The sequence below is a fragment of the Pogoniulus pusillus genome, chromosome Z, assembly GCF_015220805.1.
Source record: "Pogoniulus pusillus isolate bPogPus1 chromosome Z, bPogPus1.pri, whole genome shotgun sequence".
NCBI lineage: Eukaryota > Metazoa > Chordata > Aves > Piciformes > Lybiidae > Pogoniulus > Pogoniulus pusillus.
The window spans coordinates 87,649,874-87,893,666 of NC_087309.1; the positions used below are offsets into that span (position 1 = coordinate 87,649,874).

Sequence of the window (243,793 nt, forward strand, 5' to 3'; positions counted from 1 at the left end):
TGGAATGGGCTGCCCGGGGAGGTGGTGGAGTCGCTGTCCCTGGGGCAGTTCAAGGCAAGGTTGGACGTGGCACTTGGTGCCATGGTCTAGCCTTGAGCTCTGTGGTAAAGGGTTGGACTTGATGATCTGTGAGGTCTCTTCCAACCTTGGTGATACTTTGATACTGTGATGGTCTAGTTGACTGGCTAGGGCTGGGTGCTAGGTTGGACTGGATGATCTTGGAGGTCTCTTCCAACCTGGTTGATTCTATGATTCTATGATTCTATGAAATATGAGTGTTGGAAATAATTACACAAAGGAGGGGAAGATTTAAAAGGTTCTTGCTTATTCATGACTATACTTGCTTTGTATTTACTCAAGTATTTCACAAAGAAACTAAGCCTGGGACCTAGCATATTCCTAAATGTATTTTTTTTTAATTGTTCTTGATGGATTCCTTTCTGAAACTGATTATAATCTTCCCTAAGGCATGGTTGCGTCACTGTTTAAGTGCAAATCTGACTGCCTAGAATTATTGTTAAGAAGAACCTAACTTTTTTTTTCTGTTGCAGTTTTGATTCTGCCCTTCTTCCCTCAGCCAAGGAGGATGAACTTGATATGTTCACTTCATTGCTACACTCAAGTGACAGGTTAGAGTTTTTGAAATTACAGATGATAATGAGACAGCAAGAAAGAAGAGGCCATAAAATGGCAAAAATTCTTTTAACACTTGAGTCAATTCTAGATTGTATCCACTTCCACTCTTGGAAGTGTGTGGAAGGAAAAAAAAATAAGTAAACATTCCAGACAGCATGAATTATATGGTAATATTTACCCACTTTCTCACTAGGTATAGGATCCTGGCCTTAGGCACCCATATTCAAATATCTAAGGATTTTGCAACGTACAAAACATTGTATGAAGCTTTTGCTCCATATTAATGAGAGAAATTGCTTTAAAGTAGCAATAGATACATTGAGACCATTTGGTTATGTTCTAAAGTATAAGACTTGAGATGGAATTTTCAAACAGGCTCAGTACTCAGCTAAGTTTTTAGTCAAAGGATGGCCTTCCAGTTAGTGAAATGGAAGAGTTGCATCATGCGGACTAGAAACTGAGTGTTGCACCAGGAAAGAGTTGTTACAATCTCTGTGTTCATCTCTCTATTCAATAGACAAATTAAATTTATTAGTAGTCTGCTGACTCCTTCCACCTACCAATAAATCTACACCTGTGACTGCCCTGCAACCACTCTGCTATGTTTGTAAGTTTTTTTTCCTGTGTGTTTAACATCAATATTCCTGTTTGCTGGCCTTTTAAAAACCTGTTTACATACAGAATCACAGATATTCTGTCTATAATGCGCCCAGTGAACAAACTATTAGTTTTCATACACATGTATCAGTGCAGGATTAGGAGTGATTCTGCTGATTTCTGCTGATTAGCAGAATACTAACGAAAATACAACATGAGAAGGCATTCTGGCAAAACATGGCAAACAGGATGTCAGCCTGTCTCTATGAGCAATATGAGAGTACAGCCCACTGAGCCTTGCAGAGCCTTGTGGCCCCATTATCTTGTATATCTTAGAACCTATTTGAAGCTGATCATCTTCCCGAAAAGTTCAATTGTACCATCACACTTTTTTACTGCTTGCAGACTACAGCATAGATGCTTGTGTCAAGTGACACAGTCACACAGCAGGGAATTGTAGCTGTATCTTACAAATGCCATTTCATGTACCAAAGATCCCATTGTTTAGGAATTTTAGTCAGTCATGGCAAAAGCATTTGAGTGATCCTGCTTTGCAGTTAAAATGGCAGGATTCTTTCAGACTTTTGCTTATCTGACTGAAAAAAAGTTGCCATCTTCTAAGTAACTCTGAGCTCTAACAAGTTAAAGCTTTTATTCTTGCTGCCTGTCCAGCCACAGAGGAACAGGTCAGAGGAACCTACTGGAAAAGTCTGCTGTGATCCTGCTTTTTGCTGCAGCCCCATAAATTCATCATGTTACATCTGTTTCGGTTTAAGAACTGAAGACTTCAAGAAAAGAAGAACACAGAACTTTTTTAATTAATCAGGAGAGTGAAATTGTCTTTCCCCAGTTCAGAGTCAAAATTTTGGTTCACTATACTCTTAAGAGATAGAACTTCCTAGTGGACATCCTGTCCATTTGTGGCTGTCAAAAATGCCCAGGATTAATTAGAATAGTATTCTAGTGTTCTGGCAAAAAGGCTTTCTAAGCATGTGCTTTGTGCCTACAGCAGTCTGTTCATATAATAATAAAAGTAAAATAGATACATGTTGATTTGTGCTATTTAATACTCTGTGCTGGTTTGAGGCTAACTGGAATATTTTAATGAGATAGATTAGGTCATTGGCTGTGAAAAAAACAATAATACTGATGGCTACATTACCCATTGGATCTGCTAAGGGATATAAACCCAAGAAATGTAAACAAAAAGTCAGTCAGTCTCTGACTGCTGCTGCTACTTCGCTGTCTCTACCTGGACCTCTGTAACCCAATCTAATCTTGTTCCTTCTAACCTCTTGCCAACCTTTCACATCTCACCATGCACTGAGATAAGGGAGGGGGTGGAAAGAAGGTGGAGGGGTTTGTCAGGAGCCCTTCTGGGTGGTTCTGCTGTTTGGGAGGGGTTGGTGTTTCTGTGTTACTTTTAACTTGTATATAATTGTTTATAGTTGTAAATATATATATTTTATATATATATATATATATATATATATATATATATATATATATATATATATATATATTTGTAAATTGTGCCATGCTAAAAATATTGCTTCATTCGTTAACTTCCAGCCAACTGAGTTAGTCTGATGTATTTGGGGAGGGGTGGGGGCAGGAAACTCCCAAACTGCCACATACCTGTTTGATTTGACTTCATTTGGATGCTGAACACCTACGTGGGAAGAAATGTTAGAATAGATCGTCTCACGCAAATGAAACACTTGTCACACTTCTGCATTGTTACCAACCTGACCCAGAATCATAGTAGCAGTTTGTAGCTGAAATGTTTCATGTCCAGTATCTAAAACCCTTCAGAAATCCACTACACAGAAAACATTCATTAAAATAGCTTGGACACGTGGGGTGTCCAGCTGATGTCACAATAGCAACCATGAAAATGTAATTTGTTTCAGCTTTGTAAGAAACTTCTGTGCTGCCTAAATGAGACACAGAGAGCCAAGTCAAATATCTCCTGTAGAGACAGTAGCATCATAATACATGATTAACCATTCTGATCTCCTCTCATTTTACTCTAGGAGGATTTACTCCTTTTGTACTGAGGCTGTAAGGTTACAAATTGAGGAACTGCCTGCTACAAATCTCTTGCAAGGCTACTGGAGTAAATCTCTTGGACAAAAATCACTGCCGAAAAAAACAAACCAAACAAACTGTGCTAAAGGAAGCTGACACTTGCTTTCTTAGGGAAGATGGGAAGAAAGGCTATGGAGGGAGCTACTGTTCCATTCTGTGCTCTTTAATGTTATGCTAGGAAACATTTTTCAAGGAAGACAAGAGCTTTTTCTCACAGCAAGACAAGGAAGGAAACATGGCAGTTTCCAATGTGCTGCATTGCTCTCACTTTCTGTATGGTATTTTGTATGAGAGATAAGGGGTAAAAGACATCACTGTCTAGAAGGTGACTTAGGCTGTGACAGATTTTCTAGCTCAGTTACAGTAATGGTCATTGTCCTGGTTTCGAACAGCCTGCTGAATCAGCTGATAGTACTCGACACCTTGCTGGCATCATGCCAGCTTTATAACAAAAGTGATGGGTGGAGCAAAGCACCATGGGGCTTGGAGTTCAGAGGACAACAAGAGATGCTTGCTGGTTTTGGGGGCTGATTCCTCTTCCTGCTTTGGGGTGATGTTCTCTTCTGCTTTGCTGCCTGTGGGCTTGGGGCACGGAGATGTCGTAGAATCATAGAATTCATTTTATTGGCTTTCTTCTGTTGCTGCTACAGTGTTTCTGCTTTTTGCTGTGCTTTTCTGCAAAGTTGTTGTGGAGGGCCTGTAGGCCCGAAAATAGGCTTATTTATGCCTTGCCCTGCCTGGACATGTCTCTCTGCCTGCACCAGGGGTAAACATATTAAACGAGCACAAAGGGGTGCATCAGACCTGCTGCCATAAAGTCAGTTGCCCAGGACACCTGATTGTGTAAGCCCCCACATGCCCAGCTCGTGCCTGCCGAGTGCTAGACCCATGTGATTCCCATATTTGGAGTCCAGGCCTGTGGCTTTTGCCTAGTATGGTAAAGTTTGGCTGACTGCCGACCTGATTGGTCATTCGAGTGGCCAATGGATTATTGATTCTCAGCCCACATTTGATAAATAGGGGTACACAGGCTCACGTGCTTGCTCCCCCACATTGCTTGTTTGCCTGCCTGCATTTGATCAGACTGAGTAACCAGCGTTAGACCCGTGCTGAGACTGCATGGCGTGCCTCTGCACCTGAGATCCTGCCTACGTATTCCTGGAGAGAGCACCCAGAAGAAATCAGCAGCACAAGGTCAGAGACTGTCATTTCCCTTGAAACCAGAGGATTGCAACCTCAAAGTCCACAGGCAGAGACCCTGACAAATTGGACACTAGGCATAGGCTGTGACATAGCCCCGGAGGGTGATTATTGATTAATCAGAATTGCCAGTAAGTTAATGCCTCTGTAAATTCTATCAACTCCTGCCAGTTTTCAGCCCACTCTGCTGGGCAAATAGTATATAGACCCCAAGCGGCATTGAGCCATGGGGAAAAATACTCTCTCTGTTAATAGTTTGAATGTATGCTAGTTGTTATAATAATGTTTGATATATTCCCATAATGTCTTCATAACCATGTAAAACAAATATTAATAATAAAGTTCAGTGGTTGGGTGTGGTGAGAGTTGAAAATATTTGAGTTAATAAATATGTATATTTTTATAGCTATCCTCTCTCATTAATTAGTTTCTCCCCTCCACCACAATTGGCGTAGGAGGCAGAATACCTCTCTGCGACAAAAGTACACTGTCAAATGTATTGGACATTGTATTATTCCATTCAAGTCTCCTCGTCTCAGCCCACAGAGTTTTTTGTGTTTCTTATACTGCCAGTTATGGGAGTCTCAGTCATGTGTGACCAGCTGTTTTCAGAACCCCCTGGCTGAGTCAAAACCAGGACAACCAACTAGAGGTTGATGGATTGGCATTAGTCTGGACTGGTTGTGAAGAGCACCTACAGTGGGTTCAGAATTGGCATTCAACTCAAGTGCAGGCTTAAGACCAAACACTCTTTCGTCATGAACACAAACCTTCATTCATATACTCAGTGTAGGTGAATAAACACTCATGGAGCTCAGAACATTGATGAATACCCTGCATGTGAGTCCTTGAAAGTACTCTTTTGAAACTTTGAATTAAACCATCAAGGTAGATAGAGACTGACTCTGGACCATCATAGACAGCAACATAATTCAGCTACATACTGCAGCTGGCAGTATACATACAGCTAATGCAGCTGTCAGTGACAGCTAATGGAAGGTATGAGAAGCTTCACATACAATTTTGCTATTTTCCTTCTGGGGTGGGTTTTAAAAGTCCTAGTCTCACTCCTTGGTTGTATGTGTGTGTGTGTGTGTGTGTGTGTGTGTGTAAACAGGCATAAAGTTCTATTTTAAATTAAGGATCACAATTTGCCTGTTTCCTACACATACAGACATGCTTTAAAATCTTAACAAGCCCTGTGCTTTATGGAAGGCCATAAGGGATGATAAGAATGTTTGAAAATCTGGTATTAGGTCAATTTTTCTGTCTCACAGAATTCTGATGGAGACTTTCAGAAGTTCTGTGCACCTATCAGCTCCTGTAATCTTGCTGCTTTTGAGGGAGAAAAGAAACAAAAAACCCAGTCCACCTAAAACCCCCCAACACGTTGCATATATAAGAAAATAATTTTAATTGTGCAGATAGTAGAGCTTGTGGAACCTAGCTAGTCTAATTGGAGAGTTTATATCCACACTGGACAGCTGGATGGTACTTTGAACCGTGTGTGTGTGTGTGTGTACTCCAGAAGATGTAGCTTTTATCTGCTCAGCAGTATAGAACATCAAGCTGCTTGTGTCCATTGAATGTGGTTTATTTTGGCTGACACAGCCTCATACTAACAGCTGTGGGGTGTAAGGCCACAAAAAACTTGTGTGGAGAAAAAAAGGTCCTTGGACATTTGCAATGCTTCACTGTGTTACAAACACCAAATAAAAAACATTATCTGGCAGTGTTCTTTAGATGAGTTAGTCCAGTTGCTTATGATTGTTCATTCAGCCTCAGAAGTAATTTACAGGAGCACAGTCAGTCAGTGGGCTTTTTTTAGGTTTGGTTTGGCTACATTTGTCCATTTGACAAATCGTTCCCCTAAATACTGGAATAATATCCATGTTATGTATAAAATAGTTCTATAATGTGTAGAAAGCTGGGATTTGTCTATAGGAGTTTTGCTTATCTGCATTTTTCCTAACCATTAATCTAAGAGTAGTCCAGAGCATTCTGATTGCTCGGTGCTTCATCCTGACACTGTTCAAACTTAGACCTCTAGGCACCTGCACCATTTTCTCCTGATATTAATGCTTCCACCACCAGTCATTTTGAATTCCCAGTTAGGAGAATACCTCCAAAACAGAAGCAGAAGCAGTTTACCTGTAGATAATAGGCTGACATGTCAACAATGTTGTTGCTTCACTTGAAGATTCATAACTGTTGAGCAGGTAACACTGAGAAACAGCTCTTTTCCTGTGACATCTTCACAGTTGTGGTAGAGAAACAGAAGTGTTTTAAGTTCTTTTACAGGACTAATGAGCATGTGATTCATGACACATCTGAGATGCTGGGTTGAAAGAACTCAGGCATCAGGCTAAGGGCATGGGAGAAGATGTAATGACTGCTAATAATTGATTGAAGAATTTTTCTTTATTCCTCCTGTCACTGTCTCTCTTACCTCACTAATTAGATTCCAGAAACCTGGTAGTGGAGGTTTTTAGTTTCCATGGCACACTAGAAAACCCACTGGGGAAGATGCAAAGCCTGGTAGGGATGCTCCTGTAGCTATTTCTGGTAGGAGAGGTGGGTGAAGAGTGAAAACTGTGTCACTTTGAAATTCACAAGATTTAGTCAGTTTTCAAGCTGAAAGATGGAAAACATTTTAGTATGGGAAAAGTGTTTTTTTTTCCTAACAGTGCTGTGGGAATGTTTAGAGAAGTGAGTCTATCCATCAAGTCTATGCAAGGTGGATGATTGTGCTTGCTCATTACTAAAAAGCCTGTCCCTTCTTGCTGCAAGTCTTTATTAACTAGGACTCAGATCACATCTCCCTTCCAGGAATTTAGTTGTCAGGGTTAAGATCAGCTCTCTGAGCTCAAGAATAGCTCCTTCACTAGTAAGAACTGTGGAGGAGGCCAGATGAGAGGGCCTACTCCTCCTCTCCCTTGGAAACTGCTATCTTACACTAAGGTTCTGCTGCTATGCTGCATCACAGCACAAGTATCAGTATCTGGTCTTCACCTTGACCCATACCCACTGGCTGGGCTGCCTGGCTGGACGTCAGACTGCTTTGTCTCTTGTCTCTTGTCTGTCTCACCCTCTCACCCTGATCCTTGTCCCTGGCCCTGATCATGACCTAGGCTTGTTGCTCTGCAACTCAGCTCCTTGGTGAGTTTCCTTCTCATTAGAGCAGTAACAAAGATCCTGGCTACAAGTTCAACTCTCCTGTGAAGCAGCTGCCCCTTTCACTGCTTCCTGATGTATTGTAACTGAGAGAGATTGAGGGTATGGCAAGTCTTGTGTTTGCAAAATAGAAGGAACAAATAAAACAGTGAAAGGCAGGAAGATTTGTGAGTAGATTAGACTCACAGAATCAACCAGGTTGGAAGAGACCTCCAGGGTCATCCAGTCCAACCTAGCACCCAGACCTATCCAGTCAACCAGACCATGGCACTAAGTGCCTCATCCAGGCTTTTCTTCGACACCTCCAGGGATGGTGACTCCACCACCTCCCTGGGCAGCCCATTCCAATGGCAAATCACTCTCTCTGTGAAGAACTTCCTCCTAACATCCAAGCTCCCTTGGCACAACTTGAGTATGTGTCCTCTTGTTCTATTGCCTAGGAGAAGAGACCAACCCCCACCTGGCTCTCACAGCATCCATTCAGGTAGTTGTAGACAGCAATGAGGTCACCCCTGAACCTCCTCTTCTCTAGGCTGCACACCCCCAGCTCCCTCAGCCTCTCCTCACAGGGCTGTGCTCCAGGTCTCTCACCAGCTTCATTGCCCTTCTCTGGACATGTTCCAGCACCTCAACATCTCTCTTGAATTGAGGGCCCCAAAACTGGACACAGTACTCAAGGTGTGACCTAACCAGTGCTGAGTACAGGGGAAGAATAACCTCCCTTGTCCTGCTGGCCACACTGTTCCTGATACAGGCTTGGATGCTTTTGGCTCTCCTGGCCACCTGGGCACACTGCTGGCTCATCTCCAGCCTACTATCTACCAGTACCCTCAGGTCCCTTTCCTCCTGGCTGCTCTCCAGCCACTCAATCCCCAGCCTGTGTTGCTGCTTGGGGTTGTTGTGGCCAAAGTGCAGAACCCTGCACTTGGCCTTGTTAAATCTCATCCCATTGGCCTCTGCCCACCCATCCAGCCTGTCCAGGTCCCTCTGCAGGGCTCTCCTACCTTCCAACAGATCAACACCTGCTCCTAGCTTGGTGTCATCTGCAAACTTACTGATGCTGGACTCAGACCCCTCATCCAGATCATCAGTAAAGATACTGAACAGGACTGGGCCCAGTACTGTTCCTTGGGGAACACCACTAGTGACAGCTGCCAACTGGATGTTGATTAACATAGATGCCCTGACTCTCAGATGACTTAAGTTAGACATTGGACTGTACACAATAAAATCTCTGTAAAATCTCCCTATCAGTGGTAAATAGTGACCATCCCACAAAACCAAATATCAGTAGCTGTTTGTTCTGATACATATATACGTGTGTGTATATATATATAAAGGAATTTATCTCACTTTTTTTTCCTGCTTAAAAAATAGACCCCCACTTTTAGAGTTACCAGCTAATTGTTAAGATGTTACAGATGCTGCTGGAAGCATTGTGCTACTATTCACTCATTTTCTAAATGAATGCCTCACTCCTTGAAGAGTTATGTTTCAGTTAATGAACAAAGTTGGACTTTAGTATTGAACTTCAGATATCAGAATTATCTTCTGCTATGTTTAGAGCAAGATTTAATGCTTTTGGTCTCAAAGAGTTTGTGGTTTTCAGTGAGAAACTGTTTAGTCAAAATATTTTGTAAAACAAGAGAACTTAATTGTGCTAAAAGTGGTGGTAAAGTCTCAAAAAGCTTCAGTGATGGTTGAGGTATCTGCCCTCCTCTTAGGGATTTATTCCATGTAATTTTCCAAACAGCTCCACCTCGGAGACTTTCCTAAAATAAATACCACCCTACTGTGAAGATTTTCCTCTGATGAGAGCCACATCTCCAGAGGATGCCTGCTGCTGCATAGTGCTGGTGGCTGGGTACAGCAAGAGAGGGCTTCTTCCAACTCTCTAACTGATGGGTCCACCTTTTCCAATGGGGAAGGCTAACCTATGAAAGAATAAAAAGATCTGACTGTATTTGATCATTCTCTAGAAAAACTCACCTGTGGCAGTGGATTTCCCATTAAGAATTTCCTGTGACATCTCCACATCTTCTCAGGCTTAGAGGATGTGATGGTTTGGGTGTTCCCTTCCCCCCCCCCCCCCCCCCCCCCCCACTTTAGAAATTACCCAGACTAATCTCAGCCAGCTCTGGGAATATAAATGAAGCTATTTGTTTACAGCTTGCACAATATACAAGCAGATATTTACAGTACATACAGTTATAGACAGAAATATACAAGGTAAAAGTAATACAGAAACACAACTCCCCTCCCAGAAACCTGAGTCCCCAGGAGGGGCTCTCAACCACCCCTGCACCTTCCCCGTACCCCTCTCAACCTTACCCCAGTCCCAAGGAAGAACAGAGGTTCAGCCAAGAGGTTAAGAAGCAAAGGTGAGTGGAAGGTGAGGTTAGGGCGATGCAGCTCAGTCAGCAGCCCAAAGCAGAGAGAGTGAAAAATGGCAAGAGTGTTATCTAATGTTTTCATTTCTCCTTCTCAAACTCCTTAGCGAGACTTCTGAGGGGCGTAAACATCACCATTGTTTTCCTTTCACAGCCTGCAAGCCAGTTCTTCTCACCAAAACATTCTAGACCGCTTCAAACTAGCACAGAGGAATAATAAATAACCACCTCAGCTACTGAACCTGCAGGAGGAACTGTGTTTGTTTTGTAGCATAGATTAATTTTGTTGTGTGGAGGGTTTGTCCTGTAAGTCATCGTGGAAGTCATTAAGCAGGTGTCAAACAGTGTGTGGAATACAATGGTGAAGACAGATGAGCTACCCTCACTCTGTTGTAGAGAAGACATTGGCTGCTGCTGTACTTGTGTTTTCTTTTACCTGGAGCTGACTAAACACCTCTTGCAGCAATTCCTCTCTCTTGAGTTTTTAGGTGAGCATGAAATATTGGTCATTAGCACCTGTTTGTTAGGGTAATAGTTCTTTGGTATTGTTGCCATTTTAGGGATCCACTATGCAGAGCTGAATGTGACATTTGCAAAGGAGTGTTTTGTCCCCTTTTTATCAGGAAAAGGGGAAAAAAAAAAAAGGCCTGTGAGGAAATAAACAAATGTCTGTCTCACTGCTCTGGAGTAGACAAGTTGTACACAATCCTGAGGCATGGCCTAGTGACTCCTGACATGTGGAGAGCTGCAAATGCTTTAACTGTGTCAAGCTGGTTGTCTGTGTGTAGAATCATAGAATGGTTTAGGTTGGAAGGGACCTCAAAGATCATTCAGTTCCAAGGCCCCCACCATAGGCAGGGACATCTCCCACTAAAACAAGTTGCTCAAGACCTCATCCAACCTGGCCTTGAACACCTCCAGGGAGGGAGCATCCACAACCTCCCTGGGCAACCTGTTCCAGTGTCTCACCACCCTCACTATAAAGAACTCTTTCCTAACATCTAGTTTGAATCTCCCCTCTGCCAGTTTAAACCCATTACTCCTCATCCTCTCATTACAAGACCTTGTAAATAGTCCCTCCCCAGCCTTCCTGTAGGTCCTCTTCAGATACTGAAAGGTCACTATAAGGTCTCCTCGAAGCCTTCTCTTTTCCGGGCTGAAGAGTCCCAACTCCTGTAGCCTGTCCTCATAGCAGAAGTGCTCCAGCCCTCTGAGCATATTTGTGGCCCTCCTCTGAAGTTGCTCTAACAGTTCAATGTCCTTGTTGTGTTGGGGGCTCCAGAGCTGCACACAGTACTGCAGGTGGGGTCTGATGAGAGCAGAGTAAAGGGGGAGAATCCTCTCCCTTGACCTGCTGACCACACTTCTCTCAATGCAGCCCAGCACACAGTTGCTGTCTGGGCTGCACATGCATACTGCTGGTTCATGCTGAGCTTTGCATTAGCCAAGATCCCCAGGTCCTTTTCCTCGTGACTGCTCTTCAGCCATTCACCACCCAGCACTGGAGTTGTGCTTGGGATTGCACTGACCCAGGTGCAAGACCTTGCACTTAAACTTACTGAATGTCATGAGGTTGGCCTGGGCCCACCTCTCCAGCCTGTTCAGATCCTTCTGGATGGCATCCCTGCCCTCCAGCAAGTCAACTGTGCCACACAGCTTGGTGTCATCTGCAAACCTGCTGAGAGTGCACTCAATTATTCTGTCCATGTCACTGACAAAGGTGTCAAACAGCACTGGCACCAGCACTGACTCCTGAGGGATGCCACTTGCCACTGGTCTCCAGGTGGACATTGTGCCATTGATCACCACTCTCTGCATGTGACCATCCAGCCAATTCCTTATCCAGCAGTGCTCCACTCATCAAGTCTGTGTTTTTCCACTTTGGTGAGCAGGATGCCATGTTGGACAGAGCCTAACTCAGGTCCAGGTAGATGACATCAATTACCATTCCCTTGTCCACTGTTGCTGTGACTTTGTGACTCAGTTCATCCACTAAATTTGTCAGGCATGATTTGCCCTTGGTGAAGCCACTGCTGGTTACCACCAATCACACCTGCTTTGTTTTCCATTGCCTTAGCAGAGCCTTCAGGAGGATCTGCTCCATAATCTTGCCAGGCACAGAGGTGAGACTGGCTGGTGTGTAGTTCCTGAGGCCATCCTCTTTTTCCTTCTTGAAGATGGGTGTTATGTTTGCCCTTTTCCAGTCAGCAGGAACTTCAGCAGTCTGCCATGACCTTTCAGATATGATGGACAGTGGTTTAGCAACTTCATCCACCAATTCCCTCAGGATCCATGGGTAGATCTCGTCAGGCCCCATGGACCTGTGCAAATTCAGATTCCTTAGGTGCTCATGAATATGATCTTCAACTATAGTGGGCAGATCTTCCTTCTCCCAGTCCTTACTTTTGCCCTCTGGGACTTGGACATTGTGGTTGGAGCCCTTGCCATTGAAGACTGAGGCAAAGAAGTCATTGAGCACCCCAGCCTTATCCATATCCTTTGTCACCAGCTCTCCATTTCCTTTCTGGAAGGGTCCCACATTCTCCCTAATCCTCCTTTTCTCACTAATATACCTGAAGAAGTTCTTCTTGTTCCCCTTAATGTCCCTAGCCAGATTCAATTCCAGCTGTCCTTTAGCTTTCCTAACCTGAGCTCTGGTTGCATGAACAATTTCTTTGTATTCATCCCAGGTTACCTGTCCTTGCTTCTACTCTCTGTAGGCCGCCTTCTTGCATCTAAGTGTGTCCAGGAGCTCTCAGTTTATCCATGCACACTTTCTAGCATGCTCACCTGCCTTCCTCTTCTAGGATGCATTGCTTCTGGGCCTAGAGGAGGTGATCTTTCAACACTGACAAACTTTCCTGGACCCTCGTTCCTTCCAGAGTTTTTCCCCATGGCACCCTGCCAAGGGGGTCCCTGAAGAGGTTGAAATCTGCTCTTTTGAAGTCCAAAGAAGTGAATTTGCTATGCACCCTCCTTGATGCCTTGAGGATCTTAAACTCTACCATTTCATTGTCACGGCAGCCACGGCTACCCTTCAGCTTCACTTCACTCACCAGCCCCTCTTTGTTGGTGAGGACTAGGTCCAGCATAGCACCTTTTCTTGTGGCTTCCTCTATCACTTGAAGGAGGAAGTTGTCTTCAGTGCATTCCAGGAACCTCTTAGATTGCTGGTGCTGTGCTGTGTTGTTCTTCCAACAGATATCAGGGTGATTGAAGTCTCCCATGAGGACCAGGGTCTGTGATCATGAAGCTTCTCCTATTTGTTTGTAAAGGGTCTCATCTGCTTTGCCTTCCTGATTAGGAAGTCTGTAGCAGACTCCTACTATGATGTCACCTTCCCCTGCCTTCTCTTTAACATTTACCCATAATCTCTCTGTTTTTGCATTGCAGATCACCAGGTGGAGCTCCATGGACTCTAGTTTATCACTGGTGTAGAGAGCAACACCCTCTCCCCTGCCTGCCCCTCCTGAAGAGTCTATAACCTTCTATCCCCAAGCTCCAATCCCACCACGTCTCAGTGATGCCAATGACATCATAACCCTGTAGACTTGCACATATTTGCAGTTCTTCCTGATTGTTCCCCATGTTCCTTGAGTTAGTGTAGAGGCATTTCAGTTCTGCCTCTATTGGAGCTGGCTTACTGACTGATTTTCCCTTACCCTGATCTTTGGGAACTCTTTTCTCAGTCTGTACTCCAATCCTAGGGTCAGATCCCACCTGTTCATGCTCTGGCACCTCTATGGCTATCAACCTATCTCTACTCATCATGTCTTCACCACCTGAAGAGGATACGTCTCATCTCTGCATGACTTTCAGTGCATTATTTTGTCCCCAGCATGCTTCTGGGCAGCAGGTTGAAAGCCCTTACTAGTGCCCCATTGCTCCCACACTGATGTGTCCTCCCACAGCTTGCCACATGGAAGCCTGATGACTTTATACAGCTCCCCCTTCACATCCTGTTAAAGCCCTGTCAACTAGCCCTGCAATCTCCTCCTCAAAGACATTCTTCCTCCTTCAGCAGAGATGTCTCTTGTTTGATGTCAACAACCCTGGTGGTGTGTAGATCATACCATTGTCAAAGAACCCAAATTTATGGTGGTAACACCATCTATGGAGCCATGTATTAAAAGACTGTATGCAGCTGATTAATCCTGTGTCTCTACCATTGGTTGGAATAATAGAAGAGAAGATGATTTGTACCCCTGAGTCTTGTACCACTTGTTCCAAGGCCCTGAAATATTTTTTGATTGTTCTAAGTCTAACAGTCATTATTTCTTCTCCTACATGGAAGAATAATGGGTAGTAGTCCTGTGCTAGTTTGAAGCAGGCTAGTATGTTTTGGTGCAAAGAACTAGACCATAGGCTGTGAAAGGAAAACAATGGTGATGTCTACTCCCCTCAGAGTCTTGCTGAAGAAGTAAACATTAGATAACACTCTCACCATCTGTGTAACTCTCTGGCTGGGCTTTGACTGAACTGCATCTCCCTAACCTCACCTTCCACTCACCTTTGCTTCTTAACCTCTTGGCCGAACCTCTATTCTTCCTTGGGACTGGGGTAAGGTTGAAGGGGCAGGGGGAAGGTGCAGGGGTGGTTGAGAGCCCCTCCGGGGGACTCAGGTTTCTGGGAGGGGAGTTGTGCTTCTGTATTACCTTTTACCTTGTATATTTCTATCTATAACTGTATATACTGTAAATAACTGCTTGTATATTGTGCTAGCTGTAAATAAATAGCTTCATTTATATTCCCAGAGCCGGCTGAAACTAGTCTGGGTACCTTCTAAAGTGTGGGGGGGCAGGGAACACCCAAACCATCACAAGTCCGTAGAGTACACCAGGGTAGGAATTTTCCTAGCAACATCCCTAACCTGGACTCCAGGTAGTCAGCACACCTCACTATGAAAGGGGTCTGCCTGACATATTGGTCCCTCTGTTACTCTCAGAAGTGAATCCCCTATGACACTCTTTGAGGAATATCTTCTAGAGGCATCTGTGCTTTGGTTCACTTCTATTTCAAATAAACAACAGTCAGCACCACCACCACACACATATGTGCAAGACCTAGGAGCTCTGGAATTCATATCTCTAATGGCAAATAGGAAATGAAAATTCATGAGTCATTTACAGGTCATTTGTGGTTTAGATCCAGGAGCATTCATCCAGGCTAATTGTGGAATTTTTGATCCTTCACTTGGACCTGTAGGACAGCATGGTTCAGAAAACAAAGCTGTGCAGACATTTGTTTCAGGGTCATCTTACCTGCATTGAACATTTTAGGTGGACTACTTGGTTTTCTACACCCAGCTCCATGGAGACCATAAGAAATAGCTGTTTTCTTCAGTAACTTGCTGCACCATTTGGTTCCTTAAAAGAAGGTGAAAATCAAAACATTTTCTGGATCTGTTCAGGTATCCATGTAACTTCCCATGTTTCCCTCACTGCTTTTTTTCTGAATTGGATTTGTTATTGAAGCAAACACTTCCTTAGTGGTTCCACTTTCAGACAGTAGGCAGAATATCCATTCCCAAGCATACCAGGACAGGCTGAAGAACCAGCTGGAGCTGGAGGTAAAATATGCATAACGTGGAACAAGAATCTGGCATCCTTCTCTGTTCTACTAGAATATTGCTATGCTTAGCTTTTCCAGTATATGGTTTAATCACCAAGAATGTAGCATTTCTATTCTGTATGGCTGTCTGGAGAAGAAAACAAACAAATAAATATATTTTACAGTATTACTGTGACAATCCCAGCTGCCTTCAATTCCATGTTGCTGTACAAAAAGAGGGAATTGCTTCCACATATTTTTATAAGTGGTTGTCTGATGTGAAGTCTGTCAGTCATCAAAAAGAGTAAATACTTTCTGGTTTACTTACCCTTTTTTTTTTCCTTTTCCAGCTCACAGTTGAAAGAGTTCTGTGTAAATGATATAGCTTCAACCAGGAAACTCTCTAAAGTTAAGGGCAGTAAACACACCTTCCTGAATAGTTACCTTTATTTTCCTGGGACAAGGATGAATATTTGTATGAGATACAGGATTCTGAGAACACTGAACTGGACTCTCCTCTGACTTTATTTTAATTCCATAGATTCTGATGCTGAGATGCACATGTGTAAGAAAAACAAACCAGGTGCCTGAAAACAAAACTTTACTTCCAGTAACACTTTATAGCACAATTGCTGAAGATATAAATCAGATTCAAAACTACCTACAGACAAAGGATTTTCAAGTCCTTAGAGGAAGGAAAATGGAGATAGCAAGCCTGGATTCTGTTTACAGCTCAGTTCCTGCCAAGTTTTTAATGATTAATTGCAGACTTTATTTATTAATAATACTGGCTTGGTAGCTGCTCAGCTTTTTGCATCTTATTTTTCTGTCCATTTGCCATCCCCTTTACAAAAGCTTTGACAAGTGTTTTGCTATAAGTAAGTACTGAAAAATGTAGCAGGTAGCAATGAGTTTACACCTACCTAGTCTAGGAAAGCTTCCAAGGCAAATGTGTACAAGCTGTTGCTTTAATCCACATGCCTTTGCTCTGCAAACAGCATGCTGTCTGCCATTTCCTTTTGTAAGAGAGGGCACAGCAACCTTTCCACCCTAAATGCTTTATCTTCACCTAGTTAATGCATATATGGCACAGGAGAACACAGCATCTCAGGCAGAGAAGAGCACATGCATTTCCTCTAGCTGCAGATGATGTTCTTTTCGTGTACGGCTCAGCTCAGAGGACTCCATCTGACATTTAGGAAATTACATTAACTCACTCTGTGGCTAGTGTGCTTCAGACATAGAGCATGTTGATTGCTGGCAGTTCATGTGGAGAACAGTGCTGCGAAGCTTCAATCTGAGCTGATACTTAAAGGGTTCCCTGCATGAATTTCAAGCACAGGAAGGTCCTGCTAAACCACCTCACATATGCTGGAGTGTTGGGGTCCAAATCAGAGTCGTTGTCCAGTAAATTAAAGGGCTAGGTAAGAATAGCAGTGTCTTCTGCCTTCCCCTCTGGGGTGTTGTGCTTGTGTGCAGGCCAAACTTACTGCATTCACTGAAGACAAGGTCTAGAGTCATCAACAGTTCTAGTGTGTGTGTGCTGAGGAATGAACTTTGAGACTAGGCATCAACGTAGTGGCTTGGTCATCCTTCTCATGATCTGCTGTCCAGTGTACACTCCTTCCCTTTTATGCTCTGAGTTTGCAAGGCAGACTGCCTGAGTGAGCCATGTCTACTGAAGGCATTATGGCAATTCCCGTACACCAGCGGTGGCACAGTTGTAGCCATCTGAGCCCATCTTCTCTCAGCTCATTCATAAACTGTAGATTAATTTTCTGTGATCACTAGGTGGCAGAATTTGCGTTTCGTTTTGTTTTGTTTTGTTTTGTTTTAAATGCTTGCCCACTATTTCAGCTTTGGCTCTGTACATGAATTACTGCGTACTGATAGAGGGAGCTGTGTGACAAGAGCAAGCAGGACTCCCTCTCAAGGATACGACTTGTTCTGCAGCTGAGGGGTCACTTGGATTATGCTTCATTGAAGACATGGGCAAATCTGATAGGTTTTCCAGTTCACGCAGTCTTTCAGTCTGGTTTCAACAGAGGCTCGACCATGATTCCAAGATAGTTTTCTATTTGCTGAACAATATTTGCACTTTTCATCAAGAGAAATCTGCCTCTGAGACACATCCTGGAGAGCCTTTGGCTACACACTGGTGGAAATTGATGCTTGGCAAGGCACCATAGAGGATATATATATTTTTAACTAAGGCAAAAGCACTTTGGAAAAGTCAGGAGAGCTTTATGTATTTATTCATTTATTAACTTTCACCTCTTTCTACCAAAGTGGTTTAGGTTAGTTTGGCTCTTTAGGCCACACCATGTGGGCAGAACATTTAAATTACATTTTTAATTCTGAGCACCCTTATAATACATTGAGCTTTTTGAGAAACATGTGTAACAGAAACGTGGTTTTACAGAGATATTTTAAACTTACAAAACTTGGGTGCAACGCAGAAAAGATAAGCATAATGATACATGAAACAGATGCAGATCAAATTAGCTTCTAATTTGATAAATTAACCTTCCTAAGTTGCTGTGTCTTCTGTTCCAGTCTACAGGTCAAAAGGAGCATCAAATGGGGAGAGCACAATCTGCCAGTTTGGAGTAAGATTGCTGTTTCCAGTCCTGGTGGATCTGGAAATACTCAAATGGCTGAAAGGCAGGGTAAAGAACTGTTCTACTCTAAAGAACTGTCAAACAGCATAGAGGGAAAAAAAATCCAACCACTCTTGCTGGCTTCCTTAACCCTGTAATCGCCCTGGTCTGCTGTCCTATTGTCACGGAGGGGGGCATTGCCTGTACGCTGGTTGTGGCGGAGGGGAGAAATTAATTAATGCAAGAGGATAGTTATATATATATATATATATATATATATATATATATATATATATGTATTAAATTCCAATATTTTCAACTCTTGCCACCTCTAACCACTGAACTTTAATATTAAATTGTTCTTTACATGATTATGAAGACATTAAGGGAGTATGTATCTACAGAAACTTATTAATAACTAGCAAACATTGAAACTATTAACAGAGAATTTTTCCCCATGGCTTAAAGCTGAGCTGAAAGCTGTTCTCTGATTTATGGCAGAGGTAATTAGAAATTACAGAGGCATCTACTCACAATTCTTATCAATCACCCTCCGGGACTGCGTCAGCCTGTGCCTAGTGTCCAATTCTTCAGGGTCTCTGCCTGTGGACTTTGAGGCTGGAATCCTCTGGTGTCAGGAGAAACGGCGGTCTCTGGCCTTACTGCTGCTGGATCCTGCTGGCTGCTCTCTCCAGGTGCAGAAGCAGGATTCCATGCAGTCTGAGCATGGGTCCAACGCTTGCTCCTCAGGCCGATTAAATGCAAACAAGTGGGTCTGCTCCCAGCAACCCACAGCAATGGTGCACACCAGGCAATCACAGTATCACAGTATCATCAGGGTTGGAAGAGACCTCACAGTTCATCAAGTCCAACCCTTTACCACAGAGCTCAAGGCTAGACCATGGCACCAAGTGCCACGTCCAACCTTGTCTTGAACTGCCCCAGGGACGGCGACTCCACCACCTCCCCGGGCAGCCCATTCCAGTGTCCAATGACTCTCTCAGTGAAGAACTTTCTCCTCACCTCAAGCCTAAATCTCCCCTGGCGCAGCCTGAGGCTGTGTCCTCTCGTTCTGGCACTGGCCACCTGAGCCATTGTATGCAATCATACAAAGGCTGGCATAAAGCTGCAAGGAAGCACGCAGACAGGCAAGCAAGCATGTGGCAGAGCCACAAGTAATGTGGGGGAGGCTGCACGTGAGCCTGTGCATCCCCACTCGTTAAATGTGGGCTGAGAGCCAGTGGTCTCATTGGCCACTCGAATGACCAATCAGGTTGGCAGTCATCCAAACCTTACCATACTAGGCTAAACCCACAGGCCTGGACTCCAAATATGGGATCACATGGATTTGCCCCAGGGAGACAAGAGCTGTGTGTGTGTGGGCTTACACAACTTGTTTACAACCAGGGGTCCTGGCAGAAAAACATGTCCAGGCAAGGCAAGGCATAAGCAAGCCTCTTTTCAGGCCTACAGGCCCTCCACGACACCTATACACTATGGTGTGGAGATATTTTTGTTAACAGGACATGAAATGATAAATATGAACAACCCATGCTGGGAAGTGACCTTGAGTCCATCTTGGACTTACGATACCAGCCACTGGGTGGCACTCCCACATGCAGCTGCAGCGGGGGGAGTGCCAGCTGTATGTGGGCCAGGTTAGCCAGCCCCAGGGGATGGACCCTCAGATTGTTATTGCAATATCTCCCTATCTGTACCATGCCTGTAACCCTGGACCAACCGTGTGCCTTCCACATGTACCAATCCTAAACTGAGCGAGCTGTGCATGCCTCTTCCAAGTAAACATATAACTCACTGTAACATGGAAATAAATCAGACAATGACCATCTAATCATACTGATGACCCAAGAGTCGTTCATCCCATGGTGCAACGCCGGCACTATGGAGAGAGAGATTCTTCCATAGTTCTCCCAATAGAATGGAGGAGGAAAGAGTACAGTTTGCCCATTCACTTAGACTTCTGTGTCTCCAAAAGGAAGCATAGTTTCAGTGAAGGCATTCCAAATCATTCCAAATCATTCCAAATAAGAAGGTCTCAAACTAGTAGTAGTGGCATTTGAGGAGAGCTTGCTAGTTGTGAAAACTCTTTTCATGTGTTCACAGGGGTTGAGTAAGATTGCAAGATTTTGGACCAGATTCTTTGGATCTTGAGAGGAACTTGACTTTAGTAAAAATTTGCAGTGTTAACTGCGTCCAGTTTAGCATTTCACAGGCTTCATAATCGTATGAGCTGTGTTTCCAGATCCCTGTGTTTTCAGACTTGAAACCTGATTCCAGTTCTGTGCCTTGAGCCTACTGTGAATTATTCTGCATGCACAATTCAGTGTTCTTAACCTTCATGATCTCTGTTCCCTCTGGCTAGGAATATTGAAGGCTCTGAAGGAAATTGGTTTGTTGTGGTGATTCAAGTAATTTCGTATTTTCTTCTTTCTCCCCTTGGGTCTTTGTACTCAAATGTGTTGGGTTCTTTTCTCATCACAGTATCGCAGTATCAGCAAGGTTGGAAGAGACCTCACAGATCATCAAGTCCAACCCTTTACCACAGAGCTCAAGGCCAGACCATGGCACCAAGTGCCATGTCCAATCCTGCCTTGAACATCTCCAGGGACGGCGACTCCACCACCTCCCCGGGCAGCCCATTCCAGTGTCCAATGACTCTCTCAGTGAAGAACTTTCTCCTCACCTCCAGCCTAAATCTCCCCTGGTGCAGCCTGAGGCTGTGCCCTCTCGTTCTGGCGCTGACCACCTGAGAGAAGAGAGCAACCTCCTCCTGGCCACAACCACCCCTCAGGTAGTTGTAGACAGCAATAAGGTCACCCCTGAGCCTCCTCTTCTCCAGGCTAACCAATCCCAGCTCCCTCAGCCTCTCCTCATAGGGATTGTGCTCGAGGTCTCTCCCCAGCCTCGTCGCCCTTCTCTGGACACGCTCAAGCATCTCAATGTCACTGCTAAACTGGGGGCCCAGAACTGAACACAGTACTCAAGGTGTGGTCTAACCAGTGCAGAGTACAGGGGCAGAATGACCTCCCTGCTCCTGCTGACCACACCATTCCTGATGCAGGCCAGGATGCCACTGGCTCTCTTGGCCACCTGGGCACACTGCTGGCTCATGTTCAGGCGAGTATCAATCAGCACCCCCAGATCCCTCTCTGTTTGGCTGCTCTCCAGCCACTCCGACCCCAGCCTGTATCTCTGCATGGGGTTGTTGTGGCCAAAGTGCAGCACCCTGCACTTCGAGCTATTGAATGCCATCCCATTGGACTCTGCCCATCTGTCCAGGCAGTCAAGATCCCACTGCAGAGCCCTTCTGCCCTCCAACCCAGCCACATCTGCCCCCAGCTTGGTGTCATCTGCAAACTTGCTGATGACTGACTCCATGCCCTCATCCAGGTCATCTATGAAGATGTTAAAGAGGATGGGGCCCAGCACAGATCCCTGAGGGACACCACTAGTGACTGGCTGCCAGCTGGATGTGGCACCATTCACCACCACTCTCTGGGTTCGGCCCTCCAGCCAGTTCCTAACCCAGCAAAACCAAAGCAGATTTATTATGTGTGAAAGTGTAATACTTTGGTACTTAGCCTCTGTCTTAATAGTTAGACTGTTTGTTCACCAGGTACTCAACCCTCAGACCTAGAAGGTAGGGAGCAAAATGAAGCTCCCATAATCCAAGGGTGAATGGCTTGTGACTTGCTGTACCTCTTAGACATACGCATCTATGGGACTGGGTGGGATCCACCCAATGGTACTTGAGGAAGCTAGTGGAAGTGCCCACCAGGTCCTGGCTAACTAAGGAGGCATTGGATGTGTGGACACTAGCAAATGTGACACCAATCTACAAGATGGGCTGGAAGGAGGACCTAGGAAACAACAGCCTCACTCAGTTGCAGGGGAGGTTTTGGAGCAGATCATCTTCAGTGCCATCATGCAGCATGTAGAAAGCAAAGAAATGTTTACAGAATCTCAGAATCATAGGCTGCAAAAGACTTAAGATCATTGAGTCCAACCACAAGCCTAACACCACCATAGCCATTAAACCATGTGCTGAAGTACTAGGTCTACAAGTTTTTTAACCCTTTGAGGGCTGGCAACTCAACCACCTGCCTGGGCAGCTTGTTCCAATGCCTGACCACTCTTCTAGTAAATTTTTTTCCCCCTAGTATCCAATCTAAACTTCCCTGGCACACTTTCAGGCTATTTGCTCTTGTTCTGTTGTCTGGTACTAGGGAGAAGAGACCAACCTACACCTCACTACAACCTCCTTTCATGTAGTTGTGGAGAGCAACAAGGTGTCCTCTCAGCCTCCTCTTCTCCAGATTAAACAATTCCTCCAGACTAAACAATAACAAGGGTCTACTTGTTCTGTAGACCCTTCACCAGCTTCATTGCCTTTTGTTGACCTTTGTAAACAGGCCTGGTCAGCATGGGTTATGAAAGGTGGGTCCTGCTTGGTTAAGCTGATCTCCATCTATGACAAGGTGACTCACTTAGCGGATGAGGAAAAGGCTGTATGTGTTTACTAGACTTTAGTAAAGCACTTGACACTGTTTTATATAGCGTCCTCCTGGAGAAATGGGCTGCACATGGCTTGTATAGGTGGGCAGTTTACTGGGTAAAAAGTTGTCTGGGTAGGCAGGTCCATAGAGAGAGATTTGTGGTGGATGGAGTTAAATCCACTTGGCAGCTGGCCATAATTGATGTTCCTCAGAGCTCAGTTCTGGGGCCAGTTCTGTATAGTATCTATAGCAATGATCTGGATGAGGGGATTGAGTGCACTCTCAGTACCTTTGCAAATGATCTGCTTGAGAGCAGAATGACTCTATAAAAGGACCTGTACAGACTGGGTCCATGGCCCAAGGCCAATTGTATTAGGTTTAACGAGACCCAGAGATGGGTCCTTCATTTGTGTCACAACAACCCCATGCAAGGCTACAGGCCTGGGGTAAAGTGGCTGTAAAGCTACCCAGCAGAAGAGGACATGGGGGTGCTGGTTGACAGCCAAAATTGGTGCTGGTTGGCAGCCAGAATTGTGCTCAGATGGCCAAGAAGGCAAATAACATCCTGGCCTGTATAACAAATAGCTTGGCCAACAGAAATAGGGAAGTGACTATGCCCCTGTATTGGCACTAATGAGGCCAGACCTAGAATTCTATGTCAAGTTTTGAGCCCTCACTACAAGAAAGACACAGAGGTTCTGGAGCATGTCCAGAGAATGGCAATGAATCTCATGAAGGGGCTGGAAAACAAGTCTTATGAGGACCATCTGAGGGAACTGGGATTGTTTATGCTGGAGGAGACTGAGAGGAGACCTCATTGCTCACTACAGTTGCCTCAAAAGAGGTTGTGGTGAAGCAGGCATTGGACCCTTTTGTTGAGTAACAAGTGATAGGACAAGAAGTAAGGGCCTCAGGTTGTGCCAGGTGAGTTTTGGATGTAAGGGACAATTTATTTACTGAAAGTGTTGTTAAGCACTGAAACAGGCTGTCCAGGGAAGCCACTGAGTCACCATTCCTGGAGGTGTTAAGGAAACTTGTAGATGTGGTGCATAGAGACATGATCTAGTGATGGACTTGGCAGTGCTAGGTTAATGGTTGGATTTTATGATCTTAAACGCCTTTTCCAATCCAAGTGGTTCTATGATTCTGTGAAAATGGCATCTTTGACATATATTAAGAAAAGTCACAAGAAAAACTCAGCATTGTGCCTTGCTCAGATTCAAAACATGGATAGCAAAAGGTGAAATCTAAACTCTAATCAGATATATGCTCTGCTTGCCCTCCACAGCCTGTAGCCATCTGAGGCTTGCACTGTGTTCCAGTAGTGAGAATTCCACATATTCTGATCGGAGAGCCAAAGGCAATAATTCTGTGTTTGTCCTCCTGGCTATCACTGCAAGGGCACTGAGGGAAGGATCAGTATAGAAAGAAAACTTGGGAGTAAGGAAAACCTCACAGCCTTATACTAAGTTTACTCTTCTCTCCATTGAGACAGGCAGGAATCTGTAATTCAAGTCACACTGTGATTGTGCCTGTAGTTAGGAGTTAGGAATAGCATCTCCCAATATGTTTGGAAGGGAAGCAATGTTTATTTCTGTCTTTGACACGTATGGAAGCTGCTGAAGACATTGTTTGGCTGAAATACTGGAGGACCCTATTTTCTGTCTCTGCTGTGCATGAGGATAAATGTTTTTTATAAGCACTGCTGCTTCACACAAGAAAATATTTCAGGTGTCATCTCAGTATTCAAATGTCCTGGTGCGTTATTTTCGGGAAGATGGAGCTATTCCTTACAACACTATCAATGTATTCCTATAATCTGTCAGAATATTACCTACCCATATTTGGAATTTGCAGTGGGGTGGCCACTGTGCCATTTTGTACATTCAAAGATCTGGTTTGCCATACAGCTGCAGTAACTGTGTGCCTAATTTAGAATTTAAAAGTAAGATCACGGCTCTGAGATTATGTTTTGATTTTTTTTCCCATGTCTAGCATTAGAAGTCAGACCTGTTCAGTGTTTGAAGAAGACAGTGGATATTTCTTTGTGCTTACAAAATGTAATATCTTTATCAATGATCTGGATGAGGCGATTGAGTCTACCCTCAGTCAGTTTGCAGATGATGCCAAGCTGGGTGACTATGTTGCTTTGCTAGAAGGTAGGGAAGATTTACAGTGGAATCTGGATAGGTTATACCTATGGGCCAAGGCTACCTGTGTGAAGTTCAACACTGCCAAGTCCTGCACCTAGGTCGCAACAACCCCATGGTAAGCAACAGACATGGGAATGTGTGGTTGGCAAGTTGCAACTTGCAGAGGAACCTGGCAATGTTGTTTTGTAGACAACTGAATATGAGTCAGCAGTGTGCCCATGTGATCAAGAAAGCAATGGCATCCTGGCTTGTATTAGAAACACAGTGGCCAGCAGGAACAGGGAGATGACCATCCATCTGTGCTCAGCACTAGTGAGGCCACACCTAGAGTATCTGGACCCTTCACTGTAGGAGGAACATTGAGATGCTGGAGCATGTCCAGAGAAGCTCAGTGAAGCTCATGAAGGGCCTGGAGTAAATAAACTACAAGGAGCATATGAGGGAGCTGTGATTGTTCAGTCTAGAGAAGACGAGGATGAACTGAGACCTTACCACTCTCTGCAGCTACCTGAAGGGAGGTTGGAGCAAGGAAAAGGCCAGCCTCTTCTGCTTGATGACAAGCAACAGGACTAGAGGAACTGGTTACAGGCTGCACCAGGGGAGGTCTAGGATGGATATTGAGAGGTACTTCTCCACTGAGAGGGTTATTGAACATTGAAATGGTCTGCCCAGAGCAGTGGTGGAGTTCGAGTATCCCTTGAACATGGGACATGGTGTAGTGTTAATCCTTCAGTAGTGGATCAAAGATTGGACTAGATATCTTAGAGTTCTATTCCACCCAGATATATTCTGTTATTCTGTGAGTTGGGACTGGTCAGCCAGGTGTAAAAAAGGCTCTGAGGATATCTTAGAGCAGCCTTCCAGTACTTGAAGAGAGAAGGGCCAGGGAAGGACTTTTTACAAGAGCTTGTAGTTCTAGGACGAGGAGCAATGGCTTTGAGCTGCAAGAAGGGAGATTTAGACTGGGGTTTAGGAATAAATTCATGACAGTGAGGGTGGTGAGATGCTGGAGCAGGTTGCTCAGGGAAGATGTGGATGTCTTGAGCAATCTGGTCTAATGGAGGATGTCCCTGGCCATGGCAGGGTGTTGGAACTAGATGATCTTTAAAGTCTCTTCCAACCCAAAACATTCTATGATTCTATGAAAATTCTGCACCAAATGAAGATGGAAAGCATTTTTAGCACCTAGCATTTGGATGTCAGCAGTTAATTATTGTATTTAAAATAGTTTTGCAATGACAGAGTTTTCATGTTCTAGTATTTTGCCTGTTCTTGCATACCAGGAGGTTTTTCATTTTAACATACAGTGATATAAGACCTAGTTTGCTCAACTGCTGGCTTTTGAAGACAATGGTATGCTTCAGAACCTTTTGGTAACTTTCCAAGATGATTGTTGTCAAAAATCAATGCTGACAGACTCGTGGGTTGGGTTTTTTCCTTGTTGTTGGTGGTGGATTGGTTTTGGACTGTTTTTTTTTCCCCTCCACTGATGGTTACTTTATCCTGTTTGTAATTAAATTAGTTTAGGAGAAAAGCTTCCCACTATAACTTCCTGCAGGACTGTCCAATATCTTAGTGAGATAACTCAGTCTCAGGTCTTGGTGGATGTAATCTGGATCTGGATCGGGATGAGGGCATGGAGTCAGTCATCAGCAAGTTTGCAGACGACACTACGCTGGGGGCAGATGTGGCTGGGTTGGAGGGCAGAAGGGCTCTGCAGCGGGACCTTGACCGCCTGCACAGATGGGCAGAGTCCAATGGGATGGCATTCAATAGCTCCAAGTGCAGGGTGCTGCACTTTGGCCACAACAACCCCATGCAGAGATACAGGCTGGGGTCGGAGTGGCTAGAGAGCAGCCAAACAGAGAGGGATCTGGGGGTGCTGATTGATACCCGCCTGAACATGAGCCAGCAGTGTGCCCAGGTGGCCAAGAGAGCCAATGGCATCCTGGCCTGCATCAGGAACAGTGTGGCCAGTAGGACAAGGGAGGACATTCTTCCCCTGTACTCAACACTGGTCAGGCCACACCTTGAGTCCTGTGTCCAGTTCTGGGCTCCTCAATTCAAGAGAGATGTTGAGGTGCTGGAAAGTGTCCAGAGAAGGGCGACAAAGCTGGTGAGGGGCCTGGAACACAAAACCCTATGAGGAGAGGCTGAGGGAGCTGGAGTTGTTTAGCCTGGAGAAGAGAAGGCTCAGGGGTGACCTCATTGCTCTTTACAACTACCTAAAGGGAGGTTGTAGCCAGGTGGGGGTTGGTCTCTTCTCCCAGGCAACCAGCAATAGAACAAGGGGACACAGTCTCAAGTTGTGCCGGGGGAGGTCTAGGATGGATATTATGAGGAAGTTCTTGACAGAGAGAGTGATTGGCATTGGAATGGGCTGCCCAGGGAGGTGGTGGAGTCACCATCCCTGGAGGTGCTCAAGAAAAGCCTGGATGAGGCATTTAGTGCCATGGTCTAGTTGACTGGATAGGGCTGGGTGCTAGGCTGGACTGGATGATCTTGGATATCTCTTCTAACCTGGTTGATTCTATGATTCTGTGAACTTCATTTTGCCTTCCCTGAGGAGGTAATATGTCTCTGGAAGGACTGCTGCTTCCTGCTAGTTGGCATTATTTTATCAGAAAATTATGACAAAACTGAAGAATAATCTGTTCATTAAGAGTAGTTTTACTGCATTGTGAGTGTCCAGTTGCCTGACATGTTAATGTAGCTCTCAGAGACAGGACTGATGGCTCTGCCTTCTCCATCCAGTCAGCAAAATAACATTGCATTTCTTCTCCTTCCTGTATTTCGCAATGGTTTTGCAAGTCAGCACGCAGGAACCATGTGCATGTGTTTAGTTAAGTGGATGAGTGCTGGAAGGGGAAGGAGCTTGCTTGCAGTTAGCAATTAAGACAATATTTTCCTTTCTAAGCAGTCTTTTTATCTGCCAGTGGTGGCATTCTTGAACTAATGACCAAAGCATGTAAATAGATGGCAGTGTGCTAAAGGAAGGAGCCATGTCTCCAAGCAATTAAGCCAGAAGAAAGCAATAATCCATACTCTCCTGCATGGATACACTGACATGTGTAAGTGGGTCAAAGAGTGAGTATTTTAAACCAGTGAGTGGTCTGTCCCTTTGTGAAGACAGACCACAGAATTTCTCTCCTCCCTGCCCTATTATGCAAGAGCACAAGAAAAGATGTGTTTGCTCAGACTCTAAAGTTCATTTCTCCAACATAAGCCAAAACACAGTGCTTAGGGAGAAGTTTTAGAACAGAGCAAGAATGCAGTAGAATCCTTTTAAAAACTCCTCCAGAATCTACTGAGAGGACTTGATGTGGCCACTGGGACTTTTCTCCTACAGATCTTTAGCTGCTCTGTGTTTTCTGTGTGGCCTGAGCTATTTCTGCTGCTGGGTAGAGCAAACCTTCAGCTTCTGCCTCATCCCAGAAGAGGAGGAAAAAAGAAAAGTTTGGCTGCCTGTGTTCCCAGGAAAGCAAGGAGGCTGATGCTGTTATGATTCAAAAAAATTTGCTGGGTTTTTGTTGTTGTTGTTTGGTTGGTTTTTTCTCAGCACCCGTAGGAACTGAGAAATGATTTTCTGGAGCGAATGCCTTTGTCTTGAATGTCCAAGTACTTCTGATCACGACATGAGAAGGGAAAAAGACCACTCAAAAAGTTAAAACTGCAAGGCAGATGAATAGAAGCACTATTTTTAAAGTGTTATGGTTGTTGAGTCAGGTTCATTTTTTAATATTTGGAATTGGAAATACTGCATGCTTGTGAAAGATTCCCATTGTACGATAAACACTGTGAAACCATCTACAGAGAGCATAATGGAGAAATGGTAGTCTGTCTTTGACATTGAAATCTGTAGGTTTTTGTCTTGATGGCAGGAATTTGTTACATTCCAAAGCAAATGTGAGTATTTTCACAAAACCTGAAGAATATCCAAGCAGTAAAAGCTGGGGAGATGTGAAACAAAGGTCAAATTTCAAAGGCACTGCTCGAAAAATGGGCCATGTTATTGGTTACAGACAACACATGGTGACTAAGAAGTGAGTTTTAGTACGCCACAGCCTCTCCTTGTGTTTACTTGTGAAGTGTGGAGAGATTCACTCTGGGAGCGAGCTACTTCCACTGATGTCAGTAGATAGTTGTGTAGAGAACTCAGACTTTTTTTAGCCCAAATTCTCTCATTTCACAATACATTGTATCATTTACCTCTTCCAGATATGCCCAGAGGTGTTGAGGGCAGACTGTGTAAAAGAGAAGCACCTTCTGTTTACATTATTTCCTTCTGTGAAGGATACTGTAGGGAAGATGTGACGCTTTAAGAGTGTCACTACTTCTGTGCAGGGCAAAAACGCAGACTCCTGTAAAATATGTGACCACAAGTCACTTGAGACAGAGGCTTGGGGCATTTCTTCTCCTCCCTCCTTTCACTTGCCCCTAAGCTGTGCGGGTACTAGTGTACTCAGTTGATAACAGCTCCTGTGCCACTGAGACAACTTGTGATAGCTCCCAGCTCTGAAGCAATGTGTGTTGGAAGGATTCTGACAGAAGGAGAGCCATCTTTTTGGTTACTCACTAGCTGCAGGCCTGAGAGTCTCGCCACTTCTCAGAGTGTTACTTAAAATCTGACAGCATGTGATTGGTCTTTCTCAGCACCCAGTAACAGACAGCACAAGACTGCCTTTAGTTTCTGATTTGGGGAGTTCGTTTTGTGGATCAGGAAGTATCATTTGCACATAATAATCAAACTGAAATTGCCTAAGCTGACCAAGTTATGACAGATTCTATTGTGTTCTCACTCCATTTATTAGGTGCAATTATTTCTGGCAGGCTGTGTCAGACATTATTTCATCTGTGAAAGCTGATGCTTTTCAAGCAGTGCTCTGGCTTTTCATGTAGTGCTATTTGGATTGAAGATGATCTTGCTACTGGATTTTCTGCCTTCTGGTAAATCTGATTCTAACTGTTGTCTCAAATCTGATTTCTTTATTTGGTGTGCAAAAGCTAATCAACACACAGGGTCAAAATACTTGTCCTATTCCATTTCTGCACAGAAAAGGGTGCTAGGTGGTAATTCCACAAATCTAGCATGTAGTCTGAAATTTTCAGTGGATATTTGTACAGCAAAATGTATTAGCTATGCCTAACATCAGCGTCTACTAACTAGATATTGATTAGTTTCTTTTTTGCTTCATCATTTACCATTAAATTTACTGCACATGCTGAGAGGGATAAGGGGCTTGTTTGGGTAGGGGGCTTCTCTAGCTAGGACATATGATTTTTTGCATTGTGGTGGTACTACAACGAGGTAAGTTCAACATCAGAGTACCAGTTTGGAAAGCTTTGCTGACTTTACTAAACTATGTTAATCCTTAAGGATGCAGGTCTGGTGTTTGGGGAATCTCCAGTCTTTCATCCTTGATAAGGTTCCCCTTTAACCATTTATCTCAGTATGCTCTTATCTTAAGGTAGACATTATTAGCATAACTTCACCAATTCTTCTTCCTAAGATTATCTTATTCTTGGACTGGATGATCTTGGAGGTCTCTTCCAACCTGTTTGATTTTATGATTCTAAGAAGCTATGTTCTGCTCTGGGAGGTTTTAAATGGTACCTTATTTAGTTTGAGAACAAAGAGATTTTCAATTCATCTGTGTAAATAGAAGAGGCAGCAGAATGGATTTGTTGTGTGCAAATCACAGCTAAGGTGATGCTGAGAAGAGCACAGATAAAGAGATTAGTGTGGCTACAGGCAAACAACAATTAGTTATGGACATCAGTGTGCTGTTTGTGTGTTGCAAGAATGAGCAATGATTAGATCTGAGGTTATGGGACTCAGGGTAAGGGGTACAGTTAATCTGTGTTTGGCTGTTAAATAGGTTGGACTAGATGATCTTGGAGGTCTCTTCCAACCTGGTTGATTCTATGATTCTGTGATTCTAAGGTAAGCAATGCCAGCCTAACTTTTAAGCATCAGTCTTCATGACCACACAGCAATCCATAAAGAAGACAATATTGCACAGTTGCTGTAAAGAAGATTGGGACTTCAGGAATGTCATTCTCTCTTCCCTTGATTTTGACTACTAAGGACTATTTTGACTTTTACCACAAAGGAACTGTTTTGACATAATGTTTGACACTGAATAGCTCAGACAAAGCCTCTGAGGCAGCTGCAACAGAAAGATTCTGTGATACCTATTTCAGTGGCTCTGCATTTGAGATATTTCACATACTTTAGTCTTTTGTTTTCACTGTGTAAGTCTGACAGCTAGGGTTAAATTCAGTGGGCCAAGTTTGACTTACTTATTACACTGATTTCAAAAAGTTATCAATCAGTTTGACTCACTGAAGAGGTGACCCTGATTTAGGAGAGATCTTCACATTTAACTGTTTTCCTACCAATGACATATGTAGTATTTCAGTCTGTGGTAAATGTTCCCTATATCTCTAAACAACTTTTCTTGAGAGCTTTGCTTAGTATTTTGTGCTGTTTGATTCAGATTAAAAAATACTGTTTCTTAGCATCATTATTATTGTTTTTGTTGTTAAATAATCCAGCTTTATTTCCCGTGTTTTAGTAGCCACTTCTTCTTCTGCCCACATGCACCCAAACTCATTTGTACTGTGAGGGCACAGATCTTAACAGCTCACTTACCTATCACCTACTACTTGCATAATACTCCCCTGAGATTAAACCCGTGTCATTCTAGAAATATTTCCTTAGCACCAAACAATGTCTTTAGCTATATAAATATATATCTGATCAAATCAAGGACTTCCCTAACAGATGACTCAATATAAAGTCTTTGTTGATCACTGGTAAACTAGGAAGCAAGCAAAATACTGCGAAATATGAAGGAAAAAGCCATTTGGGAATAGCCATGGAGAGGTCCCCTGAGAGCAAAATAGCAGTGTCTCAGTTAGATTGTTCTGAAGGTTGTCTGTGACCCACTCTTTAAGGAAGATGGTGGTTTTATAGCTAAGCTATTATAATTATCTGTCAGCATATTGTAACAATGCAAAAGTGATCTACTGCCCATAAAATCTGACTGTCGAATATTCAGTGGGCTCTTTGTATGCAATTAATGCCTTGAAATACTATCGAGAAAACCCTTTAAATTGTGGATGACTTCTATGCTTATTAACACATTGTCTATCTTTTTACCAACCTTTTGCAAAGGATTTTGCAGTCCCTGGATGGATAAAATACCTAAAGCATCAATAGCGCATTTTTACTAGCGTGAGCTGGACTGCAAATGAAGCAGAATGTTGGGTGCCAGATGACAGTGCTTCTCAGGACCTCAATTGACTAGTATGTGAGCTACACCTATGTTGGCAGACCTTTTTTGTCTGAACAGCACAAGCAACTACTCCTCCTTTGAAGCAGTATGAAAATTCCGAGAATATCAAAGCTATAGGGATCCAGTGCAAAGCATCACAATATTTTCTTTCCCCCATCTTGAATGAGTTCCTGCATCACTGCTATTAAAATAATCACAGAATCATAGAATCAACCAGGTTGGAAGAGACCTCCAAGATCATCCAGTCCAACCTAGCACCCATCCCTGTCCAGTCAACTAGACCATGGCACCAAGTGCCTCATCCAGTCTTTTCTTGAATACCTTCAGGGATGGTGGCTCCACGACCTCCCTGGGCAGCCCATTCCAATGGCAAATCACTCTCTCTGGCAAGAACTTCCTCCTAACATTCAGCCTATACTTCCCCCAGCACAACTTGAGACTGTGTCCCCTTGTTCTATTGCTGGTTGCCTGGGAGAAGAGACTAACACCCACCCGGCTACAACCTCCCTTCAAGGCAGCAGGGCTACTCTCAATTTTATCACCCCTAGCCTGGCCTGATAATGAGGATTGTCCCAACTCTGGTGCAGGACCTTGCACATTGCCTTATTGAACCTCATGAGGTTCTCCTTAACCCACTGAAATGAAACAAATGGCTGCAGCGATGATGAAGCTGAAACCTGCAGGTGCTGAGATGAAGGCTGGTGTGTGTCTTGCCACACTGCCGGGGGAGTGGGAGTGAGCTCCAGGAGTGTGCTTGGGGCACTTTGTGGGGGTTGTGGATTTTACCAAGAACATTCTGCCCCAATGGCTACCAGGAGTGCAGCTCCAAAAATCAGCCTCCCCAGCAGAGCTGTCTCCTCCTTGGGTTAAAAGCAGTTGTGAAGTTCATGAGGAGCCAGACTGCAAGGAGGCAAGTGGAGGGGCCAAGCCTCACTGCAGGTCAGCACTGACAGCAGCTCAGGCAGTACCTTCACACATCCCTTGAGGTTACTTTCCAGCCCTGTTCAGATGTAACTCACTCACATCCCCTGCTCTGCTTAAAATTGTTTTGTTCAGAGCTCTTGATGAAGAATGCAACAAAGATTTGAAGGTGTCAGCCTAGTTTTAACTTTATTGTCACTGAGTGTTTCAGCTTATTGTTCTTTTCCTTGGTTCACTTTACTGGCATTTAGACCAAGACTGAATATTCACTTCATTGAAACAGAAGCATGTCCTGTTCACTGCACATTTTCAAAAACAGTGAGACAAAAAGGCCAGTAAAGCATTCATAACCTTGTACTGAAAAGTCTGACATGCAGTTGGCAGTGGAGAGCTGAAGGAGGAAATTAATAGGAAAATATAAAGACATAGTCATAACACTGCAAAGAGAGAAGTGCAAACCATTCCCTGGGAGATAGCAGAGACATATTGCCACTGACTTGGGACTGCAGTGCTGAAACCAAAATCAAGCCTGCTTTTGAATGTATAATTCTGACTTTTGATCTGCAACAGGTAGATTTCAAATAAATAACTTATGTGTCACAAAGTCAAGGGGTGGAGTATGAGCAACACCTGGGTTTCAATGGCCCATGTCAGATGAGCAGACTGCAGAAAACACTAGTTGCTTCAGAGCTGTTGATCAGTTCTGTGGATTCAGACAGCAGGAAGAGAAATACCACTTTTTTTTTTTTTTTTTTTTTTTTTTTTTTTTTTTAAAGAAGTTTGATTCGTGTTTTTTGCCTGGAGTCATGCCTGACTACTATGCTCTTCTTGGTCACAAATTTCTGCATAGATCCATGTGGTATAACACAGCCGAAGGCCTTCTGTGTCTTGCACAGTGCTGCCTTAATGAAAATGATGAAACAATGACTCTTTTGTAAAGTTTTCATTAGACAGTGGGCACTTGGGAACAGATTGCAGCCACTGACACCTGTTAAAAAAGATTCATTAGATCCATCAAGGCATTTGGTTTTTGAAAGCATCTACCTCCAGCTGCTCTGATAGTCTTTTGCAAAGTGATGTGTGCCTGCCATTGACCAATCACTGGATGGAAATGCTTACTGGTTGGATAGATAGTATAAAAGCAACATTTCTTCTAGATGGGGAAGGAGACCTGTCCATGCCTGGCATGACTTTTTCTGCCTGATTCTACTTGTTTCTTCCTGCTTCTACAACTGTCTTTAGCTGTACCAAGTATTGTCTTTGTGAATTCAGTGGAAATATCTACAAGGTGTATCCTTAAAAATAGCAAATTTCATTGTACCTTGTGAAGATCAAACATCTGGATTCTTATATGATGGCACCACACCATAACCTCTTCTACAACCTAAAAATGTCAGCTCTTGCATCTTTTCATTTATGCCCAACCTTGGCTGTAGACATACAGCTCTAGTTCCAAATTATGATGAGCAATTGTGAGCTCTTGCTCTTGCTAAATACTCCCTCTTGCCTACTGGCTCAATATGCTTTTGCAACACATAGTTTCTCTTTTACAGTTTTCAGAGCTGCAATCCAGCCATCAAAGTGATGGCTTCTCTGAATCTTGCTTTCTCTGGACTGTGTAATGGTAGTAGTGTTTAAAAAGAAAGCTTTGGCTTTCCAGCTATGGATTGAACTGGAAAGAAGGCAAAGCAGACAATAGCCCTGTTCAAATGAACTGAGCAACATAAATTTTTCTAGTGCCACTTGTCAGTTTATCATGCAAATAGCTGTCTGCCACTGAATGCCTCAAATTGTTCAGTGTTGTCTGCTTTGTCCCAGTTGAGGCAGTGTTAGAGTTCACCTGAACTGTGCATCCTCCCATGTGCAAGTTTATGGGATTCTGTCCAGCCTATTTGTCAGCAGCCAAATATCACTTACTGTTTTTCCCTCATCCCACCACACATTAGAGATGAATGTGAACTTGTTTTCTTTGTGTCCAAAACATTGAGAATTCATTAAATATTCATCTGGAGCAAACAATTTAATACATGCAGTTCTCTGAAGTTCTGGATGGCTCTTTGAGAAACAGCTTCATGAAGCAGGAATTAGCTCTATGTTCTGAATCAGAATATCCAGTTAAGACAGTCTGAAAACAACAACAGCAACAGCTGTTACCTCTTGTCATAACAAATATGTAACTTCATCTATCAGCAAAGGGTATGGGGACTGTCTCCTGTCTGAAGAACAGAACCAGGGCATTACATCTTGGTACTTTTATTTGGTTTGCTGATATGAGATAGAACAAATTTAGTCTTAAGTTGAAGACTCAACTGATAAACTTGTCTTTGCATGTATCATAGGACCACGATGCCTTCTAATTGTACCACATGAAGAACAATATACATTAACTCAAGAAGACTTTGAAGGAAACCTAGACCTAATCTCATTAGTATTTTTAAGGAAGATCAAATTCCTGAATCTGGGAAATCTCTGTAAAATAAATTCTTCTCAGACTACAGTGAGGAGTGCCATTGAAGGCCAACAGTTTATCTGTATATGGCCCTTTATACACTGAGCAAGATGCTTATGTGTAACACTGGCTGGCACAACTTCATAGTTCTGTCAATTTTGCCTTTGAACAAATATAAGTAGTTGAAGGCCCAAAGTGCAGGGATTTGCAGTTCCAAGCTATGTAACAAACTGCAGTGACTGGAAATGTCATGAATCCAAGTCACCCATGATTGATCAATGTCCAGTGGCAGAGAGCTGCTACTAAAGTAACAACTAGCTAAAAAAGCTTTTTGTCATATTATTAAATATCACACTGGTGAACAGTAAATTACATTTATCCTTGTTCTCAGAATACTATTATAATTTCACTAGGTAACAGAGTATTGCAGAAGAGTGTTTCTCAGGACAGAAGACATGCATCTGTAAAGTTATATGTAGCACTACATCTGTGTACAGGCAATAAATGTACAGAGGAAATAACTTTATACAGCCTTACTTGAAAGACAGGCTAAAATGATTGTGCTGGTTCTTTTTGTGATCACTGTCCAATTTATATAGACATTTAACCTTGCTTATACAGGGCAAATCCAGGCAAGCTCCATGGCAAAAAGTGTAAGGAGCTATGATTTTCAGTCTCTTGGTGTTTTGACTCCTAGTTTTGATTTTGTGTTCTTTCTCTGTTTCATATTCAAGTTATTTTTCTAGGAAAAGTTTAGACGCAGAGTAAAATGGCACCGATGAGAGTGCCATGTGTGCTATGTGTAGAATGAGTGTTGAGATCTTTGTTAATCATTGGAGAGGGAGGTTACCTGCTAGTCTATCTCTCAGTTACATGATCTTCTGTTCTGACACTGTGAGCATGGCCTGAGAGTGGAGGGAATTAAAACCATCTTCTCAGAAGGAGACAAGGAATAAAAGACAGGAGGAGCAGAAGTATGAAAGTGCTGCATTCAATTATAAAGATTAAAAATGCCTGTGTTCCAAGAAAATTTTCAGTTTTCAAAACTCATGCTCACCTCCCAAAATTGGCATGGACACATATTCAAGAATGGGAAATGCTTATGTGCTGTAGTAATAAAAATAAGCAGATGCCTTCTAGACTACTAGATTGATGATTTTGTTAGTTAATTCTCAAGGCGCTCTTGTTGTTGGCTGATTGGAAGCCAATGGGAGGTACCACTTCAGACACGTGCAGTGTAGCTTTGGCTTGAATTGAGACTGTTTGGTTTGTTACAGATGAGAAGATGGCAGTGGTCCAGGGAAGATTAAAATTAATTGAGAGGTAAGCTGAGGAACACTTGTGAAAAACTGCAGAACATGGAGAGTGCTGAGAACAAACAATCCAGACTCCACATTCACCTGAATCGAAAAAGAAAGGACATCCTCTTCCCTCTTCTGAAGTACTAGTAAACTCTGGATCTACTGTTCATTACCCTGCCTCATGCTGAAGCTTTGGAAATCAAAGTCACAGTATCACAGTATCACAGTATCATCAAGGTTGGAAGAGACCTCACAGATCATCAAGTCCAACCCTTTACCACAGAGCTCAAGGCTAGACCATGGCACCAAGTGCCACATCCAACCTTGCCTTGAACAGCCCCAGGGACGGCGACTCCACCACCTCCCCGGGCAGCCCATTCCAGTGTCCAATGACTCTCTCAGTGAAGAACTTTCTCCTCACCTCAAGCTTAAATTTCCCCTGGCGCAGCTTGAGGCTGTGTCCCCTTGTTCTGGTGCTGGCCACCTGAGAGAAGAGAGCAACCTCCTCCTGGCCACAGTCAAAGAATGAATTTCAAGTTTACTCTATTCTGTTCTGTGGATGCATCTATGAAGCAGCAGAAGTCATTCATTTCTGATGTTATGCTGCTTTACACATTCAAGTGAAATGACAACTGAAGCCACTATTATAGGAGATAGGGTTCATGTGAAGTTGACTAGTAATCTCAAGCCTGCTTGCCATTTACAACAGTTACTGGAGAAAACGGTTCTTTACTGTAACCATACCCATCCTGTTTCCTTCAAATTCCCATTCATGTAGTTTTATCTCAGTCTGTCTAGAGCTCCAAGGAACATCTTACCACCCAGGCCAAAATCAGGCATGAGGGTTTAAAATAAGAATATTTTTTCCTGCCACTCTTTGGACTTTTGGTCTTTACAGAATTTCGGTAGGTCTTCCATATTAACAGGAAGAACTTCATCAAAGCATGCACATTCAGCTCTGTTTGTAACTTTCTCACAACAACAAGGTTATTTTGAAAGGAAATCCTAATGATTTAACACACACACCACACATCCACTGACAAGCTATCTTGTACATATATCCATTTTCTTTGGCATTGTCAGTTTCTGTGTCTTTGTAAAATTCACATGTTGCTGGGTGTTTAGGGAGCACTATGCATGTGTATCAGTGGCAAATCAGTTTCACCTTTAATCCCTACTGATCAAGGTATTCATGCATGTGCTTCATTTCAGGCACTTCTGCTTCAGATGGATTATCTGTGTACTTAAACTCTCTAATTTTCTGAATATGAGTCTCAGGAGCACAAAGCAGTTGGCTAAATACATTCCAGATGAATTATAGGAGAGGTATCAGATTCTAAAACTGTAAGTCCTAGATTTAGGCCTAGTCTGTACTCTTCTTCTTTCCATGTCCTCTCAAGTTGGCCTCTCTTCTAGGCTGTGTGGGAAAGGGAGAGACACCAGCCTTACATCAGCATGATGCATAATGGTCAATCCATTTACTGAAGCTAAGTGTGATACCTATATAGTGGAGTTTGGTAGAGGGCCGTGTACTTTGATAGGCTCACAAAGCAGAGTATGGGCTGTCCACACAGAGGCAGACCTGACCAACTACTCCCCTTAATCCCCCTTTGCAACTACTTAGCCACAACATTTCTTGTTCCCAGGGCTGACCAGCCTGTCTTTCCGCACAGCTCAGAATTCCCTCAGTTTCCCTGTCAGCCTCCCACTGCCACTTTTCTGCAGCTGTGCCTCCTTATCAGTTCAGTTACTCAATCCTGCTTACTCTCCTTATTTTCTCAGACTATCCAGTTCTGCCCAACTCTGCTCAATCCTGTTCAAACCCCGGCAATGTCCGCCTTCTTTTAAAGCTCTTCAGACAGTGCTGTGGTATCTGTTTCACAGTTTTATAAAGTATGGTTATTTAAAGAAAGAAAAATCTCCTTACATCTGAGGACATGAGGGTTCCTGGGAGATCTTTGTTTCTGTATCTGTGCTTGTGCTTTAAAGAACAATGTCCTGTGTGGACATCTTGATCTCCTCTGGGAGAATATCCCAGGTAGCTACAGCAGCTCCCTAGAGCATTCTGCAGCTGCTCTGCCTGCTTTCTGAGCTTACTGTGACAGTGTCCAATGTGTGGAAGAAGATTTCCTCAGTCAGAGAGAGGTCATCTTTCTGATAACATGAAAATCAAAACTCTCAGCTTATTTTGACCAGGAAACAGAGCAAAACCCAGAGCTGCTTTGTTCTCAGCCTTTTGTATTGCATGAGCAGAAGGCCTGTTGTGTAGTGAACCAGCTGTGAATGTTTTTGAGGGGCATCTGTTCTGTACTTAGGTATAACAGTAGGTAGTATTTAGACTTGGCAGTCAAAAGTACCAGGTCAGTGTAACTCACCCTGACTGACAAAATAGGTACAACTTCTTGCTAGTCATCAAGGAATGGTCATTTGAGCAAGGAAACAAGAAAATCAATACAGCTGTTTCAACAAAGGGGGAGAGACCCTCCTAGGAACATCTTCCAATAGTTAGGAAGAAGAAGGATTCAGCTAATTAAGCACATACTTCACTGTGTGATTTGAGCAAATATTGTGTTTCCTGGTATTTGATTGATAAACATCAGCTGAACATAGTCTCAGGCTATTGCTTCACTGGAACAGGCAGACTGCATGGTGCCTGGTTAATACAGATCATATGACTTCCTGGGAAGTAGATGGCAAACTGTGAATTATTCAGAGGACTTCCTTATGCAGGTTGCCTTAGTATTCCCTGACATGGGCCATCTGCTCTTTCAAGTCAGCTGAAATTTCAGAGATCTGAGTGGTAGATTTATTTGCACAGGATGCAACATTGATGGGAGGAGGCTGTTACCAGCATCTCAACTTGACCAGCATTTTCATCATCTGCCACTATAACTTCATGTGCTCTATAACATGAACAGAATGAATGAAGTTCACAGAACTAGGTCTTCAGTATGGGAGGTGCTCCTGCTCTTCATAAAATATCTACTGTGGTACTTTGGACTGATTGTTTGTTGTCTACTTGTTTGTTTGGTTGGTTTGTTTAATTCTGTGGTGTTTTGGTTGAATGAGTTTTGGTGTTTGCTGTTGTTGTTTTGGTTTTTAAGTTGCCCTGAAAGGACACAATAGTTCTAGCAGCTACTGTTGGTGAGAATTTATTGAGTGAGTTATTCTAGGAAAATTGGCTGCATTAGTTTATCTGAATGGCTGATAAGCTGACTTACACAGCTGTCATAGAATCAGAGAATCAGTAAGGGTTGGAAGGGACCACAAGGATCATCTAGTTCCAGCCCCCCTGCCCTGGGCAGGGACACCCTGCTCCAGCCCTTTGGTCATCTTCTTGGCCCACAGTTTTACCTCTGAACTTCCAGTTTCTGGAAGCCTTCTCTCTGCCCTTTGCTGGGGTGGATGCTGTTATGGAGGGGAAATTACTTCATGCAAGATGATATTTTTTCCACAATTAATGCTGTTTATTAATTTTGATATTCAGAAGTCTTGATGCCTCTGACCACTAATTTTAATAATAACAATATTCAGGTTCTTGCATGGTGATGGAAACACTTTACAGATAATAACCAGCAAACCATATAAACATTAATTGAACCGGAAGAGAAGATTCCTGTGGTCAGATGCCGCTTGTGGTCGATGTACTGCTTGCCCACTGGATGGGCTCAAGGAGCTCTTTCTGCTTATGGCAGAAGGCAGTGGAGAATTACAAAGAGGATTTTAGGTGTTTACTCACAAAATTACTATTACCTGGCTCACAGGGGCTACATGAAGGGAGGTTGTAGCTATGTGGGGGTTAGTCTCTCCTCCCAGGCAACCAGCGACGGAGCGGGGGGACACAGTCTCAAGTTGTGCTGGGGGAAGTACAGGCTGGATGTTAGGAGGAAGTTGTTGCCAGAGAGAGTGATTGGCATTGGAATGGGCTGCCCAGGGAGGTGGTGGAGTCGCCATCTCTGGAGGTGTTCAGGCAAAGACTGGATGAGGCACTTGGTGCCATGGTCTGGTTGATTGGATAGAGCTGGGTGATAGGTTGGGCTGGATGATCTTGGAGGCCTCTTCCAACCTGGTTGATTCTATGATTCTATGATTCTATGATTCTATGGTCTGGTTGACTGGCCAGGGCTGGGTGCTAGGTTGGACTGGATGATCTTGGAGGTCTCTTCCAACCTGCTTGATTCTATGATTCTATGATTCTAGATCAGGCTGGCCAGAGCCCATCCAGCCTGGCCTTAAAACACCTTTAGGGATGGGGCCTCAACCACCTCCCTGGGCAACCCATTCCAGGCTCTCACCACTCTCATGCTGAAGAACTTCATCCTCACATCCAGTCTGAACCTACCCATCTCCAGCTTTGCTCCATTCCCCCTAGTCCTGTCACTACCTGATAGCCTAAAAAGTCCCTCCTCAGCTTTTTTGTAGGCCCCCATCAGATACTGAAAGGCCACAATAAGGTTACCTCGGAGCCTCCTCTTCTCCAGACTGAACAGCCCCTACTCTTTCCATCTGTCTCATAAGAGAGGTGCTCCAGCCCTTTGATCATCCTCATGGCTCTTCTCTGGACACATTCCAGCACGTCCACATCCTTCTTGTAATGGGGGATGCAGAACTGGATGCAGTACTCCAAGTGGGGTCTCACCAGAGCAGAGTAGAGGGGGAGAATCACCTCCCTTGACCTGCTGGCCACACTTCTGATGCAGCCCAGGATGTGGTTGGCCCTCTGGGCTGCAAGAGCACACTGCTGGCTCATATTCTCACCCACCAGCACTCCCAAGTCCCTCTCCTCAGAGCTGCTCTCCAGTCAGTCACTACCCAGCCTGGATTTGTGCTTGGAATTGCCCTGACCCAGATGCAGGACCCTGCACTTGGTCTCTGATGCAGGACCCTGCACTTGGTTATGTTGAACCTCATGAGGTTGGCTTGTGCCCACCTCTCCAGCCTGTCCAGGTCTCTCTGGATGGCATCCCTTCCCTCCAGCATGTCTGCTGCACCAAGAACTTGATGTCTGTCCTCCACATAACTACTAGCCCAGTAAATCCACAGTCCCCATCTTGTCTGTTTTAATTTCCACTGCATAGGTATGGCTCCATACAAAGAACTATAAACAGCAGAGTGTGGGATGCACTATTAACTCACCCTTTAGCATACTCCAAATCTTTTGTTCATACCAATACTTTCAGAAATTAAAAACATCACTGGGGATTTAGATGAAGCCATCTTCTGACTGTACTTAGAGCTTTGGATATCTGCATTCTGTCCATAAATCAGTACATTTTTGCATAGTCACAGTAAAGTAATAGCAACTGCTTAAGAAGTGCCATGACACGAAACAGTATATCTGGCTATTCCTAATTGTTCACAGTGTTTGGAACATCATCATTCGTGCAAATCTAGGCAAATGTTCTATTGTGTTTGGCATGGCAGAGACCAATATTAAATAAATAAATAAATAAATAAATCACAAATATTTTGCAGTGGACAGGCAGGAATTATTACTTCCCTTTGCAAAGTCAGGGAGAGGTCTGGTGACATCCCAAGATAACAGAGGAGACTGGTCTGTTCGAGGCTGAAATCTTTCAGTGTGTGAAAATGCCCAAATCCTAGTCAGAATCTGAATACCAAAGAGCGCTGCTTCCAGCCTCTGAGGTTCAGCTTCTGATACAGCAAGGACTGCAGTAAGTAGAGCAGTTCAGATAGTGTTCATCTTTTCTGATCCTGTACTGCGGCTTGATGTTGTTAGGGGTCTCTTGGAGCCACACACTTTAAAATTCATAACCTCTGGGAAAGAAAGAAAGAAAAGTGGAAAAAAAAATGCTGGATTTTCATATGTATCCATTACAGTCACCATAGACACAGACAACGTGGAAATAGGTCAGTCATTCAAAATGTGTTTTTCTGTGGTTGTCCTGGAGTCCTGTACCCCTAAATTCCTCTCCTACCCGGACTTCTGGGGGGCAAGGGGAAAAGCCGCCTGGTTTCCCTCCCCCCTCGCCTGCCCTGCAGCCGTGAAGGGGGGAGGGCTGCCCCGTGAGTTCCCGCGCTGGAGCCAGGCTGGGATTGGCCGTGCGCTTTCGCGCCTAAGGTGTGGTAACTCTGCCCTTTGTCTAGCGAAGGGTATAAATATTGGGGGTCTTCCCGCCTTTGGGGTTCCCGCTTTGGAGTTTGCCTGTGTCTGGACGTATGTGTCTGCCTGAGCTCACACACTCCCCTCGGCTGGACTGCAGAGACCTTCAAGGATTTGCTTTCCTATTGACACCTTTGTGTGCCTAACGACCCTTAACGACCTCTTAACGATTCACCTGCAGCCGCTGAAAGGAAGAGGAAGACAGACCTCACGAGTCGGCCTGAGTGAGTTGTTTGGCTTAGCTTAATTTAGTAAGAAACTGCTATTAATTAATAGCTAAAGCCTTTTCCAACTTCTGACTTCCAATATGGTCAGATTATTGATAGTATCCCTGTAGTTTAATTCTCATGCGACTGAATCTGCTTATTAAACTAAATTAATCTTTGTATATATAGTTCCAGGGGCAGGTTTTTGGGAAAATAAAAAATAACTATTTTTGATAAATTCCCGACTCGGCCACATATTAATTCCTGCTCTCCACAACAGTGGTATGGAGGAGGTTGTTTTTTTCCTGCAGTTAGGAGATAGGGTGAAGACTGACAATGAAACAGAATCAAAGGACAGGTGATGAGAGAGAAAGTGACTGTTGTAACAAAGCCCTTGCATTAGCAGCAGATGAAAAGAAACTTGAACTAATTCAGAGCTAAAATGCATGAGGACGTCCGTTTGTGATAAGGCAAAAGACAGAGAACTAAACAATTGCAGCTGATCATTAGCTTCCATTATGCCAGCACAAGAGACGGTCAGGCAGAAAACAAATCAGAGAGGGGAAGCAGAATACCAGAAGTGGAAGGAAGCTTGCAATAACACAGCAGTCAAACTGCTTGTGGAACAAGTTTCGGGATTTTTCCTGGCATCAGTCTAATAGTGTTTGTGGTATCCTAGCCTAAGACTCAGCATGCAAAGTTCTATACCATAAAATGCAGTCAAAATGCAGAAACACAGTGCCATGCACAGAACATTCTGATATTTCAGAATTCTTCCCAATGACCAACAGCATTGGTAGACTATTTTCTATTTATGTGGAGAAAAATCCTTTCTGGAATTACCAGCTAGCTCTGATACTGCTACTGCTGCTGCTGCCACTAGCTCTGACTAGGTGGAAATGTTTTGTTTAATCTTTCTCATCTGATATATTACACATTGCAGCATGGCGTGGCATAGTACATTAAACTATATCTGAAATATCAGATAAACTAAATGAAAGGTCTCTAAATCATCCAAATCTCCAAGCATTTCATATCTTGCTGCCATCAACATTCATCAAATGGTTTTGACTTTACTGCACGGAGATCACAATTCCATTAAAAATTCTGCTAAGAAACTTCTTTTTTGTCTTGCTTTCTACTTTTCCTAATCATGTGAAGGAGGTGGCAAATAGATCCCATATGCTCTGAAATGGGAACGGAAGTGTTTTATGCTCTGTTCACCCAGGTCCACATCACAGTACAACAGTATGTGTGGAAGACCCAGTGACCTGGTGCTTAGAAGAGACCAGAGGCAGTATGCTGCCTCCATTAGATCAGATATTAGTCTGCTGTAAACTGAAATAGCACAGTGGTAGACAAAGCAAATGACAGATATGCTTAGGTATGAGGGTTTGACCCTCTGTTTGCAAGTCTGATTTAATAGAATTTCAATGGTTTTATTAGATCACAGTATCGCAGTATCACAGTATCAGCAAGGTTGGAAGAGACCTCACAGATCATCAAGTCCAACCCTTTACCACAGAGCTCAAGGCTAGACCATGGCACCAAGTGCCACGTCCAATCTTGCTTTGAACAGCTCCAGGGACGGCGACTCCACCACCTCCCCGGGCAGCCCATTCCAGTGTCCAATGACTCTCTCAGTGAAGAACTTTCTTCTCACCTCCAGCCTAAATTTCCCCTGGCACAGCCTGAGGCTGTGTCCTCTTGTTCTGGAGCTGGCCACCTGAGAGAAGAGAGCAACCTTCTCCTGGCCACAACCACCCCTCAGGTAGTTGTAGACAGCAATAAGGTCTGCCCTGAGCCTCCTCTTCTCCAGGCTAAACAATCCCAGCTCCCTCAGCCTCTCCTCGTAGGGATTGTGCTCGAGGTCTCTCCCCAGCCTTGTCACCCTTCTCTGGACACGCTCAAGCATCTCAATGTCACTCCTAAACTGGGGGCCCAGAACTGAACACAGTACTCAAGGTGTGGTCTAACCAGTGCAGAGTACAGGGGCAGAATGACCTCCCTGCTCCTGCTGACCACACCATTCCTCATGCAGGCCAGGATGCCACTGGCTCTCTTGGCCACCTGGGCACACTGCTGGCTCATGTTCAGGCAGGTATCAATCAGCACCCCCAGATCCCTCTCTGTCTGGCTGCTCTCCAGCCACTCCGACCCCAGCCTGTATCTCTGCATGGGGTTGTTGTGGCCAAAGTGCAGCACCCTGCACTTGGAGCTATTGAACCCCATCCCATTGGCCTCTGCCCATCTGTCCAGGCGGTCAAGGTCCCGCTGCAGAGCCCTTCTGCCCTCCAACCCAGCCACATCTGCCCCCAGCTTAGTGTCATCTGCAAACTTGCTGATGACTGACTCCATGCCCTCATCCAAATCATCTATGAAGATGTTAAAGAGGATGGGGCCCAGCACTGATCCCTGAGGACACCGCTAGTGACTGGCTGCCAGCTGGATGTGGCACCATTCACCACCACTCTCTGGGTCCGGCCCTCCAGCCAGTTTCTAACCCAGCACAGAGTGTTGCCATCCAAACCATGGGCTGACAGTTTAGCCAACAGTTTGCTGTGGGGGACAGTGTCAAAGGCCTTGCTGAAGTCCAGATAGACCACATCCACAGGCCCCCCCACATCCACCAAGCGGGTCACCTGATCATAGAAGGAGATCAGATTGGAGAGGCAGGATCTGCCCTTCCTAAATTATGTTGTTAAGACAGATATAGGAAGTTACAGTCCAGACTCATAAGTGATGCAATACAACGTTTTGGGGTGAAGTATTAATAACTTTTCCAATGCTCCTTGCTCTGCAGAATATTGTGTAGGTCTTGCAGCAGAAACAGAGTGGTAAAGCTACAATTTTCCATTTAATTTATTCTTCATATGTTTTTGTGTGGTGAAGTTTTTTGTGAGAACTGCTAGTTACTACGGTTACTACTTGCCCTAAGCAGCTTAGGGGCTATTCGAAACAGAATACTGCTGTGGTTAGATTCATACCAATAGAGCACAAAAATTGTTACTGCTCTCCTGTTACATAAACTGGTACCATTCCTTCAGAGTTATTGACACCATGCACATTTACACCAATTGAACATTGGTATTCTGATTTTGTAGATACAGCAGAATGTTGTACCTTATCCAAAAGCAGCTGAAGACAGCCTGTGTCCCTACTAAGCTGCATCTTCTCTCTTTACAGCACTAGCTGTTACCTAGAAGATTGCTGGGCAGCTCCTTCTCTGGGAGCTGCAGCTTCGCAATGTGCTTGCCTTCAGACACTGAAATGTCATTTTCATTCTTGAAGACAGAAATGTTTAACTTTCCCCCCTGTCACACTGCAGGCAAATTAGCATTGCATTGGTGCAGCTTTCCAGCTGCCACTCCTAGGGCTGTTGCTGCTCTGTCTGTCAAGCTACTGGCATTGCTTGGCTATTGGAAATTAAAACGGGGTAATAGGATGTTTGTGAGTGGGAGGGTGGGAGCTGCTTGTGCCTGAGACATGCTGTTTCCTGCCTGCCAGGATAAAGTCTCTTTAGACAGACACATTTTCATTTAAAGCTTTAATGTCTGGACAACTGCCACCTTTATGCACGTTGAAAGCCAAGCTATCCATGTGCAACAGTGAGTCCTGCAATGATGTCAGGCCTCCACTGGCCTTGGTGTGCTTTAGGTCCTGTCCATGCTGTACTTGTAGCTGGAACTTTAGATTGGTTTCAAGCTCTGATTTAATGATTGTTCGTATCTCTATGTCCTTTACCTTGACTTCCAATATCTAGATAACCCTTCTGCAAGCTTTGCTCAGTGTGAAGTTAACCATGTCTCCTTGCCTCTCCCCATCACCCCTTTGCACGTCATGTTTGGGAACTTGCTGCTGTGAGCTGGAGTGAAGCAACAGAAGTCTCCCATGTATTACCCTAGCTCCCAGCTCTTTGGCAACAGGTTCTCTCTTGTATTCATTTAGAGCCAAGCCACATAGAAAGGTTGGTATTTTGTAAGCTCTGCTGAAGGAGCACAGAAAGTTGTATGGTGAGAACTGGCTGAGTGATAAAGGGACAGACAGTTCATGTCGCTCAGGCAGGGAAAAGGAAATTTGTAGTGTAACCCTGTGCCTCGCCTTTGTGGCAGACGAGAGGCATGCCCTCCCCTTATTTTTGTTTATGCTTTCCTAAAAATAACTACTCCATAAAATTTAGCTTTCTGTTTGGTGTTAAAACTACAGAGCTTCTACATTCTCATGGGCTGAGGGGAGGAAGATGAACACCATGTAACAACAAGAGGATTAAGGAGAAGGAAAGAGAAAAAGTTGTCACTTCTTTAAGATGACTCAAGAGTCTTCACTACCTCTCTTGGCAAACTCCTTTTGCTTGAGCATGTCCAGAGAAGGGCGACAAGGCTGGTGAGAGACCTCGAGCACAAGCCCTACGAGGAGAGGCTGAGGGAGCTGGGATTGTTTAGCCTGGAGAAGAGGAGGCTCAGGGGTGACCTTATTGTTGTCTACAACTACCTGATGGGAGGTTGTGGCCAAGGGGAGGTTGCTCTCTTCTCTCAGGTGGCCAGCGCCAGAATGAGAGGACACAGCCTCAGGCTGTGCCAGGGGAAATTTAGGCTGGAGGTGAGGAGAAAGTTCTTCACTGAGAGAGTCATTGGACACTGGAATGGGCTGCCCGGGGAGGTGGTGGAGTCACCGTCCCTGGGGCACTTCAAGGCAAGGTTGGACGTGGCACTTGGTGCCATGGTCTAGCCTTGAGCTCTGTGGTAAAGGGTTGGATTTGATGATCTGTGAGGTCTCTTCCAACCTTGCTGATACTGTGATACTGTGATACTTTTTAGTGGCCAGTAATTAAAATGCATATGGAGGTCTATACACACAAGAGTTACACCATTTAAAGCCTAAATCCTGTTGGTTGTAGCTTTTAATTTATAATATTTACAATTCTGTGCAGGTTTGTTGGGGTATGGTCTTTCGGGAGATTTTGCTAAGGCCTTATTACCATAAATGTTTCATGAATGTAAGTACCAAGTCTCAGCTATGCTAAAAATGCATTTTTATCTATTTCTGCCTCTGTACTCCTTACAGTCAGTGGTGACTCCTATTTATGACAATCAATAGAAGAACAGTGTGTTTAAAGCATATTATCTATCTATCTATCTGTATATAGATCTGTCATGCCTTCATATAGCTTTAGCATGAACTTTGCTTTTCTCTTTTTGATATAAACAGATTACTTTTTTTTTTTGCATTTCTCATATTAGATATGTTTTGTGCATATCTCCATAACTGTTTTGTATTTTTTTAGAGTTGGAGAGGCAGATTTTGCAAGAGGTAGCCCAGGTCTGTTTTTCTCTATGTGTTTTAATTTCCTTTAGTTACTGGCTTACTCACATTCCCTCAGCATTTTCCGTATTTAACCACGATGGAACTGAAATACTTGAGATAAGGCAAATACTGTAAGCACAGTCTTGGTGTGACGGAGCTGGTGAGGGGCCTGGAACACAGCCCTGTGGGGGAAGACTGGGGGAGCTGGGGGTGTGAAGCCTGCAGAAGAGGAGGCTCAGGAGCGATCTCATTGCTGTCTACAACAGAGGAGGCTGTAGCCAGGTGGGTTTGGTCTCTTCTGCCAGGCAACCAGCAATGGAACACGAGGACACAGTTTCAAGTTGTGCTGGGGGAGGTCTAGGCTAGATGTTAGGAGGAAGTTGTTGGCAGAGAGAGTGATTGGCATTGGGGTGGGCTGCCCAGGGAGGTGGTGGGGTTTCTGTCCCTGGAGGTGTCCAGGCGAAACCTGGTAGAGGCACTTGTTGCCATGGTCTGGTTGATTGGCTAGGGCTGGGTGCTGGGTTGGACTGGATGAGCTTGGAGGTCTCTTCCAACCTGCTTGATTCTATGATTCTATGATTCGATTTTGCTTTTCTTCATTGTACATTAATTTTGCATCATTCCAGCTATAAAACAATCAGAAAACAGTTAATAATGCTTTATCAAATAATTTATCCTTTTTCTGAAATGCTTTAAGATTTGCAGTATAATAAACGGTTATAGCTGAAACCTAAATTGAGTTAGGATTAAAGCTGGTTATTTTTGACCTAAGTATATTTTTCCAAAACAATGATGACTGCTTCATTTTTATTTTATTTTAACAGATCTGAACCTGGACTCTGCTCAGAAGAGGAAGTTTTATCACTGATATTTTAGTGCACTAGATAGGCTATCTTTCTAGCTTTTGTATTTATAAAGAAATGTGTATGTTTTCATGAATGGACTGAAGTATCTCAACAGGAGACACTGGAAACCTGAATGGAGACAATCTATTAGGCTCAAAGGAAAAAAAATCAGTTTGGTTTAGCCAGGTCATACAGATTTAAATTGCATGCCTTCACAGTGTGTGTATTAATATCACTAGGATATTAAACTGATGAATGAAGAAAGACTACACCAGCAGCACAGCATAACAGTAAATGTAATTTGCCTTTGCCAGTCTCCAGTCTCTCTAGGGGAATGGCTCAAGGGGTAATGGGTACAAGTTACTCTTGGGGAGGTTCTGATTAGAATCCAGAAGATAATTTTTCACCATGAGAAGAGTTAGACACTAGAATAATTTCCCAAGAGAAGTAGTGGATTCCTCTATGTTGGTAATTTTTAAGACTCAGTTTAACAGGATGTGTGCTAGCTTGAAGCTAGATATAATGTTTAGGTTGAGAAGAATTAGATTACAGGCTGTGAAAGGAAAACAATGGTGATGTCTACTTCACTCATAGGCTTGCTGAGATGTATAAGAACAAGAGTATAAATATAGATAACGCAGTTCAGATGCTGCCTGGGTTCTGGGCTGCATTCCTCTCTAACCTGACCTACCATCTCTGATAAATCCACCTTCTTCCTAACCTCCCTGGCCGACCCTCCATTCTCCCTTGGGGCACAAGGCAACGTCTGGGGTAAGGTAGAGGGGTGGGAGAAGGTGTAAGGGCAGGGCAGTTTGGAGCCCCTCCTGGGTACTCAGGTTTCTGGGAGGGGAGTTGTGTTTCTGTATTACCTTTTACCTTGTATATTTCTGTATATAACTGTATATACTGTAAATATCATAGTATCATAGTATCATCAGGGTTGGAAGCTTGCATATTCTGCTAAGCTGTAAATATAAGCTTCATTCAAATTTCCAGAGCCATCTGAGTATAGCTGGGTTATTTCCAAAGTGGGGGGGGTGGTGAGGGTGGGTAACACCCAAACCGCCGCAGGGTGCTGGGCCATCTCATTTAAACTACACTATCACTTAAAAAGGCTGAAACAGACGATCCTTGGAGTCTCTTCCAACCTGGTATTCTGTGATTCTGTGGTTGATTGTTCAGAGAATTTGAGAGTAGGTACTATGATACTGAAGACTGGAAATGCAGTGCATTGACATGAGGTGGAATTGCTGAAAGTTGATCTGCAGCCTTGAGGTACTGGCCCTCTGCACTCCTTGCTTTGCCATCCTACTGTTCTGCTAGGAAATCTGAGCAATAGCTTATCAGCATTGTATAGTCAGCTTTGGTGATGCTATGCTGATTTACATCATGGAATGATCTACCTCACAGACTCATGAAAAATCAATACTATCTGAATCATTTGTTGTGCTTTCATTAAACTTCTGTGCCTAATCTGTCATGGCATGGGATGTCTCACCTAGTTTGAGGGGCCAATCTAAATTCCTTTTAATCAATGACAGTCTTTACTCAGTTCAACTCAGAAATTAATCAAGCCCAGGCATCATTAAGCAAGACACTGGGTCAAACATGTGTACTGATTTGGAAGGATGCGAGTGATCCTGTTGAAGTGAGAGTTTAGCATGTACTAAAGTACCTGCTTAGACATGGGTTGTAATTAAAGAGCTAGAGTGATAACATGGATTTATTTTTGACTCGGTGACCAATACCAGAATTGCATCACACTGCAAATTCAGACTTAGAATGTAAATACACACTGCCATGCTCCTGAGATATGGCTCTTATTTTATACCTGAGCATGATCTTACCATTTTTTACTCCCATTCTGTAAAGAAGTAAGCGCTGTTTGATGCAGCCTTTATTCAGCCTCAGTAGACAGTGGTGTATATAGACTGCCTGTGCTCCTAGCATCCTACAAAGATTTTGTCAGAACTGTTTGTCCTTGTAATGACCTTTCCACTTTTGACATCTGACAAAGAAGGAAAAATGAATAATGATTAGTTGTTTAAATAGCAAGAATGTGGCAAAAGGAGTTCGAGCTACTGTGCTAGTTTGAAGCTTGCTAGAATGTTTTGGTGAGAAGAGCTAGATTACAGGCTGTGAGAAGAAAACAGTGGTGATGTCTGCTTCACTCATAGGCTTGGTGAGATGTATAAGAACAAGAATGTAAATATAAATAACTCAGTCACTCTCTGTCTGGGTTTTGGGCTGCATCTCTCTTTAACCTAACCTGCCATCTCTGTGATTAATCCACCTGCTTCTTAGCCCTCCTGGCTGACCCTCCATACTACCTCAAACATAAGGCAAGATCTTGAGTAAGGTTGAGGGGTAGGGGGAAGGTGGAAGGGTGGTTGAGAGCCCTCCTGGGGATTCAGGTTTCTGGGAGGGCTGTTGTGTTTCTGCATTACCTTTTAACTTTTATATGTCTGTATATAGCTGGGTATATTGTAAATATCTGCTTGTATGTTGAGCTAAGCTGTAAATACAAAGCTTCATTCAATTTCCAGAGCCACTGAGTCTAGTCTGGGTGATTTTTATAAAGTGTAGGGGGGGAGGGGAACACCCAAACCATTGCTGTGAGAATGTTGAATTTGCCACTTGATCTAAATGAATGCTGAATGCAAGTAAAACTTAATATTCAGAATTCACCCTGCTTGAGTGGGAGCAGCAGTGGCACATCATTAAAAAAATTTCTGACATGTCAGTGAGCAATGAATTACTGTGCAGTGCAGCATTGTAAAGATGTTAAAAATCAACTCCCTGCTGGTGTGTAATGCACCAGCACATGGAAGGTGATACACAGAATGAGACAAGAAATAGTTCCTTAAGGAATAAGATACTTCAGGCCTAATTCTGAGTTGGGCAAGAGGCAAGTATCTCTGCCAAATGAACTGGAGCTCAGCTGAATTAGAGCAGTTTGAGCTCCATGTCTTTCTCATTAGTAAACAGAGGTGATGTTCTCTACATTAAATCTTTTTCCTCTCCATCTTAATAAAATTAGTTCATCATTATAATCAGGTTCCTCCATTGCTAGCCACCTGCTGCCAAATCTCATCTTCCCACTGGTGCTCTACCATTCCGCTGCTCCTTCTTCCATTGTAGAACTTGACAAGCTGTTCTCTCCTGTAATTGGGACTCTATCTTAGTGGTTCTTTGCAGCTGGTGGCCCCCAGCAACTTACCAGGGAGCTACAGAAAATCACTACCTGATCAGAAGGCTTAGATTTACTATACAGGAATCTGTGCTTTCACTGAAAAAGTGGTCTGCAAATTGATAAAGGTTTCACGTTGGATTCTAGTGGTTCATTTTTGCAACTTGAATGAGAGGACAGCAATGCATGGCAGGTAAGGTCCAGATTGGTACAGGGAGAAACTGTACCACCGTGAGGATGGGCAAGCAGTGGAGCAAGCTGCTCAGAGAGTTTGTGCCGTCTACATCTTGAAAGATTTCAGAATGTGACTGGACAAAGTAATGTGCACCTTGGTCTGATCTCATGGCTGACCCAGCTTTGAGCAGGAGTTTGGACTGGGACCTCCCATGATAGCTTCCAACTTTGATTATTCCATGATTCCGTGACCCTCATGGGAATCCCTTTTAGATTGTAATTTTGATTATATTTACATTTTCAACAGCACAGTTAAATATGCTGACATATACTGTTTGTTTTGTTTTGCTTTGTTTTAACAAAGGTCACACTAGTACAAGCCTTTCAGCTGCTTGGTGTATTGGCTGCTCTAATTGCAACCATAGATGTAGTGTTGAACCATTTCTTACAGTAATCTTAGTGGTAGTATATTGCCTAATTACTAGAGACTGGAGTTGAATCTGAGTTGCACTGTTGGTACCTGGTGCCACTCCTCATGCTCAGTTTGCACATTTTACCAAAAGAGATATAAATAGTATTTCACATAGACCTAATAATGGCAATTCATAGAATCATAGAATAGCTTGGATTGGACGAGATCTTAAAGATCATCTTGTTTCAACCTGCCTGGCAGTTCCAAACTAGACCATGTTGCTCTAGTGGGATTAAAACACATAAACAGGAATCATCTATTTAACATGTCCCATCATTCCCTGGAAGTGATGGTAATTTGCTGCAAGCAAGCACAAGCCCTAAGTAGGTACAGTTTTCAGTAGATTTTATTTCTTTAACAGGAGTCCTGCATTGCCTGTGCTTGCATGCACAATTATTGCTAAGCTGATGTGTTTAGTACAGATGCTTGTTACCAAAATCATAATTAAATGCAGACTGTATGCCGTTGTTGTGCATTCTGTGTATGCCCTCTCTGGGAGGGCATTTATCAATAGGTGTTTTTGTCCCAGTCCTGAGGTTATTCTAGTGCAATGGAAGACACCCAGATCAAAACTGTGGCTCTGAGCCATGCCAGCCCACAAGAGAATTCTTGAACCTGTCTGTGTAGTCCATGACAAGTGAGTAGTGGCAGGCAGAAAGGTTACTAGAGTTCACCAGAGGCCTGCAGAAAGCATGAGTTACTCAATTCTCATACAGCTTTTGCTGCCGAATGACCAAGAGAATATTATAGAATAAATAGCTGTTATCTGCATTTGAAGGATGCTTTCCAAGTGAGATGGAAGGTGTTCTGCCTTACAGGATTATCTGGCTATTCATCCTGTCATGTGAAACAGCCATCGTCTGGTTGTTATAAAACATAGGCTGTCAACACAGAGGCCTCATGATAGTTTCATAAAGTCACAGGCACCTTTTCTGCAGCTCTGTAGAAGAAGAAAGAAGTCTTACCCAAAACCTTTTCTTATTTAGGCTCATGTATTATTTAGGTTCATTAATACATGAGTTGTTTTCAAGGAAATTAAAGGTCTCTGATTCTAACCAAAAGCAGTTTTCAAGGCTGTACACAGAATTTCTGTTGCTTTCTGCTCTGAAATTTTATTTGTGGTAAAAATGATCACAGAGAGTGAGATTCTAACATGGTTTCTCTCCTCTTCTTGAGCATATCTGAACACAAGCAACATATGGCAGGTGTTCCTGCAGAAAAACAACACTACAGCCAACCTGATAGGAAGTAACAGTTTACCAAAGTTGATGTCAAATACTTGATTTATGGCTCAGATATTCGTTTCATGTATACTTGGATAGCTTCTTTGATCCTTCATGGTTTCATTACTAATTTTTGTGGAGGTGGAGCATGACACATGTGGCAGAGAAGATAATGATAAAAATGTGGCAGCCACAGAAGCACCAACATGACTCATCCATCTGCCTTTATCTGTAGCTATTGTCTACATCTCTTGCTTCAGAACACACCTTCCCTGGCCTTTATTTTCATCCTCCATATTACTCTGTCCTATACCAAACTTGCAACGCTCTTGTAAACACATCTGTGGTGGTGAGAGGTCTACAGAAAATAAGCAGTTGTCTCAAGCTTAACTTCTCAGTTGGATGAAAAATGCATATTCCACAGGTGAGGTTTTGGGATAAGTCACAGCAGAATGACTTGTAAGTAAAGCTTAGTCTGAGCCAGGAATGGTACAAAACTTCTTTGCTCTATTTCTGTAATTTACCACCTAAGTAACTAAAGCTTGACAGATTGCTCTACTTTGTTTTATGGAGCCACCACATGTCCTTTTGCAGGCCACACTATGCAACCCAGCAAACCCTGCTGCTTTCCATCACGTGAAGGAGACTATTTCCTTGTTCTTCTGCTTGCCTGTCCTAATGCCTTCAACATGTAACATGCTGCTATAAAGCTAATATAACTCTTGCTGATACCTACTGCTGTTAGAGCTAAAGAAAGCCCTCTGTCTAATGACCACCTATTTGTGCTGCTCTATTGACATTAAAAGGCAGATTAACTTCTGCCAGTTTCTCCACCCATTGTTACATATTCTGATTTGCTTTCTTGATGGCCGTTGCTCTGAACAGGACTTCAGAGTTCCTGAGGTCCATTCCAACTTGAATTATTCTGTTATTCTATGATAAGTGATGTTGACTGAAAGATGCCATTACACTTCATGTACACAGAGAATCACACACGGAATTAACCAGGTTGGAAAAGAACTTTGAGATCATGAAGTTCCACCTATTACCCAACACCATCTAATCAGCTAAACCATGGAACTAAGCACCACATTCAGGTGCTTTTACACCTCCAGGGACAGTGACTCCACCACCTCCCTGGGCAGTCCACATCAATGGGCAATCAGACTTTCTGTGAAGGATTTCTTCTAATATCCAATCTAAACTCCCCCAGTGCAACTTGTGGCTGTGTCTTCTTGTTCTGTCACTGGTTGCCTGGAAAAAGAGATCAACTCCCACCTGGATAATCCTCGTTTTGTGCTAACTATACAGTAAAATATAATCACTAACATAAGTTAAAGAGGGAGATGGCAAACTTGGAATTCAATTTGCATTGCACCGAATCACAGTGCCATGTGTTAGTTATTTGGTATTACTGTGTAGCAAGAGTTTTGTTGTTATTTGGTTTGGGCTTGGTTTGGTTTTGGGGTTTTTTGGTAGGTTGTTTGTTATTAATGCGAACATGAGCCTGCAGTGTGCCCAGGTGGCCAAGAGAGCCAGTGGCATCCTGGCCTGCATCAGGAATGGTGTGGTCAGCAGGAGCAGGGAGGTCATTCTGTCCCTGTACTCTGCACTGGTTAGACCACACCTTGAGTACTGTGTTCAGTTCTGGGCCCCCCAGTTTAGGAGGGACATTGAGATGCTTGAGCATGTCCAGAGAAGGGTGACGAGGCTGGTGAGAGGCCTTGAGCACAGCCCTACGAGGAGAGGCTGAGGGAGCTGGGATTGGTTAGCCTGGAGAAGAGGAGGCTCAGGGGTGACCTTATTGCTGTCTACAACTACCTGATGGGAGGTTCTAGCCAGGAGGAGGTTGCTCTCTTCTCTCAGGTGGCCAGCACCTAAACGAGAGGACACAGCCTCAGGCTGCACCAGGGGAAATTTAGGCTGGAGGTGAGGAGAAAGTTCTTCACTGAGAGAGTCATTGGACACTGGAATGGGCTGCCCGGGGAGGTGATGGAGTCGCCGTCCCTGGGGCTGTTCAAGGCAAGGTTGGACGTGGCACTTGGTGCCATGGTCTAGCCTTGAGCTCTGTGGTAAAGGGTTGGACTTGATGATCTGTGAGGTCTCTTCCAACCTTGCTGATACTGCGATACTGTGATATTCTGTGCTTTCAGTGGTATTATATCTACACATGTCTTGGGAAGTGTTTCATGCTTCCTAGCAGTTCTAATCCTGGTACCACTTGAGACTAGCATGTTGGCAGGCTCTTACTGCCTTGGAAGCTCTGCATTTGCCTAGGGAGAATACATCTTTCCCTAGTCTTTGGCAATGGTGTAATCAGTGGGAGCTGAAGTGTATTGAATCCTATGGCACAAATGGTTGTTACTTTTAGACATTAAATATTTTTTTTTAGAACTGTACTCCCTCCTTAATTATAGAAATTAATAGAATCATAGAACCATTTTAGTTAGACAGTATCTCTAAGACCGTCAAGTACATCCATTGACCTAACACCACTATAGCAATTAGACTATGTCTCAAATTGCCACGTTTGTGCTTTCTTTTTTTAACACCTGCAGGGATGATTCCACCACTCCCTTGGGGAACCTAATCCAAGGCCTGACCACTCTTTCAGTTAAGAATTTTCTTTCCTAGTATTCAGTTGATACTTGTCCCCAGCATAACTTGAGGTGATTTCCTTTTGTTCTATCACTTGACACTAGGAAGAGACCAATACTCACCTCACTACAACCTTCTTTCAGGTAGTTGTAGAGGGTAATGAGGTCTTCCTTCAGCCTCTTCTTCTCCAGACAAAGCAATTCCATTTCCCTCAGCCATTTCTGATAAGACTTGTTCTCCAGACCCTTCACCAGCTTCATTGGCCTCCTCTGGACACACTCCAGCAACTCAACATCCTTCTTGTATTGACAGGACCAAAATTGAACACAGTGTGCAAGGTGTGGCCTCACCAGTGCCAAGTACAGGGACATTATAACTTAGAATCATAGAATCAACCAGGTTGGAAGAGACCTCCAAGATCATCCAGTCCAACCTAGCACCCAGCCCTAACCAGTCAACCAGACCATGGCAACAAGTGCCTCATCCAGGCTTTTCTTGAACACCTCCAGGGATGGTGCCTCCACCACCTCCCTGGGCAGCTCATTCCAATGCCAATCACTCTCTCTGGGAAGAACTTCCTCCTAACATCCAGCCTATACTTCCCCCAGCACAACTTGAGACTGTGTCCCCTTGTTCTATTGCTGGTTGCCTGGAAGAAGAGATCAACCCCCACCTGGCTACAGCCTCCCTTCACGTAGTTGTAGACAGCAATGAGGTCAGCTCTGAGCCTCCTCCAGGCTAAACACCCCCAGCTCCCTCAGCCTCTCCTCACAGGGTTTGTGTTCCAGGGCCTTCACGAGCTTTGTCACCCTTCTCTGGACATGTTCCAGCATCTCAACATCTCTCTTGAATTGAGGAGCCCAGAACTGGACACAGTACTCAAGGTGTGGCCTGACCAGTGTTCAGTACAGGGGAAGAACAACCTCCCTAATCTTACTGGCCACATTGTTCCTGATACTTCCAGACTTCTGCTGCCCACACTATTCCTGATACAGGCCAGGATGCCATTGGCCTTCTTGGCCACCTGAGCACATTGCTGGGTCATGTTCAGTTGGCTGTCAACCAGCATTCCCAGGTCCTTTTCTGCTGGGCAGCTTTCTAGCTGCTTTTCCCCAGACATGTGGTGCTGCATAGGGTTATTGTGACCCAAGTGCAGGACCTGGCACTTTGCCTTGTTAAATCTAACACATCTGATCCCAGCCCAGGGCCCAGATCCCTCTGCAAAGCCCTCCTACCTTCAAACAGATCAATACTGCCACTCATAGAATCATAGAATCAAACAGGTTGGAAGAGACCTCCAAGATCATCCAGTCCAACCTAGCACCCAGCCCTATCCAGTCAACTAGACCATGGCACTAAGTGCCTCATCCAGGCTTTTCTTGAACACCTCCAGGGATGGTGACTCCACCACCTCCCTGGGCAGCCCATTCCAATGCCAATCACTCTCTCTGGCAAGAACTTCCTCCTAACATCCAGCCTAGACCTACCCCGGCACAACTTGAGACTGTGTCCCCTTGTTCTGTTGCTGGTTGCCTGGGAGAAGAGGCCACCCCCCACCTGGCTACAATGTCCCTTCACGTAGTTGTAGACAGTAATAAGATCACCCCTGAGCCTCCTCTTCTCCAGGCTAAACAACCCCAGCTCAGTTTGGTGTTGCCTACAAACTTGCAGCGAGTGCACTCAATTGCCTCACCCAGATCATTGATAAAGATATTAGAACAGAACTGGCTCCAGCACTGAGTCCTGGGGAGCACTGCCTGTAACTGGCCACCAACCCAAAGTAACTCCATTCACCACCACTCCTTGGGCCCAGTCATTGAGCCACTTCTTTTACCTAGCAAAGTATCCACCCATCTGAGCCATGTGCAGTCAATTTCTTCATGAGGATGTTGTGGGAGACAGTGGCAAAGGTTTTACTAAAGTCCACAAGGCAAACAACATCCACAGCCTTTCCCTCATTCACTGAGCAGGCCATAGGAGGAGATCAGATTTGTCCAGCAGGACCTGCCCTTTATGAACCCATGCCAACTGGGCCCTGCACATGCTGCATAATGGCACTCAGGATCACCTGCTCCATAGCCTTCCCTAGCACTGAGTTCAGACTGACATGCTTGTAGTTCTCCAACCTCCTTCCAGCCCTTGTAGATGGGCATCATGTTTGCCAGTCTTCAGTCAGCTGGGGCCGCCTCGGTTAGTCAGAATTGGTGGTAAGTGATGGAAAGTGGCTTGGCGAGCACTTCCACCAGCTCTCTCAGTACTCTCAGGTGTATGCTGTCCAGTCCCATAGGCTTGTCAAGTGGTGCACACACAGCTCATGGGTTTTTTTAGAGATAGAATAAAATCCTGAGGCTAATCAAGGGTGCTCATGAGGCTTTTACATGAAATCACTGATACCATCTAGAAATGCGTATAATGGCCTGACTCATGTTGCTTACATTAAAAAAAGAAGACTTACAACCAATTTAATGCAAATTATTAAATCTAAAATCAAGAATACAGTTCTTCAGATTATACTGCTTTTGATAATACTTATTTAAGATTAAACTAATACAACTGCCTAATACAACTCAAGTCAGCAGGTTAACACCAACACTGGCTTGGAATAAAAATTCTTTCCAGCATTAAGCTACTTTATGAACACAGCATATCAATCTGTATAAATCTCAGGAAGGAATTCAAGGAAGAGTCCAGTGACTCCTAAATCATGACTACAGTATTTTACCAAAGGCATTCCATTTAAACAGTCAAACAAAGAAGGCAAAATAAATTTTGTGTCTGAGCTGCAGCACTGGAGGGAGTGAAAGGTCTCCTCGTAAGCTGTCTGATCTCATTATATTACTGGTTTAAGCTGAGTGGCCCCACTACTGGGGCCAAGGGACAGGGGGACAGGGATGCTCCCCCACAGTGGCACAAAGTAGGCCAGCAGTGTGCCCAGGTGGCCAAGAGAGCCAGTGGCATCCTGGCCTGCATCAGGAATGGTGTGGTCAGCAGGAGCAGGGAGGTCATTCTGCCCCTGTACTCTGCACTGGTTAGACCACACCTTGAGTACTGTGTTCAGTTCTGGGCCCCCCAGTTTAGGAGGGACATTGAGATGCTTGAGCGTGTCCAGAGAAGGGCGACGAGGCTGGTGAGAGGCCTTGAGCACAGCCCTACGAGGAGAGGCTGAGGGAGCTGGGATTGTTTAGCCTGGAGAAGAGGAGGCTCAGGGGTGACCTTATTGCTGTCTACAACTACCTGAGGGGTGGTTGTGGCCAGGGGGAGGTTGCTCTCTTCTCTCAGGTGGCCAGCGCCAGAACGAGAGGACACAGCCTCAGGCTGCACCAGGGGAGATTTAGGCTGGAGGTGAGGAGAAAGTTCTTCACTGAGAGAGTCATTGGACACTGGAATGGGCTGCCTGGGGAGGTGGTGGAGTCGCCGTCCCTGGAGATGTTCAAGGCAGGATTGGACGTGGCACTTGGTGCCATGGTCTAGCCTTGAGCTCTGTGGTAAAGGTTTAGACTTGATGATCTGTGAGGTCTCTTCCAACCCTGATGATACTGTGATACTGTATATTCTATGCCATGATGAGTGTCATGCATGACAGAGAAGGGTCAGGGTTTGTGGAACTTGCATTATATTCTGTAGTTTGTAAACTTTCCTGGATTGGGTTTCCTTTCTTCCCCAGGCATGGGATTGGCCTGTTGTTTCCAGTTTCGTTTTTGTGGGGTTCATAGCCAGGATTCCATCCAATGGCATTTTTCTGTCCTTCCTGTTTTCTTTTGTGTAAGCTGGTATCTCTGCAGTAGAGTGGCAGATTGTCCTTATCTCAACTAACAACTCTACCTCCTAGGCCCTTTCCACGACACTCCGGCTCCTCCTCCCTTTCCCCCCATCCATCCACTCATCCCTCCCCCGTCTCCATCTCAGTGGTATTTACTTTTTTTTCCAGGTTTCCCCAGTAGAATGGAGAACATGCTTTATTAGGTACCTATAAGAGGCTATTCAGGACTGTAGAGGTTCTTTTATAGAGCTTCTTTTCCCTGCAGATTTTTTAATACCAATTAGATGTCCATAGGACAAGTGATATTTTTATACCTCTTATGCCTCTATTGGGAAATTAAAAACTTAGAGATTTTGGAGGAGACCATGCTTAAGACCCTCCATGGCAGTAGTTTGGCCCAGTTATTGTAAGTTGTTTTAATGTTGGCAACGTTAGCATCATTGCACACAATAAAGCCTCCACTCCCTACTCGATCTGCACCTTAAAACTACAGAAGTCAGCTTTCTGAGAAAGTGCTCTCCCTCTCCTCTAGCCTCCTCATGACTGCATCCTGCCTGACATGTTACTGACTTGTGGAAATCTTAATCACAAAGTAGCAGAAGTAAGAGACTGCAAAGATCCAGCTGCTTGGCAATCAGCTTTTAAAATACAGAAGCAATGCAAACATTTTACAGGCAGATAGCACAATTCTCTCACAGAAGTGGAGTTGGCTCTGCACTTGAGTGGTTTGGTACTGGTCAACATTGTGCCTTGTTTGCAGCCTCCCTTTTGTCCTTCTCCAGCTGTAACAAGAGGCAGGCAAGCTAATTTATTGATGATGTACTTTCCTGTTAATGAGATACTGTGAAGGTCTGGAAATGCTAGCCATTCAAGTCCTGGTCCTTGATTTTCATGGCCTCTGCCTTGCATACCATAACCTTCAGTGATGTCCAGTGCACCAGGCTGACCCATCACAAGCTATTTTCAACTCAGAAAAGCCAATGCATACATCCACAACCTCCTCTCCTTCCTCACTGTGAATGTCTAAGTACTAAATAAATCTGCTTTTTGAGAAAGCAGTGTGAATTCATTCTCTTTGGCAGCAGACCATTTTGTAGGCACTTACACAAGTTAATCAGCTCATCTTGAGAGCTTCATCCCAGTAGAAGTAAGAGGATGGATAGCCAGGGGTTTAGTAGTAGCTGGATTTTCTTAGGAAAGCACACTTAAAATATGGAAAGTTCAAGCCCTGCATTACCCTGCACATTCACTTTTTTTTTTTTTTTAAATCTCATATCATTCTGCCCAGCTCTAAGATGGCAAAAACATCAGCATGTGTTGATTCACAAATCCCAACTACTTTTTCTCATTAATTCATAGATTCATAGAATGGTTTGTGTTGGAAGGGATCACAAAGATCATCTGTAGTGCCAACCCCCCTAGCACTGGCAGGGTTGCCTCCCACTAGACCAGGCTGCTCAATACCTCATCCAACCCAGCCTTGAACCCCTCCACAGAGGGGGCATCCATGACCTCCCTGGGAAACCTGTTTCAGTGTCTCACCATCCTTACTGTAAAGAATATCTTCAAATATCTAGTCTAAATCTGCCTTCCTCAAGCTTCAATTCATTCCCTCTCACCCTATCACAACAAGCCCGTCTTAAAAATAATTGTCTCATAATTATCAGAAAACTGGGTTTACCATTCATCTGTTAGCAGACCAGGCAGGGAGTGAAATACCTGCTTCAGAGGGAGGATATCCCACAGAAAGACTATAAGCTGGTGGCACAGCCACCTCACTGGTATTGGGTCACATTTATGGCCTATTGTAGAGGTGCAGGAAGTAGAGTTCCTCTTTTCTGGCTGCCTCAGGTGATCTATATCAATGCAATGCCCCCCTGTGATGGTTTGGGGGGTTACCCCGCCCCCCCACACTTTGTAGGTACCCAGCTAACTCAGACGGACCCTGGGAATATAGATGAAGCAATTTATTTACAGCTAGCAGAATTTACAAGCAGCTATTTACAATATATACAGTTATATACAATTATATACAGAAATATACAAAGGATAAACAATACAAAAGCACAACTCCCCTCCCAGAAACCTGAGTCCCCAGGAGGGGCTCTCAAACCACCCCAACACCTCCCCCTGCCCTCTCAACCTTACCCCAGTTCTCAGGAAGAAGAGAGGTGCAGCCAAGAGGTTAGGGAGCAAGGTTAGAAAGCAGTGATGTTAGAAAGATGTGTCTCGGTCTAAGGCAAAAGCAAGAGTGAAAGACAAAATGGAGAAAAAGTCTTTCTTCTTCCCAGAGTTCTCAGCGTAACTGTGAGAGAAGGAGACACAATTGTTTTTCATTCCACTGCCTGCTATCAAGTTCTTTTATCAAAACATTCCAGCTTGCTTCAAACTAGCACAAGCCCATACAAGGGATTCTCTTGCAGAATGGACAGAGAAATACAACTATCTTGGACAGTTCTTCTGTGGTAGTCTATAGGGTTTGGCTGTCTTTTCAGACACAGAAAGCCTATGAAGAGAGACTGAGAAACCTGGGGCTGTTTAGTCTAGAGAGGAGAAGACTGAGAGGGGATCTAATCATTGTGTACAAGTATCTGAGGAGTGGGTGTCAAGTGGATGGGGCTAATCTCTTTTCACTGGTCAGCAGTGATAGGACAAGGAGCAACAGCTACAAACTGGAACACAGAAGGTTTCACCTCTAGATGAGGAGAAACTTCTTTACAGTGAGGGTGACAGAGCACTGGAACATGTTGCCCAGAGAGGTTGTGGAGTCTTCTTCTCTGAAGACTTTCAAAACCGACCTGGATGCATTCCTGTGCAAACTACCCTGCGTAATCCTGCCTTGGCAGGGAGGCTGGACTTGATCTCTGGAGGTCCCTTCCAACCTCTACAGTTCTGTGATTCTCTGAAAAATATTTGATGAATGTGTTTCAATCTTTGTTTCTGTATTTTCAGTATTACATTAGGAAAAGATTTATTTTAACAATCTAACCGACTAAACATCAGTTTATCACGCTGAGAAGTCCACGAGAGCCCAACTTTCTTTTGTCACAAACAGCATGTGGCAATACTTGGCCAGCCCCCAACGACTCTCAACAACCTGAAGCAACTGGCCAGAACTGTTATTAGCAGATGGTTTAACAATGGGAAGAAACAAGTTCTGCAGAGGTGGAATTAATTCTTTCCTTGCTTTAAAACACTGCAGCTGTGCCATGGAAAGGCCTGTGATAGGCATTACACTGGAGGGGCCTCAGGCAACTCAGCGCAGCCTCCCTTTGTGAAAAGAGGAGGCCACCCCAGGCCTGAAGGGTTGCAAGTTTTTGTGCCCGTGTGGTTGTGTCTACCAGAGAAGCCCTTGCTGGATGTGCACTCACTTGGACTTGGAACTTGGACTAATTCTGTAATGACATCATTGGATCCAAGAGTGGTGATATCTTTCTTTTTCTCATCTTACTCTTTCTCTCTTTTCTCTTTCCTTCTGATTTTCCTCTCCTCTCATCTATACTAAGTGTATTTATTTTAGGTGCAAGTGACTAAGATCTTTCACATATGATCCAATACTCCTTGGATCAAATTAAGAGAACTCTTTTCACTGTTTGGTGTCATTTCAGCTTCATTTACACCAAGAAAACTTTTGAATGTAGCACAGCTTCCCCTCTGCCCAGGGCTGGCTTGGGAAACTGGGTCAGACAGAACTCAGAGATGCTCTTTCTCTATTTCTTTCCAGTGTGGGATTTAAGTAGGGAAACGCAGTTCAAAATGAAATCAGACACTCCCTTAGTACCCTCGGTAAATGTAAGTTCAAATTCAGATTGTAATTATGTGAGGAGTGTACAATATTGCATTTGTAAGGTATTAGAGTGATAACAAATCAGATAATCCATAGCAAAGGATGCATATTAATGACTTAGATAGAGAAATTGCACTCTAGATCAGAACATAGATATTTTTGAAGACTTCTGGAAGTAATTAATAGCCAGCACAGTTTCAGCACTAACCTAAAGGTCAATGGCACCCTGAGAAATTCTATTAGATAGGAATGAAAGTGGGAATAAAATTGGAATGAGAATAGCAAGGGTGGACATTACTGTCTTGTTAATTATCTTGTGACAAGTTTATCGGAGATTCTGGAGCCACACATTTTATCTTAGCCCTTTCACTTCCAAGGTTCCCTGCAAGGGGGCAACACAGCCCTTGTGTTGTGGTAGACCTGATAAGGCTGAAAATAGGCTTGGACATGTTTTAGTTTGCCCAAGCATGTTTTTCTGCTCTCCCTCCTTCTGCTACGGGGAGAAGCAACCATGGGAAAGAGGACAAAGAACCTGTAGCCACTGAGTCTAAGGACTCTGGCCTGCCCAGACTTCTTTACACCCTATGGTAAACAAGGTACATATGCTTAGCTCGTGCTTGATTTGAGTAAAGCAAGCCTATGTCATCACCTAATATGGTCAAGCTTGGCTAACTGCCATTCTGATTGGCTATTCTGTGTCCAAAGGCCCATTAGTCTCAGGCTGTATTGATAAAAGAGTTGAGCAGGTAATGCAATGTGCTCTGCTGTTGTATTCATGCTTGCCGTTGCCTGCTGCTCACTGACTCAGTGCATCTTGAATTGCCTGGAAACTCCACTGGCTCAACTTTACCAGGAACAGGCTCTAAATGCCTCCACGTGATCAGCTTGCGTAGCCAGTATGATGTCGTGCCAAGACTGCACATCACAAGACATCCTGCCTACACCTGAAATTCTCCTGCCAAGACGAGAAGTACTGGAGACACACAGATCATCCAGAGGAGCACGGATAAGGTCAGAGAATGTCTGCCTCTTTTCCTCAGCCTGGGAAGAATCAGAAGTCTCAGTGGTTGCCAAGACAGTAACAGAATTCCCTGAAAGCATCTGGGTACTGTCTGAAGCTGTAGCTAGCCCCACGAGTCAGGAAATGATAATTTTGTGAGTAAATACTTAAAGCCTCTTGTAATTCACCATAGCCTTCAGCCATAAGGTGCAGAAAGGACCTTCTTGAGCCCATCTAGTGGACAAGCAGTATACTGACTGCAGGAACCTTCTCTTCCAGTTCAATTAATTTTTATGCATTTTTGCTAGTTATTACTAGGTCTAGTTATTCCTCTGTATAATGTTTCCATGACCATAAGAAGAGCCCATTATTATTAAAATTAATATTTGGGGGTGGTGAGAGTTCTGAATATCAAAATTAATAAACAATATTAATTTGGGGGAAAATATCTTGCATTAATTAGTTACCCTTTCCTAACATCTTGTTATGCTTATGTAAGTTTCAAATGCTTGAAAAAAATGCCTGTAGGCATACTTGGGAAACAGAAGATTGAGAAACGCTAGAAGCCAGGGCGTTCCAGTAACTTTTGCTCCTAAGATGCTTGGGTCTTTTGAAAGCATTTATTCTTTGGACTAGAAAGGTGAGCAAGGCTGGATTGACTGCTTGCACTTGCATGCACTGAATTGAGGTGGTTTTCTGAGAGGATATAATAGTGTGAACATGTGGTGCTGCTCCACTTAGATCCTATTTCCTGAATAAAAATAATTAGTTCCAGAAGAAGCAGAATTTGTAAATTCTGGTTTCTTTGGATGTGCATCTTAACAGTTGCTCAGTATTTTTTAACAGTTAATCAAATTTGCCCTGTCAACTCCTTATTAAGCACCAGTAAACAGACTGCAGAGTTTTTCAGGTCAGTTAAGTATGGCTCTGACTAGAGGTTTCCAGTGGTTGGAGAACCAGTAACAACTCTGTCGCATGTGTGTTCTCTGCTGTTTATCAGACCTGTTTATCAGCCTTTCCCTTAGTGAGCAGGCTGGCAGAATCACTCTGGCACCCATTCACTTATTTGCCTAAAATGTGAAGGAATTCTCTATCTTTGTGACTGTTTTCTGTGTCAAATTTAATTGCCATTGGACTCTGGATTCAGATGTCCTTGATGGCAGCACACACATCCAGAGCATATGACTACTGAAACTAGGTTTCTCATAGATGTGCTAGTTTGAGCCTAGCTAGAATGTTTTGGTGAGAAGAATTAGATTACAGGCTGTGAGAAGAAAACAATGGTGATGTCTACTTTCCTCATAGGCTTGCTGAGATGTACAAGAATAAAAGCAAAACATAGATAAGAGTCCTCTCACTCTGCTGCAGGCGAGCTCTGAGCTGGATCTCACTCTCTCACCTCACCCTTCATTTTCTTTTCTAATCCACTTTGCTTCCTAACCCTGCTGGCCAAACCTCTGTTCTTCCTTGGGACTGGGGTAAGGTTGAGAGGGGTAGGGAGAAGGTGAAAGGGTGGTTGAGAGCCCCTCCTGGGGACTCAGGTTTCTGGGAGGGGAGTTGTGTCTCTGTATTGCCTTTTACCTTGTATATTTCTGTCTATAACTGTATATACTGTAAATATCTGCTTGTATATTGTGCTATCTGTAAATAAATAGCTTCATTCATATTTCCAGAGCCAGCTGAGTCTAGCCTGGGTGATTTCTAAAGTGTGTGGGGGTGGGTGTGCTAGTTTGAAGCAGTCTAGAATGTTGTGGTGAGAAGAACTGGCTTACAGGCTGTGAAAGGAAAACAATGGTGATGTCTACTTCACTCAGAAGTCTCGCTAAGGAGTTTGGGAAGGAGAAATGAAAACATTAGATAACACTCTTGCCATTTTGTCTCACTCTCGCTTGAGCTGCTGACTGAGCGACATCTTACTCCCTAACCTCACCTTCCATTTGGCCTAACCCACTTTGCTTCTTAACCTCTTGGCTGAACCTCCATTCTTCCTTGGGACTGGGGTAAGGTTGAGAGGGGCAGAGGGAAGGTGCAGGGGTGGTTGAGAGCCCCTCCTGGGGACTCAGGTTTCTGGGAGTTGTGTTTCTGTATTGCATTTTACCTTGTATATTTCTGTCTATAACTGTATATACTGTAAATATCTGCTTGTATATTGTGCTAGCTGTAAATAAATAGCTTCGTTCATATTTCCAGAGCCAACTGAGTCTAGTCTGGGTATTTCTAAAGTGTGTGGGGGGGTGGGGAACACCCAAACCATCACAGTGGGGAACACCCAAACCATCACAATAGGACATGCTCACAGTGGCATGTTTTGCATTTGGGCACATTTCTGTCTTCAGTCCAGGACTTCTGGCTTCAGACTTTCCAAGGCTAAGATCCATGCCTTCATCTGTCCTGGTAATCTCAGCAGTAGATTTCAGTGCTGTTGAGCCTCACTTGTCCTTTTCCCCATCAACTTGCACACCTGTCTGCAGTCTCTTCAGTCACAATTTTGCTGATGGTTCTATAAGGAAAACATTATGGAGTTCATGATATCTGTGGGCATATGCAATACATAAACTGAAGACAACAATGAAGTGTGTGGGAGTGTTGATCTGCTTGAAGGTAGAAAGGCTCTGCAGAGGGACCTGGACAGGCTGGATTGATGGGCCAAGGCCAGTATTATGAGGTTCAACAAGTCTAAGTGCCAGGTGACACACTCCGGACACAACAAACCCATGCAATGCTGCAGGTGTGGGGAAGAATGGCAGGAAAAATGTCTAGAAGAAAAGGATCTGAGGGTGTGGGTTGACAGCCAGCTGGACATGAGCCAGCAGTGTGCTCAGGTGGCCAAGAAGGCAAATAGCATCCTGGTCTGTATCAAGAATAGCATAGCCAGCAGAAGTAGGGAAGTGACTGTGCCCCTATACCTGGCAGTGATGAGGCCACACCTAGAATACTGTGTCCAGCTTTGGGCCCTCACTACAAGAAAGAGATCAAGCTGCTGTCCAGAGGAGGGCAATGAAGCTGCTGAAGGGTCTGGAAAATAGGTCTTATTAGGAGCACCTGGGGGAACTGGAATTGCTTAGTCTGGAGAAGAAGAGGCTGAGGGGAGCCCTCATTGCTTTCTACAGCTATTGGTCTCTTCTCCCTAGTATCAAGTGATTGAACAAGAGGAATGTTTAGACTGGATATCAGGAAAAATATTCTCTACTGAAAGAGTATTCAGGCATTGGAATAGGCTGCCCAGGGAGGTGATAGAGTTACCATCATTACAGGTGTTCAAAAACCTTTTTGACATGGAACTTCAGGGCATGGTTTAATGGCCCTCGCAGTGTCACATTGATGGTTGGACTCAATGACCTTAGAGGTCTTCTCCAATCAAAATGATTCCATGATACTATAATATCCAAGCAGAAAAGGCACACCAGGCTCAATCTGCAGGCAGCCTCCTTGTGAATATAAGAAAAGGGAAAGACATCTTCAATGTATTTCATTTTAATAAAATTCCATATATTTTTTTAATTGAAGGTATCTCTTCAGCCCACATATAAATTAATATTTACAACCATAAAACATAATTAAATTATTCATTAATTTCCTAGTTCAGATGGAATAGATAACACAGCTGGGGGAAGGCTGAGAGAAAATATGGAGAAAAGATGTAGTGGCCTCTTTTATAGGTAGCTGCCAGAAACTTCTTACAGTGTTTATAAAGCTCACCATACCTGTCTCCTGCTCCACATAAACATGGATAATAATAGGTATAACACATAATCTCATTGAGATATCTATTAAGAGCAATTAAAACTTTGAAGATGTAAATGTTTAACATTGTTTATAGCTCAACTGGAAGCAGGAAATGCCAGAAATTACATAAGCTGTCCAGACAGAAATAAGCTCCATGTAAGCATCTCTTCTACTTCTCTTCTTGGTTATTTATTTGGAAGTACCTGACATAAATCTGAGTGGGAATCAGTGGGGGCTCCCTGATTATAAACTTCATTAAATGATAATTGGAACAGTTGGCATTTGTTGTGTATTTCATAGCCAGGGTTGTGCTTCCTCCCCTTCTTGGAGCTGTCCTCACAGTATGGAAACAGAAGGACTCTTACTCCAGAGATTACATTTGTTGTTTCCTTATTTTATCTTCTAAGGAAAACATAAATAAATCCAGACAAAGTACACATTCTGTGTCAAGGCAGAATGTCAAAAGGCAATGGCAAAATAAGCATTTCTGGTGTGGTCCTCCTAAGAAGGGAAAGATATGGCAATATTTGTCTGCTGGAGCATTGTCACAGGGAGAGGCATTAAAAAGAAATTATATTCAAACTGTAGGAATTGGTGAGTGTTTGCCAGGACTAGATGACATTTGTCTGGAAGTTCCTAAGGAGCTAAGGAATAAAATAGCTACACTCGTGACAAAAATTACGCTCTTTATCATTCAGAACATCTGCTGGGGTGGAGAATTGCCTATCTTGTACTAGTCTTCTCAGAAACACTGTTAGAAGGAAATATTCTGAAGCAAATTATTAGAGATAGAATTACATAGCATTGTGATGTGAACAGAAGGGGGCTGATAAGGCCCTGCCTTTATAAATCATGCTTCTGAAGTAACTTTCCTCAGAGGACCAGTGGTAGATTCTTGGCTGCTAGATCTCCAACCAATACAAACTAGCAAAGTCCTCTGGTGCAAGGCTTAGGTATATATGCTAAGGGAGGATGAAACAACCTACTCATGAGGAAGTGAAACTGACTAATTGTCTATTTTTTTTAAATGCCTTATTAGTAACTATGAAGAAAGGCTGAAATACACAGGCTGAGGCAGCTTTGAGAAAGATTAAAAATTGGTTGAAATTTAGAAAATAAAATGTCTTTCTCATTAAACAGGCAAAACCAGCTGAGAACATAACCAAGACTAGTGGAGAGTAGCAAAGTTCTAGAAAGCCTGGGTAATAACATAACATAACACTATACTATGTGACATTATTATATTATATTATATTATATTATATTATATTATATTATACTGTATTACGGTGAATCATAGAATGGTCTGGGTTGGAAGTGACCTACAAAGATCACCTAGTTCAATTCCCCTGCAGTAAGCAAGGGCATCCTCAGCTAGATCAGGTTACTCAGAGCCCTGTCAAGCCTCACCCTGAATATCTCCAGGGATAGAGCCTCAACCACCAGTGTTCCACCACCTTCATAGTAAATAACTTGTTCCTAATATCCAGCCTAAATCCATTCCTCTCTAGTTTGAAGCCATTGCCCCTTTTCCTATCACGGCAAGCCTTTGTGAACAGTCCCTTTCAATCCTTCTTGTAGGTTCCCTTCAGGTACTCATGATGTTCACCTGGGCCCACCTCTCCAGACAACACCACTCAGCTTGGTGTCATCTGCAAACTTGCTGATGCTGCCTTCAATCCCACTGTCTACAGCACTGATAAAAACATTAAACAGCACAGATCCCAGCACGGACCCCTGAGGCACACCACTTGTCACTGCTTCACTTCCTTTTACCATCTTTCCTCTTCCTTCTGCTGACTGCACACTCCTGCAGTTTCCCCTTGTGCTGACACAGGCAGCCACCCAGCCTTTATGAACTGACCTGGCATTTCATAAAAAGAGAAAACTACTCCAGCAGCAAACCTCAAATATAAATGAAGTGGACAAGCTCCGACTAAGGCTGGAAGGAAAGTGACCACAAGCACAAGTAAAGGCAACCTATTCATTACATCTAGTGCAAGCAAATATGGGACAGCTCTTTGAAGGGCACAAGGTGAGAGCAGAGTGACACAGAGAATCCTCTTTGAGGGTCATGTTGGCAGATATAAATCACTCCACAAGCTACCTGCCAGAGATCTGCCAATTTGTAGCACATGGGACTATACTTTGGATTTGTGCTGGGGAATGTTGGTAACACAGGACTGTGTTCATTACACAGAGTGGGACACAGCCAGGATAGCCAGCCTCAGCTGACCAAAAGGAGTATTCTGCACCACATCATATCATGCTCAGCAAATAAAAGCTGAGGGAAGAAGAGAAGGGGTGATGTTCAGAGCTATGTTTGTCTTTCTACATAACCATCACATGATGGAGCCCTGCTTTCCTTGAGATGGCTGAACATCTGTCAGCTAACGAGAAGTGATGAATTAATTCCTTGTTTTGCTTTGCTGGCCTGTGTGGTTTCCGTTTTAACAATTAAACTGTCTTTATCTCAACCCAGGAGTTTTTTCACTTCTAATATTTCATTTCTCTCCCCCCCCCCCATTCCACAGTGAGGGGAGTGATCAAACAGCTATGTGGTGCTTAGTTATCACCTAGAGTTAAACCACAACACCACAGTAAGCAGGGACCCTCATAGGTACACAGCTGTAACCACACAACTACCAAATATCCCACACAATTGAGGAAAGTCACACATTTTAAACAAAGCTTTTGTAACATACTTCTGCAAGTTTGCATGGACCTCTTGACACTGTTTTTTTAATACAAATTACTGAATGGAAAATGGATGGTTTTGTTCAAGGTAAGACCAACCCATACCTGCTTGTTAATCAGCAGTTAGGCAAGAAACAAATATCACTCAAGCACTGAAGCACTAAGAGTGCTAAGTCAGTCTCTAAAGACAATATTGATTTTAAAAAGCAAGTGGCACAGGATGAAAGCTCCATCGTCTCCCAGACACTAAAAGATTATCCAGTAGCCAACAAGGAAGCAGAACATCTTCCTCTTCATTGTCAGGTTTTATTGTGGCTCATGCCCTGAGTCATTCTGCTCACAACAAAATAATTGACAGAGAGAAGAGATGCCTTCTTTCCGGTGTTGTTCCACTCTTGCAGAAACCCAAGCCCTTTCACTATAATGAATATGTTGTTCAAAATCTCAGTTCTCTTACTTTAATTAAGCACAATTTGACAAAAAAGGCATCAAAGTCATTTGTGTATTATTTCACTGAACACATAATTTTTTTGCATTTTCCTGAAAAATTAAGAGTTAACATTACTTAACCTGAACAAAAGAAAATGGAATTCATGATGAATTCAAAATCGTTTGAGTTTAGAAAAATCCACAGCAATAGCTTGTCTGGTTGGTTTCTTTTCTCTTTTTTGGCTTTACTATTTTGTCTTACTCATACATAAATGACAATGATCACAGCTGTAATGTCCAGGATCTGAAGCTGCAAAAATTAACAGAAGTGGTCTGATTTCCAGATGCTGATTATGTAGATTCCCCAAGGAGGTTAGTAGCAGCTATATGTGATCCATCAGCTCTGGAAATCTGTCCTACATTCAGAGTTTTAAAAACTTAACTTTGTATTTACACTACAATTGTGTCTTTAAACACACCCATCAGATACACTCATGCAACTTTCAAGGCTTTGAATATAGTATTTGGGTCAGTAGCATCTAAACTTAATGGTGCATCCAGCTAAAATGCTGCCCCCTTTCCCGCTCCTCCCCTCCAATAAAGTGCTGAGTTAGGAACATGTGCAATTTCTGTGAATATACTTACAAATTATAATAATAAAAAAGGGCAAGCTACCTAAAATCTCTTTAAAGCATTTGAAATTTTGAACAGTCATCTCATGCAATAGTTAGGTATGAGCAAAAGAGAAAGCATGGCAGGTGGGTTTGCCAGACTTTGGTTTGGGCATTAATGTAAATTCAATGTGAACAGTCAGCCACATCCTGGATTAAACAAGACTGCTGTGTACAGGAGACTGGACTAATCTTTTCTTCCAACACTTGCACAGACAAAGAACAGATGAGTGTCCCTGCAGATGTAGACACTACTTCCCATTGAAGGCGTGAAAGTGAATTACTGAGCTGATAAATATTTATTCATTGCTTTAATTTTGGCCTTTTACAGAAGCTTCATTGTAAAGACATGGATCCAATGCCAAAGGTAACTAAGGCAGCACCCACATCAAAGTGTAGGGATCCTTTAGTCTCACAGTTTAGCTGAGGGGATGACAGCGACTTTCTGTTCAGACAGGTCTTGGAGAGAGAAAGTGTTCTGAGCTAAAGGCTGTAGGCACACATCAGTAGCTTCCAACACCCCTTACAATGATAATATTTCAATAGTCTTCATGTGTTCTCAAAACATAGGTCACAAAGACAGGCCACGGCATTGGTGACTTGTCTGGAGAATAAGAACAGCCAGCTAAACCCGTCTTTGGAACATGAGACATAAAATGAGCACTGCCTTTACTTGTAAAGTTGTGTCTTGGACTAGATGCAGATTTACATGGCTTAGCCCTTCTCCATGAGTGTTTGCAGATGCAGTGTGTGTTCTTACACCACACATGATAGTCATGTTGCAGCATCCCTAAGTCCTGGTGGCAATTTGTTTAAATTTCACTAGATGAACTAATGGAAGTCCATCACAGGCTAGTAAGCATAAAGGTGAGGATATCATTTCTTCCTAAACCTCAAACCAAAGATTACAGTGTATCAACAAAGACATTTCTTTGTAATTGTCCTATTCTTGTTTGTTGTTGTTTTTTTCCCAAAGCTTTGTCTTAGGCTATTGCCTTGAGACAAGATACTGGACCAACAGGCATTTGGTCTGATAAATTTCACATTTGTAGACATTTGTAGCTACACTTAGAAATTCACACATGACAGAGTCAAATTGTTGCTGATGTCTCACCTAACATACTATTTCACCTTCATGTAAATAGGATTTTTTAAAAAACACTTTTATAACCACTAAACTCCACTCCAAGGACTACTTACTCTCCTTAATATCACAACTGGAGTTCACAAATCTCCAAAGAAGAGAACTTAGTTCCCTCTGTGGGAGCTGAAGTAGGTTGGTAGGAATTATGTGGACAGCGTATGCTACCAGTAGTACAGTCCTCAGCAGGTTTCAAACTCATCCATCATGCCAGTGAGGATCTTTTGGGTTTAGAGCATTAATTTATAACTTCTGTTGGTTAAGAATCATCATAGAATCACAAGAATCAACCAGGTTGGAAGAGACCTCCAAGATCTTTAGTTTCGTTTTATTAAAAACAAAAAACAAAAAAAACAAAAAAAAAAAAAAAAAAAAAAAAAAAAAACCCAAACAAAAAAAAAACCAAACAACCTTAAATAGGCCCTGACATTCCTGAGTAGGTCACTGGAGATCAAGAGGTTATGCAAAGGAGTAGCACAACATGCTTGCCCTCTTTTTGTACTCATCCTCAGGGGCCTGCTATTACCTTCTCAACACTGAGGGAGACAGAGCTCTAATCTGATGGGTGCAACCATTCTATGTTCTTCTGTTAGCGCACAGCTTGGAGACATTCAAAGTTCAGATCTGAAAATCATGACACAATGGTAAATTGCCAGCTGCATTTTATTTTCATAGAATTTCATAGAATCAACCACATTGGAAGAGACCTCCAAGATCATCCAGTCCAACCTAGCACCCAGCCCTAGCCAGTCAACTAGACCGTGGCACCAAGTGCCTCACCCAGTCTTCTCTTGAACACCTCCAGGGATGGTGACTCCACCACCTCCCTGGGCAGCCCATTCCAATGCCAATCACTCTCTCTGGCAACAACTTCCTCCTAACATCCAGCCTATACTTCCCCCGGCACAACTTGAGACTGTGTCCCCTTGTTCTGTTGCTGGTTGCCTGGGAGAAGAGGCCAACCCCCACCTGGCTACAACCTCCGTTCAGGTAGTTGTCGACAGCAATGAAGTCACCTCTGAGCCTCCTCTTCTCTAGGCTAAACAACCCCAGCTCCCTCAGCATCTCCTCATAGGGTTTGTACTTACTTGGCACTGGAATAAACCATCTTCTGACTCGACTAATATGCTGAGCTAAAGCTGGTAGGACTGGGACTATATACATATATGTATATACACATATAAAGACCTTGATGCAGCTGTGGTTTGCATCTCAGTATTTACCTTGATAAGTGTGGAAATACCATACTGAGAGAAGAGCTCCTAGTAAGAAGTGCCCTTTGTGTCAGTTACTGTTTTCACTGTGCTGCAGCAAACAAGCCTCAGTGTGAACACAATTTCCCTTTCTCTTTCCTGACACTATATTGTCGTAGTAAGACTTGATATTGTCTTATCCAGGATACTATTCAAGTGTTCTGATACTTTCACTTCCTCTTTAAGCAGATGCTACGGCACAAAACATTGTTCAGACTTCCACTGACTTTATTACAAAAGCATTTGAAGTTACTGCTCAAGTTCAGTACCAAGATAAGCTTGATGAGGCGTCAAGTCAGTTGATAACGGGAAGAATTCTTGGCTGTATATTCTTGATGCTGCATCCATTCAGCTGGATGCAGTTTGTCAGCAGCTGCTAGGGACTTCAGACCAAGGAGGATCACATACACACTGCATAAGCACTTGGTGGAGTGAAGCCCTGTGGCCATGAGGCATGTACCATTTTCTATGGTTATTAATGGTTTTCCAGCCTAGCAGCATAATGGTATTTTAGCATGAAACTCAAATCATATGTTGCACACCTTCAGCTGTAGCATGAGGGCATGTAAGAGTTTTTTTTTTTTTTCAGTAGAGCAGAACCTTCTGGGTTATGACTATATGGCAGACCTAATGCTGTTTTATCCAGGCTGCCTTTCAACTACAATGAGCTGCCTCCAAAATTATGCCGAGGTCTTACATAGGAGGGAATTAGTTTGCTATCTCAAGGGGGGGTAAAAAAAAAAATTAACACAAACCAAAAATCCAACAACAAGCTGAAGAAACAAAACAAAATAAAGCCTCCAGACCACAGAGGACTACACAAACTAACATGTGAGGAAAGGCTGAGAAAACCGGGTTTGTTCAGCCTTGAGAAGAGGGCTTAGGGGACACCTTATTGGCACATACCAGTACATAAAGGATGACTACAGGGATTATGGAGACTCCTGTTTTTTAAGGTCTCACATGGAAAAAATAAAGGGTTACAGGTATAAGTTACTCCTTGGGAGACTCCAAATGGAATCCAGAAGAATATTTTTCACAATGAGAACAGTAAGATGTTGGAATAATCTCCCAAGTGAAGTTGTGGATTCCTCTACATTGGTCATTTTTAAGACTCAGCTTCACAGGGTGCTGGGCCATCTCATTTAAACTACCCTACCACTTAGAAATGCTGGAGCAGGTGATTCTTGGGGTCCCTTCCAACCTGGCATTCTGTGGTTCTGTGATTTATTTAATGGAGGCATCAGGGAACCAGCACAATGAATAGACTAGGAAGGCAATAAATTCAGTGTGGGTGTGTACCATCAGATATCTTTATGGAAACAGAAAACATGGAAACAGTTACTAGATGAACAGACTTCCCCAGGAGATGATTTATAGATGGAAAATTGTTGCAATCACATTAATATAAGGTTGAAAGTTAACAAGGGTAACACAATCTGTTGATAGCATAAGACTCATATCACTTTTCATGCAGTGAAGAACCAGAAGCCACACATCACACACCATGGAGGATCAAGGAGGCAGAGTTTTCCAGGTTTGTCCACAGGCAGGAGATAATAATGATCACCAGTGTCCAACTATGCCATTACAGGTGGAGTTAGAACAGGTTAGCCTATGGACCTTATGGCAATCCAAGACACACTGACACGTCTTGGCTTTTTTCATCCTTTGTATGAGGGCCTGGATACCTATCAGACCCTACTTGTGCAAAGCTGCAGCATAACATTTGCACCTAGAATGTGCAGTTTGTTCAAGGACTTAGGTTAGTCACCCCTTGCTTAAATCCCTCATCGATAGAGGGGGTTCAGGCTTTCTCCTTCTTATCCCATAATCCAGTAAAATTAACTCAACTTTTAAAATGGCTTGTATAGAAATAATTGCACTTGAAATTGACAAAATTATCTTCTCAGGACAGACTCATCCCAGTGAAAAGTTTGAGATAGACTAAAAACTTGTAAGAGCATAAGAAGACATGGATGCAGTGTATCTTGGGGAAACATTTGAGGTTTTTGTCATTGGGTTTTGTTTTGTTTTTTCTTTAATTTAGTAGCCACCATTGCCTCATGGATCACTTGCAGAGTCTTTTATCTTTGACATGTAGACACAAGGTGAATATTGAGATGACCATACTTAGTAAAATGAATGACTGAGGTGATTAAACATAATTGCATGTCCCTGTCAGTATGTGATTGCCTCTTAACAGAACTGGTCACATAATTCTGTGGAAAACTCTGTCCTGAAAAAAAAAATAAAGTTACCAAAACAAAAAACTCCTGGCAGAATATATCCACTTCTGTACCACATTTAGTTCTTTCAGAAATCTCCAGTTATTTGTGGGTTTGTTTTTTTAATTGTCTACATATAATTTTACTCATCTAAAGTTTACTGTTTGCTATCAGGTGTATTCATTATCAGTTTTTAATTTAGAGATATGAAAGCAGGTTGCATATGCAGGATTTCTAAAACTGGAGAAGTGGAATAGCCCATAAGCAGAGTTAAAAGCAAAGAAGAGGGCAGTGTTTGTACTGATCTACGTCAAACAAAAGACAGCTGCTAGACTTCGGCATACGTTCAGACTATATGTTTGCTTTTCAAAGGCAAACCAAAATCTCCTAAAGTAGTGAGTTAAAGAGTGAAAGTCATGACAGGAATATTAACAACTAATAGCCAAAAAGCAAAGCTTAAAAGGAAAGACTGTTCCTAAAGAAGCTTTGTCTCTACTGGTAACATTTTCCTCATATGCATCCATTTTGTAAATGAAAAGAGCCCTCTCTGGTCCAGAACATCACATAATGCTTCACATAAAATGATTCAGGTAGGAATGTTAATCTAAACCACCTCTGGAATTTTGTGCAAGTTGTGATTTTTTTTTTTTTAAATATTTTGTTTTGTTTGCTCTTTTTTCTACAGTTGCTGTAAAAATTTCAGCAGACTAGATTGTTGCTTTACATGTCCTGCAGACCAGTATGCCAAGTTGGTCTGTTATGTATTTACATATTTGAAGCTTGGGATTCAGTATGTTCCCATCCCTCCTCAGCTGCAAGCATGGAATCTTGTGACAAAGTTGCTATAAACCTTTCCTGGTATTTATGGTGTGATAGTTTGTGTGTTACCTACTCCCCCCACTCTTATGAAATCACCCAAACTAGACTCAGCTAAGATGGAAGTTAAGCCATAAAGCTTTATATTCACAGCTTAGCACAATATACAAGCAGATAGTTACAATATATTACAAATATATACAGAAATATACAAGTTAAAGGTAATACAGAAACACAACAGCTCTCCCAGAAATCAGAGTTCCCAGGGGAGGCTCCCAACCACCCTTTCACCTTCTTTCCACCCCTCTACCTTATCCTAGAGTATGCCTTACATGCAAGGTGAGTTTGGAGGACTGACAAGGAGGGGTTAGAAGCAGGGAGGCATAGGCTGGATGTTAGGAGGAAGTTCTTCACAGAGAGAGTGATTTGCCACTGGAATGGGCTGCCCAAGGAGGTGATGGAGGCACCGTCCCTGGAGGTGTTCAAGAAAAGCCTGGATGAGGCACTTAGTGCCATGGTCTAATTGATTGGACAGGGCTGGGTGCTAGGTTGGACTGGATGATCTTGGAGATCTCTTCCAACCTGGTTGATTCTATGATTAATCAGCTGATGAATGGGGAACAAAGACTCACGGTTAGTTCTGTACTGCCTGTGGTGCACAGTTTGAGTAGCAATTGGCAGTTTCAAATCCTTTATGTCATGATGTACTACAGCTGCAGATTCATCTGAAAGTTCAGGTCTAATGGACAATTTCAATTTACCATCCTCAATCTGTACAGATGCTATTCCGAAAGACCATTTGTGACCTTTAGCATTTTTGAAACAACCTTGTCTCAGAAAGTCAATTCCCAGAATGCAAGGTGCATCAGGACCAGTTACAATAGTATGTTTCTTCCACTCTTTACCAGTTAAACTGATCTCAGACTGCAACTTTGTTAACTTTTGAGACCCACCAGTGATTCCAAAAATAGTTATAGACTCTGTCTCTTTGCAATTTATGGCAATAAAGTACACTGAGCTCCTGTGTCAACTGAAGCCCTGTATTTATTATATTCTTCCCAGGGAGAGTGATTTGCCATTGGAATGGGCTGCTCAGGAAGATGGTGGAGGCACTGTCCCTGGAGGTGTCCAAGAAAAGACTGGATGAGGCACTTAGTGCCATGGTCTAGTTGACTGGATAGGGCTGGGTGATAGGTTGGAGTGGATGATCTTGGAGGTCTCTTCCAACCTGGTTGATTCTATGATTTCATGATTTCCAAACTTCTGAACTTCCAGGCCACCTAATGAATACATCCCAACAGATTCTTTTTTAGTCCACTATCCCTTTCCTCCTCCTGGCTGGAGGCAGGGCACCCCTAATGCTGAACATGGCATGTGGGGTATACACAGTGATTGGTGTGGTGAGAGAAACTGCAATTATTAGAATAATTGCAGTTTCTCAGGGGAGCTGAAGTAGTGACAGCTACTTTTCTGGCCTCGTTGCCTCCATTTCTGCCACTCTGACATTCTCTGACTGTCTTTGAAAGAACTGAAGTAGGTTGACCATCCCACTTGTTCATGTTCTCGTGAAATTTGTCACGCAGGATTATCCAAAGTGACCCACGCGATTGCTGATGTCTAGGTGGAATTTGTCTCCTCCTGGGCTGGAACTGTCTTACAGGAGGTGGGTGTCTGTTACTGATGACAGAAACATGCACCCATTCAGAAGATGAAGGAATGGTGTCCTTTGCCAGATTGGATATGGAGGTTTTAATTTTTTCCTTCGGTTCTTTCACGGTATCTTTTATATCTGTAGTCACAGTGTTTATGGCAGAGACTAGGGCAAAATGTGACAAGCTCTCCTTTATCTGCCTCAGTTGGTCAGTGAACTCACCAACAGTGAAAGACCTTCCATTTTATCATTCCTTGATAAAAACCTGCTAGGCAAGATGTTAGCATAGGATGCAGGAGCAAGCTTAATAAGCTTCTTTGTGAGATCTGTTCCAAAAGGAATGTCATCAGGCTCATGTGTGCCATGATCTCCATAGAGCACTTCCTTCACAGCAAACTCCTTCAGAAGCTTAATTCCCTGCCCAATGGTGTTCCACTTCTTGGCAGCCCATGGCAGATCATCTCGGGAAGGGTATCACATAGCCACAGCCAACAGGAGGCATGTCCACAAGCTAACCTTACTGAGAGGACCTGCTAGGTATTTGTCCATTCCACTCTCTTTTGTGAGTGGCCCCAGCTGCTTGGCAGACTTGTCTCCTACCTGTAGGGCACTGGCACCAATAGTATGGCATCTCACCAGCCAGCTTAGGATTGGCTCTCCTGATTCCCTTGCATATTCCTTTCTAATTTCTCTGATCTCTTTGAGGGGATCATTGGGGTTGTGCTGGTTGTCCTTGGTGTCATGGAGGCAGTGAATTAATGTGGCCAAGTCAGGAATTATAAAAACCAGAGTTATTTTATTTTCCCAAATACCCCACCTCCAAACTACACACAAAACTAGTTTTGGTTTATTTACAGATTCTAATTCGATTGGGAATGTCTTCAAAAGGATGTTATGGGCAAATTTAGAGATTTAGGAAGTTAGGAAATGGAAAAAGCTAAGCTATAAACACAGCTTTACCCCACTATCAATCAGGCTGAGCAGAGAATTGAGAGAACGACAGGCTTTACTCACAGAGGCAGAAAAAGGTATTCAACAGTGATCCCTTGCTGGATTCCTTTGTGGAAGTAGCCTCCTGACACTGCAGGCAATATCCAATAGTATATGTCCATACAGCAGAAGCCCAGGGCAAATGGCAAAGCCACCAAACTCAGAAATGCCTTGAGACACGGCTGCCACAAGACAGGGGTTTGTGGAAGCAATGCTGCCTTTGCAGCAGCAGGGGAGAGCCCAAACTTCACAGCCAGAAAGTTGGCTGCTGATATGGTCCAAGAGTAGCCAGGTCTAGGTGTCACTGGCAGCTCTCTCAAACGGACTTCAGGTCTTGCCAAGCTAGCAAGTTTGCACAGAATGGTGCACAAGTGGGGAGAACCACCCAAAAGATAGGATGGTGTAAAACCAGGAGCTGTACAAAAAGGTAGGAGCAATCCAAAGTGGGGACGGTCCCAAACGGGAATTCTGTCACAGCAAGAAGCTGTCCTGTTGAGCACTCTGCCAGGACAGGAGCTCTTTCAAGGTGGGAATCTTTTCAAGGCAGGAAACTTTTGCCTTCTCCCTTGCTCTATTTATCCTTTTCTAGGCAAAGTGTCCATTTACCATTTTATCCTGGGCACAAAAACTCAGCCAACCACCAGCCTGATTTCAGTGTGGGCTTAGACACAGGTCAGCAGACATGAAAAAGGCATCTTTTGCTGTTCCCCCTTCAAGCCTGCAGGGCCAGGGAGGGGAGGAAGCAGCCTTCGCACTCTCTTCTCTCCATTCAAACCCACAGGGGGAGAGGGGGAGGGGAGAGAAGAAAGGAATTTGGAGTACTCCAGAACACTTGGCCTAGAAACAGAACTTTCCTAAGAGCACCCTTAAACTCCTCAGAGCCATCCTCCTTCTTGTCAGCCAATTTCATAGAGCTCCTTTCATCACTATATTGTCATCTAAGTATACTGGTCAAATCTCTAAGGCTGCATTTCTCCCCTTCTTCCTCTTGTGTCCCAGAGGCCCCCTCTCCTAAATTCTCTCTTGAATCACTCTCTGTCAAATGTTTTGTCTTAGCTCTCACCTTGGCTGGAGCCAAAAAGGCCTTGGAAGTTCTTTCTAGCAGATGTGAATCATTGAGGGTTTCATCTGCCGCCTGTGAGTTTGAATCTGGTTTAGGGTTAGTAGCTGCTGCCTGAGTATATGAACTAGGTGAAGAAACAACAGAGACCTGAACAGCTGGACCTGTTCTTTGGCTGCCTGCCACATTATTGTCAACAACTGAGATTTTGGCACTTGTCCCAGAACCTGTGGGAGGAGGTGCAGCAGTGGATGTGGTGGCCCACTCTCACTCACCCCCTAAACAGAAATTGTTTTGATTGTCTCCAGGCCTTATCTCTAACTCTGTTTGTGAGGAAACCTGCTTCTTTCATTTTGTTAAAGCAGCCACATTTGAATTTCTCATGCACAATGCTATTGTTACTGCTAAAACCAGAATTATTAGGGCTAAGATCACACATGATAAATATACAGTTAGTACGTGTGTAAAACTTGCTACAGGGATTTGACAGGTCAGTTTTAGGCAGAATTACCCTCACCAGAGAATATTTTTCAACTGTTGTAATATTTCCTGACTTTTTAAAAACAGAATTGGTAACAGTTCCAGTAAAATTAAAGCCTACCCAGCCAAGAAGATACTCTCCAAAATCCAAAAACATTCCTTTAATCTTCCTGCACAGTAAATCAAACAGGAGAGAACCAAGCTTCGCAACAATGTAATGGTGGAGACAAAAGAGGAAAACAGGCCATGCAATAGCCCAAAGTAAACAAAATAGCTTCATCTTAATTTCCAGACTTAATTAGCAATAGATCCACCTGGAAGCACCAAAATAAGAGATGTGATGGTTTGGGTATTACCTGCTCCCCCACTCTTATGAAATCGCCCAAACTAGACTCAGCTGAGCTGGAAGTTAAGGAATGAAGCTACATTCACAGCTTAGCACAATGTACAAGCAGATATTTACAATATATCACAAATATATATAGTTATATACAGAAAATATATAAGTTAAAGGTAATACAGAAACACAATACCCCTCCCAGAAATCAGAGTACCCAGGAGGGGTTCCCAACCACCCTCCCATCTTCTTTTCACTTCTCTGCCTTATCCCAGGATTTGTCTTCTGTGCAAGGTGAGGTTGGAGTATCAGCAAGGGGGGTTAGAAGCAGCCCCAGGGAGAAAGCACAGACTCTGACAGACACCCACACACATGCTGTATTATATACATCTATGTTGCTGGTTTTGTACTTCTCAGCAAGCCTATGAGTGAAGTACACATCACCACTGTTTCCTTTTCACAGCCTATAATTTTTCTCACTAAAGTATTCCAATTTGCCTCAAACTAGCACAGTAGCACTAGCAAAAAGCTGTTCTGTGCAAAGCAAGATGTAATTTAAATGCACTGATACAGTGTAAAAGAACAACAGGCCTGGTATGCTAGTGGAAGCCTTGAGAAGAGTTACAAAAGACACAGCGTGGAGGCATATGGGCACAGAATGGGAAGAGCTGAGACATGGGCTGCTTCTGAAGGTCCCACCAATGACTAGTTAAAGAAATGCAGACACGGAGTTAGGTAGAGCTCTTTGCAGGAGCAGCAAACAAAAAAGCTTACTAGTATTCCACATACATAAAACCTAAATGTATAATAGTCTCAGATGTAATATGGAGTTGCAGATCAGAGAATAAAGAACAAGGTGTAAAAGTATAACAGCAAACATGTATGTGAAGAAAAAGAGGGGGGAAATAAGGAAGAATAATAGAACAAATAAACAGTGCATGCTTTTCTCTTTATAGCAACGTCCTTCCTCCCCTTTTTATTGTTTGGGTTTTGTTTGTTTGTTTATAATAATTACACCTGGAATGGTAATAATTGCCTGATTAACCTACTAAGATTTCATATAATCTATTCATAAGTCCTTATCTTTACATGCAAGGTGTATTTACTCTTTTTCATATAACATACTGAGCATAGCATAGCTACTCTCTTGCCTAGAAATAGCTATTTGTGACCTCAACTATGCGGCAAAGAAAAAGCCATGCAGAGGCTCCCTGTGTGTGGAACTCCAAAACTAATTTGTTAGTTGCAAGAGAGGCTGTTGATGGCTGACACATGCAACTTTGAATTGCTTGTGCAACAACAGAGGCAGCAATTTTATATTGGTTCAAAATTATAGTAATACAACTGCTCATATGACTGTGCCTAATTTCCACTAGAGCTTTTTTTCCCTGTAAAGCATTATGCAGGAGGACTTCCAGTGAAACACGAAGTATTGATGAGATTGTCTCTTTGGCATGGGCTCTACCTAACTCAGTTCTCCATTTAATTGCCAGTGAATTCTGAATTCTGTCTTCCCAGTGCTACATGTTTCTGCACAAGTTTTTGAAGCATCAAGGATTTAGTCCTTAGATTTCCATTAAAAGTAATAATTGTTACATGCCTAAGACATTGCATGAAAAATACAAAACAAAGTGAAAATGTCTGTCATCCTAAGCATTACATTAACTTATTTTTTAATAAAATGTGTTTATACAGAGCTAGAAAAACACAGAATAGTACTATTTTCTTTTATGGATTGCTGACAAGACAGAGGCTTTTAAGACTTGTCTACCTTAATGGCACGTGTTTCTGTAGAACATCTGAAAAAAAGTTGGTCTTCATGGTATTTCCAGCATGAGATGCTAACGAAAAACAAGAAAACTGTTTCTGCAAAACTTGGGAAATCAGTGCCTGTACAATATATATATATTCCTGTGGACCCAGAGACTCATTAAATCAAGACCTCCTGGTGCTGGCTGCTGTAAAGAAGAGTACGTGAGTCTTGCTCCTTCTAAGGGGGATGACTTGGACATCAAAGATATGTGTGAGGAAAAAGAAGGCACTGAAGTGATACTCGTGGAGGTTCTCAAGACGTGCATTAACTTCAGAGAGCCCCACATTCCTGTATTTTTTTCTTCTGAAGACTTTTCTTTTGCTCTTTAGCTAAGGCAAAGGAGAGCCCCAGCAATATATCTTCAAAGTCTAAGGAAAATTAATTTTCAACACGTTCATAGCCATTTTTTTTTAATCACTTCCCAGAAAAAAAGCTTTTATAGTGGGATTTTCATAACATGAGCACTTGCAAAAGCTGTGATTCATTTATTTCTCACAAAGGAAAATGAAAAGTTTGATCAAACAAGCGGACCATGGATAAACTTACATCAGTGCTCTACTTGTGTACAAAATAAGCAATCTGTTTTCATAAATAAATAAATAAAAATCTGAACTAGTCGAAATCATGATTTAGAATCAGATGTAAGATCTGAGACATATACTTTCGTTGCTTGGTTACAGAAGTTCTCCAGGAGAAAACAGGTGACTCCAACAAGCATGACAACACAAATGGAGTACTTGCCAAATTAATCTTTGGCATTCATGCCACCCCAAATATTCAAAAGATTTGTTAAAATAAAACTTTGCGATATGATTTCTGAGGGGTAAGGAACAGAAGAAGCAGAGTTCGTGAGCCTATTACCTTACAGAAGCAACAGTGTTAGGCTGCAAAACGGCATCATGACTTGTTCTCTACTGCTCCCTTCGGTTGACACCAAGAACTGTGGCTCCAAAGAAAACAGGTTGTAACTGGCAGAGGCAGAACGACTGAAATGTAGATGAACGAAGGACGAAATGTGAAGGATAATAAAACTTCCAGAAAACCCTGAGGCATTACTTGCCCTTGGAAATAAATGATCCCAATGGGAGATGACATTTAAACCCACTGAAGCAGAACCTGTTTCAAGACTTAAACCTGACCACACCCTCACACGTCCTTAATGTCTGATTGATGAACCATGATAGACATACATCAGGTCAGTGACTCTGACACTGGCAGATGGAGATTTTTTTTTAACAGAACCCCCTGAACAATGGTATGCCTGTGGTAAGTGCCACAGAAAGGACTACACTTAGCTAAATGCAATTGGACATGAAGAGTGGTAGGAATTTGCTTTAGGAGACTGACTCGTTTATTCAGGAGAAGGAAATTATGATGATCTGGGGTGTTTTTGCATTGGTGGCATGAGTTTGAGTTTTTTGTTGTTTCGTTGGTGGTGGCTGGGTTGGCTTTTTTTGTTTGGATGGGGTGGTTGTTTTGTTTGTTTGTTTTTTTTTTGTTGTTGTTGGTTTGGTTTGGTTTGGTTTTTATTTAGTATTCATAGATATTCTAAGACTTACTTGTATATAGGGAAAATCTGTTTATATAATTGAAACCTGTGAAATAAGCAAGTACATAATGGGGCAGAAGAGAAGAAAAATTCAGGGGAATTAATTGCTCATGGGAACTCTGGAGTTTATGGTTAAGTGGATTTTTTAATGCCCACCCTGATATGCAGCCAGAGGTCCTGGGCATGTTTTGGCATGCTTCTGTGCTGGCAGCTGTGAAGGATTATCTTGGAGAAAATAAGGTTATAGTGTGTGCAGGTACTTGCAGAATGCATATATGTGAAACAGAAAAGTGTTAAGGGGCTGCAGCAAGATCCAAATCTTCCCCATTACCTTTGACAAGTTTGCAGGGCTTTTTGGAGGTTTTGTTTGGAATAATAAATAAAAGACTAGTTACTCATCTCAGTATCGGGGCATGCAAGAAGTGTTTGCACCGTTCTCCCAGCATTCTGATTCCCTACCACTGAGTCAATTGCTCATTTAATTTTTCAAACCAGCAGCAATAGTCAGGTGTATCAACACATACACAGTAACAAGCCAAAGGGTTCGGGGGAGTCCTCCAATGCCATATTGCAACAATATGCCATCACTACACACACTTTGTTAACGTGCAAAGCTTTATTATGACTTCCACCATTCACCAACTTTGTGAAGGCATGAGAGGAAGCATACAGGTGTTTGGGCAACTGCATACTGACTTTGCAACAAAGTTCGACAGTGCCATTCAAAGCAAAGGGCAGGGGGGTGAGACTGGGTATAGGAAGGGCAGTGTTTGGCTGAGGTGCCAGCAAAGGATATAGGTCAAGTGACTGTGGGATGCCACATCTGAATCTAGCAGGTATAACCAGTCTCATCTGCTTTTGGAGACAGCATGCCAAGGCTTCTTGAATTCAACTCCTCCTTCCACTGTGAGTGCAGAGTCTTTGAACTAAAGTTTAGCCTCAGTCTCAAAATATCTAAGGGCCTGTGACTGCAGCACTTCTGAACTTCTTTTTTAAATCAGCTTTTAGTTTGTAAAGGTAGATCAGGCTGCAGGAGGTGCAGTGTTTGGTATCAAGAGGTGCAGCGTTTGGTATTGCTTTGCCTAGCAAAGCTACTAAGCCCTAAACTGTCTAAACAGTTCTTTTCATAAATACTATTTAGATTTCAAAAGGCTTTCCTGATTTGTTTGAGAAATCACACAGTGAGAAAAAAAAATTACAGAAAACAGCTGTTACCTTGATTTGGTAGGTCCCTGGCTGCAGCAGGGTTGCTGCTAGAAAATGTCCTCAGTAAATCTATGGCTGAAGTCTTGCCTGAGGCAAGATAAGGCAAACAGAAAGACTTAGAAACTCCTGTTTCCACACAGCCTGGTGTTGCAAAGCTTTACAAGCCCTGGGCTACTAAACTAGTGTTTTACTCCACTGTAATGCAGAGCCTTTAAGATACCGAGAGCCATTAGAGGCAAATGACAACCTAGGTGCAACTGTGTCAATAAAGTTCTGTTAGTTCACTCACTGCAAAATTTGAATCCACAACTTGCTGAAAGCACTCTGAAGAAGACTGTCATGAGATGCTGCTGCTAATACAGTAGGAAGAACTGCAGGAATGCACTCTCCAGAGTATCTGTATAACCAGAACAGAGAATCCTGTGTACCTCTGGGTCAAAGTACAGAGCGTTTAAGAGACTGAAGAGAAGCTGATAAGCATTTAGTGAGATTTTCCATAACAATGAAATCGCTTTTAAAGTTTAGCCATTCCATTCCTGGAAACTTTCTAACATTTGCACCTAAGAACTAGGCTGTAGTTCCAAAATTATGCCAGCATTTTTCAGAACCCATCTGCCCTTTGCCTCCTGTAGCATATATTACCTTGCAAACCAGATGCCTTTTTTGGTTGTCTAATGCTGAAAACAGAATTTTGCATTTTCCTACTTTGGTGGCTCAGGACAGGAAGATCTGGTTCTGCCATGTGACCTCTTTGAGCACTTGTAATAATGAAAGAGTTCTCCACTGGGGTTACTTCAGTTCAGAGCCATTATACAGAAGCAGCGTGTTGCTTTATCGCCCACCAAATGCACACACTTCTAGGCTGAAATGGAGGAAGTGTTTTAACAGCACAGCACAGAGGATACCTGAGAAGAGAAGATATCTCAGTTAAAAAAAAAGAAAGAAAGAAAGAAAGAAAGAATAGCCTAAGTGTGTGAGAGGGCAGCACATGCTTTCTGCAGCAGTCTGCCAGCCGTGGCTATAGCCAGAACCCATAGTAGCTCAATGTCACTTTAAAGGTAGCTAACCTTTCTGGGGTTTGCTAAGGAAGGATCAGAAAAGGCTAATCCAGTTCACTAAGAACAGGCAATCTAGGTGCAAATGAGAGCTCCTGATCTTCTGAGAAGATGTAAAATGCAAAAGGCATGTTAGATTGGTGAGAAGAAGTATGGAAGTACAGCTTCTAGTGCAGCAGGCATGTGAAGGTCAGGGAACAGGAGAATTCTCCATGTGCAGTGATCCTTCCTATAACACTTTTTGTGACTGTCTAGCAGGGCTGTCTGGTAAGAACTGAAGACAACCTAAACAGAGCAGCTGTAATTGTGGTACAAATGCTGCAAGGGAAAGAAAGAGACTTGTTTCCTTTACTTGTTTCCTGGATCACACTTAAGTGAGCAGGCATCTGGGTCAGGCCAAGTCTGGGCAACAGAGACATTTTTCTTACCATCTTCACTGACATCTACTTTAGTTTGGCCACTTGCATTTCAGTCTCCTCCCTATTAAGTACTATGGTAGTTCCCCATGCAGCTGTAGGATGAGGAACACTGTATCTTTTTGGGTTGTTTTTTTTTTAAGAAGCAGATGCCTCTAAGTGATATTTAGTCAATAGGCATCATAAATCCCAACCTCTTCTACCCTGAACTCGCTTGGGATGGGACGATTGTTTCAGCACCTATGGACTGGGAGTGAGATGAAAACAATGAAGTACAGGTACTCACCAGACTCCACCTATTTATATCAGACTCCATCTGTTCATAACAGAACAAAGTTGCAGTTTAGCAGCTGTTCTCTAGAATGGAACTTCTCCAGCAGCAGTTCAGTAGGGATGCATGTTAAATTGAAAATCTCACGGCAGCAAGTTCCCTCTGCTGAGCTGAACGAGGTATGGGTTTGGAATCTGACTCATATTTTTTGGAAATATAAAAGTCAAGGGATCCGTGCAAGTTCTAGGGTATGAAAGATGACCATTAAAGAAAAGCACTGGCCTGCTAAGCCACTGTAGACTTGTCATGGCTCTAGAGATACATTTCCCTTGATAAAAGGGAGACTGGGTGAGAAAGAAGCAGTAAAGAGGAGGGATGTATCTTCCCTGAGGTATGAATGACGCTCAATTTCATCTGGTATGTTTAGGGGGAAATGTTTGAAGGCGAATGCTGGTACAACAGTATTGCTGTATATAATCATTGTGTGAAATTATAGCCCCTTCCTCATGTTTGCTATCTGTACAAGAGATAATGATTTGTAAGAACTTAACCAAAGCACATGCAGCAGATGCATGACTCACCCCGGTTTTGCTCCAGAATTAGTTCTGTGTCTGTCTTGTGTCAGCCTGTTCTGTGAAACCACTTCCTTAAATTACTTTGTCTAGATGTCATGGCTTAATCACTTGGTGTTGAAACCAATCTGGGGTTACAATAAGTCATTCACCTTGTGTTTGAAGGCAGGCCGTGTGTTCAGAGTAAATTAGAGGACAAATTTCAGCCTAGCATCCATATGACTTCATCAAGAATAATGTGATGCGCTATGGAATACATTTACATCATGCAGGACAGATTTGTTTAACAGCTCAGCATTAAAAAGATCCAGAGAAATTAAACTGTCAGATTTCCCATTGATCTCAATCCCAACTGAGCAACAGGCGCTGCACGGTTAGGGGAATATGAAAGGAGATGCACCCTCTCTCCTTCTCTTCTCATGATGGAGTGAGATGAGGATATAGACCTTAAGTCTACTACTTTTAAGCTGCTAGGTAAGAGTCAAGGCCTGACTCTTCTTTTTCACTTCTTTTCAGTAATTATTGCCCTGCATGATTACTGACCTTCCTTTCTCACACGTTTTCTTCTGTGGCTGCCGGGCTCAGCTATCAATGTGAAGTAGGTAGGCGTGTGGATGAAGGTAATTTTTATTTTCCAGGAGCCTTCCAAACACCAGACTTCTAAAGAGGCTTTTGTGCAAAAAATCCACAAAGCTAAGCAAACCACCTGTGGTGCAATGGGATTCGCAAGCACTGTGAAAGACCAGGATGGGAGAGGAAGAAAAGCTCTTGAGGGTACTCAAGCAGTCTGTGACCCTCTGTACCCAGAGGGCTTCATTAGCTGTGTGATACAAAAGACTACTTGGAGATGGCAGGAGAAGTTGACAGTTGGGAAGGAAGGGGCAAGAAGGGTTGTTTCCTGAGTAGCACGAGAACAGTGAAAGAGTCCTCAGGTTCTAAGGATCAGAAGCACAGCTCTGGACTGAAGTTATTGGGAGCGTGTGAAGCAGGATGAGGCAGTACCAGAATCTGCTGAAGGCAACTGAACTACAGGTTTGATGAGTTAAACAGACCAAATTATCTTTGCTTGTGTGGCTAGACAGCAGGAAGAACTAGTGGCCTGTGAGGCATCTGGTCTTGCAACAGCTGTGGGCAGCACATGACAGGCCTAGTAAAAGCACATAAAATAACCCTCTGTGAATCCTAGGATTTTCAAGAGCTTCCCTCAGGTATGAAAGTCAGCAAGGCTTCTAGCCTAACTGGACAGCTCAAGAGTTCTCCTGAGATCTGAGGCTCCAAATCTTTGCAAATTACCCTGTGACTTTCTGTTTCAGTCCTGTTAGAAAAGGCCCCAGATTAGCCCATAAATCTTGAAAACAGTGGCCTTCAGGTTCTTTAGGTCATTCACATTTATAAATATGTGAAGGGCAAGCATCAGGGGGGTGAAGCCAGGCTCTTCTCAGTGATGTCCAATGATAGGACAAGGAACAACAGGTGCAAGCTGGAGCGTAGGAGGCTCCACATAAACATCAGGGGAAACTTCCTCTCTCTGAGCATGACAGAACATTGAAACAGGCTGCCCAGGAAGGTAGTGGAGTCTTCTTCACTGGAGGCATTCAAAAGCTGCCTGGATACATTCCCGTGTGACCTGCTCTAGGTGGTCCTGCTCTGGCAGGGGGGGTTGGACCAGATGATCTTTTGAGGCTCTTTCCAACCACTAACATTCTGTGATTCTGTGACTCTATTAGTCTGAACAGGCTAGCTAGGTGAGTGTGCACTCAAAAGGAAAACTAATTTTTTTCAAGAATTCAAGTGGCCCAGCACAGATATTGCCCTTTCAGGTACAAAAAGTGGGCAGAAAAGCAACGTTTAATCCCTGAAAAAGTGGTTATTTATCATCACCCTTCATGGCAGTAAGGAAGATCTGTGCTGACTCCATTTTGTCCCTCTCAGAATAGTTATGGAAAGTCTTTAACAGCGAGAGAAGTCATAGTGGGAAGAACTTTGTCAGAAAACAAAACCAGCAGCATGACACTTAAGAAGTTGCAGTCAAACATGACCAATCTTAAGATCATGGAAACAAAGGTCTGCATAAACTAATTTTATTTAATGGAGGGTCTGATTTTACTGGAAGAGGCCAGGTCAGGCTTTTGCTGTGTAACTGGGATAGCAGGTCCTAAACCATAAAGCTGGGGTGCAATTTCACTTTCAGATTTTCAGCAGTGATGCAGGCCAGATCAACTCCTCTCTTACCAACTTTGGTGAAAATTTAACCACGGATTCAGCAAGCAAAGCAAGCCAAATGCTTGGAGAAGGGAGAAGTGGCTGCCCAACTTCTGTGCTAACCCAGCACCAAATCAGTGCCCTGAAATGAAATGCTGAAATGTCTGCCATTTGCCACTGCAGGCTGAATTTAATCTCAGCTGCTTCAGTGTTAGTAAAAGGGATTGCAAACACTTTCATCCAGAACTTAAATCATACTGTGAGGATTCCAGCATTTCTGAGTGTTGTAGAACAGAAATGCTACGCTTTTAGGAATGTCCAACCACACGGACAAACATGAGGGGTTTTGAAATTATACATTCTTCCCTGCACATGCTGAAGGTTCATACCAACTTTATCTTTCATTCTCCATTGAAAAACAATTGCAGTGTTTTTGTGCTGTCCTCTGAGGTGTTCTGTTTCAGCAAGTTCAGGTTGTGGGAGAGCAGTATGTCTTGCAGACTTAAATGCATTTATCTTCTTTAGGACTGGGCCATATAGTGTCTGGAACAACCTTTTCTGACTTGAGGCATCTGCAGAGAAGATTAGCAGATCTAGGAAAAGATTACTGTAGATTAGTTTTCATTAAAGAATAAACAAGGGGATGTCGGTCTTGGAGAAAATGAGACAGTCTCTCTCCATTTACAACTGGGAAAGGAATAAATTCACATAGTTGAAATGTAAGTTTAGAAACCTACTGTAGAAAGCAAAGGCACCTACGTTTTCTCTGTCATCACAACTACTGCAGTTTAACACAGTTCAATCTGGTGATGTCTTCGTATTCATTCAAATGTGTGTATTAGGATTAGATCTGCCCAACTATCTCCAGAAGGTGGAAGTGGTGATACAGGATAACCCACTGAAGTTTTCACTCTTTTGTGCAGCTGTAAAGCAACTGCAGACCTCCTGGTACTGCAGTCTTGTTTGGTCAGAATAATTACTATCCTCTGCCTTTGGATATGTTCAAAGCTTTAAAAAAAATATTAAATGCCAGTGCTCTTTGCGCTCAGTAAACTGTAGTACACTTTGAAGCTTGCAAGAGCTGCAATAAATTATTCACAGTTAATAGGAATTAAATTCCGGAGGAGGGAGAGGATTTGAACACAGACTGCGAAATGCTTCAAGCCTCTGTATTACAGCATCTGCGCTGCGCCATTCTTAACATGAGCCACCCCTCCTCCTGTTCCACACTACAAAGGCCCCCTACAGGGCTGTGCGAGAGGAAAAAGCTAAAACGCCGGTTTCTTTGTGCGAAGGGGAAAAGCCAAAAAAGCTGGATTCTTGCTTTCCCGGTGGGACCTTGAGGCTCCCTGTGCAGCTGTTTGCAGAACAGACAGCTTGCCAGCTCGAGCGCTCGAATCCTGCCTCAGACACGACGCTGTTCGCTATAGCCAGTCACACTCTGCCCTGCTGCGGTACACCAGCTGGTCCTGGGCACCGATCTCCCCGGAACAGTTTTCAGCCTGTAACCACTGCCCACAGGGAAGCTGCTTAGGACTATGAGCTCTAGCACCGAAGAAGCTGACATATTAAAAATCACATCTATACAGAATAAATATATATATATGTAGATGAGAGCTGATGACTCGTTTGCACATGCTACGAACAGTAACGCAAAGGTCTGAACCTGGCTGAGTTAGTAACCGTGTGAATTTCCCCACCACCTCCAAGATCATGAACGTAACCTGAAGTGAAGCCGTTTGTCTTCTTGTCTGTGTGTCACCTGAGAGGTGAAAAATCTGTTATAACACCAATGTATTTAGTAAGGTTACTAAATACAGCTATAACACTAGTAATAAAAGTCTACCAAAATTGAGTCATAAACGAAAGGAAGCAGCAGCTTGTGCCAGCCACGGCCCTTGTGATCTGGGAGGCTGGGTTTGCTGGGGCTTTTTTGATGGCAGCACTGCGTGCGACTTCGGCACGATTGATGTCTGTAAGGTGTGGGGCAACCACAAATACTTCTGCAGCGGTGTCAGCCCCAGCGCTTCCAGGTGGAGCGCTTTTGGCATGAAGTCTGAAGAGGTACAGCTGTTGTGTGGCTTTCCCCTGTGTGTGCGCGGGGAGGTGGTCAATTTTCGTACTCGCCGCCGAGAGAGCGCGCCTCTAGCGGACGCGGCCGGGGGATAAGGCAAGGAAAGGGGCCAGGCGGGAGGCAAGAGCGGGACCCCAGCATCCCCCGAGCCCCCGCTCTCCAGCACTTCACCGTGGAGGCGTTTCTAGGAGAGGGGAGATCGTGGGTTAAGCGACTCTGGCGACTCTGTACTACGTTACCAGTGCCTCCGGTACAGTTGGCCTCCCACCCCAAGCCCAGCACGTGTGCTGCCTCTCTTAGCGAGCCTCAGCATCACAGCCTAGCCCCAAGACCTCCCGCATTTCCTGCCCCACCGAGCCCAGCAACCTCCCCCACGCACCCGGCGCCGTGGCAGGCTGGGGAAGCGCTTCCGCGCATGCGCGGGGCGCCTCCGCGTCTCCCGAGGGCACTGACACCGAGTTGCTCTTCACCTACTTGGCGGCGGCGCGGCGCGGCGGGGTAACTGTCGGTCAGGCAGCGGTGCTCGGCGCGCCTGCGCGGGCCCCGCGGCTCGCCGCCCTTGTCCAGCTGGCGGGCGGCGTTGACACCTTCGGCCAGGTCCCCGAGTTCACACCGTTCCCCGAATAAATGCACCCCCACCCCTGTGACCTGACTGGTGGCTAGCAGTTCAGCCTTCCCCGGAGAAGGGGAAGCAATAGGCGAGACGAGCCGGGCAGGTGCTAGGGGGGCGCGTATCCTCGGCTGCCGCGAAAATCGGGGAGTGCTATATTTGTCGGTTGAGCACCCCACCCCTTCCACCACCACTTATTTTGCAGCCGAAAGGTTATGCGCTTGCAAGGGCTTACACTGTAGATAGCCCAGTGCTTGCTCATTCCCAACACTGGCAAGGAAGGAGCGTGTTTTCGCTTCGAGCCGAGGGTGACTGTGCGCGGGGTTACTGCCGGTCACTGCTGCAGGGCGTGCACACGCGGGCGCCGCTCGCTTTCCATTCCTTTAGAGGGAAACGTGGGGCTTTTCTGTGCCTCCGATCGTTTAAACTAGACTTCTGGTTTCCCTATTAATGCTGCCGGCAAAATGGTAGCTCAAGCTCATAGTGTTCCACGGCTGCTCTACAGAGCAATTTTGAGCAGACCAGGTGGTAGCCTGCGTGAATGACTCTGCTGTTGCACGCAGAGCTTATACCAATACTGATTTCAGTGTGGAAGGATTATTTCTAGTGAGAATTTTGATCTTGGATCAAGAATAAATGCTCAAGAGACTTGTGAAAGCCCAACACCAAACCAGTCTTTCAGAGCTGATGATACATGATGGGGGGGGAAAAAGAGTTTAAAATAAATAAGCAATTATGTAGTCATTTCTAGAAGTAAATTGAAATGCCTGCTCACTCTGGGAGAGAAGGATATCTCTAGAGTGTTAAAAGCAGTGGTGAGGTGTGCACAGCAGTCTTCAGAAGGGCTAAATCAACGATGTTGTAAATGTATTTTCATGTGAAAAATGCAACTAGCTTGAATTTTGCATTTGGAGAGGCTGAATACATACGTTTTGTGGTACGGTCTGCCCTGTCTCAATGTGGCATCTTACTCTATGGTCGTTAATCAGGGAAAATCAGGGGAGGGGGTTGTCTTTTTGTGCTGCTCAGAGGCACGGCACTACTATTCCTGTGTTTCAAGGACGCAGCTGTAAAGGGTGGTGAAGATGACCTTAAGTGGCCTATGAACTGAAGACTTGGGTTATCCTTGGTTCTATTTTAGCTCAGTGTCGGGAATGTTTGTAGATCGTTGTGGCACCGTAATCACCGCTTTTCTTTTTTGACAGTAAGACAGGCTGTCAAAGCACAACTCAGCAGCCCTCCTTTGGTCTAGAAGAAGCCAAAATGGAAGGAAATTTAACGCTCCAAGAATTTGTAACATAATAGATATTCCCAGGTTTTGTGTGTCACTTCATAAAAGCAACGTAACTACAGTTTAACTCTCGTTAAATAGCTACAAAACGGTTCTTTTGTTCTTTCACAAGCTACAGATTGTTCCTATTTAGCTACTTAATCTGTAGTATACGCTCAAACATACTAAACAACGTTACACAGCAAGTAAAATTAAGCCGTAAAGAATTTAGGAAGAATGTTTCTTTACCTATAGAAGCAGCTTTGCGATTTGCTGTAGTGTTAAATACTTCCATTGTTTTCCCTCTCCCATGTGTTGGGGTTTTTGTGTGTGTGTGTTTTTGGATGGAATCCCGTCCGTTGTCCTCTTGTATACCTTCTTCATTTCTAAAGCACTGATTAATCTCTGTTTTAATTAATGTCTGTTGTTACCGGGCTCCTGAGTAGAGTTGTTTACTGGTCATCCCAGTGCTGTACAAAGGCACAAATAGATGGAGGGGAAATACTTAGGTTTGCTATGGGAAATGGGGGGTGGTGATAGAAAACTAACCATTTTATTACTTTTGCAGCTTTTGAAGTTGTTTTCCACGGCCTCTCCGCTGCATTGCCTACACCTGTTGATGTGGATTTTCCATCTGCATTTGTTATCTTTCACTTCAGGAATATTTAAGGGAAACTGCACAATTGCTGTTTACTAAGAACTAAACTGCCTGGGCTCCCGTTATCTATGCCACTAAATCTTGTGGCTTCGTCATGAGGTTAGCAAAGTTTACCAAAACAATAGTTTTTGTTTCTCTAGTGGGATCACAGTATCTTACAGATATTTATCTACACAATTTTATTATCTCTTGGATTTTGTAGTAGCTGTGGACTTGCATACATAGCAGTGAAGAAACAGTTTTTATGCTTAAAATAGGTGTGAGCATGGTTGTCAGGACAGAGTTATGAGCGATAATGGTTCTAGATAAAACAATCTTTTGAAAACTAGCATACCAGAGTCACTATTGCAACCACGATCTGTTCTTGTCAGTGCTTTTACTTTCTACACTTAGTTTCCTTTATTCCTTGTCATCTATGACAGCTGTGGCCTAGACAGGTGGTCTGTGTGGTGGGTGAGGACAGACCATACCCAGAGCGATGGTAATAAATAGCTCCTTCTGACACTGGCAACTTGTCACTAGTTGGGTCCCAGTGCTGTTTAGTATCTTCATTAATGATTTAGATATTGGAATGAAGAGCATCCTGATGAAGTTTGCTGATGAAACAAAAATAAGTAGGGAAGCTGACACCCCAGAGAGAGAACCATCCTTCAGGAAGATCTTGGCAGATTGGTTAAATGGAAAAGAAGGAACTGTATGAAGTTAAGTGAGGGCAAGTGTAGGGCCTTGCATGTGGGAACATGTAACCCAGGAATGCAGCTCAGATTGAGAGCCACCTGGCTTCAGAGTAGCACTGTGGAGTGAGATGTGGAGGTCTTGGTGGACAGAAGGCTCAACATGAGTGAATAATGTGCTGCAGTGGCAAAGAAAGCTAACAGGATGCTGAGTTGCATTAATAAAGGTGTCTCAAGTGGGGATAAAGATGTCATTCTCCCACTCAACTCATTGCTGGTCAGGCTGCACCTTGAGTACTGTGTGCAGTTGTGCTCCCTGCCATACAGGAAGGATACTGACAGGCTTAAAAGAGTCCAGAGAAGGGCCACAAGAATGATAGATGGCTGGAAGACCTGGGATTGCTCAGCCTTGACAAGAGAAGGCTTAGGGGAGAGGAGACTTCATAACCATGTACAAAACCATGTACAAGTATGTAAAGGGCAGCTATCATGAAGATGGAGACTCACTCTTTACAGTCACATGGTAAAGGGCACAAGTTGCTGCTGTGGACATTCAGACTGGATGCCAGAACATTTTTTTCCCCTACAATTTATACTCTTAAACATGGGCATAAACTCCCAAGGGAGGTGGTGAATTCACCTCCATTAGACAGTTTCAAGGTCCACATTGACAGGGTGCTGGGCCATCACACTTGAGCTATATTCTTACCATGAAAGGTTGGAATAGATGATCCTTGAGGCCCCTTCCAATTTATATGTTCTATAAATCATCTGTCCTTACAATACAGGCGTTCTCTGTCCTTGCGTTACTTAGGGGGTGACTCAGATTTGTGGTCAGAAATCTCGGACTGCAGCGGTGGAAAACACGCTTCATGCAAGAGATTCTCTCCTCGTCTGTCTCACACTGATTGTGTTTGAAGAACTGATAGGCAGCAGTTTCAAGCAGCATCCTTGGCATTCTGTATTTTAAGATGATTTTACATTCTGACCTGAACAGATCAAACTGTAAAAAAAAAAAAAAAAAAAATCTTGAAAAAGATATTTTCTACCAAATGGTAGAAACCTCATGCGGCTGCCAGTGTTGCTAACGTGACTGAACATGTCCCCCTAGCTTAGAACATAAGCCAATTGAGCTGGAATTTTATTGTGAACTGGATTCTGTTTCAAAATAGCACAGATTTCCAGCTTGGTTTCCTTGGAAGTGTAATTGAAGCCCTTTTTTTTTCATGGAACATTTGTTACTTGTCTTGCTGAGGCAAGACCACCAGTTATACCTCCTGTTGGGATGTTGTCAGAAGTCCTGTATGGTAAAGACAGCAATTAGGATCTTCAAGTGTTCATTTTCAGCTTCTCTTTTAAATTTGGAAGGGAATTGGAATGATGGTCTCATACTTCAAATGTGGGAGTTGTTTTAATGATTTTTTTTTTTTCACCCCATTAGCTGGAATATTGTTGTCTCTTTAGGCCTAGGTTAAGACTTTAGTTGTGTAGCTGGGATTTCATAAATCAATTTCTGAAATCATATGTGTGACAAATGAGGCCAGGTACGGAACTAAAGGGACTTAATGAGAGGTTCACAGTCTCCAAATGCAGGTACATGAAAAATGTTTATATGCTGCAACAACTGTCTTCGTATTTGGTGTTTGCACAGTAGCTGATTTATGGAGTAGCTGATTACTGACTGGGAGCCTTGTGCATTGCTGCAGTACAAACAATAAAATATGTCACAGTAATTATCATGCTTAATAAATGATAACGATAATAAAAGCTTTTGCATCGGGCTGGAAGTAAAATCACAAAGCAAAGTACAAAGAATGGAAAGTCAAAATGAGGGTAAATTGAAGTTAATTGTTGTACCATAAGCTTTCCTGCCTGAGAAAAACTGAGTTCTCAAATTCTTTCGTTTTCAAATGGCTGCCCAACATAGGATTAGTCTCTGTATGTGAAAAATCTGACAATTTCTCTCAACTGAGCTTCCTTTAAATGTTCTGTGTCCCATGGTGTACACACAGATCCTGCAGGTGAGACTGACAAGGTGCACACCCCTTGCATTCAATTGCAAGAGTAGAGCTTTCCTAATAATTCTTTTTTAGGTCATGCCTAGCTACTGTTCAGAGTTTGTCAGCAGAGTGACTGGCACTGTACAGGTCTGAAATAACAGTGAACTGAGGAAGCTTGGCTATGAAAATCTTCTACATTTTTAATAACTCTATTAATAGTGTGAAGCTTTTCTTTTTAATGCCAAAATAGTAACAAACACTGATGAACACAATGAGCAAGTTAAATTTTCAGGCACTTGCTGTTCCTTTATAGCTTTACAGATCTACACTGTGTCTGAACATCCTTGAGCTCTGAACAAAAGACTCATTGTAGAAGTAACTCATAGAATCATAGATTCAACCACGTTGGAAGAGACCTCCAAGATCATCCAGTCCAACCTAGCACCCAGCCCTAGACAATCAACTAGACCATGGCACTAAGTGCCTCAGCCAGGCTTTTCTTGAACACCTCCAGGGATGGAGACTCCACCACCAGCCTGGGCAGCTCATTCCAATGGCAAATCACTCTCTCTGGCAAGAACTTCCTCCTAACATCCAGCTTAGACCTCCCCCATCACATGAGACTGTGTCCCCTTGTTCTGTTGCTGGTTGTCTGGCAGAAGAGACCAACCCCCACCTGGCTACAGCCTCCCTTCAGGTAGATATAGACAGCAATGAAATCACCCCTGAGCCTCCTCCAGGCTAAACAACCCCAGTTTCTTCAGCATCTCCTCACAGAGCAGTGCTCCAGGGCCCTTGCCAGCTTCACTGCCCTTCTGTGGACACATTCCAGTATCTCAATATCTCTCTTGAATTGGGAGGCCCAGAACTGAACACAGTACTCAAGGTGTGGCCTGACCAGTGCTGAGTACAGGGGAAAAATAACCTCCCTTCTCCTACTGGCCACACTGTTCCTGATGCAGGCCAGGATGCCATTGGCTCTCCTGGCCACCTGGGCACACTGCTGGCTCTTGTTCAGCTACTATCTACCAGTACCTCCAGGTCCCTTTCTTCCTGGCTGCTCTTCAGCCACTCTGTCCCCAGCCTGTAGTGCTGCTTGGGGTTGTTGTGGCTGAAGTGTAGAACCTTGCACTTGGCCTTGTTAAATCTCATCCATTGGCCTCTGCCCACCACTGAGTGGTATAAGGCTGATTTATGTTGTACTGAGTAGTTTTCAAGGAACCATTTTAGAGCACATATTCACTCAAAGCTTGACCAAACAGTATGCATACTGAATATGTCCACGGAAGAGTTGTGCTCAGCTCTAAATTCACTCTCTTCCTTCCTAAGAGGTAGCTTCCCTGTGTAGACAAGCTCTAAGTCAGTTTCTGTTTAAACTAGCAGTATGATAGTCTATGGGGATGGGAGAGTACATTCCAGGAATTAGACACATTTGCAGCATGTCCAATCAATTCAGCAATTTGCTGACTTGAAAAATCTAACTCCCTGTGTGCATGAACCAGGTATTTGTGCTGATCTACAATGGTGTAAAGTAGCTAAGGGAATCAGATGCACTCTGGTTGATCCTATCACAGTGTCTGGTTCCATGGGCTGTTGTTAGGTAGCCAGGGATGTTTGTACAAGCTGAGGACAGGGAGAAATAAATCAAGTAGGAAGGACGAAAGTATGAGGGAGGATTAGGTCTGAACTGGCAAATGCTAAATCACATTAGTTATTCTATGGAAATTATTCTCTCTGTCCAGCATGGAAGCTTGTTGAAAACATGCTTTTGTACTAGATTCTTACTCAGGATCAATATGGATTAGATGGTTTAGAAACTGGTCTCATCGAAGAGAAAAACCATCAACCAGTGTACTCTAAATAGATTCTCACCCATGTATAGTTTGCCTAGTTTCATTGGCACCAACAGATGAGGATTCATCCATTTATTTAAACCTCATTAAACATTTAAGTAATTCATTGAGCTGTAAGAATTTGAAAAGCACAAGTTTTCCTGTAAGCAACTCTGTTTTTACCATTGGATATAATTTTTACCTCACAGAAGGAAGCTTTTCAGGTAGGTTGGTTTGACAGAAGAGTTTGAACAGGTTTTTCTTTTAATACATGCACTCGAGGCCCAAGTTCTCTAATGCAGTTCTATGTAGATCAGTAGTATTACTATGGCACATGAAACAGTAATCTCTAATTAGATTTTAAAGTTTTGTGGTAGGAAATACTGCCATCTTGATCCATGAATATATGAAAGGCTGAAATGAACTTTACTAGTTGTATACCAACTAGACTTGAACTGGTTTGGTAGGAAAGAAAAGGGCTGTATTTGTCCTGTCCAAGACTAGGGACTCTTCTTTGTTTTGTGTTTATATGGATCTGAGCACAAATCATCTTTGGATGGAGCTGGTCTTTCACTCTTTTAAAATAATCAGTCCTCTGATACAGAGCATCAGGGAGGAGCTTCACTAAAAGGCTAGTGACAGTGGTTTGTGAAAGTGTCAGAAGTGGGCTACTGTTTCATGGCTTCGCAGCCTCTCTCCTATACCATTATTTGTACTCCTGCATTCATTCTCTGTTTCACAGCCTGTGCTGGTTTGAGGCTAACTGGAATGTTAAAATGAGAAAAACGAGATTATAGGCTGTGAAAAGAAAACAATCACGATGTCTACTTCACTCATAGGTTTGCTGAGATGTATAAAAGCAAGGACACAAACATAGATGAGTCAGTCTGTCAAATCTGTCAGTGTCTGTGTTTTCTCCTTGGGCTTTTGCCATTCTGCTTGGATCTGTGTAATCCAACTAATTATTCTGCTTGTAACCCCCCTTGCCGATCCTCCCAACTCACCTTGCATGTAAGGCAATGTAAGGCAGATTCTGAGATAAGAGTTGAGGGTGGAAAGAGGGTGGAAAGGATATTTGGACTCTGATTTTTGGGAGGGGTGTCGTATTTCTGTATTACCTTTATCTTGTGTGTAACTAAATATTTGTAATGCATTGTAAATATCAGCTGGTATATTACGCTAAGCTGTGAATATAAAGCTTCATTCCTTAACTTCCAGACGTCTGAGTCTAGTCTGGGTGATTTCATTGTGTGTGTGTGTGTGAAACTCCCAAACCATCACATGGCCATACATGATTTCCAGTCAGCTGGTGCACCTTAAACAAAGGAGAAAGGCCTGCCATCTGCTCTATGCTGCTGCTGCTGCCAAATCTCCACGGTATACTAACAGCAAGACAAAGCTTAGCTGCCAGCAGTTTCCATCTAGGAAGCAGAGTGCAAGTGAGAAGGTGGAAATACAAAGCATGACTGTCTGCAAATCAGTTTCAGGAACAAAAAGCTGGAAGAGCTAAGGTTTCGAGGAAAGCACAGACAAGAGAATTAAATGTGAGGTTTGTATGCAGTTGTGCTAACTCATAATGTGTAAAGGAATGTCCTGGTTTTGTTGGGGCAGAATCGTAGGACAGCTACAGTCTGCAAACATTTAGCAGTTTCGGGTCAGCCAGAGCAGCTGACCCAAGCTGCCTCACAGCTGTATCCTACACTATAATCACCTGCTCATTATAAAGGGGGAAGTTTGCTGAGGATGGAGGCTCTCTGTCTCCCAACCTACCATCCCTGGAAGGTCTTTTTATGATTCTACTCCTAAGGCCTTCTTTCCTGTTTGCTGTGACTGTTTTATGTTCACACTGGGCTGAGTATAACTCTGTGTGCTTTATATTTGTATTAACGTTAGTTTTGCTGTTATGTTAAATTAGTTTTCATTTAAATCCACAAATCATTTCTACATTTCACAGTTCCCCTTCCCTGCTGGGGAGGGGTCCTCTGCTGCTAGAACAACTGCTATAGTTTAGCCCTGCAGGTAAGCTAAACATAAAGGATACTTAGTTAAGTGTGAAATATATTATTATTGATATTTGAAGACACAAGTCAAACCTGGGGTTTAGTTAATGTTTTACATAAAATCAGTCTTGCTTTTTTGTAATTGTCTCCATCAGAGTTTTCACCAGCAAATGATTTAGATGTGCTGATTCACACATTCTCATAACAGACATGCTAGGAAATCGGTCAGCAAAGATGTTCTCTAAGATTATGATATAAGCAGCAGAGGAGGTATGTTTGGTATCTGTTGCTTAATAATGCCACGCAGAAAAATTCTGTACATCAAATAATTTTTTTTTTTTTTGGGGTGGGGGGGTGGGGAGTGTGCATGGCAGGTAAACTACCAAACAACCAGAGCATCTGTGAACAGCAGTGAGTCATTCAAGTCTTTAGAGTCAGTTCCACTGGGCAGAGGAGCCAATAACTCTGTACTGTGAAAGATTTTGAAACCTGAAATGCAGAGGCTTGAATAAGGCTTTGGTAGCAGTGACAGTGTTGGTAGTAGGTTTGCACTGATGTTCCCAAGGTAGCTGATACTGTGTGAAGGGGGGAGGTGCCCCAAAACTCCTGAGTGCTGGTCCTCTAAGAAATTACAGCATAGTGGGATTTTTTTCATGTATGTTTTCCTGTGAGAGCAGAGTTTCTAGCCAAGACGACTTAGTTGAACACCTCCTCCAACAGTGGCACTATGTGCATCTGAGTATGTTTGTGATACAGCAGTATGCAGATATACTTTCTAGTTGCTTTCTGTCCTTTTGTAAGGAGAGTAACAGGGAAAAACAGAGTAAGAAGATCCCTTAAGAATTAACTTCTCCATCATGTTCTTCCAAAGTAAGTTCAACTAACTTAAGCTTTTCTGAACAGAATAGCTGACCAGATTTCCTCAGAGCACTGGATACAAAACTGCCATGGGTTCACACAGTGAGGGGATTAAAGATACATCACCATGAAGATAATAGTGTAAATCAAGACAGATTACTACTTGATAATACACTCATTTGGTGGTAGCTTGCAGTCGGCTTTTCAGTGGCAGTATGTAGAAGGGTTATATTCCAGATTTAGGGTCATGCCTGTACTGGAGTAAAAGCAGCTAATCTGCTTAGTCTATAGAGGATGCTTAGCTCTCCTTGAAAAATGACCCAAAGAAACCCCTGAGAGAAAGAGTATTTCTGCTTTTTTACTGGAAGGAATTCATTCTTGTGTAGGTGGGATCATAACACACCCACCAATCACTCTTGGTCCTGTTTGTCCAGATGACACAAACCAATCAGACAGAGCTGATAAAAACATTGATAATCAGTCTCTGAAAGCTCTGGTTTGTGCTTGATACAGAACTGAAATGGTTATATTTCCTGTTCGCTTGCTTACACTTATGTCCAGTTCTTCCAAGCTTTTTCTGTTTGCTTGGGTTTTTTTTATTTGGTTGAGATTTGGGGTTTGATTGTTTGTTTTGGGGTTGTTTTGTGGGTTTTGACTTTTTTTTTTTCCATTTGTTTGTTGTTTTGTTTTAGTTATTTCCAGTGAAAGAGTAGCAGCAAGGACAACAGAGAGAAAGGAAAAAAATAAAGAAAGAACAAAGGAGGTGGAGTTCTTTTATACTTCAGTTTAGGGTTAGATTTTTAATGTAGTTTTTAATAACAATATTCTATGTAGAATGTTTTGTCATTCTTACTTTGCCAGAAAAAAAAGAACATTTTGCATTTTGAAAGGTTGCTTCTGGGGACAGAATAGCTGCAGTGAATTTCCCAGTTAGCTCTACAACCTTAGTTCCATCCATGCAGCCTGAGATTTCCCAGCTGTAACACCCTACAGTTCACATTGCCACATGTGATCTTGTATGCAGGAATCTGTTCAGGGTGCAATATTACTTACTTTACGCAATGTTACCTGCTTACATGTCTAAAATGTAATTGCACAGGGAGGAATTTTGCATAAACTTTCTGCCATCAGATATTTATTTATCATAAATACTGGAGAATGTATAAACAGATCATTATTAATACACTTAAGCAGCACCTAATCATTGTGCACAGTGTCTAGAAGTAGAGAGGTGAGACATTGTGGTTTCAGAGCTGTCACTAGAGTGTCCCAAAGAAGTTCTAGCAACTGTTGGTAGCTTTGAAGGTACTCATCTATGAGAGGTTACCTTGATTGTTCACTGAATATGAAAGCAGTCTAGGAAAATCGAACCTGAATGTTCAAACTAAAATATTTTAAAAGGGGTCCTGGAGAGCAAGAGTGGAATTCAGAACCTGTTGCTTTGACTGGATTCTTTAAAGTGGCAGAAACTGGGAAAAACCCTTCAAATTTAATTGAGGACTAAAATCACTGAGCAGCTTTTGAAATGTAGCCTTAATTTACTTTTCAGAGCCAGTGGACTGCTTTACCTCGAGGCACTAAAGGACTGCAAAAAAATGCAGATAGACTGTATAGAATCTCAGGCCCTGAGAGAAACACACTAAGATCAGTAGCAGGCTGAATCTGAAGAGGACTGAACTTTAAATTCCCAGAAGAAATTTGTGGTTGATAGACTTGTATCTATCATAACTTCTGTATGTTAATAGGCATTCATGTTGTTTCTTATGGTTTTAAGATCAAAAATTTGCAGTGGAAAAGAAAAACTAATAATGGTCACACACCTCTGGTTCAACATGAAACATGTTTTGTGAAGAAACTCTGAATACGAAATTGAGCTGCTGAAGTAACACTTGGCTAACCAGCCTTGTGTGTTTTAGAGTGAGTCCAGTCCTGCAGGAATGAGCGAGACTCAAAGCCCATCTAATTCATCCCTAAAAGTTATCATAACCAGCTGCATTACAAAATGGCACATGATCACTGAAGCAGCTCTCCAAAGCTTTATTAACTCCTAACTCCCTGTGATTAGCACAACATGCGATGTATGAACTGCTAAAACCACTAATAACATCTTGTGTCTAACCTTGGAAGAGCTTTAGGAGATAGCATAGGAATGAAACTTGTCTTGCACCTGTCTGTACGGTGTGCATCCCATTCGCTTTGTGTCACACAGCCATTAGGTTTCTCGTGTCTTCTGTTTCTTTATATAGCTCTTTGGGAAGCTAACAGGTTTAGACTGATTGAAAGGAGTTGTTTTCACCATAGATTTCTGTCTGGTAGGCTACAATGATTCAGTAGCCCACACATTACCAAAGAGGAGTTCTGGAAACCTTGGTCAAAAAAGTTTTCTGTGATCATTACTTCCTTTAGAGAGATACGAAAGTCAACGCTGATGAGCAGCTTTGAGTGGAAGTCTGAATGGAGATGGCAGGGTGCATCAGTTCTAATAAAACTCTTACCTGCATGCACAGTAAGAAAGCACACAAGTTCTTAGAGCTATCAGCTCAATGCAAACGGATAACTCATCGTTCATTTTACAGCTATCAGGGAAAACAACCCTGACAGGTATCTGACTGCTCTGAAATTCTGATGCGGCTAATGCTGAAGAGCTTGCTTTCCTCAAGGAAAAGAAAATAAGCTGGAGAGAAACAAAGAATGAAACTTCAAGATGAAGATAAACAGAAAGAAGCTCTTCCAAAGGAGAGGAAGGGATCTGAGTACTGAGGACATTGAGTTTTGATGCTGGACAATAAAGAGACAGCATTTCACACTGGGGCATGCCATGTAGGGAAAAAGAGGAAAACTGGCCAAGAATGATAAGGAAGAATGTAACTTAGATACCAGAGCCTCTGTGGGAATGTACAGTAGATTATGAGTCCATTGTATCCCCAGGAAGATTGTTGATATCCTGAGCAACATTAGAGGCAAGTTGAAGAAAAGGCAGTGCTTGCAGCAAGAGGATTATTTTCTCTAACCACCTGATGAGATCACACAGTAATGGATGGGAAGGATGGAGGGACACTGGGTAAGCTTAAGCTTGCCCATGTCCTCTTGCTGCAAATGCTAGGAAGATAATAACAGGCATGGGGCGATAGCTGCTCTTCAGATTAAGACAAAATGAGCAGAAGCAGGAACTGGCCTGTCTTGGAGCCAAGAAGGGAATTGTATGTGCAGAGCAAGCTGGCAACACCCTAGATCCAGCTCCGGATGCCTGTGAGTACTAAAGAATGTAGAGGTCAAGCTTACTGCCGTGGTTAAAAGGCTGGGAACTTTCAGAAAATGAAGCCATTTCAATGAGACAAAATGTAGCAGTTATCAGAACTCAAAAGCTGCCTGTTTAAAAAAAAAAAAAAAAATTAAAAAATTACAAAATCACAGTGCAAAGGAAACTCCAAACTGAATAACATGGTGAGAGGGAAACAAGTTCAGCCACACAGAGCAGGCTGCATTCGGTCAGTGCGGAAGTCAGATGGCAATTCTGAGAAGCATTGGAAAGATTTGGGTTTGAAAAGCAATTATTTGCTCTGCAGTATGAATTTGTCTAAATGTCTAGGGAAACTCAGGATTTGAAGAGAAATCTTTAAAGCTCACTTGCAGAAGGTGCTTCTCCAGGTGTACAAAGAGAATGGAAGTAAAATGCAGCCTCAGACCACAGTCATTACTGGAAAAGGAACTGTAAAAGTGGTGTTTCTTGCAACTTGGAAAGAAAGTTCTTGTAGAATGGCATGGGCTTGCAAAACCTCAGTACTGTGGAGTACTCCTGAGCTCAGAAGATGGTGGGGTGCAAAAAGAGGAGGAAATAGTTCTGGCAACAAAAAACATGTGACTGCCTCTCTATAGGCATTGTAGTTCACGGCAGATGGGAAGTCTGTACCCTCCCTTCCCATATATGTGGAATTACTGTCAGGAGAAGGACTGAGGCGCATTTTCAGCTCCACACTGGAGGTTTGATGCATACGGAGTGAGCCAGAGGAAGCTGCTGGGAGACTGTAGAGCCTTTAAAATACACCTTTGATTAGGTGTAGGCCAAGGGGCTCACCTATGTATTGCAGTGAGACTAGGTAAGTAAAATCTTCTGGGACCTGAATATAGCTTGCTCTGGGTGTGTAACTCATTCATTAAGATTAGAGGTGAAGGACAGGATACTTTCCACTATGGCCTTTGGTCATACTGATGCTGAAGCAGGCCATATAGTTGTGGAGTAGTCTCCACCTCTCATTCCTTCTGTTTGGAACACTTGATGGTGCATTTCCTTCCCTTCTTGAATGTCATTATGTAGTGAAGGAAAAACGTCATTTCCTAAAACAGATCCCCTTGACAGTAGAATTTACATTGACTGCTGTTTCTAGAACTGTGGATGAAAGAAGATTTGTTAATCAGTGACTTATTTCCAGTTAAAATTTAGAGGGGCCACTGCCAGCATTTGTAGCCAAGTTCCACCATTACTGTGGACTTAGGGAGCTGAGGTTGTTTAGCTTGGAGAAAAGGAGACTCAGGGGTGACCTCATTGCTGTCTACAACTACCTGAAGGGAGGTTGTAGCCGGGTCGGGGTTGGTCTCTTCTGCCATGCAACCAGCAATAGAACAAGGAGACATAGTCTCAAGCTGTGCCGGAGGAGATCTAGGCTGGATGTTAGGAAGAAGTTCTTCCCAGAGAGAGTGATTGGCATTGGAATGGGCTGCCCAGGTGGTGGAGTTGCCATGCCTGCAGGTGTTGAAGAAAAGACTGTCTGAGGCACTTAGTGACATGGTCTGGTTTGACTGGATGATCTTGGAGGTCTCTTCCAACCTGTTTGATTCTATGACCTTCCCAAATTCATGCCTTCAGTACAAAAGGCTGATTTTTTTTCTTATAGTAACAAGCCTGACACAGGTGTTCTTATTTAGTTACACTGAGTTTCATGAGGACTATCTGAGTTTCATGAGTAATGATCTAAAAGGGTTAAAATTTGATCTACCTTAAATAATTGCTCAAGAAACCAGGCTTCACTTCTGTTCTGTGAGGAATTCTTGCTTCCTTGCTACATGTGCTGGGAGCTACTGGCACGAACTTTTATCACGGGAGATGAAATGCAGAATTTTTGGAACGTGGGCTCTGTCCAATTCAGCATAGTTATCCATCCAATCACATTGCTTATACAGAAACCCTGCTTTGTGAAGGCCAGTGTAGCCCTGTAGAAGCTGTCTGGCAGTGTATGTGTAAAGTACATGGAAATATTTCTGCAGGAGTCTTGGTTGGGGTTAATTTTTAAGAGATAGACAATTCCACAGAAGAAGGTTGAAATGTTAAAATACATTTCATGCTGCATGTTATTATGAAGTACACCTGTGGGGAATCTGAGAAAGGAAAACATTTAATACACAAGTAAAATTGCTAACTTACATAAGCTTCCAGTATTTTCGCTGGCACCTCTATGTATTCTCTTCGCTCTTCAAACTATAGATTAGATCCCTGGTAGGGAAAATCAGCTTATTTCTGAAAAAGTGAAAGAATGTTAATCACCTAAATATTTGCCTGCATATATGTTGTGCGTCCTAAATGTAGTCATGCTGTTATGGGTGACCTTCACAGTACTGTGTTGTTTATGGATAATTACAGATGCAGTTTTACCTCTATTTGATATTACATGTTTGTGAGAAATTTTCAGGCTGTGCTTGTGACAATAGACTCTCTTCTTAACATAACAGCAGTTATTTGGCAACCACCCCTTACAAAAAAATAAACGTTTAAGTCACCCTTCCTAAACAACATATATGTTACATTAAGAAACATCACCCATAAATGCTTAGATTATGACTTTCTCATACTTGAGCTTCCATATGTTAGTATTTTGAGGATTTAGAAGCATCTTGCTAATGACTTCAGCCAGTTTGAAGCCTTTGTTTATACTGAGAGACTAAAGATGACAGCAAGCACTTTTGTCCTCAACAGGCACTGGGACAGGCCTGCAGTGTCCTTTGATCCAAGGGCAGTAACTTCTCAGATTCACTTCTTCCCATGGCACAGATAAGCATTTCAAAGCTTCCCCACGGCAGATCACAGCAGAGGATGTACAGGTGTTTAAACCTTAGCCAGTGCTTCTGTTTCTCTCTAGGTGGAACAAGTAAACAGCTACTCTTCTTTGCATTATTGTATTTACAGAAAAACAAAGTGAGTATGGCAGGCTGCAGTGAACAGCATGATGTAGTCACTTGTACTCCCTGGGCTGTAAACCAGACTAGAGTGACTAACTCCCAGGCTGGCAAAAATAAATGATGTTAGGATGCTCATTGAGAGCTTGTGTTGCCAGAAGTCATAACAATGCAAATATTTCTTACTAAAAGTTAGGAAGCCTCTTCCAGGAAGACCTTATGGAAGCTGTCACTGTCCTCTGACTCAGATATTACAAGTCAAGGGAGAGTAAATCAAGACAGAGCATTAGAGTTGAAATGCAGATCAACCTTCAGTGTATACCCCAAAGTACAATAGCGAGGAATTGTGAAGCTATGTTTGTGCTACAGACCTGCCAAGTAATAAAAAAGGTGCTCAAAGCTCTTTGAAAAGTAATTTTCTGATTAGAAATATTACTGAAGTGCTGTCTTTCCTGCTTCCTGAACTTAGTCCAAACTAGGTCATGTAATACTAAAAAGAACTTGGATTACACATGAAGTATCTCAGCAACTGACTGCCAAAGGTGTATGAAACTGTGGCTGGCTTCCTCTGTTGCTGAAATCTCTCTCAGACCTTTTCAGTTTACACCAAGGCTTGACGTGCTTGATTAAGCCGCAAAATCTTCTCTAGCATCCTGATGCTAGAAGCCATCAATCTTGTCAGGCTCACCAGTGGTGTTTTGCCTTGTGGAAGTCAGAAGTATGAAGACACAACTTCATCCTTATCAGAAACACAGCATGCTTTCCTATTTCAGCTCCTCTCCTTCATTTCACTATATAATACCTTTTCCATGAGCAGAAGTTTACATGACTGCTGACCTCTCAGAATAACTGGCATAGATACAGTTCCTTTGCAGCTCTGTAGCTCTTGCCTTGCAACCTAGTGTGGAGTGCTAGTTCATAATACTAGCAAAAGGATGCTGCAAGGAGGGAATAAGTTGATGGAGAAGTCTAGCCTTTGGAAAAGAAGGAAGGATCAAGCTTAATCTGAATGTGTATATCATGGGAACTGTATTTGGCATAACTGGCAGGGCAAGCTTTTGGTAGCAGGGAGCTGCAAGGGAAGAAAGCATGAACTGCTCTGTACCAGTCACAACTGCTTTCAGCCAGCTTTAAAACAGCCCACTGTATGTCAAAACCCCAACTAATGAGAGCAGCACATGGCACCTTTTCTGGAACACTTTTAAGAGTGAGCAGCAGCCTCTATGGCAGGAGACACTGGAAGAGTTGTGAGGAGATACAGCAGGATGAAATGGAAAAGAAACAATCTTGGAAGAAGGAACTCCATGCCAGAGGAGGGATGACTTGGAGGGAGTGAAGGACCCAGTGTGAAACAAAGGCACAGTAAGAAGCAAGGATTGGTGGAGGAAGATGACTAAGAAGCAAGGAACAGCAGAAAGAAACCATGACATACTGACCACAAATGTTCGTGTCGCCCAGTGTGCCACAGAAAGACTTGGGAGGAACTGAAAATGACAGCCTTGGAAAACAAAAGATAGGGGGAGGAGGATAGGTGCCTTCTAACCCCAAATATCCTGTGATCCTGTGAACTGGGTCTTATCCTGGGGAAGCAAGAGAACAGGTCTTCCCTTGAGTGTTTAATTGTTTATGTACCCTCCCTCCCCCACACTCCCCTCTTCCCCCCCCCCCCCCCAAAAAAAAAAAAAAAAAAAAAAAAGACTCTGAATTAGGCCTTAAAATTTTGTGTTAATTGGAAATAATATTAAGTGGAATTCCTTGAGTGATACTTCTTTGCATACAAAGACCTGTCACACCTTCCACAAGACACAGAATTGAACATAATGACTGTTGTGGATTTCAGACTTAGGAGGTGTGAATTTCTCTAGGATATCTATAGGAGTGACATATGTCCATCCACTTGGAAAACTCAAGCCACCTAAATACAAGTGTAGTCACAGCTTGGCTATTGACTTTGTGTTTGCACAGCCTAGTCATTGGACCTGGCAGTGTCCCCTTCCCGTATGATGCTTTTTGTGCTGTTTGTCAGCTCTTGTCTCTGCTGCCACTGTTGCACAACCAAGGGAATGCAAAACCGAAGAAATGCTGTCCAGTGGTTGACAAAGATTTCCCCCCCATCCCATAGGTATTGTAACAAAGCAAACAAAATTAAATACTCCACTTGCTTTTCATGAACAGCTTCGTATTAGCTGTTTTATTGGAAAATGTTGTCCAACTGCTTTAACAGTTGGCAGAGATGCAAATTTCCAGAATTAAACAATTAAATAAATAAATCAGCCTTCTGATGATATCAAAAAAGCCCCACAGTTCCCTTAGAGGAATTTGCTCAAAGGAGACATCAGTAGAAGGGCAATTTTCAGCTCTTTGATGTTGGTATAGCACTGCTCCCAGTGATGCTGAAGAGCAGCCAGGCAGAAAGGGACCTGGAGGTATGGTAGATAGTAGGCTGAACAAGAGCCAGCAGTGTGCCCAGGTGGCTGAGAGAGCCAGTGGCATCCTGGCCTGCATTAGGAACAGTGTGGCCAGTAGGACAAGGGAGGTTATTCTTCCCCTGTACTCAGCACTGGTCAGGCCACACCTTGAGTACTGTGTCCAGTTCTGGGCTCCTCAATTCAAGAGAGATGTTGACGTTCTGGAACATGTCCAGAGAAGGGCAACAAAGCTGGTGAGGGGCCTGGAACACAAACCCTATGAGGAGAGGCTGAGGAAGCTGGGGGTGTGCAGCCTGGAGAAGAGGAGGCTTAGGGGTGACCTCATTGCTGTCTACAACTCCCTGAAGGGAGTCTGTAGCCAGGTGGGGGTTGGTGTCTTCTCCCAGCAATCAGCAACAGAACAAGGGGACACAGTCTCAAGTTGTGCTGGGGGAGGTCTAGGCTGGATGTTAGGAGGAAGTTCTTCCCAGAGAGAGTGATTGGCATTGGAATGGACTGCCCAGGGATGTGGTGGAGTCACCATCCCTGGAGGTGTTCAAGAAAAGCCTGGATGAGGCATTTAGTGACATGGTCTAGTTGACTGGACAGGGCTGGGTGCTAGGTTGGACTGGATGATCTTGGAGGTATCTTCCAACCTGCTTGATTCTATGATTCTATGTCAGGGCAGTAATTCTTCTGAAAACTCTAGTATATCCCTCTCTCTTTCAGATGGTTTACTCTGTAAGATGAGCATTAACACTCTCCTGACAGTAGATGAAATGTGCTTATTCTCCCTGTGTTCTGAGTAAATACATTTAAATTATTTTAAGATTTGAAGTTACAGTTCAGCAAATGTTTGTAACTGTGTGAGGGTGGAAAGCTCTAATATATGGTAAAAAGCACACAGGGCCATTTGTGCACTGAAGACACAAGTTTTATTTCATTTTCACACACAGATAAATGTACAGAGTGAATCCATTTAAGTCAGTGAAGTTAATGTAGGAATTATACTGGGGAAATTAAGATTGGAACTTGGAATGTTTTCCTTTCATCTGTCTCTGAACCTCTCTGTGACCTGGTGACTACAAAAAGGAGCTTGGGTCACTGCTGAAATGAACCTGTCAGGATTTTTTTTTTCAGTACAGAGGAATCTGCATTGTGAGTTCAAATGTTTACTGCTGTATGTGAGACTCCAGTGCAGAGTATTATTTCAGATTACAGTGAATCCAGGTTCTCTGCTGTTTTCTTTCAGGTATTTGTATTTCTGTGCCACTCGAAGAAATAAATACAGCAACGGTAGGCTGAGCATCAAAATACAAATCAGGAAACTCGAAGACTCAGTTCCCTCAGTAACCATGCATCATCCTGATTGCTCATAATAAGGTAAAGCATTAGCAGTGTGAGGGCACTGGTGGTGCATTATGTCTGTAGAGGGAACCATAATGTAGAGTTGTCTGCCTTTCGTGCCTTACTTGTTTTCATTCGCCGAGGATTTTATGCACTGGAAATGCACTGCTGTCACAGATTATACTGCAATGTTTTCTAAGTGTTCGTCCCATGTTATGAGCTTAAGACTTGGAAGATGTTGCATGATGGGTGGAGGGGAGGAGCCCATTTGTGAGTACAAGGCACTGTGACACTCTACGCTACTTGAGAATGCTAAGATCGATAGCACAGGCTCTTTCTCAGGTAGCTAAAAGCATGACATCATTTATGGATTTTGTGTTTGGGGCGTGACAAATTTGAGCATTGTGGACCTTTATTTTTGGAGTTTGTGAATAGTTTTCACCAAGGATTGTCACTGTCCTTATTTATGGGTAAGTATCAAGGTTTTAGCTTTCACGGATCTTTCACTTGTCGTACGGGACACGGGGTCAAATTCTGGTCTTGGCGAAGTTAGTTATTATGGATTGATTCCTGCTACACCAGCGCCGTTGGTATACTGTGTAGGCAGAGAGATGAGGATGCATCTGTGCCCTACTTGTACTGTCTCAGGTTTGAAGATGCCGGAGAGGAGCAAGCATGAATCTGAAGGTGGTGGGAGCGCGGTGAGCTCGCAGGTAACCCAGTGCCCGGGTTTCTGCTCTTTTTGTCCGTAGGAAGGGGCCGTCGAGTGGCAGGAGCGGGAAGAGGAGCGCGGAGTCCCGCAAAAAAACAAGCAGAGTGCTCCGAGAGAAGGGGGCCGGGGCTGGCATACGAAGCCTCACAGTTTGTTTTTGGCTGCAATGTTCACGCCCACATGTAAATCGCCGCGTCCCCACGTACTCGCCCTCTCCACCCTTCAACAGCAGCTGCGGAGGGAAAAGGAGAAGGGGGGGGGGGGGGGATAAAATTAAAAAAAAAAAAAAAGGCAAAAAGAGAGAGAGAGAAGAGAGGAAAGAAGGTAAAGAGGAAGACGAGAAGAGAATACAGCAGAGGAAAGGGGGAAAGTAGATTCTTGGGCGGCACCGGCCGTGGAAGGGGCGGTCACCCCGACCGCAGGCAGCTCCGTGCCGTCCTATAAGAGGCGCTGCAGGACCTGGGCCTCTGGCAGCGGAGCGGGGCAGGGAGTGGAGCAGGCAGCGGAGCAGGCAGCGCGGAGACGGGCAGCGGTTCGGCTCGGCTCGGCTCCCCGCGGGACCGACGGCGGCTGCCGGCCGGGGAGGTAGGCGGCGGCAGGGCGGTCGCGCCGCGGGTAGCTGTCTGGGGAAGCTTCTCTGCCTGTTTCCGCTCCGCTTAGAGCAAGCGGCATAAAGCGAGAGCACAAAACCAAGCAAATAACTGAGGGTGTTAGCTTTTGTTTTCGGTTTGGTGCCGCTCTCAGTGCCCAGCGTGTTAGGAGCGTGTCGCGAAAGACTGCTTAAGTACTAGAGGGGGAACGGGAAGGGGCTAATAATGACTTGGATTTTTGTTAATCTGTATGTGCTTATTTATTTAGTAATAATTCAATTTTATCTTTTCCTGAGCGAGGCAGCTCTGCCGTAGCAGCTCTCGCGTAGGGCGGCTCACCTTACCGCTGCCTCTTCCAGCCCTGGTGGGCGCTAGAAGACAACAACAGAGTTCTCAGCCCCGTCGCTCTTAGGTGAATCCTCTGAGGGCTGTGAAGTCGTGTGGGCAGAGTGGAGCGCCTTGGGCTCATGTGGGAGTGTAAAAATAAAAGATCGATTCGGGCGGTTTTGTCATGGGCAGAGGAGGTTCGGTTATGTGCAACGAACCCTGCGTCTGCGTGCAGACTGCTGTTAGGTATGGACTGCTCCACTGCAGCTTGTTGCCCAACTGCTGAAAAACACTGATGCTTGGTTCTTGGAGATGCATGACTGCCCAGGTACTTAAAATGTATCAGGAAAGATACTCCCAATTCTACGGTAAAAGTTCAGCGTAAACAGAGGTTTTTTGCCTGTGTTAAACATAAACCAGGGGTGCTCCCCTGCTGTTGGCCCTGGAGATTTTACAGTTGTTACAATTAACTTACTTAGAACGAAGCTGATCTTTAGTCTGTTGGAACAGACACTGCTGAAGCCACAGAGGTGTCAACATGTGCTTACATGCTCGTAAACATGTGCTAAACTGAAGCCTAAAGATGAGTTGGACATTCTTGAAAATTACTGATATGGATTAGCACATAAAAACTCATTTTGGCGGTGCCTTTGAAAATGAGTTGGTGCTTGCACTGCGGAGTACAGCCATATCTTGGGGATGTTCCAGTAACAACAGATGGCCGAGCTTGCTGTTGAGAGGCTTTTGTAATGGAGCAGTCTTGCTCAGTTTTGAAAGAGGGTCATGGTAGTAAACATTCAGTGCAAATGCTTTTTGTGCTTGGATCTTGTGACACAGCTTGCCTCCCTACCGAGTGGGAACGGCTATGTGTGTTGAGTCTTTCCCCAAACACAGATCAGTGCGTGACTCTAGGATGCCTCTGTAGGCTATTAAGTCAAATGGGCACCATCTGGGACTCCGCGGTGTGTTTCAGACACAAATGCTGTTGATGGATCTTCACAATGCATTGTGCAGATTTCAATCTTGATTTATGTAATAAATTTATAATGGGAAACAAAATGTACGTAATATGTTCTTGAGAAGTAAGGGCGCTGGGGTCTGATGCCTTTTAACTCATTACATGGGAGCACCTTTTTTTCTCATGTTACTGTAATTTGGTAGGCCCCATTATGGTAAGAATTAGAAGTCAACTTCCAATGTGGTAGTGTGGAATGCAAGAACTGTATGGTAGAACTGAACCTGAATTTTCTAAATTGAGAATACCTAGCATTAAAAAAAAAAAAAAAAAAAAAAAAAAAAAAAAGCAGTATGGTTTTTTTATGCTTGCTGTAGGTATTCTGAGGAGATACCTGCTGTCATCATGTGAGATTAGACTGTAATAATCAAGCAGGTAGTCCCAACTGCTCACAAGAAATTGCTGCCAGAGTACAATTAGCCATATGATATTTCAGTGAAACAAACACATCAAGTATGTAAGATTTTGGTGTTTGTAGGACTTAGAGAAAACTTTTGGCTGTCAATTCCAATCTTCCTCTGAATACATCTACATAGGGTAAGGAGGTACTTTGAAAACTGCTTTACTGTTTCTTCACCCAGTAAGACTGAGGTGCATTTATAGCTGGCAAGCCTTTTTGTAATGCTAAATTTGTTTTCAAACACGAGTTTAGCTCAGTGCTATTGCTGCCAGCAGAGACTTGATGTGGCACCGAATTCGACACCTGTCATCGTGGTATACTTAAGAGTGGTGCATGTTTAAAGGCTAACTACAGAAGGTGAAATACCCTGAGTTTAAGGGGGGGGGGGGTGGGGTGGGGAGGGGGGAAGGGTCAGCAGTATTTTGGCCTCTGTTCAAGGAACAGCCTTTTTTCCTATCATTCCTTAGGCTGAACTTCACCCTGTGAAGTGAGAGGGTAAAACTGCTATGATTCAGGAGTAAGGCTCAGTGACTTGAGGAAAGCAGCAATAGAATCTGGAGATTCTAGGACTGGTGCATTTTCATGCACTAATGAAGTGTAAGACATGCAATTCAGAAAGCAGATCTTTCCTTGTTTTCATCTCTCTCAGCTTGCTGTCTCATCAATGAGTTCACCTGACAGAGACCCACAAAGAGGAGGAGGATCAGTACTGAACTCTTCCACCTCTGGCCAGGGGTGATCAGCGCTAGTAGTGTTTATCACACGGGTTGCACCATGCAGGCGCAGTGTTTCTTAGGGTGTGGTTTGTCCAGAACTTTAATCCAGAGTAATTGAAGGCTACTAGTGAGCTGGTAATGGTCCTGCTTCATTCCCTTCCCTGGACTGCCCATTCTCTTTTTTTCTCCCCATCCATTTTACCCTCCCAGTTGGCACTGGAGTTCACCAACTCAGGGAGAACAAGCTCTCTTCTTTTAGCCTGGTGCTTTGTGCTCTCTCCTCCCCCGCCCCCCCTCCCCCACCCCCTTAGTGTCCTGTGTCCCCATGGCTTTGTGAGCACTGGTGCCAGCAGAAAGATGATGAGCAGAGCAGAAACGGAACCAGACTTAAGGTTTTGTTTAAGTAACCTTGGAGCAAGCACCCTTGGTGTTTATATAGGTCTTCTAGGCTGGGCAGCACACCAAATACTGAAACAAGTCCAGAGGCCATGGCTGACCAAACACTAGCATGGTTTTATTAGGCTGGTTATTCTTGATGACTCTTGCTGTAAGAGAGACTAGAGTCAGAATGCAATGTTCCAATAGCATATATATGGGACAGATTTTCTTTTCTCATCTGAGGTAGGCAGGGACTCCGCTCACTTTCTCCAGGTTTGACATGGTAGAAATTCACTCTCTCTTGTCTTACATTTATGCTAGTTGAGGATTTGTGTTGTCTGCATAGTCAAGGAGCACACACATCTTCAGTTAGTAAGTATAGGTTAAAAATACCATGGTAAGACTGTACAAATGATGCTCAGTGCAAAAAAAAAAAGCTAAGATTTCATATTTTGTAGCTTACATGTTGTGAATTTCCATTTGCTGTACAAAAGTTATACAGAACAACTCTGAACTACCACAATTTGAATTTCTGATTGGAATATCCCAATCTCTATTCCCCCCCGCCCTGGGTCTGTTTCTTTAGGTGGCTGTGAATCTAGTGTCTTTTTTAGCATGTATCACTGGGTGGGGAGAGGGGAAGCATGTGAGCCTGCCTCTAGGACTGAGAGCAAGACCGAGTGGGAAGGAAAACTGTTGATGCAGCTTTCCTGACACAATGGGCTAATATTGTAGGAAAAATTCAGATCTTTACTCATTGGATTGTTAGTGAAAAAAACTTGATTATGGATAATAAGAATGCAAATCAGTTCAGATGGCATAAATATCTGCACAGAAGCTGACCTTTCTCCTCTTTGTTATTTTCTGGAGGAGTGTTGCTTAGCAGAGCTTTAATGCAATGAGATCGGCCTGCGTTGTCCTAACTTTGTTAGGGAGCAGCTGATATTAGATGGGAAAAGGAGAGCAAAAGAGCATTTCCAAGACCATTCTGGTTTGGGCTAGATAACAAGGTCATTCTCTGGGAAAGAACAAACAAAGTCAGAGCCTCTGACCACAGTTCAGAGATCATTCTGGAGGTGTGGTTTCCTTTTTAGCAAACAGCATGCAGGACTATTTGGAAGATGAGGTGGCCAAAACCTGTTACCACCTTACTTGCTTGCTCCCTGAAATAATCTGCAGTTTTACTAGCCCATTTCCAAATGAACTGTTGCTACCAGGAGCAGGAAAGCAAACTGTGCAACTAATACACTCTGTAGGGTTCTTGGTTGCTTGCTTAGTAAAAGCCAAAATTAAGCCATGTAGAAGGTGTCAGAGCAGCTGCAGTGGTAGTGGTGTAGGTGACAAGAGCAGGACTAGGGCCCAGGACAATCTGATTCCCAGCACCTGAGCCCACTTTGTGATGGCTTGCCCATTTCTTCCTAGCTGACAGCAATGACATGAGGAAAGATTGTATTCTTCATAGTAGAAGTGAAAGTGTGCTTCTTCTCACCTGCAGGAGGCAACATGTCTTTCAACATTGTAGTCTGTGTTGCTAGTGTCGGAAACCTGGGTTTGATTCCTAGGTTTTCAGATGTGACATCTGCTTTTTCATCTGTCTTTTCACATTTTTTTTTTAAGTTCTGTGTGTCTGCAAAAAAAAAAAAAAATCCAATAAAATTGTACATATTCTTCTGTTTGAGAGCTGCATTCATGGGGAATACAATCAGCATGTTTTTTTTTCTCCTTCCCCATGCTGTAATGATGTTCCTTTAACAAGAGTTTGGCTATGGCTGCAGATAAAAGCAGAGTTAGGACCAAACTTGAGTGGATTGTAAAAAACCAAAACCTCTCCTTATCCAAAAAATAAAGCAGCATCAACCTTTTCAGAGTGCAGACACATTGACATTTCATTCTGGTATCAGCACAGGAGTCAAAGTTCAAAATCTATTCCTCTAATTGAAATATTCCTACAAAAAAAAAAAAAAAAAAAAAGTAAGTTCATAATGCATTTGTTTATTTGGTCCACCAGTGGACAATGTGCTTTTAATCTAATTTCTTTGGTTTAAAGTATTTGAGATTGATTATTCTTTATTAAATCAGAAATATTTCCTACTGCTTCCCCCAACCCAGCACTCCCAGACTTACATTTAAATGCTCGACCTAAAGTAAGCAACAGATTTTTTGCTGTGTTTGGGGAGATAGAGACTTGCTTCATTCTTCTGGAAAACTGATACTATCACCCATATACCCTCTGCTTTCAGATTTCTTCAGGTTTTCCTTTTTCTTTCTTTTCTTTTCTCCCTCCCCAGGTTACTTTTTTGTTCTCCTGATTGCCATGTTTTCCAGAGCTTCATTCCTAGTTCTTGTGACATGTTTATTCAATATTCTGTAATACTGCATCTGTCTTACCAATTGTAGTTGTATGTGGACTGCAGTCAGCTGGATTGTCTTGGGGAGCATACACTAACTCTGGGGGAACAGGTAGTCTACAACTACCTGAAGGGACATTGTAGCCAGGTGGGGGTTGACCTCTTCTCCTGGGCAACCAGCAGTAGAACAAGGGGACACAGTCTCAAGTGGTGCCGGGGTAGGTATAGGAGGATGTTAGGAGGAAGTTCTTGCCAGAGAGAGTGACTGGCATTGGAATGGGCTGCCCAGGGAGGTGGTGGAGGCACCATCCCTGGGGGTCTTCAAGAAAAGCCTGGATGAGGCACTTAGTGCCATGGTCTAGCTGAGTGGATAGGGCTGGGTGCTAGGTTGGAGTGGATGATCTTGGAGGTCTCTTCCAACCTGGTTGATTCTATGATTCTACCATTAAGGATATCCTAAGCTCAACAAAAAATGCATGTTGTGGATCCTGTATCCATTAAAAAAACCCGCAAAGCTTTTGTTTTCATTTCTCTCTTGCAGGCTTATTGTTTTTCTTTCTGCAACTTCATGACACTTTTTCACTCACCTAAACTGTTTTCTGTTCCAAGTTATTTGACTGAAATAGAGTAGACCACAGCTCTTCACCTCTCTGCTTGAAACTATTGCAGCAAATTAATGGAACTCTGTCCTGAGCCCTGCCTTACAAGGTATCTTAGGAGATGAACAAATTTTGCCATCTCTCTGATTTAGGACTGTATGTGCATGATGGTAGAATAGGCATACATTAGCTTTGTCACATCTGTTTGCTATCATGCTGTCTCTCAGGATTAAAGCTTCAGCAGTGGGACTATGGGATTGTGCTGCTGGAGCTGAAGAATACTAAGTATGTGGAACAGCAGTTTCCACTGTGAATCAGGCAAAACAGGGAAGATTGGCACATGGTTTCTGGCAGTGCTCCCAGCTAGCTGCCCTGTGCCACACCTGTCAGAGCAGGCACGCGAGCTTCTGTCTTATCACATGTGGCAATTATTTTTATATTCTCCTATGAATAAGTCCAGAGATAATGTGGGTATTGAACTCTCTATCAGTTGCCAACATTGATCAGAAATTCATTCCTCTTGATGGCTAACATGCACTGCTTTCAAAAGTGTTTGGACATCTGTTTATCACTTCAGTGAATTACTAGCTTCCAAATCTATACAGTTAGATGGTAGCCTTGATGTTGTTTAGGGTCTGTGGTAGACTTCAAAACATCAAACTCTACTCAAGCTGCTGACAATGGCTGCTAAGTGCTACTCTTTTATCAGTTTGTTGAAATTTGGGGGGTTTTTTGACAATACAATTTTCTTTCACCATGCTAGAGGGTTTTTCTTGGCCAATGCTTTTCTGCATAGTTCAGGGTATTTTGTTTCTTCTGCTGTCATTTTACCTGTGTAACCATTGTTAGTGTTTCAACAAGCTTAATAGACAAGCTTGTGCTTCGAGTTATCAAGCTTAACAGACAGCTTGTTCTTTATGTCAGTGAATCTCAAAGGCACCACTTGGATGTTTCCTACAGTACAAGCCATGTTGTTTTTTGCATTGTTATATAGGCACTGTTTTTTTCCCATGATGGTTCCAAATGGTGATGATGATGTTACAAGGCAGGCATACACTTGAACCTGCAGTTTAGTCTTGTACTGGGCACAGTTTGTATCCATGTTTTCTCCCCAGGAGAAGAGCAGTTTACAAAAAACAACAAGAAGAAGACACTCCATTAAACAAAAGAAAACCAATAAAACCACCACCAACCCCCCAGATAAGCAACTAAAAAGGACACCAACCAACCAAACAAAAAACACACACTCCCCCAACAACAACAAAAAAAACCCCAAAATGACAACAACAGCAACAAAACACCCTCAAAAACTCAACAACTCAACTTGTGAATGTGATGCCGAAGTTTTCAGGGCTTGGTAACTTCACTGAGTAGAAGATAGAAGCATGCCAGTGATGCTGCAGCCTCTCTGCAGGAGGATTGTGCTACACCTTTCAGCGTTAGACTTTGTTAAACCAGATGTACAGCTGTTTTATCCGAAGTAATTCAGTGATCAGGATGTGCTCTGGGAGGGATGGTGGTCAAAAATTTTCAGTCCTAACACCCTCTGAGCTTCTGGCTTTCTTTTCCTCATAGCTGATGAGGCTGACAGCTTTCTTGGGAGAGCCCTGGATTCTTTGTCCACTTTAGCTTGATCCCAAGCAGAAAAGTGTCTTTTGCAATATGAAGTTCTCAACTTTTTTTTTCCCCCTAGTTTGAGGGATACTGTCCTTACACAGGATGCATCATCAGCTGGAAAAAGTGACTGAGTCTGTGTAGTGCAGCTTTTTGCAGACATTTTACTGGCAATACTAGAGTTGCTCAGAGATCACAGCATAATGGCATGAATCGAGCTTACATTTTGCAGTTTTATTTTGGCAGTATGTGCTATTATTTCTAGATTCTAGTACAGAATAACTCATTCTTTGAGAGCCAAAAAAAAAAAAAAAAAAAAAAAAAAAGAAAGAAAGAAAGAAAGAAAGAAAAAAAAAAAAGGTCTGCTAATATGGACTATGGATTCTTGGACATTGGCCGTGGTAAAGCAAATCAGCTTTTGTGTTTGTTTTTTGACAAAGAATGGACTAGATTTTGGCTGCTCTTCCCCCTCCCCCCCCCCCCCCCCCCCCTTTTTTTTTTTTTCTTTTTTTAAATGGGTGAAGTAGAGGACGTTCAGTGTCCTGTTGAAATGCTTTCTGTATTTCACAATCTTCCAGTGGAAGTTGGATTTTTGTAAAATAGATGACTACATTTCATATTAAGCATTACACTTGACTTTTAGGCAATTCCTCTTTCCTAAGCCTATGGCACAGCCAGTTGCACGTGCATTTCTTTGGCCAGGTTCAGCTGCGGTGCATGCAAGCTTGAACATCTTTCACCGCATTGGAACTGTGCTTGTGTTCACCTGTGAGCTTTTTGAACATGCTAGAAGTAATGAGAAGCAGGTTTGTGTTTTTTTTTTGTCATAATCATAAGCAGACACTGTTCCTTTGCAACCTGAGACAGGTTTTCAAACAGCTTCGCAAGTTGTGTCACAGGGGAAGCTTATAAAACATCAGCCACTGCTGAAAATCTGCCTTCCTGCATGCATCTGAGGAGGCACTGAGTGCTTTGGAAAACGTAGTTGAATTTGTATTATGGAGTACTTTGTAAGCTGGTGCCTGACTCTTTGGGAAAGTGTACCCTGTGATTTATTTCTGATGGTTGGGAATGGGCCCACCTATGGCCCAGAAATGCCTCTTAGGAGTTTGGCTTTGACAGAGGACAGAAGGTGCATACTGTGAACACTGTAGGGCCAGGCTACTTAATTCCTCATTATGTTAATTCTGGGTCAGGTCTTCCAGAATGATTATCTGCTCAGCTGTTCATAGTGGAACATTCAGAAAGCCTCAAGATGTAATACACTGACTTTTGAAAAAATCCATTTGCCCTGTCCTAGTGCCAAGATTGAATATCTTTAGATACCCCTTGCCATTTTGCCCAAATAAATAGTTGGGAACTTGGATTTCTGCCCCTAGCGCATCATTGTATTAGTTCAGACTCCTACCAGAGCAAGATCTAGGCTCCATTCTCTGTGTGGTGTACTTGGCTCAACCTAGCATTGGGCTTGGGTTATGTCACTAGTTGTTTCAATGGCAGCAGTTAAAGTAGGTCATGAATATGTATTTTATTATCAGCCTGGGCTAAAGGAAGAACTCCTTTTCCACAGATTGTCTGCAGTCCTCTGTGAGGTTTTGCTCCCTTCAGGTAACAAAGGGAAGCAATTTATTCAGGGGTTTGTAGCTGTATGCATGCTGCCCAAATAATCCTGTGGATGAGTGAGATGTTATGCGTGTCTTGTGTTTTTCTGGGCCAGAGGTGCCAGTTTTCTGGAGAGATTCCATGAGACTGTTTCATCATCTTCCTGACATTTTTGGCACTATCCTTAGATATTATTTTTACAGAATATGATGTTCCTCTCTTAACTCAAATGAGTTAAGCTGGTTGTGGATTATCACGAAGGTGCATCTTAAAGTATGTCTCTGGTAGGAATCGTTGTTTAGGGGGCAGATGGATGGCTGTGTTGAAAGCAGCATGCTAGCTGCATTCAGTATTAGTAAGCACAGTAGTAGAGGATCTTGCCAAGAATTGTCTTCCAAGTGTTATTGCTGGTGGTCCTAATGAAATTTTTGCCTGCTGGCTGAGAAGCTCTCCAATCATATTGTTAGCAACAAGGTGTTTTATGTAAACCCTGTGATGTGCCCCAGACGATTTTCAAGAGGAAAACATTTCTCACTGAATGACTTTTTAGATGGAAGGGGAAACTATGCGTCCAAGACAAATTTGGCAAATGGGAAAGAAATGTCCTCTGTGGGAAGGTTACGAAAGACCTGCTTTTAGTGTCTGTGTGGCTACGCTGATAACAGTCCTGCAGACCACAGGTTCAAAGCTCACACCTCCGCTGCTGATCCTGCATTGCTTGTGATTGCTGCAGAGGCTAACAGTGCTTAAGCGAGGAGACAAACGTGTAGGGGTCTGGTGGCCACATTCTCATCTTTGTCTTTACTTTGCTTGTGGCATCAGGTGAGTTGTTTGAACTCTTGTTGCTGCTAATGCTTCTCATAACACTTTTTTATAACTTAGTTCAGGCTCTTTGGGATAAAAGACAACTCTAAAAGAGCAATACTCTTATTCCTGTCAAACCCTGTAAAATTATTGTTTGAGTGTCAGTTTCTTCTCTTTTCTTAGAGCTCCAGTAGATGTTGTAAGCATTTTGATTACTTGAAAACTTCAGAGAGGAGAATGTTGAATTTGCTTCTATGAGTTCTGCAACATTTATGTGAGTTGTTTTGACAATGGAATGAACATTAATTCAGATTCTTCAGGTGTTTGCTTTCTGCTATGGTTGCTATCTCCAACTGGGTCACTAGAGGCATTAGAAAAACTTGCTGCATTTGTTCATAGCTGCTCTATATCTAATGTGATCTCAACAGAGTTGGGACTAATGCTGGTTTTCCTTCTCCTTTAGTCTCATTTGAAGTTGCATAGTTTCAAAATGCTTTATGAGGACTGTAGAATTTATGATGAAGATGTCCTCCAAATACGTGTGCTGTAAGACCTCCTTATGGTCTTGCACAGTAATAGTTTGTACAAAGTGGATATCCGTAGTTGTGCGAGAGTCAATATCTTGCTTTTAGCTTTTGTGCTGTAAGAATTGAAATCTTGGTGCTCTGTAGAGAAGTGACCAAGATGTGAGACCTCTGATATGGGTGATGTGGATTTAGTTTGTGGCTTTTGGCTTAATTTGCACTTCTGTTATCCAAATGCCCATCAGGCCACTAGTTCTCTGGTGATTTGCCTTGAGTCAATATGGTGCAAGGCAGGGCTTTCTGTCCTTCTTCAGCACTCACTGTGGAGACCTGCTCCCAGCTGATGTTATATGGAGCACAAGGGGACTTTGGCCTTGGATCCGAGCTTTGCTGAGCTGTCATGGATCTTGCTATTGTTTGCTCCATAAAATGAAGCCTGAAGCTGCCTAGAAGGAATGAAATGTTAAGATATTTCTCAGTGTTCCTAAAGAAGAATATTTCTGCTGGAATCTGGAGTTTGTGCTTTAGTTTGCCCTTTTCTTGCAAAGTAGGTCTTCTGTGGCTTGATATATATACATAGGCAAAAGCTACAGGAATAAAGCACAACTTCTGTTTGAGGCAGAAAGCATGAAGTGTACTGTACTGTCTGCTCATCGGAGAGGAACAGAACTGACAAGAGTAGCTCAAAACCCTGCTGTGTCCAGCAGATAATGCATTTTTTCCCTTCATAAATGCATCATCTCTAAATATTAGATTGGTATTCTCTCCATGGCCACTTGATCTGTGGAGAGCTGCCCGTGGTAGTAGCTTTTGTGATGTGAAAATCTGACCGAGAGAACTGGGCAGGGTTTGCAAAGCGAGGGCCACTGAATTGTCATCAACCAGTAAAAGCTTTTAGCTTTGCTGACCAGAACTGGATTGAAGTCAGTTCTGGAGACGTAAAAATTCTATAGCTCTTTGGCAGAATCCTTAAATGTTCCAGTCTCATAACGTTTGATAAGTTCACTTTGTTCCCTGTCTAAGTACTGATTTCTTCTCTGGGGGAAAGGTGTGGTGGGTTTGTGGCTTCTTTTGTTTTTTTTTGGTGTTTTTTTTTTTTCGTGCGTGTGTTTCTTTTTTTCCCCTCTTTCTTTTTTTTTTTTTTAATTCCCTCCCACCCCCCCCCAAGGAAAGCAAACAGCTGCATTGTTTGCAGAAAGCTGCTTTTGAAGGCTGTTTTATGTTTACTTAGCACAGACACCAGGCAAGGGGGTAGGGAACTGTATCTGTGCCACTTGAGCATTTTACGTTTTTAAATCTACAGATGTAAAAATCACATTGCTTTATATTCAAGATGAGCTGGGTCTGGAAACTCTTGGCACACCAGCTAATGGGCTCTTCAACAGTTGTTCTGCTTCCAAGTACTGGGTAGCACTGATGTAGAAAGCAGGGGTTGGTCCAAGTATGTGATTCACTATCAGTGTTTTCAGAAGCTAGCCTGTAGTCTAAGTTTCTGTTGAGTAGTTTTCCAAATTGCACAGTAAGATGAACTGGCAGCCATGTGGGTCTAGAGGCTGTGCTGAGTTTCTGCAGCAGGAGGAAATGTCACGTGTAGGGAATCTTCTGCAAAGGCAGATCATTTCACAAGCATGTGGATCCTGTGCCCAGGGAGGTGGTGGAGGCACCGTCCCTGGAGGTGTTCAGGAAAAGACTGGCTGAGGCACTTAGTGCCATGGTGTAGTTGACTGGATATGGCTGGGTGCTAGGTTGGACTGGATGATCTTGGAGGTCTCTTCCCACCTGGTTGATTCTATGGTTCTATGGCTGCTAGCAGCTGGTAAACAGAAAGTGTGGATTACTGCTGGCAAGCCCACAATCAGCCATGCCTGACTGTGGTACCAATTCTGCTGGTGAGCATTGTGGCTGCCAGTCTTAATGAACAGAAGAGGCACCTATCAGGTGTTACAACTTTGTTAAGATCATAGCAAGGACCCCAAGCTGGATCAGAGGATGTATGCAGACTGCTCGGCACCTCCTGCCCGTCCTCTGTTATCTGCTGATTCTGCAAACTAAACAAGCTCTTTTGTAATTGTAAGGGTAAGCTCTTCCTTAGAAAGAGGCTGGAGGGATCTCTCTGAGTAATCTGGGGAAGTAGTTCTGATTCCTTTATGTGATGTCTCCTGTTCTTTACGTTAGGAACTGGGAAAACTTAAGACACCTGTGATATAGCTTGTTCAGGGTGCACAAGTCTGAATGTCCTATTGGTAGGCCTCTGCATACTGGATCCCCACCATTTATTTGCTGGCTAAATACAAAAAGTCTGCTTAATCTTCACTTTTTCTTGGCTGGCTGTTAGCTAAATGCTTGTTGCTTTATCCAGCTGTTGCATAGAGCTGGATTCAGGATATTATTCCAAGCATGCATTACTCATTTTGGTTATCAGGCAGCCTTTTCTGATGGTATCTGTTTATTTCTGATAAGATTTCAGTTTGAGTGTGTACCCCAGCCACTAGAGAGTTGCCTGACATACCCCAAAGTTGCAGACAATTTCAGTCATCCCTGATGTGTTCCAAGTAGCCTGAGTTTTCCAGTTGACTTTCATATATTGTTGGAGAAATGCTGAAGGAGAGCTAGATGAAAACAGATTTGTGGCTGATGACGAGAAGTAAGACTGATGCCTCTAGGCAAAAAATTTCTGTATATTGACATCTACCTCTAGTGGAAAACTTGCAATATTCACATAATGTAAAGACTGGATATGAAAACTGTCTTACACAAAGACCTCTCTGCAACTGAACTGCACTGTTTCTTGCATTTGAGAGACTTCTCCCTACTTTTTGAAAGCAAGAGATTGCACTTTAAGAGGATGGGCCCAGTACTGGCAGCTAGAAATCCCCCTTCTCTAAGGCTATGGTACTTTACACCACAGAAGACTTAAGTTATGATGATTAATTCACACAGATTTTCTTGATTTAGTCCAAAACTATTGCTGCTTTAGCTTTGGACAGGTCTGGGTAAATGTTAGAAGTCATCACTTGGTACCTGTTGTTGTTTCAAAGAATGAGCTATGGAAAAGTGCTGGTATTTGTGTTGTTGCGCTGCAGCGCTAAGTAACACAATGGATTTCAGTTTCTCAGCTATGAATTTACCAGGCAAGTATGAAGTGAAGTTACAGATGGACTTCAGCTCCAGCTGAGCTGGGAATGTTTGGTCTATCAGTTCTCTGCACCCCTGGCTTACAATTCTTGCCTGTTGTCAGCTGGGAGAACATCTGAAAGGATGCTAACTCAGTTTTCCTCCAGCATTCTCAGTTTGCAGAGCATTTTCAATGCATTAGTAATGCAGGTGGGTCTAGTTAACTTGTATCAGCAGTGAACCAAATATGTCAGCTTCTGTGGATCAAAATCAAAGACAGCTCTAAGCGTCAACAAACCTGTATTACCCAAGCTGTACAGTTGCTGGAGCAGAGAGTGTCTTTGAAGCTGTCACCCCAGCTTGTCTGGAAGAAGAACTAGGCACACTTCAGTTTCAGGTTTTGTGATCTTGGTGACTAGTTCAGTATCAAGCCCTATCTGCAAATTTAATGTAGGGGCTTAGCTGGTCATGCTTACACCTGGAACAGATTTTCCAGTGTTCAGGTACAGTCCTTACAGATGAGTATTTTTGCTTCAGTTGAAACTTGTATCCATGCAAAGTGTCCTTACAGGACATTTGCTTTGTTCCAGTGGACAACAGCATAACCCTAGAAGGCTGGAGTCCAAGCAGATGGCCATGGCTGAGTTCCTGTCTGCATAGGCTTCTGCTGATCACCTGAAATGTGTTAAATGATCACATGTGCCCTTATCTCACTACTGTTTTCTAGTGCAATGTGGACCCTACAACCTCTATAAGCAGTATTTCTGTCTTTGGACCCTGCAGAGTGACAGCAATTTTGAGGGACCAATGTCTGGAGTTTCACTGACATGTATTAAACCTGCTACCCCATCATAACCTCAAACATCCCGCAGACTGCTTCATTTTCCTTTTTTTGTGTTCTGAGCAGGATATTAAGGCACTGGCTGAATTTCCATTGAGAAGAATGCCAAAGGTCTCTTTAGCCCTTCTTGGAATCCTTCTTGTGACTCTTTATACTTGTGGAGTTTTGTATTTAGGTGTAGTTGCTGGAAAGCATTGGAAATTAGTTTGTCACAGAAACTTGACAGTATTGTAGAGGGGCTAATGTGGAGTGGGTACTGTGAACACTCTTCTAAAGATAAGATATGTTGCGTAACCAGCAGTGATTGTAAAAAGTTGTGCAGTCCCTTCCTATCCTCTATTTCTGTATGTTGAACTTTTGTCTAGTGACAGCAGGGTTGGACTCAGGCAGAAAGTGTGCTGGAGAGCACAGCAAAGCAAGTAGAGGGCTGTGACCCACAGACCAAGTAGCCTTATGTAAAAATGCCCCAAAAGAGCAGTTCTCATAGTGTTCAGTGAAGGATTCTGCACCGAGTTAGTGATCACGGAGTGCCTGTGTACTGCATCAGCAACAATCCAGGTGCGTGGTAGGGTTGTTGCCAGATCCCCTAAAGCCTGAACAGAAACGCATCAGCAGAAGGGGTTACAAAGGAGGGGTGATAATATTCCCTACTTAGCTTTATCTCTGCAGCTCTAAATTGCTCTCTACAGCTCATCAATTGCAGCTCTAAACATGTAATGCTGACAAGCACAGGAGATGTTGCAAAGCACCTCGTATCAACACCTGTAAGCAAAGGTATCTTTTGAGTCCCTGAGCATGTGTGTGCAGTCCTCAGCAGCCAGGGCTCGGTCCTCTGAGAGGGCAGGCTTTTCACCCTGCTGTGGATGTGCAGTTAGCCTGTGAAGTGCCTCACTCTGAGCGTCTTTGGGAATTCACTCTCTACCAGCAAGATGTGCATGCAGCAGGAGGCATTGGGCAGGGGTGGGAAGACTCTCTCGTCAGATCTTTGGGGCATCCCTCTGCAAAGGAGCATCTGTAGACAATGTGTCAATGGACTGTGGCAGTACCTAGCAGAAGTTAATGAGCCCATGCAGACCATACACTCAGCTGCCTGTGTGCTGACGTGAGGTTCTATTTGTAGGGTTTTGTGGGCCTCTATTATTGTTCTTTGCTTCCCTGTACCGGTATTAACAAGCACTGTTGGCCTGTTGTGATACTGTGTTGTAATTGCCTACAGAACTCAGTGTGATGAGTTTAATTGTTTTTGTTAGTCATGTTAGGCCTTTTCTTTCTTTCTTTTTCTTTTAAATGGTAACAGAGACCTACATTATTAAAGACAAGTTTTTAATCTGCAAGCCATTTTAATAATGGAATTTACTTTTGGATGAGACTTCAAGGCTACGAATATTCATTGCCAGAATGGCAGTTTCTTATCTAGTCTTACTCCAGTATAGGACTGGTCAGAGCATTTCCTGAGGAAGTATCATGTCCCTAGCACATTTATGGATTTTTGAGAACTTTTTCAATGCAGTTTGCAGTTAATTATGCAACTCTGACTCATAGCCTAGGGTACTGGTATCTGGGACATTAGAATCAAAAGCATGTGTGTTCCTGGTTTAGCAGATGTTGGAGTGGATGGGTTCTCTCACGGTTTGGATCAACTGCTATCTATCCCATTAACACTGAGCCTACCACCAGAACAAAAATCAGGATGTGGATTAACTAAATTCCCGTGTGAATGTTTACTCAGAATGAAACTGCTTTCAAACTGAAGTGGCCTTAAACTCAAATTCAGTTATGCCAGATTAATTTGAGGGGGGGGGGGAAATGTTTAAGGGCATTTAACTATTATATTATAAGCTCCCCTTTCCACTTTGAATGTACCCAAGCCCATTCCATGCTGTCACTAGAAGCTACCAAAAGATGAACCTGTTTTCCAACCCTCTATGCTTTCTAATACTGCATGGGCCTAATTCACAACAGCAGTGAAGGCCAGGATGGTTGCAAGACTTGAATGCTGACTCAACAGCAATCATGCACTCTCTTCATCCAAAGATCATTCTTAGCCACTTAACTTGAAGGAAATGGACATTTCTCTCTTGCTGGCAAAGTCAATAGCATTTTCTCCTAGAAGTGGTGGTGTTGAGTGGGGTTCAAAACAAAGCCTTTCCTAAGTTGGTAGCAGGATTTTCACTGTTATAAAAGTAAATGTGGAAAGAAAATGTAAAAGCAAAAGAGTTGAATGGTATGATTCAGTCCCATTCAGAAGGGTCCCTAAACCCACTTTCAGAGCCTATGGTTCTTTTCCTTGTTCTATGTTATTCTTGACCTTGTAATTTTGAGCAAGAAGAAAATTGTTTTCCTGTGGGTACTGCGTTCTTTAGTGCCACAGAGCTCTGAGGTAAGAGATGATTTTGCAGTGAGAGTCTAAATCTAAGCTTACTGACACCTGGCAACAATGGTGGGGAGTGTCCTGAGGTGCTGCAGGGTTACATGGGGTCACAGAGTGTAGCCTCTGCCTTTCCCTGTCTTGTAACTTTTTCTGTTCTAACAAAGCTTTTCGCTGTCCCTTTTTCTCCCCCTACTCTAGTTAATGCCCAGCCACAACATCACTGCTGCGTACTGCCACTCCTGCTGCACAGAGAGCTCCTAGGCTTTGCTGAAGGAAGATGGCTTTCTGGACGCAGTTGGGCTTGCTGCTATGGAAGAACTTCACGTACAGAAGACGACAGACTGTAAGTATTAGGCCAAGGGGTTTTTGAAGTATGAGCTGTAGCTTGCTCATCAAGCAAAATAGGGAAACATCCTGTATTTTAATGTTTTACCTCCAGTGGTCCCTGGCAGAGCAACTGCTCTGCCTTTGGAAACACTCAATTCAAACTGAAGAGAGTGGTGGGTGGGCAGAAACCAAAGGACCTGAAGGTGCTCAAGACTTCTGTCCTGAGTACCAGTGTGAGTGTTGGAGTGCTGAAGCACTTGTGTCAGACTAGGCAGAGTCTGAACTACTGCCATGTGCAACAAGGAAGGTGTAAAGTGAAAACTTGTGCAGTGACCCACTCCGTTCTGCAAGTGAGGCATTGCCAGACTGCAGCAACGTGTGCCTGAGTTTAAGAGCTTTTGAATGCTGCAAATTGCAGCAATGGCAATAAAAAAAATCTGCCATGTTCTAACAGCAGGAGTGGTGGGGGCAACAGCAATCATCTTCACTCTAATCACAGACAGAAACCCAAGCCTGTCGTGTAACTTCACACCATGAGGTGTAGTTTAGGTGACTGGCATGCAATCTGGACAACTGATGTTTTTTCCACCTACATGTGCTCTGATTAGTTCGAGTGCTATCCTCACCATCTGACAGTGGTGTGGGAGCATGCCTATTTAGATAGGCAGTGTGTAACAAGAGTTTCTCCTCATGGGGGCGTGAGTCCGGTATGGTGGTGTTCAAGTTATTCTGCCCTTACTTTAATGAGACATCACAAGATGCTTTAATTCCCGCAGACAGTTAGAAATCAGAGGAAACATGCTGGTTTGCCTCCAAGGATTTAAGGGATAACTGTGTTGGACAAGGGCCTGTTGTATACCACAGGCCTATGCAGAGGATCTGACCCGTTAGATCTGAGTAGGGACTGTGGAAGAAATAAGAGTTGCTGAAGTTGTGAGTGGAAAGTGGTCTCTCTGATAAGTTTTCTGAACCCTGCAAATGTCAGGGTGCTTGCCAGCCAGGTGGGGATGGGTTGTTTTAGAGACTTGGAGTCACAAGGGACCTGAGGCTATAATATTCACCACTGGACATGGAGATGGTCTCTGAAGTCTGTGGCTCAGATGTCTGAGGCTTGATTTCATAGGACTTGTGTGCAGTGAATTCAGAGCTGGAATGAATGGTGCCACATCCAGTTGGCAGCTGTCACTAGTGATGTGCCCCAAGGATCAGTACTGGGCCCAGTCCTGTTCAATATCTTTATTGATGACCTGGACGAGGGGATTGAGTCCAGCATCAGTAAGTTTGCAGATGACACCAAGCTAGGAGCAGGTGTTGATCTGTTGGAAGGTAGGAGAGCCCTGCAGAGGGACCTGGCCAGGCTGGATGGGTGGGCAGAGGCCAATGGGATGAGATTGAACAAGGCCAAGTGCAGGGTTCTGCACTTTGGCCACAACAACCCCAAGCAATGCTACAGGCTGGGGACAGAGTGGCTGGAGAGCAACCAGGAGGAAAGGGACCTGGGGGTACTGATAGATAGTAAGCTGGAGATGAGCCAGCAGTGTGCCCAGGTGGCCAAGAGAGCCAATGGAATCCTGGCCTGCATCAGGAACAGTGTGGCCAGTAGGACAAGGGACGTTATTCTTCCCCTGTACTCAGCACTGGTCAGGCCACACCTTGAGTACTGTGTCCAGTTCTGGGCCCCTCAATTCAAGAAAGATGTTGAGGTGCTGGAACATGTCCAGAGAAGGGCGACAAAGCTGGTGAGGGGCCTGGAACACAAATCCTATGAGGAGAGGTTGAGGGAGCTGGGCCTGTTTAGCCTGGAGAAGAGGAGGCTCAGGGGTGATCTTATTACTGTCTACAACTACCTGAAGGGGCATTGTAGCCAGGTGGGGGTTGGCCTCTTCTCCCAGGCAACCAGCAATAGAACAAGGGGACACAGTCTCAAGTTGTGCCAGGGTAGGTATAGGCTGGATATTAGGAAGAAGTTCTTCACAGAGAGAGTGATTTCCCATTGGAATGGGCTGCCCAGGGAGGTGGTGGAGGCATCGTCCCTGGGGGTCTTCAAGAAAAGCCTGGATGAGGCACTTAGTGCCATGGTCTGGTTGACTGAATAGGGTTGGGTGCTAGGTTGGACTGGATGATCTTGGAGGTCTCTTCCCACCTGGTTGATTCTATGATTCTATGAATCAATTCTTAAAAAAAAAAACAGATAAAAAAGGGCTCATGGCATTTCTGACGACTTCTGTGTAACTCTGTGGCTACAGAGCTGCCAGTGATGCCAGGAATTTTTGTGGGATTCGCATATTTTTGTCCTTATCCTGGGAACCTTAATCTCTCGAGACAGGACCACCAAGCTGAAAGGCCACGGACTATGTCACCTGCAAGGAGTGTCTGCTCTCTGCATGTATGGGCCAGCATCATGATCTTGTGAATAGCCTTGTAATTTAGGAAAATGTTGGAACAGAACTACAAGGGCCAGTCTCAAAACTGAATACAGTTCCTAAAAAGATAAGCTATTTTCAGCTATTCCCTATGCAACCTATGTTCTTAGAGCTGAAAACAGCCTCTTCCTCCCTTGCTACTAGAGATCTTGATCTGTCTTAGACTGCCTCTAGCACCCAAGGGAACTCTAGGACATTGATGAAACCTCTGGAGCAGTGCTTAAGCTGATTAAAGTAGAAGGAGAATTTAGGGGCATGGACTTTTGCGCTAGGAACTATGGCTTTTCTGTCAGGGTCTTCCAAAAACGGTGCATCAAGTTTGAAAATAACTTGAGATCCAAGTCTAGCTTGCATGTCCTGCCAAGGTAGCTGTAGGCCAGCTTACTGGGCAGCAGAGATGCATCTGGATCCTTCGGCCATGCTGCGCAAACCCAATAGTCTAGGTGTATGTCAGTGAAAAAAGATCTTCACGGTCCTGGTTTTGCCACAATATTGGATCTTCACAGTCCTGGTTTTGCCACAATACTGAATCTGCTCCTCTGTTTCTTGGTACCTTCTGGCAGTTTCTGCATCAGTTTCCCATCAAGTAGCCCAAGCTGCTCATAGTCAGCGTGCCACACTGATGTTACTAGCTAATTCACAATGAAGGCCTGAGACATTGGTTGGTTTTGTGTGGTTCCTATGTCTGCAAAGCATTTTTCTAATGGTTCTGATTTGGGCTTTACCAGAAGGTGCCAGGAGGGGAAGGCCACTCAACAGAAAACAGCAAAAAAGTAGGAAAACATCACTTCTCTCTGTGCTGTTATCATTGCTGCACAGTCATTCATCTGTTTGCACTACTGTCAGGAGACCTGTGTCCTTGAGCTGAGTATGCTGGTGATTGCTGTCCCATCTGTATCTACTGAAGATGTAGCTGGGAAATGGGTTGATCCTTACCCTTCTTCCCACAAAAAATGTATGTGAGCCTTTGCTTCCCACTGAACTCTCCTTAGCTGATGTGAGTTCGGGCTGCATTGCAAAAGTGGGGTTCAAAGTTCGGCCTGACGTGTGCAATTCAAGTGTTACTTTGTACTGGATAACTTCCAACCGCACTGGAGGGGGGGAAGGAGTTTACAGCAGGAGAGGAGAGAAGAAAACCATGTTCAGGGGTCACAGTGTTGAAAAACATTTCTCTGTTCCTTCTGTCTTGGCAAATGAGAAGGCACCTCACTCTCATGGAGAGACAGGGCAGCTGCTGGTATCTTTCTGCATTGAATCCGGACCACGAGAGTTGTGATGGTGGTTGGCAGTGAGGATAGTTCTTACTCAGCAGATTTCCTGCTGAACAGTATAGATCTCAGTGTTTAATTGTAATCTGCATCATCAGCCAGCTGGTATTAAGTTGAGCATGCTTCTCTGAGTAGCCTCAGTAAAATTAGGAGCAGCTTGCTCTTGGCTAAGTGCTACCTCTGAATTCACCTGCTGTGTGCAAATGGGATGTTTCTCCTTCAACTCCAGGTGGAGAAGGGTAGTAGAGGTGTTGGAGGTTTGAAGATTCATTTCATAGTTTACCAGGCTGGTCTTGCAGTCATAGCACAAAAGTGGGAGTGAAGGCTTGACTTCCCAGTACCTACTTAGTATGAACCTGAGCGAGACGTGTCTCCATCATAGAATCATAGAATCAAACGGGTTGGAAGAGACATCTGCTGCTCAACAGTGCCCTGCAAACTGCATAGAGTCATGGAATCAACCATGTTGGAGGAGACTTCTGAGATCATCCAGTCCAACCTAGCACCCAGCCCTATCCAGTCAACCAGACCATGGCACTAAGTGCCTTATCCAGGCTTTTCTTGAAGACCCCCAGGGACGGTGCCTCCACCACCTCCCTGGGCAGCCCATTCCAATGCCAATCACTCTCTCTGTGAAGAACTTCTTCCTAATATCCAGCCTATACCTACCCCGGCACAACTTGAGACTGTGTCCCCTTGTTCTATTGCTGGTTACCTGGGAGAAGAGGCCACCCCCCACCTGGCTACAATGCCCCTTCAGGTAGGTGTAGACAGTAATAAGATCACCCCTGAGCCTCCTCTTCTCCAGGCTAAACAGGCCCAGCTCCCTCAGCCTCTCCTCATAGGATTTGTGCTCCAGGCCCCTCACCAGCTTCGTTGCCCTTCTCTGGACATGTTCCAGCACCTCAACATCTTTCTTGAATTGAGGGGCCCAGAACTGGACACAGTACTCAAGCTGTGGTCTGACCAGTGCTGAGTACAGGGGAAGAATAACCTCCCTTGTCCTACTGGCCACACTGTTCCTGATGCAGGCCAGGATGCCATTGGCTCTCTTGGCCACCTGGGCACACTGCTGGCTCATCTCCAGCTTACTATCTATCAGTACCCCCAGGTCCCTTTCCTCCTGGTTGCTCTCCAGCCACTCAGTCCCCAGCCTATAGCGCTGCTTGGGGTTGTTGTGGCCAAAGTGCAGAACCCTGCACTTGACCTTGTTCAATCTCATCCCATTGGCCTCTGCCCACCCATCCAGCCTGTCCAGGTCCCTCTGCAGGGCTCTCAGTATCTGCTCTCCTCTGCAAAGGCCACAGTTGATGAAAAGTGCTGTCACAGGAAGGTCACAAAGCATTAGAGGAAGAAACCTATTTACTTTGAGGAGCAAAAGGACAAGAACTCACTTTTCATTGAACACCACAAGAGACTCTCTATTGAAATGCTGCTGGCACGTTGGGCTTGAGCACAGGCAAGCCTCTGGTGCAGCTGTTGCCAGCTGTCTTTCGCTAAGTATCATTTCAGTGACTACCATGGTGCAACAGTCTCCAGATGTAAAGGTGCAACTTGTCAAGTCCAAGATGCATCCCTTGTTTCTCTGTCCTCCTTGAGCCTGTCTGAAGTTACATGTGGTGTATGTGCAGAGGCATAGAGCCCTGTGTGCACAGCCCATGTGTGGTTACCTTCCTGATCATATATATTAACCATGATCAAGCATACCAAAGAAGTACTATATGTGCAAGGTGGCCATGCTCTTCCTTGAACTAGTAGGGCCATTCAGACACTACTGTCCACCCCAGAATGGTGTGGCTGAGGCTGATATCTCTCTGAGCAAGTCAGATGTTGATCTTGAGAGTAGCATTTTCTTGCGGGTTCCTGTAGCAATTCCAGGTCTGTGAGAGTGCTTGGTCACCCCAAGATGCCTCCACAAACCCACCTGACACTGCTTTTCCCCAGCATGGTGGCAGTCACTTGGGATGCACACCTCTTGTCAGGGTGGTAGAGGAGTGTGATGTGTGACAGAGTATGTTTTTTTCTGGTTTTCCAGCCACCTTTCTGCTAAGTAGTCATCCTGTAGCTGTGAGGGTATCCTGCAAAGGGAAGAAATAAAGAAGTTGTCAGTGTCCTAGCTTTGAGCATCTGGGAAACAGATCAAGGTTCAATGCAGAAATAATCAGGATGTCACTCTTACTGGCTGCTGCTTCTGGTACATGCAGAGACCAAAAGTACTGAGGCACCTTGCTGGCATCTTTGTTTGCATGGTCTCAATGGAGTTTCTCATCCAGCAGTCATACAGTAGCTGCATCGAATTAATAAGTGGGAAGCAATATTCCAAACTCATCTTGCAGAGCCTGACACTGTTACTAGGAGTGCTGGGAAGACTCTGATGCTTAGCTTTTCTGTCTTTCCAATAGGCCATTTGGTTGGATAGCAGCCATTAAGTGTATCTTTGAAGAGCCATTCTCTGCTAGATCGAATGGGGCTTGTTTTAAGGCACTGTGTTTACACTGAGATTATTTTGAGGCACAGTAGTCACCTAGAAGTGTCATATTAAAGTTTGTGATGAGACCCTTGTGCTAGATGTCAAGAGCCAACTTTTAGCCATTAGTGGTGTAATGTGGGAAAGCACATTTGTGTGTGTACATTCACTCTCCCACTAAGATGCAAGCCTTAGCCTGTCTGCCCTATAGTAAGAACGATGTAGACATCTTATTAGAAAAGATGGGGTTTTCCAGGAAAGAAGAGAAAAAATATGTCTCTTTGCCTGAAGAAGAAAGCACCATTTTCTTGCTCCCAAAGTAGGAAAAACCTCAGAAGTAGCATGTAAAACTTCCAGGTTTTCCTTGTCTCATTGTTCGCCTAAACTGCATGTTTAGGCAGCCTTTCCAGAGTGGGACAGGAGAAGTGTGCTTGGTGAAGCTCAAGTCTTGGCATCCACAGCTTGTGTTTCAAGACTAAGGCTGAGATACTGCTTTGTCCATATACATCTGTGAGACCTGGCACATCTCAGTTGAGTTTTCTGTGCTTTCATTTCCTGTCTAAAAGGGCTCTGCATTTAACAGCTGGCCTTCCTTACATTTTTGTCTAGTGCCTCTAAATAACCCAAGTTCTTTATATTGTTACCTGATGCTCATTGCTATCTGTAGCCACTCTGGAACAGTGGGCACCTACCTTTAGGAACAAACATATATTAGGACAAACCAGTAACTAGATACGAGTTTAATCTTAGTGGCTTTGCTTTCCAGGTACCAGCATGCTTCAGCAATACTGAAAGACTTGGCATTGTTACACACTGGCACAATTTCCATCCTTGATGTGTTAGGGTTGAAGCTCAATCATTTACTGTAAGAGTCAGATGCAAGTAGTTCCCACCACCTCTAAAATGTAAGGGCAAAAATTCAGCTCACCCCTAGAGAGATTTATTGGGAGGTTTCTTGCAGTCAGGGGACAATAATAACTATAAAAAGAACCCAAAAGCATCCCAAAAACACATCCAGTGTAGTCCTGTAACTGACATTCATCAGTGAGAAAGTTCTTTGCAGATTATCCCCTGAAGGTGGAGGAGAAAACTCCATGATCCTGGTATATGCAGACAAAGCAAAGTGAGGCAGTGCTTTCAAAATGGTCCTGGCTTACAAGCTGATTGTCCTGGAACCTCTGTTCTGCCCTATATTTTGAATATGATGTCTTAATACTTTTTCTTTATTGTTTCCAGTTCCAGCTGCTGATAGAAGTTGCCTGGCCTCTGTTTATCTTCTTCATCCTGATCTCTGTAAGACTTTCATATCCGCCCTACGAACAGCATGAATGTAAGTACCAAACATAGCAACTGGATCAAAAAGGTTGCTATTAGAAGGTAATAATGCAGCTGGCAACATGCAAAGAGCAGGGGCAGTGGTTGCACACTTCAGTCAGAAATCTTCAGGGAAATTTTAATGTCTTCTTTCCTTCCACCCTGGGGACTGCAGTGTGCAGTGCATGTTAATGTTGCTCCAGGACTGTATATTGCTGTTGTTTTTTTCTTGCTGTTGCTCATTTTTTTTTTTTACATTTATAGTGTATTAGCCAAGAATTTTCTGTGAAGCTGTGACAAGTCTCCAAAGCCCACACAGAAACTGAGTCATATTTCTCATCATTGGTCTGATGTGACTTAGCATAAAAGGAAAGCAGTGTTCAGATCTGTGAGACAGCAGCCTCATTTTCAGGCAGTAATGTGGGTTAATGTATCACATTAAAGAGCACAAGAGCAGTTCCATTCCTTCCATTGTATTCAATACATTCAGCAGTCATACATTCACAGGGGAAAACTATACCACTTCTCTTTTTACATCCTAAATGGGTACATTTCTGCTCTTCTTTCAAAGAAAGCTTATTCTTGCTCTGCAAATGACAGTCTTTAGGCCTCTGCATTGGTTGCCGTTTGATTTAGGACGTACAGCTTGGTTTTTAGCAGTGTGCTTTGTCTTGCTGCAGTTCAGGACAGGCTCATACTGCAACTAGGTAACTGTGGAAGAGCTCTTTCTTTGTCTTTCCTTTGCCTGATTACTGCAAAGTGGGGTTTAAGGGTCAGCACAGCGTGGTTCTGGAAAGTGCCCTAAAGTATCTGATTTTCAAAACGCGTGAGGAACTAGCTCTTGTTGCACTGTGTTTGCAGTGGTTGGAGCATTTTATACTGATGGCTGGGCTTGTGAGTTAGCAAGAATCCTTTCAAAGCCAAACTGTTCAGTTTCCTGTTATATTTCAGGCACTGCTGGTCCCATGTACCACCTAATTCATTTTCTGTAGCACTTGTCAGGGCAGCTGAAGCTTCCCTAAGTTGTTTCATGCTTTCCACATCATGGAATTGCCTTTTCTTACTGAATGTTACAGTGGCCTAAGGAAAGATAACCCTTAATATTAACATGAACTGGAGAGAAGCAATTAGCAGCCTACTCAGATGGTAAAAATAACTGGCAGCCTCAGTGGTAATTTATCTCAGTGGTGGCAATGGTGTATATAAACTCAGACCTAGCAGCCCTTTCATACAGCTGTTTGGAACGGGCTTGTTAGCATTAGCCTCCTTGTAAATCCTTTGCTTGTGTCACAAGTAGAGTTTTGAGTCTTTTTATCTGAAGTTCTTCTTTATATTGTTTTGTCTGCCTTCTCCATGTCTTGTCATCAAGAGTTGAAGAGTGCAGGGCATCTGTTTCATCGACTTCATATGGTTACCTCCTTTCCATTTTTTCTAAAAGCTTCTGAGAATAGGCAGCTAAATTATTTCCCTTAAGTGTGGTTTGTTTGAACATTGACTTGTGTGCTGACAAGCAGGGATTTGTTATACAGTGGAACATTTTTTTGCTGAAACAGAAAGAAGCATTGAGTTTGTGATGAGCTCTGTGGCAACCCAGTGGGTGCCTTGAGGGAAACAGGATTGTTATCTATGGTGGTAGTGTTGTATGCTGTTATGAAACCACTTGCATGCAATACCTGATGATAGCATTAACAGAGGTGCATGCAGGTGCTTTGTAGCCTCCATGTGGCTTCAGTGGCATTATCATTTCCCAACAAACAGATTTTCAGTTCTTTTCCTATTTGAAGAGAAGAACCACCAAGGATAGGGCTATTTCTGTGATCAGGCTCTCCAGTCCAGAGTTTTGTGTTCCTGGTAGTGAGACTAAATGTGAAGAACTTCTTTTTTTTCCTGAAAACACAAGGGAAAATTAGCTATTAAGTGAGTTACATGGCTTTCACCACACCAGCCAGAGAAGACATCTTAGATTGCTATTGAGCAGAATGTGTGTCTTGTAAAGCTTGACTTTTCTGTTCTTGTGTGTCATGGTTTTCAAAGATAGCCAACAGAAATTAAGCTATGAAATGAAATTGGAGAAGAAACACAGAATTATAGTTAGAAATACAGAGATAGACATCACAAAGCGATTACCACATCCCTGGCAAACCCCCTTGAATTTTCCCCCAACCCAAAAAGTAAATCTATACTCCCCAGTGCTCCAATCCTCCCTCTCCAACGCCTTCACCATCCAAGAGGCCTAAACAAACCTCTGGAGGCCCCAAAACAGGTTTACTGCTTACATGTTCTTCCTGATAAAGTGGATCCCTCCAGACACAGGGCAGGAGGAGGAGGAGGAAAGGAGAACGAGCTGGTCTTGTTGTGAGTTTATAAAGGGACAGCAGAATTATGGAATTGAATAACAATCTTCTAGTCCCCAGAGGATTTTTTTAACCCTATAATCTCAGCCTGGGACCTTGTGAAGCTTTAAGATATTTGTGCTGGTTTGAGGCTAATTGGAATATTTTAATGAGAGAAATTAGATCGTTGGTTGTGAAAAGAAAGTAGTGATGAAGTCTGTGTCATGCATTGGTCTGCTGAGAGGGAATAAAAGCTAAAATGTAAACAATCCTTTCTCTGTCCTGGGACATTTCTCTATTCACTCTGCTCGAACAAGTAACAAGGTAAGCTTTGCTGCTTTCATTTTTGTTCTCCTGTTTGCGATAGGAGATAGAGAGGGACAAAGAAGGGGGAAACCTTGAGCCCTTCTGGGGAGTTTCTTTGTCTGGAAGGGAGTTTGGATTTCTACATTATTGTTAATTTGTATATAAATGTAAATACTTGTAAATATTGTGTATATATGCTTGTAAAATTTACCATGCTGCAAATGTAGCTTCATCTTACTTCCAACCCGTCTGAGCTAGTCTGGTAAATTTCAAATAGTGTGGTGGTGATGATGAGAGTTCCTAACCCACATTGGTATTCAAAACACACTTCATTTGAAGGGGCTGGGGGAAAAAACTGACAAAAAGTTACTTTGGTGTCTACTGAAAAGCCACATGCCTTCAGCAGTGTCATTTGAAAATGGTGTGTTGTCACACTGCTTTGTGTGCAGATCAGCTGAATTAAACCCGGTGGATTCCTGCTTTTCCCCCTTTCTTCCCCAAGTGCTCAGAACGCATAAGGCCACACCTTGAACACTCTGCTCAGTTTGGGGCCCCACACTACAAGAAAGACATTGAGGTCCTGGAGTGTGTCCAGAGAAGGGTAATGAAGCTGGTGAAGGCTCTGGAAAACTGGTCTTTTGAGTGGCTGAGGGAACTGGAGTTGTTTAATCAGGAGGATAGGAGACTGAGGGTAGATCTTGCTCTCTGCAACTAGCTGAAAGGAGGTTGTAGTTAAGTGGATGTTGATCTGTTCTCTCTCTAGTAAGAAGAAATAGGATGAGAGAAAATGGCCTCAAGCCGCACAAGTAGAGGTTTAGCTTGGATTTTAGAAAGAGCTTCTTGCTGAAAGGGTTATTAAACACTGGAATGGGGTCCCCAGGAAGGTGGTTGAATCCCCATTCCTGGAGGTATTTAAAAAGAGACAGAGATGTGGTGATAAGGGATAAATTTTAGCACCAGACTTGGCAGTTAGAATAACGGTCAGTCTCTGTTTTAAATGTGTTTTCCAGCTGAAATGATTCCTTGATTCTATGCTCTTTGGGAAACTCATGTTGTGTCCACCACTGCGTGGAAAAAGCTGCCATGAATTCTTGTGTGTATTTTCTCTCTTTCCTATTGCTTTTAATGCTTTCTCTGGGCTCTTCACTATCTAAAATTAAAGGTTTGGAAGAGATAGAAAGTGATTCTCTGGGAAATCTGAAGAAAATAATCAGAAATTCTTAGCTTTGTCCTCTTTTCCCTCCCCCTCCAAGTCCCTCAGCCAAGAAGAACAAAAAAGCAAAATGAAACAAAAGTCAGAGAGCACAGGTAAATAGCTTTTCTATTTAAAAAAGAGAACTGGGAACAAACAGTCTCCTGGGTACTGGAAACAATGAACCTTCAATTCTTTCACCTTTCTCCTGGATGGAGTCCTTGACTCTCTTCAGGGAGGGCAGGCTAAGCTCCCTGTCTTTCTGCAGCCACTTGCATGAATCAGTCTTGCTATAATTTGGCTTTTCCTTCTGGGGCTTCGATACCTCCAGTCGTGGCTGTGGCAGTAAGCAGCCAGCTCCCCTCTGTGTGTTTGCAGGCATGCTGCGAGGACAAGGTGAGCACTAGGGAGAGGAGAGTGCGTGTCTCATGGTCAAAGCCTTGAGTAGCTACTTTGAGGAACTGTGGGAAATATTGAGGAAGAGGAACAACCTTCCTCCATTCTCTCCTCCCTAGTGTGGGGAAAAGGAAGTGAATTTGCTTGCAGAAAGCAGCACAATGGCTCATCTAAGATGCAGGATTATGAAAGCAAAGTCTTTCTTCCCAGGTTGTTGAAGGATGAGCGGTTCACAAATACTGAAGTGTCTTATTGGGGGAAATCTGCCACAAGTAGTTTATTACTTCTCTACTCCTTGACCAGAATACAGAACATAAACAGGACATAAATTCTGGAGTATGATTTAATTAGATCTTTAGAAGCAACAGTTAGACTTTACCAAAAAGATTTGAAATACGGTGGGCAGGTACCATAATATCTTAGAAACTCCAAAGTTTAAGACTGTCTAAAAATTGAGCCAACACAGGACAGCAATAACATACTTAGCTAAAGGAAACCAGTGTGGGCATCCATCTCACGACTGCTGCTCCTTCGTTTTGTGTTTAATTGGTGTGTGTCATTGAAGAGAGCAGACTTCAAAAACCAAACAAACTGATACTAAAAGCCCCTGACCAGGGCTGTCTGTGTGACCTCAAGCCAAATCCTCGTGTTAATTGGACATGGAAATCCAGAGAAGTGTGGCTGGTTAGAAGTACGTGTGCTCTCCATTGGAATTGTCTGCTGTTAGGCACTCCTTAGTGAGAAGTACTGTAGACCCAACAGCATGGGCAAAATCAGCGCTGCAAAGATGAGAGGAGCGAAGAGCTGCCTTTGCAGTCTTAACAAGGTGTAGTTTTTCAGTGCAGGAGACTAGACTTGTGTGGCAAACTTACCAAGAGTTCAACCCTTCTTCATGTTGCCTCTTCTGCTCTGTTGTAGACAATTTGGTGCAGCATCCAGTTCAGAATTAGTGTTGCCTTTCAAACGCAATGCTGTGTAGTAGTGGCTTGAATCCTATGCGCTCAACTCTGTGTTTCTGTTCTAGGTCACTTTCCAAACAAAGCTATGCCTTCAGCAGGAACCTTGCCATGGATACAGGGGATCATCTGCAATGCCAACAACCCTTGTTTTCGCTACCCAACTCCTGGGGAATCTCCTGGTGTTGTTGGAAACTTCAATGCCTCTATGTGAGTCTGACTGTTTTTCTATCATCTCTGTTCTTGGAGAATATGTGGAAAAGGGATATTTTGAAGTCACCAACTAGTGGTGTAACTCTAAACTATCCAGGTTTTTCTCATGCTGTCACAGAAGTACTAGGCTTTCCAGCTACCAAGTTCAGAAGGTTTAGCAGAGAGCTAACAGGTGTGCAGTATTCTTAAGTCTGAGTAGTCAGAGTTCTTTGTGAAAGAAGAGCTCTGTCTGATTGAAGCCTGTGTCCACTGTCTTACTGGTTGCTCAGAATTTGGCCATCAAAAAGGCAAGTCATAAGCTTTATTTTTTAGAGAGCCTCTTTCCCTGTTTGATGAACCTCTGACATTAATAGCTCTGAGTGAGGGGCAGTAGAATAGCAGGTCTGGGGGATGCTCCCTGACATTGTCACCTATTACTGCCTAATGTGTTGCAGAAAGTTCAATATCTAGTCACTTTATTATAGCCTTCCCTGCTCGTGATATTCATTCTGTCAGGCCAGTTAGGCTAATGCAGAGTACAGTGCAACTGCAACATAAATGCTTCTGCATTTGTAAGGAATGAGGACATGAAATCATTGTGCTTCTTAGTGGAAGCAGTTTACAGGCAGCAAGATGCCCTTCTCCATCCCAGTCTTAGATAAATGCTTTTAAATGCATGGAGGTTCCCCATGTGTTTTTATTTGACCTTGCATTAGCAGCTGTCTTTTAGTAGGCTCTTTGGATTGTCCCAGGGTGGTCACTGAAGAAAGGTCTCATTGTACTGAAGGGGGCATAACTGAAAGAAACCACCAATAGAACAAGGGGACACAGTCTCAAGTTGTGCCAGGAAAAGCATAGGCTGGATGTTAGGAGGAAGTTCTTGCCAGAGAGAGTGATTGGCATTGGAATGGGCTGCCCAGGGAGGTGGTGGAGGCACTGTCCCTGGAGGTGTTCAAGAAAAGCCTGGCTGAGGCACTTAGTGCCATGGTCTGGTTGACTGAATAGGGTTGGGTGCTAGGTTGGACTGGATGATCTTGGAGGTCTCTTGCAACCTGGTTGATACTAAGGAACTGCAGCTTGGAATTGGTGTGTAAAACTGTATCTGTGCTTGTTGACTCGCATAGCTGATGGCTGCTGGTTTTTCTTGTGTTTCCCCATCACCAGTGTTTCCCGCCTGTTCTCGGATGCCAAGAGGTTACTCTTGTACAGCCAACAGGACACAAGCATAAAGGATGTTCAGAAGGTCCTGGGAAAACTGCGCAAGCTGGAAAACTCCTCTGTCTCAGGTAATGGCATGGTTAGAAAGAGCTACCTGTATCTGACATTTCTGGTCTGGTTAATTCTGCATGCATGCAAATTTCTGGAACATATCATAATGAGAATGTGTGTGGTTATAGTTTAAAGCTCACCAAATGCTTTCCAGTCCTGCAGAAGAATCCTAGACCTGTCTTGTGTCTGAGCTATTTGTACTCCCTAGTTTCTTTGGTGGAAGCAAAAAGAGATGGAATGCATGCCAAGAATAGCAGCTGTTTTGGATGTGAAATTACAATCCTGAGCTCACTGAAGTCAGTTAAAGTACTGACTTCCTCAGAGGATTCTAGTAATGTGCCTTTCTGGAAAACTGGTGATTGTGCTGTTTTGTCAGTAGACCAGTGAACACAACACAGCTACAATTTAGCACTCTACCTCCTAAGCTCTAGAGGGAGGTGTGCTAGAAGAACACAGATGAGGAAGAGCTGATGTTGGCCTTCAGTGTGAAAACTCAAAGATGATTATTATCTGACAATTAACTCCACATTTGCCCTCTTTTTTGTTGTTGTTGTGGTTGGTTGGTTTCTGTATGAATATATGGTATAGAATGCTTGATTCTCTGTTGTTCCCAGGAATTTTGGATGGCAGAGTCAAAAAGAGAATAAAAAGTTTTGTCTTAGTGTCTTGGACAGCCCCACTTGCTGTAAAAAGTAAGACTCCTTACATTTTTAGATTGCACGAGAAGATTTGGTGTGCCACCTTGTCCTGTGCAGATGAGTAAGTGAATAGTGTGAGATGACATGGGAAGTCTGTAACAGAGCTGAGACATCACACAGCTCTGCCCAACCTGTGCAGAATCCAAGTGTGATCACGTCTGCAGGTGACACTGTGGTCTACCAACTCTATGAAGATTAGTTTGGTGCTTTTAGTTTGGTATAAGGGACACCCACCCTTGCTGGGCTACATATCTGTTCCATTAGGCTCCCCTCTTCTTGCACTTAGAACTGGTAAGTGGCATCATCATGCTCTTACCTAAATCTCTGGCAGTTGTAAGGGGGAAGGATTTTAGAACGAAGCCTTTGCACAGAGATGAACACATAACAAAAACAGACTAAATAAGCTGAGGTGACTGCTTCCCAAAATGAAGAGGCCCACAAAACCTCACTTGGTCATCATGCAAGAACGAATTCTTTCTGTCAGAATGGCAAGTATTGTCGTTGCTGGATTTTACACTTTGTGCCTGCAAGTTGTAGTTGCAAGTTAACTCTTCCAAAAAGAGACAAATACTGGTGTTCTGTACTGAAACAGGCAGTGGACATCAGACACAGACATTTACAAGACAGCTATCAAAGGTATAAGCTGAAGCTCACATTGCTGGGAAGGTTTGAGGAGGAGGAGTGATTCCAAGAATATTTCACATGGGGAGTTTTGCACAAGACAAAAGTCAGGAGGTTCATATTTCTCTGTACTGTAAAGACAAGCAGGCTGCAAAAATAGGCTTCTGACTGGTCATCAAAGGTAGTATTTCTGCAATAAAATATTTCACATGTATAATAAAAATCAAGCCTCTGTGTCATTAGAATGACAGGCTGCCCATTGTTGGTAAGACTTACAGGGAACAAAGCCTGTTTGTCCTTCTCATGATACACTCATTTACAAAGCCTCTGACTTGAAGGTCCTGGCTGCCCACTCCTTGGCTGGCTGATGAATTTCCTGACAGCATACATAGACCAGCATCCTCTGATCTTACAAGTTCTTGTGTATGTATGCTTGCAGTGCTAGAGTCTTGTGCATGGAAGGGAATAGGTCAACCCATAACTAGAGCTGACAATGCGGTGTGAAAGACGCTTAAATCCTTTCCTCTCTGTGGCATTTTCTCCAGTGACTCTAGGAACCTAAGATGACAGTAGGAAAGGGTGTCATAGGTAAAACACATTTCCAAACCTGAAAGCACAGCCTTTATACGTGTATTTCACCAGTTAGCAGGAGAACTAGATACCTAATTAGTTAGGAACTGAAAACATTTGTAATACCTCCTGTCTTTCAGCTCTGACCTGGACCTGAGGCCACATGAATCAGTGGTGCAGACAGATGCAGCTCTGTAGTTCATGTTTCCCCAAAGGGAGGAACTGTGTGTTTCCTTGATGTGTGATGTGGGCTCTACTGAAGTCTCTACATCTCCCTTATCCCCTCCTATGCTGCCATAATGTCCTACTCTCACACATGCTTCCCACTGCCACCTTGGCATTATTAGTAAATTGTTCTAAATGCTAGTCATGCAGAGTAAACATGTCTGTGTTTGGCTTCAGATATTTGAGTCTATTTAGAGCATATTTGTCAAAGTCCTTTCATTTCAAGCTTATTTAAAACAACCTCCTCAAATTAACCTTCAAGGCACGTCTGTTAGTGTTACCTGATCTGAAACTAGACATGTGCTGAACCCTGGGGAATGGAGACTTGCTTAAGGTAGCGGGATGCTTACACAAGTATCTGCAAGTCAGTGTCTTGGTCAAAGACAAGGAGGAGACACTAAGATTTTTGTTCAGGCAGTGCTGTGCACTAATACCAACAGGCTTTGTAACTCAGTCACTTCTTGATGAGATGAAGCATGATTCACAGTTTCATTTATTTTCACTGAGTTGGAAGGGACCCTAAAAGTTCATCTTGTCCAGATCTCCTGCGGTGAGCAGAGATACCTTCGACTAGGTCAGACTGCCCAGGGCCTCATCCAGTCTGATCTCAAATGTGTCTAGAGGTGTGTGATGGTTTAGCAAACTAGCACAGGGTGGGACCTCAGCCACATCCCTTGATACTCTCATTGCAAAGAACTTCCTCCTTATGTCTAACCTGAATCTACCCTGCTCCATTTTAAAACCATTGTCCCTTGTCCTGTTGCTACAGGCTCTTGTAAATAGTCCTTCCCCAGCCTTTTTGTTAGGTCCCCCTCAGATACTAAAACATCTGAATAATTATTGAAGTACCTAAATAATTACTGAAATAATTCCTCCTTATCACAAGGCTGTTTGTCCAGAATCTATGGCAGAGAAGGGGGAGGAGGTGGAAAACAGGCCACCATTGCTTAATGGAATGTGTTTTCTGGTCAGGATGAAGTACTAACTGGTGGCTTGTTACCTCACACTGCTGATCTGAGGGATTTCAGCATAAAGCAGCTACCATGCTACATGGGCACTGTTCTGGATTTGCTTCCAGCAAGCCCTGAGAAGCAAAACCCCCTACATGCAGGCACACACATACTTCAGTGTAATCAATTTTGCAGGCAGTTGCCAGGTGCCCTCTCCTTCCCAGCATTTGTTACATCTCTATCCAACAGTGTCACCAAGGTCATGATAAGGCAGAGTGCAAATCAGAACAGAGAGTCAAAGACCTTGGTGACAGCAGTTCCAAGAGCACGACCTGGATCCTGGGATTTCAACTAGCCTGGATTTGCAACTGGCTTCAATATTCTTTCATCAGAGAATAAACTTATTTGAAAAAAAGGGGGGAACAAAAAGGAGCTTTCCTTCTTTTTTGAATGGTAGAGATAGAGATTGCTATTGGTTCTGTGGCACACTTCATTTATCTCTTCCTTATTTCTACAGGACTCCCAAATACTTTGTTCTGCAGTGCTGTAGGGTAATAAATCAACGTGTAAAATTAAAGCTGTCACCTCCAGTAGTTGCTAACAGTTGTACATACATACAACTCTAGCTAGTATTTATTTAATTGCTCTTAGTTTTCAGTGATCCTGAGGGACATGCTTCTATTTTTCTTGAAACCAATACAACTAAACAAAAACGGAACAGTGAAATGGGCAAAACAAATGTCACCTAAGAACTGGAATAAAATCTCAGGCTATTATTCTACACGTGCCCTGCCTTTCCCAGTTGTTTGCTGAATTGATATCACTTGTGGTATAGGAGAAAAAGACTGTACCCTCTGCTGATGTTGCACCTTGTTGCACAGACAGGCTGCAGATTCCTTTAGTCCCAATATCTATTTGGTCAGTGCTTTTATTTAACAGGTAAAGATGTTGAAGTGTTTGGGCTGAAGCACAGGCACAGAACTGGCCTGTGTTTTGCTATATGATTTATCAGGGCACTGAGGGAAACAGAATGTACATTATCTGAGAAGAGGGCATTAAGGTGATAGCTAACTCCCTTCTCCACGACTTGTCTCTAACCAAAATGTCCCTATACCCTCAAGTTAAACATTTTAATTGATTCTTATACCTACCTACTTCTCCTTAAATAAGTTCCCTCCTTGACTTCCTTTGAGAAGGATCTCAGCAAAACCCAGCCAGGCTAGCATGAGGACTTACAATAGAGTATGTCCAGGTGGGCTTCACCCTTGGAACCATCTGCAGACACCAAATGTGGCAAGGTGGCATTCTTGCTATTGTGGGGATTTTTATATATGTATACAAAACTGGGCTCTCTGATGCTGTGCTTCGCAGTAATGCCCAGGTGCACCATAGAGATGCTGGGTGCTTGACTTGCATTTTAGGCTGGGGTAAATGTTGTGAAAAATGCTGCCCTGTGGTATTAGTAGAGAGACAATGACTGGTAGAGGGGGTAGGAAGGCTGTTTTACCTTTGTGTTACCAGTACAGGTTATTTTGTGTTAGCCCTCAGCAGGAACCCCCCCCCAGGCATTCATGGCTGCTGCTGCTTTCCTGTTTAAAGCATCCAACTATCTGCCTGAGACTGTATGGGACCTAGTGTGATTTCTGCTTTGGTCAGATGCAGTCTGTTGTCATGAAGCAAGTGGAACAAGCTGCCAGTACTGGGTACTTAGGAGGCTCAGGTACACATGACAGCTTTCCTATACTTTTTTCCCTTCTAACATCTGGGTTGCTGAGTAAGCACAGACTTGAATGTAGGTAGATGTTTTAGAATTTTATTTACTTATTTTCCTGTAAGTGAATGGACATTGTGCAGGCAACTGCAGATCTGGAAAACCTTTTCCAGAACAATCCTGGAAGGGCACTTTACTGCAGGCAGTGGACAAAATCTGTGTTTATCCAATAGTTCCACTACTTTTTTTCTGTCCTAGACTGAAAGTGGGAGGATGACAGTTGACAGATATGCAAAGGCAGAGAAGATTTCTTATGACAGTGTGGTTCCCAAGTTGTGTGCTGGGTGGTTAGTTAATCATGGAATCATAGAATCAACCAGGTTGGAAGAGACTTCCAAGATCATCCAGTCCAACCTAGCACCCAGACCTATCCAGTCAACTAGACCATCGCACCAAGTGCCTCATCCAGGCTTTGCTTGAACACCTCCAGGGACAGTGCCTCCACCACCTCCCTGGGCAGCCCATTCCAATGGGAAATCACTCTCTCTGTGAAGAACTTCCTCCTAACATCCAGCCTATGCTTTCCCCAGCACAATTTGAGACTGTGTCCCCTTGTTCTATTGCTGGTTGCCTGGGAGAAGAGGCCACCCCCCACCTGGCTACAATGTCCCTTCAGTTGTGCAGCTTTTATTAGTGAGTTGGCATGATATTTGCTGAATTATGTGTTTGGTCAGTTACCACTTTCAGCAGAGCATACTTCTGCTTTCCCTAGTATTTTGAAGTAATAAAACTATGTTGATATGGAAGTTTAGCCACAAAGGTCTGATGTGGCATTAAATTTGTTACCAGAATAATCATACTTGTTTCCCAGGAGGCTGTCTGACCTGTCAGAGTTTTCTTTGCATTACTACATGACAACATGCAACCTAAAAGTAGTAATGCAGCAGCATTACTACATTTAGGTTGAGCTGGATAAATAGATACAGCATAATGTGCATTGCTGCCTTCTGATTCTGCAGAATTGGGCTTTAGTGTCTGGTTTTGGTCTGAACTGTTGAGATGCCTTTGAAGTGAGTGGTTTAGAATTATGCCAACTTGGGTTGTAGGTAGGTGAGCACAGATGTGGGAGGGAAAGACTGACAGTCCTTTTTGAAAAAGAGGAATTGAAAAGAGTTGTGCAGTGTTAGGTTAAATCTGGCTTTTCTGTAGCATCTGCACTATACTAGGTGATGGGGGATTGAGAAAAACCTGTCTGAGAATCCTGTCATGGAAGACAGTATGAATTCTGTTAAAAACAAACAAGGAGAATCCCAGGCATAGTCAGTAATGGTCTGCGTTAGGGAAGACCTACACTGATCATTTGGTTACCTTAAGACCTACTAAGCTGATGGTGTGAGCTAATGGTTTGACTGCATGCAGGGAAGCCAACAGTGCCTATGTCTACAATTATCAACAAGGTTATTCCAGCAGGTACCAAATCACTGTATCTTAAGGGCAGTGTCTTTATCTTACTGTTAATTTGTCTAGATAAAGACACAATGATAAAGAAAACAAGACTTGCTTACTATGCTTGTCACAGCGTAAGTAGTGTTAGCAAGTGCTGCAGAGGCAGGACAGTACTAAAATGTTCTGGGTGCTTTCTTCAGTCTGCTAAAACTCTTTATCCTAGTGTGTCAACAGTGACCCTCATTCTGAAGCAGTGAATAAAATGGAGAGTGCAAGTAAACAGTTAACACATTTCACACTCACCTAGTGTCTCCCTCCTTCTGCACACAATAACATCAGGATGGCTTGCAAGTACTAGCATTATGTTGCCAAAATCTTAACGCTCAATGTGGACCTCATTTTGCACTTATTTTCTGTGTTTTCCTTGCTGATACATTTTTCCTGCATTTGTTCTCAGTGACTTCTAATCTCAGAATCTCAATAAATTACCTGATCTGTGGAAGTCTGCGTTCGGTTTGTTAAAGCTACAGTCTGAGGTTGTTTGAGAGAGTGGGATAGAGACTTTTAATGATGTTGAGGCTCGGTGTAAGTAATCCCATAGGAACTTTGTACCACCATCATCTGATGAAAAGTTCAGCTTTCTTGGGCTGAGCTCTCATAAGAATGGTAATTATGAAGTTGCCACAGTCGGTAAAAGCCTTGTCTGCTTTTGTGTGTGACATAGGCCTGAGGCCAGAGTAGCTAATTTGGATTTGACCTCTCATATCTCTGAATTTAATATTCAGCTTTGGAGCCTTTCCTATTAATAATACTTCTCATCTTCAGTGTGCATTATGAACATTTATTACCTAGCTTTTATGGCATTCAGTAGCTAATTCAGCTCCACCTTCAGCTGCCAAGCAGCTGGAGCCCTCATTCTGAGATAAAGTAGGATGTGTCAGTTTAAAAGGTAGTCAGGATGCAATAAAAGGTGATGGCTTTGAATTACTGTTGCTGTTGAATTAAAGTTCACTGGTATCCAGGCAAGGGGGTAGAGCAGTGCTCGACCAAACTTTCTGAAAATCCAGGGAAGTTCAGTTTTTGTAGGCAGCCTATTTCATGGGAAACAGATGCTGTTCTATTTAAATACTTCTGGTCATAACATTTCTTTGCGTCTTCAACAAAAGGCTCTGTCCTTCACTTAAAATCCCAGGATTTTGTGTGTTGGTTCTACTTTGGTTGGCTGGGTTTTGGTTTATGTTTGTTGGTGGTTGTTTTTTTTTTGTTTGGGGTGGGGTTTTTTTTGTTGGTTTTTTGTTTTTTATGTTGCTGCACTTTATCAAGTAATAGTTATGTCTTGTTTGTGATACGGTTGTAGTGCGGGTGACAGGCTTTAAGCTTGCATCTTACTTTGCATATATTTTATATCTAAAGTTCTGGGGGAAAAAGCCTTTGAAATTAAGTTCAAAATCTGCAGAATAAAATAAACTTGCACACAATTTTGTGTATTAAGAAAGTGTTAATAATGCACACTGAAGATGGGAAGTATTATTAATAGCAAAGGCTCCAAAGCTGAATATTAAATTCAGAGATATGAGAGGTCAGGTCCAAATTAGCTACTCTGGCCTCAGGCCTATGTCACACACAAAAGCAGACAACTGTGGCAGCTTCATAATTACCGTTCTTATGAGAGCTCACCCCAAGGAAGCTGAACTTTTCACCAGATGATGGTGGTACAAAGTTCTTATGGGACTACTAGCACCAAGGCTCAACTCAAAAGTCTCTATCCCACTCCCTCAACCAACCTCAGAGTGTAGCTGTGTGGTATGAAATCTTAGTCTGATGAAGAGATTTGTGTCACACTGAAAATTTTAGTGGAATATATCTTATTTATTAGCTGAAAATCTTGTCCTACTCTTTTCAGTGCTGACCAGGCAGTACTAACATATACGTGGAGGAGATTCAGGCTGATCTACGACATACATCCCCTGTAAACAGCCTAAGTTTTGTTCCCTTCCTGATTTAGTTTTAGCTTTAAGGGTAGTGAATTAAACAAACAACCTCCAACAAAACAAACAAACAAAACCCAACAAAACAAACAAACAAAACAACAAAACAACAAACAAAAACTCCAAAACTTTCAAGGGTTTCCTGGGCTTTGGGTTTTTTCCTCCCCTCCATTCTGTGAACATTTCTGTTCTTCTAAGTGTATCTTTTTAGCATATGTATCTTTTACTTGAGTTAATCCTTAGATATGTTTCTGGTTGATGCTAGCAGAAGGTTTGCATGACTACAGATTGTTAGAACTTAATCAGCAGAAACTGTTACACCTCAGGAGGTCCTGTCTGTGTAATTCTCCATCTATTTTACCAAGTGCAGCTGAAATATAACTGAACTGTATCTGAGGGTGTCTGAGCATGCATAGATGCCAGAAGGCAATTTGCTGATGGAACAAAGACAGCTTACTGTGGAGATAGCAGTATCTCAGGTCTGAACACTTGTTCTGACTTGTGCCAGACGGCTGCTTAGGACAGCAGCAGCTCTTCTCTACCCAACAAAGTGAGACTTTGAGGAGAGCAAAACAAAATCAAAACCCACCAAAAACTAAAAAACAAAAGTGCTTTGCCACTTGAGACGTGATGCAGACATAAAAGTGTGTTGTCCCAATAATTTTCCTCATAGCAAAGCACAGATGTGTGCCAACAGGGCCAGCAGCTGTCATGAGCAGCCCATCTCATGTATGTTATTCCCCTGCTCTGCCTGCATATTTCTGCCCACTGCCCAGCAGGACAGGAATTGTGCTGTAAAGCCAGAGAGCAGAAATTAAGATAATGGGTTAACAGCCCTTTAAGACCAGAAGTGTCTTCATCTACCTATTCCCTTTCATTCCTTTTAATGTTATCTCTTGCTGCTACCTGAAGAGAATCCATAGACTTTTACCTGTGCATCTTTATCAATAATGCAGAAGACCACTCCAGCACTACACACTCAATTTTCTTCAGGTAACTGTGCTGATTTGGCACTTAAGTGCACAGGATTGGGTTCCTAAAGCAAGAAGAGGCACTACATGTACTTCCCTGCACCTACTGGTGCTGTCCCTGTCCTTTGTTTAAAATACAGTGGACACTGATACTGCACCAAGTACTCCAAGGGGAGTTTTCAACCAGCAAATTATGTCGGTACCGAAGAGAAGGCATCATTAGTATATTGACAGCCCAAAAGAACACCAGCCCAAAGAGTGAGCTCCCCAAACTGTCAAGGCAGTCAGTTGAGAACATCCTGATGGGCGGCACAGTGTTGCACTAAGGGTACAAGAGTCATGATCTTTAACCAAGATTTTATTTGAATTCAGGCAAACCACATTTACTAATCATCTGCTTTTTAGTCTTTCCCAAAGACTGAGAAAGTGCTTTAGCTATTTCGAAGCTGCTGTTGCTTAACAGTCTGGTATATCCAAGGGGCTGCATGGTTGCAAAGTTTCCCCTAAATTAGGCTGAGAAAACAAGCTCTTGTTTTAGTGCTGAGGCTTGATTTTTTTTTAAACTTTTTTTTTTCTTTTTGCCACCCTTCCTTCAGACCTGAGTCTCAAAAGCAAGACCATAACTTTCCAATGACCAACTAAATGGAAGCATAAGGAGCGAGAGGTTGAAATAATTCAGATTAGGTATGTTTTCAGTATAAGCAGACAAGGTTTCTGTGTAAACTAATTAACAGGGATAAGCCAATCATTAAACCTCAATCTTCAGCTTTTTTTCCCCCTACCTTTTGGGATTGGTTTGCCCATTTGTTTTAGATATGGCTCCTGCTGCTGTGTTGCTAGATAAGGGTCATTAGGAGTTGGCACTAAATCCAGAAGTAACACATCTTCCTGAACATAGGGGAAGCAAGAGCCACTATGATATGCAGAGCCCAGACTTGATACTGTGTCAAACTTTAGAAAAAAGTCAAATGTGAGTCAGATTCCCTGAATCCATGATGGAATGAAAGGAGGGGAGGCATGACAGGGTGAAGCTTCTCAAGGGTGGTGAGAGTGGCTTTTAATCCTCTCGCCAGGGTTTCAATATAAGATAGAACAAAAGTGTACGACAGTCAGGTTGCTTTAATCCTGGGCAGTTCTGCCTGCCTTGTTGCTTTATATATGCCAGCTTCATGAGAAAGGACTACTAAACTGGATAGCTGGTGCCATGATATGTTTCAAGTAGCATGATACTACCAAAATGGTTCTGCCTGCATGTTTTGGGCTTTGAAATCATTCTGATAGAGGTGTCTTTTGCTTGCATTTGAACCAGCAGTCTCCCAGACGCATGTTCACGTAGCCAGCTCATGATAACCCTTCTGCTATTAGTAGTCGTCCTTTGATTGAAATGTCCTGACCTACATTTTTTTTCCTGTGATTTGAATTTCCATTGAATTTAAGGTCACTTGCTCCAAGTACAAGAAATTCTGCATCAGGTCCTCCTTTGAATTTTTGCCTTGCTCCATGCATTTTAATAGCATAATTTTATTCTTTGTGTGCTCACACCAGTGCTTGGCATTAGAATGGTGGTATGTGGTGGGATATAACCAGGGTGTTTGGTTTCCAGTCTGTCTATTGATTTCTTTTTTTTAATGCATTTTACTCTGAGTTGTTTAGAAACACCTAAAATCTGCATATTATCTAGGGCATAGTGTCCCTAGTGCAGTCAAAATGCAGTCTTAACAGGAAACCCTGACTTTCTGCATCTTTAGAAGCACTTCACTTTCTCGGAGTTGGATTTGACCTTTAGAGCCTTCCATAGCCTGTGCCAGCCCTAAATGTGTTATTGTTTTGTTTTGTTTTGTTTTTTCTCCTTTTTTCAATAATGAAGAATTGTATCTGTTCTGGTATGCAGTCCATCATCTTGGTGTCTGACCAGCCAAGTCAAAGGCTGAGAAAGTTACAGTTTGTCCTTTGTTTGGGAAAATAATCAGAATTTTCAGCCAGTTGTAACTGCTATGCTATCTGGAGCTCTGCTTGGGTTTTGTTTTTTAAAGCAATGTGGCAAGACATTTAGAATGTTTATTTAAAGTTTGCCCTTTTTTTTTGTTGTTGTTGTTTTTTCACTGTTAGAAGCCCAGATAAATTATTTTTTTTCCCCCATTGGTAAACACTGTTTCACAGTTGTCTGTGCTGATATCAGTTTGGCTTGCAGTGGATAAAGACATGGCAATATCTCTTCTGTGGTGCTACATGAGACTTAGAGAGGTGGTAGGGTGCATCCCTTCATAGGCTGAATTTGCTGGCAGGACTGTTTGTGATCAGCTTGTGGCCTTTGCTGCTCTGTGGTCTGTCTTTGCTTTCTGCTGTGTGCCATACAGGAGGGAGGCTGATGGCATCTGAGACTTAAAAGGACTACCCAAAGAGAGTATGAGCATTGTTTGCTGATGACTTTTCATCCATGTTAGAGGTGAGATGTCAGCTGGCTTAAATGGGTTTTTCATCACTGAAGCCAGCATAACCTTTAGTGAAGTCTAACTGAGGACTGTTCTCTTATGCATGCACCAGTACATGCCAGATCTGCTTTCTCCCAGAGTGGTTGTGCTGGCCACTATTTTTAAAGCTTTTCTGAACAAAAATAGTGACTTGTAGAAGAGTGGAGGCAGTCCCAGTGTCTGCAATCACAATATGAGAGGGTAGGCCTAGGGCTATCACACAGTATTTCCCTTTCTCCCAGGGGAGATCCTCGCTGTTAGAGCTGGATGGCAAGACAGCCTTCTCTCTACTTACAGCAGCATTTGGAATGGCATATGTGTGAATACAAGGTGCTCACCTGATTATCATCTAATGGCTGCATAGGCAGCTCCATTGCACATGTGATGGACAGCAGAGAGCTGTAGCTGGCATAAAAGCAGGTGAAGGCATGGCTGCGGTAGGAACAGCACTTGGGCTGTGAGTAAACCAGGCTTGCACTTGCACACCAGCTGATTCTGCACAGCGTGCCTGTGGAAGTGCTTGATTTGTTATCAGCAGATCAGGGTACAGCTATCCAACTTGTGCAGAGGACAGCTTTAGCTTTGTTTGGTACCAAGAGGGACACAGGCAGCTCTGAGAGCTATTCCCACCACATGGAGGGGGAGAGTACTGCTTAGGAACAGCAAAACATAGTAACGTTATAAACAACCAACCAACCAGCACACAAAAATACCCACAAATACCCACCAGCAAAACTTCAACAAACAGAAACAACAACAAAAACCTTTAAAATTCTTACTGTTTTGTGCTTTCTGGACATGTACAAAGTTGAGACTATCAAGAGGGCAAATGGAAGTTTGCTGTCTTGCCAAGCCCAGTACTGGCCCATCAGAAAGATTTGCTTTTCACATTTTAGATCAGGGTTATTGGCTCAGCTGGGTACAATGCTGTAACAGGCTTCAACATTAGGATATGGCTGTTTCCTATGGATGATCACCAGTTCACAGGTCATTCAGCTTTTGGTTCCACTGCTGAACTTGTTTGCAACCCCATTTTTATAGGAAGTAGCTTCAGACACTTTCTGTATATAAATCACAGTGCTGGGTAATGAGTCTTAAAATCAGTGGAGGTGTGGAGGTGCACTGATCATGTATTCCTGAGGAATATTTCTAAACTATCTAATTGAAAAAATAACACAAAATGCCAGCATTAGAGGCAATTCTGCAGCAACACTTCCTTTGCCTGCCCAGGCCCCCTCACCTTGTGACTCCTTGTAGCGGTTGCATGCACAACCAGTAAATTCCTTCAGCTACTGAAAGTCTCAGCTCCAGGCCCTTCATGTGCTTGTGTCTCGCCAAAACTGCTGTTGCTTGGGAGTGTTACTGGTGAGCAAGCAACGCCCTGGGTGAAGCAGGCCTGTGTGACCAGGGAGCCTTGTGACCTTGTTGTGCCAGATGTGCCCGGGCAATGTGCTGTGGTGTTGCAGAGGCAGTGCAATCAGGCTGACGTGGGCGTCCGAGGTACTGACTTTGCACGTGAGTGCTACAGGGGTGCTTTGCTGTAAAAGTATGGTTACCTGAGTGGGGAACTGGGACCTGTGAATCTGAACTCTGTGCCGGATAACAACAACAACAAAAAGCTACATTTGCTCACTTGCCGCTCTTCCTTGTTCTGCTTACTGTGAATGCTCAACTATGGTGGAGGCAGGTGGTCCTATCTGTACTACTCTGGGAGCCCACTTGTCTTTCTTCTCTCCTTTGGGCACTTGTTAAAACCTGCTGCCTCTAAGGAAAGGCTAGAAGGCTGTACTGCCATTCAGTGAGACAGATTGCAGAGCTGGGCAGGGTGAAATCAAATTAAATTCAACAAGGACAAGTGTGGAGTCTTGCAACTGGGAAATAACAACCCAAAGTATCAGTATAGGTTGAGGACAGACCTGTTGGAAGGCAACGAAGGGCGAAAAGATTCTGGGAGTCCTAATGGATGGGAGGTTGACCATGAGCCAGCAGTGTGCTTTCATGACCAGGAGGGCCAATGCCATCCTGGGGTATCTTCGAAAGGGGTGTGGATGATAGGTCAAGAGAGGTTCTCCTGCCCCTCTTCTCTGCCTTGATATGGCTGCATCTGGAATATTGTGTTCAGTTCTGGACCCCCAGTTCAAGAAGGAAATAGAACTGCTTGAGAGAGTCCAGTGCAGAGCCACAAATATGATTAAGGGCATGGAACATCTCTCTTATGAGGAGAGACTGAGGCAGCTGGGGCTCTTTAGCTTGCAGAGGAGGAGACTGAGGGGTGACGTCATTAATATTTATAAATATGTAAAGGATGGACAGGACAAGGGGCAATGTGTGGAAGTTGAGGCATAGGAAGTTTCATGTAAACATGAGAAAACATTTTTTTCACTGTGAGGGTGACTGAACACTGGAACAATCTACCCAGGGAGGTTGTGGAGTCTGCCTCTCTGGAAATATTCAAGACCTATCTGGATGCATTCCTGCGTGATCTAGGTGATCCTGCTCTAGCAGGGGGGTTGACCTGGATGATCTTTCAAGGTCCCTCCCAGCCCCTGACATTCTGTGATTCTGCGAAGTGAAGCTAAAGTTTCCTGTGGCCCATCCTGTCTCACTATTTCTTTGTGCTCTGATGCCCCTAATGGAAACCTGTCGGGTGTCATTCAGGCTGATCCAAAGTTTAGTAAATCCTCCAACTGCAATGGGTTTTTAGGGGAGATTTAGGCTGGAGGTGAGGAGAAAGTTCTTCACTGAGAGAGTCATTGGACACTGGAATGGGCTGCCTGGGGAGGTGGTGGAGTCGCCGTCCCTGGAGCTGTTCAAGGCAGGATTGGACGTGGCACTTGGTGCCATGGTCTAGCCTTGAGCTCTGTGGTAAAGGGTTGGACTTGATGATCTGTGAGGTCTCTTCCAATCCTAATAATACTGTGATACTGTGGGTGTACAGAAAAGTAACATAGTTGTTTTCTGCCTTGTGTATGCCATCAGCAGGGAGTAAAGTCTCCTGAAGATACAGTAATTTCTAGCTGGGACACAATCGCCTGCTTTCCTGAATTAACTTACAGTGTGAATCTCCTCCTCCTTCCACCCAGTTCCTTGTAGCAATTTACAGCATGTGAGGCTTGGAAGCAAACCATGGACCCAACTGTCACGTTGTTTTCACTGAGCTTCTTGTTAATTCTAAACCGGCTGAAAGTCTGTTTCATTGTAGGCACAAACCGTTTGGGCAAAAGCGAGCTTTGTCCTCTACGGTGGATCGAGATATGCTGAAATGCCACATGCATGCCTCATATTTTTAGAAGGCAGCATGCAGGATATGAAAACTGTAGCCACAATTTCCGTGGGGTTTTGTTCTTCAGTGCTATTGTTTAATTTTAAAAGACACAGCACCATTAGGGTTCTGGAGGAAGGCCTGAGCACTGCATGCTTCTAAGTGAAGCAAGAAAAAAGTGGGAGAGAAGTTTAAGGAGAGTAGTCCTGCTGTAAGAGAGCCAGTGGCATCCTGGCCTGCATCAGGAATGGTGTGGTCAGCAGGAGCAGGGAGGTCATTCTGCCCCTGTACTCTGCACTGCTTAGACCACACCTTGAGTACTGTGTTCAGTTCTGGGCCCCCCAGTTTAGGAGGGACATTGAGATGCTTGAGCATGTCCAGAGAAGGGCAACGAGGCTAGTAAGAGGCCTTGAGCACAGCCCTACGAGGAGAGGCTGAGGGAGCTGGGATTGTTTAGCCTGGAGAAGAGGAGGCTCAGGGGTGACCTTATTGCTGTCTACAACTACCTGAGGGGTGGTTGTGGCCAGGGGGAGGTTGCTCTCTTCTCTCAGGTGGCCAGCACCAGAACGAGAGGACACAGCCTCAGGCTGCACCAGGGGAGATTTAGGCTGGAGGTGAGGAGAAAGTTCTTCACTGAGAGAGTCATTGGACACTGGAATGGGCTGCCCGGGGAGGTGGTGGAGTCGCCGTCCCTGGAGATGTTCAAGGCAGGATTGGACGTGGCACTTGGTGCCATGGTCTAGCCTTGAGCTCTGTGGTAAAAGGTTGGACTTGATGATCTATGAGGTCTCTTCCAACCCTGACAATACTGTGATACTGTGAACTTTTCCCCACAGGCTTCTTGTTCCCCTTGCCTGTGGATCTTCCCAGTTTTGCTGGAAATGATCACTACTTACTGTGGAACCTGTTACGGTCATTCTTATAAACGCAAATTAAATCTGCTTGCTTGCTGTGGCTTCTCTTACTCTTCCCTGCATAGAGCCACTTTCTGAACTTGTTGGGGATATGTTTCTAGAAGGAAAACACAAAAAATCTCCAGTCCACAGATTCTTTCTCGACTGCACTTCAGTTCTGATCTGCATGGAACCAGAAACTCCACATAGCACTGACTGCTGGCATTGAGGATTATTTATTTGCATGGTTTATCAGCACAGCCTCTGTTTACATTCTCTGCTATTTTGCTCCTCTTCCTTTAGGATCGGGGATGAAACTGTAGAAGTAGTCTACCATAGGGACAAACTATCTCAGTATTTTTTATCATCCCAACACTGAATCAGTGAGATGCTTTCACATCAGATGTGGCTGTGGCTCCTCATCTGAGCATGGTTCCTCAGGCTGACATCAAGCCGATCTCCACGTTTGTGCCTGGAGCTTTTCTTGGTTACTGGGACATGAGGTTTCAACCACAGACTGTACCCTCTGGTGGTAGCGATGTGGGGAGATTGCCAGACTATGGCTCCACTGTTTGTTTGGGTTTTTTTTTTTGTTGTTGTTGAAGAAAAGAAGATGCTGCGTGTCCATGGCAGTGAAAATATGTGAAAAGATTTCTCTCGAATATCTGTAGCCATATTGGTACGTGGCAGATGGCTTACAGTGGCTGACCACAGTGATGCACATGGTCATGAGAGAAGATGCATGAGGTAAATCATGTTTGAGCCGACAGACTTTTGCCTCTTTTTTTTTCTTTTTTGAGGAACTTGATGGTGTCTGAGCTTTTGTGGGAGGAAAATCTTGCAGTGATAAGCCTCCAATTGTAAAGTATGGTCTTCTGTTCCAAGTTTGCATTAGGCAAGGGTGGTATGAGCCTTCAAAAGATTTACCTGTTTCTTTTTTGTGCTCTTTTCAGAGGAGTTCTTTTAACTGATGTTTTTGTATTTCCTTGGGCCCGAGGGGGCAAGCAGTCTTGAAACAGAATGGCTATTTTCAAGAGGAAACCTCTGTTAACTCCTGTCATCTTGAAGTATCCAGGGCAGAAATTGAGACTCATTGCAGTGTTTGGTGCTTTTCTGTGGTGTCATGTGCAAGTCATTATGCTTGGCCTTCATGATTGAAGAGGATTGTGTAAGACACTCAGCCGCAAGTGCTGGAAGTAGGACTGGATGGGGTGAGAAAGAAAATGCATACTAAGAAACCCTGGGTATTTGCTGAGGGCGCTGCAGGGGGACCACGTTGTTTGAATTCAGTCCTTTGTTTTGCAGAGCTTCCATGTGCCGTCTTGGGCACAAAGGGCTATGACTAGTGAGCCCAAGTTCATGACCAGCTGGCTGGAAGCCAAGCATTGTCCCACAAGCCATTTTGATAACTTCACGTGCTGTTCCCTTCGTGTTTTCCTCCAAACGGTGGTTAAAAAAAAAAAAGCTCGTTCAGATGTTTGTAGAAGTCCCCTCCGAGGACAGTATCAATTTTCACCAAATTCTAGGGCTGAGCAAGTCTGAAAGTGCTTGAGATGACAAAAAGGCAGGGGACAAATGCCTTGTTAATCCTGGAATGGTTAATTACAGCTGTGGTACCTCCCCATCGCGATTACAGACAGGACAGCAGGAATCCCAGCGTAGCTCGGTTGGCTCCCCTGCGATTAGCTACAGAATGTCCCCTCAACCAAGAAGTCCTGTTACCATATGGCAAAAAAGCCTCAACCAAGCAACCCCTCAAACCCCCCCAACAAAGTCTAGGCAAAACCAATGGCAAAACAGTGAGGAAACAGAAAAGTTTGGTGTTTTTTTTTTAAATACTGTTTGGTTATGTGTGGTGCTGCCCTTTTATTTTATTTTTTTTCCCCAGAAGTATGTGGCTATTTAAGAGGACCTGAAAAATATTTTAAGTGGGGACAGATTAAATGAGAAGCTTGCAAGCATTTGATCTCTGCATGTCACCGTGCCTTCAGCCAGCCACCCCTCTCTGAACATCTGAATTTTCATGATCTCACCAAGACAATAAATAAGCTGCAGACATGTTTAGGGAGTTCACTGCATTTAGGAAGTAACCAAGGAACTGGGGTGTGGGGGGGAATTTTTTCCTCCCGTTGCGGTAAAGCAGAGTACTTTAGCTTCTACTGGAAAGAAAAGGACGTTTTTATGTTATTGCAGGAGTTGGCTCTTTTCCCAGCCTTTCCCCACACTGCAACACGGGATGATGTTTGATTTTGGTGACTGGGTGAAGTGGGACGTTTGCACGGTGTGGTCAAAGCCAGTATATTACTGAGCTGCCCTGCTGGAAGGGAGCAAGGGAGAGACTTTTGTACAAAAATAACCTCCGTGTCACCTCAGCAGAGGGGGGTGATTTACTTTTTCTCGTGGAACAAAAAGGCAACAGGGAATTTGTAACTGGATATGTAGATGAGGGAGCAATGACCGTCAGTAACCTCCACATACTTGGTCCTGCCAGAGCAGAGCAGAGCAGAGCGCGTGGCTTCCTCCTCTCCTCGGCTGCTCTGCCAAGCCTGGGCTAGGGAGAAAAAAGTAGCACCCAGGCTGCCAGCCTCCCTGTTACTGCCAGTGACACCCGGAGTGCCCAGCATGCTTTTTCCTGAGGGCTGAGTTTTCTTGAGAAACTGACCTAAGCAAAAAAAAAAGAAAAGCAAGCCCAAATCACCGCACGAAAAGAGAGGCGAGAAATGTTTTGTTACAGCTGTTGCCTGTAGGAGGGGGAAGATGGAAACTTTGGGGACTCCTGTGTATTAGTTTCCCTTTACAGCTTGTTTCGTGCCGTTTGCCGTGGATTGTGGCATCCTCTTTTCCTACAGTAGAAAAAGGACCATGGCAACTCGCTGGTTGACTTGTCTTAGTCTGTAAATCATCTGCTTGGTTAAATCTCATGAAACTTGCTCTCCAAGGTCTTTCTATCGTAGATGCCTTCCCAGTCGCTGCTTATTTAAGCACAGTAAAGACAGAATTATTCTCTTTGCCTTTAAGACAAAACAACCAACCAATCCAAAACAACTGCTTAAACTCCAGCATGGTGAACTTTATTAGTGTGCATGGATTACAGTTATTCTCGTTGCCTTTAAGACAGAACAACCAACCAGTAGGTAGAATTTTTAGTCTCTTTGCCTTTAAGACAAAACAATCAACCAATCCAAAACGGTTGCTTAAACTCCAGGATTGTGAACTTTATTAGTGTGCATGGATTATAATTTCCAGATGATTCCCCTCTGCTCTGACAGAGATAAGAACTTGTTCTAAAGCCAAGAGCTGAGACACTAATGGCTTCAGAAGGTGAAGCTTTTGGAAAAGAAAATGGAATAATTTTTTTTTGGTGAAAATTTTGCCAAGTAGTCAGAATTTCTTCCCAAATCTGTGTGCAATTCTGTATTGTATCTCTGCATCTGTGTAAGCGAGACTCTGAAATTTATGTTTACAGTACATCTACTGTTAAGATAATTCATTACAGGCTGGTAAATCCCTCAGCAGTTGATGCACCAGCTCAATCCTGTGTTCAGTAACAACACAGGGATTATGTGAAACTGAATCTTTGTAGAATGCTAATGGTGGAGTAAGTTACACTCCAGATTAGGAGAGCAACTTGATGTGCTTCGATTTTCCTCTGCGTGTGTACATGCAAATTCAGCTGAAGTAATGATGTTCAAAGGTGCGGGGTGGGGGGGGGGGGGGGGGGGGGGGGGGGGGGTGGGAGGCGTGTGTCTTTTTTTTTTTAATCAAGGTAGCATGTATGACATCTCTGACAGCTGCCAAGTTTCAAAGTACTTTGCCAGCAGCTCCTCTCTTCCCTTTGTGCTATGGCTTGAGTAATCCTCTCTCCCCTATTTGTCAGCTTTGTTTTTCGTGCTCAGGACTCTCACGTGAGTTTCCTCTTGGCTTTGCCCTGACCAGAATATTCCTTGTTTGTCACTTTGCAGATCTGAAACTTCGGAATTTCCTGGTTGAAAACGAGACCTTCTCAGACTTCCTCCATCGTAATTTGTCCATGCCGTCAGCTGCAGTGGGGGAGCTACTGGATGCAGACATCAACCTCCGGCAGGTAAAAAGCACTTTCAGGCACCAACAGAATGCTTAGCTTTTGTTGGTTTAACCATAAGTGCCAAGATCTGCAGTGCAGGTTCCTTCTGTGCTAAATGTTGTAGAAATAACAGCAGAAAATCTAATCACTTCTCTTCTGCACTGAGACCCATATTCGAATGTTTTGATCTGCCTAAGAAAGTAGCCCTTTGGGCTAAATTGAATGTCTTCCTTCCTGTCTGTTTGTGGTTTGTTGTTTGTGGGTTTTTTTGTTTTTGTTTTTGTTTTTGTTTTGTTTTGTTGCCGTTGTTTGGGCTTTTTTTACCCAAACAAAACATTAATTTGGTTGTTGACGTTGTTCAAACTGGTTTAATTTGATTAGAAATAAAAATGGGATTGTGCAGTCACTCAGCATAGGCTGGAGCAGGGTTTCTGTGTGCTGCTCTGCCTCTTGTGCAACAGAAGGAACCTTGAATGCTTTTCCTTTTGGGTCTAACTCCTGAAGTAAACAGCACATTTTCTATTTCATGTCATACAAGAGACTCTTGATCTCAGATGAAGCTTCTGAGTGCTCCTATAATTTACTTTGTAAACATAGGTAGTGTTGACAGTAGGGTGGAGCCCCAATATTGGAATGACTATCCACCATTGTCAATCTCAGGACTGGTGGAACTTGGTGAAGTAGTCCACCCAGCATCCTTTCTAATGAAGTAGTAACAACTGTTTGCTTCAGACTTCAAAGGACCTGCATGCACAAAGTCATATAGAATGGCCTATTCAGAGTATGCAAACCTCTCACAGCAAATGCAGCCTTTTCCTGAAGTTCATTAATGTCTTGTGGTTGTTCAACAAAGCCAGAAGTTATAATTTGCTGAAATCATCAAGGAGAGGGGACGTGCCAAGCAGGGTCATGTATCCAGCATAATTAATGCAGTGCGAAAACACGAAGATGGCCAAAGCCTTTTATTGATGGGCATGACTAGCATAGTCTTCAGTTCCTCCAGTAGTGGCTGATGAGCTGGGTGTGGGCTTTGGAAGCAGCCTGGATCAACAAGCAGATGGCCAGCAGGCAGCTATCTAGTCAAGTCCAGCAGGGTGCTGCTGTTGAGGTGTGTCCAGACAATTGTTATGTGGCTTGAATGGCAAGAGTATGTCCTTTTCCTGGGAAAAGCTTCAGGGGCACAGTGAGGTCCTGGGCCAGTGTTGCAGCATGGCCTGTTGAAGGATTGAATAGAGACAGCCCCAGAGTGAGGGAACAACGTGACTGGTGAGCACAAAACAGTTACCTGTGACTGCTCTCAGACATGAGCATGGCATTTTGAGAGCCCTGAGGGGACTTAACATTTGCCTGTAGCTTCAGATTACTTGAAATGATTGCAGAGAATTGGCAGGGCGTGACTGGGTGTTTTAGCTCGGGGATCAGGCAGAGCCTCTGTTCTTGAGTCACATGGTGTGGATCTCACTGTATTTGCGAGGAGTGGCTTTTCTCCAAAAGAGCTTAAAAAGGTGGACAGAAATAGGGGAGAGTGGAAGGATCATTCACCATTATTTATTCAAATGAGCACTGAGATACTGGGAGACAAGGATTTTCTGTGTGTCAACCCAGGGAAGCTGCTCTAGACTCATTCCAGGTCTCCTGAGTGTCATTCCAGTGCTGCAGGAATATCCCCTTTTCAGCATGACTATGGTTGTGGAAGTATCCCTGCTGGCAAAAAGAGAACCAAACCCACCCACCTTTTCTGAAGGCCAGCCTTTATAATGTGGGAGTTGTCAGATTTGTTCAGCTGAGTATATAGCCTGGAAACGTCCTATTTATGGCATATAGATGCAGACTGAAATTAAAGGCTTTCACAAGTATTGCATTATACATCTCTTCCTCCTCCTTTCAGTTCCATCTGTTTGTTTTCTGAACACAGTGTGCTTTTTTTCCCTCCCAGATTGTTGATGCCCGTTTGGTTTTGAAAGACAAGAAAATGTTCAGACTCAAACTGTTAACTCTTCTGGGATGTAGGTCAATCCTCTTTAGTTGTTGTTGGAAGTTGGGCAATGCACACTGGATATTATAAAAGAAAAAAAAAAAAAAGGAAATTAAGTGCAAAGCTGTATTCACCTGTGGATTTACAGTACAATTGTTTTCCCCATCTAGCCCCAAAGCAAGCAAAAAATGCTTTTCAGCATAAGAGTCTGGGTTTTCCTTCATCTTACCGCCCTCTTGAAGTGTGCACCTGCTTGATGAGCACTTTGTTGTTCAGCAAACCTACATCCTGTAACTCACCATAACTAGGCCATCAAGTCTGACAGGGACTGTTAGTAATTCAGAAGGGTTTCATGCACTTCTCTCATTTATTAGTTGCTATTTCTTTAGTTGCTTGCGGCTTAAGAAATATTATTGGTAAGCAAGTCATGACATTAAGTACAATGTGCCTGTCAGAGAGGACTCTTGGGTCTTATATCTTGTTTGTTGCAGCCAGTGAGACTTTTTTTTCCTCTGTCAGATTATCTGCTCCAAAACATTGCAAATATGGCAGTTAGTAATGTGATACGTAAGTTGTAGAGGAAAAGATGATCATAATCCAGAGCAGCACAGTAAAACATGGCTTGCAGATCTTTCTAAGGAGTTTGGGACATAGGTCTTTTGCCCTTCACATATATTTGCTAGACTGTCAGTTGTGTCTGATCAAGTCTTGTTTTGCCTCTGTGGCTCAGTTCCCAGAAGACTAAAGATTAGGCAATGTGTGTACCCCTGGTTGGAGGAAACGCCTGCTGTGGAGGACAGAATCATTGCTGCTCTGTGCATGTTTGTGGAGAAATGGGGAGAGACCTGTCTCCCTCATGACTTCTCCCCCGTGCCTGCAGCAGGGAAACATGTTTTTGTTGGAACCGAACTGTGCATGGGTCAAGGCAACAGAGCCTGTAGAGAAGAATTCCCTCTTACCTCTATCTGGAAATGCTGTGAATGGTTAGTGTTGTATAGGTGATACCCAAGTTTGTGCTGTGACTCTTACCTAACACAAGGCTTGCCTGCTTTCCCGACTTTCCCAGGTCCTTGTGTCTGGGTACCGAATGAGACTGCGAGATTTCTGCCACAACTCGACGCTGTCCGAGTTCCTTACGATCCAGAATCGGACAGTGGCCGCGGACTCTGAAACCTTCATTTGCACTTTGCCAAAGGAAAAACTCGATGCAGCCGAACAAGCCTTCCGTGCTAACCTGAACCCACTGAAGCCCCTTCAGGTGAGTTCAGTGGTCCTACCTGTGAGAGGCTGTCATTGACACTGTGACATTTTCTGGGGCTTTCAGTCTAGGAGCTCATCTTTGCATTTCCAAAGTGAACTAACTATTCACTGGCCAGAAGAAGGTGGTCTTTATCACTAGGGCATGAAGGATATTGCCTCTTCTTGTCATTCTTACCTGCCCCGTTGCAGTACAGTATTTATAGAGCATGAATGTGTGTGGCCCACAGTTCAAGTTTGTCAAGAGGGAAATATTTATGCTGCATAGTAACAAACAGGCTCTTGGTTGTCCTTGTTTTTAATCAGGCATTTTACCTTGTCTGGAATCAACTTAAATGTAGACTAGCCTGTTCTGAGTGATAAAAGCACCACCTTCTGCCTCTATCATGGGTACACCGAGCACAGAAGCTTCTAGCTGTTGGCAAGCCATGACATCAGAACAATTTCATTCATACAAACAGGAGCTGAGCTCTAAAGCTTTCTGTCAAAGCTTCACCAACAGAATGGGTTTTGAAGCAGTAATTCATTGAACTTCAGGAACATATTCAGTAGGTGATTGGAGACTGGGGCAAACCTAGTTTTTTATCTAAGAAACTTCAGTGATGTTTTGTTATATGTCCACAATATTTGGTAAAAAGATGAAAGTTTGAGGAAGTTAGTGCTGGATGTATCATCAGAGAGAGGAAGGGACCATAGAACCCACTCTTGCCCACTTAAATATTCTGTTGTGTGCAGTGGAAGAAATAAATACTTGGGATGCATGAACTTCCAAATTTGATGAGCCTCTGAGGACCTAAAGTCATGTACTGCTTGCTTGGCTTCATCACCAGTCACAGAGGGTCATTATCAACTGCTGGAATCGTATTACTCTTCTGCACAGTACATAGTGGTCAGTTACTCCTCTCCACAGATCATCTTCTGTCTTCCATGTGTCCTCCATCTGGCATTTTTTCTTTCCCATTGAAAAAAACAAAATAGCCCTAAAATTGTCCCTATAACAAAGATGGGCTCTTTGAAAAGGAAATGCTGCAAGCAGTTTCCTGTGTTCAGGAAGATGCATGCATCTACTTTAAATCGTTTAGATGCTAGAGTTTTGTGGACCAAGTAAGGTGAAAGTGGCCAGCTGGAGAACAATTGGTCATACTGACACTATGGAGACTCAGTCTTGCTTTTCTCCTTGGATATCTCTGCACCTTAGCCGACAGAAAGAGGTACTGAGCTATATCTGTGGTGTTCAGCATTTTGTTGGTGAAAGAAAGCAGTTGTAAGTGGCACTGGGGAACAGCATAGTAGTTAAGCAAGGTAGTTAAGGACATTATGTGCGATTTTGGTGTACATCTGAGGAGCTGGCTCCTAATCTTGGCTTCAGAGGAAAAAACTTGAGCCCAGAAGCCAGCAGTTAAAAATCTGCTGTGTATGGTGCACTGTCTTGTGAAGGTCTGCATTTTTTTCTTCAGAAAAATATCACAGGCTACTCGAGTTAAGATTCTGGAATGTATTAGTGAGTTAAACAGAAAATAATAATAATAATAATAATAATAATAATAATAATAATAATAATAATAATAATAATAATAATAAACAACCCACAAAGATCCCAAACCGCTATCTTCAATGTGGACAGGCAAAGAATCAATTAACTCTAGGGTGAGGATCAACACATTTGAAACTAGTGTCTTTAAAGGCTAAGAAGTGCCTTGACCTGTAGTAACATCTCTGAACAAAGAGAACTTTCTGTTCATGAACAAAGGAGGTTTTGACATAGCTTGTAATTAAAGGCACTGTGGGTTGACTTTTGGACATGCATACTGAAGACAGCAGGCACTGTATCTGCTACAGAGCCTGTAAACCAGTGCCAACAATTTGCCAGTGGTTTATTTTTAATTTTCTTTTTTTTTTTTTCCTTTTGCTTAGTGCCCTTGATATACTTCTCACAGCATGACATTTCAGTAAGGGTTACATCAAATGCAGGTGGTAAGGGTCACATCAAATGCAGGTGCACAACAATTCAGAGACGCGTTTTTGGCCCATGTAAATGGGACCTGACCTCCACTGTTTGCAGCGTTCTGTGCTTTATGGAAAGGTTGTGTCTGGGTATGATTGTCAGTACAATTCGAGTGAAAAGGACTTGGCACCTTTGTGCAAGAAATGTGTGAATTCAAGACCAGCTGAATAATAAAATAGGTGTTCTTGCCATTCAAGTAGCTGGGCAGTAGAGTGGCTATGGTTTCTTTAATTATCTTAATCCAGAAGAGTCACATCAGCATCCACCTGCTTGTTCCTGCCCCTCTCTGTTGGTCGTTTTGTTTCTTCTGCAAGATGATGCAGTACCTTACATCATGGAATCGATCCTGATTAAAAGTAGCTGACCTGATTGTATGCTTGCACAGACATTTGAAGGGGAGTGTGCAAGACCACAAACCTGGTGGTAAGGATGTGCTTGTGAGCTGAGACCCTGATGTCAATGCCTGCTTCTGTTGGCTTAAAGTCAGTGTGCATTTGCAGCCTGAGGGAAGCATGAGTGTTCTAGGGATCTCACAACAGAACAGTAATCCTTAGCCAATTCTGGACAGAGCAAATTGAATTCCCTGTAAGGTGACAAGCACAAGCTCTGAATGTCATAGCATTTAGAGAGTTTTGGGTTTATTTAATTTTATTTTTTGCCTTTTAAAAACAGTTTTCTTCCATTTACTGTACATCAGTTCCATCCAGAACAGCTTGAACATTTGCTCAAAGTATATTAATACAGTTTAGACAAAGAAGGACTTGTAATTAAAATTTTCTACTGGGATTGCTAATTCTGACATTGATCCTGTTTATGACTTCAGTGCTCTGTAGGATGACAAAACAGAGCCAAGCACATAAAAGAAAGGTAGGGAAGCTAAAATATGTCTCTCTGTTCTTTATTATGCACAAAACTCTTTGAGGTGGGCTGTTTAGATCAAAACCAGCAAAACACCTGGAATGATCACAGGACACCAAGACAGACGATCTGCTTTCCTTCTTGACTAAGTATTCACTCCACTAAAAGCAGCAAGTGTTTCAGCAAGTAACACTTCGTTTTCTCTGGACCCACATCTCAATCTTTTCCATTCTCTGAAGCCTTTTGGCCAATAATAAATACTACAGGTTGTATGACATCTTGTATAAGACCCTTGTGGATGCATCTTCTTAAGGATTGCCTTACAAAGTGTGGTCAGCGAAACCCAGGCAGGGGAAGCTGTTTGGAGAGCAGCAGTGAAATGGTACCTCTAATTGCATGCATGAAAATTTCCTTGTTGGTGTTTTCCCTGTACTAAGCCAGGAGCTGTCCCATGCAAGAACTACACAGTCTGAGAAAAAAAGAGGCACCTTAGTTAGCAAAAGGGAGCAATGGTAATGAGGCAGATGTGTCCTGCTGGATAGGTGGTGTGGTGGCCATGGACTGTCTTATATCATGAAAATACTCATCTGTGGGACAACTTTCCCTCTGCAAATCTCCCCAATTTTGAAATTATTTGGAGGAGGGAAAAGGACAAAGACCACTCAAACTGGTCCTGGGGGTTTCATATCTGCAGCACTCATTTCCAGTGGTGTGGCTTTGCACTAAGCCGTAAACATATTGTGGCTTCTGTATTGTAGTGGTCCTTGAAGGGCTGTGGGTAAGCATATGAAAACCCAATTGTTTTTTTCTTCCTTCCTTCATATTATGAGTGATATTTTGTCATACGGCTAGCATGAGCTAAGCATTGAATAATAAACCTTCCCATTGAAAAGTGGTTTTAGAAAAGGTCTTTTAATGTAAACACATGCTGCAAATGAATTTGTGGCTTTCCTCGCTTTACTGAGAGTGTTTTCAGTCAAACATAATGATATCATGCTTTTAAGCAGCTGTGCTTTGGGACTTCCACTCCCAGGAAACAAAAGCAGAAGCTCGAAGCACATGACTTTTTTTTTTTCCTGTGAAGCTCAATGTAAGCTAAGGTCAGTATAAATTTGTAATAACTTTTCAAAAGCAAACGTGGCAGAGTAGTCTCATGAAGCAAAACCAGTTAGTTCTGCGATGCAGACAGTGGCTGAATTTTGTTATGACCTCCCAACACTTCAAACACATGCATTCTCTTGCATGTTAAAGAAACAGATTTGTCCATCCCTTCTAGCAGGAGCTGACAGGTGGACTTACTCAAGGCTTGCCTTGCCTGCACAGTCGACTGTAGTCATCTTAAGTATTTGAGTCTTGTAGCATGCATATATAAGAGCACAAGTCAGTTCAGTGCAACCTGTACTTCAAGAGTATTATGATGTTGTCATCTCCAAAAGGCAAGTCTTGCGGAAGTCCTGATTTGCCAGCTACTACCTCACACAGTGATTGTACAAGGCAATACCTGTAAGAACTTTGTCTTTCCACAATGTGCTTAGAAAGGACAGCATTTCATCAGAAAATTAGTTATTCCCTATTCCCTCCCCAGCCCTTGATGTAGTGTGCACAACTAGTGAAGACATTCTAGCAGTGGGACAAATCTTATCTGGAGCTGCCCTGAATCTAGAGAACTTTTCAGACTGTAACAAACTACTTAATGAGACACTGCAAAGGGAAGAGTTATTTTCCAGGGAAAATCGTGATGTACAAAGACAACTGGCCACTTTGTGACTAATTCTTGTCATTGTCTCTGGAGATATAACTTGTGAAAGGCTTCCTGAATGGGCTTTAGAGTGCAAAGTATGACAGTAAAGAAAGCTAAATTCCCTCCATAACAATCACATCACTGCAAGTTCTTATGAGAAATGGGCTTGGGGTGCCACAGATTTGTTAGTGAAGAAAAAGCAGGATGATGGGGTGTGAAAGGGGATAGGTGGGCTCTCCCTGAGCTTCAGGGTAAGATTTACAGGTTCCCTGACTTGCCTAAGACTGGCACACTGGGACAGGCCAAAGTCATGTTCAGTTCTGTGTTCTGAGTACTAGTCTAGCAGTGGCCCATAGTGGAGGAATGTGAAATAATGCAGCCACAGGGTAAGTATGTAGTAAGGCTTCCTCAATACAATATCCTGTTTTTCAGTAGCTTGCAACTCAGCAGTTCTCAGCTGCTGCTGGGACCTTGCTCCCTAATAGCATTTGGTCTTTGTTTTGGCATTTATTTTTAATGAATTCTTCTACGGCTTTCTGAAACTCACACTTTCAGCACTGGATGCAATCTATTGAATTTCTCCCTTTTGACTGAGTTTGATGTGCAGTGGTTTCTTTGGTTTAAATCAAACTTTTCAGTAGAAATCCTCTAGTTCTGTATGATTAAGTATAGAGAGAAGTCATCCTCTATTCCCATTCTCCAACATATTTCTAATTCTAGAGATCCATCATAAGCTCAATTTGTCATTAAAGACTCCATTGGAAGACCTGCAGATCTACTGTTCTTCCTTCAGAAGCCATTAGAATCACAGAATGGAGCAGGTTGGAAGAGACCTCCAAGATCATCCAGTCCAACTTAGCACCCAGCCCTATCCAATCAACTAGACCATGGTACTAAGTGCCTCATCCAGGCTTTTCTTGAACACCTCCAGGGGTGGTGACTCTACCACCTCCCTGGGCAGCCCATTCCAATGCCAATCACTCTCTCTGTGAAGAACTTCCTCCTAACATCCAGCCTATACTTCCCCTGGCACAACTGAGACTGTGTCCCCTTGTTCTGTTGGTGATTGCCTGAGTCACACTTCTGGCCTTTTTCTATACTTGTGTTCCTCCAGAGGTGGAGGACCAAAAATTGCATATCTTACTTGAGAACCGGGATTGCATCATGGATTCATATTCATCTGTCTTGTGAGAATTGTTCTAAGATACCTCTTTTTGAGCGTCCATCAAAAGGTATCTTAAGGTCTTCTCCCTACATACTTTATTTTACAGCATGGAATTTCATCTGGCACTGTAAAATTGCGTGTCAGCATGAGTCTTTTCACTAATCCTTCACATTCAGCTTTTGACTTTTCATTGTTCTGAACCAATTATTATCATCAGAAAACTCTTCCTCATCTACCCTGTTCCTGAGTCGCCTCTGAATACTGTGAACAATCCCAATCCACGTAGAACTTGATGAGGTGTATGGAGCTGAACAAGAATGTCTACTGTTATTTCTTAACCTTGGACTTTCTACCTCATATTGTTAGCTGGGTTTTGAAGGCTCCAGCAGATCAGTGGAACATAGAACCATCAAATTATTAAGGTTGAAAAGACATCTAAGATCATAAAGTCCAATCATAACAGCTGTCACTGACTGGTTTTTATCATCTTCCAGCAAATCAAGTAAAACAAGTGAAATCCTCCAGACATTATTCCAGGAAAGTTGTGAAAATGAAAAGCTTCAGGCCAGAAGAAGTGTGCTAAACCCAAGTGGTTTGTCTGTTCCTTTGAGTGTCACAATGCTGTAACTTTACCATGCTTCCAAATGCTGCAACTTGTGGCTGCTAATGTACAATCTTGGGAAGTTATTTCAGTCTTCATTTCTTTGAAACAGGGGTTGTCTTCAAATGTTTCCTGTACAAGATAATCCAAATATGTGAGCAAAAGGGGGAAAGAACTTTGCAAACTAAAACCTAGGCCTACTAATTACATGTAGAGCAAATGGAAACAGGGAGTTGACTTTAGTGTGACTCCTTACTAGAGTAAATAGTTCCCTGAAATCTGTGCTTTCCGCTTCTGGAAACCTGTCAGTCTTTCTCCCGTAATGAAGACAAGTGTCAGCTGTTTCATGGAAGCTGATTGTTTAAAACCATGCCCTTGGCTGAGATAGAAAGCAGAGAAGTGTGATGGAAAGGCTCAAGTGGTGAGGATGACATATACTGCAGCTTGGAGTTCTGTGTATCTGAGTTGGTCTCCCTGGAGTCCTACTGAAAGCTTATGTCCCTTGTATAGATTTTACACTCCTTTCTTAACACCATCTTGCAGACTTTCAGGTCTGTCCTGTGTGATGTGCTCATCTTGTGAGCTGGAATGAAAGCCATCCTTTGCGCTGTAAGTCTGTGTGTATTCATTTAGCATTTCGTGGGGATGGTTGTGGTATCTGTATACCTACCTTGAGCAGAAGGAAGAAAGGGGATGTCCTCGTTGCATTGTAGGGTGCCAAAGCCCATAGTATTTTAAGCTCAAGGTTGCCCAGAAAGCCAGATCTGTCACGAAAGCACTCTGCCAATGAATAATCTTTACTATTCTCCTTTACAGAAATGTTTGCAGGAGTTTAATTTCTTTGTGCCTTGCGGTGACTTCTAAGTTTCCTTTTCTGTCTTCCTGCAGGGACAACTTTCTTTCAATTCCTCCTTACAAGATCTGTCAGAAACTGTGGAAACTTTGAGAGACAGCCTTGGGAGACTTGTTCAAGAGGTAAGTACCTTCCTGTCAGGAGGGCACATCACTGTGATTGTTGTATTACCCTGCAGTTGTGTTCAAGAAGCAGGAGTCTCATTGGTGAAACTCAAAGTAAAGTCCCTGGCTTGTTTTGAAACTTTGTTCTGTCCCATAGCCACTCTCCACGTGTTGGTAGAGGCAGCATGCACTTTGCAACCCCTTGGCATTTCAAGTTACAAAAACTAGAGGAATTTATCAGATTTTCGGATGAAGACTGAGCCCTCTTGGGAGGAACACAGGAATTACAGATGTCTTCTGTGAGTTTTGCCCTGTCAGCAGTGGCATAACCACCAGGATTGCAGTACATCTGCTGCTCAACAGTGCCCTGCAAACTGCATAGAGTCATGGAATCAATCATGTTGGAGGAGACTTCTAAGATCATCCAGTCCAACCTATCGCCCAGCTCTGTCCAATCAACTAGACCATGGCACTAAGTGCCTCATCCAGGCTTTTCTTCAACACCTCCAGGGACGGTGACTCCACCACCTCCCTGGGCAGCCCATTCCAATGCCAATCACTCTCTCTGGCAAGAACTTGCTCCTAACATCCAACCTAAACCTCCCCCAGCACAACTTGAGACTGTGCCCCCTTGTTCTGTTGCTGATTGCTGGGAGATGAGACCAACCCCCACCTGGCTCCAGCCTCCCTTCAGGTAGTGGTAGACAGCAATGAGGTCACCCCTGAGCCTCCTCTTCTCCAGGCTGCACACCCCCAGGTCCCTCAGCCTCTCCTCATAGGGTTTGTGTTCCAGGCCCCTCACCAGCTTTGTTGTCCTTTTCTGGACACGTTGCAGCACCTCAACATCTCTCTTGAATTGAGGAGCCCAGAACTGGACACGGTACTCGACGTGTGGCCTGGTGAAACATAAATGGCCATTTGCAGAGGCAAAATGGTTTTAAAAAGACTGCAAGCACTTGCTTTTGCAGGTGAAATGATGGATGTTTAAAAACAAACAAGCAAAAACAAACAAACAAACAAAACCCAAAAAACAACAACAAAGGGCAGCAACGCTGTGCGCCTAGCATGAGTCAGAATTCCAAAAAATGAGGGGTTCTTCTGAGCCAGAAACTTATCTTAGTTGCTTTTCAGCTGTCTCTGACTTTGAAGTGCTGCTACTAGGCAAAAACATTCCCTCCCTGAAGCAGAAATCGCAACCATTTAAACTAAACAATGCCGCCGCCTCCTCCTCCCCCTCTCGCTACTCTTCCGTCTTCGCGTCGCAGCTTGCGGCAGTGAACGGCAGTAACCTCTGCGAGCTCGCCCTGGAGCGGGTCACTTCAGGTTAGCCTGCGCTCCGCTCCCACCGAGGGGCAGCTGCCAGCAGCCAGCGCCGTGCCAGCCAACAATTCCGGGCACGCATCGCTCCTCAAGCCCCACAACCTGCCACCGGGTCGCATTTACGGTGAAATTAAGATGATGCCAGGGTCAGCTTGAGTTAAGACTGTGGAGCTTTTGCTGCTAGGAGGAGGCTGCCGTTCCGAGTTTGATTACAGCTGTTTCCCGTTGCGTCACTTAAGCTTGCCTCTTTTTTTTTTCGGTCTGGGATAAAAATAATTGAAACCGTGTGATGTTCAGTTTGCTGATGTGGCCGAAAATGTCCGGGGGTAATGTGCCTTTTGCTTGGCAGCTGTTTTGGGTAGGACTACCTTTTATTCTACCCTATTGCTGGGCAAACAAAGGCAGCTTTTTTCCTCTGCATGCAGTGTGAGCTGCTCCAGATGGCTTGACCGAAAGTTACTTATTGTCTGGCAGGGTGATTTCTATGTGAAAAGGAGGGACTCACTCCCTTGTTTCAAAGGGCAGCAGCTTGGGAGGGTGGAGAGAACTATTGTTTGTGCCATGTCTAGGAGCCTTTCTAGCAAGGAATTGTAATTAGAAAATGGTCTGAACAAAATATTTGTCTCCGAGTATGGGGACTGATTGAACCTGTATCCCTGGGCTCCTTAGTCAACCTAGGAGGGCAGATTAAACACCAAGGGCAACTATTAAGAAAAACGAGAGGCAGGTCTGAGATAGCGTGGCAGCCCTTCACACATGACACTTGATTCCAGTGATGTGAACAGAGTAGCTCTGTGTGCCAGTTGTGAAGATGCTGGTGGCAAAGATGAAACAAATCTCCTTGTTCAAAACGTTTTAAAATTACGTGTAAAAATGTGGTTGCTAATGCAGCCTCTTTGGAAGATGGTTAAAGTCTCTTATGTTCATGGGAGTTAGCTGTACTTCTTATTTGTTTATGTTTGCTCATGTCAAGGAGCTTATGGCACTTCAACTAAAGCAGCTGACTTCTTCTACCTAAGGTATCAGAAATTCCCCAGTGGGTCCCTTTGAATTGGTCATTCAAGCTGTCACACCTGTAATGTAGCCTTGGGCTTTTGGGTGAGGAATCGTCAAATCCAAAGACCCACAGATCCACGCGCGCACATAGGAACAAAAGAAGCTAATGTGCGGTCACGGTCCTAGTGTCCTGTCAGTCGCCCTTTGGAGTCATTGTGGCAGGCTGCAGACAATAGCAGCAGTGAGTGCTGAGGAAATGAAAGTATACTTCCAAGCAGTTGCGCTGGACACATGTACCGAATCCCCCAGCTTTTAGCTGTTCTCACGGCTCTCTTTCATCCTATCAAGGTGTTGAGTGTTTTCTGGCAGCTAAAAATAGAGGGCCCTTGTGTATGTATCAGATAAGTAGCTGTTGTTTAGTATCAAGAGTTTTTGCCCACAAGTTGGCACCTCTAAAGCAAGCACGGTGCTACAGATGGAGACAAAGGGTTAGATGTGCTTTCCAGAGCAAGGCCAGAGAATCTGGTTGTCCTTTCCTTGGTGAATTTGGATTAATTGTTCCAGCACACTGCTACTTTTTGCATTGTTGCCTGCTGGCTTTGCCAGCTGTCCTGGACTTTGATTATCTGCATGCTATTTAAGCAAAGGTGACAAAACTAATAAACAGTGGGCAAAAAAGGCAGATGGTCTTTGACTGACTAAGTTATTGTGTTTGAAAGAAGGGCAGTCGGGCCACAGCATCTAAAGTTGTTTCTGAGATGCAGCTGATGACCAGTTACAAATAGGTGTCTTAGCAGCTCCGCTTGCCCTTATTAATTCATCCTGTTATTACAGACAGCAAGAACATCCAAGTTAATGTTAGCTTTTAATTTAGTAGCAGATAAGAAATCAGATCAACTTCTAGAAGAGATTCAAAAAGGGATAGAGAACCTGCTGTGAGATGCTGCTGTGACACACTATGAAATTGGATTTGTCCTCCTCTTCAATATGGAATACAGATCTAGGCTGTTCCTCTCCAGAAAGGAGTAGCAGAACTGGAAAAAGTTTAGAGAATGGCAGTTAGGACATTTAGAAGTGGAATGACTTTGATACAAGGAACAAAAGAGTAGGCTGGAACTTGTTAGCCTGGAAAATAAATTAGTTTGGACATGACAAAGGTCTGTACAGTTCTGTGACCCAGAAAAAGGAGACAAAGTTAGAATTTTTACTGTCTCTTTCAGTGCAAAATACATGTCACCAAACAGCTAACCATAACTGAATTAAGGAAAGGGGAGAGGAGGTTCTTCCCAGTGCTGTGTAGGATGTTAAGTACATCTGAATTGTCAAAACTCTGTGAGTTTGCAGTCCAAGAAACTAATTTGCATTTAAGAAGTAGAAGTTCCTTGAGATGGTAAAAAGTAGAAGCTGAAAGGTTGCTTGGGGAAAGTATCCTACATTCTTGATCTTGTCTTCTTTCTAACATATGCTTACTTATAGGTTCTACTGAGATAGACTTCTAGTCTGTATGGACACACTTCTGCTGATGTTCTTATATCTGCAGACAAAATCTGAGAGCAGTTCTTGAGTGTAGCTTGAAGTCAGTGCTCACTGATTCCCTTTGCTCTTTTCAGTGTAGTGAGCTTGGCCATGCCTCTGAACATGGTGACATTAGTGCAGTGAGTGTCTTGGGATGAGTGCCTGGTGCTTTTTTTTTGTGATGCATTGCAGGTAGATGGTTTTTCCAGACATATGAGCCTGGAGGTACTGGTCACACTAGCCAGTTGTAAGAGGTTATTTCAAGCCTGGTGTCAGGCAAGCTGGGCAGGAGAAGGCTCCTTGCTGTGGTTGTCTCCTGCATAGCTTATGCTGTGACCAGGCTGCAGGCTGAGCCTGGATTTGTTGGCAAGGGTTTTCTGTGAATATTGTTGGCACTGGAGAAGGGAGGTGTTGGGGCAGGGACAAGATGTGATATTATCTAGGAGATCAAACTGGCTGCCTTGTGTGGAGCCTGCCAGCGTTACTGACCTTGGTTAAAGTGTACCAGGGCCCCACTCAGCCCATGTCCCTTGAGGTCCACTCACCTTGTTGTGTTATTTACTCTTTTGACTCAGTGGACCCCATACTACCTATGGTGAAGGGGCTCCACTGGAATCTGAGCCCTTGTATAACCATGAGGGGAAACAGCTTCCATGTGAGAGGGCAGGGAGGGCAAGACTCACTCACAGCACTGGGGACTCTTGGGAATAGGGAGCTTGGCAAGGGCACCTTACTTGTGCATGCACAGAAAAAACCTCCTGCTGTGGCAGGGCCAAATGTGCTTTCCCTGGTCATTACTGTCGATGTTCAAGGGGATTCTCATGTGTTTAAAAACAGATGTGTGATTTCAAGCAGAGTGGCAAGATCCTGTCCTTTCTCTAATCCTGTTCCTGTGCCTGCTTCCACTCACTTCTCCCACCTCCCCTTCCAGTTGCTGAGCATGAAGAGCTGGAGTGATATGAGGCAAGAGGTGATGTTCCTGACCAACGTGAATGCCTCAGACTCCTCCACACAGATCTACCAGGCTGTGTCACGCATTGTGTGTGGCCATCCTGAAGGCGGAGGTCTCAAAATTAAGTCCCTCAACTGGTATGAGGATAACAATTACAAAGCACTGTTTGGAGGCAACAACACTGAAGACGATGTGACTAACTTCTATGATAACTCCACAAGTAAGTGTAACTCTATCACAGCCTAAGGTCACGTCAGCTTAACTGATTTCGTTGCTAGTGTTTCACAAACTCTACAGGTCAAAGAGGTGGTCTTAAGGGAGACCTTCCACTGTTTCAGAAAGGCATGTGCATGCCATCCCCTGCACACACCTTTAACACCAGCCATGATATTAACATACAAGAGATTCACAGGGCCCTTGTGTAGAATCCACAGAAGGGTCTGCAGTGGGCCTGCAGCAGCGTTGTGAAAGCAGTGCAGAACCAGCAGTGTGGCTCTCACTGCTACGGGCTACCTGTTTGCTCCATGTATGCTGAGCAGACCATGGAAGCTTGTGCTGAAAAGGGCTTTTGTGGAGCTTTGCAGTAGAGGAGGGCTTTTGTTGTCTGGAAAATGCTGTGCTTTCATCTGCAACTGTCCTTGAAGCCCACATAAACGGGGCACTTCACTTTCTGCAACTGTCATCATGCCATTCAGCCACTCACCCTTGTCTTCTCCTCAGCACCCTACTGCAATGAGCTGATGAAGAACCTGGAGTCCAGCCCGCTTTCCAGGATTATCTGGAGGGCTTTGAAACCTTTACTGATTGGGAAGATCTTGTACACCCCAGATACACCAGCCACAAGGAAGGTCATGAGTGAGGTAACTCTAGCCCTATTTCTGATATGTCAAATGAGATATGTCCTCTGGCTGTGCAGCTTAGCTGCTCTATGTTAAACTGGCCCCAGACACAAACCTAGAAAGGATTGCCTGCAAAGCACAGCCTTCCTAGTCTCTCGCTTCCCATGCATTTGTTTTAGAAGGCTCAAGGAGAAAAGACAAAGCTGAACTATTTTTCTAGATTTGTCTGGGAGCTTTTCTGGTGGTGCCTTTTGATTATCTGTAAGCTTTGCATTCTCTAGGGAAGGCCTTGATAAGCTTCCAGGTATCCTTCCTCTCTTCCACTGCAGACTGCTTGGTGGATCCTTTGTAATATCCCATTGGGGTTTACCTAATGTGTTCTCTGCTTCCCTATGCTCCATCAGCAAAGCTCCTCTAGCACATGGGGAGGGGCTACCTTGGTGTGTCCTTCATCTCCAAGGTATTCATTCCCAAACAAGCTTTGAAACACAGTGCTCAGTTAAACTCCCTATTGCCAAGTGTATCACAGTATCATCAGGGTTGGAAGAGACCTCACAGATCATCAAGTCCAACCCTTTACCACAGAGCTCAAGGCTAGACCATGGCACCAAGTGCCACGTCCAACCTTGCCTTGAACAGCCCCAGGGACGGTGACTCCACCACCTCCCCGGGCAGCCCATTCCAGTGTCCAATGACTCTCTCAGTGAAGAACTTTCTCCTCACCTCCAGCCTAAATCTCCCCTGGCGCAGCCTGAGGCTGTGTCCTCTCGTTCTGGTGCTGGCCACCTGAGAGAAGAGAGCAACCTCCTCCTGGCCACAACCACCCCTCAGGTAGTTGTAGACAGCAATAAGGTCACCCCTGAGCCTCCTCTTCTCCAGGCTAAACAACCCCAGCTCCCTCAGCCTCTCCTCGTAGGGCTGTGCTCAAGGCCTCTCACCAGCCTCGTTGCCCTTCTCTGGACATGCTCAAGCATCTCAGTGTCCCTCCTAAACTGGGGGGCCCAGAATTGAACACGATACTCAAGGTGTGGTCTAACCAGTGCAGAGTACAGGGGCAGAATGACCTCCCTGCTCCTGCTGACCACACCATTCCTGATGCAGGCCAGGATGCCACTGGCTCTCTTGGCCACCTGGGCACACTGCTGGCTCCTGTTCAGGCGGGTATCAATCAGTACCCCCAGATCCCTCTCTGTCTGGCTGCTCTCCAGCCACTCTGACCCTAGCCTGTATCTCTCCATGGGGTTGTTGTAGCCAAAGTGCAGCACTACTGTGGGCCTTGCAGAAGCTCAGCTGCTGTTTAAATATAAGCAACACTGAGTGCTTCACTTGACAGGTCAGTGCACTCTCTCAGCCTCCAGTGGATCTCTGCCAGCTTTTGGAAATAACCTTCCTCTTCTCTTTGCCGACAGGTGAACAGGACATTCCAGGAGCTGGGTGTGTTTCGTGACCTCGGGGGGATGTGGGAGGAGATCAGCCCGAAGATTTGGATGTTTATGGAAAGTAGTCAGGAAATGGATCTCATTCGGGTCAGTATACTGTCCTTGAATCCAGAATCACCACTGTTGTCTTCTGCAATAAGTGATGAAATATTTATTTTAGATGGTGCTTCGGTGCTGAGCTGAACAGATAAATAAGTGTGGATGTAGCCCACTTCTTGAAACGTAATGTGACCATACCATCTTGCACTGTGCTTGGCATTCCTTGCTCTGTGTAATGAGCTGCTGCAAACAGGAGCAGTGTGTGTTTTAGCACCAATATCTTAGCTGCCTCAGTGGGGAAATGGGCTGCTTCTGATTTGTTTCTTCCAGCGTCTCCCTAATGCGATACAGTGTTTTTGTATACTGGGAACCTGTAGGGTTGGTGACATGTTCAGCTCCCAGTGCTGTGCACTTCTCCACAGTGGTGCTTTCTGGACGGCAGCAAAGCAAAGTGAGCAGTTGTATGCATAGATCAGATCCTGGAAGGTGCCACATGGCCTCAGGCCCTGCTGGGTACAGCATGAATTGAAGAGTTATCATGCGAGAGATGAACCTGGATGCCTGGCAGTAATCTGGCACAAATCTTGTAAAAACTTAATTTGGAGTTGGATAGTATGGTTAATTTAGTAATACTTGGGTGCTCATGGGGAAAAAAAGCAAACATCACCCTATGGCTGATTGCTTCATAACAACATGCTGTGTATACTGGACCATGAAAAAGGGCTGGGAGTCTTGTTCAGATCTGACATGCTTTCTGCCAGCTTGTTGGCTCCCCAGAGCATTGTGCCAGGTGTTAGAACTGCATTTCTGGGGCATTATCTGCCCAACTGTTAGCTGTTGCTTCCTCAGGTGCTACTCTTGAGGGGTGTATCTCTCCACCGTATGCTGATGTCTTTGGACCCACAGTGATGTAAAACTGGGTTGTGGAACAAAGAAACAGTTGTAGAGTAGCTTGTCTCTGCAAGACAGCTGGTTGAATGTCACAGTGCAGCTGTTACACAGAGCCCCTTCCCAGGTCTTCTAAGCCTTGAATTTCCTTTCTTGTTTACTTCAATGTGATTCTGTGCTGAATAGTCTCTGACACGTCCTATTGCACTTGCCCATCAATACCAGAGGGTGAGAGACTTAATTTTCATCACTCCTGTTGCCTCTATTGGCTTTGTTAAAACTCATTTCATAGACGTTGGCACCAAAGAAATGAAAACTGGAGACAACAGCTGCAAATGGAACCATTTGCTGCAGAAGTATGGGCAAAGTTAAAGGCTGGATATGGGTTTGTAGCTGTGTCCTTATGTTGCTGGGTTTATTATTTTTTTTAAATGAGCCCTAGCCTTTTTTGGTTTTATATTTTAATCAATTCTTATGAAGTCTGATGCCTCTGGCAGTTCTTGATTTTGCCAGCAGTCTGGTTTCCTCCTCTGTATTGGCAGAGTAGCAGGGGTTCATTTTTGCCACACTTCACTGATGCAGGAGTACTTCTCAGTCTGTCTGGGCAACATCCCATTCTCTTCAAAGGTGTAGCATGGGTCACTTGTACACGAATAAGCTGAGCTGCCTCTTTGTGGCTGCTTTCAAGAAGGAGATTGGTCCTTTGCTGTTTCTTAGCCGCTGAGGCCGCTGTGCTGCTGGGTGACCGGTCATCACCTCTCAATTTTCTGGGTTTTGCAATCTCTTTGGCATGTTGCTTCCTGCTGATAGAGGGGGAAATGCTTTCCTTGCCCGTCGCTGACACACCCAGCTTGCTGCTAGCGCAGCTGCTAACTTCAGGGAGGACATGTTCTCCTGGAGTTAAGGAGCTTTGCTGTTGAACGTGATGAGGCTGAGCCCCGTCTCTGCAGACATGGTGCCCTTCCTGCTGGAGGCACCTACTGCAAGCCAAACTCAGAGAAGACAGCAGTAGAGACGATCACTATTTGCTTGGATTTCCCTTTTGCGTGTTCTACTTTGCCAGTTTGGTCTATTTTGTTTTCCCAGTTTACAATGTTGTTTTTTAAGCTGTGTTAGCCATTACTCTCTGGTTTGCTGTGTACAGCAGATCTTGGGGAGTTCCTTACTCTCAGCTCCATTCTTTGTTCTGGCAGAAAATCCATTTCCTGTTTTTAGTGGTTAGGACCTTTTTCTTTCTTTTGCAGTCACTTTTTTCTTTCTTTCATTTTTTTTAAATTTTTTTTTTCATGTTTTCTTCACCTTGAGACCAACTGTGCCTTACCCTCTTGCCTGCCCTTATATTGTCTGCCCGTAGGACTGGTTTTCGCTTCAATGCCAGGTGCTTCTACCTAGACTGCACATGTGTGGGGCTTGTTGTGAGGCCACAGCCTGTCCCCAGAGAGATAGCAGTTAAATCAGGTGAAAAAAATCACTGTCCCAGATGAGAGAACACAGAAGCAGGACATCATGGCTGTAGAGAGCTGCTTCAGCCAGCCCTCACGGTACAATAGCAAAATGTGTCAGAAAAGCCACCCAGTCCATGGTGCTGGTATGAGGCCTTCTACAGACAGATGGAGGTAGCCTCTAGAGCTAACTCCTTGGTACTCATGGGAGACTTCAATCACCCTGATACTTGCTGGGAAGATTGCACAGACAGTCCAAAAGGCTCTTGCAGTGTATCGATGGTAACTTTGTGATGCAGGTAGTGGAGGAACCAACAAGGAGAGGTGCACTGCTGGACCTTGTATTAACTAATAAAGAGGGACTGGTTGAGGACATTAAGGTTGGGAACAGCCTTGGGACAGAGATCATGACATGGTGGAGTTTAGTATTCTGCAGGGTAGAATCAGACCAATGAGTAGAATTGCAACCCTGGACTCTGCAGAACTACCTTTGTGCTCTTCAGGGACATGCTTGCAGAAATCCCACAGGCTAAGGCTCTGGAGGGGAAAGGAGCCCAAGAAAGTTAGTTAATTTTTGAAGACCACTTCCTCCAAGCCCAAGGTAGGTGTGTTCCCCTGAGTAAAAAATCAGGTAGATGTGCTAGGAGACCTGCATGGCTGAGCAAGGAGCTCCTGAAGGAAATCTCAGGGAAGAAAGAAACTTACAATCCATGGAAGAAGGGATTGGTCACTTGGGAGAACTACACGTAAGTAGTCAGGGCTACTTTCAGCAGAAAAAGGAGGAACAGTGAAGGCGGGGGGGGGGGGGGGGGGGGGGGGGGGCGGGGGGGGGCACTGCTGAACGAGGAGGCAGCCTTGATAACTGAGGATGTGGAGAAGGCAGAGTTGCTGAATGTCTTCTTTGCTTCAGTCTTTACACCTAAGGCTGAACTCCCCTATGGACTCCAGACCCTGGATGAAGCAGAGGAAGCCTGGCAGAGGGAATGCTCCCCACTGCTCAGTGCAGGCTGGGTTAGGGATTCGTTACACAAATTAAACATTCCCAAGTCCATGGGCCCTGATGGGATGCACCCAAGGGTGCTGTGAGAACTGGCTGATGTTATCACTCTGCCACTCTCCATCACCTTTGCCAAATCATGGCAGACAGGAGAGATGCCTGAGGTCTGGAGGAGAGACAATGTCACTTCAGTCTTCAGAAAGGGCAAGAAAGAGGTTCCAGGGAACTGTTGAGCAGTCAGCCTCACCTCCATCCCTGGAAAAATGGTGGAGCAGCTCCTGTTGGAGGGCATCTCAAGGCACTTGGAAGAGCAGAAGGTTATCAGGAGTAGTCAGCATGGATTTACCAAGGGGAAGTCATGCTTGACTAACCTGATAGCATTCTATGATGCTATAACTGAATGGGTAGATTCAGGGAGAGCAATGGATGTAGTCTACCTTGACCTTAGCAAGGCCTTTGACACAGTCTCCCATGACATTTTAGTGAGCAAGCTGAGGAAGTGTGGGATGGAAGAGCAGACAGTGAGGTGGGTTAGGAACTCATTACAAGACAGAGTTCAGAGGATGGTGATCAATGGTGCCAGGTCCAGCTGGAGAGCTGTAAGCAGTGGAGTCCCCCAGGGATCAGTGCTGGGTCCAGTCCTGTTCAACATCTTCATCAATGCCATTGATGAGGGCACAGAGTGTCTGCTCAGCAGGTTTGCTGCTGACACCAAGCTGGGAGGCTTGGCTGATACAGCTGAAGGCTGTGCAGCCATCCAGAGAGACCTGGGCAGGCTGGAGAGCTGGGCACAGAGGAACCAGATGAGGTTCAACAAGGACCAGTGCAGAGTCCTGCACCTGGGGAGGAAGAATAAACTGCACCAGTAGAGGCTGGGAGGTGATCTGCTGGAGAGCAGTCCTGTGGAGAGGGACCTGGGGGTGCTGGTGGATCACAAGTTACCCATGGCACAGCAATGTGCCCTTGTGGCCAAGAAGGCCAATGGGACCCTGGGGGGTACTAGGGAGAGTGTGTCCAGCAGATCAAGGGAGGTTCTCCTCCCTCTCTACTCTGCCCTGGTGAGACTTCCTCTTGAATACTGTGTTCAGTTTTGGGGTGCCCAGTTGAAGAGGGACAGGGACCTGGTGGAGAGGGTCTAGCAGAGGGCTACGAGGATGCTTAGGGGACTGGAGGGCATGGCTTGTGAGGAGAGGCTGAGGGACCTGGGGCTGCTTAGTCTGGAGAAAAGAAGACTTAGAGAGGATTTGATAAATGTTTATAAGTATCTGAGGGCTGGAGGTCAGGAGTGGGAGACAGGCTCTGCTCACTTGCTGCCTGTGATAGGACAAGGAGCAATGGGTGTAAGTTGCAGCACAGGAGGTTCCACCTCGACACAAGGGGGAACTTCTTCACTGTAAGGGTCACAGAGCACTGGCACAGGCTTCCCAGAGAGGGTGTGGAGTCTCCTTCTCTGGAGACTTTCAAGGCCTGTCTGGATGTGTTCCTCTGTGATCTGTGTCAGATAGTACTGTCCTGCTCTGGCAGGGGGTTGGGCTCGATGATCTCCTTGGGTCCCTTCCAGCCCCTAACATCCTGTGAGCCTGTGATTTCTACTCAGCACTGCTTCCAGCTATGCCACAGCCTCTCTCCAATCCAGCTGCGAGCAGAGCTTGACATCCACCATCAGCCAAACGTATCTCTCCGAAGCACCTTCCTATGCCCTGTTGTGCTGGCGCAAGAGCAGCCCTGCGTGTGCGTGGCACAGCGCTGAGCGCTGCGTGTGGCTCTCTGCTGCCCTCTCCCCGGGAGAGAGCTGGCAGGACACAAGGGCAGCCAGCCTGCCTGCAAAGCACGCTGTCGGTGTGGCTATACCCAGGCAGACAGGCTTTTCAAGGAAGGAAGTTCCTCACCACGCTGATCTCAGTATGGCAAAAGGCCTCCCCCTGCACCTTTTAAAGATGCCTTTTCCAAAGTAATGGTCTTTGTCTTCATGCTAGAGGAGATCTAACATTAATTCTCAAGTACTCTTTCTCCTTTGAAAATGAAATCCTGCAGACGCTGCTGAAGGGCAAAGCTCTCTGGGACCTGCACTTGCCAGCTTCCAACTGGACAGTGGAGGATGTTGCCCGTTTCCTATCAAAACATCCAGAGGACCTTGAGACAGCAAATGGCTCAGTGTATACCTGGGTAGATGCCTTCAATGAAACAGACCGGGCTATCCAGACCATCTCCCGCTTCATGGAGGTGAGATCTTGCCTAGTATGGGCAGGCAGCTGGGGGAGGGCAGCAGCTTGGTCTTCACCTGCATGTTGAGGTGTTCCTGCAAAGAAGATAAGCATTCCTTGGTCCATTTTCTGTACATGACAAGGCTTTAGTAGGCCTGAGTGTTCTGCACATGAGAAAATATTTATTCAGGTGCCTAAACACAGATATTGGAATATAACTGTAGGCCATGTTCTTGAAGCTCTGGCTTTGGCCACTGCATGTGGTTTCACACTCTGCTGCTCTCCTGGGTGACTGACAGATGCTGCTTGCTCCATGGTCTAACAGCTCATAGTTTGAACTGGACATTCAGTTGCGGACTGTGGTGAAGCTAACAGCTGCCTTAAAGTAGTGAATGATGAAATGCCTTACTTGATCACCTTGGCAAATGAGCACAAGCCTTAATCCAAAGCCTTGGGGTCTCTCCAGTGTTTTTTAGAGGCTTTGAGTCAGACCCAGTTTACTTGCAACAGAAAGTAAAATGCTATCTATGGAAATTGAAGCTCGTACAGGACCTTGTAGCTAGTACTGCAGTGCTAACTTAGCCCTTTAGCTGGAAAAGACCCTGCTGGGATATTTCTCTGTGATATATTTGACAGACAGATGACAGATGACCATCAAGCAGGAAAAAATGACATCTATAGCAATTTACTGGGCTACCAGTAAGCAGAGCTGGGCTCTTTTACAGTGAGCTATTGCAAAGTCCAGTGCTGCAACCTTTTCTTAGTCATGGCATTAGAGTTTCAGAGTTGTCCTTTTTTGCCTCCCTCTATAACATAAACAAAGCACATTCTGGTTTGGCAGCATATCCTGTAAACACTTCCAAATCTGTCACTATCTAGTGTGTCAACTTGGACAAACTGGAGCCTGTGGCCACAGAAGTCCGTCTTATAAACAAGTCCTTGGAGCTTCTGGATGAAAGAAGGTTCTGGGCTGGCATAGTCTTCTCTGAAATAGCCCCTAACAGCTTAGAACTCCCTCAACATGTGAAATACAAGATACGCATGGACATTGATAATGTGGAAAGGACCAACAAGATCAAGGATGGGTGAGTCCTGACGCACATCCCCGAGGACAATTGTTTATGGGAGGTACAATGAGGAGGATTTCTAACAGAATGGTCTTGTGCCTTGGTGCAGGTACTGGGATCCTGGTCCCCGTGCTGACCCATTTGAGGACATGCGCTATGTCTGGGGAGGCTTTGCCTACCTGCAGGATGTAGTGGAGCAGGCCATCATCAGGGTGCAGACAGGCACGGAGAAGAAAACAGGAGTTTATGTACAGCAGATGCCCTACCCTTGTTATGTGGATGACATGTATGTATGCGGGCTTCCTCGGAAGCTCTCAAGAGCTTGTGGTTTCAGAGGAATGGGCTTTTGTCACTCCTTGCATGGTTTATGTCCCAATCTCCAAGGTGTTCCTAATCCCTGGAATTAGGGTTAGCTGTCTGGAGGACTGAAAATATGTATGTTTTGTGGAGTCCTTCCCAGGAGTAGGACTGTACAGAACTTTAGCAAAGAGAATACATTACAGACATGCAACTATATCCGCAAACCTGATGCAGGCAAACGTAACACTGCAAAAAAAGCAGAGACCTATGCACAGGAGAGTAAAAAGAGGATTGTTGAGAACAGTCCCCAGGAAAGACAGATCTTTGCATCCCCTTTTCCACTGAACAACAGTTCCAACTCTCAGCTTGCACCTAGAGCTGGTTATGCGCTCTGTGCCCATCAGCATTGCTTCCTGGTGAGACACTGGTCCTGTATTGTGTTCTGCACATTGTCTTCTTTGTGCAGTGTAGCCTTACCTGTCACCATTCTCTGCTAGCCCCCAGCTTAACATGCAGTGATGTTTAACTCTGTTCTTCTGGCCCCTTTTCTTCCTTCTCTCAGATTTCTTCGTGTCATGAGCCGCTCTATGCCTCTCTTCATGACTCTAGCCTGGATCTATTCAGTGGCTGTGATAATTAAGGGCATTGTGTATGAGAAGGAAGCCCGTCTAAAGGAGACGATGAGGATTATGGGACTTGACAATGGCATCCTTTGGCTAAGCTGGTTTGTTAGCAGCCTCATCCCTCTCTTGATGAGTGCAGGCCTGCTGGTGCTGATCCTCAAGGTAAGTCAATGGATTTGGTCTCTGACAACAGAATCTAGAGGCTTGAGAGCCTGTTAAGCAGTGATCTGCACTGGCACACTGTGGGGGACTTAGCAAGGGTGGGCTCTTCTTGCATACAAGGTGTTGGAATAAACCAGGGCTGCATGGTGAAAAACAGTAGGAGGGGCTGTAGTAGATTTAGTGCTTTTGAAAAGGCACCTCCAGTACTGCCCCAGTTCTGGGAAGGCTGTACCAACTGCAGCAAACTCGGGCTTTCCTGAGCTGCAGCTTGTGCCATTTGAAAAAGCACTCTCAAAGCCTGATCCATGTATTGTTCTTCTACCAGGTGGGAAATCTGCTGCCTTACAGCGACCCTAGTGTGGTGTTTGTTTTCCTCTCGATTTTTGCTGTTGTGACCATCCTGCAGTGCTTCCTCATCAGCACTGTGTTCTCCAGGGCCAACCTGGCAGCTGCCTGTGGAGGCATTGTCTATTTCACACTGTACCTGCCTTATGTGCTGTGTGTCGCCTGGCAGGACTATATCAGCTTCTCACTCAAGATCTTTGCGGTGAGTCTTAAGAAAATTGTCCTGGGTACTGGGCCTCTGCTAGTATGACTCTCAGCAGCACTCTAGCTGGACACTGATAACAAGGTGGGGAGGTGGCAATGTGAGATAGTTTTTCAAATTTAAAGAGCTATCATGGCTGAGCATGGTGAAGAGAGATGGGCTAGCTGAACCTGCTAGAAGCTGCTGGGAGGGTTCTTGATTACAGTAATTTTGCTGACCAGGTGAAGCTGTCTTGATGTGTGTACACTGTGATGCCATAACTCCAGAGATGCAGGCTGGAGGAACCAGCTGCCATTCCTCTGCACGGCACTTCACTAACAGTCGCCCTTTCCAGACCGTTAAGATGTTTCCCTTGTGTAGAAGTGTGAAGGGCAATGGAGAGAAAATAAGGAAGTCAACAATTCTGCGTTGTGGTCCAGCAGAGACTTTAAGGCTGCTTGCTGGAACCAAGTCTATCAGTCCCTCCCTGCAAATAGAGTAATCCTTGGACCTTGAGCTTTCCCTATAAGGCTTCTGGACCATGCTTTTCAGCCTTGTGCTAGAGCTGAGCTGTTCGCTTGGATAGGATTTATGAAACACTGAATGTATGTTCATGCCTCCCATTTTCAGAGCCTACTGTCTCCAGTAGCCTTTGGCTTTGGTTGTGAGTACTTTGCACTGTTTGAGGAGCAGGGAGTTGGTGTTCAATGGAACAACTTCTTTGAGAGCCCGTTGGAAGAAGATGGTTTTAGCATCACCACATCTGCTGTCATGATGTTGTTTGACACTTTCCTGTATGGGGTCATGACCTGGTACATCGAGTCTGTGTTTCCAGGTGAGATCTGCTTCCGAGGAAGGATAATGTCATTATGCTTTTAAATAAATCCTTTCACCCTATTCATTTGTCAAGATGCAAATTTGCCCCATTTTTAAGCAGAGATGCAGAAAGGTCATGGAGGTAAACCATAGACCAGCATTGCAGTAAGGCTGCTGCTGCTAACAGCAGTGACTGTCGCCCACTGGAAACTGTGCCCCATTTTGGTGATGGCCGAGCTATGCCCTAGAAGCTTTGCTGCACATCTCCTGTTTCCCTGTCTGAACTGCTAAATCCACAGACTCCACTGCAGTGGGGGAGTTGACACTTTCAGTATCACATGTGGCTGCTTAGCATCTTCTAGTACAGGGCTTTTAACCCTGAAGTTCACTTCAGGGTCTGAAGAAAGAGATTTGTGTTACCTCAAAGTCTGACAGTGTCCTCACCAGGAATGATCTCTTAGTTCTGCCTAACCTACAAGTGGAATATGTCCCTTCTTGTCCTAAAACCTAATACAAGGAAAGGGACAGATGCAGTCAGACTCATGTAATGTTTTTCTCTTTAGGCCAGTATGGGATTCCCAGGCCCTGGTATTTTCCTTTTACAAAGTCTTACTGGTTTGGTGAGGACCCACATGAAAGGCAGCACCCTCATCCTGACCAGAAAGGGCCTTCAGAAGGTAAGTGCTGGATGCATAGCCTTTCTGCAGTGAAGTGTTATGGTCTGCTTTTTTGTAATGGGAGTTCAAAGACAGCAGGACTGGCATGACTTAAGGTGAAATTAGTGATCCCTTTGTTATCACAGTTTGGGTATACCGGTCAGGTGTGGATATCCAGAGAAACCCAAGGTACTTTGCCCACTTGACTCCAGGTTGGTATTCCAGCTTCATGGGGTTGAGAATTCCTCCCATTTTTGCTGACCCTGCTGACACTGGAGATTTCCATCTCTCAGATAGTCCCAGTAGAGGAAATGAGCTAAAGGACAGCTTCTGTGGAAGGTTCCTGTCCTTGAGGAAGAAATGGGGTCAGTTCTTCATATATCTCATTTCTTCTTATATCTTGATGTAAATACTAAAGCCTGTCATATCTCTTTCTACTTTGTTGTTTTCTTCCAGTCTGCAAGGAGGAAGAGCCTGTGCATCTGAGCCTTGGTGTTTCTATCCAGAATCTGGTCAAAGTTTACCGTGATGGCAAGAAAGTTGCTGTAGATGGTCTCACGCTCAACTTCTATGAAGGACAAATCACCTCCTTTCTGGGACATAATGGAGCAGGGAAAACCACTACCATGTAAGAGTAAAAGAATGCTTTAAGAGAGTGGGGGAAATGACTGAGTACTGCAGTTCCTGTCAGTATTGTAGTGGGAGCTGTGTAACTGCAGCGTGCAGGCTGGTGCAGACTGGTGTGGTCCAGTGATTTCTGTGGAACACTGCTGATTTACTCTAGTTGTGCAGCTGCCTCAGAAGACAAACAGATACAGGTGACTGAAACCAGACTTAGTTCAGGTTGAGCTGCAGGAATAGATCTGCTGCCAGCATTTTTTAGTAATGCCATTTGTGATTATGATTTACCAGTGTAAGGAAATGTGTTTGGACTGAAAGGATGAAAAGCTTTTAGAGGAAAATGTTTTTAAGCAGTCATGTGAGTGTGCTTTGATCACTGTCAAAACCATTAGAGCCCTTTTTTTTTTAATCCATTAGCTTTTGCTAGTGTTTCTCAGACTACCTTCCTGATGTGTGAGCTCCCCAGGGCTTCCACCCACTCTGCATTCATCTATCCTGGTATGTGCAGCAGCCATTTCTTATTGGTGGAACCTGCTTATCTGTTGTGTTTGTCCTTCAGGTCCATCTTGACTGGCTTGTTTCCTCCAACCTCGGGTACAGCCTTCATCCTGGGCAAAGATATCCGCTCTGAGCTCAGTGCCATCAGACAGAACCTGGGAGTCTGTCCACAACATAATGTGTTGTTTGACTTGTAAGTAACATCTGGGAGTCACACAGCTAATATTGTCTACTAAACGTTACAGTTCTTCAGGAGACAATAATGTATATTCAGCTGGAGCAATCCTATCTTTACCTCTGTGCATGGTGTGAGAGAGCAGGGTGGTGTGAGAGTAGTCCAAGGATGCACTGCTCTCATGTTCATGAACATCTTCTTACCTGTCTGTGAATTATCAGCAAGAGTCTACACTTTTATTTTTTGGGTTTCTTTAAAGAGACCAACTCCACTAAACTTAACCAGGCCAAATGTTTCCCTAGTGTCTGGTGATTTGGAGTGTTTAGGGTACTCAGTCAGACACCCTTGAAAAAGTATTATTTACACTGGTGCTGAATAACCACACCCTGAAATCAAGTCCAAGCTTAGCACACCCAGTCAGTAGCTCCTTTTTGAAACCTCAATCTTAAAAGGCATTTTCCAAAGCAAACAAACATACCTGTTGTAATGCTAATGCAAGGGATTAATCCCAACATGGTACTGTCAGCTGTACTCTCAGCCTGCTCCTATTTTCTAGGCTAACTGTGGAGGAGCACATCTGGTTCTACGCTCGCCTTAAAGGGCTGCCAGAAAAGAAGGTGAAAGAGGAGATGGAGCAGATGGTAACAGATGTTGGTTTGCCTCACAAACTGAAGGCTAGGACAAGCAAACTCTCTGGTAGGTTCAGCTGCTTTTAGATTTCTCAGCTACTTCCACAGCCCCAGAAAAGAAATCTCTTGGGTTTCACTGCCTACATCACACCCTTTGGTTGGGTACTCCAATTTAAGGCTACCACATAATTAAGCACTTCAGAAAATCAGTTCTTTTTAAGTACCTAATCAGTATATCTTAGTAATCTTAAAAATCTTATCTAATGGTCATAGCAAGACACTGACTTTCTCTGAGTATTTTGTATTTGTTTACATTATGACATAGTCCAGCTTTCTCTAATGTGTTTGGATTTTATGGGTTTAGGTAAGATTGTCTCAGACTGTAATCTCTAAGCCCATTGCTGTTTGTGAGTTGTATATGCATTTCTGGCTTCTGCTTCTTCATTTGTCATCCTGGAATGTCCTTCCCCTTCATTCAGGAGTGGCAAGACTTCTGTACCAGATAGCTAAAGGATTGTGATTACTTTGTCTCTGACTTGACTATTGGCAGAGACTGCCCTTTTGGTACCTTGGGAAGGGAGAGCAGATAGACACACACGGTTTTAGTGCTGGAGAGTGTAATATAGTTGCCTGCTGCTGCCTGTTCCACAAGGTGACTGCCTCTGAAGGATCTATTACTGCCAGAGGCTCTGGAGACCCATTCTCCAGATCCTCAAATATGATTAGGCCTCCAGGCTGGTGACTAGCTGCTGCCAATGTTGAGATAATATGATTCACCTGAGGAAGGGTTTGCAAGGTGTGGTTTCCTGCAGTAGCAGGAGAATTAGATTCCAGATGAATTATCCCACCCATGAAGGTCACGAGACCCTGAATGCCTCAAACAATGGCAGTGCCTGTTCTTCTGAGTATGTAATTCTGCTCTCTCTCAGAGATCTCAGTATCCTACATTAACTTGAACCTCTCTTTCTTCTTGTGTCTGTCAGGTGGCATGCAGAGGAAGCTCTCCGTTGCTTTAGCCTTTGTTGGTGGCTCTAAGGTTGTCATTCTAGATGAGCCTACAGCTGGGGTGGATCCTTATTCTCGCAGAGGGATATGGGAGTTGCTGCTGAAGTATCGGCAAGGTATGTGGTCTTTAAATGTGTCATGGAAAGCAAAAGAAAATCAATATGATTCATGAGTGTTCTCCCAAAATAGCAACGTGCTTTGCAAATCTATTGTGTGCACTGAGGAAGGAACAAAAGCGTGCAGGATAAGGATGTTCTGATCTCTCATCTGTTCTCCTATTTCATTCTATTCATGTCAGAGCTCATGAACAAAGTTCCTCACTGGGTTGTGAGGGTAGTTAAAAGCCAGGAATTCGCCCTTGATGTGCAGCAGTGTCTTGTCCTACTCTGTGCAAACGACCTTGCTGACATGAAATGAACAACCTGCCTTTGCTGAGCATGGCAAGGGCCTGCAGAGAGTGGAGAGAATAAACTCACGACAGCAGTTGTGAAACATATGTACTGCTAGTCTCGTTCAAAGGAACCTGGACTTGTGCCATCTATCTCTCATCCAGCCCCATGGCAAGATGCAAATGATTGTGGCTTTGGCTCAGGAACATGTGTATGTGTGACTTACCAGTGGTGTTTTCCCTTGCTTCATTCCAGGCCGCACTATCATTCTCTCCACTCACCATATGGATGAGGCAGACATTCTGGGTGACCGGATTGCCATAATTTCTCATGGCAAGCTCTGCTGTGTTGGCTCTTCTCTCTTTTTGAAGAACCATCTGGGAACAGGCTATTATTTGACCCTGGTAAAGAAGGATGTGGACTCTTCCCTGAGCTCCTGCCGAAACAGCAGCAGCACAGTGTCCTACCTGAAAAAGGTACAGCTGACCATTCCTGCTTGTATTCATTCTTCCTTCCTGAAATCTTAGGCTTGTGGAAAGCAGCAGCTAAGAGAGAATGTCTCAAAAGACATTCCTTACTCTTTAAAATTGCTACTTGGTTTTGTAGGTACTATGGCAGATCATGTCTGGGTAAAATGTGGCATGGGACATCCATCTCCCTTATAGTTTCTTTCAATGCCAGTGGTCCAAAGTTGATCAGAGAGATGGAGAATAGATAATGTGCACACTTTTGTACCACTCAGTTCTGCAACAGTGACCTCTTGAGTTTTTATGACCTTCTTGTATTTCAGCCCTTTGCAGGGGCATGTTACCATTACTTCCTGACTTCTCTGTGGAATATCCAGCATGTTGTTGCAGCATATGATTGGAGTTATCTAGGCTGGTGGGCCCTTTTTCTGATTAAGCAGCAGGAAACAATGATTGTCTTTTTGTTTGTTTGCTTGTTTTTTTTTTGTAACCAGGATGACAGTGTCTCTCAGAGCAGTTCTGATGCTGGCCTTGGCAGTGACCATGAAAGTGACACACTGACAATAGGTGAGGCTTGGGGAAGAATGTAAAACTCAGTCCTGGTGCTGACATTGCTCTATCTTTGACCTTGCACAGCTGCCTTAACCTTGCACCTCCGTAGCTACAGTCTTGGGGCAAATATTAAATTCACAGAGATGTAATTCTTAAATCTGCAAATATTGAAACTGTTGGGTTGTTTTGGGTTTCTTTTAGTGAGACATTTTGTGTTCAAGTTGTCCTGAGATTTGATAAACAAAGATTATATAGTTGCTGGGACTGTTAGCAATATGTAGCATTTGCTGGTGAGTTGTGCACCAGTGAGATCTGCAGAGCTGCCAGGAGCACGTACAAGCTTTTCCAAGTTTTCCAGATAAAAGGAATAGCTAATTTTGGGCCTGGTCTTTTGTTCAAGCTTGCCTGGACTTTACACAGAAATGAACTCCTTTCCAGAAATATCTCATTTTCCTGCTTTTCATTATGGCAGGGTTTCTCTGAGCGAGCTCTTTCCAGATAATGAGCAAGGTTAACACCATGTTTTCCTTTTGTTTTTTTCTAGATGTTTCTGCAATTTCAAATCTCATTACAAAACATGTTCCTGAGGCCAGGCTGGTGGAGGACATTGGCCATGAATTAACCTATGTCTTGCCATACAAAGCTGCTAAAGAGGGAGCTTTTGTGGAGCTGTTCCATGAAATCGACGACCGTCTTTCTGATCTTGCCATTTCCAGCTATGGCATCTCTGAAACCACACTGGAGGAGGTGAGCCAGCTGAAGATTCTGTTTGAACTTAAACTAGGAAAAAAGACTAACAGTGGACATAAGAATGAGACCAGGTCTTAGCTCTTCCTGTAAACATCCATTGTGGAACGGGCAGCTTTGTGTTCCTGTCCAAAATGGGTTGTCTTCTGACCTGTTAAATGTGTACTCATGGAAGCATGCATTAAAAACTGAAATATAGTACAGGCAAGCATAGACAGGTCCTTTGAATGCAGTTGCACTTTGCTGAGATTTCATGTGAAAATTTGCCACCAGTTTGGCATCTAATCAATGTGTTGAAGACCTTTGAGGTATTTTTTTAGGAATGATTTGTGCTGCACTTAGCTGAAAACACACATTTCAGTACTGGAGGCTGAAACCTCTTCACAGACGCTTCACAGAAACCACTTAGATGTATGCCGTTGTCAGGGGTGTCTTTAAGGTTTGCTCACTGTGGCTGTGTTCCAACTGACAGGTCACCCTCTCTCTTATCACAGATGTGCCATGTACTTTACCCTTCATGTATGTGAAAGTTCTCTTTCTAAATTTTATTTTCTTTAAATAATGACAAGGGGAACCCAAATGGTAATGTTGCCACTTACTGAGGTTGCCTTCTGGTCCTCCTACAGACGTGAAGACCTTAGCTGCTCCCTGCAGTTTGGAAATGTGGGGATTCTTTTTTAGTGTAGGAGAGTTTAAGGGGCACATTCCACAACATGGTACCCATTCAAGCACAAAGAGGACTGTGAGCACTGTTAGGCTAGGAGAAAGATGAGATTCCCCAAATTCAGTAAACTACATCTTTATCTGAGACATGGGAAGGAGCTTATATTTGAGATGCACTGAAAACTGACATAAGAAAGTAGGAGGTGCTGGTATCTGGTTACAGCTTGGCTCCTGGAAACTATAGAGGAGCTACAAAGTGCATTTCCTCATCACATGGAGGACAAGCCCTAAATTTTCTGTTGTTGTGCCAAATCTGTCAGGTTTGTGCTCTTTTGAAGCAGTTCCCATAGTATTGCTCCTCTACTAATTTTCACTGACGTTTTTTGTTGCTTTTCAGATCTTCCTGAAAGTGGCTGATGATAGTGGTGTGGATGCAGAAACCTCAGGTAGGTCTAGTTGTCTCCTACTATACTGAAGGGTACTTCAGGAGGGAGTACCATTTTATATGGTATTTGTGCTATTTATGCACAAGGCTGACCAAGACCCTGAATGTTTGAGGGCTAAGTCTTAGTGCAGGGCTTAACTCTCAGGGAATAAAGAGTCTAGTAGTTTTTTCAAGTGAAGAATTTTCCTGATCTCACCAGCCTGGGGCAGGTGGGTGACCTGTGCATATGGCAGTATGTCCAGTTACACAGTACACTTGCTAAGGTGTGACTAGCCTTGTTTCAGACTGAAATGCAACTCTGATGTGCTAATATTTTTAATGACCAAAAATAGCTGTGCATAGTATACTTAATGCATGCTTTTACATACTAGTAACTTCTATTGGCAGCATGTTTAATTATCAGTAGTAGACTTTCTCTGGTGTTGGAGAGTACTGTGCATTGCTTGACTGGCACAGTTGTCTCCTCTGAAGAATAGGGGGAAAAGTCCTAGTAGGATCACATCTCTGTAGGGACTGAAGAGAAGCTCACTGCAGTGACTGAGTGCTTATGTCAGCATTTCCAGATCGCAGAGTGGCTGGAAAGCAGCCAGGAAGGAAGTGACCTGGGGGTACTGGTAGATAGTAGGCTGAAGATGAGCCAGCAGTGTGCCCAGGTGGCCAAGAGAGCCAACAGCATCCTGGCCTGCATCAGGAACAGTGTGGCCAGTATGACAAGGGAGGTTCTTCTTCCCCTGTACTCAGCACTGGTCAGGCCACACCTTGAGTCCTGTGTCCAGTTCTGGGCTCCTCAATTCAAGAGAGATGTTGAGGTGCTGGAAAGTGTCCAGAGAAGGGTGACAAAGCTGGTGAGAGGCCTGGAACACAAACCCTATGAGGAGAAGCTGAGGGAGCTGGGGGTGTGCAGCCTGGAGAAGAGGAGTCTCAGGGATGACCTCATTGCTGTTTACAACTACCTGAAGGGATGTTGTAGCCGGGGGGTGGGGTGGCCTCTTCTCCCTTGCAACCACCAATAGAACAAGGGGACACAGTCTCAAGTTGTGCTGGGGGAAGTCTAGGCTGGATGCTAGGAGGAAGTTGTTCCCAGAGAGAATGATTTGCCATTGGAATGGGCTGCCCAGGGAGGTGGTGGAGGCACCGTCCCTGGAGGTGTTCAAGAAAAGCCTGGATGAGGCACTTAGTGCCATGGTCTAGTTGACTGGATAGGGCTGGGTGCTAGGTTGGAGTGGATGATCTTGGAAGTCTCTTCCAACCCGGTTGATTCTACGATTCTATGGTATCTTGAAGTTCAAACCCCTCTGCCAGTGTAGGACAGTATAATCTAGCATGAGTCACACAAAAGCACATCCAGACAGGTCTTGAAAGTCTCCAGAGAAGGAGACTCCACCACCTCTCTGGGGAGCCTTACAGTTCTTCCCCATGTTGAGGTGGAACTTACTGTGCTGTAGTTTACATCCATTACCCATTGTCATATCACAGAGCACAAATGAGCAAAGGCTGTCCCTGTCCCTTCCTTCTTGACACACAGCCCTCATATATTTGTATACATTTATTAGACCCTCTCTCAGCCTTCTCTCCAGACTAAACAGCTCCATTTTTTTCAGCTTTTCATCATCAGGCAGTGCTCCAATCCCTTAATCATCCTATAACCCTCTGTTTGACTCTTTCAAGTAGTTCCCTGTCCCTCCTGAACCGGGGAGCCCAGAACTGGATGCAGTATTCTAGATGAGGCCTCATCAGGGCAGAGTAGAGAGGGAGGAGAACCTCTCTCCATCTTCTGGTCACACTCCTTTTAATGAACCCCAGGACCCCACTGGCCTTGGCCACAAGGGCACATTGCTGTCCCATGGAGAAGCTGTTGCACACCAGGACTTCCAAGTCCTTCTCCACGGGGCTGCTCCCCATCAGATCACCTCTTAACCTGTACTGGTGCAGTTTATTATTCCTTCTCAGGTGCAGGACTCTGCACTCATCTTTGTTGAACCTCATTAGTTTCCTCTTTGCCCAGCTCTCCAGTCTGTCCAAGTCTCACTGAATGGCTGCAGAGCCTTCAGGTGTCTCAGCCAAGCCTCCCAGTTTCTAGGTCTAGCAAATGGCACTTGAGAGTTGCAGGCATATTAAGCGAGAATATTCTTGTGGTGAGAGCAGCTTACCATTTTCATAGCTAAATGGAATCAAGTGTCCAATACACTGGACAAAGCTTCTAGGACAGCACACAAAAAATGGTGTCCCTTGCAGAGTGTGTGACCCTTGCAGGGTGACAGTTTTGATTTTACTTTTGCCTGCACTGGAGTCACTCCGGATCAGCTCTTCAGTGTACAAGTGGGAGATGTGTGAAATGAAAATGATACTGCTTTGTTGTTTTCTTTTTTCCCTGTGGCAAATTTGAGATTAACTGAAGCAGTTCCACTAATTCTAACTGCATTGTTTTCAGATGGAACACTGCCAGCCAGAAGAAACAGACGTGTGTTTGGAGACAGGCAGAGCTGCCTTCGTCCATTTACAGAAGATGATGCATTAGATCCTAATGATTCAGATATAGACCCAGGTATTGCTGGGGCTCAAGCCTGTTTTCCTTTTGTGAACACTCGTAAATACTGCAGATCATAATGCTGAGGCTGACAAAAGAGTGGTAGATTTTTTTACTTTTGGGAGTAGTCAGCAGCACAGTATCTATAGCCTGCTCAATCCTCCTATCAAAGCACAGAAATTCGGGTAAAAATGAATTCTTGTAAACTTCTATTTCTATCTCTGCTCGCTGCTTTTTTTTCTGGATGAGTGAGGGTAGCTGTTCAAGCTGCCTGCAGACACAGAAGCACCTAGAGAATGTTTCTGTGAGCTTTTGAATGAGGGTTGTTTCTTCTCGCTAGCAGAATCCAGGGAGACAGACCTTCTCAGTGGCATGGATGGGAAAGGCTCCTACCAGCTGAAGGGCTGGAAGCTCACCCAGCAGCAGTTCATGGCATTGTTGTGGAAGAGGCTGCTGATTGCCAAGAGAAGCCGGAAGGGTTTCTTTGCTCAGGTGAGAGCATTCAGCATGCAGGGGTCCTCAGCAGGGACTGCTCTGGACCATGAATTGTATTCATACTTGAACATGGGCAGAAGGCCTCAAGAGATTACGGATGAACAAAACTCATCTTCACTGCACCCCTGAGCAGAAAGGTTCCTGTGTGAGAAATCAAGTTGTAACAGAATTCTTGCAGAGCAAGGATACAACTGAGGTTCAAATCCATATTTGGCCTTGAGAGCAGCATTTGCAGGCTGACTCATCTGTATGCCAAGTGAGTGCCTGAACAAATGCCAGGATAGGTCTTGCATTGTTGTCCAGCAATGGTCTGATGTAAATAGCAAAGACCTTCCTGAGAAACTTAGAAAAAGTTTTGATCTGTTGAGTGATTCACATGTAAGTCTTGATGCCTCTGTAACTCTTCACTTTAAAGAGGATTTGCTCTTTCTTCGCCATTTCAGATTGTGCTGCCAGCTGTCTTTGTGTGTATTGCACTCATGTTCAGCCTAATTGTTCCTCCCTTTGGAAAGTATCCCAGCCTGGAATTACAGCCCTGGATGTATGATGAACAGTACACCTTTATTAGGTATGTTTCTTGTGGCCTAGAAATGGTGGTAAATCCTGTAGTTCTTTCCTGCAAATATGAGTTACTCAGTTCCTTGCTGGGTTGTTTAAATTTGTTTTTCTGTGCTTAGCTCAGAAGCACATTTTAATAGTCCTGGTATTTATTTATTTGTTTACTGTTAGATTCCACTTGGTTGGTGCTATGACTTGAGTAATACTACACACAAAGACCAGGAGTGTGTGTGTGTGCTCCCAGGCCAAATATTCTTCTAAGGGAAATCTCCACCCATATCCTTTTCCTGACCTCTTTCACTGTACTCTCAGCCTTGCTCAGCTGCTGCTTTTCCTGTGTGCCTGTTATACTACTGACCTAGTGATATTTTTCTGCTGCACCCATAGCAATGATGCTCCAGAAGATGCAGGTACTCAGAAGCTTTTGGATGCCCTTCTCAATAAGCCTGGTTTTGGGACACGCTGTATGCAGGGTCACTCCATCCCGTAAGTAGAACTCTGGGTTGGGTAGAAGTGCAGTCTTCTAGTCACCCACAGATTTAGCCAGCTTTAAGAAATGATAGTCATGCATGACCAGAGCAGGATATATGCCAAAAGACTTGCAATTACACTTGTTTTTTTCTGCTGAGGACCTTCTAAAACATTACCAGCCCTCAGCATGGTGAGAGAGTGAGGTTAGAGTGCAAGTCCTTGCTGACGGAGGTGGAAAGGAGACAGTAGCCTCAAACTACTGTTTGGTCCTGGACATGGAAAAGGACCTAGTTGTGTTGCTGGATGTTATTGATTGTGGCTATTCCCATTCCACAGTCCCCTGTTTCTACCTACACTATAAAACTGGGTTAGCCCCCCAACACCAGCAGAAACAGTGGAGAGACAGACAATGTTTGCCTTGGTTCCTGGCTCTGCCACTGACTTGCTGCATGGCCTTGGGCAAATCACTGAAGATTCAGGACATGACTGCAAAGGGAGTGTACAGAGTACAGGATGGTTTGTCTCTAGTCTGGAAGATCTATAGTTCATGTTCACAGGATGAATAGAAGAGGGGCAAGGTGTGCTGTGTGCTTCCTAGTGGTGGAAAGTAATCTATATACTGCAAAACAGACAAGTCAGGGTTACTCCACCTTTGGGGGTGTCCACTGATGTTCCTGTGGGAAAGAACAGTACTTTCATGCTCCAAAGGCAGAAACTCCATCCCAGAAATTACTGTTTGCTGTGCTCTTAGAATCCTTAATATTTGAGTTGCAAGATACCAGTAAGGATCATTGAGTCAAACTTCCTGCTCCTCACAGAACTACTCAAAGCTAAACCATGTGACTAAGAGCACCATCCAGACCCTTCTTCAACTCTGAACATTGTCCATGCTGGAATGGACTGAAATAAAGTACTCTGCAGAGTGAGTGAGAAGAGGGGAGTGTCCAGCACTGTGCAGTTGGCTAAGCTCAGTCCCTTTGTCACTAGGACCTATTAGAAGCTGCACAGTGCTCTTTGTTGCTCTGAGCTGTTTGTCATACTGAGGGCAGGCTCATTTGGACAGCACCGTGCCTCTTCTGGGGACTGTGATGGCTGTTACTTAAATGTCTTGTAAGCAAATGCCATCACAGCTGTTTTTAAAAACTGCGTTTGCCTTGCCTCTTTCTTGGCACAGAAACACTCCTTGCACCGTGGGTCAGACAGAATGGACCACGACTTCAGTCCCAGACTCAGTCCTGCACATCTTCTTGAAAGGCAACTGGAGCATGGAGAACCCTTCCCCTTCTTGTGAGTGCAGCAATGAGAAGATCAAGAAGATGCTACCTGTGTGTCCTCCTGGTGCAGGCGGGCTGCCACCTCCACAGGTAAGGAGCTCAGTGATGTTGCAGTGAAGGATGCTCCTGGAGTGCAGAGTGGATGGATGTGATTCTTGCGTGCGCAGCACTGCACACAGTTTGTTTGACTTGGCATCTGCATTTTCTGATGGATACTTATTAACTGTCTTCTCCCTGCTGATGACAGCGTGAGCAAGACACTGCTGACATCCTCCAGAACCTAACAGGCCGCAATATATCGGACTACCTGGTGAAGACCTACGCACAGATCATTGGGAAGAGGTAGCTATTGAATGCGCTCTCTCAGTTCCCTCCCCACTAAATGCTGCTTGCTGCATGGGGGTGCTGCACATACCAGGCAAACAGGCAACCCAAACACTTCAGCAGTGGGCTAGACCAAATTAGCTCCCAAGACTGCCACGATGCACAGCTCAAGTGGTGTTTCTGTGTTATTAGTAATGGTGTGGCAGCTTTGAGAAGGGTGTCCTGAGCCTTGTTGGCAGAGGATGGGGAAAATCTAGGCACCAACCTTAGGGATTATATAAAAGAGGAGTGGTGGGATATAGTGCTAGATGTGAGAGGTTATTTCATTCTTTGACTTGGCCATGTGTCCGTGGCACCGTTAGGGTCTGTCTCTCCTCTTGTTCAGTCTATTATACCTTGATTTTCTTTTCTGTCTCTGCAGCTTAAAGAATAAGATCTGGGTGAATGAGTTCAGGTGAGTTACTTTTCTCTACACGTCTGCTAACCTTCAAGCAATGTATTAAGAAGGACAGACCCACCCTGCATTGCAGTTTGTTTTGTATGACTCTTAACTGCCAAATGCTGAAGGATCATGTTTAAGGGTAACCCAAGACTGTATAAGCTGGATGTTAGGAGGAAGTTCTTCACAGAGAGAGTGATTGGCATTGGAATGGGCTGCCCAGGGAGGTGGTGGAGGCAGCGTCCCTGGAGGTGTTCAGGAAAAGACTGGATGAGGCACTTAGTGCCATGGTCTAGTTGACTGGATAGGTCTGGGTGCTAGGTTGGACTGGATGATCTTGGAGGTCTCTTCCAACCTGGTTGATTCTATGATTCTAAGACTGGGAAAGAATGCCTGTCTTACACAAAGAGCAGTATGGCTTGAAAAGATTTGCAGGATCAGCCTACTGATACTGCATCCTGAGAAGTGCTGTTCTTCCAAGCAAGGGAAGCAGGGAGATATCCTGTTTCGCTTGTGCTAGCAGCAGAGGATAGCTGTGTTCATTAATGGAATAGTATGGTGAGCAATCAGATGATTTAACCCCAGAACCAAAGAGTAAGAGAAATGACTGCCAAGCAGCAGAGTATCAGAACATCAAATTCTTGCTTTGGGTGTACTGTAGGAAAAGAAAACATCTGGGAAGGGAAGATGAAAGGCATTGTATGGAGGTCAGTGAGTAGTCAGGTCATAATGTCACTTTCTGTCTGAACTTCCAGGTATGGTGGCTTTTCCTTGGGAGCCAGCAGTTCCCTTATGCTTCCTCCCAGCCATGAAGTCACTGATGCCATTAAACGTGTCAAGAAAATCTTGGAGCTAGCACAGGTGAACAGCTGTCTTCCATAAACTCAGAGTGTCCTGTTACTTGAGAGATGACTTGGAGGCTATAAAACAAGAAACATGTGTGTGTTAAATGTGTCCAATGGCTTCTCCCTATTACCTGTGATCTGAGGTCTCCAAGGCTGGGAAAAACAGCGAGCTTAAGAACATGCTGACTTGAGGCTTACACAGCTTCATTGTGACCAACTCAAATTGTAAGCTGTTGGGGATTACTGACATCTCTGAGTGTTTTGTGGCAGGATGGGATGGGCTGTCTCAGGGAATTAAAAAGAGGTTGCCTTCAAAACCTCAGCTGAGCCCTTCTGTGCTGAGTCTGCTGTAGCTTAGAAGAGATTTGAGGCCACTGTTTACTTCTAAGACTGTCTGTAGGCTGTGGTGTCTCTGAAGGGGACCTTCAACCCTGGTTAGTACTTACTGCCAGGGTGAAAAAAAAGGCCTAAGGCTGTGGTTTAGGTTCTCTCTAGGCTTTCTTACCAGTGGGACTGCAGAAGACAAATAGGGAAGGGAAACTGCAGTTTCTCGGCCTTCATACCACCTCTGACTTAGTGGATAGAGAATGGGAAGGAAACTGTCAAAACTGTGGAAAATGTAGCGTGCCTGCCACTAGACTCCAGGGTATGCATAACAGTACTCTGGGGAGAAGTAACTGTGTCTTTGGATTTTGCAGGGAAGTTCTGGAGATCGGTTTCTTACCAGCTTGTCGAGTTTCATGAAAGGCCTGGATACAAAGAACAACGTGAAGGTAAGAATCACTAGTCTTCACTGCTGTGTCTGCTGTTTGAAGCTTTGGTAACCTGGAATTGTATTCAGTTAGCAGGTCCCAGCAGTTTGCCTTGCACAGCTGTGCAGACCAGAGTGTTCTGTGTTTGTTAGCGGAGCAAATGCAGCTTGAATTATTCTGTGGGTTTCCCAAAAAAAAATAAAATCTATTTTTCCTGTGGAGTCTAGGCCTAAGGTACAGAAATCCACTGATGGACCAGTGCTAGCTTCCAGCAGCCTCTTGTGGTGGTTGATCACACTGTATGTTCTGTCGCTGAGCAAACTAACCAGAAGGATGCTGAAAGAAATGATAAAGTCCTTAACAGGGGAAGAGATGTTCTGCAGGACTCAAGAGCTGAGGTACCTGGCGTTCTTCTGATTCTGATCAGTGGTCTTCTGCAGGTGTGGTTCAACAACAAAGGCTGGCATGCCATTGCCTCCTTCCTGAACGTGATGAACAATGCCATCCTTCGGGCCAACTTGCAGCAGGACAAAAACCCAAGTGCTTACGGTATCACTGCCTTCAATCACCCACTCAACCTCACCAAGCAACAGCTCTCCGAAGTGGCCTTGTAAGTTTTAACATGAATTTGGATGGTTTGGGCTCCTCAGGTGATGTTTAATGAAAACAAGCAACATGGGAGGTTTTAGCCTCACTAGTGGATACACAGTGGCCTGTAGCATTTGGGCTTTCAAATGCTGGTCTGATTTTCTGTGATCTGAGCAGGCAGCAACATAGTTGTTGAGCAGTTACCGTTGAACTGCACAGTCGTGTGAGCATTCTATGTCTCAGTCGCTGGAAGGTGCAGTGTCTAAGAACTAGTGTGATGTTAAGACCTTCTGCTGCTTGGGAAATTCCTCTCAGCCACATCCAGAAAAGTGTCTTACCATGGATGTGATTATTCTTTTGTCCCAGGATGCCACTGTTTGATTAGGAACCATTAATAGAGCCTATTCAATTTTGCCCACTGCCCTAACCTGCAGAGAGGAATGCAGTAATGCACAGGGTTCACTGCAGTGAAGCACTGACTAGTCCACTACTACCACAACCAGAGTGAGGATTCATAAGCTGTCTGAAGACAGATTTTTCAGATCATAGAGCAGTATTAGATGGCAGTCAAGATACACTTGACCTTTAAAACAACTGAGAAAAAAAAAATAAAAACAAAAAATAACAACAACAACAGAACAAAACAAAACAAAAAACCACGCACACACACAAAAAAACCCCAAAGCCCTAAGACATACATGAAGTGGGAAAGAAAGTGGTGGTGATAAGGAAAGCAGAAAGCAATCTGCTATGCTGAAGTAACCAACAAATCTCCTGGTTGAGATGCTGTCTTGAGTTGCCAGCAGTCTTGTATGTATTGCCTTTGTTATATGGCTGGAGAAAAACTATGCAGTGAAGACAGCCTGATGTGGCCATCCTTTATCCTTCCAAACAAAGCAGAAGGAGAAAGGGTTTATGCACTGCCCTGCATGAACTGTCTCATTTAATCTCAGAGGTGCAATGCTATCATACAAATACTTCTTTCTTCATTTTTTTTTTTTTTTGTCCAGGATGACCACTTCTGTGGATGTCCTAGTCTCCATCTGTGTGATCTTTGCCATGTCCTTTGTCCCTGCCAGCTTTGTGGTCTTCCTTATCCAGGAACGTGTCAGCAAGGCTAAGCACTTGCAGTTCATTAGTGGTGTGAAGCCTGTGATCTACTGGCTGGCCAACTTTGTCTGGGATATGGTAAGGGCTTTGTGACTGTACTAACCTAAACTATTTTGTGTTTGCAGGATGTTTGTTGCATTGAAGTGCAAAGTAGAGTTGAGGCCAGTGGGAACCACATTAATTTGGTGAATAACAACTGCGCCTGTGACTTTTGTATTTGTTCTTTTGGGGCAATGGTTCACCTCAGTGGGTCAACAAACTCTGAGGCTCTAGTGACTACTTTGAGAAGGACTAAGGATTGCATTATAGTTCACACATATGACATTCCTAGGACTCTGCCCTTGGAAACAGCTTTGAGAACAGTAAATAATGTTAAAAACCACTGGTTCAGAGCAGAAAGATGCCTTTCATTTTTTGCCATCTGAAAACAAATCTAAAGTCATATTTTTCACCTTTCAGTGCAACTACATTGTTCCAGCCACACTAGTCATCATCATCTTCATCTGCTTCCAGCAGAAGTCTTATGTATCCTCCTCCAACTTGCCTGTGCTGGCTCTCCTTCTGTTTCTTTATGGGTAAGGGATTTCTCCATCAGAAGGATGACTAGGAAGGCTCTCAGACTTGGAAGGTGCTTACCTAATGTTTCTGCCTTTCCTCTTGCCAGGTGGTCCATCACCCCTCTCATGTATCCAGCCTCCTTTGTGTTTAAAATCCCTAGCACAGCATATGTTGTGCTGACCAGTGTGAACCTCTTCATTGGCATCAATGGTAGTGTGGCCACCTTCGTCCTGGAGCTCTTCACCAACAACGTATGTCTCCCCAGAAGTAACTCTTGTGTTATGTGCTGCTGGAAACTAATCCCATGTTGGTGCCAAATTGCCTTTAAGAGTCAGTTCTCCAGAAAGACTACGCCCTGCCAACCTATGTACTAATTAGCTACTACAGCAGTTTAAATGCAGATTCTGATGGGAACAGGTTTAAAGCCCACTTCAGCAATGTTCATAGTGTAGTTAAGGTGGCAAGGGACCTCCTGAGATTTTCTAGTTGAATTTCAGAGCAGGGTCAACTAGAACAGGTTGCTCAGAGCCATCAGGTTTCAATTGTTTCCAGAGATGGAGACTCCACAGAACATATCTCTCTGGACAACTTCCAGTCATGCCTGTATGCAGCACAAGATATCTTAGGAGTCCCTGTCTGATCCACACTGGTGTGAAGGTGTTCCTTGTACGATGATGTTGGCAGGACCCTTTGGGAGTTGCCTGTTGATTGTACCACTGCCTATAGGCATAACTCCTTGATGATGGTCATTTCTGGTACAAGGCCTGTTGTAGCTCAGTGAAAACATGTACATGCTTGAAGATAAGTGGTTGTCAGAATAGGAAGGAGCCTCTTTTCAGGCTGCTGTTAGTCCAACGTGGGCTAAAACAAGTGGAAGACCACAAAGAAAAAGTATTTGAGCCCTCAATATAGGATAGGGAGGGACTACCCAGAGACATTGAGATAACCAGTCAAGCCCAGCTTCCCTGTTTCCTCAACCTCTAGCCTTTATATATGTTATTGTTTGCAGACACTGCATTTTAGACTTTCTTGGAGAAATCTGTCCTTTAGTATAGCTCACTTGCATGAATAGTATCTTGAGCAACACAACATCACTAACTGTCTGGCGGAGCCATGGCACTGGCTCTTGGAAGAGCATTTCTAATGCTTGATTTTTTATGGGTTTGCACTGTTGGGTGAAGGAGAAGTCAGTCACAACATGGGTTGCACTTGGCAGGTGGTGGCTGCTTTCTGATCACATAGCTCACTCTCACCTGATTTTCTTTTAGCAGAAGCTGAATAACATCAATGATATCCTGAAATCGGTTTTCCTCATCTTCCCCCACTTCTGCCTGGGGCGAGGACTGATTGACATGGTGAAAAACCAGGCTATGGCTGATGCTCTAGAGAGATTTGGTAAGTGAAACTGTGTTATTGTAGTGACAGTAGCCTTAACTGAAGAGGAAATGATCAAGTCTGCTCTGGATGAGCACTCTCTGCTCCCCTGACTTTTCAAGAATTGGAAGTGCACAATTTGCACCATGGATGCGATCAAACCTGGGAAACCCTACACAGCTGTCCTCCAGGTTGGAACAATGACTGAAGAAGGCCTGGCAGACAGAGCCCAAAGTTTTTAGTTAAATAAAAATGCATACAGCCAATGGTATGGAGAGGAGGATTATCAGGCCAAATGTAAGGAGTGGCTGAAAGTGGTATTTTTCTTTTCTGGGATGTGTATGCCAGGCCTGAGTCACAGCCTTCCTGTGCTTCACTAACCTTTCAGGAAGCTGGACCAGCTCTTCATTGGAAGACTGAATTCTCTGGGCCCAAGTCCCAACTTTGCTGCAGTTAGAGACATGCACACAGCCACAATTGACCCCTTGTGTGGACCATCACTTTCCTCCTCCCACTGGCTGCTCTCCAGTAGCCCTGGCTCCCAACTTGGTGAGCCCTGCAGGAGGAAATGCTAGCCTGTTCCTGTTGCTCTGGAAAAGTGACTGTGTTCTTTATCTCATTTTGGCAGGAGAAAATCGTTTTGTGTCTCCTATGTCATGGGACCTGGTAGGAAGAAACCTCTTTGCCATGGCAGTAGAGGGCGCTGTCTTCTTCCTTATCACAGTGCTCATCCAGTACAGATTCTTCATCAAACCCAGGTGGGTTATCAGCTGCCCTTCACCACTGCAGGCAGGGGAAGTTTACATTGGTATCCCCTGTGAAGTGAGGGAGAATATTAACTATGGGGAGTTCCTGTAGTTTTCTGTTAAAGCTTTATCATGATGTTCTCTCCAGGCCCGTGTATGCCAAGCTGCCTCCCGTGAATGATGAAGATGAGGACGTAACAAGAGAGAGACAGAGGATAATTAGCGGAGGAGGACAAAGTGACATACTGGAAATCAAGGAGCTAACCAAGGTAACACAAAAGTTCTGCATTCCTAAGATTTGTTGGTACAAAACCATGCAGTTCACCAGAAGCCTCATTGGGAGGAATCTTCTAGTAGAGAAGCATGTTTGGCATGTTGAATGCGTACGATTCCAATTACAGCTGACTCTAACACTGCCCTTATTCTTTTTCTTATGGCTTCAGATTTACAGAATGAAGAGAAAGCCAGCAGTGGATAGGATCTGTGTTGGAATTCCCCCTGGAGAGGTGAGCTTATCTCTCAAATTCATTATTTTGCCATTAATGTGGTACTTCAGAGCAACAGCGAGCAAAGGGAAAGGTAAAATCAGAAATGGATGATGTGCAAATTACATCTAAGGAAACTGCCTGGAAGTTGAAGCAGTTTCTGATTCTGTGTGTCTCTGCCTTTGAAGGAGATACTGAACTCTTTCTGGGACCAGAGGCCAAGCTCTGGCACTCTTCAAAGCTTCACAGAAGGGTACTGTGGTTTCTGTACTTGGTGCAGCGCCAGGGTGACACCACAATTTGATAATTTTAACCAACCTAAATGCAAAAAATGTACTTCCTTCTGCTGTCCTGAGAGTCAAGATTTTTCCTTCCCATCCTGTCAGTGCTGAAGGTGATGCAGCTGAATCATGTTCTCAGACACACTATACTCATCTGTTCTTTTTGTATCCCCAGTGCTTTGGACTCCTGGGAGTAAATGGTGCTGGCAAGTCATCCACTTTTAAGATGCTAACTGGTGATACAGATGTGACAGGAGGAGAAGCTTTCCTCAAAGGAAACAGGTGAAGGAGCATGCATGTCTCACGCAGGTCCTCTTCTGCTTTCTTCTCCAGCATTCTCCACTTTCATTCCAATTCCAGCAAAGCTAAACTCTACCTCACTTTTCCCCTTTTCAGCTCCTGGCATCTGTTTCAGTCCTCTGCCAAGTCTGATAAAGTACTTTAGTGGCTTAGGGAAATGGATTTAGTCTGGTGGACAATTTTTCAATACCTGCCCAGTCACATTTTATATACTATTTAACCAAAAAGAAGGGGGGAATGGGGAGAGAGAAAAAATAATTTGGTCAAGACAGACTTCTAGGATCCTGTGTATTTTTCTTAGTTCAGTACTTCCCATTTGTTTCACTTTCCTCTTTTCAACGCCTGAACTAGCAGTGTGTACTTGAGAAATTCTTACAAAGATTGTTCTGTTTTGTTCTGTTTTGTTTTGTTTTGTTTTGTTTTGTTTTGTTTTGTTTTGTTTTGTTTTGTTTACAGCATTTTGTCCAACATCCAAGAAGTCCATCAGAACATGGGCTATTGCCCACAGTTTGATGCTGTTAATGATCTGCTGACAGGACGAGAGCATTTAGAGTTCTTCGCACTCCTGAGAGGTGTTCCAGAGAAAGAAGTCTGCAAGGTAAGCGAAACACCATAGGACCCACCCCAGTGATCTGCTTGCATGAACCCTCCTTGCAACAGATGTGGCTGGGTTGGAGGGCAGAAGGGCTCTGCAGCGGGACCTTGACTGCCTGGACAGATGGGCAGAGTCCAATGGGATGGCATTCAATAGCTCCAAGTGCAGGGTGCTGCACTTTGGCCACAACAACCCCATGCGGAGATACAGGCTGGGGTCAGAGTGGCTGGAGAGCAGCCAGACAGAGAGGGATCTGGGGGTGCTGATTGATACCCGCCTGAACATGAGCCAGCAGTGTGCCCAGGTGGCCAAGAGAGCCAGTGGCATCCTGGCCTGCATCAGGAATGGTGTGGTCAGCAGGAGCAGGGAGGTCATTCTGCCCCTGTACTCTGCACTGGTTAGACCACACCTTGAGTACTGTGTTCAGTTCTGGGCCCCCCAGTTTAGGAGGGACATTGAGATGCTTGAGCGTGTCCAGAGAAGGGCAACGAGGCTGGTGAGAGGCCTTGAGCACAGCCCTATGAGGAGAGGCTGAGGGAGCTGGGATTGTTTATCCTGGAGAAGAGGAGGCTCAGGGGTGACCTTATTGCTGTCTACAACTACCTGAGAGGTGGTTGTGGCCAGGAGGAGGTTGCTCTCATCTCTCAGGTGGCCAGTGCCAGAATGAGAGGACACAGCCTCAGGCTGCGCCAGGGGAAATTTAGGCTCAAGGTGAGGAGAAAGTTCTTCACTGAGAGAGTCATTGGACACTGGAATGGGCTGCCTGGGGAGGTGGTGGAGTCGCCGTCCCTGGAGCTGTTCAAGGCAGGATTGGACGTGGCACTTGGTGCCGTGGTCTAGCCTTGAGCTCTGTGGTAAAGGGTTGGACTTGATGATCTATGAGGTCTCTTCCAACCTTAATGATACTGTGAAATGTGATGCTGTGATGTTTTGAAGATGCTGACAATACTGCATGTTGAAATCTGCCCCATGTTCCTTCCAAGGAAAATCAAAGGTGATGTGGTTTTACAGCACTGCATAGAAAAGTGGAGTAAATGGAAGGGCAGATATTTTGAGTCCAGCATTCCCACAGTGGATACTCTTCTCCACTGAATGACTTCTTTCTGTTAAGAATTTAAGAGCTGCATGTCATGCAGAATCTCACTTACTGTCAAGAGCTAATTCTTGCAAATCTCAGGAAGCAAGCACTCTGCAGTTTTACAGAAACTTCACGCTGGCTGTTACCTTTTCCTTGTTGGTTATTAAAGTGCTGCTATTTCGGCATACAGACATGAGCAGTTAAGGGCCGCTGCCATCACAATACAGCACCTTTCTCAGTGCTGTTCCCAGGAATTTACAGTAGTTTTCACTGTATGTGTCCTGGGTGCTGCAAAACAGGAATTGCTGTAGGTAAGAAGATGGCATCTGTACCCAAGTGCTTTGGATAGGGCTATATCTGCTGCCTAGGATATGTCCAAGTGTATTGCTTGAATCCTTTTTTGGGAGTAGTGATGATGGGTGAAAACTGCAAGCTCCTCAACTCCTTTGAAGGTTGCTCGTGAGTTCCTCTGTGTGATGTTTCCATCAACCCCATATAAAAGGTAGCCAGTTCTGGGTGTGATCTGCATAGTAACTGAATATCTTCCCCTGAACACTTTTTAGTCTCCAAGGCAGCTTATTGGCACCAGTAGCAATACTCAAGGATAACAAACCACATCCTCCTCATGCATCTGAAGGACTGCAACACACCATAATAGGACTGCTGTGATTAGTGACTGTCCCATGCTGCAAGCCCACAGCAACCAGAAAGCTGCTGCTGCCAAGAGCCCTTACACCACTGGGTGACATGGCTCAGTTGATGCTGAATTCATGCTCGTTGGCTGATGAGCTGCAGCCATTTGGTTTTCTGACCTCCCAGGGGCAGGATTGCATATATCCTCATCCTGAGGTAAACAGGGTGTTCCAAAACCTTTGTCTGTGCCACCTTAGATCCTCGGATAAGTGGCCCTTCAGAAAAACATTATTAAGGCCAACACTCATAAGGAAACTCTGACTGTGCAGGTGTTGCTGTGCTCGACTGAAGGCAGTGTTGTGCTTTCTCTTGCAGGTTGGCGAATGGGCAATTCGCAAACTGGGTCTCGTGAAATACGGAGAAAAATATGCTGGGAATTACAGTGGTGGGAACAGGCGCAAGCTCTCCACAGCCATTGCCCTCATTGGAGGGCCACCTGTGGTGTTCCTGGTGAGTCTACAACCTTTGCTTACTAACGTTTTCCCTGGAAAAACAGAAAAATCGGGTTCAAATAATGACTACGTATTTTGCCGACAAGTAGTGTTTAAAGACATCATTAGTCACTTAAACGTGAGCTGAAAACACATGGAAATAAAGATTCCCTACTTAAAGGTAGGTGCAAGCTATAGTAATGTGTCTCCAGGCTTCTCTTTCTGAAGAATGAATGGAGAAGTGGGATTCTCAAACGTGATGCTAAGCAGCCAGCTGAGCAGCTTCTTCACTCCTTTAGTACTGCTGCAAAGATTTCTATACTCAAACAAAATTTAAGACCTTCCTGTGTGACAGAAGCAAATCTTACTGTGCAGTGTAAGACCTACACAGATTTAGTGTATGACTAAATTCTTCTATCTGTGTTTTTAATAGGAAACTGGGAATCAGTTATTTTAGGCTTCTTTAGATTAAAACTGAGGTCAAGTCTTAGGACTACTGAAGTTCATAGTGAAGGAGTCTAGTGCTCTGTTTAAACAAGCTAATTGACTTTAACTGGGTTTAGAATTGGTTATTTCAGCATGTTATAATTGCAGTTATAAAAGCAACTGTCAGTTCTGAAAAAGGTGTTTGCTAATTTAAAGTTGTGGGGCATAGCTCTTTTCTCATTTTAGAAAATGGGTCAAACTTGTTTGTTTTCTGTGTTTTCAGTATGCATGATCAGAATGGACAGGTCTTCAGAGATGAGGTATTTGTTGGCAGAATGTAGCAGCATAAACTGTTTTTTTTTTTGCAGGATGAGCCAACAACGGGGATGGATCCCAAAGCGCGTCGTTTCTTGTGGAACTGTGCTCTGAGTGTAATAAAAGAGGGGAGATCAGTGGTGCTCACGTCTCACAGGCAAGTGGCAGCCACTTGTATCATACCTTGGCTTTTGCATCTGCTAGGGCTGGATGCTAAGTTCTTCTTTGCTGCTCTGCCCTCCACTGTTGCTTGTGGTGCTAATGAGGTTCCTTCTGCCTACAGCATGGAAGAATGCGAAGCCCTGTGCACTCGAATGGCGATAATGGTCAACGGGCGGTTCAGGTGTCTGGGCAGCGTCCAGCATCTAAAGAACAGGTACCTATTTCCTTTTCACTTACACCACACAGCTGTTTGCATTTTTAGGGAAATAACTCAGATGTAATTTCTCATGCAGATTTCACTTTGCTACCCTGGCTAGGGGAAAGGCTGCCAGATCCCAAGACTTTCAACTTTCACAGGTTCTTAACTTCTGTGCTGGCTGTCTTGTTTACAGATTTGGAGATGGTTACACCATAGTGGTGAGAATTGCAGGGGCAAACCCAGATCTGAAGCCTGTTGAGGAGTTCTTTGGGCATGCTTTCCCTGGAAGTGTCCTGAAGGAAAAGCATCGGAATATGCTGCAGTACCAGCTTCCTTCTTCGCCATCCTCCCTAGCCAGAATATTCAGTATTCTCTCCCAGAACAAAAAGAGACTCCACATAGAAGACTACTCCGTTTCTCAGACCACACTTGACCAAGTAAGTTTTTACTAACCCGTCTGCCAGAAGCTCCTTTGTGCAGCAGTAGGGATAAGTTCACCAATTTGTTGGAGCAGGCTATTAAGGGCATTTCAGCAACATCGAGTACTGAATCCCAGGACTAGTGTATATCCTGGGAGGCCTAGTGTATAAAATTCCCTGAATTAATGAAAATCCAGGATGATATGTGACACAGACTTTTTTCTTGCAGGTTTTTGTAAATTTTGCTAAGGACCAAAGTGACGATGACCACCCTAAGGACCTGTCATTGCACAAAAACCAGACTGTGGTAGACATTGCGATACTTAATTCTTTCCTGCAAGATGAGAAGGTAAAAGAAAGTTGTGTGTGAGCCACTTTCAGCAAAGAGATGATGAACAGAATGCAGACTTCCTTTTCCTGGGATAGGATACTCCCAAAGATGAAGCTAGAGGAAGAGAAACTGGACACTCTACTGATAACCATTCAATGCAATGCAATTCAATGCAATGAAAACTAAATTCTTTTACAGGGGCAGTGCCTCATGGAGTCGTCTTATACTGTTCTCAAGTGACAGACTTGAACTTAGCTCATTACAGTATAACTCTGAAGCTGTGGTAAAGCACCCACCAGATGCTGTGGGCTTTCAACCATACTGTATCTTGTTTTGTACAGTATGTTTTTTCTAGGGTTGCAAAAATAATTCATTGAAGAATCATGGCCAGTGGTTATTTATAGACATTTTAGACATGTATGTCCTTTAAACATTCATGTCAGGAGTGGGAATTTCTTGGTGCTACATCCATTGCTGGCAATGAATGCGCCAAGACAGACAGTGGCAAGAAAAGTCACCACCAGTGTTGTAGCCTTAGGTTGTGAAAACTTACCTGACCAGCTGATTTTCCTAGATTGGTATAGGTCAGTTGGTGACAACTCTGGGGCCACAAAGAAGTACTGTGCAGATGGGATGGCAAGAGATGGGCCATCTTATCCATACATCTCCATCAGTAATTGGTGATATGCAGAACTGTGAACGCTGCAAATGCACAGGATTGTCCCACCAGCATCATAACCAATAGCCTACTCTAACTAGGTTTTTGTGTAGTTAAGTACTCTTCTGCTTATTTGAGGTACTGCAGCAGCTGCATGAACACCTAGTTAGGAGGAAATGGGTGAGAAGCAGACCTAGGGTTTGGACCACAGCAGCAAACTCAGTAGTTGTACAAGCTGCTAATGCCAAGAGCAAATTCTAAATTGCTAGATGTCATTTAGATGTGTAATAACTGCTCTTTAACCCCCTGCTTTGCACCAGAAAGGTACCCATCATCTGAAGTTACTGCTTAGCTCAAGCATGTTGCCATTACTGGCTTTGCCAGGTAAAGATAGAAATGAGATGTAGATGTTTTGGTTTTTTTTAACAGTATTATTTATGACTTTAAATAGGTAGGTAGCATAATTAGGGATTGAAAGTGCTTTCAGTTGATCTTTGTAGCCACAGTATTTCCTTACATTATGCCTACAATGCTATGCTCACATTCTATCCATTCGACGATAGCTGCATTCATGATCTGACCAAGTTCCAGACTCTCGCAATCAGCTGCTATCTGCAATTACTGCAAGTTGTCCACGTAAATTTTCCCTGTTTGGAAAGTGTGTAACAGTAGATTAATGTGTAAATTTCTGCTTTTGTTGTGCAGTGCAGTTTCAGTCATTAGGTGATCCCTAACTGGAGAATACACCCTTACTTCACCAAACTGCTTCAGTAAATCCCCCCCCTTGAAGAACAAGGTCATTCAAAATAGTAAGTCCTTACAGTTTTACAATGCCAGACTAACATGAGAGGGGATATCACACAGTACGGACAACCAGTTCTGGTTCATGTTGTACAGCAGTCATGGGAGAGTATGCTTTCATTAACATATTTGTGGGCCCCTCTGTCTTGGTTTTACATTCAGAAGTAGGTTCAGTATTGTGATTTGTGTCCCAGTGCAGTTCTTGGGCTGTCCCTGTATGTCATGCCTCTGCCTTAAATATCCGTACAGGTTCTGCACTAGTTCTTGAAACTACTTCACCAGGAATCCATCATGTATAATTTTCTTCTGTGAATGCCCAACAAACTGGCTGGATGAGCCTGAAGAAGGCTAATAATGTACTTCTAGGTGTACTTGGCAACATTGGCCAATTCAGCATTTTTAAAACCCAAACAGTTAAATAGTTAGCACAGTTTCCCAATCCCTGCTGTGTCCTGCCTTGGGATAAGGTAAGAGCTTAGTACACGCTCTGCTGAAGTGCCTTTTTCATATTATTTTCTTTTATCTGTATAATGCATTGCTAAGGGGATTGAGAAAGGAGTGTAATGGGGATTGGTATACCTCACTTAAAACATGTTTTGTTAGTACTCTTACAGCATTGTCACCCTTTGGGGATGCATTACAGGGTGGTGATGAAGACACCAGATTTCCAGGTGCAGAAAAATTACTAAACAGCCATGACTTCTCCATAACAGGCTGCAGATTTGTTACATTATCACTGAAACAAGTGGCATGTGTTGAAGGCTTACCACTGCTAAAAATTACTATTGCAAATCAGCATTAAGTCACCAAAGTGAAGGGCTCCTGTTTTGCTCTGCACTGAACTCCAGTGCATGTAGAAGTAGAATGAGTTTGAGGATCCAGATCTGGTCCTCAAAGGCATGTCATTTTCTCTTCTTAACTGCCCACATAAAGGATTAGTTCAGCAGTAAAAATCAGTTGCATCACAATTGTCTTTTCTTAACCCAACGAAAAGAGAATCTTGATTCCTATTGCCCTGTGACTGTCATGCTCATGCAAAGTCTAGTTGTGACAAAGTATTTTGGTAAATGTGTATGAACTTAATGGTTTCACAGCTCTGATCTATCTTCCTTGTACTGAACAGTTTAATGCAACTCTTACATCAAGATTTCTCATGGACTTTTAAGTTCATACGGCCACTAATTCCCTTTCTTAAACACATGTTGGGGGAAAATCACTTTAGAGTCACATAGAGCATATGAACCACTCTTGATAATGAAACTGCACTGAGTAGTTAAATTATTTTAAACTTTTTTACCATTGACATGTTACATCCCTCTTTGTAGTACATTTGTGTTTCAGTAAGGAGTTGTATTTTCCCCATGGTTAAACCACCACTTTGTGCTTATTCTTCCCTCCTGGATTATAGTTGGTCCTTCATTCCAAGCACTTTATGCTATCTGTAATGGGATCTATTTTTGCACTGGAATATCTGTTAACTTTGCAAAAATCTAGAGAGATTTCACAACTGAAATTTCTAAGTTAAATCCTTAAATGGACATTTTTCATTAAAAGAAAAAAAAAAGAGAAAATTTAAAAAAAAAGTATATATATTTGTATTTCCTAATAACTGTTATGTGAAATGTTAAAAAGGCACTCTAATTGCCTTGTATTAAGTAAAAAAAATAAAAAAATAAAGCTGTTACGGCACCACTGGTCTTCATAGTGTCACTTTTGCCTATATTCTTCAGATGAGTGTGTGTCCAGTTCTTGAGTACTGTGTCCAGTTCTTGAGTACTGTGTCCAGTTCTGGGCCCCTCAATTCAAGAAGGATATTGAGGTGCTGGAACATGTCCAGAGAAGGGCAAAAAAGCTGGTGATGGGCCTGGAGCACAAATCCTATGAGGAGAGGTTGAGGGAGCTGGGTCTGTTTAGCCTGGAGAAGAGGAGGCTCAGGGGTGATCTTATTACTGTCTACAACTACCTGAAAGGGCATTGTAGCCAGGTGGGGGGTGGCCTCTTCTCCCAGGTAACCAGCAATAGAACAAGGGGACACAGTCTCAAGTTGTGCCAGAGTAGGTATAGGCTGGATGTTAGGAAGAAGTTCTTCCCAGAGAGAGTGATTGGCATTGGAATGGGCTGCCCAGGGAGGTGGTGGAGGCACCGTCCCTGGGGGTCTTCAAGAAAAGACTGGCCGAGGCACTTAGTGCCATGGTCTAGTTGACTGGACAGGGCTGGGTGCTAGGTTGGACTAGATGATCTTGGATGTCTCTTCCAACCTGGTTGATTCTGTGATTCTGTGAGTGCTATTTAGAAGCTCCTGTTGTGCTCACGTTTGTTTTGATGTGAATTTTGAAGCATAATGGACAAGAATTTTCCAGTATCTCTGCAGGTCACCATAGGGCACATAAGCTGCCTCTTTGCATGTAAGTGAGGTGGTGTAAGATTTGAAAGGGAAGTGGTACCTTAAGCCACCAAGGTTTGTGCCGGCGTTGCACCCCAGAGTAGCAAGTCGTTACACCAATATGGTTAGATCATTGTTCTCCAATTATTGCAGTGATACAGTGACTTATATGCTAACTTGGAAGAGGTGTGCATGGCTTGCTTAGTATGATGGTTTGGGTGTTCCCCGCCCCCCCCGCCCCCGCCACACACACACACTTTAGAAATCAATTACCCAGACTAGACTCAGCCGTCTCTAGGAAATATGAATGAAGCTTATATTTACAGCTGGCACAATATACAAGCAGATATTTACAGTGTATACAGAAATAGACAACATAAAAGGTAATACAGAAACACAACTCCCCTCCCAGAAACCTGAGTCCCCAGGAGGGGCTCTCAACCACCCCTTCACCTTTCCCCTACCCCTCTTAACCTTACCCCAGTCCCAAGGAAGAATAGAGGTTCAGCCCAGGGGGTTAGGAAGCAAAGTTGCTTAGTCCAAAATGGAGGGTGAGGTTAGAGAGATGCAGCTCAGCCAGCAGCACCAGTGAGAGTGAAGTGCTGAGTGTCTTATCTATGTTTTGACTTATATTTTTAGATATCTCAGCAAGCCTATGAGGGAAGTAGGCATCACTCTTGTTTTCATTTCACATCCTATGATCTAGTCCTTCTCACCAAAACAGTCTAGCTAGCTTCAAACTAGCACACTTAGTTAAGATTGGTACATGTGGAAGGCACAGGTAGGCTTAAGGCTATGTGTGAGGTACAGATAGGTTAAACTTATATAAACAACTCATAGGGTCAGCCTCCTGCGGCCAACAGACCCTGTCTCTTGCAGCTGGATGTGGGGGTTTGCCTCCAGGATAGGTTCAAGGACACTCCACAGCATGGGTTGCTCATGTTTATCAATTCACGTCCTCTGTTAGCAAGAAATCCATCCACAGGTTTGTAAATAAAAACATCTCCAGCAGGTTCTGAAGCGACTGATGTAACTGTCAAACCCAACTGCAGAGTGTTAACAGCATTATCTAGATGTTGAAAGATAAGTCAAGTATCTGTCTTAGTATTTCCATTACAGAGGTGCAGGAATCATAGAAGCAACCAGGTTGGAAGAGACCTCCAAGATCATCCAGTCCAACCTATCACCCAGCCCTATCCAGTCAACTAGACCATGGCAGTAAGTGCCTCATCTAGGCTTTTCTTGAACACCTCCAGGGACGGTGCCTCCACCACTTCCCTGGGCAGCCCATTCCCATGAGAAATCACTCTCTCTGGGAAGAGTTGCAGCTATTGATAATTGTTTCTCCATTTTGATGAAAAATACTCTATTGCTTTGTCACTGAAAACAGGTAATGTTTGAAGAGAAATACTCTAAAATGTCCTAAACTTACCGAAGTAAAGGAAGATCACTCAAGTTTTCATACTAGGTTGATTTTTGAACAGCAGATTAGAAATGGAAGCAGAATAATGGGCAATTGTTGAAGGAAGACTGGTACTAAAATTTTAACCTGCTACTTCCCATAGTATCAGTGTTGATCAGTTAAGTTCCAGAATCCAACCCATTCTTCAAGGTACGCTCATGAAAATTCATCCTGAGATAAGAAGCCAACTAAGATTCTTTGTGGTTTGTGTTTTAATGTAGTGTCCATCTGGCACTTTGAGTAATGTACTTGATTTATCAACCTCTTGCCACACAACAAACTTTGGAATAAAGCACACAGCTAACATCTTGAATATTTTTTTTTTACTTTCAGTGCTAGTGACAACAAGGAAAATTGTTTTACTTAAAAATTTTTTTTAAATATACCTTTGTGTCTTTTTACTCCAGTTAACAATAAAACTTGTATTTTCTTACTGGGAGGGAAGTCCAATTAGAATCATGGAATGGTCTGACTTGCAGGGCACCTTCAAGGGTCACCTAGTCCAACTCCCTCTACAATAAGCAGGGGCATCCTCAACTAGATGAGGTTGCCCAGAGCTCTGCCGAGCCTCATGTTGACTCTCTCCAGGGATGGAGCCCCAACTACCTCACTGGGCAACTTGTTCCAGTGTTCCCCTGTCCTCATGGTAAAGAATTAGTTCTGTCCCATCCATTTTTCAGCCCGTGTAAATTCCTCTTTTGAGTTAACTGCCATAGGGCAACACTCTGAATCACCTTAGTAATGATGGTTTAGGAGCCTTTTTACACTATAAACAATTGATTTAGGTAGTGTTCTTTGAAGTAATGCTTGTTCCACTCTGAACGAAATGCCTTTGTTGGAGGAAGGAGAGTATGACTTGGGTATAGAAGCTAGGATCTCTTACACTCTTTGCTACAGCAGTTGGATTACATCCACTCACTTTGAACATAGCATAGTTGCCTACATCTGTGTTTTCAGTGCTTTCCATGTCCTTCATAGAAGCAATAAACATGTTTAGGCAGACTGCACAAAATACTCAAGTAGAGAAGTGAAACCAATTGCTTACTGCAGGTTAGTGATTACCCTATGGAAAACTCTCCCTAGTGATATGCCAGTCAGTGACCTTTGACCTGCAGAAGGAGGTGCTCTGTACTGCTGTACATGACAGAAGTCTCCCTTCTCAGTCCATGTGTCCTCTGCCACACTCTAAACAACTACTATCAAGACTGTTGCTGACTAAAATGCAAGACCTGCAAAATGCTGTACTTTGAGAATGGGGTTTATTGTTTTGTCGGTGAAAATCATGGCCAGAGTCACGATGCAGACACCAATGTGGTTAAAATGTCTCTTCATGGCAGTGATACAGTGTCTTTAATGCCATACTTAGACGAGGTGTATTCAGCTAGCTTAGGATTGGTATATACGGAAGGCAACGATAGGTTAAAGAAAACAACTGTAGGGTCAGCCTCCTGCAGCCAGCAGATCCTGCCCCCTTGCAGCTGGGCTTGGGGGTTTGTTTCATCACCTTAGTTCCTGCCTCCAAGATGGGCTTAAGGACACTCTTCAGAGCACGGGTTGCTCATGTTTATCAGTTCATGTCCTCTGTCAGCAAGAAATGCATCCACAATGTTTCATAGTTGACAGAGTAAGGGATTGATGTAAACACTAAAACAGTAAACTAGCCGATGACCACAAGGGCTCATCAACTTCAGCACTCTAAAAAAATATTAAAATGCAAAGCACTATGTGTGTAATCCAGAGTTTTGAGGAAGTGTTTTCTGGGGAAAAAAAAAAAAACAAAACACAAAAAACAAACAAACAAAAAAAAACCACTAAAAAAAAAGGGATGAAGGTGGATTGTCACAAAATGGAAGGACTCATCTCATGGCAGAGTTCACTGAGAAACATGACCTGGTCAGCTCCATCTCAGTATCCCCTAGGTGCAATTTCAGTCGTGCTGGTGGACTGCTGTACTTGGATGAGTCATCCCAGTAAGAAGTCCAGTTAAAACACAACTGGGTAACAGATGTGGGGACATTCCTTCTTAAATCAGAATACAATTGCCAAGATACGGTAATTGCAAGTCACCAAAATACATTACTAAAATTACACTAGTTTTGAGCTGTAGTGCTGCAAAAGAGCAACACTGGGTCTGGTAAGTGATCTAGCTATGCAGAAAAGCACCAAGAACAAAAGGGTGAAAATAAAAGATATGGGAAGTGTGGTTTACAATGTAACTGGTTTTTTTTTTTTTTCTGGGGATATAGGACAATCATCATAAACTTCTGTTTAACAGTTGTTGTCAGGGTACAAAATCATACTGATTTCCATTGCTAGTGATCAGCACTTTGCATGTTTATTATAAACTGAAGAACAGCTTGGTTCACGAAGGTATGATGGTCTGTGTGATGCCACTGGCTGGCTTCTTCCTTTGGAAGGTTACTTCAGCGGCGAGTGTGGCAAAGGGATCAGGAGCATATTTTCTTGTGAATCCAGGAATCTGACACTGTCCCGCACTAAAATTAAGTGATACTTTATTATAGTAACTCAATGAGAAAGAAGAGTTTTGTCAGCATGCATGCATTTAACTCTAGTAAATTCTCTGAATTAATCTTTTCTTACCAGCTGCTACCACTCTGGCATCTTCATGGGCACTGTGCCTTCCTGCTGCCCGGTGATCTGGACTCTCATTCCACCAAATCACATGGACTGAGAAAGTACATATCAAGTCAGCCAACTACTGTTACACTGCAATACAATGTGTACTGTAAATCCTAGCAGTCTGCCTTCTCCAGGGAAGTAAGTGGTGGGGTGAACTTCTGCTAAGCCTTCAAAGGGTTTGAGTTCTTAATATCAGATCCAAGTCCGTAAAGATAGCACCAGGCTATCTTAAGGGCTGGCTTAAGCCTATAACCAAAACACAAAGCTAGGTTCAAAGACTGTTTACACAACTCTGGTGATCCACACCAACACTGTCATCAATTCAGCCAGCCAATCCTGACCCAGGACAATGGCTTGCCTCTCTACCTCCACCCCTTCCCATGCCAGTGTCTGTATCAGAAATTGAGTAGTACCTGTGTTAAGTAATCCATATTCTGTGTGGAAAATACCAATTAGCTTGCTATAGCCTGCACTGATGTGAGTATTGATTGCAGATTGAAATGCTTCACCCCATAATGCTGGCCCACCAGGCTTCATTCGGAAAGTAACCCATTCATATACTCCTGAAAGACAAGGCAAAAGAGACTTCAAGAAAGGAAACAGAAACTACTATGCTGATTCTCAAGCACCATATCATGGCCACGATGTATTTACTGTGAAACTAATTCCCTGCCATTTGGGGTCAGTAGAACATGAAACTGTCCCTTCATTCTAGCATGCGCAACATTTCACACCTTCCAGGGGCTTACAAGAGCACAGGCAAATGGCTTACTAACTAGAGCAAGTTCAAGTGTAAATATAAGTCCTGGAACCTGGAGGAACAGAAGGTTTCATACAAAGCTTAATGTGACATTTTTCAGTGTTTCCTGGAAATCTGGTGAGATTTGGGACTACTTTGCAGATATCCTGAATGCTCATATATGTGCTTGTAGGGTTTGGATGGCCAAATGAACTATACAAGGTGGTGTTTTCTAAGACTGGTGACATTTTCTGGCATTGAAGTGGTTTATGACATTATAAACTCCTTTGCTTCCAGGCAATTGATCTGAAGGTATAAGCAGCAGAGCAAGACTTCCTTAGCACTTCTGCTCTGCCATATAACCTCATTTGTTTGTAGACAAACAGTATCATTTGCTGAAACACTCTGGTCCTGATACAAGACACATGATCAGTCCCCTTTCGGTTCAGGTAGTTACTATGGAACACAATTTCTGACATTTTAGCAGAAAAGAAGACACCATATGGCAATCAAAGAATCACTGCTGCAGAGGACTTCTAAGACCATTGAGTCCAGCCATTAACCCAACGCTATCATGCCTGCTAAACTATGTCCGAAAGTGCCATGTCTACATGTGTTTTGAAACACCTTCAGATGGTGACTCTACCAGCTTCCTGGGCAGCCTGTTCCAATGCCTGACTGCTCCTTCAGGAAACTTTTTCTAATGTCCAACTTAGTTGTGTCCTGGCACAACTTCAGGTTGTTTTTTTTCTCATCCTATTGCTAGTTCCTTGGAGAAGAGACTAGTCCCCACCTCACTACAACCTCCTTTCAGGTAAGTTGTAGAGAGTAAGAAGGTGCCCCCTCAATGTCCAGATTAAACAATTCCATTTCCCTCAGCCGCTTCTCGTAAGACCTGCTCTCCAGACCCTTCAGTAGCCTCACTGCCCTTCTCTAGACGCACCCCAACAACTTTAATGTCCTTTGTGTAGTGAGGGGTCTAAAACTGGACACTGTAGTGGGAGTGCAACCTCACCAGTGCTGAGTACATGATCACTTCCCTACTCCTGCTGTCCAGACTATTAACAATACTAGCCAGGATGCTGCTGGCCTTCTTGACCACCTGGATACACAGAAATAACTTAAGGACAGGATGTCTAGACCTAATCTGCGACTGTTACAAAGTTTGTTTGACTTTTATGTATCTTTAAAATCAGTGATTTTTTTGTTTCTTTCCCTTAAAACTGTTATGTGAAAAAAAGTAGTGACATTGAAGGAAAGTGCTAAAAGACAAAAACCCTTTGAAAGACAAGAGACAATCATTGCCTTCAGTGTCTCCAGGAAATGCACTCTCACTGGTGGAAGGAAAAATCAGTTCTGGGATGATTGCTCCTGGTGTCAGAATGCCAGAGTCAAAAATGTTTAGGCTGAATATCCATATAATGACTAGGTCTGAACCCAGGATGACAAGAACAGAAGGACCCCATGACTAAAGGCAGGACCTCAAGACTAAGGGATGGGATGACCTTGAAGGTTAAAATAATCAGAAACAAAACACAATAATTGAGAGCAACATATAAAGGCAGCAAAAATCTGTCAGCCTTTGTAGACAATGACTTCTTATGGCTTCTTTACACAATCCAGAGACAGATTTCGACATAGATCAAAACAGTGTCGCCTATATAGCCAGCGGTGATTTTAATACTAAAAATCAAACCTCTAGAAGAATTTAGATGCAAATGTAAGACCACTTTAGTACAATGGGTAATAGCATAATGAATTAAGTAATTAATAAAACATGATATAAAATCACATAGCCAATGACAAACAATTTCTTCAGTACTTGTACTGTATATAAACCGCTGCTGTTTTGAGTTAACAGTGAGCTGGGTTTGTGATTTTTTTAATCCAGCAGTCATATCTGCAGAACTGAAATAAAGCAAATATCTCAAATCAGTTGATTGGCTTCACATACCAGGTAAAGAATCTTCTTTTTTTTGAAGACTACATTCTGACTGCTACTACAGTTCATTTAGGCAATTCACACACAGATCTTTACAACCTTTATGATCAGGCCTCTAGTTACTGATCTAAGTGGAAAAGCCTCCTTAAAAACGTTGTTCCTCATTTGTGTTGAGTCACCTTTTTCACAAGGATGTACATACACAGACTTGTTACATAAAAGATTATCAGATTATGTAACAGCTGGTTTAAACTTTAAGCAATTTTTTTTGTTAGTCCATTAGCATCAGTAACTTTAATCAGCAAAAGAGAAGGTTAACTCACCCCCTTCTTTTGGAGGCTTCCCAAGTTCACACCAGGGAACCATATAAGCAACCTCATTGCGCTGCTTTTCCATCAAGGGGAGAGCTGAGGAGATGAATTTTTCCTGCCAGTCATTGTCATTGGCTAGTGCACGCCGGACTGCTGTTCTGTGGGCAAAATTATCTGTTAAGAAAAGACAAGAAAAGGAGAAAAACAGCTATTAAAAAACTCACTATATGTCACACCAGACTCAATCATAATGTATAATTACAATGAGGAAAGCTGCACTTACAAATTCAGAAGGAGTATTAGCTTACTGAGAGAAAACTGGGGAGCAAAAAAAGTTTTGGTTCATATAAAAAGACACTAAAATTACAAGTGCAAAAGTAATGTTTGTTTGCTTAGCCACAGAAAAAATACAGAATGCACAAAATCTTTTATTTTCTTTTTCCTAATTAAAAACAAATTCACTGAATTAAGAGCACCTGAATTTCATCTGGTTAGGCTGCAATGCCATCTTAAGCATTGTTTATGTAGACACCTTTTAGTAATGCAAGAGAAAAATCCAGCATCTGAGAATGGAAGAACCTTGAGAAATATCCCTATCTTGGGACTAAGAACAACACACGCCACTTATTTTCAACTACTAAAACGACATAAGGAGCGATCTGATGAATCAAGAAGAAATGATGTCACATTTTACACACATAAACACCATTAGGAAAACAAACAAACAAAAAAATTTCCTTAGTTTTGCATTTTAAAAGCTTCTCACAGATTATTAATAATTAGTTGGTTTGAGTTTTTTTTAACAGGAAAAAAAATCAAAAACAACCAACAACTAAAAACAGAATATAAGGAAAAAAGTTTTGAGAAGCAGGATAATTTATTAACCATAAATGCACATAAACCCATAATATTCCTGTTGACAGATGGCTGGTCCTTTCATCCCTACAGGACAAAAGGGGTGATTCTTTATCCTGAATAGGCACTGTGAACATTCTGAATTTCAATGAGCAAACTGAGGACATCAGAAAGTAAACTGTCACAGCATATGGATAAACCCTGGACTGCAGCCTATATACAAAGAAATGATACCAGTGTGTCTTCCACCCTCTCCATAACCTCAGTGTCAAGTTCACTTGGGCTCCACAAGGAGCACAGACAGCCCATCCAGTTTCTTGCATAACTGTAGCTTTTCTTAGCTCACCTGCACCTTCCAGGCCAGCAGTAACTCCGACAACGTAAAAAGCTTTGCAGTGTTCTTTACAGTAAGCAGTAAAGCAACAACCTTCTTTGGAACCCTTCCTTTAAGTAAGCCAAACAAATAAAAGCTGGGTAAGCATTCTGCTTGCCTTCTTGCCTGAGGGACAGGAAGCGCAGAGACAGCAGTGCAGTGCAAAAAGGGACGCTGAGCATACCGTATTTCCAAACATGGACCACCTTATTCATCGCTCCCAGCTCCGCAGACCATAATCCCACCAGCTCTGAGTGAGCTGTGCGAAGGTGGAAGTACTTGTTGATCATTTCCACAAAGTCCTTCATCTTTGATGGCTTAATATCATAGGTGCGGATTTCATAGAAAATGCTATTATTTTGTCTGGGCCCTGTAGCAAGGGATGCAAGTACCTGAGAGAAAATATTAAGAAACATAACGATTTCTTAAGCCAGAAAACTGCCTTCTGACTAATTTATAGGCCATCTATTAAAACAGTAAGAGGCTATTAATAGGGGTTTTTTTGGTGGTTTTTTTTTTTTGCTGAGGGTCGTGAGAGACGAGGGTTACTTTGTGATCTCCACTACAAAAGCATCTTGTGACTTTTCTTAGGAAAAAGTGCCCACGTGCATTGTTTGTAGCAAGTCCTTTCAGCAGTGCAACAGACTTAATTTGTCTGTTATTTGTTCCACCCAGCTACTTAATTACTAGCTTGTAACAAAGCAGGGGTTCCCTTTTCTTATACTCCTTTCTCAGGAAGCCAGCACCAGGACACAAAACGTACAAGTTATAAAATGAGTGCCAGCTAGAAGGTGGGGCTGCCCGTGCCACTGAAGCAGATGCAACAGCCATATCTGCCTGTGCTGCCTTTACCCAGCCAACTCATGCTGTAGAATCATAGCACTGTAGAACTGTTGAGGTTGGAAGAGACCTTAGAGATCACCAAGTTGGCACTTGCCTAGAACTCGCAATCCCACCGCTACTACTAAGCCACTGCCACTAAACCACATCCCTCAGCACCACATCCATGGGTCTTTTAAATACCTTAGTGATGGTGATTCCACCATTGCCCTGGCCTGCCAGTTCCAGGGCTTGACAACCCCTTTGGGGGAACATTTTTTTCCCCCAATATCCATCCTGAACCTCTCTTGGCACAACTTGAGGCTGTCTCTTCTTATGCTGTCACTTGTTGCCTGTGAGAGGAGACTGACCCCTACCCTGCTCCAGCCTCCTTTCAGATAGCTGTAGAGGGTGACGAAGTTTCTCCTTCCTCTCTCCTGTTCTTTGCTGAGCAACTGAAGGGTTGCACACTGACTGATTCATTTATTCATTTATTTCTCTTGGATTACTCCAACAACACCAGCAACTAACCCAGGGCCTCTGGGCACCCTTACATATCATTACAATGCACCAGCATCCCAGCAGCAATAAGGTCATTATTTGGCATGAGCTCAGGAGGCATAAAACATCCTCAGCCTTCTGAGAACCAACCTCTGAGCCCCTCTAAGCACCTTATGAAAGCAGATGAGGTGTTTCAGTATCTGTTCCACCACTGTCCACCAGTTTCTGCTGTTGCAGTCTGTTTCCTAATTATAATCTTTTGACAGTATTGGGAAAATACATATTGTTGCGGGGGGGGGGGGGGGGGGGGGGGGGGGCAGGAAATAAATAAAAGAGAAAAAGGTAGGTAAAAATTATTGGGAAAAGACTAATTCCCTCTAGCACAGGATTGCTAAGGTCAGCATTCTTGACCTTCACTGGCTGCTTTTCAAAGGCTGGTCCAGTACAGTTTTTGTACTCATGTAAGATAAGCCCCTTCAGAAGTCCCAGAATATGGACAGTTACTTTCGCAACTGCCTTAGTAACTACATGCTACTCACGTCTAACCTAGAAAAACAAAGTCCAAAGCAATATATGGCCTTGTCCCGTATTGGCACAGAGGTGGCTGCAGAGTGGATTTTGGACACGACCATCAGCAGACACGTGCACTGTACAGGTCACACAGATAAGGCCACGAAATACAGGCGGTCAAGACCACAGCACGTGTTTCCTAGCGACCCCGTGGAGTGTGACACATCTAGCTTTTGTTTGCCGTGTGTGATGGTTTGGGTGTTCCCCGCCCCCCCACACACTTTGGTAATCACCCAGACTAGACTCAGACAGCTCTGGAAATTGAATGAAGCTTATATTTACAGCTTAGCAGAATATACAAGCAGATATTTACAGTATATACAGTTATAGACAGAAATATACAAGATAACAGGTAAATGACAACAGTCCTCCCAGAAACCTGAGTCCCCAGGAGGGGCTCCCAACTGCCCTCCACCTTCTTCCCCCCACCCCCTCTCAACCTTACCCCAGTCCGAAGGAAGAATGGAGGTTCAGCCAGAGGGTTAGGAAGCAAAGTGGATTACTCAGAGAAACGGAGGGTGAGGTTAGAGAGAGAGATGCAGCTCGGAGCTCCCCAGCAGGAGAAGTGCCTTGTCTATGTTTTGATTCTTGTTCTTACACATGTCAGCAAGCCTACCGAGGGAAGTAGACATCACCGTCGTTTTCCTTTCACAGCCTGCAATCCAGTCCTTCTCACCAAAACATTCTAGCCTGCTTCAAACTAGCACACCGTGTGTCACAGCTTCTTTTTGCATTTACGGTTTCCAAATACCGTCGAAACAAACAAGCCCTCCCCCTCCCCCCTCTCCCGACTCCAGGCCCCTATGCTCCAGGCCTCAGCGGCTCGCACCATCAGCCCGGCCCCTGCCGCTGCCGCTGCCGCTGCCGCCGCCGCCGCCGCCGCCGCGATCATCTCCCCCCTTCAGCGTTACCTGAGGGCGGGCCCGGGCCCGGGCCAGGCGGGAGGCGGCGACGAGGGGCCGTCGGAGCGCCCCCGGGGGCAGCATGGCGAGCAGCAGAGCCAGAGGGAGATGAACTCCGCACTCCGGGGGCACTCCCGCGATGGGACAGACGCGAGGACGGGCGGGGCGGGCCCTGGCGCAGGCCCTCCCTCGAGGAAGACGTCCCTCGACGGGGCGGCGGCGGAGCGGCAGATCGGGCGGACGGAGCCGGGGAGCGGGTGTTTGGCGGTGGCTAGGCAGGTCGCTTTGCTGCCAGCTGTATCACGGCGGAGGACCTGGGGTCTATTCTGCTGGATCTGGAGGGAAGGAGGAGCCGAAATGCTCGTTCAAGTCACCAGATGACAGTGCCTGTGGTACGTCTGACTGAGTGCCTGAATACCATGAAAAGCAACCCTTATTTCGTCCCCCACAGGGCCAAATCACTCAGTAAATCACCCGCCCTTCAGTACCTGCAGGACCAGACATCCAACTGTACTGACACCAAGCCCTCCAGTGTGGCCTTTCCTGGTAGTGTTCTTTGGCCAGGCTTTGGTACACTCTGCCAAGCACTACCACCCCAGCGCAGCTTTGTGCCCAGCTGCATAGTTCTTGCTGCCACACTGTTAACCTAGGCGTGAATTTTTGTGGCAACAGACTGTAAAACTCTGTGGAATTAACTATTGGCCAAAACAAATGTAAATGACCAAAAAAAAAAGTCACTGGTGCCAGTCCGTCCAGTTTTACACGCGGCAGACGAATCACCTCCCAACAAAGGATGGTTTGTGGAACGCTACCTACATTAACAAAGCACTGCCTGTCATGATTCCTCTTACCAGGGCCAGAACGTTCCTTCTTCCACTTCTATAATTAATTTTGAGAGCTTCCACATGGAATTAAGTGTGATGGTTTGGGTGTCCCCTGCCCCCCCCCCCCCCCCCCCTTTTAGAAGTTACCCAGACTAGTCTCAGCTGGCTTTGGGAATATAAATGAAGCTATTTATTTACAGCAGCACAATATACAAGCAGATATTTACAGTATATACAGTTATATACAGAAATATACAAGGTAAAAGATAATACAGAAACACAACTCCCCTCCCAGAAACCTGAGTCCCCAGGAGGGGCTCTAAACCACCCCTGCACCTTCCCTCTGCCTCTCTCAACCTTACCCCAGTCCCAAGGAAGAACAGAGGTTCGGCCAAGAGGTTAAGAAGCAAAGGTGAGTGGAGGGTGTGTTAGAGATGCAGCTCAGTCAGCAGGCCAGCCAAAGTGAGTGAAAAAAAATGGCCAGAGTGTTATCTAATGTTTTTGTTTCTTCTTCAGCAAGACTCTGAGGGAAGTAGACATCACCACTGTTTTCCTTTCACAGCCTATGATCTAGTTCTTCTCACCAAAACATTCTACCCTGCTTCAAACTAGCACATGAAGATGAAGAGAGAAATGATGGGTTTGCTCCTGTGAGACTTTCATGCTTTTTTCTCACAATTATGGACAGTTGTTCTCTTTGTTCAAGAAAAACCCAGGAAGAAAGATTGTCTATGTGTAAATGAGACAGAATTAAGTACTTCTAACGAACACATTAATAGAGCAGAATGGAAACAATGAAGTATCTGCACCACATAGATGTTCTGTGTTCATTTGCAAGTGGTATTCCCAGTTACATTTGGTTGTGTCAGGAGAACTGAGCATCATACATGCCCAAGTGTTTTTGCAATATGACAGGAATAATTGGCATAGTTTCTACAGCAGAAATATGCCTACAGTGTGATTACTGATGCAGTTATTGGTGGTTTAAGATAGGTTTGATGCTTTTGGGTTTGTTTTTTTCCACTGATGAGCAAATTGTATTTCATCTGAAGATAGAGAATAAGATGACAAACTGAAAAAAAAAAAATTGATGTCTTTTAAAAAAAATATGTGGATGAATTAATGTTGTTCATAGCCATGTTGTGCTGGAATATTCATTCATATTTCTGAAAGATCTTATTTTTGTGTTTTTTTTTTAACGCTTTCCCATGGTTGCTTTCTCACACAAGCCTGGATTTGAATGAGGTTGTTATAAAAAGCAAGTTTAATTCTTTATAACCTGAATACTCAAGAAGAAGCTTTCATTTGCCTTGGCCACAGTAACTCCAAGCAGTGCTACAGGCTGGGGACAGAGTGGCTGCAGAGCAGCCAGGCAGAAAGGGACCTGGGGGTACTGGTAGATAGTAGGCTAAACAGGAGCCAGCGGTGTGCTCAGGTGGCCAAGAGAGCCAATGGCATCCTGACCTGCATCAGGAACAGTGTGGCCAGTAGGACAAGGGAGGTTATTCTTCCCCTGTACTCAGCACTGGTCAGGCCACACCTTGAGTACTGTGTCCAGTTCTGGGCCTCCCAATTCAAGAGAGATGTTGAGATGTTGGAAAGTGTCCAGAGAAGGGTGACAAAGCTGGTGAGAGGCCTGGAACACAAACCCCATGAGGAGAGGCTGAGGAAGCTGTGGTTGTTTAGCCTGGAGAAGAGGAGGCTCAGGGGAGACCTTATTGCTGTCTACAACTACCTGAAGGGAGGCTGTAGCTAGGTGGGGGTTGTCTCTTCTCCCAGGCAACCAGCAATAGAACAAGGGGACACAGTCTCAAGTTGTGCCAGGGGAAGTCTAGGCTGGATGTTAGGAGGAAGTTCTTGACAGAGAGAGTGATTGGCATTGGAATGGGCTGCCCAGGGAGGTGGTGGAGGCACTGTCCCTGGAGGTGTTCAAGAAAAGACGGATGAGGCACTTAGTGCCATGGTTTAGTTGATTAGACAGGGCTGGGTGCTAGGTTGGGCTGGATGATCTTGGAGGTCTCTTCCAACCTGGTTGATTCTATGATTCTGTGATTTAACATTTCTTTTATGTAGTTGGGGAATAAAAAAGTGAAGTTGATTTTCATATTTGAGCAAAACAACACTGTTGTGCAGAGCTAAAAAAAAAAAAGGTACCAGAACTCAGTGAAGATCTGGAATGATTCCCTGAAAGAAGGCTGCAAATGATTTCATACAGCAAGTAAATTTGAGAAAAATGCTTATGAGTGCAGCTAAGGAAGTAGCTAACGCAAAATTCAGTGAGAAGGCTGTTCTTTCAGCTCTGCATTTTTGCCTGAATCTTGACTTTACTATGCATCCTAGTATTTTCTTATTTGTGTTCTAGAAGTCCACCTGTGTGTCTCTCCCACATGACCATGGCAGAGACAGTGGTGGAAGGAGACAATTATACCTCCATCTTTTTCTTGCCAACTGTAGGGCTGTCTACTAATACAGAGAATGCTATACAGGATCTCTGCTTCATAGACATAAATTTCACAACTCACAGATGGCATTGGACATCTGGGAATACAGTGTTAATCTTGTAGAAGATATAATAAGGGTGGAAATGCCTTTTGATGGGAAGTTTTTATTTCAGTACCGAATTAACAAAGCAAGTGAAATTTTCAATTTCTGTAGCTTGTGACTGCCAGAGCTGAAATGGTTCATTAAAAACTGTTGTTACTGATGGAATCCAAAGCTCTATGGAAGCAAAATGAAAAGAGCCATTTTTTTTTTTGCCTCAGTGTATTTGTGTGTTGTGATCCTTCCATGCAACATTTTTCATCCATTTTCATTTTCCAGTAGAACACTTTTTTCGTCTGATTAGTGTGTGACTTGTGAATGTGGGTAAGCACTAGATAGGATTTTTTAAAAATTTCCCTTGTACTCTTAAGTGGAGATAATGATAATCAAAAGAAAGATAACCATCCATACCAAAAGACTTAATATTTAAGCTGATTGTAAGCAGCTTAAAATTAATTTGTGATGTTTGCTTAAACACAGAGAAAGTGAGCCAGTGTACTGGAAAATATGAAAGCAGAATACCTGCTCCTCTCCAAGGAGGATGTTCCCATTTGTGAATCACAGCTTTCAGTTGCCTACTGCATGAAGAATAAAATGTGGAAAATTTTACTTCTCCATAAATCCTTCAGTTTAAACTCCTCCCTCAGAAAGGCAGTTTTGAAAAGCATAGGAGGGTATAACTCGCCACTTATTTCCCATGGGTTTCCATTACATGATGCAGTGCCATTCATATGCTTGAGAAAGGTGTGTGGTGGGCTTGTTTAGTCTGAGTGTAATATACAGAGAGGTCCACGGTTATGTTTCCACAAATCTCTCATGCTGTGTACTGCCCTTCCCCTCTCTAGTTCTGCTGCTGGATAAGCAACAAATGGTTTCCAGGTTTGCATATAAGGCTACATTTCTAAGTGTAACGCAGTCTCTCTGTATAGTTCCCAGTAGGACAGGACATGTAAATATCCTCTGGTTTCCATTCTTTCAGCTGTTCTATATGAAAATCCGAGTAACCGTTTATCAAACTTAGTATTATATTCCCTGGTTTTCCTTGCCAGTGTAATCTCTGGGTTTACCAGTGGGTAGGAATCATGTGAGTGTTCTTTGTGGCCAGGGCCTGAGGACATACATGAACCAGAATCATGTTCAGCTGTCTTACCAGGCAGTGAATGAACATTGAGAAAATTGATTTCATGTTTTCGCTTTACTGGAGAAGGCAGTGGGTGAGCATCATGGTGCTTTGTCTCTCTGAGAAGCAGGTCTGTGCTCTTCACTCCAGATTCCCACCTGAATACATGCTGATGTTTAGCACAGCCCCTGAAAACACCAGAGTAGAGTCCATCCACTGTCTTGGCTTAGGTACTGAAGCATTTCAGAGCTGTGAGGCAAGAAGATAAAGGGCAGCACAGGTGATTATGAGGGATCTGCTTCATACTGCTTGATTTTTAAAAAACAAGCCTGATGTCTTACATTGTGATGTTTTGTGTGTTGTTTATATCAGCACTAGAAGGAGAGTTCCATATCGAAATGTTCTCATCTTAGAATCATAGAATTGTCAGGGCTAGAAGGGACCTCAAAGTCTAGTTCCAGCACCTCTGCCCTGGTCAGGAACACTTCACACTAGAGATCAGGTTGCTCAGAGCCCCATCCAGCCTGGCCTTAAAAACATCCACCATCTCCCTGGACAACCTGTTCCAGTATCTCACCACCCTCATGGTTAAGAACTTTTTCCTAACATCCAATTTGAATCTACCCACTTCTAGTTTCGCTTCACTCCCCCTACTCCTACCACTACCCAACATCCTAAAATGTCCCTCAGCAGATACTTGTAGCTGAGGGATACCAGATACTGGGAGGCCACAATAAGGTCTCCTCAGAGACTTCTCCAGACTGAACAACTCCACCTCTCTCAGCCTGTCCTCATAGCAGAGGAGCTCCAGTCATCTGATCATCCTTGTGGTCCTTCTCTGGACATGTCCACATCATTCCTGTAATAGGAGCTCCAGAACTGGATGCAGTACTCAAGGTGGGGTCTCACCAGAGTGGAGCAGAGGGGGAGAATCACTTCTCTTGATCCGCTGCCCACGAGTCTTCTGATGCAACTCAGGATCTGGTTCGCTTTCTGGGCTGTGAATGCACACTGGCTGCTCATGTACAGCTTCTCATCCACCAGCACCCTCAAGTCCTTTTCTTCAGGGCTACTCTCATGCCAGCTGCAAGTAGCTGTGGCACAAACTGGGTAGCAGACCACTCCATTTGTTTGCATTAAGTTCAAAAGAGAACACTGAAATGTGAAATGTGTTCTGTTGTTCTCTATAAGATGTACTTCTTAGAAGGTTGGTGAATGGCTTTTCCCGGCCCCCCCTCCTGGGAAATCTCTAACGGCCTAATGATTCCAGAGAAGAAGGATCATGTTAAAGATAACACACACCGAAATCCTCCAGTCATTTTCTTTCAGTAAAATGGTTGCATTACAAATCTTTGGTTTTTAAAAAATAAAGTCCTTCCTACTAACAGGCCACTGATTTTGTATTGGAAGTGTTTAAAGTCGGGATCTGCTGCCCGTGCTTATTACTTGCCCACCGTAATTGCAGTTGCTCCTCTCAGAATATCTGCTTGGGCTTTGTGAATGGTATTTTTATAACTTGAGATTGAAACACTCCTTTTAGTCAATCTGGTTTTAGTTAATTAGGCAAAAAAAAAAGAATGCTCTGCTTGTATGTTTTCACAGATGGGGTGACATAAGGGAGCTTCTGACACTGTCAGTATTTCAAGTGCAGTGCAGCTGAGAACTAGATCTATGCTACAAAGAGCATGGAAAGAAGAACACGAATAGACAACTGAAGGTTTGCACAAGGTAAACCTACATGGGTTGGCTTTTCACTTCACAGGTACAAACTAGCTCAATTAATTTTCCCCAGTAAAATGAAGATCTCAGTTAAAATTCTCTACAGCCTTCTCAAACACACTGGACTTAGCTCCCAAGGGAGGTAGCTGAATGACCATCCCTGGAAAGTGTTTGAAAGACACATACATATGGTGCTGAGTGACATAGTTTAGCACCAGACTTGGCAGAGTTCAGTAATGGCTGGAATTGATGTTCTTAAAGGTCTTTTACAACCAAAAAGGCTAAAGATTCTATTCTATTATTCTTATTTGTGTCATATTCTATCAGTGTATTTGCTTATTTTTCTGTGTATAGTAAGGTCTCTTCTGCAAGTTTACAGTGAGTTTTTTTCTAGGATTTAGCCAAGGTTGTCATGTGTGTTTTGACCCCAGGTTTGCTTGTAAAGGTGAGTTTAAGATGAGAACTATGTATTGCTTTAAGGCAAGCTCTAACTTCTCTAGTATGAAATCAAGTAAAGCCAGGTGGCAGAGATCAGGGACAGCCCACCATTCCTTGGGCAGGTATTTATCTTCTGTGTCTTCTACTTGGTCTTCTACACACAAACCTGGACATGTTTAACTTGGAGAAATCCATGATGATTTCAGCTGAAAATAGAACAATGCTTTGCCTCCTAACCTCCTAGCCTCTCTAGGCCTTATGTGATAGAAAAGATGACTGAAAGTACCTTTACATCAGATTTGCAGGAAAGAAGATGTAGTGAAACACAAAACATGGGAAAACACCTTTTATGCCTTGCAGTCTCATGCCAGGCCTAGACCAGAGCTGGAGAAGACATGGTCCTGGGCCGGCATAAGAGACAAGTGGAGGCTAATAGGAACCACTTTCCTTTATTTGGTGATTTGTTTCGCCCACTCTCTCTCACCTTGGATCCAAGATGAAATCAAGCAGGTCACTCTTTGACGGGTGCATCCCCTCATGTTGCCTTGTTGCTGTGCTTGTGCCAGTGGGAAGCCCTGCCTGACCAGCTAGCCTCTTCCCCTGTGCTGTCCTGCTATACCTGACCCCCGCAATCTCCAGTTTGGAAGTAGAGCATTTCTTCTAGGTGGAGAACCATCAACACTGGCACATATCAAGCATGTCATTTCTAGATATTTTGTTCTCTACTGCTTTATCTGTGAGCCACTGTAATACCAGTAACACAACTTAGGACACTGAGTCACACTGCAGCCAAAGTCTCAGTGGATGCTTTAATGAAAGGAGCTCCATGATGGCTGCATGTGGCCTTCTTGGGGAGTCAGTAAGACTGTTTTTTTGTTTGTTTGTTTGTTTGTTTGTTTTTTTAAATTGTAAACAAGCAACTCTGCCCTAACCTAACTTGAAAGTTTGAGATTTAGTCCCGGAGGACCTTTTCATCTCTGAAAAGTGAAAAATAAGGAGTGAGATTTCTAAGCAAGGCTGAGTTACCAGCTCCAGTAACTCACATGCTAATTATTGATGTATAAACATCTCCTTCCTGTAGAAAAATAGTCGTGTCACACTTGTCTGGAAAAGTTGTTCCTTCTTCCACCTCTTTCAAGGCCTCCTTTGCCTAGAGTTGCATTGAAATGAGTACTGATAATAGTTGGTGCTTTAGTAACTCTTACCTCAAGCCCTAGAAAACTTGCTTTTCTTGGTACTGCAAGATGAGGAGTTCCTTGGTTATACAATGTCTCTTGCCAAAATTCAGGAAGCACTGCTGCTCTTTCCAGTAATTAGCTGCAGGTCTGTGCTAATCATGGAAGGAAAATTTGCAGCAGCTAATTTTGCATCTGTCCAAGATGGTGTCATCAACAGCTCTGTCCTATCTATCTAAATCCTAGTGCAATGAGCACAGCTGAAGGCTGAACTACTTCATCTACCTGTGAGTGAGTTATGCTTAACACATGTTGAACGTGCCAAGCAGGGTGCAGCTTAGTTAAATAAACCAAGAAGATTGAGGTTGTGAGCAAACCAGACAAGTTCTGCCACCGTGCTCCTCAAAGCAATCCGCCAAGTGGTGAGAGTGGTGCGAGGCATCAAAAGCTGTGATACACCTCAGCACTCCTGCCACCACATAGAGAAGTGACTGTAGTGCCTGAGTAAACAGCTGGCAGACATGATAATGGAGAGGATATGCAAGGTGAAGGATGTTTACAAGTTGGTTTGGCTTACCTGGTAGCTTACATCCATGCCACTCCCTTTTATAAAAAAGTACAGGCTTCTTTTTGGATGCTTACAAGCAAGACTCATTCTTTCAACAAAGACTTGAAACAAGTAATGTTGGTGTCTTCTAACAGGCTTCTGTTTGCATGCTTACATGTGGGACTCATTGTTTCAACAAAGACTTCAAAAAAGCAAGCAACGTTGATGTCTCTTAATATACCCACACTCTTTTAGAAAATTGCTTTGAAATGCTGCTGTCTGTGATTGTTATTGCAGACAGATCTCTCTTGTAAAGTGTCAAACCCAGAGCAACCCAAATCCTTTTCTTATTAAATTAGAAAGCCTGTGCAGGTCTGTATTAACCATTTACACGGAGTCTCCTGGCCAGTAAAACCAAAGGAAGGTGATTGTGTACAAAGTTCCATTCAGGAGGAAAAGTCTTACCATGAAGTGTTTGTGTGATTCCATGTGCATCTCTTCCACAGGGACACTAAAATAAAAGACTAGCCTAAACCAGAAAGCATTTTGATGCTCATGAAAATCTTCTAGGGAGGAGAAATACACTTAGTGTAGAAGGAATCCTTCCAGCAGACTCACATGGCTGATACTCTTAAGTCACAGCAAGGTTAGGCAAACTGGTTTAATCATTGACTTGGAGGGCTTCAAATCTCAATACTAACCCATGGGATTCCTGCTGTTCTGAAGTCCTGCACTTCCCCACATTTACTCGGGAGCTGTTTGATGTAGTCGCTCTTGAAGAACTTTGATTTTTAAAGACACATGTAGTATTTTGAACAGCAAATTTTAAAATAACTTCTAAGAGAGAATGCCTATCCACATGGAAGTCTGTCACAACAGCGAGCTTTTGCGCCAGAATTCAGAACATCTGCACAGTCTCCAACTTTATATTACCTTGGTCATGCTATGCTAAGTTAAACAAATTATTATTTTGAGACCTGTCTGTCAAGTGGAGGATCTGTGAACTGAGATTCAATTTACCTAAGACCAGACAGACTGGCAACAGCAGAACTTGGATTTGAATTGAGGTATTTCTAGCTCCAGGTCCCAAAAATGTATGATCTATAAACCTGTAACACTTTCTTCACACTTGGTGACAGGTAGCTGCAGTAATCACTGCTCAGCTCTAATGAGAAGGTAGATGGTTGCATTTTCGCTTTATTTGGCAGGTATACCTATCTCAATATAAACAAGTTACACAGGCAGCAGGACTTAAGGAAGGATTAACAGAAGCCAGGGAGATTTTAATTTAGAGAAGAGGTGACTCAGAGGTCATATGACCCTTTTTCATGTCATCACACCTTTCTCTCCTGAAGCACTCTTGTAATCTGTTCTCTCTGTCCATGGTAGATAACATAAAAACAGCAGGCTGAAATTATAAGAAGATAAATTTAGATTAGTTTTTTCCCCCCTTGCTAAGACAGAGAAACTTTTGAAAAGATTGCCTGGGAGAAAGTGGGATATCCAGGCCTGAAAATAGTAGGGATGGTTAAAATGATGTTAATGGATTCACACAGCTGGTATGGCCTAGATCTGCATTTTTAATATGTCTATGTGACATGCAGGATGCATGCAGCATGAAGGGGCAATGGGAGAACAATCTAAAGAAACACCTTAGACCACAACTGGGATTTGGCAGACCTCTGCCCTCTGCTCTGAGGATTATTTGACATGTTGGGGCAAACACAGTAAAAATACTGTTTTGTAATATGGTAAAACCTTGAACAAATGCTGAGTAAAGTACTGATGAATTGCTCTCCCTCCTAATTGCCATCAAGTTTGGAAATGGTACATAGCTTGTAGCCTTTCTTTCCTGACTAAAGAAGACTGAGACATTCCTGACTATCTGACTTTCTGGATTTTCCCCACTCATCTTTCTAAGATAATGTCAGTTTCTGAAATAACATGAATTTATACCTGGAGGTTTTTACAGTGTGAATACCAAGCAGCTACTGCAAAGAACCAGCTCTTTTTCACTGAAAGCCCACAAGAGCCTTCTACATTTTGAGTAGCTGCTGAAACAGCCAGGAATGCCTCAGGATTAAACACTGCAAATGAAGTTCTGTCCCCCACGTATCATGAAGAATTTCATGCTGGGATCAACACACTCAGGAAAGGGTGGACAATGGTGAATATGATTCTATAACTTGGCTCAGCTGTTTCCTTCATAATTCCTTCTCTCTCTGTGATGTTCAGGCAGCAACCTGGGTGTTGAAGGAGCTCTTCCCTCTGCCAGCAAAGAAAATGAAGGAGTCCTCTAGTTAAGGTTGGCAGAATTTCAAGGGGACAAGCTGTGGTGTTGAATTGAATCACCAAGAAAACTATCACCTTGTTTACCTGCTAGCAGGGCACATGAATCACAAGGACCTTCTACTAATGGTAACAAAAAGTGTGTTTTGTGAAGTCTTTGCTTCTGCAGAGTCATTCTTTACCTCATGTGCTTCTATCAGTATTTCCCATGTCTCATTTATGTTCTAGTGGATACCTCTGTCAGGCGAAAAGAAGTGCCTAGAAAAGTGGATGACCCACCAGTGCCTTTGGAGGGATATGTCTTTTCTTTAGAATAAGTATTAATACAGTTCTGATTTCCATTAACCTGATTTTCCCTGAGACCTCTGTCCTACTTTTGTTTGAAATTAGCACAAAAGGTATTTCGAAAGATATTATGGGAAGCAGGCAGATGAACAAACAGATAACAGGTAGCATGACCCCGTAAACCCTTTTCGCTATTTTTTTCCATAGAAAACTAGGTTAAAACAAGCACTCTAATCAAATCATTGCTGCCTGTGAGTTGGTCTCATCAGACACTCAAGACAAAGTCTCCACCTCAAACCC

At 43.8% G+C, this 243,793-nt stretch overlaps 2 protein-coding genes across 2 annotated transcripts; one reads left to right on the forward strand and one right to left on the reverse strand.

The window, feature by feature from the left end:
* The first annotated feature begins 115,026 nt into the window (after positions 1-115,026).
* ABCA1 (ATP binding cassette subfamily A member 1) lies at positions 115,027-220,749 on the forward strand. Its single transcript, XM_064140868.1, has 50 exons — positions 115,027-115,322; positions 132,179-132,323; positions 139,702-139,795; positions 145,031-145,172; positions 146,319-146,440; positions 166,192-166,313; positions 169,334-169,525; positions 176,783-176,869; positions 181,614-181,854; positions 182,355-182,494; positions 183,883-183,999; positions 189,313-189,501; positions 190,362-190,567; positions 190,659-190,835; positions 191,412-191,634; positions 191,960-192,181; positions 192,791-192,995; positions 193,540-193,653; positions 194,089-194,260; positions 194,813-194,944; positions 195,483-195,622; positions 196,539-196,676; positions 197,205-197,425; positions 197,911-197,983; positions 198,513-198,715; positions 199,776-199,824; positions 202,255-202,368; positions 202,691-202,842; positions 203,289-203,413; positions 203,791-203,889; positions 205,049-205,238; positions 205,396-205,490; positions 205,894-205,926; positions 206,667-206,772; positions 207,455-207,529; positions 207,949-208,118; positions 209,107-209,284; positions 209,666-209,781; positions 209,871-210,015; positions 211,036-211,159; positions 211,767-211,896; positions 212,033-212,153; positions 212,328-212,390; positions 212,826-212,932; positions 213,407-213,548; positions 215,632-215,766; positions 216,542-216,645; positions 216,772-216,864; positions 217,043-217,286; positions 217,498-220,749. Exons 2-50 carry the CDS (start codon positions 132,258-132,260, stop codon positions 217,636-217,638), a joined length of 6,789 nt encoding a protein of 2,262 aa, XP_063996938.1. The 5' UTR covers positions 115,027-115,322; positions 132,179-132,257; the 3' UTR covers positions 217,639-220,749.
* Positions 220,750-225,216: 4,467 nt separating this feature from the next.
* On the reverse strand, positions 225,217-232,727 carry NIPSNAP3A (nipsnap homolog 3A). The gene is made up of 6 exons (XM_064176741.1): positions 232,565-232,727; positions 229,948-230,155; positions 228,548-228,709; positions 225,957-226,106; positions 225,505-225,591; positions 225,217-225,398 (listed from the first exon to the last, which is right to left on the reverse strand). Exons 1-6 carry the CDS (start codon positions 232,637-232,639, stop codon positions 225,322-225,324), a joined length of 759 nt encoding a protein of 252 aa, XP_064032811.1. The 5' UTR covers positions 232,640-232,727; the 3' UTR covers positions 225,217-225,321.
* Between the last annotated feature and the right edge of the window lie 11,066 nt (positions 232,728-243,793).

Excerpts from the sequence above, each read along its gene's own strand:
- NIPSNAP3A (XM_064176741.1), bottom strand. The coding sequence starts at position 232,639 with ATGCTGCCCCCGGGGGCGCTCCGACGGCCCCTCGTCGCCGCCTCCCGC. Across the intron at positions 228,710-229,947 it reads GGTCCATGTTTGGAAATACG|ATAATTTTGCCCACAGAACA; the intron begins GTATGCTCAGCG and ends TTTTCTTAACAG. Across the intron at positions 225,399-225,504 it reads TGCCAGAGTGGTAGCAGCTG|TGCGGGACAGTGTCAGATTC; the intron begins GTAAGAAAAGAT and ends ACTTAATTTTAG.
- ABCA1 (XM_064140868.1), top strand. The coding sequence starts at position 132,258 with ATGGCTTTCTGGACGCAGTTGGGCTTGCTGCTATGGAAGAACTTCACG. Across the intron at positions 132,324-139,701 it reads CGTACAGAAGACGACAGACT|TTCCAGCTGCTGATAGAAGT; the intron begins GTAAGTATTAGG and ends TATTGTTTCCAG. Across the intron at positions 190,568-190,658 it reads ACCAACAAGATCAAGGATGG|GTACTGGGATCCTGGTCCCC; the intron begins GTGAGTCCTGAC and ends GCCTTGGTGCAG.